This window comes from Bufo gargarizans, chromosome 5 (assembly GCF_014858855.1).
Source record: "Bufo gargarizans isolate SCDJY-AF-19 chromosome 5, ASM1485885v1, whole genome shotgun sequence".
Taxonomy (NCBI): Eukaryota; Metazoa; Chordata; class Amphibia; order Anura; family Bufonidae; genus Bufo; species Bufo gargarizans.
The window spans coordinates 148,041,052-148,329,409 of NC_058084.1; the positions used below are offsets into that span (position 1 = coordinate 148,041,052).

General features: G+C 43.7%; 2 protein-coding genes and 1 long non-coding RNA gene across 5 annotated transcripts; 2 read left to right on the forward strand and 1 right to left on the reverse strand.

Moving 5' to 3' along the window:
- Positions 1–1,041: 1,041 nt before the first annotated feature.
- VAPA (VAMP associated protein A) lies at positions 1,042–50,255 on the forward strand. The gene is made up of 6 exons (XM_044293160.1): positions 1,042–1,417; positions 27,207–27,359; positions 37,758–37,861; positions 41,832–41,912; positions 43,385–43,531; positions 49,606–50,255. Exons 1-6 carry the CDS (start codon positions 1,336–1,338, stop codon positions 49,720–49,722), a joined length of 684 nt encoding a protein of 227 aa, XP_044149095.1. The 5' UTR covers positions 1,042–1,335; the 3' UTR covers positions 49,723–50,255.
- Positions 50,256–93,637: 43,382 nt separating this feature from the next.
- Positions 93,638–213,228, reverse strand: APCDD1 (APC down-regulated 1). Of its 2 annotated transcripts, none has more exons than XM_044294850.1 (5): positions 213,119–213,228; positions 116,921–117,098; positions 111,805–112,336; positions 97,143–97,464; positions 93,638–95,010 (listed from the first exon to the last, which is right to left on the reverse strand). In XM_044294850.1, the coding sequence occupies exons 2-5, from the start codon at positions 116,998–117,000 to the stop codon at positions 94,562–94,564; spliced, it is 1,383 nt and encodes a 460-aa protein (XP_044150785.1). In that variant the 5' UTR covers positions 117,001–117,098; positions 213,119–213,228; the 3' UTR covers positions 93,638–94,561. The 2 variants fall into 2 exon arrangements, with proteins under 2 accessions (XP_044150785.1, XP_044150784.1); XM_044294849.1 differs by lacking the exon at positions 213,119–213,228 and adding an exon at positions 149,231–149,417.
- On the forward strand, positions 105,276–112,155 carry LOC122938958. Of its 2 annotated transcripts, XR_006390069.1 has the most exons (5): positions 105,276–105,418; positions 105,688–105,936; positions 109,078–109,338; positions 111,820–111,920; positions 112,015–112,155. It is a non-coding gene; the product is annotated as an uncharacterized LOC122938958 (long non-coding RNA). The 2 variants fall into 2 exon arrangements; XR_006390068.1 differs by lacking the exon at positions 105,688–105,936 and having other exon boundaries at positions 105,326–105,418.
- Positions 213,229–288,358: the final 75,130 nt, after the last annotated feature.

Consider the following 288,358-nt stretch of genomic DNA (forward strand, 5'->3'; position numbering starts at 1 on the left):
AATCATCTGGTAGTATCTTGCTGCTGTGTGAGCAGGTAATATTTGAATGTATTTGTACGGTGGGCCCCCAAAATAAATTTTACTGGTGGGCCCTAACAACACCAGTCCGACACTGGCAGGAGGCCTAAGGGTACAGAGGGGAGGTAACCAGTTGGGGGGGGGGGGGTACCTGCACAGACTCACTCCATCCAGTCGATGCTGCCATTGTCAGACTGTGCAGGTACACCCCCTCACCTGGTTACCTCCCCTCTGTACCCTCCCTTACTGCAGACTGCCAGCAATTCATTCATAACTTCTAGTAGGAATAATAAAGGCACAACCTACAGACATAAGAATTGCTATTACAGGGGGAAAGGTCCTTTTCAAGTGTGAACTTGACCTTAGAAACATATTATCATATCCTATATGATGTCTGATTTTCATTTTTCACATTAATCATAGTATAACCTATCAAGAAAGTCTTATTTTTGAATGAATTTGATTTGCCCATTTGTAACGTTATTATGTCATTTATATCGCACAGTAAACACCGTAAAAAGCAAATATTTTTTCATTCCACCTCACAAATATTTTTTAAGGTTTTTAAATACATATAGAACATTAACAGGTCCCATTGAAAATACAACTCGTCCTGCAACAAAAACATGGCCTCAAATGTCAAAGGAAAGATTAAAAAGTTGGGAATGGAAATACAAATGGCTGCGATGGGAAGAACTGAGTCACAGCATGCTAGCAGGTTTGCTGCCGAGCAGGCTTTCTGTCTTGGTGGCCTCCACAATAACACTACCGTTAGAACCCTATTCAGACCGTAGAAACTTGAATTTCCCACCTTATATGTGGTGTCTAGAAAGAAGTTGGCTACAGAGCCTCGTGCTGATGAGCGCCCCCTGCCAGTGTTCCTGTTCTTTACCTCACCTGTTGTGCGGACCATTCTTTTCAATAAAGTTTTATATTCCTTTAAAAAAAAATATGGGGGAAAACTGTGACGTGTACACCGAGGCGTGGTTACGCGGAGTGAGGGCGTGGTTACAGGTGGGCAGTGAAACTTCGAACTACGTGCTGACGTCACGTGCTCCCTGTCACTACCGGCGCTGACGTGCACTGTGCAACCATTGTGCGGTTGCCGCAACTGTGTTGAGTCAGCGGTGACCTGGAGCTCAGGGGGGTGGAGCAGTGAGCACCGACCCTGCTGCCTTTACAGCCCAGCGGGCCCCCTCCCTCGTCGTCTCACTTACCCACCCGGCCTGGTGGCGTTTTCTGCCGGGGCCCGCTCCATTACCTCAGACCGAGGGCCTTTTCCCGCATCTCCTCTCCTGTGCCCCAGCTGTAAGGTGCATGTGTGCCGCCGGAGGGGCCAACATGTCCAAGCACGAACAGATCCTGGTCCTCGACCCGCCACACGAGCTCAAATTCAAAGGTGAGGCTGTCCTGAGGCGTGATTGTATGCGGGGAGCACTGCAGAGGCAGCCGGCTGCTGTGTGGGAATGCTGGGGCAGCCTGGAGCTCTGCCCCGTCCTGACAGGAGTGCCCAGCCTGGCACACAGCACTGGGCTGCAGGGAAACTATCCATTGACTGACCCTGAATTGTGTGTGCCCATGTCAAGACGCGCTGGAGATTGGCACATCTTGTGTGCCATGCAGTGAGGTATCTGTAGAGGTGCTGGTACTCTGGGGCACCCACAGTAAAAGCTGTGCCAAGTGCAGTGACCCTGTGCCCGTCACTGTATAGAGTGGCACATGGTACCGGCACCTCATTACATTTGTACTGTGGCCCAGGAACTTTACCTAGGACCTGCTCCTATGTATTGGTGTACAGCCAGGGAATACAAACCGCTCACTGGCCCATAAAGGCAACAGTACGGTGCCCATCGCTGTATGAGCAGCCTGGCATCGCTGGACCTCCTTCACCACCCGTGATCCAGCGGAACCTCCAGGGTATACTCCCCGGGTGTGCTGACGCTTAGTAATATGTATCGCTGAGTGTTTGTAGCCCCAAGGCTACTGGAATATTGCTGCCGCTGTGTATTTCACCCAGTGCCTCCTACTGCACCTCCAGGCATAGCGCTTCTTTTATTTATTTAGGATATTGATACTGACAAAGTCTCTTCTTTTGAATTAAACAGCAAGTATAGAAATCTATGCCTACCTACCTGCTCCCGTCTAGACATCTATGCCTACCTACCTGCTCTGTGGCTCCTTGGCTGTCCTCCATGCACCTCCATTGCACAGATGGTCACATGCGCTGCTGCAGCCAGTGACTGGCCTCAGCAATGACGTGTCCCCAAGCGGCATGTCACTGCAGGGTCCTGTTTCGCTTTGGCCCGTGGCACTGTTGTGCTGACGCACATCACCCCATCTATACCGTAGTTGACAAGCAGGGACCGGAAGTCCAGTGAAGACTGCCCAGCGACCACGGAGCCAGAACAAAGCGGCCAGGGAAAAGCAAGTATAGGACAGGTACTACTAGGTGGGGAGCATAAACCTAAATCCCAAACAACCCCTTTAGGGTCCATTCACACGTCCGCAAAATGGATCCGCATCCGTTCTGCAATTTTGCGGAACGGGTGCAGACCCATTCATTTTTGATGGGGCAGGAATGTGCTGTCCGTATCCACATTTGCGGATCCGCACTTCCGCATCCGTGCTTCCGTTTCCGCAAAAAAATAGAACATGTCCTATTCTTGTCCGCAATTGCAGACAAGAACAGGCAAATTCTAGTAGTGCCGGCAATGTGCGGTCCACAAAATGCGGAACGCACATTGCCGCTTTCCGTGTTTTGCGGATCTGTGGCTCCCTGTATCCGCAAAACAGGTTGCGGACGTGTGAATGGAGCCTTAATCAGTCAGTTCTTAAATGGAATGAATTCCTGTGGCTTATACGGCAGCGGCCTGATCTGTGGCGCCCTGTCCTCAGTCCCATCAGGTTATTTGTATATAGTATGCCAGTGCAAGATCAGGGTAAGTTCACACACGCCAGATATGCTGCAGATTTTGCAAGTGGAAATCGGAATAAAATCTGGAAATTGGTGTACTGCATAGGCTGAAATCTATGGCAAATCTGCAGCTAGGTTTTGCCTCAAATTTGTTGAAGTTTTTACTCCCATCCCATAAAATCCAAGTCAACGTTGCCCTTTTTTAAAATTTAAACCCTGGACCTCATGATAACCTAGAAGGTGCCACGGAACCAAACTACTAGTACATTAAAGGGGTTTCCCAAAATGTTTTTCATTGATGACCTCAGGATAGGTCATCGAAATCGGATCGGTGGGGTCCGAAACCCGGAACCCCCAGTGATCAACTGGTTGAAGAAATGGCTGCACTCCGTGTGAGCGCAGCCATCCCTTCATTAGTTATTTGCGATGTCAGGAGTCGATCGACAGAGCTGGAACCAAGTGAGTAGTGTTTTTTGTTCAGACACGCCTAACATTATTAGATCTCTGACAAACCCTTGAAAGCAGCGCTCCAGTTCAGGAAGAAATACGTGGTGACCTCCTTTTTATCTGCTGCTTACTGTGCATTTGGTAGCCCAAGACGTTCCCTGCTCGCCAGTCCAAGAGTAAGACTGGACAAGTAAGAAGTGTCTTGGGCTACTCGTGCATCAGAAGCAGTGCGGCCATCTTGGACGGCAGAAGAAGAGCCCAAGAATTAGCAGATCTGTAACTAAAAAGATGAAACGGAGTCCCACATGTCAGTGATAATAAAAACATTTTTTTTTCTTTCTTGAACCCGATGGTCCTTTGTAAAGGGATTGTTCTCCCTGGGGGCCCTTTTGGGCTTACCCCCCATGGCACCTGACCTGTTCCCTGCCACTGGATTCCAGCTGCTCTGCTGCCCGAGCCTTCCATCCGATTCTGCACATTAACCTCCTGTTTCATGTGGATCACTTGGCCACGGAGGAGACGTCACATCACAACGGATGTGCTGCTGTGGATGTGGCTCCAGGATCCGTCTCTAATCGTTCTATGGATTCCCTCATATCTGACACCAATCCTGGACAGAATAGCTCAGCCTCATGAACCGCCCCATTATCATTGAGTGCCATTGGTATCCTTCATGCTGGGGATTTGATGCTTGCATTATTTTGTTGTTCTGCGCCTATACCAGTGCAGGATGGGAACAGGTGAGAGTGAGACATGCACACTATGAAAGCCACAGTCAGTGATTGAGGCTGCACAGATATAAGCAGTGTCGGACTGGGGTACCTAGGGCCCACCAGTAAAATTTATTTTGGGGGGCCCACCATACAGATACATTCAAATATAATAAATAATCTAACACGTTTCTTATATGAACATAGGCTGGTTGAGATGCTGTACATTGAATATATGTATTCAGTGCAGTAAATCTACTGTGTTATGTGCCACTTGTGCAGGGGGTGGGAGACTAGGGGCCCACCTTGCTCAGGGGCCCACCGGGGGATTCCCCTGTAGCTCTGTGGGCCAGTCCGAGCCTGCATATAAGGTATGATGGGAAGGTCTGTTCTGTGTTTTTTACCCGCATTTCGTTAGACCCCCCCAATCACTGATGGAAATCACTGACCAAGTCACTGAAGCGTGAATGTGGTATCAAAATCCGTCTGTATTCCGGCTCCCAAATCCCCACGGGTTGCGGATAACATACCATCCATGCTGTCATCAGTCTTGTTTCAGTAATTCATTTGGACTTGTATGCATATTCCTTCCTTTCTGCATTTTTGATGCGCCCGTGTGAATAGCCCTATTCATTAACATCAGCAGCGGAGTCCGGTACATAAAATCCAACCTATATATGGAGTGCAGATACGCCTCCGGCAGGGTTATGTGGGATGGACGGTTTGTAACGGTAAACTTAGTAGCATCCGAGCTGTGTCTTGCTTGTAGAAGAGGTAGAACTTCCATTTACAAGGCTACCTGCACATGGTGCGAATTACGCACGTTTTTTCCACGTTGATTTAGTCTGGGAAACTGCAGTGTAATACAGTACCAGAGAAGAGTACGAGATCACACACCAGGTGTACACTTTCCTTTTTTTGTTAGGTGCAGAAATTCACCTGCAGTGTGGACTTCTGCAGTCAATAGTTTCTTTCCCTTGAGAGATCTGTGGAAAATCTGCATCAAAAACGCACACAAAAAATCGACAAATAGTGAGGATTTATGTGTAGTCACACTAATATTTTTTTCTTCAGTTCAGTAAATGGGGTTTTTAGCTGAACAGACAAGAAGCCACCACTCCTGGTACGGACGGGGTGTAGCAGAATCGTTCCTGGGCACCAGGGAGGAGGTCAGTTTAAGGGCTCATTCAGACGAATGTTTGCTGTCCGCAAAAATGCAGATCTGTTTTTTTTTTTTTTTTTTTTTTTTTTTTTTTTTTTTTTTGCGGATTAAATGTTGTCCCATTCACTTCTATGGGGCCCTTTTCTTCCATTGCATGGCTCAGCAAAAAAATGAAACGTCCTATACTTTTCCGTGAAAATCAGGACATGGCCCTATTAAAGTCTACGGCAGCAAAATGCAATCAGTTTTTTTTTGTTTTTGGAAAAAATGCTCAACTGTCCGCAAAAAACGGATCCAAATTTCTGCGGAGTGCGGACAGCATACGGCCATCTGAATGAGCCCTAAAATGGGCAGTGGAGTATTGCTATGGGGGGGGGGGCTTTACTACAGAGCATTCTCCTAATGGCTTCATATTAAAATGTAGCCCCAGCTGTGGAACCAGTCTACACATGACTTTATCTGCGGGCGCAATTTGGTGCATGTTGGGTTTCTACACTTTTTTACGACTTGTTTGATAAGGCGCGGGGCTTAAAATGTGCCATTTGCACCAAAATTGTGCCACAATTCTGTTGTAAAAATCTGTCTTTCTCCTTTGCGACTCTGTGAATCTGTGACACATGTATGCCAAAAATTGGTGTATCTCTAATAATAAATGACCCCCAAAGGGCACTCCCTACACCAGAGTTCTTATCCAGCCTGAGCTCCTTTGATATATCAGGTGCACATCTAGGCAGTCATCTACTGGATTAGTGATAAAGGCATGGCGATATGGACCCCTTATGTAAGCGGTTAGTTACGTTTCCTTTATGTTGGAGTCCTCTCCTGCATAACGTAAACCATATGGATCCGTTTTGCAGCCCATAGACTTCTATTATGACATAATGAATAACTGCCTCTAAAGGCATTCCGTCATGGAATTGCATTATGGTCCGTGGTAACGGAATCCATAACGCAATTCGGTACATACCACAACACGAACCCACACAAGAACTTCAAAATATGAAATTCGCTCATCCCTAATCACCATGTAGCCCCAGCCCAAAACGCAACCAAACTGCAGGTAAGTTGCAGTCGCACGCAATTTGCATCATGGTCTATTATAGCAAAGGGTCACATGACTTGTGCTCTGCGACCAAAAATCCTTCTCCGTTGGATGTTCTGAGATTGCCGAGTAGCAGGAACGGCTTGTACTGCACCATTAATCATTAGATGCACCGTCATCATATTGCCCCAGCCTTATGGTTTATGAAAGAATTTTCTACACCACGCAACAACAAAAAAAACTTTTCGTCTGCTACTGGGCAAAAAACATTTGTCCTATACTAAATGGAGTGTGCGGATTACAAGTCCGAATTGTTGTAACACGTCACGAAATTTTGCTATGCATAAGTATGCCTAAATGAATTAAGCATTTAATAATTTTAAACAGAACAAGTTTTACTCATCTATATCTAAGTTTGCGTAGTAAACAGTGTATGAAAATGTAATGGAATAACAAAATTTCCCAGTACTCTTAAAAGTGCTTCAGGTATCTGCTTTTGCGTTTGTGAACGGTCATATTTTCCCATTGCAAAAACCAGCAGTAGTCCCCCATCATGTTGGGATTCCGGCTGCCTTGATACCTGTTCTCCATTGTGGAAATATCTTTATGGAACCGCTCTCCATGTTTGTCACTTAGTGTCCCAAATTGGGTGGGGGAAAAAGTCAAGATTGGAATCTAAGAAATGGACTTTCAATGAAATTCGGCAGCCAAGTTGTTCCTATGCTGTAAGCATGTTGTCTACTAATTCAGCATAGTTTGGAGCTTGTCTGTTCACAAGGAAGTTCTGCACTACAAGCATAAATTCATCCCAAGCTGCAAGAAGCACTTGCTTTGTCAGATTCTCGTGCCGATCATAAGTAGTATATTTGCCACATATGTAGCAGAAATTGTCTGGATAACACATTTGCGTTTATCCATCTTAAGTTTAAAAACTGATCACTTTATCAAAATCTGTCCAGCTTGCCTTATATACGTACTGCTGACATCATCCTGAGTGCGTCTGGACATGTCCATTGGAATATCTCCAATATAATGCATTTATATTATAACTGAATAGGCTTTGCATGTATAACCTAACCCTTTAAGGACCTCTGCAGTACACGTACGGTGGAAGTCCGGTCCCTAAACATGGCGCCCACTCGCACGGTGGCGCCGCTCAAATGTGACCACTACATCTACGCAGGCCGGAAGCGGAAGTCGTGCACTTCTGCTCCGGTAACAGCGTTCCCCGGCTGATATCAGGGAACCTGTTAGATTGATCTAATAGGCTGAAGCCTCAAGCAGGCTGCGGTGCCTATTAGATGACTATACCAATACAGGCCCCTAGCAGTAACCTCTTTAAAGAGGTATTCTGGTTTTATGAAGTTATCCTACCCCAGGAACCCCCACCGGTCACAAGAATGAGGCCCTGCACCCCGTGGAGCCCCCCAAAATTAGCTTAGTGGCTGGTTGAGCATGCACTCTATCTCTCCATTTATTACTATAGGAATTTCAGGGTACAATGCTCGCCTATCTCTGAGGATGGAATAGCCCTTTAAGTCCAGGTTTGGCTACTGCTGTACGTGGGTTATGGATCGTTTTGACACCCATTTCTGTGTTTCTGTGTTTTTTCACCCATATTGCTTAGACACAAATTAGCAGTGCGGACAATGATGTAACATGGAGAGTATTAAGGCCCCCTTTACACTGAGCATCGGGCAGATAATTGCTAACGTGTTTGTAGGAACACTCGTAAGCAATGATCTGCTGGTGTAAAGATGCCGCCGATTACCTAAGGAACGAGCAAAACGCTTGTTTGTTTTATTCACCTAAATCGTTTTCTGCGCTCTGCTGCCGGCAAACCATGATTCTGTATGGGGACGAGCGATGGCATTAGTGATCACTGCTCCCCATACTGTGGTGGAGATTGCTGCATGTAATAGCAGCGGTCTCTTCCGCTGACGAGCAGGCGATTGCTGGGAAGGAACTCCTCCTTCCTGACAATTGTCTGTGCAGTTGAGCAGTGTAAAGTGTCCTTTAGGTTGCATTCACACAACTGTATGTATATTGCAGTCTGCAAAACATACGGATGACGTCCGTGTAGCGCCTGTGTTGCATCCGTTTGTTTTCCTTTTTGCGGACACGTAACCATGCCCATTGTCTGCAACTGGGCAAGAATAAGACATGTTTTTGTCTTTTTTTTTTTTTTTTTTTTTGCTGGGACATTTGGATGTGGACAGTGTGCAGTGTGCTGTCTGCATTTTCTGTGGCCCCATTGAAATTAATAGGCCTGGTTCCGACCCCCCCCCCCCCCCCCCCCCAAAAATAAAATAAAGCGGAACATCAGAAATCTGTGATACAATTATTTGCATGGACAAACATTGTGTTGAGGACCGAGGAGTGAACGGGGCCTTGTTCGAGCTCTGTACAAGTGTCGAGACAATGGTTTAGTATTTCATTCATTAGATGCATGTTTAAAACCTAGAGTTGTCATCTGCCTCTCCTGCACCAAGACCACTTCATGAGGATGAACCCTGCTTCAAGGCTGGCCTGCTGCACTCCTACAGGTTTGTAATGTGCTCTTCATCCTCCTCATATGCCGGATAGACATTCCTCTAGGAATCGGTCAACCTGACTTGTCTAACCCTATCCAGTCACGTAGTTCTCAACAGTGAATACCACCGCATTTAGCTTATCATACAGGCACATTTCAGAGGGAGGGGTTCTCCAAAACAGTCTGCTCCTTTAGGCTAGGGCTACACGACATTTGTTGCAACATATTTTATAATGCAAGTCTATGGTGTTGCGCTACGACTGCGACATGACAGTTGCAAAAAAGCCAACCAAGATGGATTTTTGCACAACTGTCGAGTCGTGGTTGTTGAATGTAGCAGTGCGACACCATAGACTAGCATTGTAAAATATGTTGCACGACATGTGCTACAGTGCAGTTGTACCCTATGGCCCCTTTCACACGGGCGAGTATTCCGCGCGGATGCGATGCGCGAGTTGAACGCATTGCACCTGCACTGAATCCCGACCCATTTATTTCTATGGGGCTGTTCACATAAACGGTGATTTTCACGCATCACTTATGCATTGCGTGAAAATCGCAGCATGCTCTATTTTGTGCGTTTTTCATGTAACGCAGGCCCCATAAAAATGAATAGGGTTGCGTGAAAATCGCAAGCATCCACAAGTGCAAAACGCATAACAATGTTTTGCACTTGCGCGGAAAAATCGCACGTGTCCCCGCAACGCCTGTGTGCAAGAGGCCTATATGTTGTCACCGTGTAGCCCTAGCCTTAATAAAGCTGTGCTCCTGTGTGAGACATCTTGGAAACTGGCGTTGTATCCCGGAGTACATTAGAATAAGCTCAGACGTTTTCAGTATACGACATAATGGAAAAATGGCTTGGGCATACAGAAACAGATCTGTGTTCAAGGTTTATATCTGGCAATTTTATAAAACCTTAAAATCACACAAGCCTGACTGTGTTAACACATCCTTAGTTGTAATTACTGTAATTCCCAATTTGCCTTTTCCTTTGTTCCCTTTAGTTTGAATGAAGGTGTCACAGGATGGATTTTGAGTCCTATGTCTGTCTATCCTCATTAGTTTTTTTAATTATTCAGAAACACTTTAATTGAAGTAATTACAATATATCTTCAGTTGCTGTTTTTTCCTAGCTGGCTATGGTCCTGTAGAAGCTCTGCAATAGCAAGTGCATCTCAGCTTTACACATAGCCCTGCTGCAAACTGAGAAGGGGGCCTCGGGGCTAAAATTAGTTTCCCGCACAGAGCTTTCTTACACCTAGTTTGTGGCCAAAATTGGCCAAGAGATTCGCCTCCCTGTGTGTGGGGTTGCACTCCTTTTATGAGATGGGGATCTGGTGCAGTGCTTGGTCAGGGTTACATCACAGCCTGTATATGGTTCCCATCCATCCACGGCTTGAAGAGGGATGTGGTACTTCCGTATTTATTTAATTTTTTATTTTTTTACCTTGTATTGGAATTAATACATCTTAGGCTACTTTCACACTCGCATTTTGGTGCGGATCCGTCATGGATCTGCATAGACGGATCCATTCAGATAATACAACAGTCTGCATCCGTTCAGAACGGATCAGTTTGTATTATCTTTAACTTGGCTAAAACGATCTGTCTTTAACACCATTGAAAGTCAATGGAGGACGGATCAATTTTCTATTGTCATAGAAAACGGATCAGTTTTCTATTGTCGTAGGAAACGGATCCGTCCCCATTGACTTACATTGTGTGTCAGGACGGATCCGTTTGGCTCAGTTTCATCAGACGTACACCAAAACGCTGCAAGCACTGTTTTGGTGTCCGCCTCCAAAGCGGTATGGTGACTGATCAGAGAAAAACGGATGCATTCTGAGCGGATCCTTTTCCATTCAGAATGCATTAGGGCAAAACTGATCCGTTTTGGACCGCTTGTGAGAGCCCTGAACGGATCTTGCAAACGGAAAGCCAAAACGCCAGTGTGAAAGTAGCCATATGCAAAAAGTATAAAGTGATCAAGCATTTTGTTGGATAGTGTAGATGCAGGTTCAATGATAACCTTGTAGGCAGTTTTTTTTTTTCTTCCGTGTGAAAAGGGGTTTTACTTTTTCAAGAGGAACCTGGATGATCCCTGGGATCTGCCTGAAATAAAAAGATACTTACCTGACAGATCCCTCTGCAGGTTCCCTGTCGTCCTAACCAGCAGCACAAGTAGGGGATTCCTCCCCTGTGAAGCCGGTCAGGACAGGCAGAATTTTTGTTGAAAAGAAAATCACTGCCAAGTATCATCAATTAACTAATTAAACCCACCCCTATATAGGATTCCCTGGCAGGAGTTTTTTTTTTTTTTTCCTTCTTCTTCTCTCTACTCTGTCCTGTGAGCTAAGGACAGGCTAGACTCCCAAGCTGTAGTCTTACATCTTAAATTTACTGTCTTTTTTTTTTTTTTTTTTTTTTTTTAAATACCGGCATCGGGTTTTTTCTCTGCCGCTAAAGCTTCGGGCGGCCGGCGCTCTTGCTGCGTCCCGGAACTACGTCATCTGACGACTTTCAGATGGGTGCGCGGCGTTGCGGCCAATAGTATTTTCTCCTCGATGCGTGTCTGAGGACAGGAGGCAGGGGCCAACTATATATTTGTTTAGGTATAGTTTTTTTCTAGAATGCTACCTCGGCTGAGGCGGGCCTTTTCATTCTGACCTCACTTCCGGGTAGGAGGTCATCTCCGCCCTCTGGCTATTTAAGCCAGTCTGCCTAGCTCAGGGTGGCAGGAGTAAGGATTCTACTCCAGTCACATTCAGAGCTGCAGTTCAGGTGGTCAGTCAAGATCCTGCTAGTGTGCTACACTTTGCCTCAATATGACATCTCCAGGTTCCGGCCATGGAAAAGCTAAGCAAAAATAGAGGCATCTTGCGTGCTCTAATTGTGGCACTGCATTGCTGGATTCGTATGAGTTCCATCGTTGCCCTGGCTGTCGGCCCATGTCTCCCAGTACGGAACCTACAGTCTGTGAGATGTTTTCCTGGATGAAGGAATTTATGGACACTTCCATTACGGAGATAAAGAATGCGGCCTCTCCTGGTCCTGTCTCTGTCTGAAGAGGTTATTTCGGTCAAGGATGATTCCTCTTCTGAGGATGAGGGTTCGGCTTTTCTTTTTCCGGCCAAAAAGACTCAATGTCTACTACGCTCCATCAGGTCAAGGGACCAGGATGTTGAGCAAGGGGAAGCGCTAGAGTCCACTTCCAGGTGGCCAAGGGCCTTTAAAGTGGACGAGTCTCTAAGGAAACTAATGAAGACTGAGTGGAAACACCCCGAAAAGGGTCCAGTTCTCACTAAGATTCAAATTAATGTTTCCTCTGCAGGAAAAAGAGTTTGATCTTTGGATATCCCCTCCAAAAGTAGATATGACGATATCTATCTAAAAGGACACTCGTGCCATCCGATGATGGCAGTAATCTCCAGGACCCACTGGACAGACGAGCGGAATGCACCCTTAGACGCAATTATGCTGCTGCAGCTGCCTCAGCATCGGTTGTTATCGTATCAAGTGAGCTAGCGAATGTTATACGCGCATGCGTCCTTCGGATTCAATCCAATTTAGAATCTGGTGTGGCCAGAAATGATGTCCTGGACCAATTCAAGACCCTCCTCCTTGGTATCTATTTCCTATGTGATGCTACACCCCATCTTATACTAGCAGCCAAGACTATGGCTCTTTCTTCAGCCAGTAGATGCCCCCTTTGGCTCAAACCGTTGGTGGCAGATGACACCTCAAAGTTCAATCTGTGTGGTTTCCCATATGAGCCTGGAAGATTGTTTTTTTTGGGTCAGAGCTCGATTGCTTGATGGAGAGCTTGGCTGACAAGAAGGGGAAGTCCCTTCCACAACAGACCTTTCGGGGAAGAGCTAGTGGAGGGGGATATCAGTTCGTCCAGGTCCCAGAAACACTGAGAGCCGCAGACGTGGTAGAGGTCGCGGTCATGGGAAGGACTGCAAGGCTGACCCATGGCTCATCAGCCTTCTACAAGTCACCCTCCCCTACCCCCTCCAGTTACGCTGCACGTGGCACTATCCCCCAATCCTCCTCCAGTTGGAGCACGTTTAAGTTTGTTCAGGAATTTTTGGCTTCAAGAAATTCCGGATCCCTGGGTTTTGTATGTAGTGACATCCGGGTACAAAATCAAGTTTATTTCTCCCCCCCCCCCCCCCCCCCACAGGAGACGTTTATCCTGACAAATCCCTTGCCCACGACAAGCAGCTAGTCTTGGAGGACTCTGTTCTCCAATATGTCCAAAAGAGCTCGAGGAGGTAACCAATATTCTGAATCCCGGAGACCTTATGGTCAGCATAGATCTGAAGGATGCGTACCTTCATGTTCCCGTCTATCCAGCACACAAGAAGTATCTGAGAGTTGCTGTATCCATAAAATGTGTTGTGAAGCACTACCAGTTTGCGGTACTTCTTTTTGGCATCTCCTCCGCCCCCACACCTTCACCAAGGTTGTGGGTCCGGTTGTCGCCCAGCTCAGGCTTCAAGGACTAGAGATCGTCCCATACTTAGACTGGCTTTTAAAAGCCGCCACTCTAGATGTCTTGCAATCTCATCTTCAGCTGGCTCTTTAAACTCTTCAATGCCTAGGTTGGCTTATAAATTGGGACAAGTCAGAAATTCTTCCTTCCACTACAAGGACATTTCTGGGGTTTTTGATTAATTCCGATCGCATGACTCTTTCCCCTTTCTCTGGAAAGGAAAGATCGTGTAATAAGAGCAGCAGAGTTCCGCTGGTACCCAGCCGCGTTTCAGAACTCTTATGAAGATGTTGGGCCACATGTGAGCATCTGCAGAGGCAGTTCCTTGGGCCTTGTTGCATCTAAGTCCCCTCCAAGAGGAAGTCTTAGCGGTTTGGAATCGCAATTCCAGGGGTTTGAACAAGACACACTCCCTGTCCACCGAAGTCAGGTTCTTCCACCACCTGAGAGAAGAACAATCGGATAGGAGGTCCTTGATTCAACCTCGTTGGATCACGTTGACCACGGACGCCTCCCTTCTAGGTTGGGGACCCCATCTGGAGGCAAATCCAGTACTTGGGAGTCCTCAAGAGAAACTTTTCTTATCCAATATGAGAGAGTTGAGAGCAGTCCGTCTAGCTCTCAATCACTTTGCTCCTCTTATCTGCAACAGGGCGGTGAGAGTTCGTACCGACAATATGACAGTAGTCGCCTACATCAACAGACAGGGAGGCACAAGATCCCAACTACTCAGAGAAGTGAGTTTAATTCTTTCCTGGGCAGAGACCAACCTATCCCACCTAACGGCGGATCACATCAGAGGAGATCTCAACATAGTTGCAGATCGCCTGAGTCGAGGCCTTCCAGTTCCAGGCGAGTGGTCGCTGAACAAGGACATCTTCGCCAGGATAACCCAGCGCTGGGGAACTCCAGAGATCGATTTGATGGTAACTCAACTAAACGCCAAGGTGAACAGGTTCTTCTCCCTTTATAAGGATGTCAATCCTGTAGCGATAGATGCTTTGTCCATAACATGGAGGTTCAGGCTGGCTTACGTATTCCCTCCAATTTCCATGATACCAAGGGTATTGTTGAAAATCAAGCAAGACCAGACCTCATTCCATTCTGGCCAAAGAGGTCTTGGTTCACCGAGCTCAGGCAGATGAGTCACGGTGTATATTGGAGACTTTCCCTAACGCAGGACCTAGTGTATGAGGATACCGGTTCCTGCCTAGATCTGAGGAGACTGATGGGTCCCTACTAGAATCTAGAGGGCTTTCAGCGGAGGTCTTGAGAACACGTTCACACTCCAGAGCAGAGTCTACAAATAAGAAGTATTCCAGGATAAACAAGATCTTCCTTCAATGGTGTGCTGATAAAGAGGTAGTAACCTCAGTTCCTCCTCTTTCAGCTATTTTGCAGTTTCTTCAAGATGGTCTGGACAAGGGTCTAAGTCCATCTACACTCAGAGTTCATATCTCTGCTTTATCTGCCTATCTTATCAGATCTCTTTCTGAAGACCCCCTGATCAGGAAGTTCCTTAAAGGAGCTAAGAGACTTAAACCTAGCATCCTGAGACCAATCCCTGAGGATTTATCTGTTCTAAAGGGGTTATGTTCTTCCCCATTTGAACCTTTGGAAAGTGTTGACCTTAGGTTTTTGTCCCTAAAGGTAACACTTTTTTGTCCGTTACCTCGGCCAAAAGGATTAGAGAACTCTAGGCCCTGGGGGCCTCTGTGCAATATATATTGTTTCTTCAGGACAAGGTCCTGCTAAGATTCCTTCCGACCTTTGTACCAAAAGTTCCATCTTTCAGGAATACCAATCCGACAATATCCCTACCTGTTTCCTGTCCTTCCTCCTCTCCAGAAGAAGAAATGTTGCATACCTTGGGCATCCCTAGACTCCTAAGAATTTATCTGGACAGAACTGTGGGCTTCAGAAGGTCCGAAAATCTCCTGTTATCATATACCAGTAAAAACAAAGGTTTGAAAGCCTCTAAACCTTCCTTGAGCAGGTGGACAAAAGAGGCTATCCGGGTAGCTTTCCTATCTCAGGATTTGGCTCCTCCATCCTTTGTGACTGCCCATTCCCCTAGGGCAGTCTCCACTTCCTATGCTGAAAAGAAGCTGATTCCGCTAGACCAGATCTGTGCTGCCGCTTACTGGAGCTCCCAGAGCACCTTTTATTAGACATTATCGCTTAGAATCTAGGCGGTCTGAGGGAGTGGCCTTTGGACAGTCTATTCTAAGTTCCGCTGTCTTTTAAAAAAAAAAAAAAAAAAAAGAGAGAAAGGGGGTCCCTCACAGTTTGTGTGTTTGTATTCCTTGCTAGGTCCCCACTTGTGCTGCTGGTTACGACGACAGGGTAACGTTCATTTTTAACGTAAATTAGTTTTCCCTTAGTCCTAACAGCAGCACACAAATTTCCCACCCTATCTCGGTTATTTCTACTTGCTAAAAAGCACCTCCCGCCAGGGCGGGGAATCCTATATAGGGGTGGGTTTATTTAGTTAATTGATGATACTTTTCTTTTCAACAAAAATTCCGCCTCTCCTGATCAGCTTCACAGGGGAGGAATCCCCCACTTGTGCTGCTGTTAGGACTAAGGGAAAACAAATTTACGTTTACCTGACAGATCCTGCTTAAGCCAATGACTAATTGGCCCCCCTCCCGATGAGACCAGACCGAGGGCTTACAATCTGCAAGGGAAGGAGACAGTAGGTGAGGATCAGACCTGTAGCCGCTGACGTGAATTTTCTACGCATTTCCTACAAAAGATTAGGCCTGGATACAAAATGTCATTGTTTTTCACTTGTATACGCGCACTATATTTTAAGCCATTACTGTGTGGCAGTGTACCGTACATTTAAACTGCCTATTATAGGGAGCACCAGTTTTAGGTTGTCCTTGCTAAGGCTATCTGGTCCTGGGGTTCAAAACAGAATTGGTTGTTCATGCATATTTCTGGGCGTTTACACGGTACATCTGCACCAAAAGCCGCATGTTTTAGGCTACTTTCACACTAGCGTTCGATCGGATCAGTTCTGAACGGATCCGATCATAATAATGCAGACGGAGGCTCCGTTCAGAACGGATCCGTCTGCATTATTTTAGCATATAACAGCTAAGTGTGAAAATAGCCTCGTACGGATCCGTCCAGACTTTCAATGTAAAGTCAATGGGGGACGGATCCGCCTGAAGATTGAGCCATATTGTGGCATCTTCAAACGGATCCGTCCCCATTGACTTACATTGTAAGTCTGGACGGATCCGCACGGCCAGGCGGACACCCGAACGCTGCAAGCAGCGTTCAGCTGTCCGCCTGTCCGTGCGGAGGCGAGCGGAGCGGAGGCTGAACGCCGCCAGACTGATGCAGTCTGAGCGGATCCGCTCCATTCAGACTGCATCAGGGCTGGACGGCTGCGTTCGGGTCCGCTCGTGAGCCCCTTCAAACGGAGCTCACGAGCGGACCGACGAACGCTAGTGTGAAAGTAGCCTTACTTGCAGTTTTTCGTGCGGATTTGATGCGGTTTCACAGCAGATCTCTTCTTTTTCGGTGAAAAGGGTGTAATCCACAGCTAAAACCGCAAATATAATTGACATGCTGTAGATTCTGGCGATAGTTGTGGGTCGCAGGTATGCTATGAATGACTCAACCCGTTAGACAACTCCCTAAACCCGTGAGACAACCCGTTTAAAGGGTTTAGGGAGCTAGGAGTGGAATATTGATAACCTATGATAATGAATATCTGATTGGTGGGGTCTCCCAGCTCTGACGCTGTTTGAAGAGGACTTGGCACTCCTCACAACTTGGAACCGTACTGTGGTATTTCACTGTAATATTCAATTACCGAAGTTATTCAACTAAGTCTTGCATAGCTTTGTTAATAACTTACTTCGGCTCATCGGAGCACATACATTCTTATTCCGTGCATTATTTTAACGAAGCCACTTTTGATGTAGCGTCTGAAGTCTCTTTGCTCATCTCTACTCAACAAACCAAGAAAAGCACCATACATTGGATAGTGGCGCTGCTTGGTATCACAGCTCAGCCCTACTTGAATGGGACTGAGCGGCACATAGCCCATGTGACTGATGAATGTCACGTCACTGGCCTAGGGAGAGGCCGAGCACTCACTGGAGGGCCATGGCCTCTGCAAACATCAGATCGGTGGACCCCCCCCCCCCCCCACCCAGAATCCTATCCAGACAAAAGGTGCTCAATATTCTACCCCCAGCAAACCCTTTTAATTGTATTAAAGAAGCATACCTGTAGTAATTAAAATTTTTCTCTTTAAACCTGAATTCATTACGGTGGCTTGTATTCGGCCTCTTTACTGATTTTGTTGCCAAGAAGCGCTTAGTCTCAAATGTAACAGAATAAGACAATGTGAAACATGTACTTCGTTTCCTTTTGAGAACGTTCCAGGAACTACCTGCCGAGATTGTAACTGAACCTTTGTACTCCTTTTTATTTTTTTTATCTGTGTGGGAGTCTGTATGTCGTTTTCACCAATATTACTAACTGTATACTTATCACACGACCGTTCCATTTTATTGCGGTCCCCAAAGTGCGGATCCGCAAAAAACGGAATCCGCCCGTGTGCCTTCCACAATTTGCGGAACGGAACGGGCAGCCGTCAATATAAATGCCTATTCTTGTCCGCAAAGCGCGGACAAGAATAGGACATGCTATATTTTTCCCTTTCGCCCATGACAGCACCCTTGAGAGACCGCCTCCATCCAGGACAGGAAACAGGAACTTTCGTGGAGAGCTCATAAGGAGGAGCATGGCCCCGAGACCACCAGTTCCTGTTTCCTGTCCTAGACAGAGGACGGTTCGTGGAGAGAAGAAAAGAAAAAGCTAGGCTGCAGGGCCCCGGAGGAATTGTGTTAAGAGTGGGGTTACCTGTTCCGGCATAAGTCTCCTCTTGGAGCCGCCGGCCGGAGTCTGGTGCTGCTGCTGGGGTCTGGCTTACGCTCCGCTGGCGATACTCTGCAGTCCCGGGCTCACCGAGAGGTGCGTTCGGCACGCCGGTCCTGCCCGACAGTGCTCAGGCGGGCCGGGGCCTTCTCCTTTGCCGCGCGCAGGGGGAACTAAAAATCTCGCGATGCGGCGAGATCCGGGTCTCGGTAGAGACTTCCGGTTTTTGGAACGCACGCAGCGTGCGTTCCGGAAGTAGGAAAAGCCTTCTCCTACTTAGGCCGCAGAAAGTTTCCAGCAGGACCCGACCGAGGACTTCGGACCCACAGGCGCACGGTCAGCAGCAGCCCAGCCAGCCAGCCTTACAGGAAGCCACATTTCCTTGGATCCGGGGAGTCACTCTCTATCCCACAGCAGTATGGAGGAGGAGAGTGCCTTACGCGCCGATCAACAGGAGGGTCATGAGATCAGACCGGTACTCCTGGTGGGGTAAGGGGGATCATTCCCCACCATTTATTTCATTTTTTAAGCTAAATCTCCTTTCCCTCTTGTCTCTTCCTGCATTTAGACTACAAAAGAGGGCCCTAGAAAGGCAATTTCAAAGACCAGAGGGAAGGAGTGTGCCATCTGTAAAAAGAAACTGGCCCCCTCTTGGTTGAAAAAGTTATGCCAAAGTTGTATTGAGAAACTAGTGGAGGAGGAGTCCCCATCCCTTTTACACAGTATTAGGGAGATGGTAAAGACGGAGGTCTCGGACTCCCTGAAGGATTTCAAAAAGAGCTTTCCCGCTGTAGCCTCTACCTCCCTGGGAACCAGACCAAGCACGGCTAATAGATCTGACTCAGATCCCTTAGAGGAAAGCGATACGGGAGAAATCCTAGATAGCCCAGATTCGTCCCAGGATGAAGAATCCACGGGCAGGCCACTCTTTTCCCCCGATGATACGGAAGCTTTATTAGGCTGCTTTCACACTAGCGTTCGCTGGTCCGCTCGTGAGCTCCGTTTGAAGGAGCTCACGAGCGGACCCGAACGCAGCCGTCCAGCCCTGATGCAGTCTGAATGGAGGCGGATCCGCTCAGACTGCATCAGTCTGGCGGCGTTCAGCCTCCGCTCCGCTCGCCTCCGCACGGACAGGCGGACAGCTGAACGCTGCTTGCAGCGTTCGGGTGTCCGCCTGGCCGTTCAGAGGCGTGCGGATCCGTGCGGATCCGTCCAGACTTTCAATGTAAGTCAATGGGGACGGATCCGTTTGAAGATGCCACAATGTGGCTCAATCTTCAAGCGGATCCGTCCCCCATTGACTTTACATTGAAAGTCTGGACGGATCCGTACTAGGCTATTTTCACACTTAGCTGTTCTATGCTAAAAATAATGCAGACGGATCCGTTCTGAACGGAGCCTCCGTCTGCATTATTATGAGCGGATCCGTTCAGAACGGATCCGCCCGAACGCTAGTGTGAAAGTAGCCTTAAAAGCAGTTCGTGCGACTATGAAAGTAGACGAACCCAAAGACCCAAAATCCGTTCAGGATATCATGTTTGGTGATCTCGGGCAGAAAAAATCTAGGGTATTTCCCGTTAACGAGAATATAAAGTTTTTAATACAGAGGGAATGGAAAAGACCCGATAAAAAGTTTTTTGTGCCAAAAAATGTAAAAAGAAAATATCCCTTTGACGAGGCAGACTCAGCAAACTGGGACAGACCCCCTAAATTGGATGCACCTGTTGCAAAAATTTCAAAAAAATCGGCCCTTCCGTTCGAGGACTTAGGTTCTCTTAAAGACCCTATGGATAAGCGAGCAGAGGTTTACTTAAAAAAAGTTTGGGAGACCTCAGCTCAAGCATTCAAACCAAATATTGCCACCACATCCACTGCTAGGTCTCTGAAATTATGGCTAGAGGAGTTAGAATCTCACATTCAGAACAAGACCCCGAGAGATCAATTGTTAACCGTTTTCCCCACTCTACTTAAAGCAGTAGACTTTATTTCTGATGCATCAGCCGATGCTTTAAAATTAAATGCTAGATCAGCCGCTCTTTCAAATTCAGCCAGACGAGCTATTTGGCTAAAAGGTTGGTCGGGAGACACGGGATCTAAAAATAAGCTGTGTGCAATTCCTTGTCAGGGCGATTATCTTTTTGGATCCGTCTTAGACGACCTTTTGGATAAAGCCTCGGACAATAAAAAAGGATTCCCTGTCTCCAGACCCCCGAAAAAACAACGTTTTTTTCGCAAAAACAAGAAAGATTTTTTTAGGGGGCAGAGGAAAGACTTCAGAGCTGACAACAAGAATAGGAAAAGCAAGGGGTTTCTCTTCAGTTCCCAATCCTCCTCAACCTCTAAACCATCACAGCAATGACGGTTTCTCTCCTGTGGGGGGCAGACTTTCTCTCTTCCTCTACGCCTGGGAGAAAATCTCCTCAAGTCCCTGGATTTTAGGCGTTATAAAGGAAGGGTTTTGTCTAGAGTTTGTCTCCCGCCCACCGGACAGATTCAAAATCACAAATTTTCTAGGAAACCCGGGGAAAAATCTAGCCTTACAACAAGAGATTGTATCCCTACTTCGGAAGAATGTTCTAATCCCGGTGCCGGAGGCAGAGAAGGGCGAGGGTTTTTACTCCCCCCTTTTTCTGGTCCCCAAACCGGATGGAACATTCAGAACTATTATAAATCTAAAGGATTTAAATCAATTCCTCTCTTACAAAAAATTCTGAATGGAGTCGATCCAATCAGTCATAAAACATCTGTTCAGGGGCTGCTTCATGGCTACGATAGACGTAAGAGATGCGTACTACCACATTCCCATTCGGCTAGACTGTCAAAAATTCCTCAGAGTCGCGGTTTCTATAGGAGGTCACATCCAGCACTTACAATACACAGCCCTTCCCTTTGGGATTTCTCAAGCTCCCAGACTTTTCACGAAAGTCATGGCAGAAGTCATGGCTCATGTAAGGGAAAAAGACATTTTATTAATACCTTACTTAGACGACCTCCTGGTGGTAGCAGAGTCAAGATCCATTCTAGAAGCGCACCTCAAAAAAGTAGTGCAGATCCTAGAAGACCTCGGCTGGCAAATAAACGGAGAAAAATCCCATTTAATTCCTTCCCAAGTTTGCATTTTTTTAGGGATGATGCTGGACTCAAAAAAACTACTCTGTATTCTACCCCAGGACAAGATTCAGAGATTAATACAACAGGTTCAGTCCCTGATATCGGCAGAGAACCCTACTATCAGACAAGCAATGGCGGTCTTGGGCAGAATGACCTCAACTATACCAGCGGTCAGTTGGAGCCATCTTCACTCCAGACCCCTACAGTGGCAAATTCTGAAGGAGTGGCAGGGTTCCCTCCGCCCATTAGATACACCTTTCACACTCACCCCCCAAGTGATCCAGTCCCTTCACTGGTGGCTGAACCCCGTAAACCTGTCCCAGGGGCTCCCTTGGTTCCAACAAGACTTTGTTACCCTTACCACCGACGCAAGTCCTTCCGGGTGGGGGGCCTGTTGCCAAGGGGACTTAAGACAAGGTGTTTGGGAAAGAGAGCAGAGTCTAGACTCCCAAAACATGAGGGAACTGAGGGCGGTCTTTTTCGCCTTAAAAGAGTTCCTTCCTTTACTACAGGGAAAGTCTATAAAAGTTTTTTCAGACAACGCCACAGTGGTCTCCTATCTGAACAAACAAGGAGGAACCAGATCAGAAAATCTGATGCGGTTAACAACGGATATCTTTTCCCTTATAATTCCTTCTGTGCCGTCCCTTATGGCAATACATCTAAAAGGTTCAGAAAACAAAGTGGCAGATTTCTTAAGTCGAAATACACTAGACCAGGGGGAATGGTGTCTGAACCAAAGGGTGTTCGATCAAATAATTCGACTTTGGGGTCGTCCTCATCTGGACTTGTTCGCCACCAGAGAAAACAGAAAGTGTCATCGTTTCTTTTCCCTCAGCACGAGAGATTCACCAACAGGGATAGATGCCTTCTCCCTTCCCTGGCCGAACCAGCTCCTCTACGCCTTTCCTCCGTTAAGGCTTCTTCCAAGATTTTTACAGAAGCTGAGACAGGAAAGAACAACAGTGATCTTAATTGCTCCTTTCTGGCCCAGAAGAACCTGGTTCACCTGGTTGAGGAAGCTATCCTTGACGGACCCTTGGATTCTCCCGGAGTGGCAAGATCTTCTATCCCAAGGACCAGTCAATCATCCGAGTGTGAAGCAGCTACACCTAACAGCATGGCTCTTGAGGGGGAAATCCTAGAAAGTAGAGGACTCTCCAAGAGCGTAGTTTCCACTTTACTATCCTGCAGAAAGGATGTCACCTCCTCTATTTATCTCAGGATTTGGAACACCTTCCAGAAGTTTGCCAAGGATCCAGTGAATCCTTTGAATCCCCCACCTATGTGTAGGATTTTAGATTTTTTGCAAGCTGGACATGAAAAAAATTTGAGGCCAAGTACTCTGAAAGTACAGGTATCCGCTTTGAGTGCGTTCTTTGATTCTTCCATCGCTAGCCACCCGTGGGTCCGAAGATTCTTTAAAGCCATCAGCAGGCTTAGGCCTATACCTGGACCTTCAATTCCCCCCTGGGACCTCAACTTGGTCCTTACTAGCCTCACAGAACCTCCCTTTGAGCCACTTAAACAGTTACCTATAAAGATCTTGTCTTTCAAAATAGCGTTTCTTGTCGCAATTACCTCAGCAAGGAGGGTTGGTGAGATTTCGGCCTTCTCTACCTCGCCTCCATACACTAACATCTTAGATGATAGGGTTCTCATTAAACCAGACCCTTCCTTCTTACCGAAAGTGGTTTCTATGTTTCATAGAACGCAGGACATTATCCTTCCTTCCCTGTGCCAAGATCCGAGAAATGAAAAAGAGGAAAAACTGCACTGTTTAGATGTAAAAAGATGCCTATCTCATTATCTGGAGGTTACTAGTCAGTGGAGGAAAACCTCAAAACTCTTCATTCAGTTTAGTGGGAAAAATAAGGGCCTCCCAGCCTCTTCTAAAACCCTTTCCAGATGGATCGTAAGAGCCATTAATTTGGCCTATTCTTCAGCTGGAAAGGCGCCCCCGGGGGGCTTTGGTGCTCATTCTACAAGATCAGTCTCCACCACTTGGGCAGAAAGGGCTGACGCTACCCTAGAACAAATTTGTAGAGCAGCCACATGGCAGTCGCCTAGCACCTTCTTCCGTCACTACAGATTGGACCTAGGCAATAGAGAACAGCTAGCCTTCGGTAGGAAAGTCCTCCAGGCGGTAGTCCCACCCTAAGAAATAAAGGGATTTCTATTCTAATCGTCTCTCAAGGGTGCTGTCATGGGCGAAAGGGAAATTTAAGATTACACTTACCGGTAATCACTTTTCCATAAGCCCATGACAGCACCCGGGTTTATTCCCACCCTGATATTCATATAAAAAAAAAAAAAAAAAAAAGATATAGAAAAAAAAAAAAAAAAATATATAAAAAATATATACATATACAAAGAAAAAAAAAAAAAAAAGGAGAAGAGTGTGGTCTAGGACAAGTTCTTGCGATTAACTGGTGGTCTCGGGGCCATGCTCCTCCTTATGAGCTCTCCACGAAAGTTCCTGTTTCCTGTCCTGGATGGAGGCGGTCTCTCAAGGGTGCTGTCATGGGCTTATGGAAAAGTGATTACCGGTAAGTGTAATCTTAAATTTTTAGCGGGGCAGCGGAACGGAGCAACGGATGCGGACAGCACATGGAGTGCTGTCCGCGTCTTTTGCTGCCCCATTGAAGTGAATGGGTCCGCATCCGACAGTGCTCCAGACTAAAAAAAATACCTAGTAGCCATTGGCTCCTGAACTAAAAAATTTAGGAGCCAAATTAAAATTTTGTCACCAAATCGAAACCGAATCAAAATTTTGGTATCAAAATTTCGATACCCAAATTTTGATTGTTTTTCGCCACCATAAAAAAAGTATTGCGATATTCAATACCACGAAAAAAAAAAAAAAAAAAATCACCAAAAAAAGCCACGTGCATTTCGCATTTTATGAAACGTTCGGCCCATAATAGAACAGTCCTATCCTATTTTTTGGGGTGACAAGGTGACAAAAAAATGGCGAATCGCATGGTATTTATTTCTGTTACGGCGCTCACTGCATAGGAGATATTTTTTAATTATTTAATAGTTTGGACTTTTCCGACGCTGCGCTATGTAATATGTATGTTTATTTATTGTTTATATATTTTATATGTGAAATTGGGAAAGGGTCACATCCAGATCGGCGGATCCGGCAGGCAGTTCTGACGACGGAACTGCTTGCCGGATCACACTGCCGCAAGTGTGAAAGTAGCCTTAGTGTTTTTTTTTTTTTTTAATACTTACTGTTAGCCCCATAGGCCCCTTTCACATGGGCGAGATTTCTGCGCGGGTGCAATGCTTGAGGTGAACTCCGGACCCATTCACTTCTATAGTGCTGTGCACATGAGTAGTGATTTTCACGCATCACTTGTGCGTTGCGTGAAAATCGCAGAATGCTCTATGTTGTGCGTTTTTCACGCAATGCAGGCCCCATAGACGTTAATGGGGTTGCGTGAAAATCGTAAGCATCCGCAAGCAAGTGCGGATGCGGTGCAATTTTCACGCCTGGTTGCTAGGATGAAAGTCTATTCACTGTGTTATTTACTCTTATAACATGGTTATAAGAGAAAATACCGTAATAGCATTCTGTATTAAATAATGCTTAGAAGGTCAATTGAGGGTTAGAAAATAAATAAAATGAACTCGCCTCCTCCAATTGATCGCATAGCTGCCGGTCTCCTGTTCTTTCTTCAGGACGTGTCAAAGGACCTGTGGTAACATCGCTTGTGCTCATCACATGATCCATCACCATGGTAATGGATCATGTGATGAGCTCAGTAACAGTAGCGTCAACACAGGTCCTGAAGAAAGCACAGGAGACTGGCAGCTATGCGATCAATTGGAGTAGATGAGTTAATGAATTTTTGTAAAAATTTTTTTAACCCTCATTGGCACTGCACCACCAATGAAGATGGCTGACCTGTTAATACAAATACAGGAGGTGAGTGCCGGAATCAAATAGCCGGCACCCGACCTCTATGACAGGGAGCTGCGATCCACTGCAGTTAACCCCTCAGGTGCCGCAGCCACCTGTCAGAGGTCGAGTGCCGGCTATTTGATTCCGGCACCCGCCTCCTGTATTTGTATTAACGGGTCAGTTATCTTCATTGGTGATGCAGTGGCCACAGCCCCTCCCCTCCTCCTGTCTCTCTTCTTATTGGTGGCGGCAGCACAGGGGGAGGGAGAGACTCCTCCACTGCGCTGCTGAGAAGAACATCAGCGGCGGGGCAGAGTACTATCAGCTCCTGTGCCCCGTCGCTGTATTAAACTGCAGAGCTGCGGCGGATCTAGTCGCAAATGGCGATAAGACTAAAAAGTCTTGTCGCCATTTGTAAATTCTAAGTCGCATTGGCAACCTTTTTGGTCGCCATCTGGAGCCCTGATCCGAGCCGATGCAGACCCAAACAACGGCCGTGTGCATGTAGCCTTAATCTGAGCTTTCTGGTAAAGGGTAGAAATCCTCTTACTGCATACCACTGCACTAATATAACTATATTCGCAGACAATAAAAGAAAGTTATGCAGTCTCCTATTTTTCAGATCAGGTGCAGTGGATGTGATGGTAGACGCATGAACACGCCTGATATTAGTGTCTTGTACTTACCAGTATAAATGCTGCACAATCATGGAGTATCACCTTGTCTCTTGCATTATATTAATACCGTTGTATTAGCTTCTAAATCGAAACCTGATTTTGGCTGTTCGCCTCCAAACAGTTCACATAGGCAACATTAGGCTCTGTTCACATGTTGCATTAATAATGTATTTTTTTTCTTTTTTCGCCTTGCTATCAGTGAAAGCCACGATATGAGTGCGACACAGGGAAGCTCTAGTACATTTTCTACCTTATTATTCTGAAACTACATATACACTTTACATTTCCAGAACTGATATGGCAGAGGGCGCTGATGCTTCTGAATGTACTGAAATGCCATGGTCTGTAGCTTGTACAAACGGTTCATCAATTCACTTTTTCATGTTAAGGCCGAATGCACACGGCCGTGTTCCGCAGCCGAGAGCGGTTCGTGGTATGTCGGGCTGGATTCCGTGCGCTTCATGCTGCCGCTGCTGTACAGGAATCCAGCCCGACATACCACGAACTGCTCTCGGCTGCGGAACACGGCCGTGTGCATTCAGCCAAATTCTACTTTTGCTATACAGGGTTAGGTTTTTCATTCAGAATTCCTGTGAATTAACCCAGATCAGATTGCTGGGAGAAAAGTACTGCTCTATTCTTACTCACACAAGCATACCAAACAGGTATTTTTTTTTTTTTTTTTTCACTGATTCGATTAAGGCCTCCTGCACAGGGACGTGTGCGCCCCGTGGCCGTATTGCAGACCGCATTTGGGGATCCGCGATACACGGGCGCCGTTCCGTGGGCATTCCGCATCACGGATGCGGACCCATTTACTTCAATGGGTCCACAAATCCGGAGATGCGGAACGGAAGCACAGAACGAAAACCCACAGAAGCACCACAGAGTGCTTCCGTGGGGTTTCATCCCATACTTTCGTTCCACAAAAAGATAGAACATGTTCTATCTTTTTGCGGAACGGGCGGATTACGGACCCATTAAAGTGAATGGGTCCGCGATCCGCTGCGGCTGCCCCGCGGTTGGTGTTCGTGCTTTGTGGCCCGGACTGCAGCACGGCCACGGGGCCTAACTGATAAGTGTCAGGCGCTAGCCTATTTTTGCTCTACTTTTATACTCTTCTTCAATGGCCATGCAATCGTTTCTCTATGGAGAGTCATTTTAGCACTCCATCCACCTCCACAATCGCGCCCGTACACACACACAAAAATAGTATTTTGTGAACAAGGGTGTCCTCCGTACCAATTTAACCACTGTGCTCTTATACTTTTAGGTCCATTTACAGATGTTGTCACCACAAACCTCAAACTGCGGAATCCGTCTGACAAGAAAGTATGTTTCAAAGTTAAAACTACAGCACCACGACGCTATTGTGTAAGGCCAAACAGTGGCATCATTGATCCAGGAGCCACAGTAACAGTTTCAGGTATGTATTGTAATGTGGGTATAGATATGCACCGATCAGCCATAGCATTAAGACTGATGAAGTGAATATCTTGGTCTAACTTCTTACAATGGTGTGTGTAAAGGAGGAAGATGTATTAGGAGGCCAAAGAACAGCGACTTCTTAGATGGATGAAGATAAAACAGGAAAGAGTAAGGGTCTGTGTATCTATGACGAGGAACAATTTGTGATGTCTAGACAAACGGGTCATGTGGGGGTGTTCCCGGTGTGCGGCATTAGTGCCTACTGAATGTGTTCCAAAGAGGGATAACTGGTGATCCAGCGTTGGGGTCATAGACACTCAAAAGTCATTAATGTGCATGGGGAGCGAAGGTTCGCCCATCTGGTCTGATTTCAAAGAAGAGCTGCTGGGAAAGTGAATGCTACGTATGAGAGGAAGGTGCGAGAATGCACAGTGTGTCGCTGCTTATTGTATAGCCGCAGACCAGACTGCCCATGCTAACCACTGTCCACTGCTGTTAGCTACGTAAATGGCAGATGAGCCAAAGCTGAAGTCATATGGACGTCATAGAGGGAAGGGCGTGGGGGGGGTCCCTTGTTCAGTCAGAATGGAGAGCTGACGTCCACCTCCCATTCTGGTTAACCAAAGCAGTCCTTGATATACATGGGCTCCTATGAGTATATACATGGGGAAAAAGTCTGACAGGTTGCGACTTCCACTGGCAAATTCTTGGCCCTGGGGTGTTGACAACAGGCAGTAAAATGTGGGCTACATGATTTTGCAGATAGACTAATACACCATGCCCATGTCACTTAGGCCGCGTTAACATCTTCGTAAAGATGTTGCTGTTGCCTCATCTGGCACAAATGCCAGCTGTTGGCCGGACAGGAAAGCTAGCAATTATGCCGGAAAGCAGCCAGATCCCATTATAGTGAAAAGGGAGCCAGCGGTGACCTGTTGAATCTGGCAATGCCGAATGAACTCCAGCAGGTTCTTTGCCGGAACCGCCTGCCTGAAATGTTCATCGGAGATGTGAACATGACCTTAGGGTGCGGGTATAAAGCTCGTCCCGTAGGCAGATTAATGTGCCTCTGAAGCAACATGTATATTTCCTGTAGAGCATCTGCTAGATGTTCTCGCTCAGTCCTTTCTGATGACAGATTTCCTTTAAGGGTACAGGCACACGTCCAGGATTCATGTCCGCACTGAAATCCGCAGGTGTTCGTAGGCAAATCTGTGCGGTCAATCTGCCTCAATTGGTGCAGATTTCGTAAGGATTCGGTGCGGATTTTCCGCATGCGGATTTTACTAAGTGAATGAAGAAAATCCGGTCAGGAAAAATAAAATGGACATGCTGCGGATTTGAAAAATATTCTCATAGAATACAATGTATGTGACCATTCCGCACACACATCTGTGCGCAAAATCCGCACGCAATCCTGATCGTGTGCATTTACCCTAATGCTCTATTATTTCCAGACATTGTTTATTTGCTGTTTTATGTGTAATTCGTGGAGTCACATGAAACTCACGAGGAAGGAAGCGTCATTTATGCATGAAATAAAATAACAGGCTGCACTAATTTAAAGAGAATGTCATGAGGACAGCTAATCTTAGAATCAAATCGTTCTTTGGAGAACAGCTTTCACCTTGTGTTTAAATGAACAGATTGACTCCTTGCATCTGTATTAGGTTTTTTGTTTTCTTTCTTCATTGCGACTGCCTACGATGTGAGGCCACAGTAACGCCATCCCTTTGGTAGCTAGCAAAACTTTGATTATTTTTTGAGTCTAGTCACAGAGAGACAAAAAGATGTTTATAAGGAGCGAATTCACACATACAAGGCTCTGTTTGTTTCACAGTTGGTTCCATGGAGTTAGCATAGGCAGAATCTCATAACCAAAACTATTATTGCAGTGGAAATCTTGCAACATTCTGTCGGCTTTTTCTACTCTTGGGGCAGGCGAAGATATTCCAGGATAGATGCTCATGTTATCTGCAGCTGCAAAGACACAGATTTTCTCTGACAACTTCTAATAAACATAAAAAAAAAAAAAAAAAAATCTAAAGCTTGGAAGAAACTTTTTTTTTTTTTTTTTTTTAAGGCTTGGTTACTTTTGACTTCCACTAGTTGTTGCTCCCTGTTGTTATTCAGGAACCTGAGAAGGTCGCAGCCCAGTTCCTTTTATGATGGATCTTTCCAGAGACTGCTGTCCAGACTTTGCTTCAAAGTCCAAAGCATGTCAAAGAAACAAAAGTAAAAAATCTAAATCGGCGGTCCTTTTCATTAGCAAAAGTTGCTCATTTTGTCTAGTTGCTTATCTATAAGGCCTCTTTCACACGAGCGTGGCGTGTGAGGGCCCGATAAGATGCGCGATTTTTCCGCGCGAGTGCAAAGCGTTTTAATGCGTCTTGCACGCGCGTGAGAAAAATCGGCATGTTTGGTACCCAAACCCGGACTTCATCACTGAAGTTCAGGTTTGGGTTAGGTGTTGTGTAGATCTTATTATTTTCCCTTATAACATGGTTATAAGGGAAAATAATAGAATTCTTAATACAGAATGCAAAGTAAATTAGGGATGGAGGGGTTAAAAAAAAAAAAAAAAAAAAAAGTTAACTTACCTGCTCCATAGCTGCCGGTCTCTGTTCTATCTTCAGGACCTGGCAAAAGACCTGTGGTGACGTCACTATGGTCCAATCACATGGTTCATCACCATGGTGAGGGACCATGTGATTGGATCATGTGATGTGATGTCACCACAGGTCCTTAGCCGGCAGCTCAACATTACAGAAGACAGATCCGCAAATACGCGATCAAGTGGACTCGGGGAGTAAATTATTTTTTATTTTATTTTTTTAACCCCTCCATCACTATTTTACTTTGCATTCTGAATTCAGAATGCTATTAATTGCCCTTTATAACCATGTTATAAGGGAAAATAATACAGATCGGGTCCCCAGCCCGATCACCACCTAGCAACCATGCGGGAAAATCGTACCGTATCCACACTTGCTTGCGGATGCTTGCGATTTTCACGCGCCCCCATTCACTTCTATGGGGCCTGCGTTGCGTGAAAAACGCAGAATATAGAGCATGCTGTGATTTTCACGCAAAGCACAAGTGATGTGTGAAAATCACAGCTAATGTGCACAGCCCCATAGAAGTGAACGGGTCCGGATTCAGTGCAGGTGCAATTTGTTCACCTCACGCATTGCGGCCGCGCGGAATACTCGCCCGTGTGAAAGGGGCCTTATAGTTTAATTATAATTACCACCATCCCGTTCCTGTCAGAAAACTTTCCTAGATTATTAAGTTTAGCACTGAGGCAGATTGTGTGAGGGTTGAACTAGGGTTGCACCGGGTATCGAATATCAATACTTTTTTTATACCTTTTTTACATGCTTCGGTTCAATCCCGGGATTGTCATTTTTCCAATACTCGCCATTCTCCCATAAGCGACCACACAGGAGAAGGAAGGCGAGCACCCCTCTCTTCTCACTGCGACACTGCCGGCACCTATGATATAACAGAGTGTCCCGATGGGGGAGTGTTAGGCAAAATAGGAGGGCAGGAGGGAGTTAAACTCATTGTGGAGCTGGATGCTTATAGGTTAAAGGACCTTTGATGTAATCGCCATGTGACCAGTAACATCCAATTGGCGATGACATCATCACAATTCCTTTATCCTTTAACATCCAGAAGGATCTTGCTGCAGGAGAAGATTCCTGTTGTTTTTACACGTATGTGCTTCATGCTGTATGCCTGTAATGTGAGTCACAGGGGTAATTAGTATACCTGCATGTGCCTCACATTCATGGTAACAGTGATCCCATTATGGACCTCATATAATGGGCAACTTGGGGTTAATTATGTCACTTACTATTAATATGAGGCACGTGGAGGTTCAAAATTAACTCCTTTTGCCTCACATTAAAGGGGTATTCCGGTTAATTGTTATACCCTCTCCACAGGATAGGGGATAACTATCAGATCGGTTGGGGTCCTACCGCTGGGTCCCCCCCCACCAATCACGAAAACGGGGGCCCCGTACCCCCTGCAACACCTGAAATAGAACATGTGATATTGTCCATTTTGCAGAGAACAGGCATTGTTACAATGGATCTGCAAAAAATAAAAAAACGGATGCAACACAGATGTCATCCATTTATTTAAATTTTTTTTGCAGATCAGTATTTTTCAGGCCGCTAATACATACGGTCATGTGTATGAGCCCTTAATGCGAGGCACATGGAGATACAAACTGAGAAAACCATGTGCCTCACATTAAGGGCTTGTGCACATGACTGTTGGCTGTTGTGTGCATTCCTCAGTTTGTTGAAAGGAACGTCCGGTCCTTAATAGAACAGTCCTATCCTTGTCCGTAATGCGGACAAGCATAGGACATGTTCTATAATTTTGCGGATGGCATCGACTGAACGTCAGGATGCGGACATTATGCTGTCTGCATCTTTTGTGGCCCCTTTGAAGTCAATGGGTCTGCACCTGACCCACAAAAAAAGCAGATTGGATGTGTCCCAAAAATATGTTTGTGTGCATGAGCCGTAATATTAACCACTTAAGGACCACAGGTTTATTCCCCCCCCTAGTGACCAGGCCCTTTTTTACAAATCGGCACTCCACAACTTTAGCGGTTTATTGCTCGGTCATGCAACTTACCACCCAAATGAATTTTACCTCCTTTTCTTCTCACTAATAGAGCTTTCATTTGGTGATATTTCATTGCTGCTGACATTTTTACTTTTTTTGTAATTAATCAAAATTTTAACGATTTTATTTGCAAAATGACATTTTTCACTTTCAGTTGTAAAATTTTGCAAAAAAACGACATCCATATATACATTTTTCGCTAAATTTATTGTTCAACATGTCTTTGATAAAAAAAAAATTGGGGGTAAAAAAAAAATGGTTTGGGTAAAAGTTATAGCGTTTACAAACTATGGTACAAAAATGTGAATTTCCGCTTTTTGAAGCAGCTCGGACTTTCTGAGCACCTGTCATGTTTCCTGAGGTTCTACAATGCCCAGACAGTAGAAAACCCCCACAAATGACCCCATTTCAGAAAGTAGACACCCTAAGGTATTCGCTGATGGGCATAGTGAGTTCATAGAACTTTTTTTATTTTTTGTCACAAGTTAGTGGAATATGAGACTTTGTAAGAAAAAAAAAAAATAATCATCAGTTTCCGCTTACTTGGGACAAAAAATAAAAAATTCTAGGAACTCACCATACCCCTCACGGAATACCTTGGGGTGTTTTCTTTCCAAAATGGGGTCACTTGTGGGGTAGTTATACTGCCCTGGCATTCTAGGGGCCCAAATGTGTGGTAAGTAGTTTGAAATCAAAATCTGTAAAAAATGACCTGTGAAATCCTAAAGGTGCTCTTTGGAATGTGTGCCCCTTTGCCCACCTAGGCTGCAAAAAAGTGTCACATGTGGTATTACCGTACGCATTGTGTTTTGGAGTGTCATTTTACATATACCCATGCTGGGTGAGAGAAATATCTCTGCAAAAGACAACTTTTCCCATTTTTTTTTTTTTATACAAAGTTGGCATTTGACCAAGATATTTATCTCACCCAGCATGGGTATATGTAAAATTACACCCCAAAACACATTCCCCAACTTCTCCTGAGTACGGCGATACCACATGTGTGACACTTTTTTGCAGCCTAGATGCGCAAAGGGGCCCAAATTCCTTTTAGGAGGGCATTTTTTGACATTTGGATCCCAGACTTCTTCTCACCCTTTCGGGCCCCTAAAATGCCAGGGCAGTATAAATACCCCACATGTGACCCCATTTTGGAAAGAAGACACCCTAAGGTATTCAATGAGGGGCATGGCGAGTTAAAAAAAAAAAAAAAACTATTTCCGCTAACTTGGGCCAAAAAAATGTCTGAATGGAGCCTGACAGGGGAGGTGATCAATGACAGGGGAGGTGATCAATGACAGGGGAGGTGATCAATGACAGGGGAGGTGATCAATGACAGGGGAGGTGATCAATGACAGGGGAGGTGATCAATGACAGGGGAGGTGATCAATGACAGGGGAGGTGATCAATGACAGGGGAGGTGATCAATGACAGGGGAGGTGATCAATGACAGGGGAGGTGATCAATGACAGGGGAGGTGATCAATGACAGGGGAGGTGATCAATGACAGGGGAGGTGATCAATGACAGGGGAGGTGATCAATGACAGGGGAGGTGATCAATGACAGGGGAGGTGATCAATGACAGGGGAGGTGATCAATGACAGGGGAGGTGATCAATGACAGGGGAGGTGATCAATGACAGGGGAGGTGATCAATGACAGGGGAGGTGATCAATGACAGGGGGGGTGATCAATGACAGGGGGGGTGATCAATGACAGGGGGGGTGATCAATGACAGGGGGGGTGATCAGGGAGTCTATATGGGCTGATAACCCCCCTGTCACTGATCACCCCCCTGTAAGGCTCCATTCAGACGTCCGTATGTGTTTTGCGGATCCGATCCATGGATGCGTGGATCCGTAAAACGCATACGGGAGTCTGAATGGAGTCTTACAGGGGGGTGATCAATGACAGGGGGTGATCAGGGAGTGTATATGAGGTGATCACCCCCCTGTCATTGATCACCCCCCTGTAAGGCTCCATTCAGACGTCCGTATGCGTTTTGCGGATCCGATCCATGTATCCGTGGATCCGTAAAACACATACGGACATCTGAATGGAGCCTGACAGGGGGGGGGGGGGTGATCAATGACAGGGGGGGGGGGGTGATCAATGACAGGGGGGGGGGGGGGTGATCAATGACAGGGGGGGGGTGATCAATGACAGGGGGGGGGTGATCAATGACAGGGGGGGGTGATCAGGGGTTCATAAGGGGTTAATAAGTGACAGGGGGGGGTGTAGTGGTGTTTGGTGCTACTTTACACAGCTACCTGTGTCCTCTGGTGGTCGATCCAAACAAGAGACCACCAGAGGACCAGGTAGCAGGTATATTAGACGCTGTTATCAAAACAGCGTCTAATATACCTGTTAGGGGTTAAAAAAATTCGCATCTCCAGCCTGCCAGCGAACGATCGCCGCTGGCAGGCTGGAGATCCACTCGCTTACCTTCACAGGAAATCTCGGCTCACGCGAGATGACTCCTATCGGCGTTAGTGTAGCCTGGGAGAGCCGCCGCAATGACGCCTTTCGGCGTTAGCGTGGCGGCAAGCGGTTAGGTAATCCCATCATGTACCTACTCGCGTAATGGACAACATAGGGTTAATGTGAGGTACATGATGGGGTTACTTACTTTTAAGTTGAGGCACATAGACATCCAAATTGATAAGTCCATGCATGTGCCTTAGCTTAAGTCCTTTTGCACACGAACGTGCCGTGTTTTGCGGTCCGCAAAACGTGGATGCCGCCCGTGTGCCTTCCGCAAAACGAACAAGAATAGTACATGATCTATAATTTTTGAGGGGCCATGGAACAGAGCAACGGATGCGGACAGCACACAGTGTGCTGTCAGCATCTTTGCTGCCCCATTTGAAGTGAATGCGGCTCGGATGCGAAACCAAACCACGGTCGTGTGCAAGAGGCCTAACGGTAAGTAACCCCATCACTTACCTCACATTTAACCCTATATTGTCTATTGTGTGAGGATGTAGTTGACAGACTTGCTATAAACTTGAGGCATGTGGTTTTAGCAATTTAGAGTTCCATGTGCCTCACATTATTAGTAAGTGGCCTCATATAATGGGCAATCGATACTTTGCAAAATAAATAAATACTCTCACATTAAGCTACTTTCACACTGCCGTTTCTGGGTCCGCCTGTGAGATCCGTTTCGAGGCTCTCGCAAGCGGCCCCAAACTGTTCAGTTTAGCCCCATTACATTCTGAATGGATAAGGATCCGTTCAGAATGCATCAGTTTGCCTCCATTCCGCCTGGCGGTGCAGAGCCAAACGGATCCGTCCTGACTTACAATGTAAGTCAATGGGGACGGATCAGTTTACATTGTCACAATATTGGTGCAATTATCAACGGATCCGTCCCCCATTGACTTTCAATGTAAGTCAGGACGGATCCGTTTGACTTACACTTAGACTTTTTTTTTTTTTACTTGGTTATGCAGACTGATCCGTACTGAACGGATACCAGCGTTGCATTTATAGGTGCGGATCCGTCTGTGCAGATACCAGAGGATCCGCACCTAACGCAGGTGGGAAAGTAGCCTTAACCTTATGTTGCCTTTTTTTTTTTTTTTTTTTTCCTGCTTTGATTTTTTTCCTGCTTTGATGTCGAATGGAATTTAGTATCACAATACTTAGGCTACTTTCACACTTGCGTTTGGGGTTCTGCTTGTGAGATCCGTTTGAGGGCTCTCACAAGCGGCCCCGAACAGATCTGTTCCTCCCCCATGCATTCTGAATGGATAAGGATCCGTTCAGAATGCATCAGTTTGGCTCCGTTCCGCCTCCATTCCACTCTGGAGGCGGACACCAAAACGCAAGCGTTTAAAAGCATTGGTGGCAGTGGCCACAGGCTAACAACCCCACTCCCCCCATCACTGGTGGCAGCGGAGCGAAATTTCCGATCGGAGTCCCACTTACCAGTAGGAGGAGTGCCGGCTGGCCACAGACAGCGCCGGTAAGTATAAGCTAAGTAACCATGGCAGCCAAGACTGCAGTAGCATCCTGGCTGCCATGGTAACCGATTGGAGCCCCAGCGATTAAACTGGGACTCCGATCGGAAATGCCGCTCCGCTGCCACCAATGATGGGGGGGGTTAGCCTGTGGCCACTGCCACCAATGCTTTTAATACTGGGGAGGGAGGGGGGGCCGCACTGGCCACCAATGCTTTTAATACTGGGGAAGGAGGTGGGGGCTGGCCCCTGCTGCCTGGCAGCACCCGATCAGGGGGCTGAGATCCGCACAATTAACCCCTCAGGTTAATTGTGTGTAAGAGAGAGAGGAAAAAAAAAAATGAATTATGGCCTTCAAAAATACAGAAACGGATCAGCAAAAAACGGATGACATATGGAAACCATTCCGTATTTCATCCGCAATTTGCAGATCCATTGACTTGAATGGTGCTGCGGACCGATCTGTATGGACAATAGTAGGACATGCGTCATATTTTTGCGGAATAGAAATGCGGACACACGGATGCGGACAACTTACTGAATGTTGTCCGCACATTTCATTCACCCATAGGAATGAATGGGTCCGCTTTTATACCGCAAAATGCGGAACAGATGCGGAAAAAAATAATACGGTCGTGTGAATGTACCCGTATAGTGTGGTTCATTCTCAAGCGGATTCTGAGCAGCAGGGATCCTATGGTTACAGTGGGCGCCTGGCTCACAATCACTGGAAAAAGTCTGATCTGTGTAGTTGCCCACTGTTGTGGTGAAATGGGTGATTTGCTGTATGAAAGTGGAGTCACCTAAACTTTTGAACTACATGTCCCCAGGTTGACATGGACAAGCAGCAAAGCTGGCCATGCACATTTAATAGCCGTTGGCCGAATGATCTTTTCTGTCTCCATCCCAGGTTTCTCATACACATTCAGTTCAGCTGTACATGTCTATATGTGCTATGGAGAGAGCTGCGAGACACGTCTCCCCGGAGAACAAAAGGATCAGGCGAAAATATTTATTTTGCATGATTTTTATCTAGCCTGACATCTGTCGGGGGAGAGTCAGAAGCTCCCCACACACAGTGTGTCGTCCGGTGGGTTCAGCCTACGCAAGTATAATGTGTATGGCCAGCTTAAGGAGTTCATGTGCGACTAGAAATGTGGTCACAGGGAAAAGTGTCAACCTTTTCTATTTAGTGTATTGTGAATTTGGTTTGCCTTTTCACCTTGTTTTGCTTCGCTGTAGTTAAGAGGTTTGTTTGCCGAATACAATAGACACTATTGATTAGAATGTAACTTTATCTTGAGGCTCTAGGGTTTATCAAGCTGGTTGCTGTGCAGCTATCTGCCCTGCTGGAACTATTCTTAAATGGATCTTGTAGGAACTGGTTAAGTTACCAGAACTGGTTGTCCTTCATATGTAGAGGCTAAGGGTTGTATTACACCAATAGATTACCAATTTCTGTCTAATCAGACCAATACATGCAAAAGAGCTGTACGTGTAATCGGCCATCTGACCAATGATTGGTCAGATAATCTGTTGGGGTAATACAGCCCTAAGGGTCACCACCACATCTGCTTTGGGCTGCAGTGACTGGTTAGAAGCAGCTTTCCCCTTCATTGATGATTATTCTCTTTGTGATAGTTTGTAGTAGAAAGTTTCTGATGGGTTTTACATGTTTTTTTCTTTTTGCTTTTTATCTGGTGCTTTTTTTCTTTGACATTGTAGAAAGTTTATCTGATGGAATTGCTATAGGTAACTTGTGCTTTGTTTCTTTTTCTAAACAGTTATGCTGCAGCCATTTGACTATGATCCAAATGAAAAGAGTAAGCACAAGTTCATGGTGCAGACCATTTTTGCCCCATCAAACATAACAGACATGGAAACAGTGGTAAGTTGAAAGAAAACAATTTGGATATTAGACATCAAGTCCAGGAACGATTCTAAAAAAAAATGCCTGTGAGCGCTGCCTGCTTCCAAGAAAGCCTTCAGGATTGTTCCTACCACTGACCTGGTGTCTTTGGCTTAAACCCTGATAATTCCCAATCATGTGACAGGTCTGGATTCAGAACATTGTAACCTGATGTTCCTTTCAGATTGTCCTTATTTTGAGTGTATGAACAGCAAGCACAGAGCCTTGGAGGTGTGGAAAGTGTTTGAGAATGTGTGTAAGGTTGGCCTTACACTTAAATATTGCAGTGTCTTTTCTCATAACCCTGTGTTCTGCCATCCTGAATATTTACAAATAAATGGAATACTATTTCCCTTGTCAAAACATGTATCCCTACAGAGTCATCCATGATTACTCAGGGACAGTTGTTTATTCATACGTTTCCATCAGGGACAATATAGAATAGCGCAGAGTTTTAAGGAAAGATGCCCCAGAATTGTAATTTTGTGAAGAAAATAAGTGTTAACTAAAATAGATATGTCTGGAGGGGTGTCGGATTCTCTTTAAGAAGCCTGTAAGCCAACGGCAACCTTAAAGCGGTTGTCTCATCTTGCCGTTACTAAGACTAGATGAGACACAGTCCCGACCACCTCCCGGCTGGGAAACGGCAGAACCCTCCGGTGCTCACTGTGTCAGTATTTCTCATTGTAGTGCATGTGAGCTATGGAAACGGCGTAGCACAGCAAGCTGTGCTGTCTCTGAGTTAGGCTTCTTCTTTTTTTTTTGTTTCCGTTGTGTTTCGGTTCCATTTTTCTGTATGGCATATACAGTAATTACATTGAAAAAATTGGGCTGGGCATAACATTTTCAATGGATGGTTCCGCAAAAAACGGAATGGATACGGAAGACATACGGATCCATTTCCGTATGTGTTCCGTTTTTTTTTTTTTTTTGCGGACCTATTGACTTGAATGGAGCCACGGAACGTGATTTGCAGGCAATAATAGGACCTGTTCTTTCAACGGAAATACGGAAACTGAATGCTTACGGAGTACATTCCGTTTTTTTGGGCGGAACCATTGAAATGATCCTACCATCCTCCCGAACCCTCGTCCCAAATCGCACACTCGCTGATGAAACAAAATCTAGAATATTCGCGATCACAAAGATATAGCACTATATTCTAGATCTTCGCAAATTCTTGAAGTGGCGATATTCACGATAAAAACTAACACTACTACTGATCATATAATGTATACTGCGCAGCTGCGAGACTTGGAAGAGAAGGGGTGGAGATGAGCAATCGTAGAGGGTGTGTGTCATTTGTTTGTGGGCGTGGCTGCACTACAAGAGTCAGAGAACGCTGGACTCCTCTCTGAAGCATGGAGGAGACAGGACTCGTCCAAGGTGCATTTACATATATGGCAGGAACATTTATTTTAGGTTTTTCTCTGAACTGATAGTTCGTTCAGAATTGATTTTAATATCATTATTAATGTATTAAAAATAATTTATAGAAAAGTGAGTGGATAAATAGGCTTAGAAAGTGATGACAGGTTTCCATTAAGTTTATGACCACCAGCCTTAACATTATTAACCACCATGTATATTTTAATGGGGATGAAGGGAATAAGCCACTGATAGGTCTTGGCCAGAAGTGTATCACCTGCGGGAACAAAGGATTGGACATGTTAAAAGCTAATTTGCCCAGTACAGTACCTTTTTCCTCCGACGTCTGTCATCGGGAAGAGCCAGGAGACCCCCCAAACACACTTGATTCCTTTCTGAGATTGGTGGGTTCATCTGACCTATATCTAATGTTTCGGCCAATCTTTAGGGTGCATTCACACGACTGTATAAACGGCTCTGCATCCATTCCGCAATTTTTGCGAAAAGGGTGCATACCCATTCATTTCTATGGGGCCGCAAAATATGTCCACATACGCTATAGCATATAGCGACGGCCATGTGCAGTCTACAAAATGCGGAACGCACACGGCCGGTATCCGTATTTTGCGGATCCGCAAAACACTTATGGTCTTGTGCATGCTCCCTTAGGCTCTGTTCATGCTGCTGTTAGGATCCTTCCTGTCAGGTTTCCATTGCGATTTTATGTCCATTGTGAGCTTTATTCTTTCTTGTAAAGAAACCTGACAGACTCTTAAGTCATCGCTTCATAGCTTTGATAATAATGGAAACCATGACACTAGTGTGCACAGAGCCTTGTAGGGAATGTAGCTGGTTTTAACTGACACCTGATTGCACATTGCTAGATCATGCCATCCCTCTCTGGTAGGAGTCCAACCTCCTGGACCTCTAATGTTCACTTGAATGAAGGGACTGGGCTCCATTCCATTGATGGCAGTGGCAACTTGCAAAGAAAACGCAGAAAGGACCAGAGTTTCAGCTACTGCACAGCTCCAGGGCAGGAGTACCTTAATGCAGAACAAAAAAAATCTGGAGGTGGCGACTTCAGCACTGCCTGCCCTTTGTTCTAGAGATTGGCATGGTCTAAGTGAGTGCTTTGCCACAGATCAGCTAGCATATGCTAGTCATGCATTTTTGAGGAGAGGGCTGACCTGCATGGTCCGTTCAAGGTACAAGTTAGAGATATTCAAGTAACAACAATAGGGGAATAACTGTTAGATGATTGGGGTCTCACTGCTGGGGCACCCCATCTGAATGGCTTCTGCGCTGCCACTCAATTCCTCTCTGTTGGACTACTGGAAATAGGAGAAGGCAGTTATTCACCTGTCTACAGTAGTCCCTTTATAGAGTTGTTGCGATACCAAATTTTTTATTCGATTTCGATACCATAAAAAACTATTGCGATATTCGATACCACGCCCAAAAAATAAACCAAAAAAGCCACGTGCATTTTGCCTTTTTAAAAAATGGCGAATGGCGCATTTTTATTTTTTTTCCTGTTCCAGTGTTCACCGCATAATTTTTTTCTATTTTAATAGTTTGGACTTTTTTCTGACGTGGCGATATGTGATATGTTTATTTATTGTTTATATATTTTATATGTAATTTATACTTAATATTTTGTTGTTTTTTTTTGTTGTTTTTTTTACTTTTTATTTAATAACCATTTCCCCCCTTAGGGGCCAGAACCTGGGATTTATTTCATCCCTTGTCCTATTCACCCTGATAGAGCTCTATTAGGGTGAATAGGACCTCACACTCTCCCTGCTGCCCTGTGCATAGTACACAGCGCAGCAGGGAGCGGACTATGGCAGCCAGGGCTTCAGTAGCATCCTGGCTGCCATGGTAACCGATCGGAGCCCCAGGATTATACTGCTGGGGCTCCGATCAGAAGTTGCCACTGCCACCAAGCTGATGTCTCCTCCCGATCGCTCAGATTGTAGTAATTAGAATACGGAGCAGGAGACTGTAACTGGGGCACAGTGGGCAAACGGAGCGGTGCCCAGGAATAATGGTAGGTGCAGGGAGATCCCTGGACGCTGCTCTACATATCCTGCTAACTTAACTAAGTCCGAACCCATAAAAAAGTCCTCCTATCATTGGTGGTGCAGTGCGCCTGCCCCTCCTTCGCCTCTTTCTCCTCATTGGCAGCGCGGCACAGGGGGGAGGGAGAGACTGCTTCCTTTTCCCCTGTGCTGCTCAGGGAACATGAGCGCGCTCATGTTCAGAGATAATAGACTGCGCAACAACCCTAGTCCCATAGTTTGATTGGAGTGGTAGTTCTCCATTTAAGCAGGAGAACACCAGGCCCTTTTTTACTTAACAGTTATTGTAACTAAAATATGTCACAATTTCTGATACACGCAAGGTAATTTTTGAAATATTTGAAGTCTGTAGTTGGATATAGTAAATTCTATAGTAAACTAGAGCGGTAGAAAATCGCATGTAGTTGTTATTGTACTTGCCAGCAATGGTTTTTCCATGTGTAGGAAAGTATTCCTTGATGTTTTTTCTAATCTTTTTTTGTATTTTGTCAATGCAGTGGAAAGATGCTAAACCTGATGATCTAATGGATTCTAAATTAAAATGTGTGTTTGATATGCCACATGAACATGAGAAGCCGGTAAGTAAGCGTTTAATTACCTATTCCGTTGTCTCTTCTGAATGATCTTCTTCTAAAATGATTTATGACCAAATCAAAGTTTGCTCAGGAGAGGAGAGAGAGGGACTGGTGAAAAAGCCATCAGGCAGCTAGTCTGATGGATTTGCTCGTGCACGCCATTTGTAGCCTATGAAAAAAACTATTAGCAGAATAATTTTTAGTCCAAAATACAAAACATTACATAACGAAAGTTATCTAGGTGCTCATGGCCTTTAAAGGGGTTCTCTAGCTTTTATAATGCCCAAAGTACCCCAAACACTGCATATTTTTGCCCCATAGACCTGTTTTTCATGTTGACACGTCCCTTCCCCCTGTTTTCTGCATCTTTTCACCTGGACGGGACATTGACAGGCATAACTTCCTGTTTTCAACAGCTTCCTGCTGAGTGTTCTAACCAGTCCCATCATGCTTTGCTCTGTAACGTTTCTCATGGCTTTTTCTACTAACTAAGGCTACTTTCACACTTGCGTTCAGAGCGGTTCCGTCTGGGGTCTGCCCGGACGGATCCGCTCATATAATGCAGACGATGGGATCTGTTCAGAACCGATCAGTCTGCATTATATTGTAGAAAAAATTCTAAGTGTGGAAGTAGCTGCAGGTAGTTTGGGTGTCCGCCTGCTGAGCGGAGCGGAGGCCAAACGCCGCCAGACTGATGCATTCTGAGTGGATCCGCATCCACTCAGAATGCATTAGGGCTGGACGGAGGCGTTCGGGGCCGCTTGTGAGAGCCTTTAAACGGAACTCGCAAGCGGAGCTCCGAACGCTAGTGTGAAAGTAGCCTAACACTGAGGTGTATGGGTGTGATTACTGCCGAGGGAACAGTGTGGCAGGCAGAGTAAGTCCTGTGAAACTTTACAGAGCAAAGCATGCTGGGTTTGTTTAGCAAAACCAACAGGAAGTAGATGAAAACGGGAAGTTCAGCTTGTAAACATCATGCCAGGATGCAGTGAAGCTGAGTAAAGGGAAGAAAATTGCTGATCGGAAACACTGTTATTGTATGTGGCAAAGAATGAGGTGTTTGGGTTACTCTGGACAGATGACATAAACTAATTGACATTGAAGTACCTCTAAGTAAATGACAGTGTTTGAAAAAGTAACCTAACTTTATTTTTATTTTTTTGTTCTCTTTGTATCCAATTGACAGCATTTATTACACACCGGCTGAGCCCTTTATGGATTATTCCCACTGCAAAGATTTATGGCATAGCGAACGCCATATAATCAGAGGAGATGCGCTTGGCTCTCTTCATTGTAGTTTATAGGAGTTACAGAAACGGCGAGCATAGTTGCTTATGTGGATATCCAGTAAGATGGGGGAATGAAGGTTTCTAATATATGTATTTACCCCACTGTTTGTATTGTACTTGTATCTCTGTGCTGTATCACACTGTACAGTGATCTAGAAATCATCATTTTCTTTGTATGCATTATAGACCCATGATTCTACAAAACTGTTTACTTGTCTGCCTGCGAAAGGTAGTGCTTCAATGGATGACACAGAGACACGGAAGCTCATGGAGGAGTGCAAGAGACTTCAGTCTGATATGATCAAGCTGTCAGATGAAAATCAGCTGCTGAAAGTGAGAAACGGTTTAGATTTTTCGAACATAAATTTGATAGTGATTTGAAATTTTATAAGAAAACAATCAGTTGTACATTAATAGATGTGTTTACATCATTCTGCCTGTGTTTCATTATAGGGATGCTCACAGATTTGAGTTTCTCTGGTCACTGAGTTAATTCAAGCTAGTTCCTTTTTTGTATTTAAAGGGGTTGTCCATCTTTCCACTTCCAAGGTGAGATGGGACTAAGCACAGGCCCCTGCTGGCTGGGCTTATGGAAACTGCTGAGTGGGCTGGCTATCCTGTTTCCTTAACTCCAGTTGCAGTGAACACACAAACAGTGTAGCAGAACAAGTTGTGGCGACTTCGCCACCTTTTGTTGCTCTAGTTTTGAAAGTCTTCTAATCTCCCTGTGTCCACACCGAACTCCGAGAAGACACAAATGGAAGTGCTGTCAGAATATAATGGAGGAGGGTGCCTGTACCTTTTACCCATGCAAAGCAGTTTTATGGATTACAAACCTCAGAATCTTCTCCCAGGGGTGTACTATTACAGCACTGGCATAACATGGTTGTATCCACTCTATCAGATGTGGGGAGAGTCGGTCTCTTTTGGACAGTCCCTTTTTGTTAAGGGAGTTATCCAGGAACTTAATATTGATGACGTGTCCTCAGAATAGGTTATCAGTATCAGATTGGCGGAGGTCCGACTCCCGGTACCACTGCCGATCAGCTATTCAAATTGGATTCAGAGTTCCATAAGGACTTAGACCTCCTTTAGGCCAGTGACGTCACTGTTCATTGGTCAGGTGGCCTAGGGGCAGCTCAGTCTTATTCAAGTGAATAGAGCGGAGCTGTAATACCAAGCACTGCCCCCATACAATAAGCTGTGACTAGACTGCAGCACTCACTGGAGCTCTGAGCGAATTTGCCTTTTTAAACAGCTGATCGACAGGGGTCCTAAAGCTGACCCCTCACCAGTCTAATACTGATGACCGTTCCTGAGAATAGAGCATCAATGTCAAATTCCTGGCTAACCCATTTAAGAGTCCCCTGACTCTAAGCTGATTATGATTTGTCCTACTGCTTTGAACCCCAGCGATTAGCTGTAAAAACGTGTGTGGCACTCAGCAGTAAGTTTTTACGGCAGTGACTCCACAGGTGGAATAAGGTATTGCATGGGGACCAAAGAAATCAGTTTATGGACAGTCTGGGTCCACCAGAGAGAAAGAGGCACCTATTGTAGCTGCTCCCCATTCGCTGCTAATTGAAGGAAGTTTTAAAGAATAGCTATGCTGCATTTGTATCATAAAATCTCAGTGCTCCAGACAAAAATAAATAAATAGTAGCCATTGGCTCCTGAACTGAAAAATTTAGGAGACAAATAAAATTTTTAGTCACCAAATCGAAACCAAATCAAAATTCTGGTATAGTCACAACGCTACGCCGATCAGATTGGCGTAGGGTTGTTTTGCACTGCGCCACCAATGTTTATTATGTTGTGGTGGGGTGGGGGCACATTGCGCCACCAATGAAGATAACTGACATGTTAATACAAATACAGGAGGCGGGTGCCGGAATCCAATAGCCTGCACCCAACCTCTGTGACAGGGAGCTGCGATCCGCTGCAGTTAACCCAGTTTTTTTTCATTGGCTAATAACAGAGTGACGTGAGCAAAGTCTGTGGGGACAGAACACTGACTATGGGATGTCAGGATTACAGAATTTTCTGAAATAGATTCAGTGCTCCAGATGGCGATCAAAATGGTCGCCAATGCGACTTAGAATTTACAAATAGCGACGAGACTTTTTACTCTTGTCGTTATTTGCGACTAGACACTCCGCCACAGCTCTGCAGTTGAATACAGTGGGGGGGGGGGGGGTTTAACTGTCGCTGATTGCAGCTCCCTGTCATAGAGGTCGTGTCCCGGCACCCGCCTCCTGTATTTGTATTAACAGGTCAGTTATCTTCATTGATGATGCAGTGGCCACAGCCCCTCCCCTCCTCCCGTCCCTCTTCTTATTGGTGGCGGCGGCAGCAGCACAGGGGGGAGGGAGAGGCTCCTTCTGTGCTGCGGGGAAGAGAACTATCATCTCCTGTGCCCCATCGCTGTATTCAACTGCAGAGCTGCGGTGGCGGGTCTAGTCGCAAATGGCAACAAGACTAAAAAGTCTTGTCGCCATTTGTAAATTCTAAGTCGCATTGGTGACCATTTTGGTCGCCATCTGGAGCACTGAATATATTTCAGAAGATTCCGTAATCCTGATATCCCGTAGTCAGTGTTCTGTCCCCACAGACCTTGCTCATGTCACTCTGTTATTAGCCAATGAAAAAAAACTAAGTCGTATACGACAATAATTCCAAAATGGAAGCAAAGATAAGCACAAGGATATATTCCGATTCCGAATGTTTAGTATGACTTATAATGTTTTATTTGGTCTTTATCTCATGTATGTTTTCTCACTGATCACATTGATCTAATGGTAACAGCCACACACAGACAAAGAAGTAGATGTCCCTAAGCCCTCTTGGCACAGGGAATCCCTTTGACATTATTACTGACATCATTGAGGTTCCTTAGCAAATGCCAATATGTTAAAGGAACACGTCTGTGTTCAGGATCACTGCGCACAATATGCTGTGTTTTTTTTTTTTTTTTTTTTTTTTTTTTTGGGGGCAACACAGAACTGGTTATTTCAGTTCCTTATAGTACAGGATCATCACGTTGACGTCCAGTCTGATCCTGACAATAACGCTGCATGCAGGAGCCCAAGGACAGGGACTAGTCTATTAGCCCATTAATTCCATATATGAATGGGAAGGAGTTAAAGGGTTAAGAATCTAAGAAAATCTGTCAGCAGATTTGTACCTATGACACTGGCTGACCTGTTGCATGTTCATTTGGCAGCTGAAGGCATCTGTGTTGGTTACATGTTCATGTGTGCCTGCATTGCTGAGAATGTATGCAGATGAGCCTTTATGGGCAATGGGGGCGTTACCGTTACTCATAGAGAGACTGTTCTCTGCAAGGCCGGGCAGTGTGAATGTGATCATGATTGGCCCGACCTCCTAAAGTCAGTGTAGAGAGCAGAACCTCGAGGTGTAATGGCAAGGTGTAATCGCTGCTCCCAGATGCTCATTTGCCTATATTAACCCCTTAGTGACCACTAATGCGCCTTTTTATTGATGTAAACAAAAGGGTTTTTTAGCTAAACTGCTTGCTTTAATCAAGTATTACATGTACTTAAAATGGTGCATTAAAAACTATAACTTGTCCTGCAAAAATGTTATAGCTCTTGGAATGCAATTTTTTTTTTTTTTTTAAATTGCGTGGTCACTAAGGGTTTAAAATTTTAATTTTTCTCAGCAATGTGGACACATATGAACATGGGACTAACACCGATGCCTTCAGGTACCAAGTGCACATGTAACAAGTCAGCCAGTTTCAGCTGACAGGTAACCTTTAAAGCAACGCTCCCATTCAAGAAATAATTGTATAATTTGGGGAACGATCAGAACACTTATATGTCGACCATCTTTTTGATTGCAGATCCCCTATTTCTCGGTCTCCTCTTCTGCTATCCAGGGTGGCTGCACTGCTTCTCGTGCACACTATACAGTCGTGGCCAAAAGTTTTGAGAATGACACAAATATTAGTTTTCACAAAGTTTGCTGCTAAACTGCTTTTAGATATTTGTTTCAGTTGTTTCTGTGATGTAGTGAAATATAATTACACGCACTTCATACGTTTCAAAGGCTTTTATCGACAATTACCTGACATTTATGCAAAGAGTCAGTATTTGCAGTGTTGGCCCTTCTTTTTCAGGACCTCTGCAATTCGACTGGGCATGCTCTCAATCAACTTCTGGGCCAATTCCTGACTGATAGCAACCCATTCTTTCATAATCACTTCTTGGAGTTTAGAATTAGTGGGTTTTTGTTTGTCCACCCGCCTCTTGAGGATTGACCAAGTTCTCAATGGGATTAAGATCTGGGGAGTTTCCAGGCCATGGACCCAAAATGTCAACGTTTTGGTCCCCTAGCCACTTAGTTATCACTTTTGCCTTATGGCACGGTGCGCCATCGTGCTGGAAATGCATTGTTCTTCACCAAACTGTTGTTGGATTGTTGGAGGGTGTTTTGGTACCATTCTTTATTCATGGCTGTGTTTTTGGGCAAAATTATGAGTGAGCCCACTCCCTTGGATGAGAAGCAATCCCACACATAAATGGTCTCAGGATGCTTTACTGTTGGCATGACACAGGACTGATGGTAGCGCTCACCTTTTCTTCTCCGGACAAGCCTTTTTCCTGATGCCCCAAACAATCGGAAAGAGGCTTCATCGAAGAATGACTTTGCCCCAGTCCTCAGCAGTCCATTCACCATATTTTCTGCAGAAGATCAATCTGTCCCTGATGTTTTCTTTGGAGAGAAGTGGCTTCTTTGCTGCCCTTCTTGACACCAGGCCATCTTCCAAAAGTCTTCGCCTCACTGTGCGTGCAGATGCGCTCACACCTGCCTGCTGCCATTCCTGAGCAAGCTCTGCACTGGTGGCACTCCAATCCCGCAGCTACATCCTCTTTAGGAGACTATCCTGGCGCTTGCTGGACTTTCTTGGACGCCCTGAAGCCTTCTTAACAAGAATTGAACCTCTTTCCTTGAAGTTCTTGATGATCCTATAAATTGTTGATTGAGGTGCAATCTTAGTAGCCACAATATCCTTGCCTGTAAAGCCATTTTTATGCAACGCAATGATGGCTGCACACGTTTCTTTGCAGGTCACCATGGTTAACAATGGAAGAACAATGATTTCAAGCATCACCCTCCTTTTAACAGGTCAAGTCTGCCATTTTAACCCAATCAGCCTGACATAATGATCTCCAGCCTTGTCCTCGTCAACATTCTCAGCAGGTCCTTTAATGACAGCAATGAAATGCAGTGGAAAGGTTTTTTTGGGATTAGGTTAATTTTCATGGCAAAGAAGGACTATGCAATTCATCTGATCACTCTTCATAACATTCTGGAGTATATGCAAATTGCTATTATAGAAACGTAAGCAGCAACTTTTCCAATTTTCAATATTTATGTAATTCTCAAAACTTTTGGCCACAACTGTACATCAGAAGCCCAATGCATGTATGAGAAACAGTGCCGCCATCTTGGATGGCAGAAGAGGAGCCCAGGAATGTTCTGTTCGTCCTCTAGTTTAATGTGATTATTTTTATTTTTCCTTGAACCTGAGTGTTGCTTTAAACTTCCATCTGAGCTATGTGCTATACAATACCTTGGAATGTTAGGTTCTTATATTACATCTATATTGAAATATGCCTTGCTTTACTGATGAGGTATAATTGTAAGGTTTGAAGGATTCCATTGGAACTTGTCAGTTTTCACCTCCTCACACGGTGAACAAGTGACAGCCTTATAGCATAATAAGTACTTGTTCTTTTTCAGGCAGCTTGTCAGTATTTCATGCTGACCTAATGGGAGTCTATGTTGTGCTCATACCACCGCAGATTTGAAATCCACATCATGAAGTGAGATTAAATAGTATTCTGCGTGTGGGCCTGTGGCACGTGAAGCTTCATATCTGCAGTAGAAATGGTCATCTTCAGATTTCTGCTACAGATTCCCTGATGCCACTGTTTCTGCTTCGGTTGTTCACGTTGTATGTCAGACATGTTTGCGGATTAGCTCCACTGAATACAGCTAAACTGCGAGCAGACACCCGTTGCAGTTCCCAGCGTTGTCCGGACACTGCCCAAGAAGGGACAGGTCTCTTCTTTGTTCGTTCCTTGCTTTAAACTGCTTATCTTTGCCAAAACTCCATGTTTGAATGGGCCCTAAGGGTGCTGAGGAATTAATACACATTTACTTGAAAGTTGCGGACGTTATTTTTTTTGTTCCGTCATTTGGCAGAAGGTGCCTGCACTCGCTGTACCACGGTGACTTTTGAGGTCCGTCGTGTTTTGGTTATGGCATCTTTATGCTCTGTTCACATTGATGTTAAATATAAAAAAAAAAAAAAGTGGAATAGTGCTGGGCCCATTATAAGTCTCTGCTTTGGGAACTCATCACTTTTTCTTTTTCAGGAGGAGAGGAGGAAGGGCAGAGGAACGCTGAAAGAACAAGGCAACCCCATCCCATCACTTCTTGTCGTTATTGCAGCAATTTTCATTGGTTTCTTTTTAGGAAAATTCATCTTGTAAATTAAGGCATTGAATGCTTTCCTATTTTTCTTCTCTTCTTTTTCTCCCTTCCCAGCAGAAGGTTGTTTAGCTGCCGTGTCAGTTTATGTGCAGCAGCGTATGGGCATCACCTGTCTCGCAGTTCAGATGAAAAAAAAAATTAATAAAAAAAAACCAAACTGTTTGGCGATGGGACTAAAGTGTGTGTTCATATGTCAGCATCAAGACTCTTGGCACACATTCAGTCCGGTGTGGGGAAGAAAACTGTAATCAATCTTTTTGTGGTTTTAAAAAGTTTTTGTATGTTCTTTTAATTGTTTTAAATTTTATCTGTTCACAATATGGTTTCCTTCGATTGCAAATCTCATTCAGGTATAAAATTGAGGTATCCTGGGATGGTGTCGTCTTAATGTAAATGCTCAGTCCTTTATTTTGCAGTGTGTATTTCATGGCAGTGCAGATTCTGTCTGTGGGGAAGATTTCTTCATGTCTCCATTCTTCCCGTCTTATTTAGAACTTGAATGGAATAAAAAAATATAATAATAATCAGAAAAGTTCCTTTCCTTGCTGAAGAGCACTAACATGTCTGTGCATCCTTAAAGTTCAGTGTATTGCTCTGGTTTTGGTACTTGTAACCACTGGTTTTCTTTGTGTCTCCGACAGTCACTTCTGTAGGTGCAATGAAAGCTTGTGAAGGGCCGATCAGTATTAAATATGGTACGCTGCTCTCACCCCTTCTTTCAACATGTACAGGAATATATTCTCCATTGGGTGCTCCTTGTAATGGATATATGCATGACCATAAGCATTATCAGTAGAATTGAGCAAATCGGGTTTGGGTTGCTGTATTCAAACCCGATTATTTTAAAAACTTTAAGAATATTAGCTCTGTCCTACTGTAAAATGTATTGCCTCCGTGGAGGTCTTTCCAAAGTTTCAGAAAATACCTGAGACTTACTTCGTCTCGCCTCTATCGTATGTCACTTTTATTCGTAGCGTTGAGCTAGATCCGAAGTCTATTTGCTCCAAACTTAATTTTAATATTGTACGGAGATGGGTCTCTGTACAGCATTAAAATGTATGGGCTCTGCCGAGGCAAAGTGAGTTATTCTGGATGGGCAAAAGAACGCTGAAAGAACAAGGCAACCCCATCCCATCACTTCTTGGTACCAGTCTGTACCGAAGTTGGCTTTGGTACAGACTGGTACCTGGGTACCAAAGCTGACTTTGGATCCATGTTTTAAAGTTGAAAAATAAAACCTCAAAGTTATTCACCTAAGTCCTGAGAGAGAAGTCACTTCGCCTCACCAGAGCCCATACATGTAAATGCTGTCTGGAGACTAATCTCCATACAGCAATCCAACGCAATTTTGACCAAAGCGACTTCGGATCTATGACTCTCACGTTGCTCAGAACGATTTATTCGCATAAATTACTGCTTTAAAATACGAAGCTGAGCTCCGCTTCGTTAATGAAGCATAAAGCCAAGTTCAGCTTCGTATTTTGATATATTATTTTATGAGTAAACAAAGTGATACAGGCGAGACAAAGGAAGTTTCATGATTTTTGCTGAAACTTCAGAAAGACCTCTGTGGAGGCAATACATTTTACAGTAGGATGGAGCTGATCTTCTTAATGAAGTTTTTAAAAGAATCTGGTTCGGACACAGCAATCCTAACCCGATCCGCTTAACCCTATTTCTAAGGCACCAGCCACCATGACGGACTTATTGTTTGTTTAAAAAATAAATAAATAAATTGTTTATAACATATGGCTAGAATATCGCTTCATATAATGTGCACTTAGTCATAAAATGTATATGCTGTCCAGTTAGACACACAACCAGTTCAAGCCCACACTGCTTGCAATGTCCACAAGTTGGCAAAAAGGCACAAGTCAGTATCTGTTTTTGCGGTTCGCAAAAAATGGATAACGGCTGTATGCATCCCGCATTTTCCTTTCCGCAGGTCTCACAGTACGTTGCAAATGCCACAAAATAGACAATAGGGCATGTTCTATTTCCTTTTTTGGCGGGGCCGTGGAATGGACACATGGATGTGGGCTGCACATGATGTGGTTCTACAGACCAAAACTGTCCTAAGCCACAATGTTCTCTTATTAAAGAGCTATCCACAATACTTGTAGCATTTCTTTTGAATCAATCCATTTATTTTCATCCATTTACAAATGATATCAGTCAGTATATACACGGAGGTGCCTCATAGCAGGTTAACCCACCACGCTATGTTTTGGAAGCGCCCCTCCCACGCCCCTTTCCTGATGCTCTTTAGTAAGAGAAAACTGGTTTTACATGCCCTTTTTGCTAACGTATGGATAGGATATGTCAGGGTCCTGATCTGGAAGGGACATATACAAATCCCAACTACAGGGCGTCTCATCCTCCATGTTTGCAGAGAAGTGGCTGCACAGGCAATCTTCATTATTCTCAGCATGTTTAGTTGTTTCTGTAGCTCCGTACAATATAATAGGCATTGGCCATTCATGCAGAGCCACCTTTCAACTGCAACTGGGAAATGCAGGACACCTGGTTTTGGGGGTCCCAGTGGTTACACTCTGTGTTCAAGTATGTTTGATCTATCCTGTCAATATGCCATGTTTATGTACAAGACCCTCACAAAGCTAAGCTAGAGATCGCATCTATACACACTAGACACCCCTCTCACTGTCAGCCATCCTTAAGCACAGGGAGGGCTCATATATGACTGATCGGTAACACACAATATTAAGAATATTTGAAGCACTCATTGGCGCTTGGTAGGCTTTCTATTGAAAGGTGTCTGTCCTTGTGATAGACACTATGTAGTCACCCTATCAGATATACTGAAAGCAAAGTTGTATAATGTTTCTTTAGCGTGCTATATTTTTTCTATATTCTGAAAATGGCTGCAATATTTCTTGTACTGTGGGTGGGTTCTGTTCTTACTGACATTGTATGTTCATCAGTGCACATATGAATTGAAGAAACTGTAATGATACCACATTAGAATGTTAGAAACACTACAGCTAGTTCTTACCTCAATGCATTTTCTTTCTAACTATACATGCTGCTTATTAAGTCACCTGGCCTAATTCTGACTATTCTTATTGTGTGGATTATGTGCCTTTTTTTTTTTTTTTACACATTTTGTCTGGCTGTTTTTCACCTTGTGTATTCAGAAATATTTGTTGTAAAATTGCCTGCTGTGGAATGCATGAGTCATTCAAAAATGGGAACATGAACACTTCGACTTTTTTTTGCCCTTACACGTACATATATATTTTTTATTTTTTTTGCTTGTGGATAATCACATTTCGGTAAATGGTGTTTCCAGCCATTTTCACCTGGCTGTGCAGTTGTACAAGCTAAAGACCTAGATGTCTCCTGCATTAGTTATTGCTAAACCTACAGTTGTTCAGCAGAGTTAAAATCTGTTTGCAGCTAACTATGCTATACAAGTCTGATGCAGAATGTCAGACTGTTAAAGCCCTTCACATTTGTGGGTCTCTGCCTTCTGTATATTTTTTGACTGTTATAAGTGCTAGCAGACTAAGCTGTATGTGCTCCCTGCTGACCATTGTTTGCCCTGTGCCACACCTTCCCCTTCCGACACACCAAGCGGGTTCAGTGTGAGAAACTTGCTGCATGTGGCCGTGAGTTCCCATTCTCAACTCTGCTCCCCTGACAGGATGGCACAGCATTATTATGATTTATAATGCTGTGTGCTCCTAGCAGTCTTTTGAATTACACTGACAGCATTATGTCAGTGTAAGGCCGAATGCACACGGCTGTGTTCCACGGCCGTGAGCGGTCCGTGGTAACCCGGCCTGGCATCCTGCTGAGAGCAGGAGCGCATGGCGTCATTGGTTGCTATGACGCTGTGCGCTTCATGCCGCCGCTGCACTACAGTAATACGATCTATACGAGTGTATTACTGTAGTGCAGCGGCGGCATGAAGCGCACGGCGTCATAGCAACCAATGACACTGTGCGCTCCTGCTCTCAGCTGAATGCCAGGCCGGGTTACCACGGACTGCTCACGGCCGTGTGCATTCGGCCTAATGCAGTAGAATCCAGGACACTCAGGGTTACACATCAGAACAGGAACTCTATGGACGTGTGACTGGACCCTTATAGGAATGAATAGAGAAACTGACTTCTTCTGTGTTGGTAACATGACAGATTTCATCTTCACTACAGTTTACATCATGTACCTTTCTAACTGGGTCAGAGAATAAAAGTTTTTGTGGGAGTGTTATTTAAGCTGGCCATACACATGAAATGACTATCGGCTGGAAAGCAGTAGATCATGGTCTGATGAACTATTCCACCAGCAACATGGCCAAGTAAACCAGCTAATTGGAGGTCATGATTCACATTGTAGGCAGGCAATAGTAGGCAAATGATTCATGTTTTTCATACAATGGCTGGAGGAAATGGCCAAAATGGCTTTTATGTTGTGTGTATGGCTAGCTTTACACTTCTATATATGTATGCCACAGTACAGCTGACTGCTTATATAGAGTCCAGCTCAACAGTTGGTCTCCATGATCGGGACCTTCATTGTAATGTGTAGCGCTTATATGGTGTACAGGTGCCCAAGGCCCCACTACTGTTATAGGTTGACCACTACGCTCTTTGGGGCATTGAGATAGCTCTATTTGATGGGAATAATTTTTACACATTTACAACTTGCTGTGTTGTTTTTCCACCACTCCATATAGATGGTTATGAGTGTAATAATCTTAGGATATCTCAATACGTATAATCTGCTGTCTTTCATGGCAAACATGCCCATATCATAGTCTTCCGAATAAGTAATTAGTTAGTTGATCTTTTGTTAGAAGGCTTTTTTTTTTTTTTTAAATCTCCATCAAACGTCCAGAGATTTTTCTTTTAAATTGCCTTACCTCCTAAAGCTCAGGAGATAATTCGGTAATCTATATTAAAGTTACCTGTTGACGCACAATTAGATGGGATTTCCCCCCCCCCCCCTCTTTTACTAAAGCTTATTAAACTGACCCTTCACCCTTATTTCTACTTTATCTTGAGAGTTCATGTCTGGAAGGAAAAAATTGATCAAGGAGGTGGTTGAATGACTATTTTACGTATGTGGCCAGCAACTAATAAAGATGTCTTGATAGTGTAGACATAAAGATATTATAAGAACTTATTTCATCTTCTAAAATAAACGTAATCCTGTTAAGTGTAAAATACGATCCATCTATTCTTCTAATCTATTTTTGGAAAATCTCCTTTTACCCACCTACTCCTGTATACTCAATTGCAGATAGCTTTAACGGGGTTGTCCCAAGACCGAACTTTTATCCCCTAGCCACAGGATAGGGAATAACTGTCAAATCGATGGAGAGCCTAGTCTGGGACCCTGCGTCCCCCCCCCATTTGGAGCGGACGTCAATCATGCCCACCAATGGTCTAGTCAACTCTAAGTCATGCATTTTGTTAATTTGGGTGCTCTTGTGGCCACCGAGATGTAAAGCGCCTTCCCTTTTGTGCAGAGTATATCACTTCAGTTGTCAATGCAAATGCATTCAGATAGCAAAGATGAATTCTGTTAGTTGACAGTTTTTTAATTTAGCATATAACCGTCCACGCTGCATCGTACCAAGTTCACATGTGTGCCGCAAAAGGAAGCGTTGCTGCTAGAACTCGGACTGTTTTATCCATGTGGCTTTTTTCCTTTTGTAAATAAATTGGCAGCACTACAGTACCGAAGACTGGAAAATCTGGTCTTACTATATCATACCCTAAAGGAGAGTCCGTGACGCAGAGTAACGGAAGAATTTGCCTTCTATAAATATGTATTGTAATGATTTATGTATTTCAGTTTCTTAGCTGTTTCAGGAATACTATCATATGCACAGTTTGGTTTAATTTGTTATCATCCCTAGGGTCCCATGTGGAGATTTTGCTTAAATTTAGTGCAAAATTGCATCAGTCTTTCATGGGGTGCTGTAAAATTTTGGACTGTTCCTTGATTCATAGTGATCCTCTTTAATGTTGTATATAAAATGTAATGCTCAGAATATTTTGCTATCAGCAGTGTCTTTGGAAGAAGTCGACCGTACTAAATTATGTAATATGAATTAAACTGTCTTTGTTCCTTCAATGTCTTCCTTTCTGTCTGATTGCTTGTGTTACTAATGTAATATTGCAGTATGACATGGAGTAAAGTATGAGGCCTCCTTGGCTTCTGTTAATTTGTCATTGTAGTGGCCTTTTTTCTGATACTCTAACAAGTCCTCTTATACGCACAACACGTTTTCCAGATTTTCCTAATAGTGTGAGATGATATAAAATGGAATTTGGAAAGTCTTCAGACCCTTTCACTTTGTTCACATTATGTTGCGCTAAAATAAAATCTAGCCCCCCCCCCCCTCATTCTGCACTCAATACCCCATAATGACCAAGTGTAAACAGAATATTTGAAGTAATTGCTAATGTATTGAAAAGAAAAACTTTTTCCATTGACATAAGTATTCAGACCCTTTACTCAGGGCTTAGTTGAAGCACTTGCAGCCTCCAGTCTTGGGTATGATGCCACAGGGTTTGCAAATATGTTTTTCTGCCATTCTTCACTGCAGATCCTCTCAAGCTCTTTCAGGTTAGATGGGAACAGTTTGTGGACAGCCATTTTCAGGTCTCTCCAGAGATGTTCGGTTGGTTTCAAGTTAGGGCTGTGGCTGGGCCATTCAAAGACATTCACAGAGTTATCTCGAAGACACTTCTGTGTTGTCTTGGCTGTGTGCATAGGGCCTTTGTCCTGTTGGAGGATATACCTTTGGCCCAGCCTGAGGTCCACAGCACTGTGTTTTAATCAAGAATATTTTGATTCTGGGCAGATGATGAGCAGTTTCTCCAGACATGATGCTTAGAATTGAGGCCACAAAGTTTAATCTTGGTTTCATCAGACCAGAGAATCTTGTTTCTCAAAGTCTTAGATTCCTTTTAAGTGCTTTTCTTTTTCTTTTTTTTTGCAAACTCAAGACAGGCTTTCCTGTGTACATTACCAAAGAGAGTCCTTGTTCTTGCAATTGCCATAAAGCCCAGATGGCAAGAATGCTGCAATGATTGACCTTCTGGCAGTTTCTCCCATCTTCACACGGGATCTTTGGTGTTCAGTAGTGTTGAACGAACTTGTGTTTTAAGTTTGGCGTCTAAAGTTCGGGTTATCGAAGAATCGCGTTATGGATTCCGCTACCGCGGACCATAATGGAATTTCGAATCCATAACGCGATTCTTTGATAACCTAAACTTTAGACGCCGCACTTAAAACACAAGTTCGCTCAACACTAGTGTTCAGCTCTCTCACCAAAGTGCCTGTCCCCAAATTACTTTGTTGGGAAGCCAGCTCTAGAAAGAGTCCTGGTTGTTCCATACTTCTTCCATTTTAAGAATTATAGACACCACTGTGGTCTTGGCAGTACTCAGTGTGGCAGAATTTTTTATTTTTTTTTGGTTCCGTTCCCCAAATTTATGCCTCCACACAATCCTGTATAAGGAACCCTGCAGCATGTCCTCCATATGGTAAGTATTCCTTTAATCAACATGCAATAATAGCATAGTGATGTTTCGAATATCACTGATTCTTTCTCAAGCATAGTAGATAGTAGATCAGTTTATAAATACATACACACCTGTTAGATGTAATGACATCAATAAATCATAATTTAAAACCATTCAAATAAATCTAATACTTTTAATTAAATATCAAAAACTTACATATTTAATCCTCATGTACAGGAGCATAAATCTAGTTCTAACAGTAATATTGTGGCCTTAAAGGGACACTGACAGGCCCAAAAAGCATATTTAGGTATTTATATGACAGTACAGGTCATATAAAGTGTATTAGAATCATCTAAGTATCCCCCCTGGCCACCTTATAAATACAGTAAAAAGAAGTTATATAACCTGCTTTCATCGTGTTCAATCTGCCCAAGGGGCGGTGTTTCATCTGAACTTGCGCCCAGCCAGCCTCGCCACAACTGCCGTTTTAAGCGCCGCCCAGCTAATCAATATTCACTTCGCTGGGCGGCTACTAGTGTCCCCGGCCATCTTCCGCGCATGCGCCCGGCACCCTCACTGGCCGGGATCGCATCGCGCCTGCACACAGTCTGATTCCCAGAGGCTGATGCAGCCTCTGCCTAATGTGCATGCGCCGAGCACAGCAGCGCTTCAGAGTAGCCGCCCAGCGAAGTGAATATTGATTAGCTGGGCGGCGCTTCAAACGGCAGTTGTGGCGATGCTGGCTGGGCGCAAGTTGAGATGAAACACCGCCCCTTGGGCAGATTGAACACGATGAAAGCAGGTTATGAAACTTCTTTTTACTGTATTTATAAGGTGGACAGGGGGATACTTAGATGATTCTAATACACTTTATATGACCTGTACTGTCATAGATATACCTAAATATGCTTTTTGGGCCTGTCAGTGTCCCTTTAATGTCATGTCCTCCATGATGTGCATGTGCCAATTGCTGGCGCGTATCGTTCACTTACTATTATGCTGACGTCAGGCCCACATGACCGATCACATGACTCCGCGTTGTAGTTGCCTAGCGATCCCAGTTGCAATCCTGCTTTTGTCAGATCCACAGGAATGGTCACATGGCTCAGTGTCGCTGTTGCCCAGCAGCCACAACGCTTTATGATACTAAGATCACAAGCGCTGTAAAGGTAAAAAAAAAAAAAAAACTGTGTATGTGGCCAAAAGGCCTATCTGAGGAAAATATCCAACATCCATACAGCCAAAGGCTTATCAAAACTAACCACCTTATTTACATCACTCAACCACATCAGGCACAGAAAAGGGCTACAACATACAACCTGCCTGATTCAACATACGAAGCATGCCTCAGGTATTCGAGGGATTACTTAAAGGGAACCTGTCACCGGGATTTTGGGTATAGAGCTGAGGACATAGGCTGCTAGATGGCCACTAGCACATCCGCAGTAACCAGTCCCTATAGCTCTGTGTGCTTTTATTGTGTATGAAAACCTATTTGATACATGTGCAAATTAACCTGCGATGAGTCAGAGCTTGAAAATATGACTCTTCTCTGGTCACACAAGTAAGATATGACTCATGTTAATTTGTGTATGTATCAAATCTTTTTTTTTTTTACACAATAAAGCACACAGAGCTATGGAGACTGGGTATTGCGGATGTGCTAGTGGCCATCTAGCAACCCATGTCCTCAGCTCTATACCCAAAATCCCGGTGACAGGTTCCCTTTAACGCAGTTCCCTAATTATGGACAATACTAATCATCCAAATCACCAGGAGACATGCAAGTATGAATCAACCTTAGCATAATATTCAAAATGAGTCCAACTCGCACCCATCTGGTGCCCAAAGGAGAATAGCTACACAACCAACTCCCTGTATACACTGGGGGTCAATAAGAAAAAAAAGCTAATTCCGCATTCACACTGCACACACATTAACATACAAAAATTGGGTTATAAAGCCATAGCATGCTGTAATATCTTAAGATGTTCAAGGCTGTCATGAAGAAATATACCAACAGCAGGTTATGTAATCATGGCATGCGATAATATCCTATAATGTTCTAGGTACCAATGGAGAAGCAAGACATCTGTGGTCCACACATCATTCTATCAGATCGCTGTGTTCATGGTCTATCACTGAAAATACAATAAAAGCTCTAAGGCTGAGTTCACAAGGGCGAGATTTCCGCACGGGTGCAATGCGGAAGGTGAACGGATTGCACCTGCACTGAATCCGGACCCATTCACTCCAATGGGGTTGTGCACATGAGCTGTGATTTTCACGCATCACTTATGTGTTGCGTGACATCGTAGCATGCTCTATATTGTGCGTTTATCACGCAACGCAGACCCCATAGAAGTGAATGGGGCTGAGTGAAAATCGCAAGCATCCGCAAGCAAGTGCGGTTGCGGTGAAAATAGGAGACGATCGGGATGGAGACCTGATCAATATAATTTTCCCTTATAACATGGTCATAAGGGGAAAATAATAGCATTCTTAATACAGAATGCATAGTACAATAGCGCTAAAAAAAATATATTAACTCCCCTTAATCCACTTCTGTCTTCTTTGCTGTGTACAGGAAAAGGACCTGTGGTGACATCACTTCGGTCATCACATGATATTTTACCATAGTGATGGATCATGTGACAACCATGTGATGAGTGTAGTGATGTCACCACAGGTCCTTTTCCTGTACACAGCAAAGAAGAAGACAGAAGAGATGCCGGCTGCGCAAGCAAGTGGATTAAGGTGAGTTAAATTTTGTAAAACATTTTTTAACCCCTCCAGCGCTATTGTACTATGGATTCTGTATTCAGAATGCTATTATTTTCCCTTATAACCATGTTATAAGGGAAAATAATACAATCTACACAACCCCGATCCCAAACCCGAACTTCTGTAAAGAAGATCGGGTTTGGGTACCAAACATGCCGATTTATCTCACGCACGTGCAAAACGCATTACATTGTTTTGCACTCGCGCGTAAAAATTGCACATGTTTCCGCAACGCACCCGCGCCTTTTCCCGCAACGCCCGTGTGAACCCAGCCAACAAAAGTTGGGTACAATCTTATTAAGGCCTCATGCACACGACAGTTTTTTTTCACGGTCCGCAAAAACGGGGTCCGTGATCCGTGACCGTTTTTTCGTCCGTGGGTCTTCCTTGATTTTTGGAGGATCCACGGACATGAAAAAAAAGTCGTTTTGGTGTCCGCCTGGCCGTGCGGGGCCAAACGGATCCGTCCTGAATTACAATGCAAGTCAATGGGGACGGATCCGTTTGACGTTGACACAATATGGTGCAATTGCAAACGGATCCGTCCCCCATTGACTTTCAATGTAAAGTCCGGAGTCCCTTTTATACCATCGGATCGGAGTTTTCTCCAATCCGATGGTATATTTTAACTTTAAGCGTCCCCATCACCATGGGAACGCCTCTATGTTAGAATATACTGTCGGATATGAGTTACATCGTGAAACTCAGATCCGACTGTATATTCTAACACAGAGGCGTTCCCATGGTGATGGGGACGCTTCAGGCTAGAATATACTAAAAAACTGTGGGCAGCAGGGGGCAGACCCCCCCCCCCCCGTTTTTAACTCATTGGTGGCCAGTGCGGCCGGCACCCCCCTCCCCCCCTGTAGTTAACTCATTGGTGGCCAGTGCGGCCGGCCCCCCCTCCCTCCCCTGTAGTTAACTCATTGTAGTTAAAAACGGGGGGATCTTCGGATCCGTCTGTGTAAAAGTAGCCTACGGCCACAGACCACGGATGCGGATGCCAATCTTGTGTGCATCCGTGTTTTTTCACGGACCCATTGACTTGAATGGGTCCGTGAACCGTTGTCCATCAAAAAAATAAGACAGGTCATATTTTTTTGACGGCTAGGAAACACGGATCACGGATGCGGCTGCAAAACGGTGCATTTTCCGATTTTTCCATGGACCCATTGAAAGTCAATGGGTCCGCGAAAAAAAACGGAAAACGGCACAACTGCCACAGATTCACACAACGGTCGTGTGCATGAGGCCTAATCGACAGAAATTTCTGCAGTGCTCGGGGAGGAGGGAGGGAGGGAAGGAAGATGGGGGGGGGGGTAGTGAGGGGATGTAGGCTTTGTTTGAGTTTTAACCGCCTAACGCAGGATCACGTTCCGGAGGCGGCTGTCCCAGGCACAGTCACGCATATATGCGTCATCTCGCGAGACGCGAGACTTCCTGTGAACGCGCGCACACAGGATCGGAAGGTAAGCGAGTGGATCTACAGCCTGCCAGCGGCGATCGTTCGCTGGCAGGCTGTAGATGCGATTTTTTTAACCCCTAACAGGTATATTAGACGCTGTTTTGATAACAGCGTCTAATATACCTGGTCCTCTGGTGGTCCCTTTTGCTTGGATCGACCACCAGAGGACACAGGTAGCTCTGTAAAGTAGCACCAAACACCACTACACTACACCCCCCCTGTCACTTATTAACCCCTTATGAACCCCTGATCACCCCATATAGACTCCCTGATCACCCCCCTGTCATTGATCACCCCCCTGTAAGGCTCCATTCAGACGCGCGAATGTGTTTTACGGATCCACGCATCTATGGATTGGATCCGCAAAACACATACAGACATCTGAATGGAGCCTTACAGGGGGGTAATCAGTGACAGGGGGGTGATCAGCCCATATAGACTCCCTGATCACCCCCCTGTCATTGATCACCCCCCTGTAAGGCTCCATTCAGACGCCCGAATGTGTTTTACGGATCCACGCATCCATGGATCGGATTCGCAAAACACATATGGACGTCTGAATGGAGCCTTACAGGGGGGTGATCAGGGAGTCTATATGGGATGATCACCCCCCTGTAAGGCTCCATTCAGACATCCGTATGTGTTTTACGGATCCACGCATCCATGGATCGGATCTGCAAAACACATACGGATGTCTGAATGGAGCCTTACAGGGGGGTGATCAATGACAGGGGGGGTGATCACCCCATATACACTCCCTGATCACCCCCCTGTCATTGATCACCCCCCTGTAAGGCTCCATTCAGACGTCCGTATGTGTTTTGCGGATCCGTGGATCCGCAAAACACGACACCGCGGATCCGCAAAACACATACGGACGTCTGAATGGAGCCTTACAGGGGGGTGATCAATGACAGGGGGGTGATCACCCCATATAGACTCCCTGATCACCCCCCTGTCATTGATCACCCCCCTGTAAGGCTCCATTCAGACATTTTTTTGGCACAAGTTAGCGTAAATAGTTTTTTTTTTTTTTTCTTACAAAGTCTCATATTCCACTAACTTGTGTCAAAAAATAAAATCTCACGTGAACTCACCATACTCACAGAATTTTTTAGACATTTATATTCCAGACTTCTTCTCACGCTTTAGGGCCCCTAAAATGCCAGGGCAGTATAAATACCCCACATGTGACCCCATTTCGGAAAGAGGACACCCCAAGGTATTCCGTGAGGGGCATATTGAGTCAATGAAAGATTGAAATTTTTGTCCCAAGTTAGCGGAAAGGGAGACTTTGTGAGAAAAAATAAAATAAAAATCAATTTCCGCTAACTTGTGCCAAAAAAAAAAAAAATTCTATGAACTCGCCATGCCCCTCATTGAATACCTTGGGGTGTCTTCTTTCCAAAATGGGGTTACATGTGGGGTATTTATACTGCCCTGGCATTTTAGGGGCCCGAAAGCGTGAGAAGAAGTCTGGTATCCAAATGTCTAAAAATGACCCCCCTAAAAGGAATTTGGGCCCCTTTGCGCATCTAGGCTGCAAAAAAGTGTCACACATGTGGTATCGCCGTACTCAAGAGAAGTTGGGCAATGTGTTTTGGGGTGTCATTTTACATATACCCATGCTGGGTGAGATAAATATCTTGGTCAAATGCCAACTTTGTATAAAAAAATGGAAAAAAGTTGTCTTTTGCCGAGATATTTCTCTCACCCAGCATGGGTATATGTAAAATGACACCCCAAAACACATTCCCCAACTTCTTCTGAGTACGGCGATACCACATGTGTGACACTTTTTTGCAGCCTAGGTGGGCAAATGGGCCCACATTCCAAAGAGCACCTTTTGGATTTCACAGGGCATTTTTTACAGATTTTGATTTCAAACTACTTCGCACGTATTTGGGCCCCTAAAATGCCAGGGCAGTATAACTACCCCACAAGTGACCCCATTTTGGAAAGAAGACACCCCAAGGTATTCCGTGAGGGGCATTGCGAGTTCCTAGAATTTTTTTTTTGTCACAAGTTAGCGGAAAATGATGACTTTTTCTTTTTTTTTTCTTGCAAAGTCTCATATTCCACTAACTTGTGACAAAAAATGAAAACTTCCATGAACTCACTCTGCCCATCACGAAATACCTTGGGGTGTCTTCTTTCCAAAATGGGGTCACTTGTGGGGTAGTTATACTGCTCTGGCATTTTAGGGGCCCAAATGCGTGCGAAGTAGTTTGAAATCAAAATCTGTAAAAAATGGCCTGTGAAATCCGAAAGGTGCTCTTTGAAATGTGGGCCCCTTTGCCCACCTAGGCTGCCAAAAAAAGTGTCACACGTGGTATCGCCGTACTCAGGAGAAGTTGGGGAATGTGTTTTGGGGTGTCATTTTGCATATACCCATGCTGGGTGAGATAAATATCTTGGTCAAATGCCAACTTTGTATAAAAAAAATGGGAAAAGTTGTCTTTTGCCGAGATATTTCTCTCACCCAGCATGGGTATATGTAAAATGACACCCCAAAACACATCCCCCAACTTCTCCTGAGTACGGCGATACCACATGTGTGACACTTTTTTGCAGCCTAGGTGGGCAAATGGGGCCACATTCCAAAGAGCACCTTTCGGATTTCACAGGCCATTTTGTATAGATTTTGATTTCAAACTACTTTGCACGCATTTGGGCCCCTAAAATGCCAGGGCAGTATAACTACCCCACAAGTGACCCCATTTTGGAAAGAAGACACCCCAAGGTATTTCATGATGGGCATAGTGAGTTCATGGAAGTTTTTATTTTTTGTCACAAGTTAGTGGAATATGAGACTTTGTAAGGGAAAAAAAATAAAAAATAAATTAATCATTTTCCACTAACTTCTATGAACTCACTATGCCCATCAGCGAATACCTTAGGGTGTCTACTTTCCGAAATGGGGTTATTTGTGGGGGTTTTCTACTGTTTGGGCATTGTAGAACCTCAGGAAACATGACAGGTGCTCAGAAAGTCAAAGCTGCTTCAAAAAGCGGAAATTCACATTTTTGTACCATAGTTTGTAAACGCTATAACTTTTACCCAAACCATTTTTCTTTTACCCCCAAATTTTTTTTTTATCAAAGACATGTAGAACAATAAATTTAGAGAAAAATTTATATATAGATGTCATTTTTTAAAAAAAAATTTACAACTGAAAGTGAAAAATGTCATTTTTTTAAAAAAAAATTCGTTTAATTTTGATTAATAACAAAAAAAGTAAAAATGTCAGCAGCAATGAAATACCACCAAATGAATGCTCTATTAGTGAGAAGAAAAGGAGGTAAAATTCATTTGGGTGGTAAGTTGCATGACCGAGCAATAAACGGTGAAAGTAGTGTAGTGCAGAAGTGTAAAAAGTGGCCTGGTCATTAAGGCTGTTTAAGCTAGGAGAGCTGAAGTGGTTAAACTGTGCATGTTCATTGCCATATCACCTATGTCCAAATATCTTACAATGTTATGCTTCTATGGATGTATAACATTGAAAACCCAATAAAGTTTGTTTAAAACAGAAAAACATTTATATACATACAAATGCATGAGATTCTATACACTCATGCCAGTGAAGAAAATCAAACCAAATTCTCTACTTTAAATTCCTTATTTAAACTCTTCGGGTACATTGTGTCTAATTCCTAAATCCACCATAATTCTTGTCTTTTAGGCTACATGCACATGACCATATGCCATCATTTGCTGATCCATTGTAATAATCCCTAAAACGGACAAGAATAGGACATGTTATATTAATACGTTCGTGTACATGAGGCCTTAACTGGACTTCCCTATCGCCACCTCTCCTAAGTTTTTGAACACCAATAAAATTTCTAAATTGATGGCGCATCATGGAGGATGAGGCGCAGAGGCTGCAATATTCCTGTTGGAACTGGATTTATACTCCTGTACTTACATGAGGATTGAATATGTAAGTTTTTGATTATATTTATAGGCATTAGATTTATTTATTTGAATGGTTTTAAATAAATGATGGTGATTTCTTGTGTGTGTGTGTGTGTGTGTGTGTGTATACACATGCTTCACATTTTTGAAAATATTTTATCTTTTCATGGGACAACATGGAATATATGACACTTTGATACATTGTAAAGTAGTCAGTGTACAGCTTGTATAACCGTGTAAATTTGGTGTGACCTTAAAGTAACAACACACAGACATTAATGCCTAAACCGCTGGCAACAAAAGTGAGTACATCCCTAAGTGAAAATGGGTCAAATTGTGCCCAAAGTGTCAATATTTTGTTGGCCACCATTATTTTCCAGCACTGCCTTAACTCTCCTGGGCATGGAGTTCACTAGAGCTTCACAGGTTGCCACTGGAATCCTCTTCCACTCCTCCATGATGACATCACGGAGCTGGTGAATGTTAGAGAACTTGCGCTCCTCCACCTTCCATTTAAGGATGCCCAACAGATGTTCAATAGGTTTTAGGTCTGCAGACCTGCTTAGCCAGTCCACCACCTTTACCCCTCAGTTTCTTTAGCAATGCAGTGGTCGTCTTGGAGGTGTGTTTGGGGTCGTTATCATGTTGGAATACTGCCCTGCGGCCCAGTTTATGAAGGGAGAGGGTCATGCTCTGCTTCAGTATGTCACAGTACATGTTGGCAGTCCATGGTACCTTAGTGCTTCTGTGTGGTTCCGTGCCTCTGTTCCCCACTGCACCTTCCGGATTGTGGATCCATTCAAGTTTTGTGGGCTGCAATACGGGCACAGCCAGGCAACAGCCATGTGCATGAGCCCTTAGGGTGCTGGCACACAGTGCAGTTCTGACATGCATTCAGGATGCAGTTTTCAATTTAGCCAGTTTAGCATCCTTGTTAAACCCTGGTGTTCTGCATAGTGGGAATGATTTAATTAATTTCAGCTAGCTACAATAAAAAACTGCATCCTAACTTTTTATATCCCTTTAATCAACTTTTTTTTATTTTTTTGTTGAAAGAGTTAATTTCCATGCCTTTTCTAAGGACTCATGCACATGGCCGTAGAATGCTTTTTCAGATCTGCAAAACACAGATGCCTGCCGTGTGCTGTGTGCCTTCTGCATTTTGCGGAATGGAATGTCCGGCCTTTAATAGAACAGTTCTATCCTTCTCTGTAATAGAGACAAGTATAGGACATGTTCTTTTTCTTTTTTTTTCTTTTTTTTTTTCGGGTGCCGCGGAATGGACATACAGTTGCGGACTGCACACGGCGTGTTGTCCGCATCTATTGTGGCTGCATTGAAGTGAACGGGTTCGCACCCAATCAACAATAAATGTGGAAAAAAAATATGTTTGTGTGCATGAGCCCTGAAGGAACATTACATTGACTATTGCATAGACTATCAAACATGGCCTATTTTTTCAGAGCTCCTTTGGAAAATAAAAGGTGGAATCTGGTTGCTCTGGGCAAGTAAGCCAGTTCTCCTTTGCACCAGTTTTGATAAATCTCCCCCTTATGTCATCTAGGTGCTCCCCACAAGGAGAAATAGTGCTCCGGGCACAGTGCGCAGTAATGCTCATGTGACTGCTTTGTTCTTAGCTTTGTCTACTTTACACAGTTGCGTTTGCATTAAAGTCTTTGTGCAGATGAAATCAGATCAGCCAGCACTGAATAATAATAACAGGCCCAGCAAGCAGCTACGACTCCAACATGAGACTGAAAAACACAACCTCAGAAAACTTGATCTCACCATGCAGACAGAGGATGGGTTACCTGCCGTATAAGACCAAAAAAACTGTCATTCTGTAGATGATAGCGGGATTAGGATATGGAAGGGAATAACTCTAGAATTGTATCTAAACAGCAGAGGGACTCAAAACTTCCTAAGAACACAATTTCCACAGTGTAGTATTTTGTGGCATAAATAGGTCACAAATTTGTCAAATGCCGTTTGTGAGGTAAAATTTTTGACTTTTCCCGTCATGCCATTTTTCCAAGGTGGAAGCAGGCCCAGCTCATCATTTTCCATGCTGGTTTTTGATGTGGAAAATGGCTTAAATCTATGGCAGCAAGAGGACTGGCGTAGCGTTAAGCCTGTCACACTGCCTGCCGGACGAAGTACCAAACTTGGAGCTCTACATAAATTTGACGCTTCCTGCAGTGCAGAAGATCTTGAGACTGGCGTTGAAAACTGAACCCAGACATAACCACTTCTTCACTCATTCAGCATTAATTTACAATTAAAAAAATGTGGGGGGTTCAGTCCGCACAACGCTGTATGCAGGTGCACATTGCTATGGCAAAATACACATACAAACGCAAAAACACAAATGTAATTGCACTCTGCAACCAGCACTCTGCCCTGCCTCTATGCTGGATGTTGAATGAGGCATTGGTGTACATTTTGGCCAAAGAGTACTAAGCCACTCACCACGTCAAGGTCGCCTCTATGAGTGGCCCCTAACACTAGTTCCTACCTGTTATGGGCCATGACAGCCACACAAAGTCCAGGGAGCGCAGGTACAGCATGCACGCCAGGCACACTCTGCTTTTTACCCCGTCCAGTGCCATAACAGCTTCCATCGGATCCAGGGATGCAAGTACCAACATGCATGCTGAGTCCACTATATACTTCTCCTGGAGCCAAATGGCTACTGGTAGGCGCTATAAAAGCAGACTCAGTTTTATACTGACTTTAAAACTAGCCTCCAGGGCATAGAGGCAGAGCAGAGTGCTGGTTGCAGAGTGCCATTGCATTTGTGTTTTTGTGTTTGTATGTGTATTAGGCTCCAGGAGAAGTATATAGTGGGTGTGGCGAAACCAACTGTCACGGAAGGTGTACAGGAAACAAGACAATGCAAAAATGAATATATATGACTCACTGGATCCAAAACTAAGGAACAAAAGGGAGACCCCTGCATAAGACCTGGCACTCTCCCTGACTCTGCTCAGCCTATGCAAACACCCCAATGGTGGATGATCACATATCCACAAACCTCGACTATATAACACCTGAACACCCTACAATAGTGAGGGGACACGACCACCGGCTCCCTACTCTAGACACGGAGGGAGTCAGGGTCACCTGGGATCCAGCAAACATAAAATCACAAATGAATGTACAACACTTATCTTGTAGCAGACTGGGGAAATGGATCAGCATGCACACACATTCCAGGAAGTTGTATAAACCGCACACTAATGCATTATGGGGAGGAATTTAAGGGGATGCAATCAGTCCAACTACAAGACAGCTGAGAGAGGCTAATGAGATGAGGAACTGAAAACCAAAACAAAGAAGCTCAAGGAGGAGGTTCTGAAAGGCATCTGTCAGAGCTTCTCAGATGTCTGGTTGTGACAGTACCCCTCCCTCTACGAGTGGACTCAGGACACTCAGAGCCCACCTTCTCAGGATGGGACCTATGGAAAGCCCTGATGAGATGAGTGGCCTTAATGTCTGTCACTGGGACCCACATCCTCTCCTCAGGACCATAACCCTCCCAATGAACGAGGTACTGGAGAGAACCACGGACAACACGAGAATCCACAATCCTAGAGACCTGAAATTCAAGATTACCATCAACCATAATCGGAGGAGGAGGCAAAGGCGAGGGTACAATGAGTTGAACATAAGGTTTTAATAAGGACTTATGAAAAACATTATGGATCTTCCAAGTCTGAGGAAGATCAAGACGGTAGGCAACAGGATTGATTGATTTTGTAGGGCCCAATAAACTTAGGACCCAACTTCCAGGAGGGAACCTTCAATTTGATATTCTTGGTAGACAACCACACCAGATCACCAACATTCAGGTCCGGACCAGGCACACGTCTCTTATCTGCCACACGCTTATATCTCTCACTCATGCTCTTTATATTATCCTGAATATTTTGCCAAATCGATGACAAAGATGAGGAAAATCTGTCCTCATCAGGTAAACCAGAAGACCCCTCTCCCGAGAATGTCCCAAACTGCGGATGAAACCCATATGCACCAAAAAATGGTGACTTATCAGAGGACTCCTGACGACGGTTATTTAAAGCAAACTCGGCAAGGGACAAAAAAGAACACCAATCCTCCTGATTCTCCGCCACAAAACAGCGCAGATATGTCTCCAGATTCTGATTGATGCGCTCTGTCTGGCCATTCGACTGCAGGTGGAAAGCAGAAGAGAATGACAACCGGACCCCCAAGCGAGAACAGAAAGCCTTCCAGAATCTGGAAACAAACTGCGTGCCCCTATCAGAGACTATGTCTGAAGGAATACCATGCAATTTGACAATGTGATCAATAAATGCCTGCGCCAGCGTCTTAACATTGGGCAAACCAGGAAAAAGGGATAAAATGCACCATTTTGCTAAAACGGTCCACCACCACCAGAATCACAGTCTTTCCCGAGGAACGAGGCAGGTCCGTAATGAAGTCCATGGACAGATGTGTCCAAGGACGGGAAGGAATGGGTAAGGGAAGGAGAGGACCTGATGGCCGTGAATGAGGGACTTTGGCACGAGCGCAAGTCTCGCAGTCTGCCACAAAACCCTCAACCGACTTACGAAGCGCAGGCCACCAGAATCTCTGAGCGATGAGATCCACTGTGGCTCTTGCCCCCGGGTGCCCAGCAAGGACCGTATCGTGGTGTTCCTTAAAAATCTTGTGTATTAAAGCGAGAGGCACAAACAACCTCCCAGGAGGACAAAGATCAGGAGCCTCTGACTGGGCTGCCTGCACCTCTGCCTCCAATTCAGGAAAAAGAGCAGAGACCACCACACCTTCAGCCAAAATGGGACCCGGGTCTTCAAAATTCCCACCTCCAGGAAAACAACCTGACAGGGCATCTGCCTTCACATTCTTAACCCCAGGGCGGAACGTGACAACAAAATTAAACCTTGAAAAGAACAAAGACCATGTGGCCTGTCTCGGGTTCAGACGCTTGGCTGACTCCAAGTAGGCCAAATTTTTATGGTCAGTAAACACGGTAATAGGGTGTCTGGCTCCCTCTAGCCAATGGCGCCATTCCTCAAAAGCCAACTTGATGGCCAACAATTCCCTATCTCCCACATCGTAATTTCTCTCTGCGGAGGAGAGTTTCTTCGAGAAAAAGGCACACGGTCGCTATTTGGCAGGAGAGGAACCCTGAGACAAGACCGCACCCACACCCACCTCAGAAGCAACAACCTCAACTATGAAGGGTAGGGAAATATCAGGTTGTACCAAGATGGGAGCGGAAGCAAAACTCTCCTTGATATTAGAAAAGGCCTTACGCGCCTCTACCGACCAGGAAGAAAAATCTACCCCCTTTCTGGTCATATCAGTGAGTGGTTTAACAATAGAGGAATAATTCAAAATAAACTTCCTGTAATAATTGGCAAAGCCCAAAAAACACATCAGCGCCTTCTGATTCTCAGGAACTCCCACCCAAGCACAGCGCGGACCTTCTCGGGGTCCATGAGAAAACCAGAAGCGGAGAGAAGAAACCCCAGAAATTGAATTTCTGGAACCGCAAACACAAATTTTTCCAGTTTTGCGTATAATTTATTCTCCCGCAGGATGAGCAAGACCTGACGTAAGTGATCCTTATGAGTTTTGAAATCAGGAGAAAAAATCAAAATGTCATCCAAATACACTAATACAAAATTTCCCATTAAATGATAAAAAATGCTGTTCACGAAATGCTGAAAAACGGCTGGGGCATTCATCAAGCCAAAAGGCATAACCAAATTCTCAAAATGGCCCTCAGGGGTATTGAAGGCCATCTTCCATTCATCTCCTTCTCTGACCCTGACCAGGTTGTATGCCCCTCTTAGATCTAATTTGGAAAAGACTTCCGCCCCAACAATCTGGTTAAACAGGTCCGGGATCAGAGGAAGCGGATAAGGGTCACGAATGGTGATAATGTTCAGCTCCCTGAAATCCAGACAAGGTCTTAAAGAACCATCTTTTTTCTTAACAAAGAAAAAACCAGCGGCAACAGGTGACTTCGAGGGTCGTATGTGTCCTTTTCTCAGACTCTCAGAGATATAAGCACGCATAGCGACCCTTTCAGGTTGGGAAAGATTGTATAAACGAGATTTAGGCAGCTTGGTGCCTGGGATGAGATTAATAGGGCAATCGTACTCCCTGTGCCGGGGCAAATCCTGAACTCCACTCTCAGAGAAGACATCCGAAAATTCAGAGAGAAAAGGTGGTACAGTCTTAGTAGAAACCTCAGAAACAGATGTCGTGAGGCAATTCTCTCTGCAAAAGTCACTCCAACCATTTATTTGCCTCGCTTGCCAATCAATGGTGGGGTTATGTTTAGTGAGCCAGGGTAGCGCCAACAGAAGAGGAGTAGGTAATCCGCTAAGGACGAAACATGACACATCCTCAACATGAGCATCACTCACAATTAAATGAATATTGTGAACTATGCCCTTTAATGATTTCTGAGAAAGTGGAGCGGAATCAATAGCAAAAACAGGAATATCCTTTCCCAAAGTACATACCTGGAAACTATGAGTTATCGCAAAATGATTATCAATGAGATTGACAGCTGCTCCACTATCTACAAAAATCTCACAAAAAATGTTCTTGCTCTCTAGCGCCACCCTGGCAGGCAGGACAAAACGGGAACTACAAGCAAACGGAAAACCTTCAATTTCCGCCTCAACCCTGCCAATAGTAACAGATGAAACATTTTTAAAAGATTTTTTCCTTTTTGTTTCTTTATTATTCCCAGAAAACTGCCTGAATCTCCTAGAGGGACAAACATTTGCCAAATGATTTATACCTCCACAACAAAAACAAACCTTCCCATGCAGGCTGAATCTTCTATTGTCAGAGGCAATCAACCCCAGCTGCATGGGTTCCTGCTCAGAAGGGGCTGACAGCGACTGAGACCCCTGCGCACAGAATGAGACCGCTGCACTGTCCTGGGACTGAGTATGACAGGAAGGAGAGATCTCTCCTCTCTCTCTAAGACGCCTGTCAATACGAACGGCCTGAGACATAGCAGCGTCCAAGGAGATAGGCCTCTCATGAAAGGCAAATGCATCTTTCAATCCCTCTGAAAGACCATGGCAAAATTGACTTCGGAGTGCAGCATCATTCCAACCAGTATCAGCTGCCCATCTCCGAAATTCTGAGCAGTATATCTCTGCAGATTGTTTACCCTGGCATAACAGACGTAGTCTAGACTCAGCCAAAGCAAAGCGATACGGATCATCATATATCTGACCCAGGGCTAAAAAGAATTCATCCACTGAGCGGAGGGGCCATGCCCCCTCCGGCAACGAAAAGGGCCACGACTGAGCGTTACCCCTGAGCAGCGATATAATGATCCCCAGCCTCCGTTCCTCATCACCAGAGGAATGGGGAAGAAGGCGAAAATGGAGTTTGCAAGCCTCTCTGAAACGCACAAAATTCTCACTACCCCCGGAGAACGTATCCGGGAGCGAGATCTTAGGCTCAGAGCAAACTCCATGAGCGTAAGCTGAACCGGTCACTAGAAACTGAGAAAGAGTCTTATGGAGATCAGCTACCTCCAATGAAAGACCCTGGAAGCGTTCAGTCAAAAGTGAAACCGAATCCATGCTTGAGACGGTTTTGGCGGTTTATAATGTCACGGAAGGTGTACAGGAAACAAGACAATGCAAAAATGAATATATGACTCACTGGATCCAAAACTAAGGAACAAAAGGGAGACCTGGAACTCTCCCTGACTCTGCTCAGCCTATGCAAACACCTCAATGGTGGATGATCGCATATCCACGAACCTCGACTATATAACACCTGAACACCCTACAATAGTGAGGGGACACGACCACCGGCTCCCTACTCTAGACACGGAGGGAGTCAGGGTCACCTGGGATCCAGCAAACATAAAATCGCAAATGAATGTACAACACTTATCTTGTAGCAGACTGGGGAAATGGATCAGCATGCACACACACTCCAGGAAGTTGTATAAACCGCACACTAATGCATTATGGGGAGGAATTTAAGGGGATGCAATCAGTCCAACTACAGACAGCTGAGAGAGGCTAACGAGATGAGGAACTGAAAACCAAAACAAAGAAGCTCAAGGAGGAGGTTCTGAAAGGCATCTGTCAGAGCTTCTCAGATGTCTGGTTGTGACACCAACCTCGCCACTGGGTTTTGGAGAGGCCTGTTTAAACGCCTCTTTCCTCAGGATTATGGCCCATACTAACTTTTAAACCCCTGAACCTATTCCAGGGAATTTTGGATAGGTTTGTCCCCAAGTTATACTGTTTAAATTGATGTAAGTAATATGTATGGACAATGTAACCTCACAAAGTTGTAACAATTTATAATAAGTGTAACTTGTCAGCTTGGGAGGAATATGCTGGATGTGTTTCTATTATCCCATTGTGCCATTGTCCCATTGTGTGTTTAAATGGTGATGTCTGTCCTGTTGTCTCCACATGTGTATTGGCGATCTCCCTTTGTCCTGAGAGATAATTGGATTGCCCTCGGTTGTCTCCGGGACAGAGAGGAGGAAACCATGATGCATTGTGGGGATGTGTTGTATCTGTTCTGTGTCGCAGTCTCCCTTCTGGTCCTCTAGGGGGCGTGAACGATTGGTTGCTGTACTTACATTGTGTGTGTTGTAAGATATTGATTGGTTGGATTTTAAAACCCTGTGGGCAGTACTATGTTTGTTTTTTATGAATAAAAGAGGCTGTACCTGAAGTACAGTCAGACCACTGCTTGACCCTCAACACGGAGCCTTGTCTCGTTATTGGGGGGATTCCCTGTATGCTGTTAGAGACTGATTGCCAGGAGTGTAAGCTGATTGGCTGCTTTTCCTGTTCGTCTGCTAGCAGCTATTCGCGAGGTTCCAGTTTGGAGTGCTATTTTGTATCCAGTTCGGGAGTTTAGTGTTCTGCAGTAGCTGTGCCTGTCTCTCAGAAAGGGGCATATCGCCTAAACGGATTTTAACCCCCTGTCTGCTGAAACGGTCCGTTACAGTGGGCTCAGCATGCATGTTGGTACTTGTATCCCTGGATCCGATGGAAGCTATTATGGCCTGGACGGGGTTAAAAGCAGAGTCTGACTGGTGTGCATGCTGTACCTGCGCTCCCTGGACTTTGTGTGGTTGTCATGGCCCATAAACAGGTAGGAACTAGTGTTAGGGACCACTCATAGAGGCGACCTTGACGTGGTGAGTGGCTTATTACGCTTTGGCCAAAATGTACACCAATGCCTTATTCAACATCCAGCATAGAGGCAGGGCAGAGTGCTGGTTGCAGAGTGTGATTGCATTTATGTTTTTGCGTTTTTAATTCTCAGTTAGTTTACACTTCTAGGTGATTCCCGGTGACGTCATCTGTCTATAGCTCTGCCCTAGCATAGCCATGAAAAGCCTGGGTACGTCACCAATGCTCCACTCATTTATGCTGGCTTGGGCCGTTGCCAGGTGCCACTCCACAGCAGCCCCCAAGTCAGTGGCAGCTAACCAGGGGGTCAGAGATACCTGGTGCAAGCACCGAGGGGAAGTACGTGGTCAGGAAGTCCAAAGTCAGGTCAGGCAGCAATAAAACAGAGTCCGTAAACGAAGTCCAAGGTCAGAGGCAGGCAGCAAACAAGCAAAATTATTTAAATCAAAAAGCAGAAACTCCAGAAACACCTTCACACTAGGAACTAGACAAGCTTGTGACCATGAGTTGCTCAGACATCTTCCTGGGGCAGTGAGCGCCTTTAAATACGTCCTGCAATCCCGCCATAGACTGGTGAGGCGGAGGGCGTGTACGTGCTGCCTCACAAGGGAAGAGAGACGCATACATCAAGCCCTAACATTAGTACAGGACTCAAGCAGGAAGTAAACTCTGGCATGGAGCACAGATACAACAGTTAACCTACATGCTGCCCACGCTTATCCACACGGCTTATGGCAGTAGGAGGGAAAGAGGGAGCCCGGGTCCGTGCCCGCAGGTAGGGGCAGCAGCGCCAGCACGGCCCGCTGGACTAACACAGAGTTCAGCTCTGAACCCAGACAACCTCTTTAATAAATATCCCCCCTAATGTCTAGTCAAAGTCTGAACCTCAGTCTAATTGAGATTCTGTGGCATGACCTGTAGACTGCTATTCACCAACACTACCCATCTAACCTGAAGGAGTTGTAGCTGTTTTGCCTGGAAGAATGGGCAAAAATCCCTGTGTCTAAATGTGCTAAGCTAATAGAGACATATCCCAAGAGAGTTGCAACTGTAATTACAGCAAAAGGTGGCTCCACAAGGTATGGCCTTTAAGTTTTAATGCACATTCAATTTCTTTTTTTGTCTTAATTATTGTTTCTGTCACAGTAAAAAGAAATTGCACTTTGAAAGTGGTAGTCATGTAATGTAAATCAAATAGTATTAACCTTCCAAAAATCCATTTTAATTCCATGTTTTAATGCTACAAAACAAGGGGGGAAAAGGGACCAAGGGGTTGAATGCTTTGCAAGGTACTGTATTTCATAGACAAAAAAAGGCTGATGAATCAGTTGAGCCACATGAGGGCAGTATTGTCCTATGTTTGCTTGCGTCATTTTGTGAAATTTTGAGATTTATTACAAATAAGTAGTTTCTAAAAGATTAGATATTTGTGCTTTAATAATTCGTTAAAAATTGGCACATGAAATGAACAAAATAGAAAACACAATAGAGTCCCTGGTATAACATGTATCGATTGGAGAACACACCTAATGGATACACAGATATGGTGATCTAGGACAGTAGGGTGGGGAAACTGATGCTCTCCCTAATGTTACCCTGGATGCCCTAATAAAACAGAGCACCCATCCTGACCAGAGCAACTCTGACCTGGAACCAAATGTGTATAGTTTTTTTTTCTACTTTTCTACAGCATCCATGCATCTTTAGTTGTTCACAATATAAACTGGATGTAATTTGTATCATCAGATACATTGACATCAGTGTAACTTATGTTTACCAAATGAGATCTGGTAGCATAGTACAGTGAGAACAAGTATTACTGTGGAATGCATTTCTGATGGAGCGTTTTACTGATAAACATCTGGAATGTTAAATCATTACCATCCATTGCTGATGATTTGAAGGAATGGAGTCATGTAAAGTACGGGATGAGACTATAGACAGGCTGCAATACTGGTATCGATAGAACAATAGTGAGGTATGAGCCAGCTATTTTGTAACTGCAAAGAGCAAAAAGTTATGTCGTCTGTGAAGTTAGGAAGTTTTGCTAGAAATAATCTTAGAATAAATACATCTACTTATACAGTTGCAGGAAGGGACCCCTTTGGAATTATTTGGGTTTATGCATAAAAACAATGTAACTAAAGTAATAACACAAACACCTGTACCGTTCATGTCTTTTATTGAGCCCATTGAGTAAATCTCCACAGTGCAGAGAGAAAAAAGTAAAGGCCCAGTCCTATTCTTCTCTTTTTTAGACATTGTTACAATGAATCCGCAAAAAAAACAACGGATGGCATACGGATGGCATTCGTTTTTATTTGCGGATCCGCAATTTGCGGACCACAAAACACATACGGTCCTGTGCATGTAGCCTAATTGTAAGAAATGTCATAAACCACGATAAGAAATTATTATTATTTTTTTTAAAACAACCGGGTCCCTTTAAGTCTAGAGATTACAAAATGTTGTTTTCCAAAACCACTTTCTAACCAGGTTAGGTTCAGGTAGCGCACTTTATTGGATTAAAGGAAGAATAATAGCGAGCTGTTTCACGGCAAGAGCTTCCAGACCTAGAAAAACACTCCTCTCTTTAGATGTGCTTATCTCTCTCACATCTGGACTCGAGACCTCTTGAGCTCTGCAAGCTCAAACACAAGAATACTTACACAGTGTTTCATGTTGGTTCAATAAAAGATCACACGCTGAAGAAAAATTTCTGTTTGGCACTAAAACAAATCCCACAAGCGGAGCATATTACAGTGGGTTAATGGACTCCCTAAGTAGAGGCAAATTAGTGACTAGAGATCAAACTCCTGCACACACCAGAGTAGAGTGCACACTTCGGAGCGTGCAGAAGTTTTCCCTATAGTCTGTTCTGGGTTGGGAACTTACTACCTGTGTAAGGCCGCGTTCACATCTCTGGCAGCAGCAGAGAACAGCCTGCCAGATTTTGCTGGATCTGGCGTTGCCGGATTCTGTTCCATGCAATGGTTTTTGGTCCAACCGACAACCAGCATTTGTGCCGGATCAACTTGCCGGAAATGTGAATGTGGCCTTATGCCTCATTCAAACAGTCAGTGTCCGGTCAGTGATTTCCATCAGTGATTGTGAGCCAAAACCAGGTGCGGCTCTAAACACAGAACAGGAGCAGATCTTTTCCCTATACCTTATGTCTGTGGAAGTTCCAATCCAGATTTTAGCTGACCAAAACACTGACGTGTGAATGATCCTTGCCCCCCTCCTCTGGCATATTAGGCTGCTGCAACAACCTGGCGTGTTTTGATGATGTCATCCAGCTGGGGCGCCTGATTAAACTGTAGTGCTTGTGTTCCGTTATTCTGCCCGATTCAACTCTGTTACATCAGCCCTACAGCTCTCCTACGCCAGTGCTTCCAGATCTGCTCTTCCCGGACAAGCAGCTTAGGCCTGTATCACACTGACGTTACTCGTTCCGGAAGTGCTTTTTTCCTGGCCGCCTCTCGGCATATCTGCCGTGCTGCAGTCGGATCTCCGCTGGTCCCCATTGGAGTGAAAGGGGCCATGTGGACTTCAGGCAGCGCATGGCTGTACACAGTAGTTACAGATCCGACAGGCTGTTTCTCTGCTGGAACAGCCTGCCAGAACGAATGTAAAACAGGACTTAGCGGGTAAGCCTTTAACTCTTGAACATAACAGCGAGTACTGTGATTAAGTGTATACTGTACATTGGTGACTATGATCACTAGGAAAAAATATAACTATACTGTAGGTCATGTTATAAGATCCTAAATCACTTATTCCTAGAAAGACAGCACAGTGTTAGGCATTATGAGATGCTCCATAAAAAAATAATCTTATTTCTGTATTTGATCCAGAGCAAAAATCAATGTCTAAAAATTTTTTTTTATTTGAACAATGCCCCCAAATTCTGTAAAATAAAAAATTAGTAGATACAGTGCCTTGCAAAAGTATTCACCCCCTTGACTTTTTTCATATTTTGTTACATTACAGCCTTAAGTTCAATGTTTTGTTAATCAGAATTTAATGTGATGGATCAGAACACAATAGGCTAAGTTGAAGTGAAATGAGAAAAATATATAAATAAAACTATTGTTTAGAAATAGAAAACAGAAAATTGGCATGTGCGTATGTATCCACCCCCTTTGTTAGGAAGCCCATAAAAAGCTCTGGTGCAACCAATTACCTTCAGAAGTCACATAATTAGTAAAATGCTGTCCACCTGTGTACAATCTAAGTGTCACATGAAACACACCTTTTTTTTAAAGGCCCCAAAGGCTGCAGCACCTAAGCAAGAGGCATCACTAACCAAACACTGCCATGAAGACCAAGGAACTCTCCAAACAAGTAAGGGACAATGTTGTTGAGAAGTACAAGTCAGGGTTAGGTTATAAAAAAAATATCCAAATCTTTGATGATCCCCAGGAGCACCATCAAATTTATCATAACCAAATGGAAAGAACATGGCCCAACAGCAAACCTGCCAAGAGACGGCCGCCCACCAAAACTCATGGACCGGGCAAGGAGGGCATTCATCCGAGAGGCAGCACAGATACCTAAGGTAACCCTGGAGGAGCTGCAGTGACTGGAGTATCTGTACATAGGACGACTGCAAAGCCGTACACTCCATAGAGTTGGGCTTTATGGCAGAGTGGCCAGAAGAAAGCCATTACTTTCAGCTAAAAACAACAAGGCACGTTGTGAGTTTGCGGAAAGGCATGTGGGATACTCCCAAAATGTATGGAGGAAGGTGCTCTGGTCTGATGAGACTAAAATTGAACTTTTCGACCATCAAAGAAAACGCTATGTCTGGCGCAAACCCATCACAGAACACCATCCCCACAGTGAAACATGGTGGTAGCAGCATCATGCTGTGGGGATGTGCACGAGCCGCAGCATGCTGTATACTGGCATGTCACCGCTGCAGTCTAACCTCAACCCATGTTTAAATATTAGGACATAAAAGCCATCTTCTATCACCTCTTGTCTTGCAGCTCCCTTGGAGGATTCAGTGGTATTCTGTAGGCCCACATAGCTTGATGATGAAACATCTTTTATCACAGTATCGGACTGGGGTGCCAAGGGACCACCAGTAGAAGTGACTCTAGGGGCCCACCCTATAGTTTCATGCAAATATTGACACTTAAAAGGGCTTTTACGGTTTGCATCAACATCCTTTAAAATAATACTTTATAAAGGTCGCTCTAATTTTGTAATGTATTTCTTTTACCCTTATCACTCCTATCTTTTGTTGTGGGCTGTGGTCTCATGACCATGTCCATGCAGCTTTTTCTTATTTCCTGTGATGTCATGTCCGTGGGCAGACCAGAGATAGGGGAGTGTCTATGTCATTAGCCAGGGCTTTTTTAATTTCCCATTGGTGTAGCTGTATGAGGGCTTTTTTTTAATGGCACCATTTGGGGATACATATCATTTATTGCTTCACAATTATTTATTTTGGGGATGAGAAAATGGAATTATACATTGAAAATGTTTATTAACTTTTTTTTTTCTGAAAGCAAAATAACAAAATATGAATAGTTAATTTCATATATTACAAATTTTGTACTGTAAAGCATATGCTATGGTAAATTTTTTATGTCAACGCATTCCAGGAGCCATATGCTCCTCTGCAGCACTTCTGGTGTCTGGTTGTCAGGGGGTCTGTCGGGTCTCCCTGCGAGGGAGCACTGGCCAATTAGGAACTGCGCTTCCACGTTCGACACGCTGACGTCACTTGTCATGTGATGCCAGGCACGTCAAGTGACCAGGAAGCGTGGCCTATTTAAACAAGCAACCTGCTGGCCACAGGTTTCTTGTGAACTGTGTTACTTATCTTTCCAGCATGTTCCTTATTGATTTTCTAGACCTCGAGTTCTGACCTTGGCTATTCCTCTGACTCTGGTTTTTTGATCTGCTCCTGTTGACATATTTGGACCCTGATTGGACTGCCTGTGTTTGACCTCAGCTTGGCATCGTATTGCACTCTATATTTCGATTTGGCACTGTTTGCATGTTCCTGGTTTTGACCTGGTCCGTCTGACTTTGAGACTTCTTATTCTATTTTCATTGTTGTTCTTGTGTGCCAGCCTCTCACTTTGTTGTCTTATCCTTGGTTGTGTCCCTTGTACTCCCTGACACTTAATTAAGGAAGGACTGTCGACCAGGCTTAAGGGCAAAACAAACCTTAATATTTATTACCCTGATTCTGCAGTTTACATAAATACCCCATATGTGGGCACAACCAAATGCTCAGAAGGTAAGGAGAGCCATATGGTTTTTGGAGGGCAGATTTTGCTGGAATGGTCTTTGGGCGACATATTGCATTTGAAGAGACCCACCCAAGGAATTTTTAAGGGGTCTAGTAAGCACTTTGACCCAACAGGCATTTCATAGAATTTATAACAGTTGGATGTGAAATTGAGAAATTACATTTCTTTCTTGCAAGAAAATTGTGATTTAGGCCCAAACTTTCTTTTTCACAAGAAAAATATCACCCCGCAATTTGCTACCCATTTTCTCCTGTATACAATAACACCCCATTTGTGGTCATAAACTGCTGTTTGGGTATACGTCAGGGATCCGAAGGAAAGAAGCAGAATCTGGATTTCCTAACATGGGATTTGCTGAAATGATTTTTAAGAGCTATAACTTTACTTGTTTTTGTTGACTTTGCTGTGTAAGGGCTTACTTTTTGCAGGACAATCTGTACTTTTTATTGGCACTATTTGGCTTATGTTTGGCATTCTAATTGCTTTTTATCTCATTTTTTGGGAGATGAAGTGGGCAAAAAAACTATGATAACTTTATTCTGCAGGTTGATACGATTATGGTGATACCAAATGTATATAGTTTTTTTCATGTTTTACTACGTTCGCGTAATAAAATCACTTTTTATAAAAAAATCTGTAATACAGTCCTGATCAAAAGTTTAAGACCACTTGAAAAATGGCAAAAAAAATCATATTTTACATTGTTGGATCTTAACAAGGTTTCAAGTAGAGCTTCAACATGCAACAAGGAGAAATGAGAGTGAGACAAAACATTTTTTGAGCATTCATTTAATTGAAAATAATGATTAAACTGAAACAGGCTGTTTTTCAGCTGATCCAAATTTTAGGACCATATGCCTTTAAAAGATTCATTGTCATTTTCTGTCAGGTAGTCACACGTTGTGATGGCAAAGGCAAAAAAACTCTCCCTATATGAACGTGGTTGGGTTGTTGAACTGCATAAGCAGGGTCTCTGACAGCGCGCCATCGCTGCTGAGGTGGGACGCAGTAAGACAGTCATTTGGAATTTCTTAAATGATCCTGAGGGTTATGGAACAAAAAAGTCAAGTGGAAGACCCAAAAAAATTTCATCAGCACTAAGCCGGAGGATCCAATTGGCTGTCCGTCAAGACACTGTACAATCCTTGACCCAAATTAAGGCCCTTACTGGTGCTGACTGCAGCCCCATAACCATCAGATGGCATCTGAGACTGAAGGGCTTCAAAAACAAAAATTGTCTTCAAAGACCTTGTCTCCTTGAACGGCACAGAACTGCTCGTTTGGACTTTGCAAGAGAGCACAAAACAAAGGTGGAAGAAAGTTTTATTCTCTGATGAGAAAAAATTTAACCTTAATGGTCCTGATGGTTTCCAACATTACTGGCATGACAAGCAGATCCCACCTGAGATGTTTTCTACGCGCCACAATGGAGGGGGCGGCATAATGGTCTGGGGTGCTTTTTCCTTTAGTGGAACAATGGAGCTTCAGGAAGTGCAGAGGCGTCAAATGGCCGCTGGCTATGTCCAGATGTTGCAGAGAGCATTACTCATGGCTGAGGGCCCTCGTCTGTGTGGTAACGACTGGGTTTTTCAACACGACAACGCTACAGTACACAATGCGTGTTCCCCTGATCTAAATCCAATTGAGAACCTTTGGGGATGGATGGCAAGGGAGGTTTACAAAAATGGACAACAGTTCCAGACAGTAGATGGCCTTTGTGCGGCGGTCTTCACCACTTGGAGAAATGTTCCCACTCACCTCATGGAAACGCTTGCATCAAGCATGCCAAAACAAATTTTTGAAGTAATAAACAATAACGGCGGAGCTACTCATTACTGAGTTCATGTTTGGAAGTTGGATTTCTGTTTTGGGGGGGGTTTATTTTTATTTTTTTTGGAGGTGTGGTCCTAAACTTTTGATCAGCTGAAAAACAGCCTGTTTCAGTTTATTCGTTGTTTTCATTAAATTGAATGCTCAAAAAATGTTTCACTCCCATTTATTCTTGTTGCATGTTGAAGCTCTACTTGGAACCTTGTTAAGATCCAGCCATGCTAAATATGATTTTTTGCCATTTTTCAAGTGGTCTTAAACTTTTGATCAGGACTGTATTTTGCATTGTCATATATTAACATCTATAACATTTTTATTTTTCTGCCAATGTAGATGTCTGAGGTCTTGCCCTTTGCAGGACAGGCTTTTTATGAGTACCATTTTGGGTTACATAAGACTTCTTGATGAATTAATATAATGTTTTTTGGGAGGCGAGGTGACAAAAAAAGCTGTTTTGGCATAATTTTTTATTAAATTTTTTACGACATTCCCCATGTGCTATTTTTATAGAGCCAGTTGTTACAGATGTGGTGATCCGAAATGTGTCTATTTTTTATATTTTTTTTAAAAACTTTTATGCAAAAAGAGCATTTTTTTTATTGTTTTTGTGTTGCCATTTTCTTAGAGCCATATTATTATTATTATTTTTTATGGTGGTCTTATGTGGGGGCTCATTTTATTGTGAGATGAGGTGATGTTTTCATAGGTAACATTTTGGGGTACATGCAAATTTTTGATTGCTTGATATTATGTTTTTTGGGAGGTGAGGTGACTAAAAATGAGCTATTTTGGCATCATTTATTTTACAGCATTCACCTGATGGGGTAGATCATGTGATATTTTTATAGAGCCAGTTGTTGCGGACGAAGCGATACCAAACATGTCCATGTTTTTAATTCTTTTTCTATTTCTAACTTTCAAATTACTTAATTGGGAAACAGTGTTTTTTTACATCTGAAACTTTTATTTGTTTATTTTTTATAATACCCTCTTTTTTTTTAACTTTTATTTTACACTTTGTGTTTCTCATAAGGTCATACAAGGCCTCTGGGGGACATTTAACATCACATTTTTTTCTACCTATTGATTTCTCCCATAACTAGGGTTGACATAGAAGCCCCCGCTACAGGGGAAATACACCCCCCAGAGAGGCTGTACAGCATAATACTGCTCTGTACAGCCGTCAGTGCAGGGCTAAAAGAGGTCTAAAGAAGACCTGGCAGCTCCTGCACTCTCCCGGCCCCAGCGGTCACATGATCGCTAAAGCTGGAACAGGAAGTGGCATATCGCTTCCTCAACTGTGTACACAGCGCTCCTTCATCACTGTGTGTACCGCAATCCAGAAGACAGGGACACAGTCTATATCCCTGCCTTCTCTATGGGGAGCCCTGCTGTCACTGACAGCGGATCCCAGGACACATTGTGTCTGTCCTAGAGACCAGTGTGAAAACTAGAATATCTTAAGATGTTATTAAAGAGACAGTAACAAAAAAAAAATGAAGATATAAACACAGCATGGTCTGACAGCCTATGGCTATCAGTCCTGGCAGCGCACAGTTTTAGGACAGGATGTAGTGTGCGAAGGAGTACACTGTGACCTGACGCTGTGCAATGTCAGGTCACAGTCTCGTGCAAGGGGGAGGAGAAGAGAGGTGACTATTTTATTACTTTTTGGTCTGGTCTCACGTCTGCATTAAGGGGACACAGGGGTGGGAGGTGGCACATCAACAATTTGTTGTGGGGCCCAGTTAGTTCTAGTTATGCCACTGGTTACTGTGACCCAAGTATTATACAAGATTGTGGAGTTTTCATATACAAAATATAAGAAACTTACTTCTTGGCCTCCAAGCAGTTGATTGAGTATTCACATTAGAACCCAAATAGTAAAAGTAATGAGGGGGGAGTTGCAGAAAGCAATGAGGAGAAAGCAAAGCTATAAAATATTTTTTTATCCACTGTCAGTGTCGGACTGGGGTACCTAGGGCCCACCAGTAAAATTTATTTTGGGGGCCCACCATATGGATACATTTAAATATAATAAATAATCTAACAAGTTTTATATATGAACATACACTGGGGGAGGTGCTGTACACTGAATATATGTATGTAGTGCAGTAAGTCTACTTTGTTATGTGCCACTTGTGCAGGGGGTGGGAGACTAGGGGCCCACCTTGCTCAGGGGCCCACCGGGGGATTCCCATGTATCCCTGTGGGCTAGTCCGAGCCTGTCCACTGTATTAACTGAGAAATAAACTGTCAGATGAAATGAAGAATGTAAAAGTAAATTCCCCATTAAAAGTGCCCTGTCTGACCCAGGAAGAAGTACAGCGGCGTCTTAAAAAGATTAAAATAGACAAATGGCCGGGACCAGATGACATACACCCCCCGTATCCGAAGAGAATTAAGTAATGTCATAGCCAGACCCTTATGATATTTAAGGAATCTATAATGACAGGGAGTGTTCCACAGGATTGGCACTTAGAAAATGTGGTGCCAATATTCAAAAAGGGTCCAAAAACAGAGCCCGGAAACTATAGGCTGGGAAGTTTAACATCTGTCATGGGTAAACTGTTTGAAGGTTTTCTAAGAGATGCTATCTTGGAGTACCTCAATGAAAATAAGCAAATAACGCCATATCAGCATGGCTTCATGAGGGATCGGTCATGTCAAACTAATTTAATTAATTCCTATGAGGAGGTAAGTTCTAGACTTGACAAGAGTGAGTCAATGGATGTCGTATATCTGGACTTCTCCAAAGCATTTGACACTGTACCACATAAATGGTTAGTATATAAAATCAGAATGCTCGGACTGAGAGAAAACGTCTGTATGTGGGTAAGTAACTGGCTCAGTGATAGAAGACAGAGGGTGGTTATTAATGGTACACACTCAGATTGGATCACTGTCACTAGTGGAGTACCTCAGGGTCCTATTCTCTTCAATATTTTTATTAATGATTTTGTAGAAGGCTTGCACAGTAAAATTTAAATTTTTGCAGATGACACTAAACTGTGTAAAGTAATTACCACAGAAGAGGACAGTATACTGTTTTAGGGCCTCCAGGGGACGTCTCCTCTCTGTCATCATCTTCTCCACTTGGTCTGGACAACTTCTCTCAGCCGCCTCGTCTCTGCAGAGTGTGACACACAGACATCTTAGCTTCCTCACATTCTATCATTATCCCCCAACTGGAGTCCCCACAGTGTTATCCTGCTGCTTGCTGTGCCAAAACCTCAACCCCCCCCAATACCCCCAAATACTATCCTAAAGAAACATTACTGCCCCCCATAGTAATAGTGCTCCTCATAGTCCCACCAATAGTAATTCCCTTCTAAAATGCCCTCATTAGTAACACTGCCCCAACCGTGATAATGCTCCTCAACAATGCCCCCATTATTAGATGAGCCCTCCCATATTAATAATACCCTCACAGAGTCCCCAGTAGAAATAAGGCCCCCTATTGTTCCCCCAGTGGTGATAAAGCTCCCTACAGACCCCTCAGTAGTAATAAGACCCCCATAGTGTGCTTAGTAGAAATAAGGCGGATCTATAAGACCCTCCTATAGAGCCCCAGTAGTAATAAGACCGCCTATAATGCCTCCTGGATCTGCAGTGCCCCCTGCAGTTATAATCCTCCCTCCACCATACAGTCCCATGTAAATAACATCACCTCCTCCCCAGCCGCTTCCAACGCACAATCCCATGTAAACATCACCTCCTAAGGCTACTTTCACACTTGCGTTTGTGCAGATCTGTCCTGTACTTGTACAGGACGGATCCGCACCGATATAATACAAACGAATGCATCCGTTTAGGACCGATCCGTTTGTATTAGATTTGAATTTCTAAGTCCCAATACGGATCCGTCCTGACTTACATTGAAAGTCAATGGGGGACGGATCCGTTTACAATTGCACCATTTTGTGTCAATGCAAAGAGATCCGTCCCTATTGACTTACATTGTAAGTGAGGACGGATCCGTTTGGCTCCGCAAGGACATGTGGACACAAAAACGCTGCTTGCAGCATTTTGGGGTCCGCCTCCAAAATGGAACGGGGGGCCGTTTGGAGCCGAACGATTGCATTCTGAATGGATCCGCATCCATTCAGAATGCATTGGGGTTAAACTGATGCATTTGGGGCTGCTTGTGAGAGACCTGAAACGGATCTCACAAGCGGACCACCAAACGCAAGTATGAACGTAGCCTAAACCAGTGTTTACCAACCAGTGTGCCTCCAGCTGTTGCAAAACTACAACTCCCAGCATGCCCGCACAGCCAAAGGCTGTCCAGGCATGCTGGGAGTTGTAGTTTTGCAACAGCTGGAGGCACACTGGTTGGGAAACACGGGCCTAAACATTAAGTCCCATGTACATAAACATCATTCCCCCCCACCATCCACTTTCAACATACAGTCCCATGTAAATAACATCACTCCCTCCCCCAGCCACCTCAAGCACACAGTTCCATGTCAATAACATCCCTCCCTTCAGCCCTAACATACATCCCAGTTAAATAACTACAACTCCCAGCATTGCTCTGCCTCTCCCTTCACTTACCTCTCCTGTACAGACATCAGCATTAGGCTCCTTCTCCTCTTCACTTCGGTCCAGTCCTGCACTGGTCACATGATGGTGACATCATCCAGGTCATCCTATCACAGCCTGTTTTGTTGATCACATGACCTGTGATGTCACCAAAGGTCCTTCCCCTCTTCCCAGTGTAAGATTCAATTGTATTGCCGTTCTGTGTACGGCAATACAGTTGTATCTAGCAGGCAGGCAGGACATTCGGGGCAAGGGACAAAACATCCGGGGCCCAGGCCCCGAATGTTTTAACCTAGCGACGCCCCTGCTGATCACCTATCCGGAGGTTAGGTCATTAGTAAAAAAACAAACAAACTCGGAAAACCTTTAAAGGGTTTCTACCACTTTAGTTTGACCAAATTAGCTTTCAGACACTAGCGATCTGCTAGTGTCTGATCTCCATAACCATGCAATTCTTAGAGCTTTGTGTGCTGTTTCATAAAAAAACTAACTTTTATTCCTATGCAAATGAGCCTCTAGGTGCACCTAGAGGCTCGGTCTACTCACACTGTATGCCCGCCCATCTCGTCTTGAATGCCTGCCTCCATCACACCCATCGGACGAATTCACGCGCCTGCGCCGTTCACTTCTGTCTTCGGCACAGGCGCAGTGAGTGAAGGCCGCTCTCCTGATGCCGGCTTCCTCACTGTGACGTAGTCGGCGCAGTGAGGAATCCGGCACCAGGAGCGTATCATTTACTCACTGCGCCTGCGCCGATGACAGAAGTGAACGGCGCAGGCGCGTGAATTTGTCCGATGGCTGTGATGGAGGCAGGCATTCAAGACGAGATGGGCGGGCATACAGTGTGAGTAGACCAAGCCTCTAGGTGCTGAAAAGACGCCCCCATAGCACCTAGAGGCTCATTTGCATAGGAATAAAAGTTAGTTTTTTAATGAAACGGCTCCACACAAAGGTCTAAGAATTGCATGGTTATGGAGATCAGACACTAGCAGATCGCTAGTGTCTGAAAGCTAATTTGGTCAAACTGAAGTGGTAGAAACCCTTTAACAATGACAAATGTAAGGTTATGTACATATGGGAGGGAATAATCTCACAAGTATATTATAAATGGGTAACACTGGGAACAGCAAACTAAGCTGTAGAAACCAGTATCAGGCAGCTGCTGCCAAGGCCAATAAGATAATGGGTTGCATCAAAAGGGGCATAGATGCCTGTGATGAGAACATAGTCCTTCCACTTTACAAATCGCTAGTCAGACCACACATGGAGTACTGTGTACAGTTCTGGGCTCCTGTGAACAAGGCAGATATAGCAGAGCTGGAGAGGGTCCAGAGGAGGGCAACTAAAGTAATAACTGGAATGGATGGACTACAGTACCCTGAAAAATTATCAACATTAGGGTTATTCACGTTAGAAAAAATACAACTGAGCGGATATCTAATAACTATGTGTAAATATATGAGGAGTCAGTACAGAGATCTCTCCCATCATCTGTTTATCCCCAGGACTGTGACGAGGGGACATCCTCTGTGTCTGGAGGAAAGAAGGCTTGTACACAAACATAGAAGAGGATTCTTTACGGTAAGAGCAGTGAGAATATGGAACTCTCTGCCTGAGGAGGTGGTGATGGTGAGTACAATAAAGGAATTCAAGAGGGGCCTGGATGTATTTCTGGAGTGTAATAATATTACAGGCTATAGCTACTAGAGAGGGGGCGTTGATCCAGGGAGTTATTCTGATTTCCTGATTGGAGTCGTGAAGGAAATTTTCCCCCCTAAAGTGAGGAAAATTGGCTTCTACCTCACAGTTTTTTTTTGCCTTCCTCTGGATCAACTTGCAGGATGACAGGCTGAACTGGATGGACAGATGTCTTTTTTCAGCCTTATGTACTATGTTACTATGTTATTATGTATATGTACTAAACTTGAAATCATGATATCCTTATGTGACATTTTCTCAGGTTTGATGTCTTCTCCTCACTCATTCTGTATCTCCTTCGGCATTTTTATATCTCGAGTTACAAATGTGTATATTAGTTCTGGTGATTAATGTGCTGTCACTTTACTGGTTTTCTTCCTGCTGTGATGAGCTATGATACATATGCTCTGCTGTTAAGAGGTGGTAGACCTGAAACCCTTTCAGTGTGATGAAGACAGAAAGTGTCTCTGTCAGTTACTTTATAAAGGAGGCTGTTGTGTGAGTGAAAGACTGGCAGCCTCATGTGAATGACTACATTAAGAAGGAAAGCTGGGAGCTTACTGTATTTGAGGACCTCCACTTATCTACGCTTTCCAGGTGTGTCCCTACATTATTTCAGAGTATATATCATACATTATTACTACCCCACATTCTTTTAGTACAACAGCAGTTCTCAGCCCAGTAGATAAATCCTTCTCAAAGATGTTCATCATGATGACAGATGTGGGAATGTCTCATGTATTTCATTTTAGTTTTGCTAAATGCATCATTCACAGAAGAGAAGTAACTGGTTTGTTTCAGCTGAAACAAGTAGACATCTATTGACATAAAAAAGTCTTAGATTATAACAATCTCCAGGAAGTGATGGAGACTTCCCGAGAGACCAGAGAGTGACAGAGGAACACCTATAGAGCATGTGTGTATATATAATGTAGGTGCCCAAGAATCTTCCATGTGTTTTACATTGACAAGTGAGCTGTAGATTACAGGAATTGGGGGAGATTTATCAAGACTGGTGTTTTCTACTCCAGTCTTAACAAGGACATTTCACTGGTTCTGACATTACAAATATAAGTACCTGGCACTGTAGGGCATGTTGTAGAGATGTCCTCTCCTCTGTACAGGGAGGAGGAGACTGCTGTGTTTCTCAGGGGGTGTATTCTTCTCCATGGATATGAGCTGTCCAACCGCCATGGACCACGTCACAGCCAGGGAGAAGGTGAGCTGTTTTTCCTTCCTGGCTATGACACGCTCCACTGCGATTGGACAGCTCACAGAGGAACTGAGAAACACGGCCGTCTCCTCCTCCCTGTACCGATGGTATGGATTAGCGAACAGGGCGGGAAACTAGAACCGGGAACACAGCTCTACAGTGCCAGGTACTTATATTGTAATGTCAGGATTGGTGAAAGGTCCTCTTTAAGCTTCTGTGCTTCTGTGATGCGCCTAATTTATTAGGAGGTACGTGCCTTTAAATAAATTAGGAGCATCTTTGGCCTTCCAAGTTCCAGGTACTCAGATGGTGTAGACTTGAGTTACAATTTACGTTTCTGGCATAAATTATTGTAAATCCAGAGGACCGCAGGAGGCACTGCCCCTCCCGCTAAGGCCTGACCCCTTATCTTGATACTTCAGAAAGATGGCGATAAGAAAAAAAAAGGTTGGCAACCATGGCACAAATAATTTGCGACTTTGTAACGCCCTTTTTGTGGCATAAGAGCTTTTATAAATCTGCCACATTGTGTGTGTTCTAGAGTCCAGTGTGAAAATGAGACTATCTTAAGATATTATTATAGCGACTAGACCAAAAAAAAGAAGATAAAAACACAATTTAATAATGAATATGTTTATAATAAAAACCTAACTTAACTAAAATATAATTTTCCAATGATACATACCTTTAAAAGGCAACCTGTACCTCCACTATGCTGCCCACATGACGGGCAGGTTTCTTTCATGTTATGCGTAGGAAAGAAACATGCCAGTAATAGGTATGAGGTGGGGAGGGCCGGTTCAGGGATAACAGAGGGAACACAGCACGTGTCACAATAGGCGAGCATACTCCAGGTATAACAGATGTGCGTCACTATGTGCGTCAGCACTGTGTGTGTCACTATGGCCAGCCTTCTTCAGGGACAATTGTCGGAACACTGTGCATCACAATGGTCCAGCGTCTTTCAAGGACACCAGATGGAACACTGTGATTGTCACAATGGTCCAGCGTTTCTCAAGGACAACTGATGGAACACTGTGTGTGTCACAATGGGTCAGCATCCTCCTGTGACAATAGACGGAACACTGTATATTTCATAATGGACCAGCATCCTCCAGGGACAATGGACCGAACACTGTGCTCATTACAATGGTCTGGCATCTTCTAAGGACAATGGATGGAACACTGTGCCTCCCAAGAGTCCTTCTTTTTGACCAAACTCCCACTGTCCCTCTTTTTACCTGGGAAATAAATGTACATTAAAAGATTTACTAAATTGTTCCTCAATAAACTATCTGTATGGTTTCTACCTGTATATTCATGATTTAGTGCAATTTGCAAAGTGTAACTTCATTCTTTTTTTGTAATGTACAGGAGCAATGATGCTGGCCATTTCTGCAACATACTTTAAATGTTGAAATTGTACATTTCTATTAGAAAAATAGCTCTAAACTAGCCCAATTTGTGCCTTAGGCTACTTTCACACCTGTGTTAGGGGCGGATCCATCTTGTATCTGCACAGACGGATCCGCACCGATAATACAAACGCTTGCATCTGTTCAGAATGGATCCGTTTGCATTACCATAAACCAAATGATAATGCAAACTGATCCGTTTTGACTTACACTGAAAGTCAATGGGAGGCGGATCCGTTTTCAATGGCACCATATTGTGTCAGTGAAAACGGATCCGTCCCCATTGACGTACATTGTAAGTCAGGACGGATCCGTTTAGCTCCGCATCGTCAGGCGGACATCAAAACGCTGCAAGCAACGTTTTGGTGTCCGCCTCCAGAGCGGAATGGAGGCTGAACGGAGGCAAACTGATGAATTCTGAGCGGATCCTTATCCATTCAGAATGCATTGGGGCTAAACTGATCCATTTTGGGCCGCTTGTGAGAGCCCTGAAACGGATCTCACAAGCGGACCCAGAAACGCCAGTGTGAAAGTAGCCTTAGCAATGCTCCTCTCACTTCTGTTTACTTAACTGTGGAGACACGCTCAACACTCACTTCTTCTGCCCTCTCTCTCTCTCTCTCTCTCTGTTATTTTGTATATATATATACACACAGTGGATATAAAAAGTCTACACACCCCTGTTAAAATGTCAGGTTTCTGTGATGTAAAAAAATTAGACAAAGATAAATCATTTCAGAACTTTTTCCACCTTTAATGTGACATATAAACTGTACAACTCAACTGAAAAACAAACTGAAATCTTTTAGATAGAGGAAAGAAAAAATATAAAAATAAAATAATATGGTTGCATAAGTGTGCACACCCTTAAACTAATACTCAGTTGAAGCACCTTTTGATTTTATTACAGCACTCAGTCTTTTTGGGTATGAGTCTATCAGCATGGCACATTTTGACTTGGCAAGATTTGCAGACTCTTCTTTGCAATAACACTCCAAATATGTCAGACTGCGAGGGCATCTCCTGTGCACAGCCCTCTTCAGATCACCCAATAGATTTTCAATGGGATTCAGGTCTGGGCTCTGGCTGGGCCATTCCAAAACATTAATCTTCTTCTGGTGAAGCCATTCCTTTGTTGATTTGGATGTATGCTTTGGGTCGTTGTCATGCTGAAAGATGAAGTTCCTCTTCATGTTCAGCTTTCTAGCAGAAGCCTGAAGGTTTTGTGCCAATATTGACTGGTATTTGGAACTGTTCATAATTCCCTCTAGCTTAACTAAGGCCCCAGTTCCAGCTAAAGAAAAACAGCCCCAAAGCAAGATGCTGCCACCACCATGCTTCACTGTGGGTATGGTGTTATGTTGTTTTTGCGCAAAACATATCTTTTTGGAATTATGGCCAAAAAGTTCAACCTTGGTTTCATCAGACCATAACAGACCATAACGCCAGTACTTGCCAGATATTCCTGCAGCTTCTTTAATGTTGCTGTAGGCCTCTTGGTAGCCAAGACCAGTTTTCTTCTCATCTTTTCATCAATTTTGGAGGGAAGTCCAGTTCTTGGTAATGTCACTGTTGTGCCATATTTTCTCCACTGTGTTCCATGGTATATCTAATGCCTTGTAAATTCTTTTGTACCCTTCTCCTGACTGATACCTTTTAACAATGAGATCCCTCTGATGCTTTGGAAACTCTCTGTGGACCATGGCTTTTGCTGTGGGATGCGACTAAGAAAATTTCAGGAAAGACCAACTAGAGCAGCTGCAATTTATTTGGGGTTAATCAGAGGCACTTTAAATGATGGCAGGTGTCTGCTGACTCCTATTTAACATGATTTTGAAGTCAGTTAAAAGAGGTTGTACACACATTATTTTAGTTTTCTTTGTTTTCTTCCCTCCACCTAAAATAATTCAGTTTGTTTTCATTTTTTTACATCACAGAAACCTGACATTTTAACAGGGGTGTGTAGACTTTTTATATCCACTGTATATATGCACACACATATTGCTGCTCAGTCAATCACCACCTGCAGCAATGACCCGCCTCAGCCAGAGATTGGGTCTTTCACAAAATAAGGTGCAAATGTCCCTCCTTGATCATCCAAAAAGTTGGATGGTACGTTCTAGTTCCTTCAAGGTCAGAATACAGTGGCCCCCACCAATCTTGACAATGAAAGGAGCACTGGTTTAGCGCTCTTGTTCCTTTAAGTTATTGTCTGCACACTATCACTCCAGAACTGCAGCGCAGTCCCATTCGCTTATATGAGGTTGTGAAGCAGTTACCTGTACGACTGGTGGCAGGCAGGGAAAATGGAAATGATAATACTTTATAATTCATGAACACAGCAAAATATATATTTTTTAAGGTCTTTGAAGCACCCACGGCTACTATTTTTATTTAGAATTTGTCAAGACTTTATTCTTTGGTGTAAATGTGTAATATGTTAATATAAATCAAAGTATCTTTCATATACATATATGTACAGTATGCAGATATATACAACAAATTTCAAACTCCGAGGGGTACTTAAGCCCCTCCACCCCAAACAGTAAAGGAGTGAAAGTATAAAGGGAGCAGTCTATAGATCAGCGGCACAATACTGCATAAAGTATATCCTGATTTGTCAACACTGTTAAAAAATGACACAAGATTTTGGAACGCGGTAAGGTCACAACAGTAATATGGCAGAGACAAGACTGAGACAGTGGTGCACAAAATAGTTTTGTCTGTAGAATATACAGTTTTAATACGAAATGACGTAAAGTGCGATTACTGTTGTGCAGTCATATAAGGCAGGGTGAGACTGGGTGAAGTCCAGAGATCAAGTATTAGAAGGATGTGGATTTACAGAATGGGGTGCCGCAGACTTTAGAGGGAAGGATAGTTATCAGGGCATCAGTTCTCAGGCATCCAAGTGCGTCAAGTAAACAAATGTCTTCAAACAACAACAGGTCCTTGGTCCCATGGTATAAAATACAAAGGATATTTCTTCAAACCTCATTTCATCTAGTCAAAATGTATATTAATGCAAGCAGGCACCAATAAGGCATAGGAAAATTCATAAACAAAGATACTGAATTTATGGACGTTCCAGAACTCATTTTCTGGCTCCCCTCCATTGAACCTTCAGGTCTCAAGATTGAGGAGGAACATTTGACCAGCGGCACTTGGTATGACGATGCTCTTTTTTCAGGCCTATCTGGGCTTGAGCCATCACTGGGTCTTTGGCCATTATAAAGCAAATATCTTCCTTGTGAATCTTGTTCCATTCTGAAGAGCTCATATTCAGTGTGAGGAAGCCTTATTCCTAAAGCTATGCAACCATTGGTGTGTGTGACATCTTGCTCCACCCCAACTTTCCATGATTTCTCTGTTCCACACTCATTTCCATTGAAAACATTTAGTAGAGAAGCTGTAGCGTAGTCCATTGGAGTCACCTTCATGTGATTTACTGTGAAATAAAAAAAAAAGGAATCAAATTACAAAAACTTTATATGCTTCCTATAAATAATATGCTTACATATACTATACCTTGAGTTACATACTAGGAAACAAGAATAACTCCAGCTATAGCAACTGGTATGGGGCCCCTAGGCAAAAAGAACCCACTAAGGTGCAACAATGCTGTTCCGTTCTGTGGGGAAATACACCGAGCTAGATTTCTAATGTCTACCTCTCCTATGTACGTCCTTCTTTGTGAAGATCTACAGAAGTATTTGATTGTACTATATATTCTTTAGTAAGGGAATGTGTCATATATTCATTTGAGTTGCATTGGCTATATTAAAGGGAACCTGTCACCAGGATTTTGGGAATAGAGCTGAGGACATGGGCTGCTAGATCGCCGCTAGCACATCCGCAATACCCAGTCCCCATAGCTCTGTGTGCTTTTATTATGTCAAAAAAATGATTTGATAGATATGCAAATTAATCTTAGATGAGTCCTGTCTCTGAGATGAGTCCAGCGTGAAGGAGCCCAGCACCGCCCTGCTTCCTCAGAATCTCCTCCTTTCTCCCCGACGTCACAAAGCTAGAGCGCCATAATCTTGCGACCTAGCCTTAGCATTGGTCATCAATATCAGATCAGCGGTGGTCTAATTCTCGGCACCTCCACTGATCAGTTGTTTGAAGGGGTTGTGGCACTGTGCAAGCGCTGCACTGTTTACCTGCACACCGTCTCCCTTGTAGCAGCAGTGCAGTGTATTCCCAACAGTGTGTTTAGTCTTTTGCAGCCATTTATTTTATATGTATAAAACTTCCCCTGGGGGCACCCATATTGGAGAAGCACTTTGGGGGTCATTTATTAAGACCGGTATTTTAGACGCCGGTATTAATAACCCCTATATCTAGCAGTGGATTCGCCAAAGTTATAAAGAGGCGCAGGCCTCTACATAACTTCAGCACATACAGCGCCAGTCTAAATGTAAGTCAGCTTCCTTGCTGGCTTACATTTAGACCATTTTCTACGCCTAAAATTTGGACCATTGTCTACGCCACACCCACTTTTTAGACTTGGCGTGAGCAGAGAAAAGTTGCAGATTACAGCACAACTAACCGCTGCGTCGCAATCTGCACCAAAAATACGCCTAATATAGGCGTATTTTTAGATCATAAATGACCCCTTGGTTCCTGTATTCCCTGTTAAGACAAGGCAGCAGGGTTTGTTTGCTTTATGGCAGCTGACACAAATGGGAGATAATTGACAGAAATATCATAGATTCTGGCAATCTTCAGGAAGCAATGGAGTACACCATAGGTCTCTCCCCCAGAGAAAAGGGAGTAACACGGCATCTGCATACAAAGCCTTACCTGTCCTTATAGTGGTGCTACCCAACCTTATCTAGGCCTCCAGCAGTACTAAAGAGCTTTAATTAAAGGGGGTGTGCAGTGGCAAATTATTGATGACCTATCCTTAGCATTGGTCATCAATATCAGATCGGCGGTGGTCTAATTCTCGGCACCTCTGCTGATCACTTGTTTGAAGGGGCTGTGGCACTGTGCAAGCGCTGCACTGTTTACCTGCACACCGTCTTCCTTGTAGCAGCAGTGCAGTGTAATTCCAACCGCTCATATCACTGAAGCGGATCAGAGTAGTAGTTGTAGTTACACTGCACCACCATTACAGTGGAGAATGATCGGGAATAAACATTAGTCATTTCCAATCATTGCCCCTTGTAAAAGAGTCCATAATGACTAGAGTAATATTTAATTTTTTTTTGTCAAGATAGCAATATAAAGAATAAAAAAGAAAAAAAAGCATGTAAGAATAAGGTGCAGATTTATGAAACCTGTTTAAAAGAAAAACCTTCTTTGTTGCTCATAGAAATCAATCACAATGCGGCTTTCTTTTCTCAAGCGCACTATGAAGAATGAAAGCTATACTGTAATTCACTGCTGTGGACAACAAGGACTACCTTTATGTGCTTTTATAGATATACAGTAAATGATCTCTACTTTTCATCACTTTGTTAGGGGCCCTATGAACTCCCTATGTTCTGCTCCGTGTTTCTTTTTCTGTTTTCTCATATAATAAAAACTATAAATATAAACCTATAAAAACAATGATGTCCTTGGTTTACTTACCTTTGAAGACAAATTCGGTTCCTCCCATGATCTTAGTTGAATGCATGCCTCTGCTGTAGCGGCCCTTGGCATAGATAGTGAATGTAGGATGCTTGCATATTGGGTCTGAGTAGTGATAGTAATAACCTTCCCATGTATGATTTTTGTCATGAAATATAAAGTGTCTGGTGAGAAATAAGACTTCTGGACGCACTTCACAGCGCTGGCTCACCCATTCTCCATTTAGCCCAATAGTCAGGTCTACCTTGGGAGGTAATATTGGAGGATGATGCTCATCCGACCGGAAGATGATTCTACAGGCAATGCAGGACTGGTCATGGTTCTGAAACATAAGCAGGAATAGATGATGTTAGATACTATCCAATGCTTCATCTTCTTTAAGAAAATTCCTGGTGGGATCCATTTTTTAAATATAAGGGGCAGAACGGGTTCAAATAATAACCATTAATGACCATTTACATAGGTCAATTACAGTCCCAATGAGCGTCAATTAATTAATACCACTTGACATATGAGAGTTTGCTTGTTTGTTGGGTGATCAGTGGCATATTTACATGGGCTAGTTATGAAAATGAGCGTTCATACAAACCTTAGCCCTATCATCTTTAGACATAAAATGACCCTTACTCACATGACCAATCCACTACCATTGGCGTTCCGGTGCTTCCAGAGCACTGGTTTCCAGTTCTTGGTCCCAGCTCTACATGCAGGAAATGTCTGGAGATGCCTAGTCAGTCAATCACTGTCTATAGCGGGTCACTTCTGTGGTCAGTGATTGACTAAGTAGGCATCTACTGCCATTTCTCCTGTGTCATGTCGGGTCCAGACTAGTGGAGACCCGTTAGATTGGCAGAGGTGGAGGATTGGTGAAGTAATGCTTATTTTTTTTATCTTTACCCCATTCTGACTATATATATATATATATATATATATATACACACTCACCTAAAGAATTATTAGGAACACCATACTAATACGGTGTTGTACCCCCTTTTGCCTTTAGAACTGCCTTAATTCTACGTGGCATTGATTCAACAAGGTGCTGATAGCATTCTTTAGAAATGTTGGCCCATATTGATAGGATAGCATCTTGCAGTTGATGGAGATTCGAGGGATGCACATCCAGGGCACGAAGCTCCCGTTCCACCACATCCCAAAGATGCTCTATTGGGTTGAGATCTGGTGACTGTGGGAGCTATTTTAGTACAGTGAACTCATTGTCATGTTCAAGAAACCAATTTGAAATGATTCAAGCTTTGTGACATAGTGCATTATCCTGCTGGAAGTACCATCAGAGGATGGGTACATGGTGGTCATGAAGGGATGGACATGGTCAGAAACAATGCTCAGGTAGCCTGTGGCATTTAAACGATGGCCAATTGGCACTAAGGGGCCTAAAGTGTTCCCAGAAAACATCCCCCACACCATTACACCACCACCACCAGCCTGCACAGTGGTAACAAGGCATGATGGATACATGTTCTCATTCTGTTTACGCCAAATTCGGACTCTACCATTTTAATGTCTCAACAGAAATCGAGACTCATCAGACCAGGCAACATTTTTCCAGTCTTCAACAGTCTAATTTTGGTGAGCTCGTGCAAATTGTAGCCTCTTTTTCCTGTTTGTAGTGGAGATGAGTGGTACCTGGTGGGGTCTTCTGCTGTTGTAGCCCACCTTTCTTTCCCATTCTGACATTCAGTTTGGAGTTCAGGAGATTGTCTTGACCAGGACCACAACCCTACATGCATTGAAGCAACTGCCATGTGATTGGTTGACTAGATAATCGCATTAATGAGAAATAGAACCGGTGTTCCTAATAATTCTTTAGGTGAGTGTATATATATATATATATATATATATATATACTTTCCAAAGAACGAGGCAGCACTTCCAGAATTCGGTGACAGGGTGAAGAAGAACTTTATTCCCAGTTATTTTGGGGTCTTCACCCTGTCACCGAATTCTGGAAGTGCTGCCTCGTTCTTTGGAAAGTACGTATCGTGGAGGAGAAGTCGACCTCCGTGAGGAGTTGCACCCAGTACACATGGTCTGACTGTGCTGCTGCTGTATTTTGTTTTTCCTATATATATATATATATATATATAAAATATATATATATATTTTTTTTATATATTTTTTTTATCCATCTGGACAACCCCTTTAACAATCAAAATACTGTTTGTAAAAAAAATTGTAGAAACTACTGGTTATCAGTTCAAGGACACTAACTAATCCTTCCCATGTCATAACTACGTATATACTGTAGATGCAAGATAATGAAACAAAATTTCTCTACACAGGTATATTTTTCTGGAGCTCAATAATGTGGATACATTGATGGGAATTTACATAGGTTATTTAACTGATAGGGTTCAAAAAAGACAGAGGTCCATCAAGTCCAACCTATAATCTTACAGTTTAGATCCAGAGGAAGGCAAGAAAAAAAGCCTGTGAGGTGGTGACCTCATATTAATGGCGAAAATTCCTTCCAGACTCCAAAGATGGCACTCAGAATTAATCTCTGGATAAACATGCCATCTCCTGAAATCTAGGCCTTGAGGAGAGATTCCATTACTTACTAGTTTATTTGTAATTTCACTTACAGGATTAGATTGCTTTCTCATTATACTATAGATTCTAGATGCATGCAGAGTCCCTAAATGGTGCCACACAGAGTCCATATGGGCACTGGGGTAGCATGGGTTGTCAACACCCATGGCAAGCCAAGTATTGTTCCCCCCTAACCTGGAACATGTGCTCGTCGGGTCCATTAACTTTCTCCATTCACCGCATAGCGCTCAATGAGTGCTATGCAGCGAGAAATGGAAAAGGCAGAAGCAGTAATAAACCTCTACTGTGTTGTCTCTGACAGCCTGTGACCCAACCTGCTAGATTGCAGGAGCTTTAATCCTTTGCTTTATTTGGCCATGCCTCTATGTAAACCATCAATACAAGAAAGGAAATAAAGGTGGAAGACAAAAAATTTTAATCACTTGGTCAGTGACATACATTACCCTCCGCAACAGAAATCCATGCCACAATAAATCACAAAATACCTCCCCAGCGGCATCCTATATGACCGTTTAGCATATAACACCCAGCAGTGCCAAATAAACACTACAATGCAGCATAAACTCCCACCCAACAGCACCAAATAAACACCCCATTAAGTTAAAAATATCTAGCATTATTGTCTCCTGACCAGCCATGCACCTTGGCAGCAGTATTGTTCTCTGACAATCCCTCTCCCAGTGGTTTCAGTATTGTCCCCTGATAGCCCCTCCAACACAGGTGGCAGTATGGTCCACTGACTACCCACCCCCAAGGCACCAGTATTGTTTTCTGATAACCCCTCCCCCATTGGCAGCAGTATTCTCCAGATATGTCTCACATCTCTTGGGGACTTGCAGGAAAGGAGCGGTGAGGTTGGAGGGAGAGCGTTTCTTCTGCAGTTTTTATATATACAGGGGATGAAGAACCTTTGATAATATCATCACAGGTCCTACACCTGCACTCTCCTAACCTCGGAACTACACTTTTGTGAGTGCAGTTCCTTTACTCCTAGAGGGTTCAAGACCTGTGAAGATGTCATCACAGATCCTTTAGCTTGCTAAGCCTCCGAACTGCACTAGTAATGCAGGGTTTCGCATAATCAGTGCAGTTTTTGTTCAGTAATGTCAGGCAGACCCCTCACACCAGAAATCTGCCCCAGATTCCTAGTCTAGGTCTGGGTATTGTCTGGACAGTGCCCTGGTGGCTGAGCAACCCCAGCAGTTTTGCACTTGGGGCAACCGTCCCTCTTCGCCCCCCCCCCTATGCTATGCCACTGCATATGCAGTATGGACCCTTAGACATTCCTTGAGGCACCATGTCCTTTCTAGAAGCATTGCTTCTGTGTCAGAGCATGCCACCATTTTTTTTCACCTATTCTGTATGATTCCATGAGAAAAAAAACTTTCAGTGCCAACATATAAAACTGTAAACATAGATGTACAGTAAAACCCCATAGCAGACTATGGACTCTGTATTACACATCTGTAACAGTTGCATGTATAGGCACATAGTTATTTTGTGTGAACACAGACTGTTCAGAATTTGATATTTTTGGGCTTCTGTACTATGAAGATTTCATAACAGAAAAATTTGTATTTTTAAAAACCTTAAAAATTTTAAGTTACAACTATTATGTAAATCATTAAAGCAAAATTTAAATATAACATCACATTCTGTAGTCATATTCTAAAGAAAAAACGCAACAGCATGGTTAAGCTTTGTGTTGCCAGATACTGCAGCTTGGCATGTGCTTGCCAGGGCACTTCAGTGCTGAGGAGGTTAAGATTAAGGAAAAGACTGTGTTTGATGTTATATCAAAGCCCTCTTTGATCTTGATTAGAATATTGTGCCGCTTTCCATAAAGGAAATGTTTGTCTGCAAGATCTGTATCACCCTAAGTTGTCACACGTAGCGTTTTTCTAGTCCTTTGTGAATGGCAAGAGACAATAATGTTTAAAAATGCATTACATATGTAGTAGTCACAAATACAGTATTACTACTAATATTACAAATAATTACTTTAACTCATGATAAACATTGCTCAATTATTTAACCTGCACAGAGCTAATTATTTAAGATATAACCAATGAATAGTATTGGTGATAAACACTTTCTACAGTTACATATGTCCTATTTATCAACTTTATTAAGGGATAAGTTATCATTAGAGCATAACAGAGCTTTTATTGTTCAACTATGTGGCAAACTAGATCAATGAGAGATTTCTCCGACATCGAAAGGTTGGAAAACATTTCTTGCTATTTTGTGTATTCGGTTGTGATGCAGTCCCTATATGATTGCAAACTACAAACAAAATCAGTGTGTGATTTGAATCTACACCATGAACACACATGATCCTGCAGAGCAGCTGTATACAAAAACAATAGCATATTTTAAATCAACATTCCATTTTGTTTTATTATTTTGTTATTTTATTTTATTTTTATCGTTATGCAAATTTGGCTCAAAAGTGTACATAGCTTTTATTTAAGAAAATGTATCTAATTTCCTTTATGGAATTTGCTTCTGGACCAAATATTTGTGAAAATATCAATGTTTACCAATATCAAAATTTCTCTTACCCTATTTTTCATCTTCTCTAGACTCTCTCTAACCCAATATGGGCCAAATACACTGCCTGTCCCCATAAAATAAGTTGCCACCTGGATTTAACTAAGCAAATAGTTATGAGCCTCCTATTGGATAATTACTGCATGGGTGATTATCTTCAGTTGGCAATAAGTTATTTAACCCCAACTGGTGCAATGAGTTGCTTCTCATTTCTTAAACAACCATGTCGAAAGACACATCTCGTGGTCGTGGAAAAGATGTTAGTCCGTTTGAGAAGGGTCAAATCATTGGCATGCATCAAGCAGAGAAAACATCTAAGGAGATTGCAGAAACTACTAAAATTGGGTTAAGAACTGTCCAACGTATTATTAAAAACTGGAAGGATAGTGGGGACCCATTGTATTTTAGGAAGAAATGTGGCAGGGAAAAAAATCCTGAATGATCATGATCGGCGATCACTTAAACGTTTGGTGAAATCAAATCGTAGAAAAACAACAGTAGAACTCAGGGCTATGTTTAATAGTGAAAGTAAGAGCATTTCCACATGCAGAATGCGAAGGGAACTCAAGGAATTGGGATTGAACAGCTGTGTAGCCATAAGAAAACAACTAATCAGTGAGGCAAAGCAGAAAATAAGGCTTCAATTTGCTAGGGAGCATAAAGATTGGACTCTAGAGCAATGGAAGAAGGTCATGTGGTCTGATGAGTCCAGATTTACCCTGTTCCAGAGTGATGTGCGCATCAGAGTAAGAAGAGAGGCAGATGAAGTGCATCATGCCTAGTGCCTACTGTACAAGCCTGTGGGGGCAGTGCTATGATCTGGGGTTGCGGCAGTTGGTCAGGTCTAGGTTCAGCAACAGTATGTGCTCCAAGAATGAGGTCAGTTGACTACCTGAACATACTGAATGACCAGGTGATTCCATCAATGGATTGTTTCTTCCCTGATGGCACGGGCATATTCCAAGATGACAATGCCAGGATTCATCGGGCTCAAATTGTGAAAGAGTGGTTCAGGGAGCATGAGACATAATTTTCACACATGGATTTGCCACAACAGTGTCCAGACCTTAACCCCATTGAGAATCTTTGGGATGTGCTGGAGAAGGCTTTGCGCAGCGGTCAGACTCTACCATCATCAATGCAAGATCTTGGTGAAAAATTAATGCAACACTGGATGGAAATAAATCTTGTGACATTGCAGAAGCTTATCGAAACAATGCCACAGCGAATGCGTGCCGTAATCAAAGCTAAAGGCGGTCCAATGAAATATTAGCGTGTGTGACCTTTTTTTTTTTTGGGTGGCGACTTTTTGGGGGGGACAGGCATTGTATTTACATCAGAGAGAGACGTATCTTATTCCTACATAAATACCTGTGAATACTTCCTAGTATATGATCAGAGGTTGCCGTCATATGACAAACCGTTCAAGCAATACCAAAGTTATAATACCAATCTAAATGAATGGAAACAGAATGCGGCAGCCAGGTTATGACCACACTACCCTATTTGTAGCACTGCTTGACTGAAGATGTTTGCTCTGCACAAAACGTGATATAAATTGTTGCACAGTAACCCAGTTAAACGGTCAGCTCTGTATCTGCTTGGTTTGCTTCTAGTAGTTCAAAAATGTCTTTGTATGGCTAGTGGAAAATGGCAAAGCTTTGGCAAAAGCGGATAATATAAATACAATTTAAATAAAGATGTGCTAATATTAGGGTAATGAGAATAGTATCTCAGAGGATATCCTGTATCCTTCAAAAACAGTAGGAGGAAGACAAATGAAAAGAGAACAGATGAGCACTTATTCTATTCATAGCAGAAAGCAGATATTTTCTAATTTCAATATAGAGAGTGAGACTAATTCTTTCTGTCAGGGCTGTTTTGACACACTGGTGGGCCCTGTGCAAACGGTTCATGATTGCGACCCCATCTGGCCAGTATACTGTATTTCAATATACCTAATGAAATAGTGTATTGAGACCATATCATTCCATACCAACGGTACAAGCTCCTGTAAATACATACATGTAGATCACATGTCGCAGGAAAATGTATGGAGCAGGCTCAGGAACAAGTGTCAAAACTGTAATCAATTTTTGAAAAAATTAAAATAAAATAGTAAAATCTCAGTCCCTCTCCTTTTACCCATTTATCACATTAATAAAAATCTAAACAATAATAAGAAAAACTACATAATTGGTATCGTTGCATCCATAAAGGTCCAAACTATTTAAATACCACATTGCTTATTCACCATGGTGTAAAAAAAACAACAAAAAAAAATTCGATTATTGCGGCTTTTTGGACCATCTTACCTCCCAAAAGTGGAATAAAAAGTAAACAAAAACTTGTATATACTGTACCCCAAAATGCTACCAATATAAACTATAGGTTGCCCAGTAAATATCAAGCCCCCACACAGCTCTATCGATGGGAAAAAAAAGTTATGGGTGTCAGAATATGCCAACCCAAAATTAATTTTTTATTTTTTTATTTTATAAAAGTAATAAAACATAAACTATATAACTTTTGTATTGCTGTAATTGTACTAACCCGCAGAATAATAGTAATTTGTACTGAGTGAGTGACATAAAACATTGTAAAAGTATACAGAATTGCAGACCCCTGAATACATTGCAGACCCCCCAAATCAGCCCCTCTAAATAAATATAGACACCAACTAGCCCAACTAAATACATAAATACCCTCTAAATAAATAGAGACTTCCTAAAACAAATACAACACCCTAGATCACACCCCAGACACTTACACAGTGGCTCACCCTCTCCTCCTCTGTGGGGCTTTGCAACTCTGCACAGATCTGGTCATGTGACCTTATCTAGTTCCTTCAAAAGTAATGAAACCTGTAGAAGAGAAGGAGGAGCATTGCTAGGTCCTCGCCCTCGCCAGAGTAGGGGGAAAGACAGCGCAAGCGCAGAAGTGTTCTATGCGCGCTTGCGCTATTCATGCTGATTTTTGGCCCTCCCACCGCTTGTCACGTCACGACTTGTGTCCACTGCCTCGGAGAGAGGAATGCCGGGATAACTAGTCGTGACGTCAGCACGAGAAATGCTTCCTGGACGAGGAAGATCACGTGACCGCTATCTGAATCGGTGGCCAGAGATAAGATCGGCACAGCAAGTAAATTGGTAAGTAGCAGGGCATGGCTGGGGAGAGTGAATGGAACATAAAATAGTGAAAGTGTAGAACCCCTTTAATATTGTGCCAAGTGTCATATTTCGCTCTATAATATATAATGCCGCATTTCAACTTTCTTATTCATGAATATTTCTAAAGAAATTTCTATATGCAATTCACGAATATGGCATTTCTGTTTATGATCCAGAATCTGATAGCAGAAAATATATTTCATAAAAGAAAAAAAAAAAGTTTCATGTTTCTTTTTTTGCTTTGAAAGGGGCACTTCAATGCAACATACAAGTTATCTTGGCCTGAAAGGTTCCTGTTGTAACTAGCAAGGACTGTACATTCATTAAAATGTGAAGAGCTGTGAACCCAACTGACTTCCACATTGCTAAGAGCACAGAGATGAAACAGAACTATTAATATCCTGAACATAAAAGAAGGCCTCTACTATTATAGGGATTTCAGTCAATTTATATAAAAAAAAATGAGTGGAGAAAAAAAACTAGTGGGAAGTAAAGAGGTAAAGTATGCTTAGGTCATAAGGACTGTACAGAATGCATGCAAAATCCCAACTGAGTTCAGAAAATGAACAGGTTATGATTATTTTTCTCTCCAATTGCTCCATAATGCACGCAGTGAAGTCATAGTACAGGGGTATTGTGCACAGTGATGTCACAGAACAGGGAAAAATCATACAGTGATGTCCCAGTATAAGGAAAATCCTCTCAGCAAAGCTAGAGATCATGTATCATGCAAACAGGGAGATTTTAGTAGTGTATTAATACACATAGTAATATCAGGAATAATGTAGCCAGCCAATTCACACAGTGATGTCACAGCACAAAGATAAAGAAAACAGTGATGCCATGGTAGAGGGATTAACCCCTCAAGAAAGTTACCAGGACAGGAATTATGCAAACAGTGATGTCACACAGTACAGGGATGATGCACACAGTCATAACAGAATGTAGGACTAGTACCGGAATAAAGTCCTGCCCTGACTTTCATTGATTTACATTCACTGTTTCATACTCCATTTCATCCATAAATGCATTTCACCTATGAGTGGAGGTGGCCCACGCCTCACTTGCTGGGTCACATATAGTAGTTACACCAGATCAGTTATCCATGGTTCTGCATAAACTGACTTAACTTGAAGAAATAATCTGGCCAAGTCTAATGATTACCCCCCACCCCCCAACTAGAGAGAGCTTGTGCAAGACCAGGAGGATGTTGAGAGCAGATGGCAGACAAATACAGAAATGATGGGTCACAGTAACCTATGGCTGACGTCTGCAGGGGCGGATTGGCCATAGACCCTGCAGGAAAATTTCCCGGTGGGTCGATGCCCAGAGGGCCAACTAAACCCTCATCTTGGCCAAAAGTCAGGTACATAAGGATCTTATGCTCTCAGCATTAATTAATTTAGGCAGTATTTTGTGCTGCACTGTGGTATCTGGTTCTGCTGAGGTAGTATTTTGTGCTGCACTGTAGTATCTAGGGCAACTTTAAGTTTTTTTTCCAGGGCTGCTTTCAGTTCCCAGTCAACCCTTGGATGTCTGGGTTGTAGTTGGTGGGGGTTTTAGGTACATAGGAGGTAAAATAGATGACAATGTCAAGGACCTTGCATACATTGAAGGTTAAAACTTAAAGGGGTGGGCCTAAGCCACTCTATACACCCTAGTTTTTCCACCTTCCTCTGCAATCCCCTCCCTCTCCTTGATTAACAGAGCCAGCTTCCTCTTTTCTGGAGTTTACCCAGAGGGCCTGTATGTGTAAATGCAAACATTCCCAGCATCTGTCCTGGACTTTACCTAGACTTTTTCTCTCCAGAGCCCTAGTATTAAATCTTCGCTTTGTCTGAATGGGCGCATGTGTGAAAACAGCAGTAAATGTCCCACAAAATCAGAGTGGCCCATGCCTAAAATTCCCACCCCTTGCCTAGGGACCTGGAACTTTTCCTCTGTAGTGAGAACGCACCCAAGATGGAACATCTCCAGGGTGAAAGACCAACTCTGGTAAATCTCCAGACCCTGATATTTCTGAAATATTCCAGAGTTTAGGTGTGAAAACAGCGTATGTCAGCTCACTTGGCTCTGTCAATGAAAAGGGGAAGGGAGCTGGTAGAGGAAGTGGGAGGAGCAAGGGTGCACAGAGATTCTTAGGACCGACCTCAGTGCACTTAACCGCTCATTTATTTGCATATGGACTAAAAGCACATTTACTTCAGAAAAAAGCAACGGATTGCTAAGCTAAAGGTATCATTACATTCAGCGGAGCTAATCCTGTAAGACATTGTGTCTGGTTTAACTGTGAATATCACAGAGAGTTTTCTTCAATTTCTTGAATGTTCACATGTGAATCTACATATCTGTAATAATTATGTATACCTACCTATATGTTTGATGGCAGATGCAATGTGTATCTACAGGCTGCCCATTAAATATGCAAATGTGCAGGCTCTTAGGGAAACCAGGAGGCTCCAAAATGTCTTAGCAAGCAGAGGTGTGGAAATTAGCAGGCACTTTGGATAGTTAAAGTAACTCCATGGGTCAACCATAACAGTCAGTGTTGAGGTTGATTTATATTTAGTAATTATAAAAAGACAAGAAATAAAATAATACAGCTTGAGAAGTGAATTTATGATCTAGAAGTCAGAACAGGACGGCAGAAATCTGGAGTGTGGCCAGTTTTCCTGAAGGCTGATTTTGTGGTTATGGCAGGGTTCCAGATAATGGCAGACCTGGACCTTTCATTATCTGAAGCCACAAGTGAAGCCACAAGCAAGTGTAGTATTAGATACCTCTGATCATTCCCTGGTGCAGCAATCTAAATGTTTAGTCTTTTTGAGTGCTTGTTTTTTTAATCTCCTCCACTGATTATTTTTTCCACATAATATATTAGTATTTTAGAAAGACAAACTGTGCACCGCTCTTTATATTACTCCATATCATGTTCAAATTATACTAGGCGGAACTTAAAGGGGTATTACCAACACACAGTTATGGCATATCCACACAATATGCCATAAATGTCTGATAGATACAGATCGCACCTCAGGGTGCCACACCTATCTCCAAGTAGTGGATCCCCAACCCCCATCAGATGGCCTCTGTTATTCACAGATATCTACATAGTTACATACCGTAGTTAATACGGTTGAAGGTTAATACGGTTGAAAAAAGACATAACTCCATCAAGTTCAACCAATATCTTCAATCTCTCTATTCATTCCTAAGGGAATTCCAAAAACAGATGAACAAGCCTGTGAATATGCCATTAAATATCCAAGAGGAAATATCCAAACCTTTAAAGAGCTTAAAGGGGTTGGCTGGACCACAATAAGTAGGGTTAATTAAAGACAAGACAGGGTGCCACACCTATCTCTAGGTAGAGGATCCTCGACCCCCATCAGATGGCCTCTGTGATTCACAGATACTGTATTTCTCCGTTCATTTCTATGGGAATTCCAAAAACAGATGAACAAGCCTGTGAATATGCCATAAATATCTAAGATGAGACATGAAAAGCCTTTAGGAGCTTAAAGGGGTTGCCTGGACCACAATAAGTAGGGTTAATTAATTTAAATTTGTATAGCCATTTCAGTTTTTAATATAATTTATTTACCTTCGTGGTCTTTTTTTGATTACATGACCTATAGACAAAACAAAAGTATCCATCTACCAACGTCACATCTACTGCTCTCCTGTATTGCGGCCTGGCGCTCCTTGACTGGGGAAGGACACGAGCGCTAAAAACAGACTGCCAATGCACATTAGTAAGATGGTGGTGTACTGGAAAACTCTCCGGACCAAAAGACAGAAGAGAACAGCAGTGGACATGATGTCAGCAGGAGGACCATCTTGTTGAGTGGCCAAGATCATGTGTTTGGATTTGCTATCTACAGATAAAGACCACAAAGGTAAATAAAGTATATTGGAAACTGAAAGGGCTATATAAGTTAAAATGAATAAAGCCAACTTATTGTGGCCTGGACAAACCCTTAAAGGAAACATGAATGTGTCTGAATATCCCTACTAAGATTAGTGTCCTGGTATTAAATTCGGTCCATGAAGAGCAACAATTAGATTAAATTAAAGAAGATCACTGGTAGGGAAGGCCATGTCTTATCTGTCATCTTGTGCTGACTTTAAATTGGTTGTTTCACGATAACACTGACTGTATGTCCTATTGGGGCAAATGGCTGCCATAGAATGGGAATCCTTTGTTTACTCATTCTATTATATGTGGCCTATCCATGCAAAAATTATATTTCTTGAGCATTAAAGAAGTCAGACCTGTGGTCATCGGCAAATTGCAAGGCGCAAGAAAGTAACTTACAGTTCATGGGTGTTAATGCTAAATTTGTAACAGTGTCCCCACCTACCATGTACCAGTGTCGCCATTTACAATATACCATACTAGTATCTTCTTTAAAGATAAAAGGTCCTTTGAGGCCCAGATGTGTCTATGACCACATATAGCTACAACCACGACCAAACCTTCTTAAGTCACAAACACCATGTTTGCAACTTTTAAAATACCACTTGTGACAAATGTTGTTACCAGTGGCGTTTTTACGCTCTCCTCTGAACTTTCCAAAAAAGGATCATGGTGAGGGCGAGGCCAGCGGTTCCGACACATATATCTTCATTTCTGGCACAAATAAAGACAAAAATCTAAGGCACCTGCGAGTTGGAACATTGACTGCCGTAGGATGAGCAGGAGACTGCTACTGGAGATTGTGCACGGACTGCCAGAGGATGTGCCTAATTTATTGGGAGGTTTGGAAGACCAGCGTTTGATAAATCATCCCCTATAGGTTCTAGAACCAGTTACCAATTGGGGATGTGTCCCTGCACAGTCTGACACTGGCAGGGCTGATTGGATAGTGTCAGACTGAGCAGGGACCCCCCCCCCCCAAGTGATAACACCCACCTGGACCTTCATTACAAACGGCTATAAATTGAGAATTATCTTGTAGCAGGAATAATAAAGGAATGGTACAACATAGAGTCATAAGAATAGATGCTTCAGAATTGTTATTACAAGGGGATACTAGCAGGCATGTCAGAAGTGGTTACATGTCCTCTTCAAAGGAAGTCAAAATTATAGGAGGCCATATACTTTTTTTTAGGCCTGTATTACACCAACAGATTTTCTGAAAGATTTTCAGACCAATCAGATGGCCAACTACACACACAGATCTTTTGTTATACACACCAACTATTGGTCTAATTGGACATATATTGGTTAGATAATCTGTTGGTCTAATACAGGCCTAAGGGAGGACAAACCTGATGATTTCAGCAGGACTAACTATCTAATGTGTATCTGATATTCTGCTAATGTTTGTTCAGCCTTTGTCAGGCTTAAAAAGAACCAAGCTTGTTGAATTTCAGCCTGTCCAATGCTTTGTACTCAAGGACAATAAGCGGCTACCAGGGGTGTCTGGCAGTGACTAAAGGCCGTATTACACAGAGGCAGCCGATTGTTGGGAAGGAAGAGTTCCCTCCAAGCAACCGCCTGCTCGCCGGCGGAGGAGACCGCTGCTATAACATGCAGAAATCTCCTCCACAACATGGGGAGGAGAGATCACTATGCCATCGCTAGTCCCCATGCTGTATAGTGGTTTGCCGGTGGCAGATCTTTATTAGACACCACAACCTGCCGTCTGCAAATAATAATTTTTTAACATGTGTAAAGATTTGGTTTGCTTGTTCCTCGGGCAATCAGCAGCAGTATTACACTGCCAGATGATCGCTAATAAGCGTTCATGTAAACACTCGTTAGCGATTATCTGCCATCGGGCAGTGTAATACAGGATTTACTCCTGATTCCCTGTTCAGAACACATGCATGCTCAGACAAAACAGACATGCAGGTGTATAGGGAGGTTAACAATTATTGAATGTGCATGGCCACCTTTAACAGACAAGTGTGAAATGAAAGAGATTTTCTCATCTCAGACGATGGAAGCATATCGCTAGGATATGTCCCCATTGTCTTATAGGTGCGGGTCCCACAGCTGTCTCGGCTATTTCCGTCTGCCCCATAGAAATTAAAAAGAGCAAACCACATCTATTAGACAATGGGGGCATATCCTAGCGCTATTTCCCCATTGTCTGAGATGGGAATACCCCTTTAAGTAACAAAAGCTCTGTAGTTCCCAATATAAATGGGTGATATATTCCATAGAAGTGAATGGGAGCAGTGGCCGGTCATGCGTGGTATGTTCCCAATCACTTTTATGGTGGTGGCCGGACTGAAGTCCTCCAGTCGCCACTTTGATGGGTTCTGTTGTAGGTGCGGGTCCCACCTAGCGGTATGCCCCCATTGTCTGAGATGAGAGAACCCCTGTAAGCGTTTTTGATATAAGAATTAATTACCTTGGAATTTTGCAGAGCTGGCTGATAGCTGGATGGTCTGTAATACATTCTATGGGTGATGTCCGTGTGAACATCTCCAAGGAATAGTTCCTCCACTAGGTGATCCAGGTTATGATGTAAGTACTGCTTTTCCACACGGATAAGTTGAAGTTCATGCATTGCAAAATTGAGAGCCTCTAAACATTTGAAACTATTGTCTTCTTTCCATAGATCATAACTAACATCCGTTTTCCAGGGCTTGTCTTCAGGTATGATGCCAGGACACGTTTGGTTCACCAACCATGTTAGGTTCTCAGCCACACTTTCAATGTGAGGTATTATTTGCACATGATGAAGTTGGTAATCGGCCTCAGTCCCACCACGGACAATCCATGATGCCTGGCGAAGACGGATCTTTCCACGAATAACCATAGTGTAGGTGGGATTTGTACAGTGGTTGCCTCCATAATAGAACTGATATGCTTTGAATGTATTATTGTTATAAAACTTGTAGGATCTTGTGATGAATTCAGGTCCGGATCGAACTTCACATCTAAAAAGTGTTGAAACAATTTATAGTTAATAGTTTTTTTATTCACTTTTTAAAAGAGGACCTAAACATTTGCTAAAGCCACAGAGGAGCAGCATCTCTTCTCACAGCACTCTGCACCTTTGGGTTTTATGAGCTCTGCTTGGCTTTTCCAGTGTGTAGAATACAAATCCTGTATACTTTCTATGGATCTGTACTGTGCAGGCTGAAAGAAGGGCCAATAAAAACCCAAAGAAGCAGAGAGTTCTGAGAAGCGCTGCTGCACCCTCATGGTTTCAGCAAAGGTTTACAAGTAAGTCCCCTTTAAATATATCTTTATAATTCATATAAATGGATAAATGGTATGATTACATTTTTCTCTAATATTAGTCAAAGTTGCAAATGTGTCCCATAGACATAGCCACCAGATGTACATTTGACAGACTATATAATAGATGAAAATTATGAATAATAAAGCTGTCCAAAACAACAATTACTGCTAGACAAAAAGTGGTTCAGCCAGTTCTTACTAAGCAGATCCACCAATTTCCATGGCTGAACATGCACCATGTTTCTGCGGACTGAGGAAGGGTGAACAGAATGTTGGCTCATCATTAGGATGGACAATAGTAGACCACTGGATACCAGTTTCCAACACAGCTCATGCAACCCTCAATAACACATACTCAAATGGATCTCTCAGTACATTGATTGCAGTTGGTGTTGAAAAGTTGCACGTGTACGATGAGCATATACGTATGGAACATAGATTTGTTCAGCATCTACCTTACTAAACTGAAATTAGGTTTTGTAACAGCTTAACATCTAACAAATGTTTTCAAAGCAAAGTTACAATTTAAAATTTTTACAATAATACAATACAATAATTCTTCTAATTCTCAAAAAACAAAAAACAAAACAAAAAAACAGGCCTACAAACCCTTTAAAGGAGTTGTGTCATCTCAGACAATGGGGGCATATTGCTAGGCTATGTCCCCATTGCCTGATAGGTGCGGGTCCCACCTCTCGTAAATGGAGCCTTGAAAGTCACAGGAGCCCTCCATTCATTTCTATGGGGCTGCTGAAAAATAGCAGAGAGCTGGCTCGGCTATTTACGTCAGCCCGATAGAAATTATTGGGAGCAGGCCGCATTATCAGACAATGGGGGCATATCCTAGTGATATTCCTCCATTGTCTGAGATGGGAATACCCCTTTAAGTAGCAAAAGCTTTGCAGTTCCCAATATAAATGGGTGATATATTCCCTTTTACAATACAATTACACTGGTTGCTTCCACTTGCAGGGCTGCCTAGGGGGTGAGGGGCAAGTGCTCACTACACTGCTCTACAATAGATAGTATGATGGGATCCTGCCTATGATATGCCATTATGGCTGAGCAGCCTGACAGGAAAGCTCACCAATATGTAGTGTATACAAGTGCCAGAGCATAGTGTATTGAGATCCCACCCCTCATCCCCCAATGCAGCTCTGCAAGTAGAGGCTACCAGTCCTGCTCACATTCTAGGACTGGTTGCTGGTGGCCATTTAAAATCATTCCTGGAGTACCACTTTAACATGAAAACTGAATAGAGCTGAACTGCAATATCAGAAAAATCCCATAGACATAAATAGTGCTGTTTCTGGGAAAAAAAGCGACCCCCTTTTTTTTTTCTACTACTGCTAAACCTCGTCAAGTAACCAATTATTAACCATTTTTCTCTTCCCTGCAATCCATCAGTGGTGGCCGTGCTTGTACAATATAGGAAAAAACACTAGCCTCTCTGGTGGCCAGGACAGCGGGAGTGCTCATCAGCCGATCCTTTTTCCTACAGTGTGTAAGTACAGCCACTGCTGCTGGATTGTAGGGTGGTCGTAACCATGGAAACAAGCAGTGTATAATGTGATGAAAAAATGAATCAAGCCAGCAAAGGAGGCAATATGGAGAATCCCAATACTTTAGTAAGTGCCTTGTATTAACTTCCTCTACATGATAAATGCCATTTGCTGAAGTGAGAAAACCCCTTTAAACATAGTTCACCTTCTGAGAGGCCCTAAAAAGAGAAACCTTGTATTTTACTGTGAGTCTCTGTCTGGGCTTTGAAGTTTCCCTATTGTTATATTTTGTCTTGCTGAACCCAAGCTTTTTTTTTCCCCTCAAACATGAACACAATCCCATATTCTTCTATGGAACCACAACATCCAAGTGTTTCTCTAATCCGCTCTGAATGGTATGTCAATTGTGGGGAATGCAGATTTGAATGAAAGCTCAGATGCATTAATAGCCACAAAGTATAATAGGGTGCGTTCTGCATTCCAAGGCTCTCCAAGAACCCCCCTCTGACAACAAAATTAAAACATGTGAGTTACAGCCTCATAAGGAATGAATGTACTTGAATCTAAATATAAATGTAAAAAGCCAGCAATGGTTTGCCAAGTACTTTTAGGGCCAGACAGCAAGGAAACTCTCTATAGACAGGTTTCCCCCAGTGCGTCCTATGCCAGACCACAAGGAAACAGAAGACAGCTTGTTGTGGCTGAAAGCTCCACCACTTCATGAGTGGACACAGGAATCTTCAAACCAGAGCAAGTGCTGAGGCGGTGTAATGTTTTTAATTTAGTGGTTGAACTGCAGACGAGGCAGGTTAACATTTTGACAGTGACGGTCAACAGGGTTCCTTGTTTTCGGGTGGTGATGTCATGTGTCTAAACAGGTTAAATGTTACAAACCACCGAGCAACTTCACGGAACGTTTTAGAGGAGCAGTAATACATGAACAGAAACGTGATCTTGAAAACTTATCGACAATTTACACATGGAGGACTTTTTGGGGATTTTTTTCTAAGGCTGTGCTACTCATGGTGCTTGGAAGTATCCATGTCTCAAAACATCCCCACATCCCCACAGGTGAATATCCACTAATAATCACAACTTTTGTGAATTCTGATATGTTTTTTTAAATGCATCGGGATTTTGAGGGGGCCCTTACGGGAATCAGCAAAGAGGGCCTTGGCCAGTAGCTGATGGTAAGCTACATGAAGTATGTGAGGCCGCATGACAGTCCAACCAGAGATCATCAGAACCTACTAAATTGTGCATTTTTAGAGGACTGACAGGAGTGGAGTTTCTAATATTCATAAGGAATTATTTTAATTTATAATACATTTTATTTAAGAGGAATATAATGCCCTATAGTGCTAAATGTATCAATAAATATCATTCTATAACCAATGCAGTTTAAAAAGCCCTCTCTTATAAAAATACACTCATTGAGTTAAAAAAATAATGCTCCCAGATATAAAAATCTGTGTCATGGCAGGGCTTCCAACTGGCATTTTTTTTAGCAGGATATTGCTTGCCCATGCACAGCAAGGGTAGCGCACTTCCTTGGCCTGCCTGATCACCAGATTTATCTCATATTTAGCATTTATGGGACCAGCTGGGACGCCAGCTTCGGCAACCTATCTGTATGCAGGTTCTACAGGCCCAGCTTGGACATCTGTGGGAAAATGTGCTGCCTGAGGCAAAAACTGAAACAGCACCCTCCATGCAAAATTCTTGATCTAATCCCTTCCCTTCAGCCAGAGGTGTAATTTGACCAGCATGCACTTTTTATAATACCGGTGTCTTCTTATGTGGCACAAGGGTCTTTGGGCCCCCTGAGGCTCCTGGGCCCAGTAGCGACTGCTACCTCTGCACCCCCTATAGCTACACCTCTGTCTTGTATCCAGGCTAGAGGTGACCCAACAGGATACTAGAGCCTCCTGTCAATTGTACAGTTCTCCCCAATAAATTTAGGTGAATTTCACAGTAGCGTTAAAACCATCCGCAAAGCTGTTCCGGCAGAGGAACAGCCTGCTGGAGTCCATCATATCGCTGAAAATGGCCAGAGCAGTGCCAGCCCCCTTTGACTGGAATGGAACACAGCAAGGATCCACCCTGTTTCCGGTATTAGGGTCGGGATTCAGCTGGACAAAAACTGGTGCTTGGCGGATGGTTTTAACGCTGGTATGAAACTAGCCTTATTCTTTCACTCTATTTTTGTAATCACTTAAATATATCATCATTACATTCACATATAGAACGTTTTATTTCCTGACTTATTTATTCAGATTTAAAATTAAGAATGCAAAGCACAGGAAAACATGTCCAAAACAATTTTTTCATAAAAAAAGGAAAAAAATGATTAAAAAAACTGATAAAACATGGACCCCAGTGGCTATTTCTTTGGTGACCTGAGGAGAGGGAAGAGATTTTTTTTTTTTTAAGGACTTACACAGAATGCTCTGGGAATTGTGTTTTTTTTCTGGTATTTTTCTCATAGACCTCTGTATAGGACTTTAAAAACAGCAGAAAAAAACTGTAAACATGTTAAAAAATAAAAATGTCACAAAAATGCTTACAACCATTTAAACACTGAAAAATAGTGTGTGTGAAGGTTATCCTAAGTTTTCATGTGCTGATCATAGCAATCTATGACTACTATGAGTAACAGCTGTATACCATGTTGGGAGTATTGCTATAGCTAGACCAAGACCTGAGAGGTTTTATCCTATCTGATCTATTTTGCAATGGACAAAAAAAAAAGGTCAATGAGATTAATGTCTTTACCCTGTAGAAACCCATTGTCCCTCGATGTGTGGAGGCATCTGCACTGTGACTCGGGCTCCGTTGTGCAAGTGTTTCAGCATATGGTGACACTGTGACTCTTTGTAAGTCCTCCATGCCGTTTTCTCCAGGGATCTGGGATGCAACCTACTGTCACTTAATAGTATATTGGAGCCATCACCTGAGAAAATACAAAGGAGATGGTTTTAGTGAATCATGCAATAAATATCCATTTCTGTAAAGTTATATTTCCACAAGCAGTTCTCCAAACTATTGCATCAACCCATTGGAATGATGCATAATTAATAAGCAAAATCTGTGTCAGCACATGTGGGAATATGTCTAATGTAAGTAGCTGCTATAATGTGATGGTGATTGAAGTGAAGATCAAATCGAATTAACATTGGGGGAGACTTATCAGGACTGGCGTTTCTAAAGCCAGTCTCGATCTTGAGTGCGACAGCATAAGATGTGCCAAAATTATTAAGAGGGGCTTGTGGCGTAGCTGAGTGAGTATGGTGAAGAAGGGGCAGAAAGTCATAAACTTTTGCATAAAACTGGGCTTGCAAAAAATTTTGCAGCTGCCGCAGGGGTTATATTATATCTTGCCCATTGGTTAAGTCATAAAGTCTGATATCTATGAAGAATTATTATCTATTACTCTATTACTTTTTTACCATTGGAACTAGTTTCTTGGGTTTGTTTGTAAAAATTAAGGATGGCCTTCTACATGTAAGATATTGGCCAAATACTCTATCCCACCTCTGCCAAGCATGCGTGTGTCCAGAACCAGAAGAGGGGAACTGGTTGGCCTGCAGAAATGGGGGAGAGGGGTAAGGATCAGGTAGATGGATTTCAACTACTCAGTCCTATTGCCAGAAGTGTCTGGCAGTGGCTTCCTCCTCTCTCTCCATTCTGGACACGTCCATGCTCGGCTGTCCTAACCATGCATGTGTATGGAATGGTCAGGATAAATAGCTGTCAGCTGAAAGAGCCAACAGCTATCTAATGTGTATGGCCAACTTCAATATTCAATAATCTGTCATGGCTTGATGATCGACAGCCCATTCACAATAATTTGTCTGTGATCAAAGGAATAAATATAATTTATAATAGAACAGACATATAAAATGAACAACAGATCCATCAACAGCAGCTTGATGACAGATTCCAGGAAGCAATGGGGAGGTGGAACTTCACTTCATATACTAAACCTAAAGCGGTATAATCCATTATCGAATGTATGGCAATTTATTGATGAAAGAAATCAGCAAACGTGGTGGCATTTTCTGCCTCATGTGATGTTTTCTTCATGTCTACAGTACTGAATACAGCCTGACCATGTCCATGAACGAGCAGACATAATTTGTAGCTTCAAATAAGACTGCGCTAACCTGTATTCATGCAAACAAGCAACAGTCTTTTAATGCCATAAAATGAAAAGGTCCATTGTTCAAGAGGAAACCATCCCAAGAAAACAAACATGAAAGTGGCAGCTAGGAAATCAGTTTCATGTGGTTCAAAGCTGCACCATTTCACATTACACAAGAATGTGCCCTAATTGCCAGACACACATTTCCAGCGTAGCCACTTGTATTGAGGAATTGGAGCTCAGCACTGTAATTAGGATCAGTCCATAAAAGTAGATGACCACCACTGGCGTGTTATTGAAGTGTTGAAAGGCTTAAATGGGTTTTTCTCAGGGTAGGTCATCAATATCCGATCAGTGGGGGTACAGCACCCAACACCCCCAATGATCAGCTGTTAGAAGAAGCCGTGGCACCCTGTTGAGAGCTGCGGCCTCCTCGCAACTTAACAAGCACTACGGCTGTCCTTGGTATCGCAGCTTAGCCCTATTCACTGGAATGGGACTGAGCTGTTCCTAGGCCACAGGATGCATGAATGTAATGTCACAGGCCAAGGATGAGGCCCCGGTGCTCACTGGAGCGTGGTGGCCTCTTCAAACAGCTGATTAGCAGGGGTGCCTGGAGTCGGACCCCCCACTGATGAGATACCGAATACCTATCCTGAGAATACATCATCAGTATTAAACACTCAGAAAACCCCTTTAGGGTGCAAAACACATGAGATAAAATTTCTCAACCATCGTTTGAAAAATTAACATGGACAATCTTAATTGGCCAGGTTGAAAAATTTTGGCCATGGTCAGCGGAAACTACATGTGTCGAGCTTGATCTGCTTAATTTGGCTGATCACTTTCTATTTTTAAGCAGCTTGTTTAGTCTCCCCTGTTGCTGGTGGGATAGTTTGCGTGAACGAACACATGGGCAACTTGGCTGGCTTAATGACTTCAACAAATGGCATTTATCATGTAGACAAAGTTAATACTAATGTATTGTGTTTGTCCATATTGCCTCCTTTGCTGGCTTGATTCATTTTTCCATCACATTATACACTGCTTGTATACAGGGGTTACGATCACCCTGTAATCCAGCAGCGGTGGCAGTGCTTGCACACTATAGGAAAAAGCACTGTCCTCTCCAGCCACCTCGTGTCTCTCTTGCAGCGGTGGTCCTAACCCCTGGAAAAGAGCAGTATACTGTATTATGCCATGGAAAAATAAATCCAGCCAGCAAGGGAACCAATATGGGTAATCACAGTACATTAGTAATTGCCTTATATAAACTTTCTCTACGTGATAAATACCATTTGCTGAAGCGAGACCTCCTCTTTAAAGGGGTTATCCTGGAAAAGGTAATGATGACTTATCCTCAGGATAAGTCATTATTGTCACATCGGCGGGGGTCCAGGTCCCGGCATCCCCGCTGATCAGTTGTTTCAGGGAGTCGCTGCTCCTTGGTGAGCGATGCAGACTCCTGGCAGCTTTCTAAGGACAGGGTTGTATAGTGGCAGTGCACGGTATTTCAGCTCAGCCCCATTGAATTGAATGGGGCTGAGCTGCAACTAGGCAATGTGACTGATGTACAGTGATGTCACTGGCCTAGGAAGAGGCTTTGGCGCCCAAGGCGTCTTCTAACAGCTGATCGGTGGGGTTCCCGGGTGTCACACCCCTGCAGATGTGATACTGATGACCTATCCTGAGGATGTCATAAATATCTCTTCCTGGATAACCCCTTTAAGGCTAGGTTCAGGCACCTTACTTGCAGTTGTTTTTGCAGGGAAAGCGTGGAGTCAAGAACTGATCCCAAAAAGGCAATGTTACTTCTTTCCTCTAGACATAGAGGATGTCTCCTCGTCGCGGTCACACGGTCATGTTAAGGAAGAGAGTTATCATTGTACTATTCTGCTTTCTGGCATCCATCGAAAAAAATTGCACGAACTTCAGTCTGTGTGAACCTAGTGAGTGAACCTAGCCCAGTGGTGGCATACCTATGGCACGTGTGCCAGGGTGGGCACTCAGAACCCCCTCTGTGGGCCTGTGACTATGTGTGTGCTGTGCGTAGGGTTGCCACCTGTGCACTATTAATAATGAGTGCTTCTATTGTGGAGCGCTCATTAGTACGTCCTCCCTCCATCTTCTGCTTGTGTTAAAAAAAAAAAAGTAAAACTCAGAATGGAACGTCAGGCTCATAATCGAACAGTCCTATCCTTGCCCGTAATGTGGACAAGAATAGGACATGTTCTATATATTTGCAGGTCTAATGGAGCGGACAAAAGGATGCGGACAGCACAAGGTGTGCTGACTGGATCTTTTGCGGCCCCATTGAAGTGAATGGGTCCGCATCCAACCTGCACAAAATACGGATCGGAGGCGGACAAAAAATACATTCATGTATGAGCCCTAACACTGTATTTTTCTGTGGCATTGTATATATTGTGGGGTTTCGCTCTGATAGACAGGATTAGCGGATGCAGTATAGAGGCAACAACAGATTCTTTGGATCAAACTGTTCAGTGTTTTATTCACACATAGTCAAGTGACAAAACAAGCAGTCATAATCAAGCAAAAAGTCACCTTGGGGTGTTGGTGGTAATTCACACCATGCGGCAATTCTGCCTCAAAGAGTCCTTGACCATAGCAGCGCCAACCTGTTTTCACGCCAAACAGGTAGCAAGCCTTCATCCAGACACAAGGCTCCCAGATCCCAACACAGAGACCTGACTTCTGAGCCCAGCTGCCTATTTAAGGACAGCCAGGTGCTGCCAAAACCCAGACCGGCACTTAAAGTCCGGTATTTGACCTCACCTGGCTGTAAATCAGCCCAGCAGCACATGCTGGGAGGAAAATACCTGTTTTCCCAGACCAAACCTCTCACTGTATCACATACCCCCCCCCCCCCTCTTTGTTCAACCCTGAGGGGTGAACACATGCCAGACAGTGTACCCTGGACAGGGCATCCACACTTCCCTGTAACCGGCCTGCCCTGTGTTCCACCGAAAACTTAAAGTTTTGTAGGGAGAGAAACCATCAGGTGACCCGGGCATTCTGTCCTTGGCCTGGCTCATCCACTTGAGAGGGGAGTGGTCAGTCACCAGGCAGAATTTTCTCCCCAATAAATAATAGCGGAGAGATTCTAGTGCCCACTTGATAGCCAGGCACTCTCTCCACTATACTATACCGGGTCTCGGCTGAGGTGAGCTTACGGCTGAGGAAGACAATGGGATGCTCCTCCCCATTGACTTCCTAAGACAGTACAGCACCGAGGCCTACCTGTCTGTACTATAAACTCCCTTTTGAAGTCGGGCGTGGATCTGCACAGGGCCGACTTCAAAGCTGAGAAAGCCTCTTCCGCCCGATCATCCCAGCGAACCATTATTGACTTGTGTCCCTTCAAGAGTCCTGTCAAGGGCGTGACTAGAGTAGCAAAGTGGGGAAGAAACCTCATGTAATAGCCCACCATTCCCAGGAATTTATTATATAGTGGTGACAGGTCGGGGCCAATTCCGTATTGCCTCTATTTTGTTCACTTGGGGTTTGATGACTCCGCGCCCAATGACATACCCCAGGTACTTAGTCTCTTCTAACCCTATCGCACATTTTTTGGGTTAGCGGTTAGGCCAGCTTTCCGAAGGGAGTCCACTACATCCTGCACTTTGGCTAGGTAACTTTCCCAGTCGGTATTATGGATGACAATATAGTCCATGTCGATTAGTCGCTGAAAAGTGGCGGGGGCGCCATGCAGACCAAAGGGTAAGACCTTATATTGATACAGCCCCTCAGGCGTGATGAAGGCAGTTTATTCTTTGGCAGCCTCCATTAAGGGCAGCTGCCAATACCCTTTCATAAGGTCCAAAGCAGAAAAATATCGGGCTTGTTCTAACCTCTCGATGAGCTCATCCACCCGGGGCATGGGATACCTATCGAATTTGGAAACCTCGTTAAGTTTTCGAAAGTCGTTACAAAACTGCAACGTCCCGTCCTGCTCTGGTATCAATACAATAGGACTGGCCCACTCACTTTTCGACTCCTCAATGACGTCTAGCTACAGCATTAGCTGCACCTCCTCTGATATGGCTTGTCGCTGAGCCTCGGGTACACAGTATGGTTTTAATCAGATTTTTGCCTGAGGCTCAGTGACAATGCCATGCTGGATTTTGGAAGTGCATCCAGGGAGTTCAGAGAACATATCCGTGTTCCAAATAATTAACTCCCTGGCCTTCTGAGTCTGTTTAGAGGCTGTCAGCAATTTTTACTGTGGCAGACGCTTCTCTTGCATCAGACAGAGGAGTCGGTACCTGTTCTCCTAGAAAACCCTGCCGCGGACTGTCTTCTGTACAGGTTTCCCTATCTTTCCACGGTTTTAGTAAATTCACATGGTAAACCTGCTCCGGCTTTCGCCGCTTTGGCTGGTGTACCTTGTAGTTTACATCTCCAATTTTCTCGAGTACCTCGTTGGGCCCCTGCCACCTAGCCAGGAACTTACTGTCCACGGTCGGCACCAGAACCAAAACCCGATCACCCGAGTTAAAGATCTGGACCCAAGCCTGCCGAGAACCAAGTAGAGGCCTGGGGTACCTCTCGCACTGGGAACATGAGATAGGGCAGAAGGAGGTCCCAGTCCTTCCCGTCTTTAGCCAACACCCTTTTCAACATATTTTTTAATGTTTGGTTAAAACTTTCTACCAGACCGTTCATTTGCTGATGGTAAACGGACGTCTGTAGCTGTTTTATGTGCAGCAACTTACAGAGTTCCCTCATCACCCTGGACATAAAAGGGGTCCCTTGGTCGGTCAGAACCTCTTTAGGTAGTCCTACTCGGGGAAACATCTCCATTAACTCCTTAGCTATGGGTTTGGCCGAGGTATGTCGCAGTGGCAACGCCTCCAGGTACCGAGTGGCGTAGTCTAGAATGACTAAGATGTGTTGATGCCCTTCGGTACTGAACCTATGAGGTCCATAGCTATTTGGTCAAACGGTACTTCGATAATCGGGAGAGGTACTAGGGGACTACGGAAATGTGGCTGGGGGCTAGTTATCTGGCAAGTCGGGCAAGACTTACAAAACTCTTCCACTTCTTTGAATGTGCTGGGCCAGTAAAACCGCTGTAGAATACGATCCTGAGTTTTCTGCAGCCCCAGGTAACCCCCGAGAATGTGTTGGTGGGCTAGATCTAACACAAGCTTGCGATAATCCTTGGGGACCACCAACTGTTCAATAGACTCACCCCATAGTTGGTTTACCCGATACAACATATCCTGATGTACCAAAAAACGGGGAAACACTGACTCTGCCCCAGGTTGTGTTGGTTCACCATCTACTATTAACACATTTTCCCAGGCTTGGGATAGGGTTGGGTCCTGACGTTGGGCGGTACAAAAATTTTCCCCGGAGACACTGAGGTCTGCCAATTCAGGACCCTGCGGCAAGTTCTCCACGTCTCCCACCATCACACTTAGTGGGGTTGTCTTCCGCTCTTCCACCGAAGTGGCGGTCATCCCTACTGCTGGCCCTTCGGTCTCAGGTTACCAGTGTTCTGGTCTCCCCCCTGAGCCAGACCACTCTTCTAGAGTTACCCCTGTGTCATGGGTATCAGTCACTCTCATACCAGGTCACAGTGCGGGGAAGCCCGAGAAGTCTCTCCCTATTGAGTTCATAATGTAGATTTGTGGTGACAACCACCTCATGGGTCCATCTACTGGCCACCGTAGTTAGAGACACCAGCACGGTGGGGTAGTCTTTTAAGTCTCTGTGGATGCACATCACCCCAACTTTCCAGCCAGTATACTCAGTGGACCGCACCAGGGTAGCCCTTACTAGGGTCACCAGACTTCCTGAGTCCAGCAGAGCTTCCGCTGGAGTGTCTCCCACTACCACCTGGCACAAGTGATCTAGAGACTCTGGGGTACCTGTTGCACACAGCCTCCTGTTATATAGCAACTGACGGTAGCCATAGTTAGTGTCCATGGGCTCAACCTGATGGGGACAGTCAGCCCATACATGGCCAGGATACTGACACCGCCAGGTCTGCCATTGATACATCCCGGGTGGGTTTTATCGGCTCAAATCTCCGAGCCTGGGGTGGAGATTTCCAGGGTTTGCCAACCCCCCTCCCGACAGAACCCTTCTTTAGATTTCTGATAGTTTCATAGCAATCCACCAGGTCCACCATCTCAAGGGCATTTCCAGGAGACACCCGACCGATCCAGTGCTGGAAAGGGTATGGCAAAACCCTCCAGAACATATCGGCTAACAGATGATCCAGCATAGCAGTGGGACTCAGCACATCAGGCTGTAGCCATTTTTGCAAGAGGTGAAGTTATAATACTGGGGTCTTGCAGGGTCAGCCGGGTTGAACCCCCACTGATGCACTCGCTGGGCCCGGACCAACACATTCACCCCCAGTCTTGCCAGAATCTCACCCATGACTTTCTAGTAGTCGGCCGCTTGATCGTCCGGCAAGTCGAAATACACCCACTGGGAATTCGATGCCAGGAATGGAGCAACGACCTCAGCCCACTGGTCACGGGGTAGCTTTTCCCTGATGGCCACTTTCTCGTACATCACCAGGTAGCTTTCGATGTTGTTTGCGGGGGTCATCTTAGGAATTGCGGCACAGACTGCTTTCCAGGCATCGTGGATGCTCGGGGTTGCTCCTGCTGTCTGCTGTGTTGTAGCAGCAACTGGTTAGTCTCCTGCTGCTGCTTATTATCTTCGCGTTGCTGCAGGTTTGTCTATTGCTGCTGCAGATTAGCCTCCATTAGCCTTCACAACAGCCTCTATTTTGTCGTGGGGCACTGGTTGTAATACAGCTGGTTTAAAGTACGACATACAACCATGCCTAAAAAATGCAGAAACCAAAAATTTCGGCATTCTCGCCAGCCTCACTGCTTTTGCCTGCATTTTGACTCTCTCTTATTCTCTTTTGAAGCTGATCAACAGATTTGAAATATTACACAGTTCATTATAATTTATAATATTACTCCAGATAGTGTCAGCTCCTAACAGTAAATCAGCAGAACCTTCACACACTACTTCATTATAACCTTTGGTGCTTATAAGTAAAGGAGTTCTACAGATTTATTCTTTAGGCACCTGTATACCTCCAGGCAATGAATAAAACATCACGGTGCTCCTGAATCCTTTGTGTAGTAACTGCGTGCAGTCTCTCTTCTGTAAGCCCAGCCATTTGTTCTCCAGACGTCTTCTGCCTCGGGTTTCGGAGACAAGAAGAAGCTACTTCCTGTCAGTTAGATTATTTCCAAGTACTCTACTAATATAAGTTCCAAATACAGAGCCTACAAGCAAAAGACTGTGCAGAGACATGTCTGGCTGACTGTGCCTAGAGCTCTGACCTAATCACGACAGAGGTCAGACCGTGCACCTTTACAATTTCTCTGTGTGTGGCAATGTAAGATACCATAAATAGGAATGTATATGGTATGTTGGAAAAGTCTAGGGACGTAGCTATAAGGGGTGAAAAGGAAGTAATTACAACAGGGCCGTGGTGCCTGAGACAGCTCAATGGTCCTTCTTCCACATAATAAGAAACCAGTATTAAAATGACATATAGTAGGTAGAAGCCTAGAAACAATAAATAAAAAATAAATTAAAAAAAAGATAAAAATGGCTAAAATAAGAGCACTATGAGGGGAAATGTATGAGTCTTACTAAAGATGTACAGTATACGCTAATATATGATGCGGCCAAATTATTAACAGGCCTGTAAATAATTTTGACACGTTCTAGGGAGGTCTGTGCAGCAGAAAATGATATCTATGCTAGCAAGGAGCTGGTGTACATTATTGGTGTAATGTGTGACAGTTTTCTGGCAGACATATTGTTAAATGTGTTGTGCCTTGGAGCTCCCCCATGGCCTGCCCTCTACTGCCACTTTTTACAAAACTGGAGAGGGTGTCAGAAAAAGTCAAGAAAAGTCACAAGTGTTGCACAAAATGGGACCTGCACAGACATTTGCAACTTTTCTTCTGGCATAGAACTTTATTTCATTCTGCCCTACAGTATGTGATATACCACCTCAGGTTAAGTTCACATCTGCAGAGGAGGTTCTGGCAGGAGCTTGTGCTGCATATTCTGGCAAAAAAAGATTGAAATACTGCTTTTGCCCGGTATTCATGCTGGAAACATGACAGAGTTTATCATAGTGAATGGGATTCATCGGGCGCTGGTAGTGTCTGCCATATGCCAGATGCAGAAAATCCAGTATTCTGGAACAGAATACGGAATTTGACTGCAGATATGAACTAGCTTTAAAGGGGTATTCCTGTTATAACAGATCAATTGGGGTCCTACCTCTGGGACCCCCCACGATCAGGAGAAATTGGCCTCATACCCTGTGGAAATGGATAGACCGGCTGGTCAGAAATGTGTGCTGCAGCTCAATTCATTTCGATAGGAGCACTCGAGATAGTCGAGTACAGTGCTCCGTACAAGCTAGTTCATCCTGTGGGTAGGGGATAACTTGTTATAACTGGAATGCCCCTTTAAGGGTCTGCTTTTCCAGAAGCATAGGTCACACTTGTTTATGGGATGTATCTAGAACTCCAGCTTAGCCCCACTCCTTTTGGCTCATGATGATTGATTTCAGCCTTTCCTGACATGTTTCTGCTAGATCTTATCTTTGCCTTATGCAGTGTTATATAAAGTCGTCCTCCTATTTTCTGCCTATGTCCAGACACAGATTTGCTATGATGATAAGTGGATGACATAATGCACACTTGCTTGCCAACACTATCAGCGATGACTTTACGTTGAGATGATCTCACTTTGGATGGTGTCTTGTTATCACACAACTTATCAGTAGACATTTGCTGGGGATACAATATCATCCGAAGCATTGCGCTGTCTATGGTGATGGGAGGTTTTGCGCTTTGTTTCGGGGAAGTAGCTGCTTACTTGTTTATTATAAGATCTGGTGCTTCTTGAAGATGACAAGAAGTGAAAGATGAAAGGCACATTTCCATCTCAAGTTCTCTCACTGCTGATACAAAGAACAAAGGCATGTTTTGTCTGGAAGAAACCTACATGTAGCTCATCACTTGTGATGGAGGAGACATCTTAAGAGAAGGGTTTATCAACTAACATGCATTTGTATGCTCGTCCCGAAGTCAAGATACAGTAGCACTTAGTCATATTCTATATCCCCTTGGATATGTCAGTGTGATGACTGGAGGCCAGGCTTGCTCATGTTATCAATGCAGATATTCCAGCTAAGGGTGTGGATTAACAGCTTCAAAGCACAGAACGTCTATTCCTTGAGAAGTCATACTTCCTTTCAGCCTTAGTTTTCCAATCACGTCTTCTTCTAAATTTACTACTTAAAAGAGACATTCGATGGAAAGCTTGTTCAGTGTTTAAAGGTTATGAAAATATTGCAGAGGCCATTTAAATCCATTAGGAGGTATGTATCAATGGTGTCTGCTGTAAGAAATCACCACTTACATTGTCAGTTTATGGGCTGTAATGTTACATATAGGACTTGTAAGGAATTGTGCCTTTGCCTGCCTCCACCTCAAGTGACTGGTAAAGAAGGACTATAGCAGGGGTAAAATTAAAGGGAAACTGTCAGCAGTGACCTCTCTATCAAACTGTTTGCATAGACACATAGCTGTGATTCACCCGATCAGAATGCTCTTTTTCTTTTCTTGATCCGAGGCTCTGATCCTCAGTTATGATATTTCCTAATATGCAAATTAGGCGTTTGGTGGAATGAGGGTGTCACCATTGCTCTTGTTGCACCCAAGCGTTGCTCCTTTCTGGCTGCTTTGATTGACAGGGCCAAGCAGTGGCTAAGCAGTAAGGGAGGGGCTAGCCATAGAAAGGAGTGGAGAGCAATGGTGACACCCTCACTGCACCAAAGACCTCATTTGCATATTCAAAAAAATATATATACAGATGTAGCAGGGTTGGCACTCAAGCTCTTAACTCAAATTTCCTAACTCATTGCGTTATCTTGAGACAAAAGCCATTGAAAAGCAATTGAAGGCGTTTGTTTAACGTATTTAGTTTAGCTAACACGTCTCATAAATCATGAGTGTTAACTCTACTACATCTGTAACTTGGGAATGGAGCCTCAGATCCACAAAAGAAAATCAGAATATTAATGCAAGCAGCTGGATAGGAAGGTCACTGGTGACAGATTCCCTCAGTGGCTCTGTTATGGGCACTTGGCCTTGGCATCATATTGGCTGCTGTAGCTAACTCTGTTAAGGGGATACTTTGGCATCTGAAAATGGGGCATTGTAAAAAAAAAGTTGGTGCAACACACCAGGTATGACGGCTCCCAAAGATTGGGAGTTGTGGTGATAGCACGACTGCTCCATGTGATGTCATTTGGTTTTGTATGACTGTCTCATCACAAAGATTTTCAATAAAAAAAAAACTTGCCTTTAAAAAGGACTATGCTTGGGACACAGATATTGCCGCTGACACCTGCTTCTTCTATTCAACGGCTGTTTCACTTAGCACCTTGGTCCCAGGAGATTTGCTAACTGCGAGCACATGTTTGAAGCCACATTCGAGAGCTGTTTAATTGTTTTGTCTTGCACTGACCCGCATGACATGCAGCGGAGAACTTCAAGGACAAGTGCCATCCAGAAATGCTTTCAAGCAGAAACCACTTATTTAGTGATACTTGCTATGTGGGGCTGGTAGACACCTGCAATGTCTTCTACTTACAGACTGGCTGATATGGTATACATTCATGTTATGGCTCTCGCACTACAAAGAGGACACCTACCGGACCAGTAGAAATGGCAATTATATAATGTTATTGTAATATATTTATATGGTAAGTAGTCATTTACAGTATTGTATTGGTATATTTTATTTTTAGAATGATAGAATTACCTTCAGGAAAGATGAGAGAACCTATATAGATATATTATATAGCCAGATATTGAATGTTAATGGCATTTTCCTGGATTCCCATATTGATGACCTATCCTCAGGGTAGGTCATCAATGTCTAATATCTGATTGGTGGGGTTCCGACTTCCAACACCCCCGCAGATCAGCTCTAGTGAGCTCTACGGCCTCATCCTAGGCCAGTGACGTCACGTTCATCAGTTATATAGGTTAGTAGTCCCATAAGGAGACTGCAGTATTCACTGGAGCACCACAGCCTCCTCAAACAGCTGATCGACGCGGGTGCTGGGAGTTAGACCCCTACCAATCAGATATTGATGACCTATCCTGAGGATAGGTCATCAATATATGAATCCTAGAAAAACCGTTTAAAGGGAACCTGTCATCTGGATTTTGGGTATAGAGCTGAGGAAATGGGCTGCTAGATCGCTGCTAGCACATCCGCAATATCCAGTCCCCATAGCTCTCTGTGCTTTTATTGTGTAAAAAAAACGCATATATCTATATATATATAGATATATGTAAATGAGGCAAGTAAGAAGCCCAAGGAGCTGTTACTAACGTTTCCGGAGCCCAGCCACGCCCACTGTGAAGAAGCCCAGCACCGCCCCACATCCTCTGAATCTCCTCCTTGATCACAGACGTGAGCTAGCGCATGCGCAGTGTCAGCATAGTGTTCCTTCCCTGTGCTGGCATCAGCCTCAGGGAACGAACTGCGCATGCGCTCGCTCGCGCATCGCGAGATTACGACGCTCTAGCTTTGTGACGTCTGTGAGCAAGGAGGAGATTTGGCGGATGCGGGGCGGTGCTGGGTTCCTTCACAGTGGGCGTGGCTGGGCTCAGAGTCAGAGAACGCTGGACTCATCTCTGAAGCATGGAGGAGACAGGACTCATCTAAGGTTCATTTACATATCTAGAAAATAGTTTTTGACACAATAAAAGCACACAGAGCTATGGGGACTGGATATTGCGGATGTGCTAGCGGCCATCTAGAAACCCATGTCCTCAGCTCTATACCTAAAATTCAGATGACAGGTTCCCTTTAAATTTAGCATATTGAATAATGACGAGATGCAGACTTCATCTATGCCTCCCAAGTGCTCTCTGTTGGAAGGACAGTCCCTATGTTTAGTCCAAATTTGTCATTTGGAACTGATCAACAGATCAAAATGAATGCATCGTATTGGTCCAGGTCCATGTATGATTATGTGATGCATTTATGTAAGTTTTCTTATCATTTATTGTGATCCGGTGCTTATCAGTTTATATGATCAGCTATATTGATAATGGGATAAATTTGAGACTACTACAGTATGTCATCCAATTGTACCCATGGCTTGGAGAGGGCGCTGGAGAGAGGGATTAACCACCATGAGGACTACAACCTCCCTCGTTGCTGCCACCACCACTTCCATCCTCTCCAACAGTCCACTGCCACACCACTCCTGCAGTCAGCACGCTGCACAATTATGGCTCAAATTTCCTAAACTTGCAATCATGCCAATAGAAATTTCCAATGTATTATTCAATAACATGTAACATTTGAGCTTTGAAGTTTTACCCTTAAAACAAACGTAAAGAAGGCATGATAGAGTTTGAATGTGAAAGTAGTCTTACAAAGCATATACAAAAACGCACAAGCAACAAAACAGCATAAATGATTTTCATGGTTGACCTTTGAGATAGAATTTCACATAAGCAATGTAAATGGGTGATAATAGACACGTTGCAGCTGAAATTCTCTGACATGATGCAGGGTCTACAATATTTTTACTTGGAACATTTCCCCAAAGGAGACCTTGTTCAACATTAAGGGACTGTCTGCATTATTGTACGGAGGTTTGCTTTTTATAAAAGGCAGGTTCTTGAAGCGAGGAGAGCTGCTTCCAATCAAGTGTTCTTGGTCTACATTTCGTACTATGAATACATAAGTTTACTTAGTTAAATAAAGAAATGGCCTGAAGATGTCTAAATTTCAAAGTACTGAACTATTCCTGTTGGCATGATGCTAGCACACAAAAGGTCAGGAAAAGTTATCAGTCATTGGCTTCTCCTGCCAATTTTGTGGGTGGGCTCAGTGAAAGGATGTGCAGCGAGCTCCTGAGGAGCTGGTGAGGAGGATGGGAGTGGTAGTGGTCCTGATGAGATGTTGTGTCACAGTGTACTCCCTAAGGACGCCGCTCCCTGGGGTTCTCTGCAGTAAAAGTGTAGTTTGAAGAATCAGTAAACGTATAAAAGTCTCATACTGCAAAATATAACTTGTGGCACATCCAGCATCAATAAATACAAAGTGCAGTTTCTCTGGCACCAGATGAGGAGGTACTGGTAAGCACTTGTGGATTTAGCTGTCCACTGTAATACAGGCTTAATGTTTGACAGTTTAAAGGGACACTGACAGGCCCAATAACCATAATTAGCTGTATATATCCATGCACAGGTCTTCTAATGTGCATTAAAAACATATAAGTATAACCCCTGTCCACATTATGAATACAGTAAACTCACGTTTTATAACCTGAACTAATCGCTGTTCTTTCTGCCCAAGGGGCGGGGTTTCAGCTCCACTTGCGCCCAGCCAGCATCAGCCCAACCGCCGTTTTTGAAGCGCCACCCAGCTCATCAATATTCACTTAGCTGGGCGGCTTCTGCAGTCCCCGACCTTCTGATATCCGGCGCATGCCCAATAGAAAGCTTTGGGCATCGGACTCGCTTTCAGCTTCTGCGCATGCGCCCGGCACCCATAGCTTTCTATTGGGCATGCGCCGGATCTCGGAAGGTCGGGGACTGCAGAAGCCGCCCAGCTAAGTAATATTGATGACCTGGGTGGCGCTTCAAAAACGGCGGTTGGGCTGATGCTGGCTGGGCGCAAGAGAAGCTGAAACCCCGCCCCTTGGGCAGAAAGAACAGCGATTAGTTCAGGTTATAAAACGTGAGTTTACTGTATTCATAATGTGGACAGGGGTTATACTTATATGTTTTTAATGCACATTAGAAGACCTGTGCATAGATATGTACAGCTAATTATGGTTATTGGGCCTGTCAGTGTCCCTTTAAGGCTACTTTCACACTAGTGTCTTTGCTGGATCTGGCAAGGGATCAGCAAAAATGCATCCAGTCAATAATACAACCGTCTGCATCCGTTCAGAATGGATACGGTTGTATTATATCCTAAATGAGCAAGACGGATCCGTCACTAAATCCACTGTAAGTCAATGGGCGCCGGATCCGTTTTGTTTTTGTGTCTGAAAAAACGGATCCAGCACCATTTACTTACATTGTGCTTTATGCCGCATCCGTCTTGATCTGTATCCCATGATGCACACAAAAACGCTGCTTGCAGCGGTTTTGTGTCCGGCATGGGAATGCAACAAAACGGAATGCATTCTGGTGCACTCTGTTCCGTTTTGTTCAGTTTTGTCCCCATTGACAATGAATTTTTTCTCTGGTTTGAGATCCTCTGACTGATCTCAAAACCGGAAAGGAAAATGCAGATGTGAAAGTAGCCTAAGTAGGTGGTGGTGTCTGAGCTGTTATCCCTCACCTTGCAGCAGTGTCTGTAAAGTTGTATCTGGCTGATAACTGTGCTGTCTTGTCTCTCAAGTGTTGTCTCACAGGAGAAGAATATCTGTTTCCTGGGTTTCCCTCGCAAGGGAATAAGATATAGTTCCTGGGAGTGGGAGCTCACTTCCCCACTATCGGAACAGGAACTCCTCCCTGTCCCACTAGATTAGAACTCCCCCTCCTGGCAAGATGTATGACCAGCCCACTCCTTCAAAGAAGGGAGGAACAGGGTGGTTAGCAACCATTACCAACCATGACCTCCTCTGCTGGAATAAATTATATAAACATGAAAATACAATACATGACATATAAAATATTAAACAATTGCAGATACCTCTAGGTCTGAAGTACTGCAGGTGTATTAGGGAATTGCATAATTCAAAGTTCTTTAATATAATGGTGCCACCTCACAAGGTCGCTGGCTGCCTAGTGGATCCATCAGCAAACATACTGTCTGCATTAGTCTACAAAAGGCATCTGTCAGCATGATCAACCCTACCAGGCAGTATGCTGGTTGATTATGCTTCTGACCCATTAGAAATTCTGTGATAGTTGCAAGCATCTTTTTTCTTCATACAAAAATAATTGCTATTTTTTAGCCTAGCCTTTTTAGGATAGAATAGATTTAGATGCTTGATAAAGACCACCAAATTTATATATATATATATATATATATATATATATGATGTATTATATTATTTTATATATTATATTATTATATATTTATTATATATAGATATCTTTTTTAGCCTAGCCTTTTTAGGATAGAAAGAAGAGTCTACATTCACATGTCTGGTGGAGCTACACAAGGTTATACATCCACTAACCATGGCAGAGAATTGCAGGTGTTACATAAAACACTCCCCTGGAGAAACGTCCCAGAGCTTGCTAAACACTATAGGTCTATTACATTAAAATATCCCAATTCCCAAAGGTGGAACTGGTCTTTTGCTGAGGTTTAATGGGAAACAAAAACATACAACAAGTCACTGAGCAAATATACTTCTGAGTTAAGACCATATTCACTAAGAAAATGTTTAGCTGCAGATGTTCCAGAGATGTGAAGTGCGGGCAGTATGAAAGTGCTGCACATGGACCAGCTTGATGATATTACATGTCTAGCATCAAAGGAAATATGAATTCTATCCTATTTACATCACTGTATAATCTACTGTGGTGGAACATGAGACTACATGACATACCCGGCAGAACTGAACGCCAAGATCCATATGTAGTAAAATCGGTTGTATACATTGTCTACCTGCATTGTAAGACCTCTGGTTTCTGCATATTTATTTGTGAGGCTTATTGCACACGACAGTATGGCTTTTCAGTGTTTTGCGGTCCGTTTTTCACAGAACCGTTGTTCCGTTTTTTGTTTCCGTTGTGTTTCCGTTTCTGGTCCGTTTTTCTGTATGCCATATACAGTATACAGTAATTACATAGAAAAAATTGGGCTGGGCATAAAATTTTCAATAGATGGTTCTGCAAAAACGGTACGGAACGGACGACATACGGATGCATTTCGGTATGTGTTCCATTTTTTGGGCGGACCCATTGACTTGAATGGAGCCACGGAATGTGAATTGCGGGCAATAATAGGACATGTTCTATCTTTCAACGGAATGGAAAAACGGAAACTGAATGCATACGGAGTACATTCCTTTTTTTTTTGCGAAACCATTGAAATTAATAGAGGCCCATAAACGGAAGAAAAAAGACGTTCGTGTGCGCATGAGGCCTAAGGTTGTGTTCACATCACGTTTTTGTCCCACGTTTAATGTATAGTACATATGTTGAACAGATGCCTCAGTCAGATGCCATGCAGTGGCATCTGTCACCATAGGTTTCTATAAAGAGTGTAGGGGGATAGAAGAGTGTAGTGTATATGGAGAGTGGTTGTAACCCCTGGATAATATGATGGAAAAATCTATCCAGACAGCAAAGGAGGCAATATGGACAATCACAATACATTAGTAAGTGCCTTGTGATAATTTTCTGTACATGATAAATGCCATTTGCAGAAGTGAGACAACGCCTTTAAATGTGGCATAGAAAACGTGATGTGAACAACTGCTAAGACGTGAGGCACTATCCCAGAGAAGACAGCCATGTCTCAGATAGGTGTAAACCTTTGGACTTCATATTTTAGCTGAACACAATAGTTTCCCCATTTCATCGATTTGGCAGCTGTTGTTTTGATCTATCTGTGGGTTCTGAATTGTCTCAAGGTTATGCTGGGGATTAAAACTTCTCTGTAATTCTAAGCAGATGGGTAACAGAGCAGCCCTATAATTATTCACCTCTCGCCACAGGCTCTTCATCTGGAATCCCAGTTGGGTGATCTCAGAGGCACCTAGGCATCTTGAAAGTCTAGTAAGGACAGTTTTCATTGGAGTGACTATGTCCAAATGGGAGATGGCATACATGATTCATTACTACAGGTATAACCCATGGTGCTGATTACTATGATAGTACAAACCTTTCCTGTACATGATATACACACAGGTAAGGTAGGTGTGAAGGAACCGTAATCTCCTGTATTAACTGTTTGCTGACACAATATTGAGTATGTTGAGTTATCATATCCCCAATATCATATTCAGACGCTTATAAATGGTTTGGAAATAACATGGCAGCATTGTATAGGTTCATTAAATTCCCCTTAAATAAAAGGTACGCTGAGGTGCATTCCATAGACGTATCGGTGTCCAGTGCACTCACACTGACTGGCTGGGAGGATCATGTGATCCACCATGGGACTCCACAGGAAGTGTCCATTTAGCTTTTCAGGTACCTTAAAATTTGTGAACCTGATCATTTTTAATAGTTCTGTGTCTATATATTACGTTTACATACTTGATATGGTTTCCTCAGTGTTCCTCTCAGAACGTCCTTCTAATGCATACCGTACTTGCCAACATTTTGAAGTTGGCTTGCAGGAGAATGTGGTGCCCATTGTAAACATACCCCTTTGAAGGAGCCTCACCCATTTTATACATCACCTCACCTTCTTTGTAGAACACTCACCAATGAGGCGAGGTGAGGCAGCACCAGGTAGGGGGGCAGCGGAAAGACCTTGGGCAATGAGTGCTTTCATTATGGAAGCGTTTATCTCTGCATATTCAACTGTATCGCTATATTAACCAGTATGTTTTGTAGCACTATACGTAATGTCTTCCAAGTATGCCTTTAACAGTAAGGCTGGAGAGAAGAAAAGGTTAGGTTTAGAACTCGGCATTAGGGGGGGGGGAGTCATTTCAGTTTTCGCCTCAGTCAGCAGAAAGGATAGGTGTACCACTGAGAACACTCCACCCATTTTGTGATGTGCTACACCCCCCTTGTATAATGTCCTCCCCAGTTTCTCAATTCAGGGTGCATTCACACGAATGTATGTATTTTGTGGCCCGCAAATAACAAAGACTTCAGTGTGACGTCCTTGTTGCATTTGCTTTTTATTGCGGACCTATTGTAATAATGCCTATTCTTGTTTTTAAAATGGAGAAGAATAAGACATATTCAATCTTTTTTGTGGGACTGCAGAACAGACATACGGATGCGGACAGCACACTGTGTGCAGTCCGCATTTTTTGCAGACCCATTGAAATTAATGGGTCTGCATCCAATCCGTAAAAAATGCGGATCAGATGTGGACCTTCTGGGGCCTTAGGCTGCCGTAAGAATGAATGCAGAATGCGACTGACTTCCTGTGCACACATAAGATGCTGTGTCCATTGGAGAATCAGAGTGCTGGTCACATGCCACAGATTAGGACCAGAAAGGAGTGGATAACTCACAATACAGCCACTGGTAAGAAGATTACCGTCACTACAATTTAAAAAGTGTACCTTTCTAATAGGCCAGAAAAAAAAAAGGTGGAAGTACTTCTTTAACCCCTTCAGGACCCTAAGATTTTCCTTTCTTGCATTTTCGTTTTTCACTCCCCGTCTTCCCATAGTCCTAACTTTTTTATTCACATAGCCTTATGAGGGCTTATATTTTGCGGGACAAGTTGTACTTTCTAATGGCACCATTTACGGTTGGATACCATGTAGTAGGAAGCGGAAAAAATTCCAAATGGGGTAGAATTGGGAAAAAACGCTTATAAAGGTGTTTTTTTTTGTTTTTGTTTTTTTTACACTGTACACTATACAGTAAAATTGACCTGTTATTGTCATTCTCCAGATTAGTACAGTTACAATGATACCACATTTTTATTTTGCGTTTAATACTGAAAAAAATTAAAACCTTTGAGCCCTTTTTTTTTTATAACCCTATTCTGACCCCTATAACTTTTTTGTAGTTATGTGTACGGGGCTCTGTGAGGGCTCAATTTTTGTGGGACGATCTGTTCTTTTCAGTGATGCTAATTTGTAGTGTATGTAGTGGCAGTAATTTGAAGTGTGTGCGACTTTTTGATCACTTTTTATAAAAAAAGCTAATAGGTAGTTGAAGTGACAAAAAATTGGCTGTTTTAATTTGTTTTCCCATTACGCCATTTGCCATAAATATTGTTATATTTTAATTGTATGGGCATTTGAACTTTTAGGTTTTTTTATCTGTAAAAACTTTTTTTTACTTTTTTTTTAAAGTTTTTTTTTAAGTCACCTTGGGTCACAATAACTGGCAAACATTAGATTGCCTATTGTGTTCATTGATGGCTATATGGCCATAATTGAACACTTCATTTGCAATATAACAATACAATGCTGCCACCTAGTGGCCTGTATTGGCATATTCCTGAAATAGCCTCTGAAGCCTGCTCGAGGCTTCGGGCTATTTCAGCAATGTAACAGGTTCCCCAATCTCAGCCGGGGAACGCTGTTACCGGAACAAAAGCGCGCAACTTCCGCTTCCGGACTGATCAGATGACGTGGTCACATTTGACCACGGCATCTGAAGGGGAAAATGTATGCGATCAGCCTTATGGCTGATCGCATACATGTGCCGCGGGTCTCTGCTATTTAAAATGCATGTGCGAGTGGATGCCATGTTTAGGGACCGGACCTCCCCTGTACATATATGGCGGAGGTCCTTAAGGGGTTAAGGACATCTGATCCATCATAGTGATCACATTCTCTTAAAAAACAAATTTTATATATCAAAAAGCAACTATTTTGACTGAGGTTTATGTATTGTCTTTTTTAACCTTTCTTTCACTATGAAAAAACACGCATTTGTTCCTTTCCTTTGGGTCAAGTGATGTGTTGGCGACACTCTGCACGTTACATTCTGGTCAGGCAATGTGTCACCTTTTCACGGCATGACCCACTTGCAGCTTCCTACATTCTGCATGATGCCACTTCCTACACTGAATGACTCCTCCTCTCAGCATTTCTTCACACAAGATCCGGTGCTCACCCCACCTGCATTTGTGTAGGCATGACAGGGGGGTCTTGGAATGTGTAGGCATGGAGGGTAAGGTTGGCATTACACCAGCAGTTGCAGCTGACGATTGTCGGGAATGAAGTGTTCCTTTCCGGCAATCGCCTGCTGGTCAGCAGAGGAGACTGCTGCATTTATATGCAGTAATCACCTCTACAGTATGGGGAGGAGTGATCGCTAATGCCATCGCTCATCCCCATACAAAATCATTATTTGCCAATCATTGGTCAATCCAAATCTTTTGACATGTGAAAAAATTATTGTTCGCAGACAGCAGATCATGGTGTCTACTAACGATCTACTGCCGACAAACCACTATACAGCATGGGGACGAGCGATGGCATAGCGGTCACTCCTCCTCATGTAATAGCAGTGGTCTCCTCCCCTAGCGAGCAGGCGATTGCAGGGAGGGAACGATTTCCTCCCGACAATTATCTGGCCTGATTTCCCAGAACACACAACTTACTGACAAATCAGATTGTCCATGCTGTTCCCTATCTACTGCTGAAAGCACCTACAATAGACATGTGAGCTTCAGTACTGGATCATGAAGCAATGGAAGAAGGTGGCCTGGTCTAATGAATCATGTTTTCTTTGAAATCATGTGGGAGGCTGGTTGCTTGCGTAGTCTGGTGAAATGATAACGCCAGGACGCACTGCATAATTTGTTCGGGAATAGTTTGAAGACTAAAGGTTCAAGGTGTTGACATGGTCTCCAAACCCCCCAGATTGCAATCTAATCAAGAATATGTGGTTTGCTGGAAAAAAACAAGTGCAAACTGTGGAGGCTTTACCTCTACTGAAGTCTTGGTGCCAGAAACTACAGGACACCTGTGATTCTGCAGTCTGTATGCTTTTCTAGTCACACTGTGAAGAGTATTATTGGATTATGTAATATAGTGTTTTTTTGTATTTTCAAGTACTTTTCATGGTTCCCCCTAATGTTCTTTTTGTTCCCTTCTAGTGTACTTCTAAGATGCTTCCAAGATACCAATGTGTTCTATATGTATTATTTCAATAAAAAAAAAAAGTTATGCTTTGTATGATCCAACCAAGGCTTTTTATATGAAATCCTGGGACAATGCCTTTAAATAATTTAATCTCCATTACATTTTTGAGTGGTTAAATAGATTAATAAGGTAATCTATGGTGGTTATAATATCTCTATGTTCTAATACAGGTAAGTTAGTAAATTGATGTGCACCCACTAAATACCACCAAAAATATCCACTGGTTAGAACTCAACTGGCAAAACTAGTCATTTAAGGGGTTGTCTCATAATAGACAATGGGGGCATATCGCTAGGATATGCACCCATAGTCTTATAGGTGTGGGTCCCAGCGGACCTATATAGAGAACGGAGCCCTGAAAGTAAAGGAGGGAGCACTGCGCATGTGCAGCCGCCCTCCATTCATTTTCTATAGGGCTGTCGAGCCCATAGAAGTGAATGGGAGTGGTGGCCGGTCATGCGCGGTGCGCTACCATTCACTTCTATGGGGAGCCGGCTTGGTGGTGGCCAGACTGGAGTCCTCCAGCCACCACCTTGCGGGGCTCTGTTCCCAATATAGGTGCAGGTCCCAGCGGTGGGACCCGCACCTATAAGACAATGGGGGCATATCCCATTGTCTATGATGAGACCTGTGGTGTACCTCCATTAGAGGCAGACCACGCAGCTGCTATGGGGCCTGTGGGGGTAATCGGGCCCAGCGTGGAAGATAGACCCCGTCCCTAATTACAATACAATGGCTCTCCCCTGTCCTGAGTCCTCAGGCCCTGCCTTCCAGCTGCACACTCATGGCTTCCCTAGCCCCTTGTGCTTCCGTGGGCTCTTCTCTCCCCTCCCCCTTACCCAGAGTATCAGTGGCTGTGGCTCCATTCATGCCCAAGCGCTCTGTTTCTCTGCAGGGAGCTGAGCAATCAGCATAAGCAGTTCTATCAGAGCCTGCTGCTGATTGGCTGGCCCAGAACCCAGAAGAGAAACCTTACTAAGTCATGATGGAGGACTTCAGTCATGCCGGGCTGACCCTACCAGGAAGCGCTGTCTGTGACTGTGGGACAGCAGCATCAAGAGTTGGACTTCAGTCTGAAGATTCCACAGTGACAATGAGCGCCCAGAAAAGGAAGTCAAGCAGAAGACAGCATGAGAAAAAAAGTTAATGGATGAGGGAAGTCTGGAAGCCTGGGGCTCAGGACGGGGATATGGGACCGGGAGGGTGGCACACTATGTAGAAAAAATAACAGCCGCACCAGTAGAAGTGACAGTTCATGGGGGCAGTGGGGGGAAGTGGTATGGCAGTGATGCACTATATATTATAGGCAGTAGCAGGCACAATACTGGGGTGGTGGGTATGCTATTGCCGCAGTATATAATAAGCAGTGGCAGGCAGCAGTACCAGACACAGTTCAAGGGGAAGAAGGGAGGGGGGGGGGTATGACAGTGATGACTATATTATAGGCGGTAGTAGCCACAATACAGGGGGGGGGGGGGGTAGTACAGCATTGGTGCAGTATATAATAAGAAGTAGCAGACAGCAGTAGCAGGCACAAATCCTGGGGGTGGGGGGATTATGGCAGTGGCGCTGTATATAAAAGGCTGAGCAGGCACATTTTATGGGGGTATTGCACTATATAATATAATAATAAAATATAGTAAGTGGCAGCAGTGGCAGACACAGTTCATGGGAGGGGGGGTATGGTGGTGGTGCACTATATAACAGGCAGCAGTAGAGGGCACCGTTCATCAGGTAAGACTAGTTACACACTTGCGATAAGATTGTGGTATTCAGTTCCAGCAAAGGAGCAGAATTACTAGATTCACCGTCAGATCCGGCACATGCTGAACAAGTCGGAAGGGCCATGGGTGGTAGTGGGATAGGCTAAAAATAGGGCATGGGGGCCCAATTCAGATTCTTGCTTTGGGGCCCAGTGATTTCTATGTACACCCCTGGATGAGACAACCCCTTTAAGTAATACCCTCTAGACTAAAAATGTACAGAGAGAAAAAGGGCAGATGGTGTCCATCAGGAGAAGACTATAAGAGCAATGTCTATAATCCAGGAGCCATCACTACCTCATTAACATACATGAATATTGTATCTGACCAAAAGAAGATATGAAGATTTGAATAAAAAATTAAAGACTGAAGTTGTGTATGACTGTCAGTTCTATGTTAGGAGCATGTTTTGTATGCCCATGAATACACACATTGTGCAGCACTCAGTATATATGGAGGTGTGAATATGTCACTTGACGTATTTTTAATGAACAGAATTATGAGGCTAACATTGCTTCTCTGTATTGAGATAAGCTGATCTCCGCTAGCACACCAGTCTAGTAAATATACAAACCTAGAAATCATTAGCATCTAGATGTGCAGACGCTGAACAGGGTCTTTAGAGGGGATGGAAATGTTGTTCCAGCTTCGAGAATAGAGAATAAAACCCGATATTTATGCAGTCTTAATTAAAATCCAGATGAACCATGAAATAATGAGCACACTAATTGTCCATTCTCACAGCTGGATCAATATTTCTATTCTTTTATGTATGCAGTGTTATATTGGCATGAGATCCGTGCATCAAGTGGGGACCACCTACAGCTAGTGAGCTGGTATTTTCTCACTTATTCATCATTAAAAGGAGTCTTTGGGAAGTATTTAAAATGGCCCCCAACAACCTGTTCTAGAATTTGAGCAGGACTGGCTGCCTCTATTTGCAGAGCTGCCTCGGGAGGTGAGGGGGCAGAGCCTCACTACACACTACACTCTGGCACTTGCATATACTACACATTGGTTGGTGTTGCTGTCAGGCTGCTCAGCCATGATGGCATATCATAGACAGGATCATATCATTACCAGCTATTGTGGAGCAGTGTAGTGTATTCAGGCAGCTCTGCAAGTGGGAGCAACCAGCACTTCTCACATGCTAGGAGAGGTTGCTTGCCGCCCTATTACATTATTCCCAGGGAAACCCTTTAAAGCAGTTCCAGCTTTTTGAACTATTCTAATTTTGAGCCTCAACCTGTTGTAGCTGTTGAAAAAAGCCATAGTCACCTGTTCCTGCGCTGCTCCATTCTGGCTTCCTGGTTCCTCACTGGTCTTCTGGTCCCTGTCCTGTAAACTTCCAGATGGGAAGGGTTACTTGTACTGCTGTAGCCAATGACTGGCCTCGGCTATGACATATCCCCAAGAGGCACATCACTGATGGGTCATGCACCGCTTGGGGACATGTGATTGCTGAGGCTAGTCCCTGCCGCAGTAGTGTATGTAACTCTGCCCATCTGGAAGTTTACAACATACGGACGGGAAGAATGCTGAAGGGAGCTAGGGGTCCAGGGAGCTGGAACGGAGTGGTGGGGGGCAGGTGACTATGTTCTTTTTTACAGGTAAAACAGGCCTCAGTTAAAACAAATCCAACAAGCTGGACAACTATTACTATTTTCTACTATAGTTATATGTCTGTGAAGGTTCTCATTTATCCAGGTCATGGTATATATCTGTAAAGAATAAATCAAGGCAACTGGACAGTATGTCCAGTTGCCTTGATTTATTCTTTACAGATATATCCTATAGTTATAGTATGTGACAACTAACCTGTATGTTCGCATATATCCATCCATACATTGTAGTTGAAGTAGGTAAGTTGATGCCAGACCTGGTCCCACAATTTTCTGTGGGATCGTTCACGGCATCTGGCAAATCAGTTTTGATGTCTGATGTCTTCGAAGGTTTGGATAGAAAAACTTAGCATGCAGAATTTTTCTATCAGGCACTTTCAAGCTATGGACGCCAGACTGTGGAATAAAGTGCAAATACACCTACATCAGTTATGTGAGCGCTGCCATAAAACAACTAGCCGGACACAACTGATATCTGCGCAGCCAGCCTTACTGACTGTAGTAAAGATGGTGTGACATCATAGCGGCTTTCATTAATTGTCGGAAGATTCACTTATACCCTTATGTAGCGGCCAGCAGGATCCTATAAGTGTTATGAATAGACTATGACAACTCTTGTTGGCACTGTCCCAGAGTAATGTAAAGACCTACCGGAACATATGAAAACATAATTATTTTACTTACAAGTGCAGAGCATAATATACTGTAAACTATTATATATTATCTAAATGTAAATTTAAGGTCAGTGCTGTATGCTCACAGTGTGTTGATGGCCCCACCATGACTCTGCATATATTCTATTATGTACATTGCCACTGTCCGTGTTTTGCGGATCTGCGGTTCCGTAAAACACACACGGACGTGTGAATGGACCCCTAATTAGACAATGTGTCACAATGATCACAGTGGCTGATGCTGGATGATAAATCTGGTGCATCCTTAGACTGTCAATCTTCTACCCCGTATTTGTTGGCTTAGCTTAAGCCATGTCCATGTGCACCCAAAAATTTTGCAGGTGTCCTGAAAATTTATCCGCATACGTCAAAATCCTGTCTACATGCTCCAAATTCTGTCTATATTTGTCCACCAAAATCTCTAAAATGGTTGAATCTGTACCACTTCTTTTGCACTAGAATCAAAATTTTACGCTTCATATATACATGTATCTAGAAGAGAGATAAAAGCTGACAAAACGGTAAATGTCGAGGATGCCTGAAAAAAAAAAAAGATTTTGGTAAATGTGTCCAAAATGCCTATCCACCAAAGACATCTTTGGCACCTGTAGGTTGTACAGCAGTTACAAGGGCATTGCCTCCTAGCGGCAGCCAGCGGAGGGTTATTAAGACCGGGGTCTAAAATGCTGGTCTTAATAAATGACCCCATGAATTTGTAGAGTAGATCACTTTTAAGTCTCAATTATCTTCTGCAACATTCACAAAAGTCACGAAAATGTTGCAACTCCACGCCACCAGACAAGCCCCAGGCGTACTTTCACAGATATAGGCGTAAACCACGCACACCACTTGTGCCAAATTCACCATATACTGTGCGCCATTTACTAAATTACATCGGCACAAACCAAAGACAGACTAAAAAAAGGACACAAAAACTCATCAACTGATAAATTCCCCCCAAGGTTCTTTTAATGGAAACTGGCCTTCTGCAGTGAACAATGTTCAAGGGGACAGCAGACATTACTAGTTTTTCTAAATCTGACCTAGTTTCCGCCTGACAACTTTCTGGACAGTTTCTCGAAATAGCATTTCTTAAGAGGAAAAGAAAAAACAAACTTTGGGATCTGAATAAACTAAACGTACAGCCGAAAACTTTACAAAGATCAGTACAAAAAAAAAAAAAAGATTTTGGAACTTGTCTCTGGCAAGCAGGTTCCAGCTAGATTGATTGAATATCACAAAGTGGAGAATAAACAGCCAGATTAATGCACAAGTAAAATCAAACAGCATGCTCCTGGCAAGCGGCGATTCTCATGGCTCGCACTGAAATTATATTCTTCATTCAAACTCCACTAAATATGTGTTGACTGAGCCCAACGACTACAAAGAACAGTCTGCAAACAAACTGACAGAAGGAACTTTACCTTTAGACTCATGTGAGAAATGCTTGACTTGTTTTGTAAGATACTGAGACAAAATGTCTTTCACCCCGCTAAACTCTGAGGGAAATCAAGTCATTGAAGGCTGACAATGGGAGCAATGCAGCGGCTCAACACAGGGTTTCCTAAGAAAACATTGTTAAGGGTCTCTAAGCCTGCTCTTACACTCGGAATACTAATACTCAGGATAACTCCAGCTTTTCATCAGTCAAAGCGTTCAGTATTCACTACATGACCAATGGCTTATAATGTAGAGGGAGAAGTCTTGTGAATATACAACTGCTTAATGCTACACCAGATAAGATGCCATATCTCCTGGAGATCACCAAATTCTTTCTGAACACCCAGAAATGGGCTTGTTGGGGGAGGTTCGCTGGAGCTAAGGAATATATTATTCTCTTTTCTAATTTGGGGCACTAAACCTTCAGTCTGTTTCTATCCATTGTGCAGATGAATGTTATCAACCAGTGCCTAGAAGCAGCCATGGCCGAGGGGGGATGACCATAATGTTCCTCAACCAGATTAGTGACAGGAAGCCCACCCAGAAAAAATATCTGCCCCCATTATCCCCACTTTATGTCATAAAAATCCAGTTCTGAGAAACCTCCTGAAACCTTTCCGTACATGACTGTGGATGATGCTTGCAGCCCGTTTTATAAGATTAGTGCATCTTGTAAAATGTTTCCCTCGAGTACTGATGTCAGGGACTGAGGCTCAAAAGCGATATCATGTTTCTTAGTAAGTTAAGACATTAGACATTCATTGTCGTAAAGTTAGAGTCCAAAAAGGGTAATGGCAATGAAGGATTTTGTTAAGAAATTTCACAGCAAATTAGATTTCATTAGAAACCAAATAACACTTTACAATGACCGTGTCCTTATTTAGGGTCACTTCTTGTATTTCTTCTAGGGTGACTTGGTGATATAAGTTTGTCTTGTATTGTAAGCATTACATGATGAGATTTGCATAGAAATCATAGTTTGATGATGAAATAGTTGTTCATAGATATTACCTATTGTCTCACCCCTATCTCCTCATAGATTGTAAGCTCTTGGGAGCAGAGCCCTCATCCCTCTTGTTTGAATTGCTGATCTGTTTGCTGCTATGTTAATTATCACTCTGTTTGTACTTGAACCCCCTAATTGTAAAGCGCTGCGGAATATGCTGATGCTATAAAAATAAAGATTATTATTTTTATTTTATTATAATACATCACACATTGAAAACCCATTATTTAAGTCGATCTCATCTATCTCTCTTTCTATCTACCTACCTATCTATCTATCTATCTATCTATCTATCTATCTATTATCTATCTATCTATCTATTATCTATCTACCTATCTATCTATTTATTATCTATCTATCTATCTATTATCTATCTATCTCACATCTATTTATCTATCCATCTATATCTATCTATCTATCTACCTACCTACTTATCTATCTGTCCATCTCATATCTATCTATCTCACATCTATTTATCTATCCATCTATATCTATCTATCTATCTATCTATCTATCTATCTACCTACTTATCTATCTGTCCATCTCATATCTATCTATCGAACCTCAATCAGCACCTCCTAACATAGTGAAATACGCAGGTACAAATCTGCTATGACTACAGGTCAAAATCAAACATGTAATATAGGTAAGGTTTCAATTTGATGTTTTCCGGCCATAGCAGCCCATTATACCTGTACACGACTGAACCTAGCATTGCTCCTGATAATGTTTTCAATGCGACTTGATGGATGCATTCCTGCACCAATGACCACAGCATGAGTAAGCCGAACAAAAGTAGTATCTTCTATTTCAAGGAAAATGTACTCCGAACACGGACAGATGGATCAACTTTCAAATCAGATAATCTGAAATAGCAGCGGCACAAGCAGCAGTGATCTAAGAATGGTTATAAAAGGTCATTCTAAGGAAAGAAGACAGTTGGGCCGAGCACAAACAGAGTGTAATATACAAGTCTGACCAACAGACCTAGAAATATCTCTTCTACACACTATATTTCTTCCAAGTTATCACCTTGTTCCATTATCTTTTCTTAGGTTTGTCATATGAATGTATATAAGTGTGTATGTTCTGATAGCACAAAACATAGATGAGTAAAGATAGATAGATAGACAGATAGACAGGTATGAGATAGATAAATACAGATAATAGATAGATAGATAGATAGATAGATAGATAATAGACAGGTATGAGATAGATAAATACAGATTATAGATAGATAGATAGATAGACAGACGGATAGATAGATAGATAGATAGATAATAGACAGATATGAGGTAGATAGATAGATAAAGATAGATAGATAGATAGATAGATAGATAGATAGATAGATAGATAGCAAAATAATAGATAAAGATAGATAGATAATAGACAGATATAAGATAGATAAAGAAAGCTAGATAAATAATAGACAGATATAAGATAGATACAGAAAGATAGATAGATAGATAATAGACAGAGATAGATAGATAAAGAAAGCTAGATATATAATAGACAGAGATAGATAGATAGATAGATAGATAGATAGATAATAGACAGAGATATATAGATATATAGATAGATAGATAATAGACAGAGATATATAGATAGATAGATAGATAGATAATAGACAGAGATAAAACAGATAAAGATAGATAATAGACAGAGATATATAGATAGATAGATAATAGACAGAGATATATAGATAGATAGATAGATAGATAATAGACAGAGATAAAACAGATAAAGATAGATAATAGACAGATAAGAGATAGATAAATAGGTAGGTTCATGCACTTAGATGCCACACAATGGTATCCATCACCCATGTTAACAAAATAAAGGCCACTCTTTTGGCCTTCATTGGCATAATGGAGTTCTACAGGACCACTCAACATAGGTGCTGGGCACTTTCTCTGACTTATGGTAAGCATACACTGCAGATGCAGTATGGAAACCCCCCATAGTAATGCAGTATGGACCCCCCATAGTACTGCAGATGCAGTATGGACCCCCATAGTACTGCAGATGCAGTATGGAAACCCCCCATAGTAATGCAGATCCAGTATCGAGCCCCCATAGTACTGCAGATGCAGTATGGACCCCCATAGTACTGCAGATGCAGTATGGAAACCCCCCATAGTACTGCAGATGCAGTATGGACCCCCATAGTACTGCAGATGCAGTATGGAAACCCCCTATAGTACTGCAGATGCAGTATGGAAACCCCCTATAGTACTGCAGATGCAGTATGGAAACCCTCCATAGTACTGCAGATGCAGTATGGAAACCCCCCATAGTACTGCAGATGCAGTATGGAAACCCCCCATAGTACTGCAGACGCAGTATGGAAACCCCATAGTACTGCAGATGCAGTATGGAAACCCCCCAATGCAGTATGGAAACCCCCCATAGTACTGCAGATGCAGTATGGACCCCCATAGTACTGCAGATGCAGTATGGAAACCCCCCAATGCAGTATGGAAACCCCCCATAGTACTGCAGATGCAGTATGGACCCCCATAGTACTGCAGATGCAGTATGGAACCCCCCATAGTACTGCAGATGCAGTATGGAAACCCCCCATAGTACTGCAGTTTCTAGCTGTGACCACATCTGCACTCCTTTAGATTGATCTTTCTATCTAATTATCTATCTGTCTGGAAGTGATCAGATGTTTGTGGTTATGTGTCCCCTAGAAGAAATGTTCTTCTGAGCATCACAACCAACCTGAATTGTGATTCTTCTTTTATAAAAGTTCTCTACATGTATTTTACAATATTCTGACATGTTTTGCATTATTATGAGTCAAAACGTTGGGATTTTAGTCAAGTCTCTTTCACGTCAGTGTTCTTTATTTCCATTCTTCTGCTCTGATATAAGAGCAGAACAATGAAAATACTGGAAGCACCAGATTTAACACCAAGGGGTGGGTTCACATCTGCGTTCTGGATTCCGTTATCACTTTATAACACGGTTATAACGGAAAATAACGGAATCCATAAGACGGAAGGACGGATCCGTTATGCTGCCCATAGACTTGTATTATGAAGGATCTAAAGGCTTCCGTTTTGACTTCCATCTTATGGATTCTGTTATCTTCCGTCATAACCATGTTATAACGGAAAGCCATAACGGAATCCAGAACGCAGATGTGAAGCCACCATAACTGATAAACGGAGCTGAACAGGTCTCATTGACTATAATGGGACCTGTTTGGTTTCCTTTTGGGAGAAGACTTTTTTAGTGGAGAAAGAAGTCCTGCACCCACATAACTGAAGCTGATGGCGCCAGATGTACCCCATTATCTACAACGGGGTACATCGGGTTTCCATTAGGTAGTCCGGCGGTAGTTACTGCACAACATACTTCTGCATACAGGACTAGTCTGATATTATGAAGGAGTCAGTAAACTCAGCCTAAGACCCAAACACACTGTGATTATTGGTTCCATGTGAATGAGATTGTTCATCCGTCTATAGCAGCACCACTGTCTTCTTCACTATTGGCTGAAGGCTATCAGGATGAGTCTATGGCAAATCAGACAATATTTCTGAGGCACAAGAAAGTAACACAACTCCAAGATGCAGCAGCCAGGAAGACACATACCAGACATGATGAGCACTGGGAGCAAAGAGGCGATCGCAGCAAGACACAGGCATGGCATCTCCATAGCTTCTCACATCCACTTTACAATCCAAGCATGGAGACTATAATCCAGCAGTAGTATCCCCTGGGTGAAAGAACCCCTCACAGCCCCCATACACTGCTGTGTGCACTCTGCAGGGATGAGCTGTCTCCTCTCACTGGCTGCTTCCTTCCCAGTCACTGCTATATAAATGGAGGGGGCGTATAGGGGGAGGGGGCCCTGTGACCAGGTCTACACCAGAGCTGCTCCAGATACTGCCCTAGAGTTATTCTTCATGTCATAACTGGGACTCACACAGGTCGCAGACAGAATGACTGGCGGAAAACAGAATATTAGGGAGGGGAATGGTTAGATGCACAGCACAGTATTAGGCATCTAAGAATTCTGCAGAACTCCCAAAGTGTGAGCAACACAGCTGTCCTTCATTCTCCGAGGCCACGCTCGGGCCACCGGATGGGACTTTTCTCCTTTTCTCAATCCTTGAGAAAATTTTGACTTCAGAAAAGTCCCAGCAAGTGGCCCGAAAGTCACATTGGAGAATAAATGACAACTATCTATCCATCTTCTATCTATCTATTATCTATCTCATCTATCTATCTATCTATCTATCTATCTATCTATCTATCTCGTCTATCTACTGTATCTATCTATCTATCTATCTATCTATCTATCTATCTATCTATCTATCTTCTATCTATCTATCTATCTATCTACCTACTATCTATCATCTATCTATCTATCTATCTATCTATCTATCTATCTACCTACTATCTATATTCTATCTATCTATCTATCTATCTATCTATCTATCTATCTATCCATTATCTATCTATCTATCTATCTAATCTATCTACTGTATCTATCTATTATCTATCTATCTATCTATCATCTATCTATCTATCTATCTACCTACCTACCTACTATCTATCTATCTATCTATCTATCTATCTATTATCTATCTATTATCTATCTATCTTCTATCTATCTATCATCTATCTATCTATCTATCTATCTATCTATCTATCTATCTATTATCTATCATCTATCTATCTATCTTCTATCTATCTATCATCTATCTATCTATCTATCTATCTATCTATTATCTATCATCTATCTATCTTCTATCTATCTATCTATCTATTTATCTATCTATCAATCTATCGATCTATCTTCTATTAAAATCAGTCTATCCATCTATGTTATCTATCTCTATCTATTTATCTCTCTCATCTATCCACTGTATCTATCTATTATCTATCTATCTTCTATCTATCTATCTATCTATCTATCTATCTATCTACTATCTATCTATTATCTATCTTTCTATCTATCTATCTACCTACCTACTATCTATCTATCTATCTATCTATCTATCAATCAATCTATCTATCTATCTTCTATCTATCTATCTATCTATCTATCTATCTATCTATCTATCTATCTATCTATCTATTATCTATCATCTATCTATCTTCTATCTATCTTCTATCTATCTATCTATCTATCTATCTATCTATCAATCTATCAATCTATCGATCTATCTTCTATTAAAATCAGTCTCTCCATCTATGTTATCTATCTCTATCTATTTATCTCTTTCATCTATCTACTGTATCTATCTATCTATCTATCTATCTATCTATCTATCTATCTATCTACTGTATCTCTCTCTCTCTCATCTATCCACTGTATCTATCTATCTATCTATCTCATCTATCTACACTCTCTCTCTCTCTCTCTCATCTATCTACTCTATCTATCTATCTATCTATCTCTCTCTCTCTCTCTCTCTCTCTCTCTCTCTCTCATCTATCTATCTATCTATCTATCTATCTCTCTCTCATCTATCTATCTATCTATCTATCTATCTCATCTATCTACTCTCTCTCTCTCTCTCTCTCTCTCTCTCATCTATCTACTCTATCTATCTATCTTATCTATCTATCTATCTATCTATCTATCTATCTATCTATCTAATATCCATCTATCTTCTATTGAACTCATTAAACTATGTCTCCTCCAAAAAGAGACAAAGTGGATGGTTTTGCTCAACACTGTGACCACCTCATGGGCTCAATGAGGCCCTCAGCTTCAAATCCTTTTTATAGGTGTTTTTATGATGTCTTATATCTTTATTTATGTTTATATATCTTTTTTTTGTAGCCGTAATCGTCCTTTCAATATTGGAACAATAACTATGCTATGAACAGAATTTATGTGACCATAAGGACCTGCTGCATAGATTGAGAACTGAGAGAAGAGTTAATCGTTTGGTTATGAGGAATATTACTAGTATTACTACATGAATTATTAATATGTATTATCATCTGTGGGATATGGAAATGTGATACTTTTTTTTTTAATATTTTATGTTTGGCACTTATCTTAATATATTTATTTGATATTATTTAGTGATCACGATTATGATTTTTGTTTGCACTATGTCACTCTATATTGTTAATTACAATATGTTGTGAATATTATAACTCATTTTGCACATTTGTTATTATTAAGTATAGGTAATTGATTTATATTATTATTTTTGTGTTTATCGATAGTGTGTACCCTTATTTCTATGAACATAATCATGTATTTTATTATAATTATGCATTTTTTGCACTTTATTTGTATTTAAGTTCTAGCACTATGTTAGTGGTGACAGTCACGTATATATCACTGTGACTATACCTTTTATGTTTGTGTAGCGCTAATACCACACAAGATTATATCCCATATTATTATGGGATATAATCTTTTTTCATGTGGTCACTTCTCTTCCTCATATTCTTGCTACCTAATTTTTTTCTTGCTTCCTTGGTCCGGTCTCACAGTGACAGGGAACGGGCGCCGAGTTGATTGTTTAGAGGGTTGCTGGGTTACCCTGTCAGCTATTGTAGCACATTGCCGTGGTGCGCTGCGCGCCGGATCACGTGGAGACGCCGAGACGTCTCCTTGGGAGGTGGGCTGGAACGCATGGCTTGTGTTCCACCCCTCCCTCCTGATGAGCCTGGCGCATCACCAGGTGGGGGTCCGCTTTGTGGGATACAACAGCTGATGTGATTTATGTAAGTAATTCATCAATACTTGGCGCCGCTTTTGTGGATTTAAAAAGGGGCTTTGGGCTACCTATCACTACCTCCTGACGAAGCAGAGGCGAAACGCATGTCGGGGTATTCTTGCTGACTTGCGCTGCTCTGTACACCCCCAGTCATGTCCTGTGGTATGTATTCCACATAATATTGTGCCAACTTGTGGCAAATTTTTTTCACACTGTTATTGGCTTTCCTGACTAGGTTGTGGGTGGTGGCTTATGGGGGGTTTCTCTTCCTTTTTTTACTTTTCTTCTTTTTTTTTTTCCTCTTTTTTCTGTTTTCTCTATTTCTTCCGCCATTTTCTCCATCCCATTGCTTATTTCTGGGCTCATGCTGTACCATTGTTTTGGGCAATATTAATCAGGGAGTGTTATCATACACTTCCTAGAAGTGAACTTGATATAGGTATCTACCCGTACTGGGGGATATACCAATGCATGTAGTAACAGGTAGGCCATTTTGTGATATTCATGTTTTATAGTGTATATTTTGGGATTTGGTGACACTTGACATGTGGATGATCTTTTTGGGGGAAGTAGAAGCATAGGTCAGGTGATTCTGGCACCCTCATACATCTGTCGTTTTCCTTTCATTATTACTATTATATTGTTATATATTGTGTACATGGATTTTTATGCAATAAGGCTACTTTCACACTTGCGCTTGATCGGATCCGTTCTGAATGGATCCGATCATATTAATGCAGACGGAGGCTCCGTTCAGTACGGATCCGTCTGCATTAATAACTTAGAAAAATTTCGCAAGTGCGCAAGTAGCCTGAGCGGATCCGTTCAGACTTTCAATGTAAAGTCAATGGGGGACGGATCCGCTTGAAGATTGAGCCATATGGTGACATCTTCAAGTGGATCCGTTCCCATTGACTTACATTGTAAGTCTGAACGGATCCGCACGCCTCCGCACGGCCAGGCGGACAGCTGAACGCTGCAAGCAGCGTTCAGCTGTCCGCCTGACCGTGCGGAGGCGAGCGGAGCGGAGGCTGAACGCCGCCAGACTGATGCAGTCTGAACGGATCTGCTCCATTCAGACTGCATCAGGGCTGGACGGAGGCGTTCGGGTCCGCTCGTAAGCTCCTTCAAACGGAGCTCACGAACGGACCTATGAACGCTAGTGTGAAAGTAGCCTAAAGTGGATATATTTTTGACTATATTGGATATGTCTTTGTTGTTTGCGAGTGAGCAACATTATAGGTATATGTTCTATTGAACTCAGTCTATCCATCCATCCTTCCATCTATGTTATCTATCTATCTATCTATCTATCTATCTAATATCCATCTCTCTTCTATTGAACTCAGTCTATCCATCCATCCATCCATCTAAGTTATCTATCTATTCTATCTATCTATCTACAGTTGCAAGAAAAAGTATGTGAACCCTTTGGAATGATATGGATTTCTGCACAAATTGGTCATAAAATGTGATCTGATCTTCATCTAAGTCACAACAATAGACAATCACAGTCTGCTTAAACTAATAACACACAAAGAATTAAATGTTAACATGTTTTTATTGAACACACCATGTAAACATTCACAGTGCAGGTGGAAAAAGTATGTGAACCCCTAGACTAATGACATCTCCAATAACTAATTGGAGTGAGGTGTCAGCCAACTGGAGTCCGATCAATGAGATGAGATTGGAGGTGTTGGTTACAGCTGCCCTGCCCTATAAAAAACACACCAGTTCTGGGTTTGCTTTTCACAAGAAGCATTGCCTGATGTGAATGATGCCTCGCATAAAAGAGCTCTCAGAAGACCTACGATTAAGAATTGTTGACTTGCATAAAGCTGGAAAGGGTTATAAAAGTATCTACAAAAGCCTTGCTGTTCATCAGTTTACGGTAAGACAAATTGTCTATAAATGGAGAAAGTTCAGCACTGCTGCTACTCTCCCTAGGAGTGGCCGTCCTGTAAATATGACTGCAAGAGCACAGAGGTGAAGAAGAATCCTAGAGTGTCAGCTAAAGACTTACAAAAGTCTCTGGCATATGCTAACATCCCTGTTAGCGAATCTACAATACGTAAAACACTAAACAAGAATGGATTTCATGGGAGGATACCACAGAGGAAGCCACTGCTGTCCAAAAAGAAAATTGCTGCACGTTTACAGTTTGCACAAGAGCATTTGGATGTTCCACAGCAGTACTGGCAAAATATTCTGTGGACAGATGAAACCAAAGTTGAGTTGTTTGGAAGAAACATACAACACTATGTGTGGAGAAAAAGAGGCACAGCACACCAACATCAGAACCTCATCCCAACTGTAAAGTATGGTGGTGGGGGCATCATGGTTTAGGGCTGCTTTGCTGTGTCAGGACTTGGACGGATTGCTATCATCAAAGGAAAAATTAATTCCCAAGTTTATCAAGACATTTTGCAGGAGAACTTAAGGCCATCTGTCTACCAGCTGAAGCTCAACAGAAGATGGGTGTTGCAACAGGACAACGACCCAAAGCATAGAAGTCAATCAACAACAGAATGGCTTAAACAGAAGAAAATACGCCTTCTGGAGTGGACCAGTCAAAGTCCTGACCTCAACCCGATTGAGATGCTGTGGCATGACCTCAAGAAAGTGATTCACACGAGACATCACAAGAATATTGCTGAACTGAAACAGTTCTGTGAAGAGGAATGGTCAAGAATTACTCCTGACCGTTGTGCACGTCTGATCTGCAACTACAGGAAACGTTTGGTTGAAATTATTGCTGCCAAAGGAGGTTCAACCAGTTATTAAATCCAAGAGTTCGCATACTTTTTCCACCTGCACTGTGAATGTTTAAGTGGTGTGTTCTAAAAAAACATGGTAACATTTAATTCTTTGTGTGTTATTAGTTTAAGCAGACTATCTATCTATCTATCTACTGTATCTATCTATCTATCTATCTATCTATCTATCTACTGTATCTATCTATCTATCTATCTATCTATCTATCTATCATCTATCTATCTTCTATTGAACTCAGTATATCCATCCATCTGTTATCTATCTATCTATCTATCTATCTATCTATCTATCTATCTATCTATCTATCTATAATCCATCTATCCTTTATTGAACTCAGTCTATCCATCCATCCATCCATCTATGTTATCTATCTATTCTATCTATTATCTATCTATCTATCTATCTATCTATTCCATCTATCAACTGTATCTATCTATCTATCTATCTATCTATCTATCTATCTCTCTATCTATCTATCTCTCAACCTATCTTCTATTGCACTCAGGTTATCCATCCATCTATGTTATCTATCTATGTTATCTATCTATCTGTATTATTTATCTACTGTATCTATCTATCTATCTATCTATCTATCTATCTATCTATCATCTATCTACTGTATCTATCTATCTATCTATCTATCTATCTATCTATCATCTATCTATCTACTCTATCTATCTATCTATCTATCTATCTATCTATCATCTTATCTACTGTATCTATCTATCTATCTATCTATCATCTATCTACTCTATATATCTATCTATCTATCATCTATCTACTCTATATATCTATCTATCATCTATCTACTGTATCTATCTATCTCTATATCTATCTATCTATCTATCATCTATATACTGTATCTATCTATCTATCTATCTTCTATTGAACTCAGTCTATCCATCCATCCATATATGTTATCTATCTATTCTATCTATCTATCTATCTATCTATCTATCTATCTATCTATCTATCTATCTATATCATCTATCTATCTACTCTATCTATCTATCTATCTATCTATCTATCTATCATCTATCTACTGTATCTATCTATCTATCTATCTATCTATCTTCTATTGAACTCAGTCTATCCATCCATATATGTTATCTATCTATTCTATCTATCTATCTATTTATCTATCTATCTATCTATCTATCTATCTATCTATCTATCTACTGTATCTATCTATCATCTATCTACTGTATCTATCATCTATCTACTGTATCTATCTATATATCTATCTATCATCTATCTATCTATCTTCTATTGAACTCAGTCTATCCATCCATCCATATATGTTATCTATCTATCTATCTATCTATCTATCTATCTATCTATCTATCTATCTACTGTATCTATCTATCTATCTATCTATCTATCTATCTATCTATCTATCTATCATCTATCTACTGTATCTATCTATCTATCTATCTATCTATCTATCTATCTATCTATCTATCTATCTTCTATTGAACTCAGTCTATCATACATCCATATATGTTATCTATCTATTCTATCTATCTATCTATCTATCTATCTATTTAATATCAATCTATCCTCTATTAAACTCAGTCTATCCATCCATCTATGTTATCTCTATTCTATCTATCTATCTACTGTATCTATCTATCTATGTATCTTCTATTGAACTCAGTCAATTCAATAAAGCTTTATTGGCACGTCCAAGTAAAACATTTAGCATTGTCAAAGCAAAATAAATAATAGGTATGGTGGGGGTGGGGGGGGGGATTTGATGTGGGAATTAAAGGGGGGGGGGAATGTTGGGTTAAAGGGGCAGTATGAGGGTATAAGAGTCCATGGTGTCTCATCTTCCTCTCAAAGGTAGAGACATATTGGGCAGTGATCTCCACGGTGGACTCCTCTTTAGAGTTGAGCGAACACCTGGATGTTCGGGTTCGAGAAGTTCGGCCGAACTTCCCGGAAATGTTCGGGTTCGGGATCCGAACCCGATCCGAACTACGTCCCGAACCCGAACCCCATTGAAGTCAATGGGGACCCGAACTTTTCGGTACTAAAAAGGCTGTAAAACAGCCCAGGAAAGGGCTAGAGGGCTGCAAAAGGCAGCAACATGTAGGTAAATCCCCTGCAAACAAATTTGGATAGGGAAATGAATTAAAATAAAAATTAAATAAATAAAAATTAACCAAAATCAATTGGACAGAGGTACCATAGCAGAGAATCTGGCTTCACGTCACCCACCACTGGAACAGTCCATTCTCAGATATTTAGGCCCCGGCACCCAGGCAGAGGAGAGAGGTCCCGTAACAGACAATCTGGCTTCATGTCAGCAGAGAATTAGTCTGCATGTCATAGCAGAGAATCAGGCTTCACGTCAGCCACCAATGCAACAGTCCATTGTCAGATATTTAGGCCCAGCACCCAGGCAGAGGAGAGAGGTCCCGTAACAGACAATCTGGCTTCATGTCAGCAGAGAATTAGTCTGCATGTCATAGCAGAGAATCAGGCTTCACGTCAGCCACCAATGCAACAGTCCATTGTCAGATATTTAGGCCCAGCACCCAGGCAGAGGAGAGAGGTCCCGTAACAGAGGATCTGGCTTCATGTCAGCAGAGAATCAGTCTGCATGTCATAGCAGAAAATCAGGCTTCACGTCAGCCACCACTGCAACAGTCCATTGTCAGATATTTAGGCCCAGCACCCAGGCAGAGGAGAGAGGTCCCGTAACAGAGGATCTGGCTTCATGTCAGCAGAGAATTAGTCTGCATGTCATAGCAGAGAATCAGGCTTCACGTCACCCAACATTGGAACAGTCCATTGGCATATATTTAGGCCCCGGCACCCAGACAGAGGAGAGGTTCATTCAACTTTGGGTAGCCTCACAATATAATGGTAAAATGAAAATAAAAATAGGATTGAATGAGGAAGTGCCCTGGAGTCCAATAATATATGGTTAAGGGGAGGTAGTTAATGTCTAATCTGGACAAGGGACGGACAGGTCCTGTGGGATTCATGCCTGGTTCATTTTTATGAACGTCAGCTTGTCCACATTGGCTGTAGACAGGCGGCTGCGTTTGTCTGTAATGACGCCCCCTGCCGTGCTGAATACACGTTCAGACAAAACGCTGGCCGCCGGGCAGGCCAGCACCTCCAAGGCATAAAAGGCTAGCTCTGGCCACGTGGACAATTTAGAGACCCAGAAGTTGAATGGGGCCGAACCATCAGTCAGTACGTGGAGGGGTGTGCACACGTACTGTTCCACCATGTTAGTGAAATGTTGCCTCCTGCTAACACGTTGCGTATCAGGTGGTGGTGCAGTTAGCTGTGGCGTGTTGACAAAAGTTTTCCACATCTCTGCCATGCTAACCCTGCCCTCAGAGGAGCTGGCCGTGACACAGCTGCCTTAGCGACCTCTTGCTCCTCCTCTGCCTTGGCCTTGGGCTTCCACTTGTTCCCCTGTGACATTTGGGAATGCTCTCAGTAGCGCGTCTACCAACGTGCGCTTGTACTCTCGCATCTTCCTATCACGCTCCAGTGCAGGAAGTAAGGTGGGCACATTGTCTTTGTAGCGTGGATCCAGCAGGGTGGCAACCCAGTAGTCCGCACAGGTTAAAATGTGGGCAACTCTGCTGTCGTTGCGCAGGCACTGCAGCATGTAGTCGCTCATGTGTGCCAGGGGTAAGGACAAGCTGTCCTCTGTGGGAGGCGTATCGTCATCGTCTTGCCTTTCCCCCCAGCCACGCACCAGTGATGGACCCGAGCTGCGTTGGGTGCCACCCCGCTGTGACCATGCTTCATCCTCATCCTCCTCCACCTCCTCCTCATCCTCGTCCTCCTCGTCCTCCAGTAGTGGGCCCTGGCTGGCCACATTTGTACCTGGCCTCTGCTGTTGCCAAAAACCTCCCTCTGAGTCACTTCGAAGAGACTGGCCTGAAAGTGCTAAAAATGACCCCTCTTCCTCCTCCTCCTCCTCCTCCTGGGCCACCTCCTCTTCCATCATCGCCCTAAGTGTTTTCTCAAGGAGACATAGAAGTGGTATTGTAGCGCTGATAATGGCGTCATCGCCACTGGCCATGTTGGTGGAGTACTCGAAACAGCGCAACAGGGCACACAGGTCTCGCATGGAGGCCCAGTCATTGGTGGTGAAGTGGTGCTGTTCTGTAGTGCGACTGACTCGTGCGTGCTGCAGCTGAAACTCCACTATGGCCTGCTGCTGCTCGCACAGTCTGTCCAGCATGTGCAAGGTGGAGTTCCACCTGGTGGGCATGTCGCATATGAGGCGTTGAGCGGGAAGGCCGAAGTTACGCTGTAGCGCAGACAGGCGAGCAGCAGCAGGATGTGAACGCCGGAAGCGCGAACAGACGGCCCGCACTTTATGCAGCAGCTCTGACATGTCGGGGTAGTTGTGAATGAACTTCTGCACCACCAAATTCAGCACATGCGCCAAGCAAGGGATGTGCGTCAAATTGGCTAGTCCCAGAGCTGCAACGAGATTTCGCCCATTATCACACACCACCAGGCCGGGCTTGAGGCTCACCGGCAGCAACCACTCGTCGGTCTGTTGTTCTATACCCCGCCACAACTCCTGTGCGGTGTGGGGCCTGTCCCCCAAACATATGAGTTTCAGAATGGCCTGCTGACGTTTACCCCGGGCTGTGCTGAAGTTGGTGGTGAAGGTGTGTGGCTGACTGGATTAGCAGGTGGAAGAAGAGGAGGAGGAAGCCGAGAAGGAGGAGGTGGCAACAGGAGGCAAAGAATGTTGCCCTGCGATCCTTGGCGGCGGAAGGACGTGCGCCAAACAGCTCTCCGCCTGGGGCCCAGCTGCCACTACATTTACCCAGTGTGCAGTTAGGGAGATATAGCGTCCCTGGCCGTGCTTACTGGTCCACGTATCTGTGGTTAGGTGGACCTTGCTACAGATGGCGTTGCGCAGTGCACACTTGATTTTATCAGATACTTGGTTGTGCAGGGAAGGCACGGCTCTCTTGGAGAAGTAGTGGCGGCTGGGAACAACATACTGTGGGACAGCAAGCGACATGAGCTGTTTGAAGCTGTCTGTGTCCACCAGCCTAAATGACAGCATTTCATAGGCCAGTAGTTTAGAAATGCTGGCATTCAGGGCCAGGGATCGAGGGTGGCTAGGTGGGAATTTACGCTTTCTCTCAAATGTTTGTGAGATGGAGAGCTGAACGCTGCCGTGTGACATGGTTGAGACGCTTGGTGACTGAGGTGGTGGTGGTGTTGGTGGTACATCCCCTGTTTGCTGGGCGGCAGGTGCCAACGTTCCTCCAGAGGCGGAGGAAGAGGCCGAGGCGGCAGCAGCAGAAGAGGCCGAGGCGGCAGCAGCAGAAGAGGTAGCAGGGGGAGCCTGAGCGACTTCCTTGTTTTTAAGGTGTTTACTCCACTGCAGTTCATGCTTTGCATGCAGGTGCCTGGTCATGCAGGTTGTGCTAAGGTTCAGAACGTTAATGCCTCGCTTCAGGCTCTGATGGCACAGCGTGCAAACCACTCGGGTCTTGTCGTCAGCACATTGTTTGAAGAAGTGCCATGCCAGGGAACTCCTTGAAGCTGCCTTTGGGGTGCTCGGTCCAAGATGGCGGCGGTCAGTAGCAGGCGGAGTCTCTTGGCGGCGGGTGTTCTGCTTTTGCCCACTGCTCCCTCTTTTGCTACGCTGTTGGCTCGGTCTCACCACTGCCTCTTCCTCCGAACTGTGAAAGTCAGTGGCACGACCTTCATTCCATGTGGGGTCTAGGACCTCATCGTCCCCTGCATCGTCTTCCACCCAGTCTTGATCCCTGACCTCCTGTTCAGTCTGCACACTGCAGAAAGACGCAGCAGTTGGCACCTGTGTTTCGTCATCATCAGAGACATGCTGAGGTGGTATTCCCATGTCCTCATCATCAGGAAACATAAGTGGTTGTGCGTCAGTGCAGTCTATGTCTTCCACCGCTGGGGAAGGGCTAGGTGGATGCCCTTGGTAAACCCTGCCAGCAGAGTCTTCAAACAGCATAAGAGACTGCTGCATAACTTGAGGCTCAGACAGTTTCCCTGATATGCATGGGGGTGATGTGACAGACTGATGGGGTTGGTTTTCAGGCGCCATCTGTGCGCTTTCTGCAGAAGACTGGGTGGGAGATAATGTGAACGTGCTGGATCCACTGTCGGCCACCCAATTGACTAATGCCTGTACCTGCTCAGGCCTTACCATCCTTAGAACGCCATTGGGCCCCACCATATATCGCTGTAAATTCTGGCGGCTACTGGGACCTGAGGTAGTTGGTACACTAGGACGTGTGGATGTGGCAGAACGGCCACGTCCTCTCCCAGCACCAGAGGGTCCACTAACACCACCACGACCATGTCCACGTCCGCGTCCCTTACTAGATGTTTTCCTCATTGTTATGGTTCACCACAACAACAAAAATATTATTTGGCCCAATGTATTGTATTCAAATTCAGCTGAATATAAATTTGAGGCCTAGTATTTAGGCGCTGGGTGACCGGTATGGATTTACTAACAGAATTAGACTTGGAAATGCACAGTAGCGTGTGTGTGAAGTTATTCTGAATGACCCTATGTGCACCTTGAATATTATATACCCTTTTAGGGATAGATTTCAAATAGCTCTGATATAGCAGAAACCACTAAATTATGAAATTGCTAAATTGGGAATTGTATTTCAACCCTGAACAAAAAATGTGCTTTGACGGACACTAAATAACTTGCCCAGCCACAACAGTACAGCGGTAACGACAGATTTAGCGGGATATAAATTTGAGGCCTAGTATTTAGGCGCTGGGTGACCGGTATGGATTTACTCACAGAATTAGACTTGGAAATGCACAGTAGCGTGTGTGTGAAGTTATTCTGAATGACCCTATGTGCACCTTGAATATTATATACCCTTTTAGGGATAGATTTCAAATAGCTCTGATATAGCAGAAACCACTAAATTATGAAATTGCTAAATTGGGAATTGTATTTCAACCCAGAACAAAAAATGTGCTTTGACGGACACTAAATAACTTGCCCAGCCACAACAGTACAGCGGTAACGACAGATTTAGCGGGATATAAATTTGAGGCCTAGTATTTAGGCGCTGGGTGACCGGTATGGATTTACTGACAGAATTAGACTGGGATATGGCCAAAAAATAACCACACTATTGCTGGTTAAATGCACTTGGTGTGACAGCTTGACCAACCACACTACTGAGGGTTAAATGCACTTGGTGACGGGCGCAGCTTGCCCCTGATGTAGTATATGCCCAAAAAATGAACAGACTATTGCTGGTTAAATGCACTTGGTGTGACAGCTTGACCAACCACACTACTGAGGGTTAAATGCACTTGGTGACGGGCGCAGCTTGCCCCTGATGTAGTATATGGCCAAAAAATGAACAGACTATTGCTGGTTAAATGCACTTGGTGTGACAGCTTCACCCTGATGTAGGCTTTAGCCAAAAAACAACCACACCATTGAGGGTTAAATGCACTTGGTGACAGGCGCAGCTTGCCCCTGATGTAGTATATGGCCAAAAAATGAACAGACTATTGCTGGTTAAATGCACTTGGTGTGACAGCTTGACCAACCACACTACTGAGGGTTAAATGCACTTGGTGACGGGCGCAGCTTGCCCCTGATGTAGTATATGGCCAAAAAATTAACAGACTATTGCTGGTTAAATGCACTTGGTGTGACAGCTTGACCAACCACACTACTGAGGGTTAAATGCACTTGGTGTCACAGCTTGACCAACCACACTACTGAGGGTTAAATGCACTTGGTGACGGGCGCAGCTTGCCCCTGATGTAGTATATGGCCAAAAAATTAACAGACTATTGCTGGTTAAATGCACTTGGTGTGACAGCTTGACCAACCACACTACTGAGGGTTAAATGCACTTGGTGTCACAGCTTGACCAACCACACTACTGAGGGTTAAATGCACTTGGTGACGGGCGCAGCTTGCCCCTGATGTAGTATATGGCCAAAAAATGAACAGACTATTGCTGGTTAAATGCACTTGGTGTGACAGCTTCACCCTGATGTAGGCTTTAGCCAAAAAACAACCACACCATTGAGGGTTAAATGCACTTGGTGACAGGCGCAGCTTGCCCCTTATGTAGTATATGGCCAAAAAATAAACAGACTATTGCTGGTTAAATGCACTTGGTGTGACAGCTTCACCCTGATGTAGGCTTTAGCCAAAAAACAACCACACCATTGAGGGTTAAATGCACTTGGTCGCAGCTTGTGCTGGCGCACCACAAGACACAAAATGGCCGCCGATCACCCCAGAAAAAAGTGACTGACAAACGGTCTGGGCAGCCTAAAAACAGTGAGCAATTGAATTTCAGCAGCTCAATGATGCACAGCTGCAGATCGATCGATTAATCAAGTCCTTTGGAGGAGTTAATCTGCCTAATCTCGCCCTACTGTCGCAGACGCAACCTCTCCCTACGCTAATCAGAACAGAGTGACGGGCGGCGCTATGTGACTCCAGCTTAAATAGAGGCTGGGTCACATGGTGCTCTGGCCAATCACAGCCATGCCAATAGTAGGCATGGCTGTGACGGCCTCTTGGGGCAAGTAGTATGACGCTTGTTGATTGGCTGCTTTGCAGCCTTTCAAAAAGCGCCAAGAAAGCGTCACAAAAGCGCCAAGAAAGCGACGAACACCGAACCCGAACCCGGACTTTTACGAAAATGTCCGGGTTCGGGTCCGTGTCACGGACACCCCAAAATTCGGTACGAACCTGAACTATACAGTTCGAGTTCGCTCATCCCTACTCCTCTTCCCCCAGTAGGATGTGGAGTTTCCTCTGCTCATCTATGGAGGTGAAATCCTGGATGTGAGTGGAGAGTCTCTGGAAGTAAGTAGCCCTCATAGGTGAGTATTTGCTGCAGTGTATCAGCAAGTGGGCCTTATCCTCCACGCCCCCCTGCACACAGGGGCGGACTGACCGGTCGGGCCCTTCAGACATGGTCCGAGGGCCCAGCCGGGATGGGGGCCCGCCGCAGAATAACATAATGTGCAGTACCGGGGAAGCGACTGCTTCGGGGCCCGGGCTGACAGGCACACACTCTGCTACAAGACCCTGGTGTATTTAAATCTTATTTAGCATGTCTTTCAGAAAAGTTTCTCCTGGGATTCGAACTCGTGACCTTCACACAGACTTCTACTATAGGTACCTTTGATACCTAGTGTACATACACATGACAGCTGCCCCGTCACACTGTGTATGGATGTAGCAGAGCTGGGTGTGTTGGGGCAACTGTCATGTGTATGGTTGTACACTATCAAAGTTATCTACAGTAGAAGTCTTATATTTTTATTTTTTAAGTAACTGGCTGTACAGCTCTTATGGCTGTGTGGTTAGGTGCTTTACCTCTGCTACAGAAGGTCATGGGTTCAAATCCCATCTTAAACTTTTCTGAAAAGACAGGCTAAACAGGAACACGAGCATTTTCAACACTAGAGGCTGCATCGCATTGCTGACATGGAGGTAAGTAGAAAAGTTTTTTTTTTATACCGGACTGTTACTTTACTGGCACATGGAGGGGGGAGGAGAGAGGCACTTGATACTGGCACATTAGAGAGCAGGGGGGGAGGATGGCACTATGATATTGGCACATGGGGGGGGGGAGAGGAGAGCGGCACTTGATACTGGCACATTAGGGGGCAGGGGGAGAGGATGGCACAGTTGCACTATGATACTGGCACATGGAGGGGAGAGGAGAGAGGCACTTGATACTGGCACATTAGGGGGCAGGGGGAGAGGATGGCACTATGATACTGGCACATGGAGGGGGGAGGAGAGAGGCACTTGATACTGGCACATTAGGAGACAGGGGGAGAGAATGGCACTATTATACTGGCACATGGAGGGGGGAGGAGAGAGGCACTTGATACTGGCACATTAGGGGGCAGGGGGAGAGGATGGCACAGTGGCACTATGATACTGGCACATGGAGGGGGGAGGAGAGAGGCACTTGATACTGGCACATTAGGGGGCAGGGGGAGAGGATGGCACTATGATATCGGCACATAGGGGGGCAAGAAATGGACGATCATTTGGGGCAGAAATGTGAATTTGGGGGGGGGGGGGGGGCGCCAAAATGTAGATTCGCTACCGGCCCTAGATAGGTGTATAGTGTGAATCCAGCACAGTAGTGTGTGTGGTATATGTAGCAGGGCTGTATGCGACAGAGGCATGTATAATGTGCACAGCACAGCTGTGTATGTAAAATGTGTAACACAGTGATACAGTATATAATGTGCCACTCAGAGCTGTGTGTGTAGCTGAGCTGTGTATGTAAAATGTGCAACAGTGATATATAATGTGCCACTCAGAGCTGTGTGTGTAGAAGAGCTGTGTATGTAAAATTTGCAAAAACCCTGATGCTCTCAAAAAGAGCAAGCAATATAAAACATTGCAGTTTGATACCTTTTACCCCTTAAAGACCGGGCCCATTTTCATTTTTACATTAGCCATAATCTTTTTATTTTTCCATTCACATAGTCATATGAGGGCTTTTTTTGTGTGGGACAAGATGCATTTTTTAAATGTCGCCACTTAATTTACCATGTCTTGTATCAGAAAGCAGGAAAAAAATAAATTCTTTGTGGGTTAAAAAAAATAAAATAAAAAACACACACAATTCCGCCAAGGTTTTTGAGGTTTTGACATCATGGCGTTCACTAAAACTGACGTCTTTATTCTGCGGCTCAATACGATACAAAACTTGTATAGTTCTTATTTGGTTTAATTACTTTAAAAAATTTACTTTTCTATATTTTGGTCTATGTGAGGGCTTGTTTTTGTGTAACGATCAGTAGTTTTCTTGGGGGGGGAGGTGGCCCCATACAAAAATGTACTTATTAAAGATTGTGTAGGGTGTGGCTGGAGGTGAGGCATGGACAAGGGTGGGGCTTGCAGCAGAACATGGGTGGGGCCTGTAAGGGGGCCCTTGATTAATTTTGCCATGGGGCCCTGAGGGTTCTCAGGCCGCCCCTGCTGGCACAGTCTGCTCTCCCGCGGCGTGTATGTCTGCCTGTGCCGCCCCGTCTCCATCTCAAGGCTGTGGGCGCTCAGTCTGTACAGGCTCAGGGTCTGTCTGTGTTTGGGGTTGGGTATCCTCTCCAGGTAGGGCGCCATGGTGTAGTCCCTTTGCAGTGATTTGTATACAGTAAGTTTATGGGAGGTGTTGAGGTCACTGTCAAGGGAGTGGGGTGCTGTGAAACTCAATGTTAAAGGGGAGAGCAGCTGTGAAGGTCAAAGTTAAGGGGATGGGCTGCTGTGGAGGTTCCATTTTAAAGTGGTACTGTGGGGGGGGGGGGGGGTCAGTGTTAAGGGGTGGGGGACTGTGGAGGACTGTGGAGTTCACTGTTAAAGGGGCAGGGTGCTGTAGAGTTCACTGTTATGGGGGATACTGTTGATATCAATCCATACATCTGTCACGGTCATATTGGTGTTTGACCATGACGCGGTTGCCATGCAGACTTGTTGCTTGTGGCACCTTGTAGTTTGTGATTTGCACGTGCACTTCCCCTTTAAGTTGTGTCTCCCTGTTGTGTGGTGTGCGTGAGGTTAATATCCTGACTTTTTTAGATCAGGGTGTGGTCTCGTATAGCTATTTAGCCTTTGCTTGTAGCTTGGAGGGGAGTTGTGCTCTAGCCTTGCTTTAGGCTGGAAGCTATGCTCCATTCTGTGGCTATTCAATCTGCCCAGTCATTGAGGGCCACCTTTTTGGATATCGAGGTCTCTTAGCAATGTCATTCCTTTGTCTCCCTTGTGTATCCTCTATGTACCCAACCTCACTTGTATGTTTGGTGTGGGTTTATGTTCAGGGTTTGTTGTACGTCTTGTTTGTTGTTACATGTCTGGGATGTTGTTGGTGTTTGTCCCTGCATGAGTGCAAGACATTTCCCTGTTTGTGTTGTCCCTCCAGAAGGGGGTTGGTTTCCCGGAGGGGTGAACCATTTTCCTAGGATGTGCAGTTGCTGGAGTCCTGGTTCCTGTTGTCAATACGGACTGCATCCAGGAGGTGTTTGGATGGCAGAGCGTCTGTTTGGGTTTCAGGTTATTTCAGCTGTGTTCTTCTTTGGTGTCTTCCAGCAGCTTCAGCAGGTAAGTGACCAGATTTACTGTTATGGTTGGTTCAGTTGTCTCTGGCCTGGCCACTGGTTACTTACCTGTCATTTCCTTGGTGTTGTTGTCCTTTGTTGCTAGGCCTGTGGGAGACTCTAGTTCATCTGTGTTGTGGATGAACCAGTTGGTCTCTTGTCCTTTTCTCCTTACCTCAGGGTAATTCAGGTATATCAGGGTTCCGAGGTTCCAGCGTATGGGACCTCCTACCATCAGGGTCGGCTCATACAGATAGTAGATTAGGGCCAGATTTAGGGATGCTTTAGGAGGTGACCTGCTCCCTGATCCTAGCATCCAGGCTTATTTGCTACCTTATATCTATGACATTGTACGGTGTGGGGTTTTCCCCACTCCCCACGTGACACCATCTATGTTGTCTATGTTGTCTATGTAGTCTATCTAGTCTATGTAGTCTATGTTCAGTGGAGGTGAAGTGCTTCATGTAATGCAGTGATCACCTTCACAGTATAAGAATGCAATAGCGATCCCTCATCCTCATACCGCTGCATTGTTTCTGGGCAGCAGACCACTGCTTAGACCACATGTTCTGCTGCCCAGAAATGATAATTTACTTGCAGGAACGACAGTTTTACCCAATGAATGAGCGTTTCACTCGTTCATCAGATGATCGGCTGAACGTCTAGACGGGCAGATAGTCAGGAACGAGCGTTCGAAGGAACATTCATCCCTGATAATCTGCCTGACAAATGGTCTGTGTAAACCCACTATTAGTTAGTCAGCACCTCGTAACAAAAGTGAAATAGGAAAAACCTTCTGTGACTGCAATGCAAAAGCAAACAAACTCAGAAGCAGCCTGTGAGGAATATTATTTTATATTTTATTTATAGACTTTAACCGCCTCCGGACCGCCTAACGCAGGATCGCGGTCCAGAGGCGGCTGTCTCAGGCACAGTCACGCATCTATGCATGCGCATCGCGGGCCGGCAAAAGTTAGAGGAGTATTTCGTCATCAGCCTGCCAGCCAATGATCGTGGCTGGCAGGCTGATGATTTTCAAAAAAACTAATCACAAGCCATATAACACCTTATATTTATAAATATAAGGTGTTAAATGGCTTCTCTGCTCCTCTGCTGTTCCTTTTGGTCGGTTGGTTCCAGCAGAGGAGCAGACATCACAGTGAGTACACACAAAACAAAACACTTAGCCCCAGATAACCCCCCATCACCCCAATTAACCCCTTGATCCCCCCTGTCAATCACCTAGTGAAAGGGAAAAAAGTGATCAGTGTAAACTGTTAGGTTTTAGGATAGCTTAGGCCCCTTGGTTAGGTAGTTAGCGATCGTTAAGCGCCCAGCCCACCGCACCGCAGTCACTGATTCGCTGATTAGCGTACCGCTAATCAGCATTTGTACTTTTATAATATCTGTAAGTGATCAAAACTGATCACAGTCAGATCTATAATAGTATTAGTGTCACCTTAGTTCGCCCTCCACCCAAAACGCAGTGTTTGCCCGATCAGGCCTGATTGGTCGCCCACACGTGCGTTCACCCACGCCCGCCCCGCCGCAGTGACCCAAATTTTTTTTTTGATCACTGCACAATCACTTTACAAGCACTGCGGCGATAAAAAAAATCAGTTTCGATATTTTTTATCAATCGCAGCGGCTTCCGGTACTTTGCTAGCCTCCCATTTGTAAGACAGTCTTGCTTTTTTTCTTGGGTAGTCTCAGGGAATACCCCCTAAATTTAGTAGTCCAAATTTCAAACAAGGGGTATTCTTCTGAAGAGGCCTACAGGCTTATGACCCAGTCGGATGAGGAATGGCAACCCTCATCTGATGAATCCAGCGGGTCAGAATATGAACCTGTAGAAAGCAGTGGTAGTCTGACCCAAAGTTCGGACGAGGAGGTTGAATTCCCTGATACCAACAGGCGTACCCAGCCCCATGTTGCTACACCACAGGTTGCGCAGGATCCGCTTCAAGGGCAGCAGAGTGGGGCTGGCGCTGTCGGATTACGTGGTGAGGCATACACCAGCAGCGCAGCCCACCCTGGACCTAGTACCAGCACTGCCGTACAACATGGTGAAGTGGCGAGCACCAGAAGGGCAGTTGAAGCTGGTACGGTGGCATGTGCAATAGTTAACCCGTCGCAGCCACCGCACAGACAGGCCCGTAGAGCCCCTAGAATCCCTGAGGTGCTGGCAAACCCTGATTGGCAGTCCCCAACTTCAGCCGCACCATTAGTTCCCCCTTTCACTGCCCAGTCTGGAGTTCGGGTTGAGACAGCTCAGATCGGTTCGGCACTGGGATTTTTTGAGCTGTTCTTGACTGCTGAGCTCTTGGACATAGTCGTGGCAGAAACAAATCGGTATGCCACTCAATTTATAGCCGACAACCTTTTATGCCCAGCCTTTCTGGTGGAAACCCGTCCAAGTTTCCGAATTAAAAAAATTTCTGGGCCTTCTCTTCAACCTGGGTCTAACCAAAAAGCATGAATTGCGGTCATATTGGTCCACGAACCCAATTCATCACATGCCCATGTTCTCTGCTGCCATGTCCATGGCACAATTTGAGGCCATCCTGCGTTTCCTGCACTTTAGCGACACCACCTCCCGTCCCAGAGGCCACCCAGCTTTTGACTGGCTCCACAAAATTCGGCCCCTCATAGACCACTTCAACAACAAATTTTCAGATTTGTATACCCCTGAGCAAAACATCTGCGTAGACGAGTCACTTATACATTTTACCAGGCGCCTTGTCTTCAAACAATACATCCCAAGCAAGCGCTGGGGTCAAATTGTATAAGCTCTTTGAAAGGGCCACAGGCTATACCCACAAATTTCGGATCTATGAGGGTAAAGATCAGACCCTGACTACCTGGGGAGCAGTGGGAAGACATTCTGGGACTTGGTGTCACCCTTATTTGGCAAGGGGTACCATTTTTATGTGGACAATTTCTACACAAGTGTGCCCCTCTTCAGGCATTTGTTCCTAGAACAGATTGGCTGCTGTGGCACCGCGCGACCTAGTCGCCGGGGCTTCCCCCAACGGCTCGTTACCACCCGTCTTGCAAGGGGGAAGAGGGCTGCCTTGTGTAATTAAGAACTGTTCGCGGTGAAATGGAGAGACAAGCGTGACGTTTACATGCTCTCCTCCATTCATGCAGACACGACAATACAAATTGAACGAGCAACCAGTGTCATTGAAAAGCCCCTCTGTGTCCACGACTATAATTCGCTAACGGGAGGGGTGGACTTCAATGACCAGATGTTGGCTCCTTATTTAGTTTCCCGACGCACCAGACACTGGTATAAGAAGGTGTCTGTATATTTGATTCAATTGGCTGTATATAATAGTTTTGTTCTGTACAGTAAGGCTGGGAGAACAGGATCCTTCCTCAAATTTCAGGAGGAGATCATCGAGAACCTCCTGTATCCAGGAGGTACTGTGGCCCCAACCACCAGTGTAGTGAGCCGTCTACACGAGCGACATTTCCCCAATGTCGTTGCCGGTACCTCAACCCAACCGTCACACCGAAAAAGATGTTGTGTCTGTAGCAGGAGTGAAATAAGGCGTGACACCCGCTATTTCTGTCCTGACTGCCCTGACCACCCTGCCCTATGCTTAGGGGAGTGTTTCCGGAAGTACCACACACAGGTACACTTAGCTTAGGGATTGCATCTCACAGGACAGGCACACAGGGCTATTAGGGCCCATTCACACAGAGCTGCTGCAAACCTCTCCTTTCACCTGGGACAAAGTGCATAATGTACTTCACCACATCTCTGGGCGCTTTGCGCTTTGCACATTGTCCCATGGGGAAAGAGAGGTTTGTCCTGTAAAGGTAAAAAAAAAAAATCACCGGTAAGCAAAAAAGTTAATGTTCTGTTCAAAAAGTTAAATAAAGTTTATATGTTCCATTCAAATGTTATTATAAAGTTAATAAATTTATTGCGTTGCGGCCTGTTTTTTTTTCTTTTTTTACCTTCCAGGTGGACCAACCGATCGACTAGCTGCAGCACTGATGTGCATTCTGACAGAAGCATTGCGCTGCTGTCAGATTACAGAAAAGTCGGTGTATGCGGCGCTGCAAGACGAGATTTCTCCTCTGCAGTAAAAGATACGTTTGCCGAGGCATATGAGCTGAGGGGGCGGCGGTGTTCATATGCTTTGGCAAAGACTTTGTATATAAAAAAAAAATCCCGGCAATGATTTATTCATCCACATCGATTAATGTGAATGGAGAAATCGGGTTTGCCAGGGCATACGAGCTAAGTGGGTATGGATGTTGGGCGGAGCTCCTATGTCCTGGCAGACGCCTTTCCCCTCCTTTTATTTTTTGGCAGAGATTTTTTCATCCACATTGATCGATGCGAATGAAGAAATCTGTGCCGTTCATTTTTTCTTTCAGCCCAGAGGCTGAACGGAAAAAAATAATTTCATTACCCGTATGCTCAATATAAGGAGAATATCAGAAACTGGCCATACATGTAATGATTGCAGAGACCCTCAAATGCCAGGGCAGTACAAACACCCCACAAATGACCCCATTTTGGAAAGAAGACACCCCAAGGTATTCGCTGAGGGGCATATTGAGTCCATGAAAGATTGAAATTTTTGTCCAAAGTTAGCGGAAAGGGAGACATTGTGAGAAAAAAATAAATATCAATTTCCGCTAACTTGTGCCCAATTTTTTTTTCTATGAACTCGCCATGCCCCTCATTGAATACCTTGGGGTGTCTTCTTTCCAAAATGGGGTCACATGTGGGGTATTTATACTGCCCTGGCATTTTAGGGGCCCTAAAGCGTGAGAAGAAGTCTGGGATCCAAATGTCTAAAAATGCCCTTCTAAAAGGAATTTGGGCCCCCTTGCGCATCTAGGCTGCAAAAAAGTGTCATACATGTGGTATCGCCGTACTCAGGAGAAGTTGGGCAATGTGTTTTGGGGTGTCATTTTACATATAACCATGCTGGGTGAGATAAATATCTTGGTCAAATGCCAACTTTGTATAAAAAAATTGGAAAAGTTGTCTTTTGCCGAGATATTTCTCTCACCCAGCATGGGTATATGTAAAAAGACACCCCAAAACACATTGCCCTACTTCTTCTGAGTACAGCGATAACACATGTGTGACACTTTTTTGCAGCCTAGGTGGGCAAAGGGGGCCACATTCCAAAGAGCACCTTTTGGATTTAACAGGGCATTTTTTACACATTTTGATTTCAAACTACATCTCACGCATTAGGGCCCCTAAAATGCCAGGGCAGTATAACTACCCCACAAGTGACCCCATTTTGGAAAGAAGACACCCCAAGGTATTCCATGAGGGGCATGGCGAGTTCCTAGAATTTTTTATTTTTTGTCACAAGTTAGCGGAAAATTATTATTTTTTTCTTACAAAGTCTCATATTCCACTAACTTGTGACAAAAAATAAAAACTTCCATGAACTCACTATGCCCATCACGAAATACCTTGGGGTGTCTTCTTTCCAAAATGGGGTCACTTGTGGGGTAGTTATACTGCCATGGCATTTTAGGGGCCCTAATGTGTGAGAAGTAGTTTGAAATCAAAATGTGTAAAAAATGCCCTGTGAAATCCTAAAGGTGCTCTTTGGAATGTGGGCCCCTTTGCCCACCTAGGCTGCAAAAAAGTGTCACACATATGGTATCGCCGTACTCAGGAGAAGTTGGGCAATGTGTTTTGGGGTGTCATTTTACATATACCCATGCTGGGTGAGAGAAATACCTGTTTTCACCAAATATTGATTGAGGCCTGCGATATACCTGCTTCTACAAAATACTGATTAAGGGGTTTGATATACCTGCTTCCACAAAATACTGATTAAGGGCTGCGATATACCTGCTTCCATAAAATACTGATTAAGGGGTTCGATTTACCTATTACCACCTAATATTGATTGAGGCCTGTGATATACCTGCTTCCACAAAATAATGATTAAGGGGTTTGATATATATGCTTCCACAAAATACTGATTAAGGGGTTTGATATACCTGCTTCCACAAAATACTAATTGAGGGCGGCGATATACCTGCTTCCACAAAATACTGATTAAGGGGTTCGATATACCTATTTCCACCAAATATTGATTGAGGCCTGCGATATACCTGCTTCCACAGAATACTGATTAAGGGATTTGATATACCTGCTTCGACAAAATACTGATTTAAGGCCTGCGTTATACCTGCTTCCACAAAATACTGATTAAGGGTTTCGATATACCTGCTTCCACCAAATATTGATTGAGGCCTGCGATATACCTGCTTCCACAAAATAATGATTAAGGGGTTTGATATACCTGCTTCCACAAAATACTGATTGAGGGCTGCGATATACCTGCTTCCAGAAAATACTGATTAAGGGGTTCGATAGATCTATTTCCACCAAATATTGATTGAGGCCTGCGATATAACTGCTTCCACAAAATACTGATAAAGGGGTTTAATATACCTGCTTCCACAAAATACTGATTGAGGACTGCGATATATCTGCTTCCACAAAATACTGATTAAGGGGTTCGATATACCTGTTTCCACCAAATATTGATTGAGGCCTGCGATATACCTGCTTCCACAAATAGTGCTCTTCTCTAGGGACAGGCACAGGGTAATTTTGAAAATGACAGGCAGGAAGTGGCAGGCCATTTCGCAGGGGTGGTAGGGGTCGGGCAGGTGCACCAGGCCGGAGTCTAAGTGGGAAGTTGGAGAAGGCGCGTGCGATTACTTCAAAGGGCGCACCAGAGTTGGTTGAGTGGCTCACTCACCCTTCCGCACCCTCCTCATTCTCTGTACCTGCACCCTCCTCACTCTCTGCTGTGTGCACACCCAAATACACCACCACCACCATAGCCCCTCCACTCGAGTCAGAGGAATTATTTTCCCATCCATTCCCAGACCTTACCGATGCGCAGTCATTTTTGACATCGGATGAGGAAGAGGAGGTATCAATGGCCACCACCCAGCAGTCTGACGACAGTACCCAGATCATCCCAAGGAGGGAGGTCCCTCCTTGTTGCTGCCCCGTGATCTCAAATGTCAGTGGTGGTGAAGGTGATGATGATGACGTGTCGATGGATGTCACGAGGAGGGGAGTTCAGAGGGAGAGACGGAGCAGCAGAGAGAGAGGAGAAGGAAGAGAGACAGGCAGAGCTCACAGAGCACAAGAGGCAAAAGCAGACTGCAAATGTATCTGGAGCGAGCCATCCACCATGCACGGTCACTAATAGCTCTCCCAGGACGCCAGCACATGGCTCCGTAGTGTTGGCTTTTTTTAGCATGTCATCTGCTGACAATAGTGTTGTCATCTGCAGCCTGTGCTGTCAACGCATAAGTCGCGGTAAGCCCAACACTCACCTAGGGATGACCGCCTTAAGAATGCACCTGGCCTCCCATCACCAAGCCCAGTGGGAGCAACGCCGTCAGAACCCACAAATCCACACTCCCGGTGCTCCACTTCCTGCCTCTTCTCCTTCTCATCTCTCCACCCGTTTGTCCTCCACTCCACCTTCTGCCGTGCCTTCGTCACATTCATTTGGCAGAAGGCAGGCTTCCGTGGCCCAAATTTTCGAGCATAAAAAGTTGATGACAACGGATACCCTTCTTTCCCAACAGCTGACTGCTGGCTTGTCGGAACTGCTAGCCCGCCATCTACTGCCATATAAACTGGTGGACTCGGAGGCCTTTAGGCCGCATTGGAAGGTTCCTGGAAGGAAATATATCTCCTAGAAGGGCATCCCAGAGCTATATGGCCACGTTCAGCAGCAAGTGAATATATCTCTGGCACACAGTGTCAGTGCCAAGATACATCTGACCACAGACACGTGGTCTAGAAAACACGAGCACGGAAGGTACATAACTTTTACTGCTCACTGGGTGAACCTTGACGGCCATCAAGCATGTTACCCGTGGCTCCCGTGTGGATTTGGTGTTACTGCCAAGGATTGCATGCAGGCCTGCCTCTTCTTCTCCTCCTCCTCCTACTCCATCCTCCGTCTCCTCCTTGGCTGACTCCTCCTTTCCCACTGCTACCGCCTCTTCCGCTGCGTTCCAAAAGCTCCTCAGAACCTATTTGATGTCCCAGGTGAGACGTTGCCATGCTGTGCTGCAGCTGTTGTGTCTGGAAGCCAAGAGCCACACCGGTCCTGCACTGCTTTTAGCTCAGCGGTCACAGGCCAATCAGTTGCTAACCCCGCTCAATTTGACAGATGGGAAAGTGGTGCCAATCTGCTGAGTGCGCTGAAACATGGCAAAATGACACACGTGCCTTGCATGGCACATGTCCTGAACTTAGTCATGCAGCGATTCGTTGCCAAATACCGCAGGGTCCAGGACGTCTTGCGGCAGGACAGGAAAATCTCTGGCCATTTTAGAAGATCTTACACGGCCATGGCTCGCCTTGCTGACATTTAGCGGCGACACCACTTGCCCGTCAGACGTCTGATTTGTGATAGCCCGACGCGCTGGATCTTCACCTTGTATATGCTTGATAGGCTGCTGCAGCAGCAATGTGCCATTAACGACTACCTGTATGAACTCTGCAGCAGGACAGGTTCTGGAGAGCTTGGTTTCTTTTCACCGCGCCAGTGACTGCTCATGCGCGACGCATGCAGACTTCTTCGGCCATTTGATGAGATCACCAAACTGGTCAGTCGCAGCCAAGGCACCATCAGTGACATCGTACCTTACGCCTTCTTTCTGGAGCATGCATTGCGTCGTGTCATTGATCAAGATGTCGAGGAGCAGGAGCTGGAAGATGAGGAAGTCGCAATGCTGAATAAATTCAAAGGGGGGACTACTCCATCGGAGACAAGTCTGCAGGAGTCTGAAGAGGAGTCAGAGGAGGATGTTGGCTGGGGGAGGAGGAGCAAAAAGAACAGGCTTTGAGGGGGACTTTAAACTTTTTGGGGATCCCTGGTGTTGTCTGTGGCTGGGTGGAGGAGACCGAGGACGACATTCTGCTGGGCAATGAGCAGGAGCCAGGGCACTCCACTGCTTCCAATTTAGTGCAACTGGGGGCCTTCATGCTCCAGTGTTTGAAGAGGGACCCCCGTATAAAAAGCATAAAGGGCAAGGACCAGTACTGGGTGGCAACGTACTTATACACCCGGTACAAACACAAAATGGTGGACATGTTACCAGCATCACAGAAGACTGGCAGAATGCAGCATTTCCAGGCCTTGCTGCGAGAGATTCTGCATTCTGCTGTTGCGGGTGCTGGCAGAGGAATTTCCACCCACAGCAAAACAGGTGCAGGTACCAATCCTACCGTACCTGCAAGAAGAGGGCGGTGTGACGATGTGTTGGTCACTTCGTATACGAGATCATTCTTGCAGCCAACCCATCAACAGCCGCCCTCAGGATCCAGCCTCAGGGAATGCCTAGACTGACAGGTGTCCAACTACATCGGGTTAACGGCCGATGTGGATGCTCTGAGAAGCGAGGAACCCCTGGACTACTGGGTATTCAGGCTTGACCTGTGGCCAGAGCTGGCACAATTTGCCATGGAACTCTTGGCCTGCACCTTGTCGAGTTTCCTGTCCGAAAGGACGTACAGCGCAGCGCACTCTCCTAAACTACCTCAAATTTCTAAAAATGAATGGGGCATGGATCTCGGAGGAATTCAACAACTGGGACGACCACGTGTAATTGAATTTCCTCATGCCAGCCTACACATATCCGCCATCACCCAGGACAAAGAATGGTCCTTGTCTTATGTATATACAGCGGCATAAAAGGCCTTTTCTGTCAGGTGAATGCCTACATTTTGGGGCCTGTACTGGCCTACAGTAAAAATTTTAGCCAGTGACCGCCTAATGTACCTCCAGCCACATAATCCAGCCAGGGTCGGCATCAGCACCCGGCAAACCCGGGCAAATCCCGGGGCCCACTGCTCCTGAGGGGGCCCACTGAACTGCTATGAGCACTTCCATCAATACAGATGGAAGCACTCATTGCCATCATTTCACTTAAGCAGTACCCCTCAGGTGTGCCCTCTGAGTCACATGAGGCCGGCTGCTGTAGAGCTTCAGACACGCCCCCTCTTCACTCCGTTCAGCAGAGCAGCAGGTTACCTTACCAGCTTCAGACACGCAGAGTTTGTCAGTGAGTCTGTACTGTGACTGTCTTTTCTCTGGGGGACAGGAGGGGGGGGGGGGGGAACTCTTCGAGCTGCTGCTGGATGCCTCTTCATGATATTTAGTTGTTTTAATGCTTCATTATGCAGGTTTGCCTCCACGTCACCTATTCCCCCATATCCTGTCCTATCTCATCCTCATGGCTCCCCTTTTGTCTCCTTTCCTCCCTCATGTATCCAGAGCTCCTGTTCCACCCTCCTATCTCCTGTTGCTGCCCTGCAAAGACCTCCCACCACTATGTCTTGTATGAATCCCCCTCAGAGCTCCTTCCACCTACTTGCTGTGTTCACTCCTCCTGTCCATCCAGGGCCCCGGGCCCCTGTCTCACTCCTCTGTCTCTCATTATGGTGGCGTCTGAACCGCATTCACCATAAGGATCTTCTAACATCACAGGGTCATGTGACTGTGCCCCCCCACCTCGTACTGTGCCCCTCACCCTGCATTGTGCCCCCTTATACCCTGCATTGTGCCCTCTTACCACACTCTGTTCAGTGCCCCTAGTCATTCCCTGTACTGTGCCCGCTTATACCCTTTTATCTGGTCACTGTATGGCAGTGTTATCCGGTCACTGTACAGAGGTGTTATCCGGTCACTGTATGGCGGTGGTATCCAATAACTGTATCACCATAGCTGTGTCCCTTTTCCTGCCCATGCCACCTTTTTTAAACCTGGCATGAGCGGGAAAAAGATGCAGATTGCGGTGCTAAGGACCTTTGCGCCACAATCTGTGTCAGAAATACGCCTAATATGGACGTATTTCTATATAATAAATTACCCCCTAATTATATTATTATTCGGGGGTAGGGCTAATATCTTTATAGTATATAGATTCTAGTGTATTATACTGTGCCCTGTATTTCCCAGTAGATAAATGATCCTTGGGAAACACAGTCCTCATCCCTGACCACCAGGACCAGGTAGCTCTCTGTCAGTACATGGTGGCTTCCCCTCTCCGCCACGCTGCTCCGCTGTGTACTGGTGTTTATTCTGACACTAATCTGTAGTAAAGTGAGGAACCGCACTGAGTTAAAAAAAAGATGTAACCAGTGCCAATCAAGGGCTGTTAGGCCGTTATCCAAGTAATGAAGTATTGAGGCACTCAGGTTAAAAATTTAGCAATTCAAGTATAGCTTTATTTCATGTTTTCTGCATCATCCATTTGCCCAGTGGTATATATTAATAATATAATATTTTTGACCAGACGTTTCGGTCACGGTGGATCTTCATCAGCGGTCATATTATCTGTAGGGTGGGTAGAGGCATTCCTGGGGCGCCGGATGCAGCTATACTTGAATTGCTAAATTTTCAACCTGAGTGCCTCAATACTTCATCACTTATTCTGACACTAGGGCTGGGTTCATATCCTATTTTTGCCATCCATTTAATGCATAGCAAAAATGTATACATTAACAGATGCCTCAGACTGATGCTCTAAAGTGGCGTCCGTTCACCAAACAGTTCCATTGTAAAAAAAAATATACGTTAACGTATGCGTTTTTTTACTGGACTCTGCAGGATACAAAAACGTTGAGTGCTGCACATTTGTATACATCAAACCGATAGGAAAAACGTGATGTGAACCCACAGGGGGGCATACAAATTTTCTGTGTGGCCCAGTCAATTCTAGCTACATCACTGAACAGCTCCTTCTCTCCTCCAGGCCCAGCCCAGCAGTGACGTCATGACGTGTGTCTCACTGCTACAGCGAGCCTGAGGAGAGAAGGAGCGCAGGGAGCTGCGGTTTGTGAATGACAGGACCGCCGGCTCCCCTGCGCTCCAACAATGATAGGTATGTGAGGGGGACAACTAGGGGGGTCATTACACTGTATACACAGTACTTACATAGTATAATGACCCCCAGTGCCTCCTATTTAGTATGATCCCCAATGACCCTCCATTTAGTATGATGACTACCAGAGCCCCATTCAATATAATGACCCCCAGTGACCACCATACAGTATAATGACCCCCAGTGCCCCCTCCATACAGTATAACCCCCAGTGTGGGGGCCACAGGTGGTCATTATTCTGAATGGGGGCGACTTGGGGTTATTATTCTGAATGGAGGGCCACTGGGGGTCATTATACTGTTTGGGGGCATTGGGCGTTCATTATACTGTGTGAAGGGCCACTAGTGGTCATTAGTGTTCATTATACCGTGTGGGAGCCACAGAGGGACATGTAAATGTACAAAAATGCCTCAAGGGGGCCCACTGGGATTTATCGCCCAAGGGCCTACATGAACCTGGAGCCAGCCCTACCTCCAGCCACATAATCACAAGTTCTTTTCTGTCAGGTGAATGCCTAATTTTTGGGGCCTGTACTCCCGTGGCCTAAAATTAAAAATTTCTAGGCTCCAGCAGGGCACATTTTTGAGAGTTTCACTTTAAGATGCATAAAAATGGCCCCTGATTAAAATACATATTTTTTTATGGGAATTTTAGTCAATGACCCCCTTCTGGTATGTCACTGTCCATGTTGTGGGACTATTTGTGCACTTCTAGTAAGTATTTGGTGGCAAAAAATATGACCTGAAGGTTTTTTAGGTTCGCCTGCCATTAAAGTCAATGGGGCCGCCGCGAACACGCGGTTCGCGGACATTTGATTGCGAACGCGCGTTTGTGAACCATCCCGGCCGATGTTCGTCCATCACTAGTGTTGAGTGACTGGAAGTATCCGAAGTCGACTTCGATCCGAATTTCAGGAAAAAATTTGATTAGTCACAAAGCCGACTTTTCTTGTGCTTTGTGGTAACAAATACATTTTTCTTAAAATGGTAGCTGAAAAAAAAATATATCCTCACTTGCTCGCGGAGAGGCCGTCCGCTCCTGTCTTGATTAAAAAAAAAACACCAAAGGACCCGCGGTGACGTCATTTTAGTTAGTTGCATTGAAATTAGTGTGAAAGGGGGGTAGATCCCCCAGGCTATAGATAATAAAAGAGTTCCATAGGCTATGCCAGGCAGAGAATCCATTACGCAGCATTTGATTCTTAGGCTGGTTGACTTCCCTTAACACAGGGGAAGACCATTAACCATTCTGAATCCAACCGACAAGCCAGGTGTAGTCTCCTAGTTTGGGACTTTCATGTGCAGCCCTACCCCGTCTCCTAGATATTTTTGTCTATATCGCCCAAAATATACTCCAAGTTTACTTGAATACTGTATATGGAATCTATTTTGTATACAAGACCATGAAAGATGTTCTCACTATATCAATAATTGATATTCATGCATACAACCTCAACTCCAAAAATGTTGGGACACTGTGTGAAAGTGGAAAATCCGTCTAGAATCGTACATCAGACAAGAATGGTATAAAGTTCCTCACCCAAAACTCCAGCAATTGGTCTCCTACTCAATTCCCTGACATTTACAGACTGTTATTAAAATAAGAGGGGATGCTACACTATGGTAGACATCGCCCTATCACAACTTTTTTGAGATGCATTGCTGCCATCAAATTCTAAGTCAATTTTTTTCATGAAATGGTAAAATGTTTCACTTTCAATATCTGATTTGTGTTCTAAGATAAATTGTGAATAAAATAAGGGTCCATGAGGTCTGTAAATCATTGCAATCGGTTTTCATTTACATTCATTTAGATTTTACACAAGGTCATTACTGCAGAAGCGATCAACCAATAGTATGATAGTTTCTTTCTAAAACGTAACTTTTAATATGTATGCCATTTAAAAATAAATCAAAAAGATGACTAGTATCCCTTAGGATAAAATGTTGCAAAAAAAAAGATAAACCGTGGCAGGAACTTGCTACCCACCAGCATAAGGATATAATAAACCAGGTGTCCTACCACTTCACAGGCATGTTCCTGAATTCCTGAAGCGTCCATAATGTGTATCAAAAATATGTCCCTAGACTGTGAATGAGAGAACAATAAGACGGGGGGAGGGGAACTTGTCCCTAATAATGCCCTAACGGGGTGCTAACACTGGCCCTGATAGAATAGCCACAGAGCACCCACCCTGACAAGGGCGACCACATCCGGAATCTTGCCCTAAATAAACAAGCCCTAGACAGCCCTGTCCTGCTCTTTCCATACTTGCATGTTCCACAACCAACGTTGCTCATCAGGAGAAACAGAATGCAAGCTGGCTGTACAAAAAGGGAGGACTATGGTCATTCAGATAGTAGACCCTGTCCAGCCGGAGGGCAGAATACTGGCATACCACTCTGCCGGCTAATTACAGATAGTGGTGACTGTAAATCACCAGCCTAATATGTAGACTAGGCAAATAACTATTTCAACTATTTCAATATAATGGAGAGTGGCGGCGGATCAATGCTGTTCACCTCCCTGCACAGGGGCCTGATGAATACTGTGGGCAAATGGTAGCCTCATGTGCTTACTTAACCCACGTGTATTTGAACGCTGAGCCATCCCAAAACGAGGCTTGGCTCGCATGATGGTGACTCCTGTGACGAAAGGATGACGTTATTGCCTCCGGTCTCGCGAGATTAACGTGTAGACCTTGATACATCATTGCCAAGGAACCAGGATGCGATCCCTGCAGATACATCCAGTGTTGTCTAAGGTAAAGGACCTAGGCTAATAAAGAATGACATTCCTGGCACAAATAAATGAATAAATGTTTATTTTTGGCATCGCGCGTCTGAAGCTATCAAAGTCATGGTGTATACCCATGATACAAGGCCTAGATAGACAGGCCCTACCAATACAATATTGTGATGGCCCTTTTTAGTTAAGGAATATAAATAAATTTATCCCTAAAGTAACAATAAATATAAAATGAAGAAACTTGGTAAAGTAGAGGATAGCCCAAAAGGAGGTGACTAGGAATATATGTTACCAGTTGGGAGGAGTCAGGATAAAGAGAGAAGCACCTATTTATAAAGTAAGGATACATAATGGCCACTTTGATAAGGAAAACTGGGAGAGGGGGGGGGGAGAGGGGAGAAGGGGACAGAAAAAGGGCCTCAAATGAAGCAGCCGTAATTCAGTTGGTTCATTGAGACCCAATGGGGACACTGTTTTCAATAGAAAGGTCCATTGGGCCTCCCGCTGTAAAAGGATTCAGTCCCAATCTCCACTCCTAATGGGGGGGTTTGACCAGTTCAATACCCATAGCTTTAATACACCGGAGATTGCCCTGATTCTGTTTATGTACTTGTCTTGACACTGCAGTGTTCCTTCCATTTCCAATGTTCCCCAAATGTTCCCCTATCCATCTGCGCAACTCACATTTAGTCTTCCCTATATATTATTTTAACACCCACAGGTTATTTTATAAATGACCCCCCCGTGTTTTGCAGTTGATGAAATTCTTGATCTCAAAAGTACGTCCTAAGTTGGTACTATAAAAGTATTTGCCACTTAGTATTGTTTTACAGGCCACACAACCACTGAAGAAGCCCTTTGGTTCGCGGTTCAACCATGTTCCCCCAGTAAAGACAGGGGTACAGTGGCTATGTACCAACATATCTCTAAGACTACTCCCTTTTCTAAAAGTAATCTGTGGGTACTCTTCGATTACAGGTCCATCAACAGGATGAACCAGTGCTTATTCAAGATCCTTCTGGCCTGATTTGTAGCACCATCAAAGGTTGTAATCAAGCAGATTTATTTGCTCCTTACCATCCTTTTCTTTGGGGGTCAATAGATCAGTGCGATCTTTGCTAAGTGCTGTTTGGTATGCTGTTTTCAACATATGATCTGGGTATCCCCTAGATAGAAACCGAACTCTAAGGTCATTCGCCTGTTTCACAAAATCAGTTTTTCTAAACAGTTGCGATGAAGACCCAGGTATTGACCTTGTGGGATTCCCCTTTTTAGAGGTGTGGGGTGGCTACTCTCCCAGAGAAGTACTGAGTTTGTGGAAGTAGGCTTCCTACAGATGGTAGTGGCCAATTCATCTGATGTATTTTTGGAAATGCGAATATCCAAAAAGGGAAGAGTGCGGTCATCGGACTCATAGGTGAATTTAAGACCAAAGACATTGTCATTGAGTCTATTGACAAATGTTGCAAAGGCTAATTTTGTGTTGCTCCAGATAATGAAGATGTTGTCTATGTACCTTTCCCATAAAATTATGGCATTTGTACAAGTAGAGGGAACATCACCAAAAACCATAGTTGCTTCCCACCAGCCCAGGAGCAGAGTTGTGAAAGAAGGCGCACAGAACAACCCATCGCTGTGCCCGATAGGTTATAATTTACTATTAAAAAGGAAAAAGTTGTAAATGAGCAGATATTTAAGGAGTTTCAAGATCAAAATCATTATGCTCCTGATATTGTTGGACCCTCATAGGAGGTCCATAGTATCTCTGGTATAAGATGGTAGGGAGACCACAAATGGCATTAGAATGCGATCAATATAAACCCCCAACTTTTGACAGATACTACCAACACCAGATACTATAGGTCTGACTTATATATTTTGGGCAGACTATAAAATGTCACTGTCACTGGATATTTGGGGTATAAGAAATCGTATTCCTCTTGTGAAATGAGTCTGCTACTTTTAGCATCTAGGAGTATGTCCCTGAGTTCTCTCAGATATGTCACCGTTGGATTGGAGGTAAGGATGGCATAACCCTCCCATTTCCGCAATAAGTGTTCACAGATAGTTTGATAGTGTTTGGAGTTTATGATGACTGTATTTCCCCCTTTATCAGATGGTTTGATTATAATAGATGTATCCTTCCTCAAGGCCATTATCGCTGCCCATTCCTCCTTTGTATAGTTTTGTGAGGATGTAGTAGGTAGTGGGTCTAGAGAGATCCTCCGACACAACCTGCAGAAAAACATCAAGGCAAGAGACATCCCCCTGTTGGGGCATACTGTTGGTCTTGTTCTGCAGTGTTGTGAATAGGCCCTCACCCTCTATCCTATCCTCTTTGTCAGTTAGGCTCTGTAGGAGTTTGACATCAGACAATAAATCAACTGGGATGCCTAACTCCTGACATTTTTCTACATTTTAGAAAAACTTGTGGCATATGAGTTTTCGGACAAACAGATGTAAATCCTTAACCCAAGTGAACACATCGAAACGATAAATGGGGATAAAAGGACAGACCCTTACTTAATACCACCATCTCTAAGGGCTGAGTTCCCACCTATAAATAAATCCCGGACTCCTCTGCTTGTTTGCCGGGGTAAGTGAGATTCTGGGGCCTTTAGGGACAATCCTGTTTTTAATATAATTATCAAGACTCTTAACCTCCCACCAACTCGCTAAATATTCTTTGTAAGGCTTCCTCAATTCCTTAAATGCTATCTTAAAAGATGGGGTGAACTTCTTTTGTATATATGTTTTTTTTTCTGAAAAAAATTCTTTGGCCTCACTATAACTTGACTCAGTATTTAGACCGCCAGCCAAGAAACCCACCATTCTAAAGTAATAATAGCACAATTATAGCAATTATTTTACACAGGGTCCCAAGCTCTTTTGGAATTAGGTTGTAATAGTGAATAATCCCTCCTATTACAGCCAGAGTGGAGAACTGCTAACACAGAGTGACTCTCGTTCTGTTGGATCTGGTTAATCCATAACTTGGTTGGAATTTGGTTCTAATTGAATCTAACACAGCCATTGACATGCCATTCTAGCACATGTGACCAGTGAGGACAAAGCCACTTCTGGTCTGGTGCAAACTGGAGGCAGTCAGGAATGGAGCAGAAGCATAGGAAGAGGGTGTCAAGGATGTACCGAGACATACAGACGTCCCGGTGGTGATGATGTGATACTGGCAACACGTGGTTTGATCTGACAGGTTTTCCTTGTGGATCAATAGGCATCTGTGTTGTTTCTGGTAATGGCCACCCTTGCCTCCAGGTGTTGCTAATGTGGTCCCTTAACCTTCCTCATTTATAGTTGCTTCTCCCACACTGCTGTGCGGTTTATAGCTTCTGTTGCACCTGTGGATAGTTTGTGGTTAGATCTCGGCTGAGTTCCTGGTGCTTCCATAGCCCCTTTGAAGTTAAGTGTCACAGGCCGCCGGCTTCGCACTCCTTCCTCTCTGCACTGCAGACACCCTGCGGTAAGTTCGGAGCAAGGACGTGCACTGCGTCCTCATCTCCAGAATAACAGGGGGTGGGAAGGGCCTAGTCTTCATCCACACTACTGGCGGAACCCCATGTTAAGCTTACTGATCGGTTGTTGGGGGATCGCAATAGTTTTTTTAGCCTTTAAGGAGAGCTGTACACTGTATTTCCATCTCCATTCTTATGGTTCTGCTCAACAAAGAGTGGGAATTATTATCTCCTTATTACAAGGCGACCCCCAGGAGTGGGCTTTTTTGTTCCCCCCCCCCCCCCGATTCTCAGTGTTCTAGGTCAGTTGATAGTTGATCCGTTTTTTCAAGCCCTTGGGGTACTGTATGATGAACCTGACCGAGCAACGGTAGTGTAAAGTCAGCTAAAATCTTTTGTGCAGGGTAACCAACCTGTAGAAGACTACTGTACTCTGTTTCGAAAATGGTGCGTCCCCTCGGGTTGAAATGGCCAGGACCAGATGGCATACACCCCTGTATCCTAAGAGAATTAAGTAATGTCATAGCTAGACCCTTATTTCTGATATTTACAGACTCTATACTGACAGGGAGTGTTCCACAGGATTGGCACATAGTAAATATGGTGCCAATATTCAAAAAGGGCGCAAAAACAGAGCCTGGAAACTATAGGCCGGTAAGTTTAACATCTGTTGTGGGTAAACTGATTGAAGGTTTTCTAAGAGATGCTATCTTGGAGGATCTCAATGAAAATAAGCAAATAACACCATATCAGCATGGCTTCATGAGGGATCGGTCATGTCAAACTAATTTAATCAGTTTCTATGAGGAGGTAAGTTCTAGACTTGACAGTGGTGAATCAATCGATGTTGTGTATCTGGACTTCTCCAAAGCATTTGACACTGTACCACATAAAAGGTTAGTATATAAAATGAGAATGCTCAGACTGGGAGAAAATGTCTATGTGGATAAGTAACTGGCTCAGTGATAGAAGACAGAGGGTGGTTATTAATGGTACACACTCAGATTGGGTCACTGTCACTAGTGTAGAACCTCAGTGGTCAGTATTAGGCCCTATTCTCTTCAATATATTTATTAATGATCTTGTAGAAGGTTTGCATGGTAAAATAAAACATTTTGCAGATGACACTAAACTGTGTAAAGTAATTAACACTGAAGAGGATAATATACAGCTACAGATGGATCTGGATAGATTAAAGGCTTGGGCAGAGAAGTGGCAGATGAGGTTTAATACTGACAAATGTAAGGTTATGCACATGGGAAGGATTCAAGCAAATCACCCGTACATACTAAATGATAAAACACTCGGTAACACTGACATGAAAAAGGACCTAGGAATTTTAATAAACAGCAAACTAAGCAGTAAAAACCAGTGTCAGGCAGCTGCTTCCAAGGCCAATAAGATAATGGGTTGCATCAGAAGGGGCATAGAGGCCCATGATGAGAATATAGTCCTACCACTTTACAAATCACTAGTCAGATCACACATGGAGTACTGTGTACAGTTCTGGGCTCCTGTGAACAAGGCAGACATAGCAGAGCTGGAGAGGGTTCAGAGGAGGGCAACTAAAGTAATAACTGGAATGGGGCAACTACAGTACCCTGAAAGACGACTGAGGGGAGAGCTAATTACTATGTATAAATATATCAGGGGACAGTACAGAGATCTCTCCCATCATCTATTTATTCCCAGGACTGTGACTGTGACAAGGGGACATCCTCTGCGTCTGGAGGAAAGAAGGTTTGTACACAAACATAGAAAAGGATTCTTTACGGTAAGAGCAGTGAGACTATGGAACTCTCTGCCTGAGGAGGTGATGATGGTGAGTACAATAAAAGAATTGAAGAGAGGCTTGGATGAATTTCTGGAGTGTAATAATAAAATTGGCTTCTACCTCACAGTTTTTTTTTTGTTTTTTTTTGCCTTCCTCTGGATCAACTTGCAAGATAACAGGCCGAACTAGATGGACAAATTCTTTTTTTGGCCTTATATACTATGTTACTATGAATGAACCTGCTCTTAAAAGTCAGTTCATGTCAGGTCTATCTGAGACCCTTAAAGACATGTGAGTATGTTATCCTTCTCCTGGGACCTTGGAACAAACTATGGCTCTTGCAGTGAGACTGGACAGACGCATTAGGGCTCATTCAGATGGCCGTATGTTGTCTGCAAAAATACTGAATGCTATCAGTTTTTTTGCAGATCTGCAAAAAAAGGATAGCATTCAGTATTTTTGCAAACCCATAGACTTCAATGGGGCCATGTCCTGATTTTCACGGACAAGTATAGGACATGTTTCATTTGTTTTGCGGAACCGTGGAATAGAAAAGGGCCCCATAGAAGTGAAGGAGTCAGCATCTAATCCGCAAAAAAACTGATCTGCAATTTTGCGGATATCATACGGCCGTCTGAATGAGCCCTTAGGGAGAGACAACGGGAGCATTTGTTTTTTCCACATGTTATGTCCAAACCAGAGACCAATCCTGTGGCCTTGCACTGACGAACCTACGCGGCTCTGTTTGACCAGAAGAGACCAACGCCTTCGCCGTGGTACATGTTTCTACTGTACTAACTCCAATTTTTGGATCCGGCAGTGTCCCAAGGTCCCTCCTTCTGGAAGATCACCCAAACCAGAGGGATCTAAAGACAAGGTACTCCCTGGGGTGGTTAAAAAAAATTATTGGAACCAAAGGTACCGTTAGGATTAAATAGGGGTTCAGGTAGTGCCTCTATTGATTCTGGGTCGCCCTCTAACTTTATTGATCTTAAGTTTGCTTTTCAAGTGGGGATATCTATTTTAGCCCTTCCCAGCTATATTTACATAGTAGCCATTGATTCCACCCCCTTGTTGGGAGGAACTGTTAAGTTTTGCGCACCTGAAATAGCTTTGACTGTAGGGGTGACCCACACTGAGAATTGCTCCTTGTTGATCTTAGAAAGTTTGCCCGCTGAAATGGTTTTAGGTATGTCCTGGCTCCAATTACATAACCCTGTCATTAATTGGACCAGAGGTGAGGTTGAAAAATGGGGTCCTAAATGTAACTCTTGTTTACCCATTATACAGATGGGTGTCTGTGCAGAATCTAAGACGTTACTTTCATATATAAAGGAATTTGCTGATGTGTTCTCCTCATCTGACATGGGGAGTCTGCCCCCCATAGATCTTATGACTGGGTTATTGATTTAGTGGTTGGTTCCAGGTTCCCTACGGGTCGGATATATAATTTATCTGGTCCTGAGCGCAATTCTATGAGGGAGTACATTAAGGAGAGTCTAAATAAAGGACACATCAGACCCTCTGTGTTTTCTATGGGGACGGGGTTCTTTTTTGTCAAAAAGAAGGATGGAGGCCTCAGACCTTGTATTGATTATCGTGAATTGAACAAAATCACCATTAAAAATCAATACTCTCTTCCATTGATCCCCGATCTGTTCAATCAGGTTCTGGGGGCATTGTGGTTTTCCAAACCTGATTTGAGAGGAGCATATAATTTGATCCGTATCAAAGAAGGGGATGAATGGTAGACTGCTTTTAATACTCCTGAGGGACACTTTGAATACACTGTCATGCCTTTTGGGCTCAGTAATGCTCCAGTGTTTCAAAATTTTATGAATGACGTATTCAGAGAATTTATAACTGTATATCTTGAAGATGTTTAGATTTTTTTCTCGGACTTGGCATTCCCATGTTATTCATATCAGACAAGTGCTTGAAATTCTAAGAAAAAAACTATTATCTGCCAAGTTAGAAAAAAATTTTTTTGGGGTACAAAAAATGTTGTATCTAGGATATATCCTTACTCCACACTTGTTTAAGATGGATCCTGGAAAGGTACAGGCTATTTGAAACTGGGTGAGGCCATCTTCCCTTAAAGCATTACAGTGTTTCCTTGGGTTCTCTAACTATTATCGTAAATGTCTTTAAAAATTTTCAGTAATTGCTAGACCCTTAGCCGACTTAACCAAGAAGGGGGTGGGTCTTGTTAACTGGCCTGTAGATGCCATAGAAGCCTTCAAAACTCTTAAGAAATCTTTTGGGAACGCCCCAGTCTTGATTTAGCCGGATCAGGAGAAACCTTTTGTGGTGGAGGGCGATGCTTCTGAGGATGGGGTGGGGGCTATTCTTTCTCAGGGACCTTCTAACCTCACTAATCTAAGACCTTATGTTTTTTTTTTCATGAAAATTCTCTCCTACTAAGAGGAATTACGATATTGGTAATCGTGAATTGTTAGCCATTAAATGGGCATTTGAGGAGTGGAGACATTTTTTTGAGGGGGGCAAAACATTGCATCACTGTTCTTACTGATCATAAAAATGCATTATTTCTCGAATCCGCGATACGCCTGAATCCTCGCCAGGCCAGATGGGCATTATTCTTTACGTGTTTCAACTTCTCTATTACTTTCAGGCCAGGAAGTAAAAATGTGAAAGCTGATGCTTTGTCTCGAAGCTTTTGTGCGTTTCAACCTCCTGACACTCCTTTTGAACCCATCTTGCCGGCTAACATCATTGTGGCATCTTTATCCGTGGATCTTGCTTCTGATGTTGAGGCGGCACAACACCTAGCTCCGGAGCAGACACCCGCAGATAAGTTATTTGTTCCTGGTCATTTCCGTCTCCGGCTGCTGGGTGAGGGCCATGATTCTGTATTGTGTGGTCATCCTGGTATTGAGGCCACCAGGGAACTGCTGTCCAGGTCTTATTCGTGGCCCACGTTATCTAGGGATGTCAGTTCTTTTGTCTCTGCTTGCGAGGTATGTGCCAGGTCCAAGACTCCTAGAACGCGTCCTGCTGGTGAATTACGACCACTACCTATTCCTAATAAACCCTGGTCACATATTTCTATGGATTTCATTACTGACTTGCCACCCTCTGAGGGTAAATCTGTGGTTTGGGTAGTGGTCAATAGGTTTAGTGAGATGGTACATTTTGTTCCTCTGGCCAAGCTCCCAAATGCCAAGACTCTGGCTTCTGCTTTTAGTGATCAAGTGGTATGATTGCATAGAGTTCCTGAGAACATTGTGTCTGACAGGGGTGTTCAGTTTGTTTCTAAGTTTTGGAGAGCCTTTTGTCAGAGGTGTGAGATATCATTGTCCTTTTCATCAGCTTTTCACCCTGAGATTAATGGACAGACTGAACGATTGAATCAGGCTGTTGAACAATTTTTAAGATCTTACATCTCTGATAATCAGCAATTATAGGTGAAATATCGTGTGAACTCTTCCACTGGAGTGTCTCAGTTTTTCTGTAATTTTGGTTTCCATCCTCGATTATATTCTTGTTTGTCTATTTCCTCACCTAACACTGAAGCTGATAGCATAACTTCAGAACAGTGCACAGTTTGGGCTTGGGTTCAATCCAACCTGGAAAAAGCTCAGGAGGTTCAGAAAATGATAGCTAATAGGAAGCGTTCCAAAGTGGTAGATTTCAAGGTTGGGGAGAAAGTCTGGTTGTCCACCAAAAATTTGTCCTTAAAAGTGTCTTCTAGGAAATTTGCGCCGCGATTTGTTGGACCATATGAAATTCTCGACATCATTAATCCCGTATCATTTAGGTTTAAGCTGCCTGACTCGTTTCGTATCCACAACGTATTTCATAAATCTTTGCTTAAAAAATTTATTTCACCCATAGTTCCGTCTCAGGCAGTCCCTTCCCCAGTACTGGTAAATGGTCAAAATTAATTTATTATTTCTAAAATCATTGATGTTAGGAGAGTTCGTAACTCGTTTCAATACCTTGTCCATTGGAAGGGTTATGGATCCGAGTAAAGGTCCTGGGTGCCAGTGAATAAGATTCATGCTTCTAGGTTGATTAGAAAATTTAATCTCGCTAATCCAGAAAAACCTTCTCTAGCGACTTTGTGTCTGGTGGCCCCTCGTAGAAGGAGTACACTGTCACAGGGCGCTGGCTTCACGCTCCTTCTCTTCTGTGCCACCGGTGCCCTGCTATAACTTAGGAGCAAGGACGTACGCTGCGTCCTCATCTCCAGGTCAACGGGGGGCGGAGAGGTGTCCTCTGCTCCCGTAGTTTTGGCAAAAAGTCTGAGCACTGAACTGGGCACTCGACGCTCAGCAGTATGAAGGGGGATGAGTCATGTGACACTGGCCACATCACATGACTCCTTATCTCCCCTATATAACAGGCAGCCTGCTGGCCACAGGTTGCCTGTGATTAAGGTCCCAAACCTTGTGTATATTCCCTTTGACATTTGACTTGGTACTTGTATTTCAGCTTGTTATTTTGACTTTGTCTCTTGCTTGCTCCTTTTGTACTGTTGCTTCTCCTGGTATTTGACTTCTGCTTGACTTTGACTTGTCCTTGCCTGCTCCTGGTGTCCTACTTGCTTCTCCTAGTATTTACTCTCGGTTTGTACATTGACGCTGCTTCTGGGTACCGCCTTGACCTCCTGGTTTTGACCTTGCTAGTTCTACCTCTCTGTGTTGTCTGTTTTGTTTGTCTCTCCGCACTCAGATTAGGGATTGCTGTCGTTTCCTAGGATGGGTAAGTGCAAGTAGGCAGGGACAGAGGTGTGGGTGGAGTCAGTTTGCACCTTCCCCATCTTGTGACATAGATAGATAGATAGTATCATGGCGCCTGATCTTCTCTCACAAAATTCAAAGACTGCAATCCCCACAATCCCTAGCTTACCTGCTATGAGTTTGTGCTTGTTCATGAGTGTTGATGTTTATTGATTGGCTGCCTGATATCACAGTCTGGTCACGCCCCCTCTACACACCAATCAACAGCACACTAACACTCCCTTTGTTTCACAAGATATTTAGCTGCAGAATTGATAGCAACACACTGAGCATGCTCGACCTAACAAATGCTCAGAACTACAGGTCGATGCCATGCTAATTTATGAGGAAACACAGTGGATAGCAGAGGCAGAAAACTACTTTTATAACTACTGAACGGTAAATGTGTGAAATTTACATTATATTAGGTCATTATTGATGATGAATTAGTCTAAAACATAAGTTATATTTATGGCAACCAGAATACCCCTTTAAATCACGTTAGGAAGTTTTCTGTGGATCACTTTCAGTGTTAATCTACATTAGAATTGGAAGCCCAAGCAATTTGAGTTGGCTTCCAACGAGGCATGTTCAATGATGCTAGACCAGCTTCTAGAGTTTTCTTGAGCAATAGAATCAAATGTTTATTGAAAATGATGAGATTGAGGAAAAACATTCAGCGAAAGGGGATCCTATGGTGATCAACAACTCATTCATAACTGGGATCAGAGAAGAATGTCAAGAATCATTCTGATGGACAGGTGGTGCACAGCCAAGCAGATTGCTGCCAAAAACCAGTCTGGTGCTCCAACTAACGTGTCCAAATGCACAACGCATTGTTTCTTAGCACATATGGGCAATAAGCACAGACGACCAGTTGAAGTGGAAAAACATAAATTAATCAAAATTTCTGCTGCACCATGCTGATAGGAGGGTCAAAACTTAGCACCCTTCCTGTCAAGTATCAACAGTTCAGGATCATAGGGTTGGAGTAAAAGATTTCTTGGCACACACTGGGTCTTCTGATACTCGAGGATGGATGTCTGGACTGTTCAGAGCATATCAGTACCGTAATCTATTTTGGAGTAACTGTGAGAATTCTCTCTGCATGGGCCAATATTCCTGCAGAATGATTTTATTATCTAGTAGAATTGATTCCATGTCAAATTGCTATGGTTCTGAAAGCCAAAGGAGGTCCAATATGCTACTAGATGGATGTCTCCGATAAAGTGGCCATTCAGCGTAGATAGACACTGACAGCACCATTATTCAAGCAGGTATCAGATACAATATATCCATTAGTATTACTCAATAAGAAAGTCTCAAAGGTCATTTCCTTAGACTCTTAATGGCCTATAGATGTTTTTGTTCAAGTTCAAAGACCAAGTGCCTGACTCAAATTATTATTTTGAAAATGAACTGCAAAGAAAAGCAGAGCTAATTTTCATGCATTTTTTGGTTACAGATGAAACTGATTACTGCTTATTGTAAAGGAGTATTGAATTTTGAATAGCAGTTAGCAAAGAACATATGCAAAGAAATGCAGGGGTGGTCTTAAAGGTCACTAGTTAAGGGTAATGCTGAACAGATTTCATGAATGAATAATCACTCATAGTGGTTCCATAAGGTGTGCATATGGGGCACTGTTACAGACTGTTATGCAAAGAAAAGTAAAAACAATGCATATTTTAAAAATACTGCAGACATAAATGGGAATGTTCTGTCAAAAAAATTTCACTTGGAATTATTTATATCAATGGCATTATCATTGGGTGAATTAGCACCTTTTTACATTGTAAATATGAAAATACATTTATCTGCTGTGTGACACAAAATCAGGTCATGAAAAATCCAAAATGTTTTTTTTCTACCAACAGAAAGCATGGCATGTTGCTAGTCCAACTGCTGAATACTGCACAGATCCTCAGAGTTGTTCTCCCTTCCATCCATTGTGCAGGAAATGAAATACAACCCTATTCCCTTGAATAGAGCTGTGGTACAGATCCCTGAACAGCAGGTGGACAAGGCAAGAGCTATACAGAGAAACTTCAATGTATAAACAGTATTAACAGGAGGACCCGGCTTCGCTCGGTATATTTAATCTATTTCATTTATTGTTTGTGTGTGTCGTTAAAAGATATCAACACTATCCTCTATAACAGTGACATCTACAGCACCCCGCCCCCTTAACAGTGATCTCCACAGCCCCCCACCCTTAACACTAACCCCCCAAAAGTGCCCTGTCTCCTTAAAATGGGACCTCCACAGCAGCCCACCCCCTTAACTTTGACCTTCAAAGCAGCCTGTCCCTTTAACCATGAGTTCCACAGCACTCTACTCCCTTGACAGTTACCTCCAAAAGGGGCCCACCCCCTTAACAGTGACCTCTACAGCACCCGCCCCTTAACACTGACCATAGGTTACAGTCCCCTTAACTGTGACCTCCACCATTCCCTGCCCCCTCAACAGAGACCTCCACAGCGACTGCCCCTTTAACAGTGACTGCCACAGTGACCTGCTGCCATAACAGTGACCTCCACTGTACCACCTTCCTTAATAGTGACCTCACAGTACCCCGCTGCCTTAATATTGACCTCCACTGTACCCCGCTTCCTTAATAGTGACCTCACAGTAACCTGCTGCCTTAACAGTGACCTCCACTGTACCCTGCTTCCTTAATAGTGACCTCACAGTACCCCGCTGCCTTAATAGTGACCTCCACTGTACCCCGCTTCCTTAATAGTGACCTCACAGTACCCCGCTGCCTTAAAAGTATCCACACAGTACCCTGCTGCCCCTTTAATAGTGGCCTCCACAGTCCCCTCCTTCCTTAACAGTGACATCCACAGCAGCCTGCTCCCTTAGCAGTAACATCCACAGTGCCCTCTCCTTTAACAGTGACCTCGACAATGGCCGCCCCTTTATTAGTGACCTCCACAGTACCCCATCTCCTAAACAGTGATTTCCACAATAACCCACCCCCTTAACAGTGACCTCCACAGAACTCCATTCACTTAAAATGTGACCGCCACAACACCCAGCCCCCTTAACAGTGGCCTCTACAGCACCCCGCCCCTTAACACTGACTTTCATAGCAGACTATCCCTTTAACTGTGACCTCCACCATTCCCTGCCCCCTTAACAGATACCTCCAAAGCACCCGTCCCTTTAACAGTTACCTCCCCAGAATCCCGCCCCCTTAACAGTGACCTCAACAGCGGCCCGCCATTTTAATAGTGACCTCCACAGCGGCTGCCCCTTTATTAGTGACCTCCACAGTACCCCATCTCCTTAACAGTGATTTCCACAACACCCCGCCCCCTTAACAGTTGCCTCTACAGCAATCTGCCCCTTAAGACTGACCTCCATAGCGGATCGTCCCCTTAACTGTGACCTCCACAGCAGCCTGCCCCTACGGTGGCCAGAGGTCCGGTTTTAAGCCAGACAGTTCGGCTTTCATACTCCCTGTCCTCCGTCCGGCGCAGGGATGTCCAGTGATGTTCTTTTGAGCAGCTCACTCTCAGACAGCAGAACTGTGATGTCTGAGTGTGAGCTGCAGGGAGAAAGTCACCCTTCCTCCCACCCCTGCAGCTGACAGACAGGGCCGGACTGGGAACTTAAAGTGGCCCTGGAAAAAAATACTAAAAGTGGCCCTGTTTTAGTCGGTCTAAATTGATGGAAGTCAGGGCCAGCAATACCATATTGTGGCACATTATACCTCCCCAACAGAGCCAAATACAACAGTCCATCACAAAATACTGCCAGCAGCACAAAATACATCCCCAAAAACCTTCACTGGCCGACTGTGAGGAGGGCCCAGGCAGCTCCCTGGGCATTGGCCCACCGGAAAATTTCCCAGGAAGATCTATGGCCATCCGCCCCAGCTGACAGACATTTTTTCAATCCCCGTTGGACACACTACCTGCCCCCTTGACTGTGATCTGCACAGCACTCCGCTTCCTTAACAGTGTCATCCACAGCGCCCTGCCCCTTTAAAGCTGACCTACAGCAGTGAGGAAAAATGGCTGGGTTGTTATGGAAAACCTGGTATAAAACTGTATCTATGTGGAGACTAAGGGCCAGTGAGCTTCTATTGGCTGATAAGGGTCATGTGAACAGGCTTCTATTGGCTAATGCATTTTTTGGGAATATCTCAAGAACACTACATGCTAGAAAGCTGAGACCTGGTCTAAAACCTTCCCGGACACCTGATGTACCTGTGTGACAAATTTCATGATTGCAAGTGCGACGGTGCGGATTCCTTTAGCGGACATACATACACACACACACATACACTTAGCTGAAGGACCCGGCTTTGCTCGGGTATATTTAATCAATTTCATTTAATGTTTGTGTGTGTCGTTAAAAGATATCAGCACTATCCACTATAACAGTAACATCTACAGCACCCCGCCCCCAAAACAGTGACCTCCACAGCCCCCTACCCCTTAACACTGACCAGCCCCCCACCCCTTAACACTAACCCCCACCACAGTGTCCCGTCCGTTAAATTTGGACCTCCACAGCAGCCCACCCCCTTAACTTTAACCTTTACAGCAGCTTTCCCCTTTAACAGTGAGTTTTACAGCATACCACCCCCTTGACAGTGACCTCTGCAGGGATCCTCCCCCTTAACAGTGTCCTTTACTGGATCGGGGGCGTGTCCTTTTGAACATCTCACACTGTGCTGTCTGAGTGTAAGCTGCAGGGAGAAAGTCACCCTCCCTCCCACCTCTGCAGCTGACAGAAGTAGATTTTTACGTTCATTTTTTCAATCCCCGTCGGCTCAGGAGTGGGAGGGGACGTGGCCTAACCGGATCAAGGGTGTGGCTTAGCAGGACCTGGGGGCAGGGTTTTAAGTCTTTTGAGGATGGACACATTGTGGCAGGGGGCGTGTCTGGGCTCCTTCCTGCAAGAGTGACGCCCCTCTGGGCACCTTACTGGCTCAATTGCATACCAAATAAACTGGATTTTTCAGAGGGTAAAATGCATCTATTGCTGGAACAAATGTGCATCTGGAAATAATGTAATAAGTGCTATTAGGCCATGGCTTTACTTCAATAGCGATTATCCTGGTGACAGATTTTCTTTAACCCCTTTAGGACACAGCCATTTTTGACCTTCAGGAACCAGCCTAATTTAGCTAATCTGACGTGTAATTTTAATGGTAATAACTTTAAAATGGTTTGACTTATCCAGGCCATTCTGAGACTGTTTTCTCGTCACATATTGTACTTCATGACAGTGGTAAAATTGAGTCCAAATATTTAATTTTTATTTATAAAAAACATACCAAATTTACAAAAAAAAAATTCAAATTTCAAATTTCAATTTTTCTACTTTAATAATAGATAGTAATGCCTCCAAAAATAGTTATTACTTTACATTCCCATATGTCTACTTCATGTTTGGATCATTTCTAAAATTACATTTTATTTTTTTGGGACGTTAGAAGGCTTAGAAGTTTAGAAGCAAATCTTAATTTTTGAGAAAATTTCCAAAACTCAATTTTTTTAGGATCAGTTTAGTTATGAAGTCACTTTCTGGGGCTTACAGATTAGAAACCACCCATAAATCACCCCATTTTAGAAACTACACACCTCAAGGTATTAAAAATGGATTTTACAAACTTTGTTAACCCTTTAGGTGTTCCATAAGAATTAAAGGAAAATGTAGATGAAATTTAAGAATTTCACTTTTTGGGCAGATTTTAAATATTAATCAATTTTTTCCAGTAACAAAGCAAGGGATAACAGCCCAAAAAACTCAATACTTATTGCCCTGATTCTGTAGTTTACAGAAACACTCCATATGTGGTCGTAAACTGCTGTACGGGCACACGGCAGGGCGCAGAAGGAAAGGAAAGTCATATGGTGTTTGGAAGGCAGATTTTACGGGGATAATTTTAAGTTGCCATGTCACATTTGAAGACCCCCCTGATGCACCCCTAAGTAGAAACTTCAAAAAAAGACCCCATTTTGGAAACTACGGGATAAGGTGGAAGTTTTGTTGGTACTATGTACTAGGGTACATATGATTTTTGGTTACTCTATATTACACTTTTTGTGAGTAAAGGTAAAAATAGCTGTTTTGGCTTTTTTTATTTTTTATGTACAATTTTTATCTGACAGGTTAGATCATGTGGTATTTTTATAGAGCAGGTTGTTACGTACGCGACAATACCAAATATGACTTTTTGGGTTGTTTCAGATTTACATAATAAAGCATTTTCAAAAATTATTTTTTAGTATCTCCATATTCTGAAAGCCATAGTTTTTTTTATTTTTTGGCCGAGGTAGGGGCTCATTTTTTGTGGGATGAGGTGACAGTTTGACACTATTTTGGGGTGCATATGACTTTTTGATCGCTTGCTATTACACCTTTTATGATGTAACGTGACAAAAAATGGCTTTTTGACTTTTTTTGTTTTTACGGTGTTCACCTGAGGGTTTAGGTCATGTGATACTTTTATACAGCCGGCTGATACAGATGCGGCGATACCTAATATGTCTACTTTTCTTATTTTCCCTATTAAAAAAATAATAATTTTACTTTATTTTTTAAAAACGACTTTTTTTTACTTGAAACTTAATTTTTTATTATAATAAAACACTTTTTTTCACTTTTATTTTTTTCATATTTGTCCCACTGTGGGACCACCTTTTCAGGGTTTGATCCCTGTTTCAAATCAGTACGATACATTATGTATTGCACTGAATTGAATTGTCAGCGTCTTACACAGTAAGACGCTGACAGTTGCCTATATCACCCAGCCCTCAGGCTGGATCTCCTGGGCTTCCGTAGCTGGCAGGCTCCGATGCCTGTGGAAGGTCTTGGGGCTGCCATGGCAACCATCGGCCCCCTGTCAGCGCAGCGCGGGGGCCGATGGAATCAGAGGGAGCCCGGTCACTCTGTAAACCCTGCATGTGCCGCGGTCAGCGCTGACCGTGGCACGTGAAAGGGTTAATTCACTGGCATCACCGCATACAACTATGCCGACGGATGCAGTAGGGGCCCGGCCATCAGTAACAGCAGGGCCCGTGCTGCGTGGACCACATTCCCCCACGTACATGTACGTGATATTGCGTGAAGGGGTTAAAGCTCTCCTATAGCAGTGAAGATAAATGGCTGGGTTGTTATGGAAACCTGGAGTAAAACTGTGTGTATGTGGAGGCTGGAGGACCTGCGAGCTTGTATTGGCTGATAAGGGTCATGTGACCAAGATTCTATTGGCTAATGCATTTTTTGGGAATATATAAGGAATGGTATGTCCTAGAGAGCTGAGACCTGATCTTAAACCTTCCCGGACACCTGATCTACCTGTGTGCCAAATTTTGTGATTGTAAATGTGACGCTGCGGATTCCTTTAGCGGACATACATATATACACACATACACTGAGTTTTATATATATGATGATGCAGTAAGCTTCTAAGCTCCCTTTAATGGTGACTGCAGACAATGTCTGACTGGGTTTCCTGGGACCCACCAGAGGAAATTATTATTGAGGCCAAACCCCTATATTATCAATAAAATGTAATATGTTTTAAATCAAAGAAACAAGTGATCGGCTCCATAGGTAGCCAAATAGATTTTTCTCATGGATCTTTGGGGCCCATTATGATATCAGAGCCTGGGCCCACCTGAGAATCCTCTAGTACTCTGGTGGGTCAGTACAACCAGAGGCGTATCTATCACGAGGCAAACAAGGCATTTGCCTAGGGCGGCACTTGCCAATGGGGCGGCAAAATGCCTTGTTTGCTTAGTGATAGTTACACAATACCCTGGCAGAGCCCCACAAGCTCTTCTGTTTCCATTAGTATACATCCAGCTATGGAGCCTTCTCCCCGGTACAAGACAGCAGCCATGTGTGCCCGGCAGCCGCCCCGGGGAGGGGTGAGCGCGGGTTGTCATGGAGAGTGGGAGGGGAGACATGACTGTCAGGGGGGGGGGGGGAAGTGTGCGGCACAAACACCCTCTCCCCCGCCTGTCCCAGCACTGACACCGGGGCTGCCCGCACGTGATGGCTCCTCTCTAGCTCCAGCCGCCTCTACAAGGAGACACCAGAGACAGGTGACAGGATGAGCTGACCATGGACGCCTCATCCACCGGTGAGTGGGGCCGCCAGGGGACCTGTCACATGTGATTTCCTCACCCCAGGGTGATGCGTGTTGACAAACAGCCCTGCAGCTCATCATGGCCGCACGTGGGTCCCCAGTGTAAGCCCTGGAGATGACATTGTGTAGGCAGCCTGTGCCCCGTCCATGGTGGCCTGCCCAGGACTGTGGGGTTACTTTGCTGCTGCTGCTTCCTCTTCCATCTGCAGCCTAAACTATGGAGCCTCTGAAGGTCACACACAGGGGGGCACATGAGGGGAGATGCCCCCGGGAAGAGCCCTAACCTTCTACCCTGGCATGTAGATGCTGGGCTGCATGGTAGAGTCTGATACTAGAAAGTCTGGTTGTGCCCATCTGCAGTAATATAGGAGAGCAATAAAATCAGTGCCCATCCCCGGGCACCTCAGGAAGTGCCCAGCGCCCATCACTTTACACAAAGCTCCTGGTCTGGCCTCTGGTCCGGCTAGGAGACACCATTGCTGAGTCCTCATTGCTATCTTCTGATGGGACGTGGTCATTGGGCATGGTAAATGTAGAACTGGAAGGTATCTTGGAAAGTAGGGCGATCAGTCTTTTTAGCGAAGGACCACAATTATCCTCAAAATTCTTATTGAGGAACGGAAGTGACAATCGTGTGTCGTCTGCTTATCTGGACCAGGTAAGTGTAGACTTGGGGGGGAGGGGGGGGCAGTATTACACAATCTTTATATATATATTTTTTATACATATACAGATTGTGTAATACTGCCCCTCACCCCCATCCAACCAACACAGAAATTAGCACCAATGTATTAAATAAAATGGCTGCCTGTATCATTATTCTAAAAATTAAAAAAAGCTCAACTTCTGACACACATACTTAGTATTTTACAATTTTTATATATGATTTTTATGGCCTTGACAGGAAGGGGTGGGTCAAATTTATATTAGGGGGGTGCCCGAGTTTAGTCTTGCCTTGGGCAGCATAAAACCAAGATACACCACTGAGTACAACCATAACTGCAGGCATAATTTGAATCTATATTGGTTTGAAGCCATGTAAATGTATATGAAACATAGAGCGTCAACCACTATTAATAAATATAAATAAATCAAACCTCCCAACCGTCCAGGATCCAGTGGGGGCTGTCTCTGATCTCAGATGATGTCCTGGGAGGTCTGCCAGATGTTCTGCTGTGTGTACCCAGTTTGGCACACTGACATGCCATACCCCTCTTCTATGTATCAGAATTAATGGCAGGGATACTACTCTTGATTACTGAAGGGCTTGAGAGAACCATGCTGATGCCACTTTCCTCCGTCTGCTCCAAACAACCACCAAAAGACTCTGTCTGCCTGGTAAACCGAGGATGCACTGTGGGCTCAGTAGCACAGCCTGGAGATGCCTACTACTGAACCCAAAGCTACAGCAGGAATGGTTGACAGGAAAACAGAGTATCGTTAAAATTGAAGTTACTACTGACTTGTATAGTTCATCAAGCTGCACCCTAAACCCTACAGCAGCCACACCCAGGGACCAGATGTTAGGTGAGAGGGTAGGACACTCCTGGAAATTCTCCTAGGGCTCAGCACATGGCTGGTGGCTGCTTTAATGTCCATTTCTATAAATGCATCTACAACTAGAAACTGGAAGATGAAGAGCTAAAAGGCCACAGAAGGGTCCTATGATACATTGTAACTATTATCGGCCAATCAGCGAGCGTCAGTGAAGCGCTGAGTGGTTGATACTGGTTACAGTGTGTTTGCAATATACAGAAGATGGCAAATTCCTGCCAGTCTCTATAAATTATAATCGATTAACCCTGGCACTTAGGCCTACAAAAGACAACCCGATTCCTGATAGATTCTATCTGGCTCAGTCTTGGCCTGTGGATCTCTTTCATTCTCTGTGAAAGTGATTGTTTTAGATCAGGGATCAGCAACCTCTGGCACTCCAGCTGTTCTGAAATGACAACTCCCAGAATCCTCCTTTCACTTCTATGAGAGTTACAAGAACAGCCGAATAGGGGTGCATGCTGGGAGTTGAAGTTTTACAGCAGCTGGCCGAAGGTTGCTGATCCCTGTTCTAGATGGTGGCATAAAATAGATGACAGATTTGATGATGCCCTTCGTAACCTCTACCAAAGACTCCAACATGCATTTCACAGATTTGCTTAATTAAAAAGTCCTTCGACTTGTGCTTGGTGGAGGCTGGGTCGGTTAGGGCTCATGCACACGACCTTATGTATGCAAAACACGAATCTGCAAAAAATACAGATGACATCCGTGTGCATTCCGTATTTTGCAGAACAGAACAGCTGGCCCCTAATAGAACAGTCCTATCCTTGTCCGTAAGGCGGACAATAATGGGACATGTTCTATTTTTTTGCAGCGCGGACATAGAGAAAAGGAATGCACACAGAGTAACTTCCATTTTTTTTTGCGGACCCATAGAAATGAATGGCTCTGCATACGGTCTGCAAAGAAAACAGAACGGACGCGGAAAGAAAATACGTTCGTGTGCATGAGCCCTTAGAGACATGGCTTAAACAGTAAAAAGCTGCTTTAACATGATGTCCGATTTGTCCCTTTTATCATTCCTCAAAATTTGGGTGGCATGGTAGAAATTACTTGGTGTTTTTAGGTGTACAGACAACACGTCTCATGCATTTCTTTGACTGACTTTCATGTTATTTGAAGCAAAAAGTGAAGAAGAAAATCACCCTTACCCTGCTGAAATATGCAAGGTATCCCCTGAAAAAGAAGTTGTCTAGATCGGAATATATGTTGATTTAAAACCTTTATATATTTTTAAGCATTTATAGGGTCTTTCCTGATGTGTTAGATGCCTCCACCCTAAGCTCTAATGCAATCCCATACTATCAGAGATGCAGGCCTTTGAACTGTGCGCTGATGACAAGTACAATGGTCCCTCTTCTCTTCAGTCCACAGAAAATGGCATCTGTGGTTTCTAAAAAGAATTTCAAATTTTGATTCATCTGACCACAGAACAGTTTTCCATTTTGCCTCAGTCCATTTTAAATGAGCTTTGGACCAGAGAAGATGGCAACATTTCTTGCTCATGTTGACATATGGCTTCTTCTTTGCATGATTCAGCTATAACTTGCATTTGTGGATTGCTTGGCAAACTGTGTTCACTGAAAATGATTTTTGGAAGTGTTCCTGAGCCCATATAGTGATTTCCAGTACGGAATCAGGTCTGTTTTTAATACAGTGCTGTCTGAAGGCATCGAATACTGACTTTTTCCTCGTGCACATGGATTTCTTCAGATTCTCTGAATCTTTTGATGATATTATGTATGTAGATAGTAGGATATTCAAAGTCCTCGCAATTTTACACTGAGAAACCTTTTTCTGAAATTGTTCCACAATTTCTAGATGCAGTGTTTTGCAGATTGTTGAATCTCTGCCCATATTAGCTTTTCTGCCTCACTAACATGCTCTCTTTATATGCCCAGTCATGTGACTTATTAGCAGATTGCTCCTCCAGCTGTTTTTTTATTAGTACCACTTGCTTTTCAAGCCTTTTTTTGTCACTGCTCCAACTTTTTTGATATACGTTGCTGCCATCAAGTTCTGAACTAGTACATTTTTTCATAAAACTTTAAAATGTCTCACTTTCAACATCTGAAATGTGTTCTATGTTCTGTTGTGAATAAAATATGGGTCTATGAAATTTGCAAATCAGTAAATTCTCTTTTTATTTACACATATATATAACGTACATTGCACGGATCATCCCAACTTTTTTGCAATTGGGATTGTACATGATACATTATAAACCATATAATATGACCAAAGTTTTACATGACTATACAACCAATTTCTACATTGTAATCACCACTTTTACACTAGAAATACCGATAAAAATAAATGAATGCATCTTTTGTGCTGTCTTACATCAAGGAAGAAGTCAGCATATAACTGAACAAAGAAAATACGATTGAAATATCATCTGTGCGCAAATTATCTATCGCTGCAACAACTCTACTACATGGAAATGTGTTTGGCAGACTTCATTGTGCATATTAAAAAGGAAGATCAAGGATGTATATTGCAATAGGCCCCAAAGGAACATTAACCTCTGGCCCTCATCATTCTCCCACTTACATGCATTAAGTACAGATAAGCGAATTTCTAAAAAATTCGATTCGGCCGGTTCGATACAAATTTATTTGCAGCGAATTGCGTTAAAAAACTGCTATTTCCTGGCTGCAGAGAGCCTTTATAGTGGTGTAAAGCACTGTGCCTTGCAGTAACACGCATAGGGAGTCTGCTGTATAGTGAAACAATACTGTGAGTCAGTATGACATGCAGATGACAGGCGTCGCTCTTAGAATACCCTGCACAGTTATGGGGCCAAAACTGACCAAATAAGTCAAGTGTGAACTCAGCCTTACAGGTCAATGTTAGCGTCAAGAAGAAGCACACTCCTTTTACACCGTTGGCAGCTGATTCCACATAGATGTCTACAGAACCTATTCTATTAAACGTATATACAAGTAGAGCCTGATTCATCTTGACAAAGGTCAGTCTCTCCACATTTTGGGTGGACAGGTGAGTTCTTCTTGGGGTAACTATGGCCCCCGCCACACTTAACACCCGCTCTGATGCCACACTACTGTCCGAGCAGGACAGCTTTTCCAGGGCAAACTCTGCCAGTTGCAACCACAAATCAAGTTTGGCTGTCCATTAGTCCGGCGGATCTTCAATGTGGAGAGGCAGAGTGCTGTCCAAGTATGCCACCACCTGCTGGTTTAAGGCTACTTTCACACTTGCGGCAGTGTGATCCGGCGGGCAGTTCCGTCGTCAGAACTGGCCGCCAGATCCGCCTATCTGCTGATGACTGAAAGCATTTGTGAGACGGATCCGGATGCGGATCCGTCTCACAAATGCATTGCAAGGACGGATCCGTCTCTCCGCTTGTCATGCGGACCGACGGACCCGTCTTGTACATTTTTCTCATTTTTACCGATCTGCGCATTCGCATGCCAGAACGACAGATCCGCCATTCTGGTATTCTGAATGCCAGATCCGGCGCTAATACATTCCTATGGGAAAAATGGCGTTCAGGCATGTCTTCAGTTTTATTCGACGGAGAGAAAACCGTAGCATGCTACGGTTTTCTCTTTTGCCTGATCAGTCAAAACAACTGAACTGAAGACATCCTGATGCAAACTGAACGGATTACTCTCCATTCAGAATGCATGGGGATAAAACTGATCAGTTCTTTTCCGGTATAGAGCCCCTGTGACGGAACTCTATGCCGGAAAATAAAAACGCTAGTGTGAAAGTACCCTAAGTCCTGCTCCAGGTCTAGCTGCTGCTGCTTGTGAGTAGTTTCTTCACTAGGCGGGTGAAGAAAGCTGCTCATCAGTGACTCTAAAGTTGCTGCTGATGGTGCTGGAACTGCTCTTATACCAGCACCCTGCCACAGCAGCCATGGCAGAGGAACGTGAGCGCAGAGGGCCCCCCCGGTTAGACCTGCGTGAGGATGGACGATGGCACAGATAGGCAGCGGCCAACTGATTTCATAGGATGTCTCTATAGTAGTTCAGTTTGTCCTCCTTCTCAGCAGGTATTAAAAAGGCACCCATTTTGGATCAGTAGCGAGGGTCCAATAAGGTGGAGAGCCAGAAGTCATCCCTCTGCCGAATGGTGACAATTCGGCTGTCACTACGCAAGCAAGTGAGTATGCATTGGGCCATTTGTGCAAGTGACTTGAAGGGACTCCCCCTGCCTCCATCTCCACTGCATACTGACACAGTATGTATAGGTCCTCTGCCGCGTCTTCCTCATCACCCTGTAGCTCTTCTGGCTGCTTCTACTCCTCCTCTCCTGTCACCTGTATAGAAAAACAACCCATTTCGCTACACATTGCTTGTGCTCCAATGTCCTCTTCCCGCTACTCCAGTTCAGCTCCCACAGGGCTCATGTTGCCGTGAGATCTAGGCGCCACGTCTCCAGTGCCCTGACCAGCCAGATTTACCAGCATCTGTTCCAGGACATGAAGCAGTGGAATGACATTGTTCATCCTGTAGTCCTGGCGACTGACAAATAACGTGGCCTCCTCAATGGGGCTGAGCAAACGGCAGGTGTCACGCATGAGCTGCCACTGACTGAAAGCGAAGTTACACAGGAGAGTACTCCTGTCCGCTAGGATCATCAAGAAATAGTTTATGGCCTTTCTCTGTTCGTTTAGTTGGTCCAACATATGGAGAGTGGAATTCCAATGGGTGGAAACGTTGCATATCAGCCTATGTTGGGGGATGCCGTTCTCCACTGCAGGGTGTGCTTTGCGGTGTATGAGTGGCTAAAGTGCATACAAAGTTTTCTGCCCATTTTTAGGATGTCTTGCAGATGGATGGAAGACTTCAGGAAATGCTTGACAACCAGATAGAACATGTGTGCCATGGAGGGCGCATGGCTCAGCCCTCCTTGACGCAGCACCGACACCATGTTTTTCCCGTTGTCGGTCAATATGGTTCCGATTTTGAGTTGTCACGGAGAAAGCCAGGATTCGATTTCTTGATGAAGGACACGGAGAAGTACCTCCCCTGGGTGACTCCGTTCGCCCAGGCAAACGATGTGCAGAACAGCATGACACCGCCATTCCCTGCACATGTAGTATGCTGGAGGGGTTTTGTGAATTGTCCCTGCAGTGGAGGCTGAGGACACAGTGTAGGATGAGGAGGCAGAGGCAGACATTGTTGCAGGACCTATATACCCAAGACAGGTCGTATGGCCCAAAAAAAACCCAATAAAGTGCACATCCACTAGATATAAAAACAATATATACATTTTATTAGGCTACAAAGACACATAGACATGAATAAAAATTGTATACAATATGCCATGTCCTGGTACAAAATAAGACCACACACAAACAGCTTCCACCGAAGTCCGTAAATGAGGACACAATATGTATAGTTCAAAATGACAATGGCCAATAGTATAAAGCAAAGATTCAAACAAAAATCCACAATATGTAAATAGTAAGGTGACATCAAATTGCCTGGTATCTGAATAGAATACAAAATCTAAGCTTAAGGCTATCGAGGTGGGCCTGGGTTAAGGAAGTGACGCCGCATGCGTATCGCCAGTAAGGTCCGGCTTCCTCAGGGGTAAAAGCCTTTGTTCCCCAAGGTCCTTTATATATGCCATGATAATCAATAATGAACAATAGTTTATAAGAATTACCTGTAATAGAAGTATTCCTGTCATGCCTTTGGCATCCCAGGCAGCTGACCGCGCCTGCACCGGTGGCCGCTGTAGGAGGATGTGTAAAATCATGTGATAAAAGAAAACACACCCCTCTTGACAGTGGAACGCAAAGGCGCTCTACGAGCAGCCTGGTGAAGTGCGAGTGCACATATTCGCGGTGCAGAAATCCCGCGATACATGTGGTGTGGGAGCGGACATACAGTACCAGAGCGGAACGCAAATGTGCTCACGGGCAAGCTGCCCCCCCCCTATTTTCCCGATGATGATGAAGCCCCTAATTTACCCGGCTCCCAAGTGCGATCAGCTACATCATCATCATCGAGTACTGTCTGCATTTCACTGATGTCCCCCTTAACAGTCTCTGGTTAAGAAGCCTGACCGCTCGCAACACCAGCTCCCACACCACTCTCCTCATCACTACTTGCCTGTCTACTGGAGGAAGCGGCGGATGTTTCCTCCACATCTTGGCTGGCCAGTAGCTGCTGACTGTCTTCTAGTAGCTCGACCTCACTGTATAGTGGAGCTGAGCCCACAGCATATAATACTTCTCTGGCTGAGGGAACAGAAAAAGACAGAGGCAGGTTCAGGAGAGGTGAGGGCACAGGTCCTGGGCCATGCCAACTAAGGGTTTTGTCTGACATATCCACCGACTCTTGGCTGGGGGTGTTTGATGTCACTTGGGACGAAGTGGATGACCGAGTCAACCATTCAAGAACCGCTGGGTTGTTGGTCAAGACACGACCGCTAGATGACAACCGGGAGCTCAGGCCTCTTGCTGCGACTCCTGCTGCCATGCCCCCTTACTCTGCTGCGACCTGTGCCTGCACCAGAAACATTTAAGCCTCTGCCACTGCCCTGTGCAGGGCCTGGCACTTTTCTGTCTGACATACTGTTGGTTAAATTAAAAAAAGAAAAAGAAAATTAAAACACCCCAAAAAAGTCGGTAATTTTCTCACTTCACCACACAACGGCTAATAAGCCCTCTTTCCCCCATTAATACAAGCCAAAAAATGCTTTAGAACATATAACTGCACCGCACAAGGGCAAATAAGACGTATAAATATTTCCTTGTAATAAACCCTGTTAATGGCTGTATCAAACAGCACTTGCACCCTAATAACAAGAACGGTTTGATGGAATTACAGAGCTGTATAATGGCAATTTGAATCCGCAGTCAGTGCAGCAAGGGGTAATAGGATTGTTCCTATTATCCAGGCTGTAAACTCCCCTACTGAACCCTATTCTGCTTCAATACTGTGAAGGCTTCCGGGCTTGTCATAGGAAATTACCTGCAAAGTCATGACTATGGCATAGATTGACAGGCAGAATGTATAAATCCAATAGACACAATAGTCTAAGTTGGTGAAGTGAAATGAGAAAAATATATGCATAAAACTATTGTTTAAAAATAGAAAACAGAAAAATGTTCTGTGCGTATGTATTTACCCCCTATGTTAAGAAGCCCATAAAAAGCTCTGTTGCAACCAATTACCTTCAAAAGTCACATGACTAGTGAAATGATGTCTACCTGTGTGCAATCTAAGTGTCACATGATCTATCATTACATATACACACCTTTTTTGAAAGGCCCCAAAGGCTGAAGCACCTAAGCAAGAGGCATCACTAACCAAACACTGCCATGAAGACCAAGGAACTCTCCAAACAAGTAAGGGACAATGTTGTTGAGAAGTACAAGTCAGGGTTAGGTTATAGAAAATATCCAAATCTTTGATGATCCCCAGGAGCACCATCAAATCTATCATAACCAAATGGAAAGAACATGGCACAACAGAAAACCTGCCAATAGATGGCCGCCCACCAAAACTCACAGACTGGGCAAGGAGGGCATTAATCCGAGAGGCAGCACAGAGACCTAAGGTAACCATGGAGAAGCTGCAGAGTTCCACAGCAGAGACCAGAGTATCTGTACATAGGACGACAATAAGTGGTATGCTATATAGAGTTGGGCTTTATGGCAGAGTGGCCAGAAGAATGCCATTACTTTCAGCAAAAAACAAAAAGGCACGTTGTGAGTTTGCGAAAAGGCATGTGGGAGACTCCCAAAATGTATGGAGGAAGGTCCTCTGGTCTGATGAGACTAAAATTGAACTTTTCGCCCATCAAAGAAAAGGCTATGTCTGATGCAAACCCAACAGATCACATCACCCAAAAAACACCATCCCCACAGTTAAACATGGTGGTGGCAGCATCATGCTGTGGGGATGTTTTTCAGCAGCCGGGACTGGGAAACTGGTCAGAGTTGAAGGAACGATGGATGGTGCTAAATACAGGGATATTCTTGAGCAAAACCTGTACCACTCTGTGCGTGATCGGAGGCTAGGATGGAGGTTCACCTTCGAGCAGGATAATGAACCCCAAACACACTGCTAAAGCAACAATTGAGTGGTTTAATGGGAAACATGTAAATGTGTTGGAATTGCCCAGTCAAAGCCCAGATCTCAATCCAATAGAAAATCTGTGGTCAGACTTAAAGATTGCTGTTCACAAGCGCAAACTATTGAACTTGAAGGAGCTGGAGCAGTTTTGCAAGGAGGAATAGGCAAAAATCCCAGTGGTAAGATGTGGCAAGCTCATAGAGACTTATCCAAAACGACTTGGAGCTGTGACTGCCGGTAAAGGTGGCTCTACAAAGTATTGAATAGGTGAATAGTTATGCACATTGACTTTTTCTGTTGTTTTGTCCTATTTATTGTTTTTGCTTCACAATAAAATAAATTTAAAAAAATCTTCAAAGTTGTGGGCATGTTTTGTAAATTAAATGAGGGAAATCCTCAAACAATCCATGTTAATTCCAGGTTGTGAGGCACCAAAACACAAAAAAAGTCAAGGGGGGGGGGGGGGGTGAATACTTTTGCAAGGCACTGTACATACACGGATAGTTCAACTGCCTTTAAAAAGATCTGCACTAAACAAAAAATGTTCCCATTTTGCATTAGCTGAACTCAGGGATCTGAAACATTTTCTACATACACAAAAGACCCATTACTCTCAAATATTGTTCACAAATCTGTCTAAATCTGTGTTAGTGAGCACTTCTCCTTTGCTGAGATAATCCATCCCACCTCACAGGTGTGGCATATCAAGGTGCTGATTAGACAGCATGAATATTGCACAGGTGTGCCTTAGACTGCCTACAATAAAAGGACACTCTGAAATAAGCAGTTTGATCACACAGCACAATGCCACAGATGTTGCAACATTTGAGGGAGCGTGCAATTGGCATGCTGACTGCAGGAATGTCTACCAGAGCTGTTGTCTGTGCAATAATTATTAATTCCTCTACCATAAGCCATCTCCAAAGGCGTTTCAGAGAATTTGGCAGTACAGCCAACCGGCCTCACAACCGCAGACCACGTGTAACCACACCAGCCCGGGATCTCCAGATCCAGCATGTTCACCTCCATGATTGTCTGAAACAGCTGCAGCAACAATAGGGTTACATAACCAAAGAATTTCTTCACAAACTATCAGAAACCGTCTCAGGGAAGCTCATCTGCATGCTCGTCGTCCTTATCGGGTTCTGGACCTGACTGCAGGTCATCGTCGTAACCGACTTGAGTGGGCAAATGCTCACATTCAATGGATGAGTCCCGGTTTTCACTGTTCAGGGCAGATGGCAGACAGTATGTGTGGTGTCGTGTGGGTGAGCAGTTTGCTGACATCAACGTTGTGGATCGAGTGGCCCATGGTGGCGGTGGGGTTATGGTATGGGCTGGCGTATGTCATGGACAACGAATACAGGTGCATTTTTTTTTTATGGCAATTTGAATGCACAGAGATACCGTGATGAGATCCTGAGGCCCATTGTTGTGCCATTCATCCACGACCATCACCTCATGTTGCAGCATGATAATGCACGTCCCCATATTGCAAAGATCTGTACACAATTCCTGGAAGCTGAAAACATCCCAGTTCTTGCATGGCCAGCATACTCATCGGACATGTCACCTATTGAGCATGTTTGGGATGCTCTGGATCGGCGTATACGACAGCGTGTTCCAGTTCCTGCCAATATTCGGCAACTTCGCACAGCTATTGAAGAGGAGTGGACCAACATTCCACAGGCCACAATCAACAACCTGATCAACTATATGCGACAGAGATGTGTTGCACTGCGTGAGGCAAATGGTGGCCACACCAGATACTGACTGGTTTTCTGACAGTAAGGCATAAATGTGCACATTTCAGAGTGGCCTTTTATTGTGGGCAGTCTAAGGCACACCTGTGCAATATTCATGCTGTCTAATCAGCACCTTGATATGCCACACCTGTGAGGTGGGATGGATTATCTTGGCAAAGGAGAAGTGCTCACTAACACAGATTTAGACAGATTTGTGAACAATATTTGAGAGTAATGGGTCTTTTGTGTGTGTAGAAAATGTTTCAGATCTTTGAGTTCAGCTAATGCAAAATGGGAGCAAAACCGAAAGTGTTGCATTTATATATTTGTTCAGGGTATTTATTGCATATTACACGTTGATCGAACAGTATTATAATGTGTTCTCGTTATTTACAGTATGTATCTACTCGCTGGCTAAGCCTTGAAAGGGTTAAGTTACGTGACTAACCTCTCTTGACAGCCTAAATCAAATTTTGACAAGTTAACAATAACAATTCCATCTTTTGTGGTAAAGTAATCATTTTGGACCGTAGCTTCATACTAAAGCCTTTGAAAATAAATAGTGAAAGAATTTCTCTCTCATGAAACTTCCAGACTGTTTATTTCTTTGTCATGGATTTGGCGATTCGTACACGGTTGTCATATCGGATTTGTTTTAGAAGATAAGATGAGTGACGGAATATTACAGCAGCAATTAATCAAATCAAATATAAACTGGGTTAACTGTGGTATCTCTGCTGATAATGTGTCATTCTTGTACAGCTAGTTCTAACTATTAGAACTGTGGGGCAGATTTACTAATAACGCGGATTTATCACAGTAGAAGATGCTGGATGATAAATCAGGGGCACCTTTCATTTTTTCCCACCTGTTAGGACGTTTAATTTGAGACGGAACCATGTGCCTAAGGCCTCATGCACACAAACATATTTTCTTTCCTTGTCAGTTCGTTTTTTTGTGGACCATATGTGGAACCATTCATTTCAATGGGTCCACAAATAAACAAAACAAAGTTACTTTGTGTGTATTCCGTTTCCGTATGTCCGTTCCGCAAATCTTAGTGCAATCTTTCCCCTTGTCAGCCTAGATTTTATTTTTTAAGTTGGTCACAAGTAATATATGTGGCTGTTTGCCAGAATTCTAACTGATGCACAAAATGATATCCACATTGCGGTCTGCAAATAGCGGATCTGCAAAACACGAATCCCGGCCATGTGCATGCCACCATTTTTTTTTTAACTCCCCTAGAAATGTCCTCTACGTGTCTGCAAAAAGGATATTTCTTTTGCAGGCTTAGAAATGGACATACGGATGCGGACAGCACACACTGTCTGCATCTTTTGCAGCCCCATTGAAATCAATGCTTCCGCATCCGATCCGCAAAAAATGTGGGTCAGATGTGGACCGAACATACAGTTGTGTGCATGAGGCCCAAGTTAGATTTCTGCTGAATTTGCAATAGGAAATCTACCCCTATGTTACCACAACACCACTGATGTCTTCCTGCAGCAGTCTGTATATTCTCCCTGTGTCTGCTTGGGCTTCCTCCACTTTGGTTACGTCCCACATACCAAAAGCAAACTAATAGATTTTTTGGCTTCCTATGAAATTGGTTCTAGTCTCTAGGTGCCATAGAAGAATTTAGATTGTGAGCCTCGTAGAAGGCAGAGACTGATATGAATGGAGACAGTACGGCACGGCAGACTATGTTGATACTATATAAGTAGCGGAAAATAATTAGCATGGTTAACTTACCTCTAGAGATAGACCTCTTGCTGGAGACTTGGGCTATAACAAGCTCAGTCTCAGATCACTCAAAGGAAAACAACTTGAAAGCAGTCAGGCTTGCTATTGACCATCTCACCCGGACTATTACTAGATTTTCATAAACATACATTTAGAGGGAGAAGTGTTCCAAGCACTAAACTGTGTTGGCACCGCTTGTCGTACTGAAATACTTGGTGGATTGCTTAAGATTTCCTGTTTTGGATTCACACAAGTTGCTTGCTTGTATTTCCTCCTGTGTAGAGATGAAAGAATCAATTCATACAAATTGAATTCACTAAAAAATCTGACTTCTGGCCCCTCTCGTCAAGAGAATCCCCCCCTTCCCACTGATTGACAGAGCCAGGCATTTCACCTGGCTGGCCCTGTCAATCTTGCGCTTGTGCAGTTGCTGTGAGTAGCAGTGGATGTGTGAAGGCTCTGGGCAGCATAGATGGAAACTGTGCATGCGCTGCTCTTTTCTGGGTATACCCGGAAGTGTAGTGGCGCATGCACAGTGCTGATAGTCGGAGCAATGGTGCAGACGCGAGACTGACAGGGCCAGAATTTTCTGTGAATTTGATTCATACAGAAGGATAGATGGATAGATAGGGACAGATGATGGATAGATGAATAATATAAGTATAAAAGTGCAAAAAATAGCAGCAGTCCAGAGGCCCAGGTGCAATCCCCCAGTAAGATCCTGGACCAAGATTCTCAATGCAGTTGAAACGTAAAATGAGGCAGTACTCTGAGTATATATCTGGAGTGCTGCCTCATTTTACTTTTCAACTAGATAGGTAGATGAGATAGATAGAATTAGATAGATAATAGGTAGATAAGATTAGATAGATGATAGATAGACAGATAGATCATAGATAAGATTAGATAGACAATAGATTAGATAAATAGATAGATAGAATTAGATACATGATAGATAGATAGATAGATAGATAGATAGATGATACAGTTAGACAGATAGATAGAATTAGATAGATAGATCATAGATAAGATTAGATAGATAGATTATAGATAAGATTAGATAGACAATAGATTAGATAATAGATAGATGATAGGTAGATTAGCTAGATATATAGATATTAGATAAACGTATAGATAGATTGATTGATTGATAATAGATAGATAGATGCTCCAAAGTTATTTCTTTTATTTTACCTCACATGATTACTTCATTTTTTCCCCTCGTAACCATAGTAAAGGGTTCCAAACATATTTAAGGACATTTCTATCTTACTATTAGGAATATGACAGGTCTCAGTGTTTGGAGAGCAGCTGGAGAACACAGAACCAGCACCAAGAGCTGTCATCTGTGCCACCCACTATGTTCTGGTCTCAGCGCTTGATCAGTGATCTCCTGCTGCAATGAGCAAGCGCTGAGATCAGGAGATATATACTGTGGCACAGGTGACATGTCCTAGTGCTTGGGGAGCAAGTGCTGAAACCGTGGGCGAGCAGACACAAGAAGACATGGTTTTACCCAATGTCTAGTGCTGTCAATCCAAGTGAAGGGGGATTGCTTTCCGTCCTGGGATGACAATGCAAGTCAATGGGGACAGATCCGTTTTCTCTGACACAATCTGACACAATAGAATACAGTTCCATCCCCCATTGACTTTCAATGGAGTTCATGATGGATTTGTCTTGGCGATGTTAAAGATGATACAACCGGATCCCTTCATAACGGTTGCAGGCGGTTGTATTTTCAGTAACGGAAGCGTTTTTGCTGAACCCTGCGGATCCAGTAAAAACGCTTCCAGCATAGAAATAAAAATGTTTTTCTCAGCAATGGGGCCACAAATATTTGTAATAAAGATATTGTTTTTATCAGCATGGTCAACCCTAGTAGGCTGTATGCCTGGTTTAATAGGGTTGATCATGCTGACAGGGGTGCTTTAACAGTTTTTTTTAACTATTTAAATTTATAGTTTGCAACCTCTAGACCAGAGGTTATAGAATTCTTAAAACAGGTTTGCATTTTGTTACCGCAGAAACACGTCTTACCGCTCTATCGTCTCCTCTGTCATGTTAATGGATATAACATCTTTGCATAAATCCCATTCTAATATTATTGTCCTCTAGAGGACTTTATTACAGGTGTGGACTTTGGCTGAAAGTCTATAAAAAACATAAAAGCTCTAAATCACAGTGTTTATGAGCCTCGGCTTCCTATCCGATCCCCTAACATATCAGAAGGCAATTAGATTTCTGATATTTGACATGCAAACTCCAACAGGAGTCTAATGAACTGACTACAGAGGTGGGCAGAGAGTATATACAGTGCGGGCTATAACAGAGCCCCTTAATGGTCAATCGTTTGAGCCGTGGAAATAGTTAATGGTTATGGAGGTTTTTCTAGTGGGTTTTGTGGAAAGTAGACCTCAGTCCCGGTGGAAACATTTGTTTAGTTAGTAAATGATTGATTTTCATACTCATTTTCTGCTTGCAGAACTTCCAGTGAAGGCTCTGTGGGTTTCTTCCATTAAAATCCCAGCAGTGTCTGCAAGATCTAAGACCACTTCAATGGGTAGACAGCAACATTTACCATCATTCTAGTGACAGTAAACCATGCAGAGAAAATTCTATATCAGTTCAATGTGGTAATGCCATGCGCTCCTATGTACTCCAGAAACATGATCACATCTGTAGCAGATTTGTTTGATGTAGAAAGTGTTTGATGTATCTGATGTCAGTGCTCAGGATGACAAGGAGAAACTGCAGCTTCAAACCTTGTGGTTTTAGTGATGGGCATAAGAATGAAAGCAAATGTTATACCTGTGACTGGAATGTCTGATCTTCTCCAAAGGCCACATGGAAGCTGATACAAAGCAGAAGGCAACAATTTTAAGCACTGGACACATGTACAAGCCCTATGAGGATGATGGGAGAGAAATATAGAAGACAGGAAGATGTTCATTTATCTACCACAACAATAAAAGTGTTACATGTAAGATATATAAGTGAACAGTTTATGTAATACTGCTAGAACATCTGTCCTCATAGTAGACAAGGCTACAGCTATAGATTTCTGGTTAATATCCCCAAAAAATTGACATACATTCATTGACTGATACACCATAATTCTTCATTAACTATACCATGATGACATTTCAGCAGACTCCAAGGAAGAGTTACCTTCATTGACATTTGCAATATATATATACTTCAGTGGAAAAGAAAGTCAAGCAACTCAACTACAATACCTTGCAAAAGTATGCACCCCCCCTTGACTTTTTTCATGTTTTGGTTGCCTCACAACCTGGAATTAACATGGATTATTTGAGGATTTGCATAATCTAATTTACTGAACATGCCCACAACTTTGAAGATTTTCATTTATTTTTTTATTGTGATGCAAACAACAAATACGACAAAATAACAGAAAAAGTCAATGTGCATAACTATTCACCCTCATAGAGTCAATACTTTGTAGAGCCCCCTTTTGCGGCAATCACACTTCCAAGTCGCTTTGGATAAGTCTCTATGAGCTTGCCACATCTTACCACTGGGATTTTTGCCCATTCCTCCTTGCAGAACTGTTCCAGCTCCTTCAGGTTCAATAGTTTGCGCTTGTGAACAGCAATATTTAAGTCTGACCACAGATTTCCTATTGGATTGAGATCTGGGCTTTGACTAGGCCATTCCAACACATTTACATGCTTCCCCTTAAACCACTCGTGTTGCTTTAGCAGTGTGTTTGGGGTCATTGTCCTGCTGGAAGGTGAACCTCCATCCTAACCTCAAATCACGCACAGAGTGGTACAGGTTTTGCTCTAGAATATCCCTGTATTTAGCACCCTCATCTCTGACCAGTTTCCCAGTCCCAGCTGCTGGATGGTGTTCTTTAGGTGATGTGATGTGTTGGGTTTGCGCCAGACATAGGGTTTCTCATCAGACCAGAGCATTTTCCTCCATACATTTTGGGAGTCTCCCACATGCCTTTTCTCAAACTTACAATGTGCCTTTTTGTTTTTTGCTGAAACAAATGGCTTTCTTCTGGCCACTCTGCCATAAAGCCAAACTCTATGGCGCATATGGGTTATTGTCGTCCTATGTACAGATATTCCAGACTCTGCTGTGGAACTCTGCTGCTCCTCCATGGTTACCTTAGGTCTCCTTGCTGCCTCTCTGATTTTGGTGGATGTCTGTCTCTTGGCAGGCTTGCTGTTGTGCCATGTTCTTTCCATTTGGTTATGATACATTTGATGGTGCTCCTGGGGATCATCAAAGATTTGGATATTATTTTATAACCTAACCCTGACTTGTACTTTTCAACAACATTGTCCTTGACTTGTTTGGAGAGTTCCTTGGTCTTCATGGCAGTGTTTGGTTAGTGATGCCTCTTAGGTGTTGCAGCCCCTGGGGCCTTTCAAAAAAGGTGTGTATATGTAATAACAGATCATGTGACACTTAGATTGCACATAGGTAGACATCATTTTACTAATTATGTGACTTCTGAAGGTAATTGGTTGCACCAGAGCTTTTTATGGGCTTCCTAACAAAGGGGGTGAATACATACGCACATGCGTATTTTCTGTTTTCTAAACAATAGCTTTATTTATATATTTTTCTCATTTCACTTTACTAACTTAGACTATTGTGTTCTGATCCATCACATAAAATTCAGATTAACAAAACATTGAACTTAAAGGGCTTCTGTCACCCCCCCAAAAGTCATTTTTCATTTTTGGGCTAATTTAAATCCTTATGGTGCGATTATTCAATATATAGTGCTCTTACATTTTTCTGTGGTTTAGTTTCTTTAAAAACGGCACTTTTATAATATGTTAATTACCTGGCTACCAGCAAGTAGGGCAGTTGCTTGCTGGTAGCCGCCGCATCCTCCTATACCCCATTGGGGTAAAATCGCTATTACTGCTTCCTCCCAAACATTCAGTAGGACTCTCATAATAATTAGCATGGATGTGAATATGTACCATACACCAGACTGAAATTCCATGCGATGGAATACTTGTCCAGACCAAAAGGTTTGTCATAGCGAACCAGAGAGCAGAACACCGGGGCTGTCCTCTTGTTTCAAGTGTCATTGAGATCTATCACCAGCCTCACCATTTTTTTAACCACTTGGCAGAAGACTTCTTAATATAACTCCCATTCTCCTGGAACAGCTTGCTGTCAGCTTAATCTGTCTGCCAAAATATTGCTGACTCCTCATATGTGCACCGCCTTCACACCCGATGAATGTGTCTCTGCTCACATCAGTATCTGGATCACCCCTTTCAACAACTGTGGGGACCTGGTGCCTTCTTGTTTGTTCCAGTAACTGACTGTTACAGAGTTGTCTGTTGACACCTTTATGGCTCTACCCTCTAGCAGAAGCTGAAAATGCAACAGGGCTTTTAAAACCACCCTCAACTTCGAAAGAATGGAAGATAGAGACATTTCCTGGGGGCTCCAAATGCCTTGAGTCCTCTGACCGAGAAAATTAGCTCACCATACTTTCTCCAAGGCCTCTGTAATCAAGACAGTCCAACTATGTGACCTTTTGGGCCTTTCGTTTGTAGACCTTAACTAAAGAAGTTACTTTCTGGCATCTGAAGACAGAATAATGAATTTCTCCAGATCCTCTAAAGATCTGTTCCAGTGGGCTAGCAGATCTTGATGGAGAGGCCTCAAGTGCCCTCTGCTAACAAAGCCATCAAACCTAGGGTCCTCATGGCCATACAAAGAGATATGAGCCGAACTAGAAAAAAGCTCTTGACTTGAGAGGTTAACGCTAGCAGCCAGTCCTGTGAGAGTGCTACTGTCATCTTGGAATCCAGAATAAAGTCCAAGAACTGGCACCTCTGTGATGGGATCGGATTGGACTAAGGGATATTGATGAGCGATGATGATCAGCACCTTTCTGAAGATCCAGCGTGCCAAAATCAACCCGAATGGAAAACAAATGAACTGGAAATGCGACTGTCCAAAACATTCCTTTAAGTCTAAGGTGGCCAAAAAGTTTCCCTCTTGCAGAAGGGCAATGTCTGACTTTATAGTCTCCATGCAAAAACTCTCTTCAGCCACAAACTTGCTCAGGTACCTGAGGTCCAAAATAACTTGAAATGTCCCTTCTATCTTTGGGACCAGAGAAGGGGAGAGTAAACACTTTGACCTTCTGAAGTGGAAGGGACTACTTTCAACAACTTCCAAGATGGAAACCCGTTGGACCTACACTACCTCCAACAACATTGCTCCTTTGCCTCCCTACAGCCAGGAAAACAAAGAATGAAGGGAGACACAGGAAAGGGTTAGGTGACAATTTCTCTTCTTGTGTTCCCATCCAGGTTAGGTAATGGATTAGTTTTATAGTATTGGTTATGAACAAGGCAATACCAATTATGTGCACTTTTTTTTTTTTTTTACAAATAAATTTTTTGTGAAAAAGGGTTTGTGTTTTTTCTTATCTTAATATTTTTAAAACATTATATTTCAATATTTTTTTAACATTTTTTGTCCCACTAAAGAACTAGTATTTCTGATCTCTTATACTGCACACTGCAATACTTCTGCAACCGGGCCTAGTAGGATTAACCTGGCAGACCTTGGGGCCTTCATTAGGCTGCTGACTGCTATGATAACCAATTGGCTCTATCGATCTTGTTGCTGATGGAGCAAGCTGAGCTCTTGATCCCATGTTATCATTGTGCCAAGTGTACGTATCCTTATCCCTAATATCGCTATCTGCATGCCTTTCACTTAAGGGAGTTAAGGCAACATATTCACCATTGCATAGAATGACTTTTCCAACACCTCTTACTCATTTTCATTTTCTGTCATTCTGAGGGCTGTAAATGCTAGGTTTGAGAAAGAAGGATTAACATATGTGGTGTTACTTATGCTTTGTCTCACCTAATAAAGGATTAATGTGATTCATACTTGGATGGTGCTAAAGTTTATGCTGATTTCTGTTCCAAGTGCAGAACATTTTCAATTTATTGGAATAACAGTTTAGTGGACAGTGAGATGCTGTAAACACATTTATTATAAAAATCTTCAGTTTTGGGTGAATTCAGTCTATTTCTTGAATTTAGATTTAGTGTGGCACAATAAGGCCTCTTTCACACGGGGGGCGAGAATTCCACGCGGGTGCAATGCGTAAGGTAAACACATTTCACCCGCACTGAATCCGGACCCATTAACTTCAATGGGGCTGTGCACATGATCAGTGTTTTTCACACATCACTTGTGCGTTGCATGAAAATCGCAGCATGCTCTATAGTGTGCGTTTTTCTTGCAAAGCCGGCCCCATAAAAGTGAATGGGGCTGTGTAAAAATCGCAAGCATCTGCAAGCAAGTGCGGATGCAGTGCGATTTTCACGCACGGTTGCTAGGAGACGATCGGGATGGGAACCCGATCTTTATTATTTTCCCTTATAACATGGTTACAAGGGAAAATAATAGCATTCTTAATACAGAATGCTCAGTAAAATAGGGATGGAGGGGTTTAAAAAAAATAAAAAAATAATTTAACTCACCTCATCCACTTGTTCGCGCAGCCCGGCTTCTCTTCTGTCTTCTTCTTTGCTAATCTGTGAGGAAAAGGAACTGTGGTGACGTCACTGCGCTCATCACATGGACCGTCACATGATCCATCACCATGGTGATGGATCATGTCATGAACCATGTGATGAGCGCAGTGATGTCATCAAATGTCATATACCCAGATCCTGAAGAAAGAAGAAAGAAGAGAAGCCGGGCTGCGCGAACAAGTGGATTAAGGTGAGTTAAATTATTATTATTATATATTTTTTTTAACCCCTCCAGCCCTATTTTACTAAGCATTCTGTATTAAGAATGCTATTATTTTCCATTATAACCATGGTATAAGTATAAATAATACAATCTAGACAACACCTTACTTCACAGAAGTTCGGTTTTGGGTACCAAACATGCCAATTTTGCTCACGCGCGTGCAAAACACATTAACATTTTTTGCACTCGCGCAGAAAAATCGTGCATTTTCCCGCGACGCACCCGCATCTTATCCGGCCCAAATCCATGACGCCCGTGTGAAAGGGGCCTAAGTGTAATGACATAACTAAAAAGTAAATTTTTATTGAGTAATATCTTTTTATTTATTTTTGACTATTGACTTTTTAATACGTGCTTTAGAATATTTCTTGCTATACAGTTACTTACATGCTTTAATTTTTTTATTGAAATGAAGAGTATAGTCAAAAATGTAAGGGGTTCTCCGGGCTACAGATACTATTGACCTATCCTCAGTCATCAGTATTTGATGGATGGGGGTCCAACAGCTGGCATGTCAACTAATCAGCTGTTTCAGGCTCCTGTATTGTCAGCAACTAACAGTACAGAGTGGAAGCAAAAGACTCTGTGCACTTCGTAGTTTCTGGCACTGGTGCACTTTATAGTTTCTGGCACTGGTGTACTGAAGCTCACCTATCAACCTATCTTTCACTTGAATAGTCTGCCTCCAGCTCAGTAAACTGTTTAGTTTACAGCTTCATAGCAGCCTGAAATAGCTGATTGACAGGGTTGCTGAGAATTGGACCCTCACCGATCTGATATTGCTGACTTCTGAGCTCGAGGATGGGTCATCAATATCTGTAGCTCAGAAAAAAACATTGCAAAAAAACAAAAAACAGAAAAGCTGCTTTTAGCATGCTCAGCACCAAAGAAATGCAATAAAAAGCAAACAAAAAATTACAATACAAGTCGTCCTGCAAAAATTAAGCCCTCACACAGCTCCGTAGAGCGAAAAATAAGAATGTGATGGGTCTTGGGATGCGGTGATGCAAAAACATTTTCTTTTAAAAAAAATCTGTATTTGGTATTGTTGTAAGCGAATAAGTGATATTGTGTTATTTATGCAGAAAAATAAAGACTGCAAAACTTATAACGTAAAAACTCAACTGCAGCATTGTTGTTTTTTTCCATCCCGCTCCCAGATAGAGTAATAAAAGTTATGTGTACCCGAAAATGGCACCATTAAAAACTAAAATTTATCCCACAAAAAAAAAAAAATCCTTCATGCAACTACATGGATGAAAAAAAAAAAAGTTAGAGCTCTTGGACGGAGATAAAAAAAAGGGAAAAAAATGCATGGCTATTAAGGCCCAAATATCTTATTTTTTTTCTAATTCTCAGGAGATCAGTATAATTGTCAGAAGATTACTTTTACATTCAGGATTCCCTTTGAAAGCTTTATTTGAAACTTTAGATTGAATAAGAGCTTTATGAAACAAGATTGCTATCACACAAGAAGTGGCTTGGAGATTAGGCAGTCTGTTTGCTTAGACAACCATATGTCGCTGGAATCACTTTGAGTGGATTTACACGTGGCATAATTTTACTCCAGGGACAAAGTCACAGCAAAATCCTTATGTCCTGTATGTGGATTTTGATGCAGAAGCGGATGTGGATTTACTGCATAGTGCATGTGGAGAAATTCACAGCAAGTCCACTGCAAATCTGCACCTAAATCCAAGAAATTATGCCAAAATGATGTCTCATTTCCCCCCTAAACTAATGGAGATGCATCAGAAGTCATCATTGGAGGTGCCCTTTATGAGTATAAGGGAGCATTCACACGACCGTATAAATGGATCCGCATCCGTTCCGCCAATTTGCGCGTGCTGTCCGCATCCGTTGTTCCGTTCCGTGGCCCCGCAAAAAAGATAGAGCATGTCCTATTCATGTCTGCGGTTGCGGACAAGAATAGGCATTCTCTATATAGCGCCGGCCATGTGCGGTCCGCAAAATGCGGAACGCACACAGCCGGTATCTGTGTTTTGCGGATCCGCAATTTGCAGACTGCAAAACACTTAGTCGTGTGAATGCTCCCTAATTGTCAGTTCTTGAGCTGTGCTATAAAATATAGTTGACGTTCAGTTATATTCAGTGTGAAGAATATGTGCATTTATCAAGAGTATTGCATTACATAGTAAATGGCAAAAGATCAGATGTAGTCATCACTTTTAATAGACATTATATGATGTCGTTGATAGATATCACTCTTTACATCTTCTAGTTATGACTTTGGTTACAAATGACCCATATTTTAGCCATCAAAATCACTATATTACTCATCCAGTAATGTTGGATCTGGTTTGAGGGCTACCTCTGCTACCATTGTGTCATTTACCATACAATGGGAAATAAATTAACAAGCTGATCATTCTAAAAAAATAGAGCAGAATTTTCCTATGTTAATTAAAGAGGGTGTTTTTGTTATTATAGTCAATGGGGACGGAGCGGCGGTCCGGCGGCACGGCGAAATAGCGGCAGGACGTATCCGACATGGTGAACAGCCTGTCGGATCCGTCCTGCCGCAAGTGTTAAAGTACCCTTACCATTGCAAGTCTTAAGGGTGTATTAAACGGGCAGATTTTCTGCCTGATGATTGCCAACCAGCCTTTGTATGAATGTTCTTTAGTGATCATCTTACAGTGTAATACTTCCGCCGATTGCCCGATGAACAAGCAAACGTCCATTCATGCTGAAAGATTAGGATTTGCCAGAGGCAGATTGTTCTGTCTAATTACAAACCACTGTACAGCATGGGGACGAGTGATAGCATAGCAATTACTCCTCTGCATGTTGCTGAGGAGATTGCTGCATTTAATTGCAGTGGTCTCCTCCACTAGCGAGCAGACAATTGACAGGAGGGAACGGCACCCTCCCCAAAATCATCTGTGTGATCAGGGTGTCATATACACCCTTTATTGGTGTGCACAAAATCTAAGTTTGATTATATGTACTTTCCTTTTAGGCCCCTTTCACATGGGCGAGTATTCCGCGCGGATGTGATGCGTGAGTTGAACGCATTGCACCCGCACTGAATCTCAACCCATTAATTTCTATGGGGCTGTTCACATGAGCGGTGATTTTCACGCACTTGTGCGTTGCGTGAAAATCGCAGCATGCTTTATTTTGTGCGTTTTTCACATAACGCAGGCCCTATAGAAATGAATGGGGTTGCGTGAAAATCGCAAGCATCTGCAACAAGTGCGGATGCGGTGCGATTTTCACGCATGGTTGCTAGGAGACGATCGGGATGGAGACTCGATCATTATTATTTTCCCTTATAACATGATTATAAGGGAAAATAATAGCATTCTGAATACAGAATGCATAGTAAAATAGCGCTGGAGGGGTTAAAAAAAATAAAAAATAATTTAACTCACCTTAGTCCACTTGATCGCGCTGCCCAGCATCTCGTCTGTCTCCTTTGCTGAACAGGACCTGTGGTGACGTCACTCCGGTCATCACATGATCTTTTACTATGGTGATGAATCATGTGATGGATCATGTGATGACCGGAGTGACGTCACCACAGGCCCTGTTCCTGAAATGAATGCTCACCACAGGTCCTGTTCAGCAAAGAAGACAGAAGAGATGCTTCGCGATCAAGTGGACTAAGGTGAGTTAAATTATTATTATTATTATTTTAACCCCCTCTAGCCCTATTTTACTATGCATTCTGCATTCAGAATGCTATTATTTTCCCTTATAACCATGTTAACCGCACATGTTTCCGCAACGGCCGTTTGAAAGAGGCCTTAAGCTGTAATATAAAATGTAATATATATAACATGCAGTGACTATATGCCTAGAGAACAATCTTCCATCCATCCACCCTGATGGCATAGTCCCATTTACCATGGGCAGAGATTCAACACTGGCTTATTTTTCAATCTATCAGGTGAAGTAGGATGAGATAATGTATGATCTAGAAGTGAATATGGATTGTACTAATCATCAAGAGAAATGATATTGGCGAGCTTTAAAAAATATTAGATGACATCACTAAAAGGCGTCCACTACCCTCATGGAACACTCCTTAGTTTTCCTTTGGAAATCATTTCCTTGGCTCTCCCTGAAGTCCTACTTTGTATGATTTTATGAGGAGAGGAACTGACAGATGTAAATATAAGCAATTTTTTTTTTTTGCATCAACCATTAGTGACATGAACTATGAAGTATATGCAGCATTTGCTTCTTTAAGGGGCTTGTCAGAGACAATTACAAATTTTGGACAAGCCCTACAATAATGTAGAATAAAATGTTTTTAGAGTAAAAAGAGTTTGTGTACGGCATACATATTAGGACATCGTCAGACATCATCCACAACTCCATCCTCCGTCAGGCAAAACTCCATCAGCCCTCAGACATCAGACAAAACTCCGTCTTCCATCACCCAAAACTCCATCAGACATCAGACAAAACTCCATCCTCCGTCAGGCAAAACTCCATCAGACCTCAGACATCAGACAAAACTCCGTCCTCCGTCACCCAAAACTCCATCAGACCTCAGACATCAGACAAAACTCCGTCCTCCATCAGGCAAAACTCCATCAGACCTCAGACATCAGACAAAACTCCGTCCTCCGTCAGGCAAAACTCCATCAGACCTCAGACATCAGACAAAACTCCGTCCTCCGTCACCCAAAACTCCATCAGACCTCAGACATCAGACAAAACTCCGTCCTCCATCAGGCAAAACTCCATCAGACATCAGAGAAAACTCCGTCCTCCGTCAGGCAAAACTCCATCAGACCTCAGACATCAGAGAAAACTCCGTCCTCCGTCAGGCAAAACTCCATCAGACCTCAGACATCAGACAAAACTCCGTCCTCCGTCAGGCAAAACTCCATCAGACCTCAGACATCAGCCAAAACTCCGTCCTCCATCAGGCAAAACTCCATCAGACCTCAGACATCAGACAAAACTCCGTCCTCCATCAGGCATCAGCCAAAACTCCGTCCTCCCTAACTCAAAATACGCCCTACTACACACACTCTTCACCTGACGGAGCTGCTAGCTGCTGGAGTGACGAGTCACGTGTGTGGGAGGGGTCAGATGTGCACAGCAGCTGGTAGAGTGTACAGAACAGTAGCCATCAAATAGAGCTCTGTACTAGAGATGTGTGTGTAACCTGCATGTAGCAGAGCTGTGTACTGTGTTTTAGAGTTGTATGTGTAACCTGCAGGTAGCAGATCTGTATGTGTAACCTGCAGGTAGCAGAGCTGTGTACTGTGTTAGAGATGTATGTGTAACCTGCAGGTAGCAGAGCTGTGTACTGTGTTACAGAGATGTATGTGTAACCTGCATGTAGCAGAGCTGTGTACTGTGTTACAGAGATGTATGTGTAACCTGCAGGTAGCAGATCTGTATGTGTAACCTGCAGGTAGCAGAGCTGTGTACTGTGTTAGAGATGTATGTGTAACCTGCAGGTAGCAGAGCTGTGTACTGTGTTACAGAGATGTATGTGTAACCTGCATGTAGCAGAGCTGTGTACTGTGTTACAGAGATGTATGTGTAACCTGCATGTAGCAGAGCTGTGTACTGTGTTACAGAGATGTATGTGTAACCTGCAGGTAGCAGATCTGTATGTGTAACCTGCAGGTAGCAGAGCTGTGTACTGTGTTACAGAGATGTATGTGTAACCTGCAGGTAGCAGATCCGTATGTGTAACCTGCATGTAGCAGAGCTGTGTACTGTGTTACAAAGATGTATGTGTAACCTGCAGGTAGCAGATCTGTATGTGTAACCTGCAGGTAGCAGAGCTGTGTACTGTGTTACAGAGATGTATGTGTAACCTGCAGGTAGCAGAGCTGTGTACTGTGTAGCAGATCTGTATGTGTAACCTGCAGGTAGCAGAGCTGTGTACTGTGTAGCAGATCTGTATGTGTAACCTGCAGGTAGCAGAGCTGTGTACTGTGTAGTAGATCTGTATGTGTAACCCGCATGTAGCAGAGCTGTGTACTGTGTTACAGAGATGTATGTGTAACCTGCAGGTAGCAGATCTGTATGTGTAACCTGCATGTAGCAGAGCTGTGTACTGTGTTACAGAGATGTATGTGTAACCTGCAGGTAGCATATCTGTATGTGTAACCTGCAGGTAGCAGAGCTGTGTACTGTGTTACAGAGATGTATGTGTAACCTGCAGGTAGCAGAGCTGTGTACTGTGTTACAGAGATGTATGTGTAACCTGCATGTAGCAGAGCTGTGTACTGTGTTACAGAGATGTATGTGTAACCTGCAGGTAGCAGAGCTGTGTACTGTGTAGCAGAACTGTATGTGTAACCTGCAGGTAGCAGAGCTGTGTACTGTTTAGCAGATCTGTATGTGTAACCTGCAGGTAGCAGAGCGGTGTACTGTGTAGTAGATCTGTATGTGTAACCTGCATGTAGCAGAGCTGTGTACTGTGTTACAGAGATGTATGTGTAACCTGCAGGTAGCAGAGCTGTGTACTGTGTAGCAGATCTGTATGTGTAACCTGCATGTAGCAGAGCTGTGTACTGTGTAGCAGAGCTGTATGTGTAACCTGCATGTAGCACAGCTGTGTACTGTGTGCCAGTGCTGTATGTGTAACCTGCATGTAGCAGTGCTGTGTACTGTGTAGCAGAGCTGTATGTGTAACCTGCATGTAGCAGAGCTGTGTACTGTGTAGCAGAGCTGTATGTGTAACCTGCATGTAGCAGTGCTGTGTACTGTGTAGCAGAGCTGTATTTGTAACCTGAATGTAGCAGAGCTGTGTACTGTGTAGCAGAGCTGTATGTGTAATCTGCATGTATCAGAGCTGTGTGCTGTGTAGCGGAGCTGTATGTGTAACCTGCATGTAGCAGGCTGTGTACTGTGTTACAGGGATGTATGTGCAACCTGCATGTAGCAGTGCTGTGTACTGTGTTACAGAGATGTGTGTGTAACCGCATGTAGCAGAGCTTTTTACTGTGTAACAGAGATGTGTGTGTAACCTGGGAACTATAAAAAAGTGTAAAATAAAACATAAAAATTCAGATCACCCCCCTTTTCCCAAAATGAAAAAAAAAGAACTAAAAAAATACACATCATGGGTGTCGCAATGTGTAAAAACACCCATTGTATAAAAATATATTCCCCATACGGCAAACGGCAAAACAGAAGAAAAAAAAGAGTCCAAATGTCCGATTCGCCGTTTTTGGTCACTTCATTTGCTACAAAAATGTAAATAAAAAGTAATCAAAAAGTCTTAAACACCCCAGAATGGTATCAGTGAAAAGTTCAGATTGCCCCGCAAAAAATGAGCCCCCATCCAGCTCCGTACACATAATTACAAAAAAGTTATAGAGCTCAAAATATGACGACAAAAAAAAAAGTCACTCCGAGTTACTCAGAATTGGTAACCCTAATTAATAAATACATGCAACATGAATGCATATATGCCGCTTCACACAGATCACAAGTGTTAGGCCTCTTGGACATGAACGTTGTTGGTCCATTCCGTGCATTGGGGACAGCAATTTGCAGTCCCCAATGCACGGGCAACGTGCGTGCAGCGGCCGGGACAGATCCAGACCCATTCAACTTGAATGGGTCCGTGAATATGTTCTACTTTTTTGCTGTGCGGAGGCACGGCCAGAAACACCACGGAACCAGCACTCTGTAGTGCTTCTGTGGGGATCCGATCCGTGTTTCTGTTCCGTTCAAGTGAATGGGTCGACATCACGGATGCGGGATGCACACGGCTGGTGCCCTGTGTATTGCGGAACCGCCGTATGTGGTCCACAATTCGACCACAGGCACACAGCGACCATGTGCAAGAGGCCTTACAAAGATGGGATTTAAGGTGCACATCCTCTTGTGCTTCCCATATTCCACAGATTTATATCACACAGCTACTTACAGTTGTGCTGATAAGTTTACATACCCTTGCAGAATTTATGATTTCTTAAAGGGGTATTCTCATCTTCCCTTTTTCATACTTACCTTCCTTGAGCGTGATGTTCACTTCCTGTATTCTTCTCCCGCGCAATGTCCTGAACGCGCACAGCGCCGCGCATGTGCCATGGTGACTTATTCCTGGCCTGTATAGTACAGAGTCGGCGTGCGCATTCGCAGCTCTGTACTATACTGGCCAGGAAGAAGTCATCATGGCGCATGTGCAGCGGCATGCGCGTTCAGGACATTGCGCGGCCCAGCCGGGAGAGAATTTTCCGTCTTCTGCGCAAGCGTGGCCCGGCTGGATTCGACAGGAGAGGTGGCCGTGACCAGGGGAGACCAAAGACAACATCAGGTAAGAGGGGACTTATTTTCTAAAAAAGGATGGGAATTGGGTAATAAAATGTATTTAGAAAAATTATCACTGTCAAATCATTACCAGATTTACCAGTGATCATTAAGATGAGAATACCCCTTTAACCATTGTTTAGAGAATATGATTGATAACACGGACACTTCTCTCTCGCTCATGGTTAGTTGTCGGCTGAAGCCATTTATGTCAAACAACGGTGTTTACTCTTTATAAATCATAATCACAACACAAACTCCCCAAATGACCCTGATCAGAAGTTTACACGCCCCAGTTATTAATAACATGTATTGCCCCCTTTAACATCAATGACAGCTTGAAGTCTTTTGTAGTAGTTGTGGATGAGGCTCTTTATTTTCTCAGATGGTAAAACTGCCCATTCTTCCTGTTGAAAAAAAAAAGCAATTCCACCACAGTTTTACGTGATTTTTATTTACGACATTCGATGTGCGATAAAACTGACTGATTACTTTTATTCTACAGGTCAGATGGAATCCGGCAATACCTTATATGTATAGTTTTTCTTGCGTTTTAATAGTGATAAAAAAAAATATATATATCCGATTTTTTTTGTCGCCATATTTTGAGCCCCATAACCTTTTTGTAATTATGTGTACAGAGCTGGATGGGGGCTCATTTTTTGCGGGGCAATCTAAACTTTTTACTGATAGCATTCTGGAGTGTTTAAGACTTTTTGATCACTTTTTATTTACATTTTTGTAGCAAATGAAGTGACCAAAAACGGCGAATCGGACATTTGGACTCTTTTTTTTTTTCTGTTTTGCTGTTTGCCGTATAGGGAATATATTTTTATACAATGGGCGTTTTTACACATTGCGACACCCATGATGTGTCTTTTATTTTAATTTTGGGAAAAGGGGGGTGATCTGAATATTTATGGGGTTTTTTTACACTTTTTTATAGTTCCCAGGTTACACACACATCTCTGTAACACAGTACACAGCTCTGCTACATGCGGTTAGACAAACTGCTCTATATACACAGTACACAGCTCTGCTACATGCAGGTTGCACATACATCCCTGTAGCACAGTACACAGCTCTGCTACATGCAGGTTACACATACAGCACCGCTACACAGCACACAGCTCTGCTACATGCAGATTACACATACAGCTCTGCTACACAGTACACAGCTCTGCTACATTCAGGTTACACATACAGCTCTGCTACACAGTACACAGCACTGCTACATGCAGGTTACACACACATCTCTGTAACACAGTACACAGCTCTGCTACATGCGGTTAGACAAACTGCTCTATATACACAGTACACAGCTCTGCTACATGCAGGTTGCACATACATCCCTGTAACACAGTACACAGCCTGCTACATGCAGGTTACACATACATCTCTGTAACACAGTACACAGCTCTGCTACATGCAGGTTACACATACATCTCTGTAACACAGTACACAGCTCTGCTACATGCAGGTTACACATACAGCTCTGCTACACAGTACACAGCACTTCTACATGCAGGTTACACACACATCTCTGTAACACAGTACACAGCTCTGCTACATGCTGTTACACACACTGCTCTATATACACAGTACACAGCTCTGCTACATGCAGTCTACACACACATCTCTGTAACACAGTACACATCTCTGCTACACAGTACACAACACTGCTACCTGCAGGTTGCACATACATCCCTGTAACACAGTACACAGCTCTGCTACATGCAGGTTACACATACAGCTCTGCTACACAGTACACAGCACTGCTACATGCAGGTTACACATACAGCTCTGCTACACAGTTCACAGCTCTGCTACATGCAGGTTACACATACAGCTTTGCTACACAGTACACAGCTCTGCTACATGCAGGTTACACATACAGATCTGCTACACAGTACACAGCTCTGCTACCTGCAGGTTACACGTACATCTCTGTAACACAGTACACAGCTCTGCTACATGCAGGTTACACATACATCTCTGTAACACAGTACACAGCTCTGCTACCTGCAGGTTACACATACAGATCTGCTACCTGCAGTTTACACATACATCTCTGTAACACAGTACACAGCTCTGCTACCTGCAGGTTACACATACATCTCTGTAACACAGTACACAGCTCTGCTACATGCAGGTTACACATACATCTCTGTAACACAGTACACAGCCTGCTACATGCAGGTTACACACACATCTCTAGTACAGAGCTCTATTTGATGGCTACTGTTCTGTACACTCTACCAGCTGCTGTGCACATCTGACCCCTCCCACACACGTGACTCGTCACATGGTCATGATGTCATCACAGGTCCTTTGCCTCTCCAGCAGCTAGCAGCTCCGTCAGGTGAAGAGTGTGTGTAGTAGGGCGTATTTTGAGTTAGGGAGGACGGAGTTTTGTCTGATGTCTGAGGTCTGACAGAGTTTTAGCTGATGTCTGAGGTCTGATGGAGTTTTGCCTGACGGAGGACGGAGTTTTGTCTGATGTCTGAGGTCTGATGGAGTTTTGCCTGATGGAGGACGGAGTTTTGTCTGATGTCTGAGGTCTGATGGAGTTTTGCCTGACGGAGGACGGAGTTTTGTCTGATGTCTGAGGTCTGATGGAGTTTTGGGTGACGGAGGACAGAGTTTTGTCTGATGTCTGAGGTCTGATGGAGTTTTGGGTGATGGAGGACAGAGTTTTGTCTGATGTCTGAGGTCTGATGGAGTTTTGGGGGACGGAGGACGGAATTTTGTCTGATGTCTGAGGTCTGATGGAGTTTTGCCTGACGGAGGACGGAGTTTTGTCTGATGTCTGAGGTCTGATGGAGTTTTGCCTGACGAAGGACGGAGTTTTGTCTGATGTCTGAGGTCTGATGGAGTTTTGGGTGACGGAGGACGGAGTTTTGTCTGATGTCTGAGGTCTGATGGAGTTTTGCCTGATGGAGGACGGAGTTTTGTCTGATGTCTGAGGTCTGATGGAGTTTTGGGTGACGGAGGACGGAGTTTTGTCTGATGTCTGAGGTCTGATGGAGTTTTGCCTGATGGAGGACGGAGTTTTGTCTGATGTCTGAGGTCTGATGGAGTTTTGGGTGACGGAGGACGGAGTTTTGTCTGATGTCTGAGGGCTGATGGAGTTTTGTCTGACGGAGGACGGAGTTTTGTCTGATGTCTGATGGAGCTTTGCCTGACGGAGGACGGAGTTTTGTCTTATGTCTGAGGGCTGATGGAGTTTTGCCTGACGGAGGATGGAGTTGTGGATGATGTCTGACGATGTCCTAATATGTATGCCGTATTTGTGAAATCTCATCCACACGCTGTGAAAAAAATCTGTAAACGTTAACTGACCTGTGGTGCAGATTTAAAATCCATAGCACGCAAATTTATGCTGTGCATTAGCACCACGGATATCACCCTTTGCAATTCATAGGTTGAAATCAGCAGCAAAATCACACCAGCCTCCGTTAGAAATAGGGGAAATTACACTGTATTTAATCTGTCCACGTGGCTACACCCTAAGTGGTGGACCACAGCAGATACTCTCAGAAAAGTCCTGCATGTAAGCTTCTAGTTTAGTGAAGCAGGCACAGGCATGAGCCCGCTCTGGTCATTGTAATAGGGTACTGATGTGCTATGTCAGCATTTAGCCAACCTCAGGGGGCATAGACAGGACCACCAATGAGGCCAGGTGAGGCGATCACCTCAGACAGCACCGGGAAGGGGGAGCAAAAGGGCCATGGGCAATGAGCGCTTTAATTGTGGCAAAGGGGTTAGGTTAAGAAATTGGCATGGGGGGGGGGGGGGGGGGCACCGTTTCAGTTTTTGCCTCAGGCAGCAGAAAAGCTAGGTGCACCCCTGGCTCCTGCCCAAACCCTATTCACTGCAGCCCCATTGATAAAGTGCAAGGTATCCTTACCCTGTGCACCACTGAGAAGTCAGCGATGTACGAAGATAGTGAATTTAAAGTATGGTTGAAATCAGGACTTTAGGTGCAATTTTCTTTAGTAAAAAGTCAAAATCAATTAAAAAAGTATATTAGAAAAAATATTTTAGGGGCATTTCAGACATTTTTTAAAAAGTTGAATAAAAATGTTGTTACTCATTAAATTTATTCTGTGGGTCAGTATAATTACTGTGATACCAAATTTGTATATTTTTTACTTTTACTTTATTTAAGCTACTTTCACCTCCGCAGCTGGGTTTTCCAGCCGGACGTTCCAACAGAGAATGCCGGGAATCGGTATGTTTGCTGGGCAGCCACCATATCGCTACTGGATACCATTATAGTCAATGGGGCTGGACGAGCAGGCAGCAGTATCCGCAATGCTGGATCTGGAGAACTGGCGAAACAGCCTGCCGGAGAGGCAGATGCAGGTGTGAACCTAGCCTAAATAACTTATATTAATATTTTCTGCGTTACCAAATTGTGACCCCCTTCCCCCTAATAGGAACAGAAAGTAATTATAATTAGAGATGGCATTGCGGTTCGCCCGGCGGTCGTTTCACGGCAAACTTTGCTCGTTCGCGATTTGCCGAACATGCGAACATATGGAGATGTCCGCTGGTGCCATATTCTTTTACATTGTGAAGAACTTTGACCCATGACATATCCATCAGGTGGTACAGGACAGCCAATTGAGACCTTTTCAGCACATGGAAATACCCCCTACCTAATAAATAAACCTGATCTGGCCGCCATTTTACATTCAGCCTTTTGACAGTGTAAGGGAGAGGTTGCTGTGTGGAGCAGGGACAGGCTGTTAGGGACACCAAACGCTAGCTAATAGGGCCACAAAAGTCCTTTTAAGGACTGGTATAGGTGTTCTATCAATAGGTGTGACATACTGAGGGGTGTAATATACTTATAATATTATTTATAACATAGAAAGTATATTATAGTGCATTTGTATTGTGCGGCAGTTGTGTGCGGTTCTGCTGCGATACTGCAGCTTATTTGGAACAAATAATTTCTACTGGTGTGATATACCAGTTGCCCCCCAAAAAACTGATTGAAGCAGGGGTGTGATATACCAATAATATACTTTCTATATAGTGCATTTAGCTAGTGTAGCATTTGTTTGAGGTTTTGCTGCGTTACCACAGCTACAGATAGTAACAAATGCCATTGGAACAAATAATTTCTACTGGTGTGAAATACCAGTTGCCCCCCAAAAAATCTGATTGAAGCAGGGGTGTTATATACCAATAATATAATTTCTATATAGTGCATTTAGGTAGTGCAGCATTTGTTTGCGGTTTTGCTGCATTAGCTCAGCTACAGATAGTGACAAACGCTATTGGAACAAATAATTTCTACTGGTGTGAAATACCAGTTGCCCCCCCAAAAAACTGATTAAAGCAGAGGTGTTATATACCAATTATATACTTTCTATATAGTGCATTTAGCTAGTGCAGCATTTGTTTGAGGTTCTGCTGTGTTAGCTCAGCTACAGATAGTGACAAACGCTATTGGAACAAATAATTTCTACTGGTGTGATATTCCAGTTGCCACCAAAAAAAACTGATTGAAGCAGGGGATGTGATATACTAATAATATACTTTCTATATAGTGCATTTAGGAAGTGCAGCATTTGTTTGCGGTTTGATAAATATGCAAATCAACATAAAAGAGTCATATCTTACTTGTGTGACCAGAGAAGAGTCATATTTTCAAGCTCTGACTCATCTCAGGTTAATTTGCATATGTATCAAATTGTTTTTTTTACACAGTTAAAGCACACAGTAATATGGGGACTGGGTATTGCGGATGTACTAGCGGCCATCTAGCAACCCATGTCCTCAGCTCTATACCCAAAATCCCGGTGACAGGTTCCCTTTAAATATTCTCTCCTCTTTTACCTTGTTGATTCCCTTTATGTATTTAAAGGTTTCTATCATATACCCTCTGTCTCGTCTTTCTTCCAAGCTATACATTATAAGGTCCTTTAATCTTTCCTTGTAGGTTTTATCCGGCAATCCATATACTAGTTTAGTAGCTCTTCTCTGAATTCTCTCCAAAGTATCAATATCCTTCTGGAGATATGGTCTCCAGTATTGAGCACAATACTCCAAATGAGGTCTCACTAGTAGAGTTGAGCGAACACCTGGATGTTCGGGTTCGAGAAGTTCGGCCGAACTTCCCGGAAATGTTCGGGTTCGGGATCCGAACCCGATCCGAACTTCGTCCCGAACCCGAACCCCATTGAAGTCAATGGGGACCCGAACTTTTCGGTACTAAAAAGGCTGCAAAACAGCCCAGGAAAGGGCTAGAGGGCTGCAAAAGGCAGCAACATGTAGGTAAATCCCCTGCAAACAAATGTGGATAGGGAAATGAATAAAAATAAAAATTAAATAAATAAAAATTAACCAAAATCAATTGGAGAGAGGTCCCATAGCAGAGAATCTGGCTTCACGTCACCCACCACTGGAACAGTCCATTCTCAGATATTTAGGCCCCGGCACCCAGGCAGAGGAGAGAGGTCCCGTAACAGACAATCTGGCTTCATGTCAGCAAAGAATCAGTCTTCATATCATAGCAGAGAATCAGGCTTCACGTCAGCCACCAATGCAACAGTCCATTGTCAGATATTTAGACCCAGCACCCAGGCAGAGGAGAGAGGTCCCGTAACAGACAATCAGGCTTCACGTCAGCCACCAGTGCAACAGTCCATTGGCATATATTTAGGCCCAGCACCCAGGCACAGGAGAGAGGTCCCGTAACAGAGAATCTGGCTTCATGTCAGCAGAGAATCAGTCTGCATGTCATAGCAGAGAATCAGGCTTCACGTCAGCCACCACTGCAACAGTCCATTTTCATAAATTTAGGCCAAGCACCCAGGCAGAGGAGAGAGGTCCCGTAACAGACAATCTGGCTTCATGTCAGCAGAGAATCAGTCTTCATATCATAGCAGAGAATCAGGCTTCACGTCACCCACCACTGTAAGAGTCCATTTTCATAAATTTAGGCCCAGCACCCAGGCAGAGGAGAGAGGTCCCGTAACAGACAATCTGGCTTCATGTCAGCAGAGAATCAGTCTTCATATCATATTAGAGAATCAGGCTTCACGTCAGCCACCAATGCAACAGTCCATTGTCAGATATTTAGGCCCAGCACCCAGGCAGAGGAGAGAGGTCCCGTAACAGACAATCAGGCTTCACGTCAGCCACCAGTGCAACAGTCCATTGGCATATATTTAGGCCCAGCACCCAGGCAGAGGAGAGAGGTCCCGTAACAGAGAATCTGGCTTCATGTCAGCAGAGAATTAGTCTGCATGTCATAGCAGAGAATCAGGCTTCACGTCACCCTCCACTGCAACAGTCCATTTTCATAAATTTAGGCCCAGCACCCAGGCAGAGGAGAGAGGTCCTGTAACAGACAATCTGGCTTCATGTCAGCAGAGAATCAGTCTTCATATCATAACAGAGAATCAGGCTTCACGTCACCCACCACTGTAAGAGTCCATTTTCATAAATTTAGGCCCAGCACCCAGGCAGAGGAGAGAGGTCCCGTAACAGAGAATCTGGCTTCATGTCAGCAGAGAATTAGTCTGCATGTCATAGCAGAGAATCAGGCTTCACGTCACCCAACATTGGAACAGTCCATTGGCATATATTTAGGCCCCGGCACCCAGACAGAGGAGAGGTTCATTCAAATTTGGGTAGCCTCGCAATATAATGGTAAAATGAAAAAAAAATAGGATTGAATGAGGAAGTGCCCTGGAGTACAATAATATATGGTTAAGGGGAGGTAGTTAATGTCTAATCTGGACAAGGGACGGACAGGTCCTGTGGGATCCATGCCTGGTTCATTTTTATGAACGTCAGCTTGTCCACATTGGCTGTAGACAGGCGGCTGCGTTTGTCTGTAATGACACCCCCTGCCATACTGAATACACGTTCAGACAAAACGCTGGCCGCCGGGCAGGCCAGCACCTCCAAGGCATAAAAGGCTAGCTCTGGCCACGTGGACAATTTAGAGACCCAGAAGTTGAATGGGGCCGAACCATCAGTCAGTACGTGGAGGGGTGTGAACACGTACTGTTCCACCATGTTAGTGAAATGTTGCCTCCTGCTAACACGTTGCGTATCAGGTGGTGGTGCAGTTAGCTGTGGCGTGTTGACAAAACTTTTCCACATCTCTGCCATGCTAACCCTGCCCTCAGAGGAGCTGGCCGTGACACAGCTGCCTTGGCGACCTCTTGCTCCTCCTCTGCCTTGGCCTTGAGCTTCCACTTGTTCCCCTGTGACATTTGGGAATTCTCTCAGTAGCGCGTCTACCAACGTGCGCTTGTACTCGCGCATCTTCCTATCACGCTCCAGTGCAGGAAGTAAGGTGGGCACATTGTCTTTGTAGCGTGGATCCAGCAGGGTGGCAACCCAGTAGTCCGCACACGTTAAAATGTGGGCAACTCTGCTGTCGTTGCGCAGGCACTGCAGCATGTAGTCGCTCATGTGTGCCAGGCTGCCCAGGGGTAAGGACGAGCTGTCCTCTGTGGGAGGCGTATCGTCATCGTCCTGCCTTTCCCCCCAGCCACGCACCAGTGATGGACCCGAGCTGCGTTGGGTGCCACCCCGCTGTGACCATGCTTCATCCTCATCCTCCTCCACCTCCTCCTCATCCTCGTCCTCCTCGTCCTCCAGTAGTGGGCCCTGGCTGGCCACATTTGTACCTGGCCTCTGCTGTTGCCAAAAACCTCCCTCTGAGTCACATCGAAGAGACTGGCCTGAAAATGCTAAAAATGACCCCTCTTCCTCCTCCTTCTCCTCCTCCTCCTGGGCCACCTCCTCTTCCATCATCGCCCTAAGTGTTTTCTCAAGGAGACATAGAAGTGGTATTGTAACGCTGATAACGGCGTCATCGCCACTGGCCATGTTGGTGGAGTACTCGAAACAGCGCAACAGGGCACACAGGTCTCGCATGGAGGCCTAGTCATTGGTGGTGAAGTGGTGCTGTTCTGTAGTGCAACTGACCCGTGCGTGCTGCAGCTGAAACTCCACTATGACCTGCTGCTGCTCGCACAGTCTGTCCAGCATGTGCAAGGTGGAGTTCCACCTGGTGGGCACGTCGCATATGAGGCGGTGAGCGGGAAGGCCGAAGTTACGCTGTAGCGCAGACAGGCGAGCGCAGTAGGATGTGAACGCCGGAAGCGCGAACAGACGGCCCGCACTTTATGCAGCAGCTCTGACATGTCGGGGTAGTTGTGAATGAACTTCTGCACCACCAAATTCAGCACATGCGCCAAGCAAGGGATGTGCGTCAAACTGGCTAGTCCCAGAGCTGCAACGAGATTTCGCCCATTATCACACACCACCAGGCTGGGTTTGAGGCTCACCGGCAGCAACCACTCTTTGGTCTGTTGTTCTATACCCTGCCACAACTCCTGTGCGGTGTGGGGCCTGTCCCCCAAACATATGAGTTTCAGAATGGCCTGCTGACGTTTACCCCGGGCTGTGCTGAAGTTGGTGGTGAAGGTGTGTGGCTGACTAGATGAGCAGGTGGAAGAAGAGGAGGAGGAAGTCGAGTAGGAGGAGGTGGCAACAGGAGGCAAAGAATGTTGCCCTGCGATCCTTGGCGGCGGAAGGACGTGCGCCAAACAGCTCTCCGCCTGGGGCCCAGCTGCCACTACATTTACCCAGTGTGCAGTTAGGGAGATATAGCGTCCCTGGCCGTGCTTACTGGTCCACGTATCTGTGGTTAGGTGGACCTTGCCACAGATGGCGTTGCGCAGTGCACACTTGATTTTATCGGATACTTGGTTGTGCAGGGAAGGCACGGCTCTCTTGGAGAAGTAGTGCCGGCTGGGAACAACATACTGTGGGACAGCAAGCGACATGAGCTGTTTGAAGCTGTCTGTGTCCACCAGTCTAAATGACAGCATTTCATAGGCCAGTAGTTTAGAAATGCTGGCATTCAGGGCCAGGGATCGAGGGTGGCTAGGTGGGAATTTAAGCTTTCTCTCAAATGTTTGTGAGATGGAGAGCTGAACGCTGCCGTGTGACATGGTTGAGATGCTTGGTGACGGAGGTGGTGGTGGTGTTGGTGGTACATCCCCTGTTTGCTGGGCGGCAGGTGCCAACGTTCCTCCAGAGGCGGAGGAAGAGGCCGAGGCGGCAGCAGCAGAAGAGGCCGAGGCGGCAGCAGCAGAAGAGGTAGCAGGGGGAGCCTGAGTGACTTCCTTGGTTTTAAGGTGTTTACTCCACTGCAGTTCATGCTTTGCATGCAGGTGCCTGGTCATGCAGGTTGTGCTCAGGTTCAGAACGTTAATGCCTCGCTTCAGGCTCTGATGGCACAGCGCGCAAACCACTCGGGTCTTGTCGTCAGCACATTGTTCAAAGAAGTGCCATGCCAGGGAACTCCTTGAAGCTGCCTTTGGGGTGCTCGGTCCCAGATGGCGACGGTCAGTAGCAGGCGGAGTCTCTTGGCGGCGGGTGTTCTGCTTTTGCCCACTGCTCCCTCTTTTGCTACGCTGTTGGCTCGGTCTCACCACTGCCTCTTCCTCCGAACTGTGAAAGTCAGTGGCACGACCTTCATTCCATGTGGGGTCTAGGACCTCATCGTCCCCTGCATCGTCTTCCACCCAGTCTTGATCCCTGACCTCCTGTTCAGTCTGCACACTGCAGAAAGACGCAGCAGTTGGCACCTGTGTTTCGTCATCATCAGAGACATGCTGAGGTGGTATTCCCATGTCCTCATCATCAGGAAACATAAGTGGTTGTGCGTCAGTGCATTCTATGTCTTTCACCGCTGGGGAAGGGCTAGGTGGATGCCCTTGGGAAACCCTGCCAGCGGAGTCTTCAAACAGCATAAGAGACTGCTGCATAACTTGAGGCTCAGACAGTTTCCCTGGTATGCATGGGGGTGATGTGACAGACTGATGGGGTTGGTTTTCAGGCGCCATCTGTGCGCTTTCTGCAGAAGACTGGGTGGGAGATAATGTGAACGTGCTGGATCCACTGTCGGCCACCCAATTGACTAACGCCTGTACCTGCTCAGGCCTTACCATCCTTAGAACGGCATTGGGCCCCACCATATATTGCTGTAAATTCTGGCGGCTACTGGGACCTGAGGTAGTTGGTACACTAGGACGTGTGGATGTGGCAGAACGGCCACGTCCTCTCCCAGCACCAGAGGGTCCACTAACACCACCACGACCATGTCCACGTCCGAGTCCCTTACTAGATGTTTTCCTCATTGTTATCGTTCACCACAACAACAAAAATATTATTTGGCCCAATGTATTGTATTCAAATTCAGCTGAATATAAATTTGAGGCCTAGTATTTAGGCGCTGGGTGACCGGTATAGATTTACTGACAGAATTAGACTTGGAAATGCACAGTAGCGTGTGTGTGAAGTTATTCTGAATGACCCTATGTGCACCTTTAATATTATATACCCTTTTAGGGATAGATTTCAAATAGCTCTGATATAGCAGAAACCACTAAATTATGAAATTGCTAAATTGGGAATTGTATTTCAACCCAGAACAAAAAAATGTGCTTTGACGGACACTAAATAACTTGCCCAGCCAGAACAGTACAGCGGTAAAGACAGATTTAGAGGGATATAAATTTGAGGCCTAGTATTTAGGCGCTGGGTGATGGTATGGATTTACTGACAGAATTAGACTGGGATATGGCCAAAAAATAACCACACTATTGCTGGTTAAATGCACTTGGTGTGACAGCTTGACCAACCACACTACTGAGGGTTAAATGCACTTGGTGACAGGCGCAGCTTGCCCCTGATGTAGTATATGGCCAAAAAATGAACAGACTATTGCTGGTTAAATGCACTTGGTGGGACAGCTTGACCAACCACACTACTGAGGGTTAAATGCACTTGGTGACGGGCGCAGCTTGCCCCTGATGTAGTATATGGCCAAAAAATAAACAGACTATTGCTGGTTAAATGCACTTGGTGTGACAGCTTCACCCTGATGTAGGCTTTAGCCAAAAAACAACCACACCATTGAGGGTTACATGCACTTGGTGACAGGCGCAGCTTGCCCCTGATGTAGTATATGGCCAAAAAATGAACAGACTATTGCTGGTTAAATGCACTTGGTGTGACAGCTTGACCAACCACACTACTGAGGGTTAAATGCACTTGGTGACGGGTGCAGCTTGCCCCTGATGTAGTATATGGCCAAAAAATGAACAGACTATTGCTGGTTAAATGCGCTTGGTGTGACAGCTTCACCCTGATGTAGGATTTAGCCAAAAAACAACCACACCATTGAGGGTTAAATGCACTTGGTGGCAGCTTGTGCTGGCACACCACAAGACACAAAATGGCCGCCGATCACCCCAGAAAAAAGTGACTGAAAAACTCTCTGGGCAGCCTAAAAACAGTGAGCAATTTAATAGCAGCAGTTCAATCATCCACAGCTGCAGATCGATCTCTGAATGAAGTCCTTTGGAGGAGTTAATCACTGCCTAATCTCGCCCTAACGTCGCGGCTGCAACCTCTCCCTATGCTGATCAGAGCAGAGTGACGTGCGGCGCTACGTGACTCCAGCTTAAATAGAGGCTGGGTCACATGGTGCTCTGGCCAATCACAGCCATGCCAATAGTAGGCATGGCTGTGACGGCCTCTTGGGGCAAGTAGTATGACGCTTGTTGATTGGCTGCTTTGCAGCCTTTCAAAAAGCGCCAAGAAAGCGTCACAAAAGCGCCAAGAAAGCGACGAACACCGAACCCGGACTTTTACGAAAATGTCCGGGTTCGGGTCCGTGTCACGGACACCCCAAAATTCGGTACGAACCCGAACTATACAGTTTGAGTTCGCTCATCCCTACTCACTAGTGCTCTGTAGAGTGGCATGAGCACCTCCCTTTTTCTACTGGAAATCCCTCTCCCTATACACCCAAGCATTCTGCTAGCATCTCCTGCTGCTCTATGACATTGTCTGCCTACCTTTAAGTCTTCTGAAATAATGATCCCTAAATCCCTTTCCTCAGATACTGAGGTTAGGACTGTATCACTGATCTTATATTCTGCTCTTGGGTTTTTACGCCCCAGGTGCATTATCTTGCACTTATCAACATTAAATTTTAGTTGCCAGATTTTTGAACTTTCCTTTAGTTTTCCTAAATCCTTTTCCATTTGGTGTATCCTTCCAGGAACATCAACCCTGTTACAATTCTTTGTGTCATCAGCAAAAAGACACACCTTACCATCGAGGACTTCTGCAATTTCGCTGATAAAGATATTAAACAATATGGGTCCCAGAACAGATCCCTGAGGTACCCCACTGGTAATGTACTCCATTGACTACAACCCTTTGTTGCCTGTCCCTCAGCCACTGCCTAATCCATTCAACAATATGGGAGTCCAAGCCCAAAGACTCAAATTTATTGATTAGCCTTCTAGGTGGGACAGTATCAAAAACCTTACTAAAGTCTAGATAAGCAATGCCTACTGCACCTCCGCCATCTATTATTTTAGTCACCCAATCAAAAAAATCAATAAGATTTGTTTGACATGATCTCCCTGAAGTAAACCCATGTTTTTCATCTTTCAATCCATGGGATTTTAGATGTTCCACAATTCTCTCCTTAAGTATGGTTTCCTTTAATTTCCCCACTATTGATGTCAGGCTTACTGGGCTATAGTTGCCCGATTCCTCCTTACTACCTTTCTTGTGAATGGGCACAACATTTGCTAATTTCCAATCTTCTGGGACGACTCCTGTTACCAGTGATTGGTTAAATAAATCTGTTAATGGTTTTGCTAGTTCACCGCTAAGCTCTTTTAATAGCTTTGAGTGTATCCTATCAGGCTCCTGTGACTTATTTGTATTAATTTTAGACAGCTGACTTAGAACCTCTTCCTCTTAAAGACACATGCATCAAAAGATTCATTAGTCTTCCTTCCTGAGGTCCTTTTCCTTCATTTTCCTTTGTAAAAACTGAACAGAAGTATTCATTGAGGCAGTCAGCTAGTTCTTTATCTTCTTCCATATACCTTCCTTCTTTTGTTTTTAATTTGGTAATTCCTTGTTTTAGTTTCCTTTTTTCATTTATGCATCTGAAGAATGTCTTATCGCCTTTTTTCACTGACTGAGCTAATTTCTCTTCTGCCTGTGCTTTAGAAGCTCTTATAACTTGTTTGGCCTCTCTCTGCCTAATCTTATAAATTTGCCTGTCATCCTCGTTTTTTATTTATTTATTACTAAATGCTATCTTTTTGTTTTTTATGATTTTTGCCATTTCTGCTGAGTACCACAGTGGTCTCTTCCTTTTTATGCTTTTACTGACAAGCCTAATGCAGATATCTGTTGCCTTCAATAGTGCCACTTTTAAGTAGTCCCATTTCTCCTGGACTCCAATGAAACTGTTCCAGTCTGATAGGGACTCGTGTACCACTAATCTAATTTTTGAAAAGTCAGTTTTTCTAAAATCTAAAACTTTTGTTTTTGTGTGGTGTGACTCAGTCACTGTACTTATAGTAAACCACACTGACTGGTGATCACTAGATCCCAAGCTTTCCCATACAGTAATATCAGATACTAAATTCCCATTTGTGAATACAAAATCTAAAATAGCCTCCTTCCGGGTTGGCTCAACTACTTGCTGTAGAGATAATCCCAGTAGGGAATTTAGAATATCTGTACTCCTGGCAGAACTAGCTATTTTGGTTTTCCAGTTTACATCAGGAAGATTAAAGTCTCCCATAATGATAACTTACCCTTTCAATGTCATTTTAGCTATTTCCTTAACTACAGGGTGGGACATTTATATGGATACACCTTAATAAAATGGGAATGGTTGGTGATATTAACTTCCTGTTTGTGGCACATCAGTATATGTGAGGGGGGAAACTTTTCAAGCTGGGTGGTGACTATGGCGGCCATCTTGAAGTTGGCCATTTTGAATCCAATTTTTGTTTTTTCAATAGGAAGACAGTCATGTGACACATCAAACTTATTGGAAATTTCACAAGAAAAACAATGGTGTGCTTGGTTTTAACGTAACTTTATTCTTTCATGAGTTATTTATACGTTTCTGACCACTTATAAAATGTGTTCAATGTGCTGCCCATTGTGTTGGATTGTCAATGCAACCCTCTTCTCCCACTCTTCACACACTGATAGCAACACCGCAGGAGAAATGCTAGAACAGGCTTCCAGTATCCGTAGTTTCAGGTGCTGTGCATCTCGTATCTTCACAGCATATGAAACCCAGCTGAAGTTCTGCTACAGTGGAAAAGCTCTAAGTTGGCCTAAGTTAGTCACCTGAATATCTCCAATGCACTTATAAGAGCAGCACTTTGAAAAAGCAGCAAGCTATAGCTGTGTTACCTCAGCTACAGATAGTGACAAACGACATTGGAAAAAATAATTTCTACTAGTGTGATATATACCTTCGCCTGCTGACCAATGGAGTAGCTCATTGAGCTCCTTGGAGGTAGCAGTCCATGTAGCACAGGTACATAGTATGACAACACATGTAGAGGACAATATCTCATATGCTTCAGTAATTCAACACCACTGATTTACCCTTCTTGTTCCATATTGATACCCTCATTTACGTGCATTTACCTTTGAATTGAGTGTTCTGATTGCCTGGAACTTCCAGAAAATAGTTTGCGCCACAAATTACCACAGTCTTTGATATTGTAAATTAAATGTGGTTTTAAGGTATGGTGGCCCACGGAGGACCATATTTAACTTGAAAATATTGTAAACAGAGGCCTTTCTTACTTGAGGGACCACTGTATATATCAGACACAACTGAGTACTTGGCATGTCTTAGGTAAGCACACATGGTTTTGGATGCATTAGCTGGAGCAAACATTCAATCTTTAGTTCATTGGCTAATTACTGTACCTTTCTAGTGCTCCTCAAACTCTTTTGAAGAAAATGTTGTTATTTAAGGAATTTAATGTCCTATAGTATTGATTTAGTAATTCCAGGTATTGATCTGGAAGTGGTTTGGTCTGTGATTTTTCCCAGGTCTAAAAAAGTGGGTGTGGGTGGGGAAGGGGACGGACTGGAAGGCCTGTCTCATTTACCATTTCCTATGCTTGTTTTATTTGGAGAAAATGGTCCAAATGTAAGACAGCTCGGAAGCTGGCTTACATTTAGAAGCGCCTCTACATAACTGTAGCGGATCCACCACCAGCGCAGGGCTTTATTAAGACCAGCGCCTAAAACGCTGGTCTTAATAAATGTGACCCTTAGTGTGGTTTCATACTCTGTTTTTTAATGCTAGATTTTATGTGTTTGTCATGCAGGTTTTTTTTAGCCAAAGCCAGAAGTGGTTTCTAAACGAATGGGAAAAATAAAGGAAAATACTTCTTACTGCTGGATCCACTCATCAAAATTGGCATAAAAATTGCAGTGGAATTTTTCCAAGAAATGCTCTGTATAAAACCAGAATCAAAAGTGAGGCATCTTAGATTGGAAGTAGAGCTCTGGTATAATAGTTTACAGATAATGGTAGAAGTCTAGAGGAGCATCGTAAATGAGAATTTCTTAATCTACTATAATCTACTCTCTTACCTGTACATACAAATGCATATGTATTGGTCTACCAACCTGAAATCTTCTAAACGTTTCAGAGCTTACCCAGGATCTATTTGGCTAGAGAGTTGTTTACATGGCTCCCGTACAAAGATGGAGCAAGGAAATAGATGGGCAAAGTTATAACTTGAACTCTCATATGGTAACAAGCTTGGTGGTTGCAGTATTCTCGCAAGAGGTCTGGTTTAATGATTATAGTCTTATGTGGAGTAACAAGCTTAATGGTTAGAACATTCTCACTTTCAGGTCACAAGCTTGGTTATAGGCAACAGACTATGTAAACACCAGCAGGCTTACTAGCTCCACCAAATTATCCCTCTTCTTTGGAGACAACCGTCTGAGTTGCACCCAACTTCCTTGGGTGACGACAACACTGTCCTGGGATTTATCTCTCAGTAACAACAGTAAAGATAGCTTTGCTACTTGATATTGGTTGTAGCTTCTCTCCACATGGCATACTAATACACAGTTTGCACAGGCATCTCAATAGTACCTCTTCTTGTGGTGATCACATTACGCAGGCGTGAGCACAGGCTGTGGATCCTCTCCATATGGAGCAGATACATGCTCACAGTACTCTACACATTCTAACAATCCTTATGATCATTGTCTGGTATGCCACTCTCTACAGAGTTGTTTCTCTAGCAACAAGCTGACTGGTCTGTTTTGTCTTACCTTATTAACCACAGGTCCTATAAATGCTCATAGATGAGAGGGCTGGGAAGTGCAAGTTGGCTACCATTGCTCAATGCCCACCTTCCGCGGTGGGTTTTAGTACTTCATTGTCCCTAACTAGGCCCTGATGGAGTGTACCAATTCATGGCTGTCACTCACCTCTACTTGGTAGCTAAGTACCATGCAGTGTTTTGCTAGCCCTCTCAATACCATCAACCGTGGTACCAGCTCTCTATCTCTCTGCTGTCTTTGTGCTTCTGCTATGAGGTCCTCATGGGTACCTCTATTTATGACCTCCAAAGAAAATGCTGCACAGCAGTGTGGATGCCCTGAACATGATCTCTATACTTACCCCTTGATTCCCAGCCCGGTTATTAACCCCGAATTTTGCAACATTGTACAATTAAATAATATAACATACACAGTGCAGTTTAACACATACACATTGGCAGTTCATGTATATGGCTCACATACATGTCACACCCTTTCACAGTGTATATCTTAAACATGCCTTAATTATACGGTTCAACCCACAGTGGAGCATGTTCAATATCCGGCTAGCATCTCACTGCAGCATGAAGCACATTAACCCCTTAAAGCGGTTATGGCATGATTAATATAAAAAATGAAAATCACATAGTACATGACAATCACTTTCTAACAATGCAGCTCTGTACTTCACATGGATCCAGAGATCTCCCCATTCATTGCAGCAGGTGGCGCTATACAGATACATTTCAATAAATTACTCAGTGGCTATAGTAAAGTATTCAGGTCCAGGTGCTGAATTGAAAAATGTAAAATATTTTTGTTGTGCAACCACTTTAAGAATAACCACCGTACATATACAGCGGAAGTCTGAGGTTTAAACATGGTGCTCATAGAAGCCGGTTGTCTGCAGTTTTACACAGCAGACACCTGAAGGCAATGTCTGTAATCAGTGATATTGCCGATCATGGACATTTAACCACTCAGATGCCATAGACAATTGTGAGCATGGCAAAAACACAAATGCAATCGCACTCTGCAACCAGCACTCTGCCCTGCCTTTATGCTGGATGTTGAATAAGGCATTGGTGTACATTTTGGCCAAAGCGTAATAAGCCACTCACCACGTCAAGGTCGCCTTCATGAGTGGTCCATAACACTAGTTCCTACCTGTTATGGGCCATGACAGCCACATAAAGTCCAGGGAGTGTAGGTACAGCATGCATGCCAAGCACACTCTGCTTTTAACCCCGTCCGGTGCCATTACAGCTTTCATCGGATCCAGGGATGCAAGTACCAACATGCATGCTGAGCCCACTATATAATTCTCCTGGAGCCAAATGGCTACTGGTAGGTGTTATATAAGCGGACTCAGTTTTATACTGACTTTAAAACCAGCCTCCAGGGCAGACTAACTGGTCAGGTGTGCATGACTGCTTGGAGATCGCCATGCCTCCAATATATACTACAAAGAAAAAATATGGGGGATTCAGCCCGCACAACCCTATGCAGGTGCAGATTGCTATGGTGAAATACAGATACAAACGCAAAAACACAAATGCAATCGCACTCTGCAACCAGCACTCTGCCCTGCCTTTATGCTGGATGTTGAATAAGGCATTGGTGTACATTTTGGCCAAAGCGTAATAAGCCACTCACCACATCAAGATCGCCTTCATGAGTGGTCCCTAACACTAGTTTCTACCTGTTATGGGCCATGACAGCCACATAAAGTCCAGGGAGTGTAGGTACAGCATGCACGCCAAGCACACTCTGCTTTTAACCCCGTCCGGTGCCATTACATCTTTCATCGGATCCAGGGATGCAAGTACCAACATGCATGCTGAGCCCACTATATATTTCTCCTGGAGCCAAATGGCTACGGGTAGGTGCTATATAAGCAGACTCAGTTTTATACTGACTTTAAAACCAGCCTCCAGGGCATACTAACTGGTCAGGTGTGCATGACTGCTTGGAGATCGCCACGCCTCCAATATATACTACAAAGGAAAAATATGGGGCATTCAGCCCGCACAACCCTGTATGCAGGTGCAGATTGCTATAGCGAAATACAGATAAAAACACAAATGCAATCGCACACTGCAACCAGCACTCTGCCCTGCCTTTATGCTGGATGTTGAATAAGGCATTGGTGTACATTTTGGCCAAAGCGTAATAAGCCACTCACCACTTCAAGGTTGCCTCTATGAGTGGTCCCTAACACTAGTTCCTACCTGTTATGGGCCATGACAGCCACACAAAGTCCAGGGAGCGCAGGTACAGCATGCACGCCAAGCACACTCTGCTTTTAACCCCGTCCGGTGCCATTACAGCTTTCATCGGATCCAGGGATGCAAGTACTAACATGCATGGCATCTGAGAAGTGAAACCCCGGGAATACTAGGCTCCTGGAGTCTGAACAGCTCCCTCATGCCGAGATCGAGGGAGCTGTTCAGTTGCTGTGTCAGCCTAGGGCCCTCTGAAGGATGCAAGGTCTGCCACTGCAAACTTAATAAAAGTATAAAAAAAGGTAAAAAAGGTTAAAAAATATATACAAATTCATATCACCCCCCTTTCCCCTTATTAAAAATAAATAAACAGTAAAAAATAAAGATCACTGATATTGCCTTGTCCCAAAATGCTCATACAATTAAAATCTAAAAATCTATTTATTCCATAAAGTGAATCGTGGAAAAAAAAATGAAAATGGCAGATTTTTTTTGTTGCTTCACCTCACACCCCGAAAAATTAAAAGCGATCAAAAAGTCACACACTCCAAAATGGTACCAATAAAACTACAGATTGGCAGGCAAAAACTGAGCCCTTATAAGCTCCATAGATGTAAATATAAAAAGTTATGTGGGTCAGAATATGAGGATGCAAAGAAAAAAAAATTAGTTTTTTTCAATGTTTTTATTTTTTTAAAGGGATTCTGTCACCAGATCTAACTTTTATAATATGCTAATTAGCCTCTAAGAGCAGGTGGGGCGGTGAGGAAGATGGCAGCCTGCGAGCGTCTTTCCCTCACCGCGCCTGTGCCGAATGCTTAGCATATGCTTAGCATATTATAAAAGTTAGATTTCTGGCATAACGGGGACATAGATAAAAGTAGATATAGGCTAGTTAGGTTTAGCTGACATTAGCACATCGCTAATGTCAGCTAGCTTAATAGGGTTAAATCTGTGGACAGAATCCCTTTAAGTATTAAAACAAAAGAAAAACTATATAAATTTGGGATCACTGTGTTTGTACTGACCCATAAGATGAGACTGAGGCAATTTTAAATGCACAGGGAATGTTGTAAAAACAAAACCTATAAAACTATAGAGGAATAGTTATTTTTTATCAATTCCATCCTATGTGGAATTTTTTTTCCGTATATAATATCAGATGGTGCCATTTCCATATATAATATAAGATGGTGCCATTACTTGCCCACAAATAATAAACACTCAAATGCCTGGGAAGGCAGGGATGAGCAAAAAAACGAAAACGCAAAAACAGAAAATCACTAGGGATGAGCGAACCCGAACTTTGCAAGTTTGGGTACCCGGACCCGGACTTTTTCACTGCAGTTCGGGTTCAGGCAATTTATGAATTAGTTTATTATTTTCCATTATAACATGGTTATATCGGAAAATAACATAATACTTAAGACGGAATGCAAAAGGAACACCTTTAGAGGCATTCCATTTTGCATTCCGTCATAATAGAAGTGGGCGGCATAACGGATCCTTTAATGGGGTTCGGGTTTAAATTCAGGTCAAGTTTGGGTCCCGAACTGTGACCTTTAGTTCGTCCGAACCTGGAGAACCCGAACTTCCACGGGTTCGCTCATCCCTAAAAATCACTCATTCCTTAAGGGTTTAATAGCTCATCAATATGCTGTGTCCCACATGATGCACTTGCATGTGACATATTACTGTACAATGCTCTTCGCTATATAGCCACTTAAAGAGGACCTTTCACCTAAAAAAAAAATGTAAACTAAGACCATAGCTTTACTTACATGCCCCCATGAAGTGTTGATCGTTTTTTCTTTTTTCAAACTGTGCCCCCGTTTGTCCGCTATGCCCCCCCGGAATAATTCCCGCCGTCTATGGTAATGAGCCAGCCTCAAATGGGCTGGCTTTAAAAGTTCTCCTCGGCGTGCCTTCTCTCTTCTCCCTGGCACGGAGCGCATCCAATCAGCGCGCTCCGCTCTTAGCCAGGGAGAAGACGCTCCAGTTCTCGCGAGACTTCAGAGAACTGGAGCGATTTCGTCTATCCGGCTAAGAGCGGAGCGCGCTGATTGGATGCGCTCCGTGCCAGGGAGAAGAGAGAAGGCACGCCGAGGAGAACTTTTAAAGCCAGCCCATTTGAGGCTGGCTCATTACCATAGACGGCGGGAATTATTCCGGGGGGGCATAGCGGACAAACGGGGGCACAGTTTGAAAAAAGAAAAAACGATCAACACTTCATGGGGGCATGTAAGTAAAGCTATGGTCTTAGTTTACATTTTTTTTTTAGGTGAAAGGTCCTCTTTAACAGTCCCCCGTTGTAACATAGGTGGTACTGCCATCGTAACAGGGTCAACGGTAACTCATAGCAAGGGTACATTAACAGTGATCAAATCAATTGCGACATTTAGGGGTGCAGTCATTTTTTCCTTCTTTCCAATCTGAGGACTCATTTTGTAGGTTCACCAACATCTCTCAGGCTTTCTATATAGATGTATTAATTTATCCTACTAACATTTGGCGCATAGGTCATCTTTTATACCTGAGTTGCGGCAAGGCTTTGAATAAGATTTGAGCCATTTTTCATGCATTGGCTAATGAAGTCATTTCACTAGCAGTAAATGAATATCCAGGAGCAGTACATATCCCTTAAGCACTTTAGTACATTGCGATATATTTATACAGACATCTGCTGTACATTTTGTGCAAATCATCAATCCTGATCATATACTTGCCAGGCCAAACATCTCATGCTCTGGCCAAGTCTGTTTAAAATTCAAGAGTGCTTTATATAATCCAAACATACACACATGTATTCCTTAAACACATAGATCACTGTACAGCCCTTCAGCAGATTTTTCTCTTCTTGTCCTAGCAATGAATTGTACTAATATTTCTGCCATAATCACTGAAATTTTCAAGGCAAATAATAAGCTGGACTGTGGTTATAATATCTACCCATATGTGAAAAATAAACAGAGTCAGGCGCCTCATGTGCAGGAGCATTAATTGTATGGCGGTAAAACATTGGTATTGCGCATACCTCTTTTGGTTGTGTAAACCACAACGGCTGTAGCTACATAGTAACATAGTAACATAGTACATAAGGCCGAAAAAAGACATTTGTCCATCCAGTTCGGCCTGTTATCCTGCAAGTTGATCCAGAGGAAGGCTAAAAAAAAAAACTGTGAGGTAGAAGCCAATTTTACCCACTTTAGGGGAATAAAAAATTCCTTCCCGACTCCAATCAGGCAATCAGAATAACTCACTGGCTCAACGACCCCTCTCTAGTAGCTATAGCCTGTAATATTATTACACTCCAGAGATACAAGTGGTATTTCTAAACAAACAGCAAGCGGTGTAGATGGCTGCCTTGGTCTTTTGGCCCGGCTCTGCAGGTCACTGCTGGCGTCTTGGAAGTGAAAAACATGGAAAAAATATAAGACCTCTGAGCTGCTCTTCACAAAAAGCTGAATCCAGATGGGTAAGTATATATGAAAATCCTATATTCAAGCTACACGTTTCGAGAGGCTCATAACATTAAAACACAGTTTGTTACATTTAAAATGGTATTTGGTGCGCTGGGGTAAGGGGCAGGGGGGAAATTGGCAAGTGTGTGGAACAAGAATCCACTTGCAATGTCCCAGGGGGCATTAGGGGGATAATGACCCCCCTAATGCCCGGGCACCTCATATAGATTATATTTATACTGCTCCCCGGCACCCGCATTGCTTCTGATCCCCGCACGACCCCGCACTGCATCGGGTGACACTAGGGAGGCTGCTATTAGCTATCTTGCCCCACCGGATGTTTTGATCCACGAGACAGGGAGATGCAGCAGCGGCCCTGCGGGGAGCAGGAGCGACGAGGGTGCCGGGAAGCTGGGTATATATAAAGCCTTATTCACACGTCCGTGCCCGTGCTCAAATCCGTGAGCTGGTGGTCATTGATGCATTCGTGAAGCTGTCCGTGAAGGATCCGTGTTGGGTCCGTGTGTCAGTTTTTTGCTGTCCGTGTTGCATCCGTGTTTCACGGCACAGAACAGCTGAAAAATAATTTTCTGAGAATCTCTTCTTAATGATCCGTGAAACAAGGATGCCACATGGATGGCATCCGTGGTTTTCACGGAACCATAGACTATAATGAGTGTAATGGATCCGTGAACAAGGACAAAATAGAACATGCATCCGTGCTAAGAAAATGGACCCACGGACCGTGCTAAAACAGTGATGTGTGAATATACACATTAAAATGAATAGGGAACATGTACAGCACACATCTGTGAAACGCTGACGTGTGAAATAGGCTTAACCTGTATGAGGTGCCCCGGCATTAGATAATTCATTGGCATTGGATAACCCCTGTAAGACTGACAGTTTAGGAGTAATAGTTTCTATTCCCTTTTGGTATTTGCTGTATTAAATCCCACACCGCAGGAGATACACTCCTGATGTACAGGAGATGCATGCTTTGGTGAACAGCGTAGCAAACTTGAGCAGATACGTTTCTGATTTATATCGGGCGGTGTGGGTCTGCAGAGAGATGTAAGTTCATATATGCCTAATAGTTGTCTGCTGCGCTGTGTTAGTACAGGAACAGTTCCCCTGATCAGTAATGAAAGGCCATTTTACCAATAAGCTCGGTACAAGAGAATCAAATATTCTGCAAGCACAGATGATAATGTCTGGGAAGACATCGAGGTGGTAAAGTCTAACAGTGAAAGAAAGTTAGATTTTCTATATACTATATTCACACTATACTGATAGTATTTACTCTAGTTATTAACCACAGCGGTATATGGGCAACAAATAAGAGATATATCTGTATCTTGAAAAGGAGATGAAAGACAACAAATAATCATGAACATTGATTCTTAAATGAAATTGTGTGTACTATTTGGACTAAGCAACATTACTGCCTACAATCATGAACACTGATTTACAAAAGAATCATGATTAAGCGACATTATTGATTATTTACAGCCATTTTAAGTTACGTATATACACTAATCATTGGAATTGGAACATGTATTGGATGAATGAAGAATATTTTGATTAATCTGATAATTTTTTTGGAACAAACAATATTATTCATAATTTTTGGGATATTTTTTACTTTTTGTGGGATATTATCTACTTTCCTTATGTACATATTTCATAAAAAAGGAATCATGTTTTTACTTACCTGATTAAGGATCATATATACAATTAATAAGTGACTAACCACCTTATGAACTTCTGATGTGAACATGTATATTGCTTTTTTAACATTTTTCCTTTTTACTATTTTTACTATTTTTTATTTGAATATTCTTTGTTTTTTGTAGTGTATATTTTATTTAATTATTTATTTATGTCTGATATAATTGATGTATTCAAGAATTAATCTTCAATGCAGCCCTAGGTGACTGAGTGCCCGATTCTAGTTATGGGGGATTTTGATAATGTTATGAACCCAGAGAAAGATAGAGTCTCTGCTTCATCCAAAAGAAAGGATAACTTAGGAAGGCCAACTCTATTAAATAGAGTCTATCAGGAAATTGCATTAATAGATATATGGCGACATTTATATAGTGATAAATGTCGCTCATATGCAGCGATGTCAAGGATTGACATAGCACTATCTAGTCCGGAATTCCTTGATGCAATATACCAAATTAAATATGAAGCTCATAGTATTTCTGATCATTCTCCTATGTTACTGATGGTCAAAGAGAGGGATGCCATTCAGAAGTTGAGGAGATTCAGACTGAACCCACATTGGATGAACCTTGTTAAAGAGCAAGAAAATATAATTAAAGAGATTAAAGAGTTCTGGTTGCTAAATATCTGCTCCACTCATATCCACTACGTGTGGGACTCTTTTAAAGCGTTCCTGCGAGGAATACATATAGCTAAAATAAAGAGAACTAAATCTGAATTCATTAAAAATGTGGAGATTATTAACAACGATAGTGCAGAAGTCCAATCACAATTGAACAAAGTAAAGGAGGACTATAAAAATTATCTTATAGAAAAGACCCAGCACAAGAGGGAGGTCTCTCAGTCCCCTATTTTCAAGGGTATTATATGGCTTCTCAGATCCAATAGATTATGGGTGGGGAGCATAGTCTTATTCATTACTTTACTTTAATAGTCTTAGGGAATTTATGTTATTAGAGGATTTAAAGTTTTGGGAAAATTGTGGTATTACACTAGTAACAAATTAAGTCACATCCGGGAATATTAGATCCTTAGAGGAATTGTGCCCTGACATAGAATTAGATTCACTTATAAAATTTAGATATCACCAATTAAAACATGCTTTTGCTTATACTAGGAACAAGCATTATTTTATTATTAAAGATGATGAATTCACCGAGTTTTGTTATAACTTTAAGGCAACTAAGGTGTCTATTGCACAAATTTATAAAAGAATTAAGAAGGGATTAGGGAAGGATATTAAGTATAAGAGTGAGAATAAATGGGCACAGGAGATTGGCACTAAAAATACATTGGTTTGGAGGACTATACTGTATATAAGAATATAAAAAGGGCATCATTATCTAGTAATTTAAGGCTTATTCAGTTTAATATAGCTCACAGATTATATTACACTCCACTATCGTTTTCCAAGATATATAAAAAACTGGATTCCAGATGTCGGAAATGTAAATGAAAACAAGCAGATGTAATTCACTTGATTTAGAGCTATTCCATTATTCAGATATATTGGGATAAGATTTTCAATAAAATCAACAGGAGAACTGCCCTAAATCTTCCACTGGAATTTGTGACAGCTGTTCTAGGATATTTTCCACCCTTGAATATTGGTAAAAAGGTAAAAATGAGTTGGGTGAAAGAGCTATTGCTCGCTAGAGTCATAATTACAAGAAATTGGAGGTCTGACAGACATCCTGATATCGAGGAATGGAAAAACGTAACTAATAAGGTAAAAAATTATGAAAAGTATGTGCCAGAGGGAAAATAGATGAGTTTATAATGGGAAAGACATGGGCAAACTGGTCCTAGATGCTTCCCATGGTGGAAGTGCTGGGTTTGAGAGGCTCCCTTGACCTAGCCGGACTTTACATTTAAGTGCTTATTGCTAGCTTACTGGATCCCGAGACAATGAGAGGGGTGGGTTTTTGGAGATGGGAGGGGCTTCAAGGGGTCTAAGGGCCTTACTGATAATAATGATATTTGACTAGAATTTTTTGTTATACCTAATGATAATTTTATAGTCTGAGAAATGCTTTTATATGGATTATGTTGAATTTTTATTGTAATTGTAAGTACCGTACTTTTCTATAAAAAAATATTAATAATAATATTTTATAGATGCATAATTAATAATTAGTTGATAAACAAATGATAATTCACACATTGAGGTGTCAATGTGCTGTTCGTAGTGATCTGCTGCAAGATAAAAAACTAGATCCTCCTGGAAAATATTTTATAAAAAGCTACAGAGTGTATAGTATTTTGCAACACTAAGTGATGTTCTTCATAGGAATTCAATATATTGTAAAGATTAAACGTACTTAGAGATTTGCTGTGCATTAGTACTATATTTTATAAGAATGGTCACTAGGGATCCCCCTTATCTTGTTAGTAGATTATCCTACATTGTTGCAATGGAAGTATGTTGACCACATGTTGTAATTTTGAAGTGAGTGCGACAGTCTCGGCCAGCGGAGATCCGGTAAGTAAATTATATTATTTTATTTTAGGGACTGGTTGTTATACTGTATGTTGGATGAGAGTTAGGTAAGGGAAAAAAACAAAAACAAATGATTTATGGGTATAATCTGTTTCTTATACAGTAATATAGTTTCCATTATCTCATTTAGTCCTTGGGGTGATAATGTTTCTAATTAGTACATTTAAAAGAATTATTTTCTGGGATGTCGTCGATTGGGGTGATTAAAAAGGAATGTTTTTCTTTCTCCAGTGAATTTGTGCAGTGTCTCGGCAGGCTGTGTTTCTTTGGATATTATAACGGTGTTGGTTGAGCCTACAGTGAAGCGGTTGAACTGTACACCCTATGTATTGCAATTGACACTGGCATTCAATTAGATAAATCACATATGAAGACTGGCAGGATAAATTATGTTTGATATCAAATGTTGTCTTGGTGATGTTTGATTGAAAGGTTTTTCTGCCATGTGTTATTGTGTGGCAACACATACATCTTGTTGTGCTGCACTTATAGCTGCCCATTTCATCTGTTGAGTTTTCTTTTGGTTTTGTTTATTGTGCTGTTTTGGTATACCAGTATACTGGGTGCTAGATGATTTTTTAAAGTGGGGGCCTGTTTATATATCATTTTCAGATTTTTTAGTAAACAGTTCTTCAGAAATGGATATGGCATTAATAAATGGCAGTGTTTCTGTAATACAGTTCTGATTTTTGAGTATGTACATTATGTTGTGTGATGCATCATGCATTGGTGGCTTTTCAGATGGTTTTCCCTTTGGCTCTTGGCATTCTTTGACTCAATTCTGTTCTTCTTAGGGCATCTTCAATAAGTGTTTCAGGATATCCCTTCTGCTTAAATCCTTTCCCCAATATGTCTTCTTGATCCTGAAATGTCTGGTCATCAGTACAGTTTCTATGAACACTTTTAAACTGACTGTATGGTACATTTTGTAGCCATTTTTTTAAATTGTGGTTGTAATAGAAAAGCCCCAAAGGGGAGAGTGTCAGTTTCTAAAACATAACTTTTACTTAAATATAAAGATAAAACACACCAATGTGATCCAAATAAGGTGAATGGTGTAGGAATTACAACAGTTTGCATATGTGCCTTCACTGGTTAAGGAACCAAAAGTAATGGGACAATTGGCTTCTCAGCTGTTCCATGGCCAGGTGTGTGTTATTCCCTCATCATCTCAATTACAATGAGCAGATAAAAGGTCCAGAGTTCATGTCAAGTGGGCTATTTGCATTTGGAATCTGTTGCTGTCAACTCCCAAGATGAGATCCAAAGAGCTGTCACTATCAGTGAAGCAAGCCATCATTAGGCTGAAAAACCAAAACAAACCCATCAGAGAGATATCAAAAACATTAGGCGTGGCCAAAACAACTGTTTGGAACATTCTTAAAAAGAAGAAACGCACCGGTGAACTCAGCAACACCAAAAGACCCGGGAGACCACAGAAAACAACTGTTGTGGATAACCGAAGAATACTTTCCCTGGTGAAGAAAACACCCTTCACAACAGTTGGCCAGATCAAGAACACTCTCCAGGAGGTAGGTGTATGTGTGTCAAAGTCAACAATCAAGAGAAGACTTCACTAGAGTGAATACAGAGGGTTCACCACAAGATGTAAACCATTGGTGAGCCTCAAAAACAGGAAGGCCAGATTAGAGTTTGCCAAACGACATCTAAATAAGTCTTCACAGTTCTGGAACAACATCCTATGGACAGATTAGACCAAGATCAACTTGTACCAGAGTGATGGGAAGAGAAGAGTATGGAGAAGGAAAGGAACTGCTCATGATCCTAAGCATGCCACCTCATCAGTAAAGCATGGTGGTGGTAGTGTCATGGCATGGGCATGTATGGCTGCCAATGGAACTGGTTGTCTTGTATTTATTGATGATGTGACTGCTGACAAATGCAGCAGGATGAATTCTAAAGTGTTTTGGGCAATATTATATGCTCATATTCAGCCAAATGCTTCAGAACTCATTGGACGGCAGATGGACAATGGCCCAAAGCATATTGCAAAAGCAACCAAAGAGTTTTTTTAAGGGAAAGAAGTGGAATGTTATGCAATGGCCAAGCCAATCACCTGACCTGAATCCAATTGAGCATGCATTTCACTTGCTGAAGACAAAACTGAAGGGAAAATGCCCCAAGAACAAGCACAAACTGAAGACAGTTGCAGTAGAGGCCTGGCAGAGCATCACCAGGGATGAAACCCAGCGTCTAGTCATGTCTATGCGTTCCAGACTTCAGGCTGTAATTGACTGCAAAGGATTTGCAACCAAGTATTAAAAAGTGAAATTTGATTTATGATTATTATTCTGTCCCATTACTTTTGGTTCCTTAACAAGTGGGAGGCACATATGCAAACTGTTGCAATTTCTACACCGTTCACCTGATTTGGATGTAAATACTCTCAAATTAAAGCTGACAGTCTGCAGTTAAAGCACATCTTGTTCGTTAATCCATTGTGGTGGTATATAGAGCCAAACATGTTAGAATTGTGTTGATGTCCCAATATTTATGGACCTGACTGTCTGTTTGAAGGGACCAGCTTCAAGGGAGGCGAATCCGGAGGACATCAGATGTGGGTTCAATGGATAGCCAAGGTAGTTGACGGGTCTGTATAGATGAAGGAGCTCTGTGCCCTAATCGTCCCTATTCATGGGGAAGGGGGCTAGTTTCATTCTACCTATCTATACAGAGCACCCGCCCCGACAGGGGTGCCCCATCCCGTTACCTGTCCCTATTCGGGCCTGATCCCTAAATCTTAAGGTTATCATGACCAGCTATATACGCTCCTGAGGCATGCGTCCGGAGAACTTAGGATTATCACATCCTCCTGACCTATAAGCGATTATCATATCCTCCGGACGCATGCATCCTCCCACCTGAGGGGCATTCATATTTGACCTATTTGCTGCTGCAGGCTGTATACCTGCGGCATCCTTTTTACCTTTTGTACGAATTCCCTTGAAGAGTCGACAAGGACAGAAATAGCTGGTCATGATAACCTTAAGATTTAGGGATCAGGCCCGAGTAGGGACAGGGTCACCCCTGTCGGGGCGGGTACTCTGTATAGATAGGTAGAATGAAACTAGCCCACTTCCCCATGAATAGAGTATATGAGGGCACAGAGCTCCTTCATCTATACAGACCCCGTCAACTACCTTGGCTATCCATTGGTCCCACATCTGATGTCCTCTGGATTCGCCTCCCTTTAAACCTCTCCTGGTCCCATCATACGTATTGGTCTGATAAGACTGCTTGCACCTATCTAGGTGGAGCAGGATTATTCTTTATCTACCTGTGTTTAGATACTGACACTCTCCCCTTTGGGGCTTTTCTATTGCTTGTATATTGGAGTGCTTTATTGAGCCTATACACATTTAGAGTTCTATATTTTTTATACTATTTTATTGTGGTTGCCATTGAAGTGAATGTAGATCTGTAGGTTTTTGTTATTATTTCTCTGTTTTTGTGCGATATAATGATATCCAAAAATTTGATCTGTTTTCTGTCATAGCCTTAAAAAACATATATTGGAAAGAGAGGACTATTGGATTTTTACATTTAATACCGTACGTCCACATGGTATGAATTATCGCTCAGATATTATGTTACACTATTAATATACAATCATGTGTGTGTGTGTGTGTGTGTGTATATATATATATATATATATATCTATATATATATTGTGGGGGTTTTAACTCCGTCACTGTGCACACATACACGCGTGTCAGTTCACTCTCCACCACAGGCATTGTTTATTTCAGCAAAACAAAAGTAAACATGTCCAAACTTTAGCTTTAAGCTTTCTTCAGCCCACAAATATTGCATAACATAAAGTCCCACATTTTGTGTTCAGTCCAAATCAGATAACAACAATATGATCTCACCACTCTCTGGTGTCTTTCAGAGACCAAATCCTCCCTCTTAGCTTGTTCAGCTTTAGTAGCCTGTGCACACTTGATCTCCTCAGCTGAGATTCCCACATCCTTTTTAACCACACAGTAGGAAAACCCTGGATGGAGTACGGGAGTGACCTGTCCCACCCAATCTCTCTGGTCACTCCTAAAACCCAGACCCAAAATGCACTTTAATGAAAACCTCCCAGCAATCTAATGTTACTGGTATACTTATTTCCGGGAATTATATCACTGAGGCATACATTCTCAGTAAGACGTACTCACCATCCACGATTCTTCCCTCTGGGCTACTACAATATATATAAATATTTGTATGTATTTCTATTTTTATTTGTACCTTTGTTTTCAGATATATATGTCTCTCTAAGGTATTTGTCTACATAAGATCCTGAAATTGTCCTAAATTTATGTCATTTTTTCTTATGTCTCATATTTTTATTTTTTTGGGGTGTGGAATCATGCATGGCTAGCAATGGCATTTATGGAGTCAAATGAGCAGGACTTGAAGCAATCAGCTAGATTCTACAGCTATATTACATAGCCTCAGTTTTCACAGTACCTTTAAATAGCTATCCAGTCCTAGCCATGCTTCTAATTTCATTTTACTAGATCTATGATTAAGACCTGTACTGGTTGAAACGCGTCAGTTCTTATGTACAGGAGGGACCTTTGTACATGCTTTTAATAGTTTTAATAATTTTATTTTCTGGATCCTACGTCTGTTTGTGAAAATAATGCCCTAATTGGTATTGAGACATTTACAGAAATCATTGACTGTTTCTTCATTTCCCTCCCAGATAAAAAAATAGATCCTCAATATAACGTTTAAAGTATTTCATGTGCTTATTGTAATGTGTGTTTACCCAGATTATCTCTACCTGTAGGTGAAGTTTGAGTTTTTCTGTATGAACACTGGAATTATTTATGTATGCGTATTCCTATGTATTCCGTATTCCTTCAAAACTATAACTTCCAGCACTCTCTGTCAGCCTCTAATTCCCCCCCCCCCCATTAACATTCTAATTCCTAGGGCAACTTTCAATATCTGTCTGCAAATAATTGGTCTGCATCTGATTAGGTTGCTCATATTCACTGAGGACCTTGCTGTAGTTTGGACCCTTAATGGTTTGATCCTCTGTGTCTTCTTGTGGTTCTTAAATTTTCTGTCCACTACCTAGTGTGACACAGTGAGGGTTTGTGTCTGGCAAGGCAGGTATTTTCCTCCCAGCATGTGCGGCTGGGCTGGTTTCCAGCCAGGTGAGGTCAAATACTGGACCGGAGTTAAGTGCCAGTCCAGGTTTTGGCAGCACCTGGCTGTCCTTAAATAGGCAGCTGGGCTCAGCAGAGATGTCTCTGTTTTGGCATCTGAGGCTTTGTGCTGTGCTGGAAGGCTGAGAGCCATATGTTAGGGAAACAGGCCCCCTAAAGCCTGCTGTGGACTACTGGAGGCAGAACTGCCAGAAAGGTGACTTGTGTTATATGAACTTTCCATTGTGTGTGAATTAACACCAAAACTGCAAAGTTACGCACAGTTTTTTGCAATTGCCTCAAGTAAATAAACTAAGAACTTGTATTTTGCCTCTGTACTGTGCCTGCTTACTCTATCTACCAGAGCGGAACCCCACAATTGGTGGAGGATACGGGCAACAGCAACAGCAATGAGGCTGGTGTGAACTCCGATATTTTTGGCTCCTGCATTTTTCAAGCACTGTTGTATGTCGTACATTAAACCAGCTGTATTACAACCAGTGCCCCAAGACAAAAAGGAGGCTGTTGTGAAGGCCCTCATGGAGGCTAATCTGCAGCAGTGAGAGACAAACCTGCAGCAATGCGAGGCTAATAAGCAGCAGCAGGAGACTAACCAGTTGCTGCTAGAACACGTGATGGTTTGCAGACAGCAGGAGCAACCCCGAGCGTCCATGATGCCCGGAAAGCAGTCCGTGCTGCGATTCCTAAGATGACCCCCGCAGACGACATCGAAACCTACCTGGCGATGTACGAGAAAGTGTCCATCAGGGAAAAGCTACCATGTGACTAGTGGGCTGAGGTCTTCACTCCATTCCTGGCATCCGATTCCCAGCGGGTGTATTTCGACTTGCCGGACGATCAAGCGGCCAAAAGGTAAAGGGTGAGATTTTGGCAAGACTGGGGGTGAATGTGTTGGTCCAGGCCCAGCGGGTACAAGCAAACCTACCCGGGGTGTACCCTCTATGGACCTGGCTCCGATAGTCTGCTGGCGGTGTCAGGAGCCGGGCCATGTAAGAGCTGACTGTCCCCATCAGGTGGAACCCATGGATACTAACTATGGCTACCGTCAGTCGCTATATGCCAGGAAGCTGTGTGCAGCAGATACCCCAAAAACTCTAAACCACCTGTGCCAGGTTGAGGTAGGAGACACTCCAGAGGAGGCTCTGCTGGACTCAGGGTGTCTGGTGTCCTTAGTAAGGGCTCCCCTGGTATGGTCAGCAAAGTATACTGGGCGGAAAGTCGGGGTCATGTGCATCCATGGAGGCTTAAAAGACTATTCCACCGCCCTGGTGTCTCTAACCACAGTGGCTGACACTACGAACTTATAATAGGGAGAGACTTCCCGGAACTGTGGCCTGCTATGAGAGTGACTGATACCCATGAGACAGGGGTAACCCTAGCTCAGGGGGGAGACCAGAACCCCGGGAACCTGGGACGGAAGGGCCAGTGGTAGGGGTGACTGCCACTTCAGTGGAAGAGGGGGAGACAACCCCAAAAAAGTGTGATGGTGGGAGAGGTGGAGGACTTTCCACCGGGTCTTGAATTGGCAGACCTCAATGTCTCCGGGGATAATTTTAGTACCGCCCAACGTCAAGGTCCAACCCTATCCCGCGCCTGGGAACATGTGTTAATAGTAGATGGTAAACCACAACAACCTGGGGCAGAGGCAGAGTTTCCCCATTTTGTGGTTCATCAGGATATGTTGTATTGGGTAAACCAACTATGAGGTGAGTCTATTAAACAGTTGGTGGTCCCCAAGGCTTATCACAAGCTTGTGTTAGATCTAGCCCACCAACACATTCTCGGGGGTCACTTGGGGCTTTAGAAAAGTCAGGATCGTATTCTACAGGGGTTTTACTGGCCCAGCATATTCAGAGAGGTGGAAGAGTTTTGTAAGACTTGCCCGACCTGCCAGATAACTAGCCCCCAGCCACATTTCTGTAGTCCCCTAGTACCTCTTATAATTATCGAAGTACCGTTTGACCGAATAGCTATGGACCTCATAGGCCCAGTACCAAAGTCCGCCAGAGGGCATCAACACATCTTAGTCATTCTAGACTACACCACTCGGTACCCGGAGGCGGGGCCACTGCGACATACCTCGGCTAAACTCATAGCTAAGGAGTTAATGGAGATGTTAATGTGGGAACAACAACCCACTCCACATAAAAGTGTCATCGAGTACATTACCCAGATGCAAGATCGGATAGAGACAGTGTTGCCTCTTGTTAGGGAGCATATGGTGGCAGCTCAGCGAGCCCAGAGTCGGGTCTATAACACCGTGCAACAATGATTTTGCTACTGAGAGAAAAACATGTGATTTATACTAAAATAAGTGCGCTGATTCCAAATATGAACTCGGAATTTGCCTGACACGTCTAGATTTTAAGTTATACATGCAAAGCCTATTGAGTTATAATATTAATGCATTATATTGGAGATATTCCAATGGACATGTCCAGACCTGTTCGGACGCACTCAGGCTGTTGTCAGCAGTAAGTATATTAGGTAAGCTGGACAGATTTTGATAAAGTGATCTGTTATGTTCAGTTTTGAAACTTAGGCTACATGCACACGACGCCCGTCTAAATAATGGCCATCACACAGCCATTTTTAGCACCTGTGAAAGTCTATGGGGCTATTCACATGGGCGTTCTTTTAACAGCCAGTGAATAGCGTCTGTCCAAAAGACATGTCCTATTTTTGGCCGAAATCAATGGGACAGTTTTTAACGGTCGATTGACAGGAGTGCACCCGTCTAACGGCCGTTAAAAGCCGGGTACACAGGCCATTTAGGGGTTAAAAAAAACTCACCTCATCCACTTGCTTGTGGTGCGGCAGCCTCTTCTCTCTTCATTGAGCAGTACCTGCCGAAGGATCTGCGATCTGCGTGGTGACATAATATCCACGTGGGAGCCCGCAGTGATGTCATCACGCACCTTTGGCAGGTCCCGTTCTGTGAAGAGAGAAGAGACTGCTGCAGCGCGAGCAAGTGGATAAAGTGAGGGTTTTTAATTTTTGGCTGTGGGACTTTATGGGGGCATTATATAAACCATGGGGGACATTATAAAGCTGGGGGCCCTAAAAAAACAACACACATACTATGGGGGACATTATTTAAGATGGGGCTCTACATTAGGGGCATTATTAAAGCTGGGGGCAGCAACAACAAAAAATTCTACGCTATGGGGGACATTATTTTAGCTGGGGGCCTACATGGGGGCATTATTAAAGCTGGGGGCAGTAAAAAAAAAGTATAATAGTACACTATGGGGAAATGATTTTAGCTGGGGGCAGTAAAAAAAATAAAAAAAAAATCTTACACTACGGGGGAAATAATTTTAGTTGGGGGCCTACTATCCTGTGGGTGTTCTCAAAAGGGTGGGTCTATAAATAACTGCCAATCAAATTCATTCATTTTTCATGTCTGTTTTTAACGGATGCAAAACGGACATTAAAAATGGACACACGGCCAGAAAATGGATGCACACACTGATGCTAAATGGCCATGAAAAACTGACAGTGTGTACGTGTTTAACGGACGTCGTGTGCATGAGGCCTTAAGATGGATAACCAGAACGCAACCTCTTGCGTGAGTTGCACATGTTCGGGACCTATGCCGAACACCGTGGCCATAGTAACAGATGACAACACAATGATGACAACAAGTGGCCATCTCCAGTAAGGTTACTTAAATTCAATCCCGAACCGTGACACATACTAATAACCCTAGGGTCAGCTCTGTAATAGCCGGTACTTTTCATTATACATACCAACTCAGCACTTCTGTGGCAACAGAACGGGAAGGGATGGAGAGAAAGGGTAGGGTAATTGAAAAAACAAACAATCGAAACAGAGGGACAACCTATTTGAATTAAGCGCCCCTAAAGTGAAAATGCATATTGGAGTTCATATTACAACAATACAATCCATAATTAATGCAATTCAATTCGATAAATAAATTGATCCATACTCGTATATTATATAATAACATCAAGAAATACATGAATAAAATCAAATCCACCATTAGAAATACAATCCCATAGAAACATATCACGCATGATTAAATTTCTATGTACGGTAGATACATAATTATATAAATGGCATTGCCCATAATCGGGGCCCAAGCGTGATTAGACGTTAAAAAGTTATTTTTTTTCTTTATGAAAATAAAACAAATACTTAAAGTGCTAAAGTGAAAGCGCTCAGTGAACATGCAGTGAATCGTGAAAAACATACATATCCCTAATGACTTAATGACATTGTTGATACAAGGCATAAAATTGCTAAATACCAGTACAATGAACGTGCATACCTATGCTGAAACCATTTACATAGCCAGATATATAAATAAATACATAAACAATCCGACCTCAACACCACACAGTGTATACATGATCCATATGAGCAATATGAGACTTGTCATCCATCCCTATAAGAGTACATAACCTGGGGCATAGCTATAGGGGGTGCAAAGGTAGCAGTTGCTACCGGGCCCAGGAGCCTGAGGGGGCCCAAAAACCCTTGTGCCACATAAGACCCCGGCATTATAAAAAGTGCATACTGGTCAATTTACACCTCTGGCTGGAGGGAAGGGGTTAGGTTAAGAATTTGGCATGAGGGGGTGCCCTTTCAATGTTTGACTCAGGCAGCAGGAAGGATATGTGCTCCCCTACCCCTTGCCAACAAGCACGGAGTGACGGGGCCCAAGCTGAACTCTTGCACCAGGGCCCATGAGCTTTTAGCTATGCCCCTGTACATAACTATTGACTCCCCCCGCCACTCCATCCAGTTCATACAGTCCCAGGCGAGAGGCAAGGCATCAGCTGTGACAGGCATCAAAAGCTCATCTCTATTTCTGAAACACATAGAATAATATTAGCATACGGCAGGATAAAACACTTGAATAAATCGGACCTGTTAAAATCAAATATACACCAATTAAAAAATAGCAGTTAAAATAAATGGTCCTGGGCGTCAGACCCTGACCCAGGACAAAGATGACCCGAGGAGAGCCACCTAATGTGAGCTGAGGGCACTGAGGAATGCACCACCACAGACAGCATTATTGTGAGGACAAAGAGGAGAACAAGGAACAGAAATACAACAAAGGGGAAGAAGCCAATTGTTTGAATGCCACATCTAGATGAATGGGGCAAAACTGTCGCCCTCATTCAAACCCAGCGGTGTGACTGTATTCAATAAAAAGATCCATTTTGTTTCTTTTTGGGCTAATATTTTCTTCCAGTCACCTCCTTTTGGAGAAATAAACACTCGGTCGATACCTCTAACCCGAAGTAGGGTACTATCTGAATCATGCTTCTCTTTAAAATGTCTGGCCAAGGTCTTAAGTTGTGTGATGTCTTTCTCATCTTTTGCTGCCTGAATCGAAAGCACATGTTCCCTAACCCTTCTTCTCAGCTGCCGAGATGTTAATCCCACATAAATAAGGTCACAAGGGCACATTGCCCAATAAATGACCCCAATGGTCGTACACGTGATCGTATGAGTGATCTTAAACACTTTGTCCCCTGCTGCATTGTGGAAGTGAGTTGCTCTGTCCATGTTAGCACAGGCAACGCACTTCCCACATTCTTTACTCCCCCATGGTGGCCCTTTATTGCCAAACAATCTTCCTTCCTTACGAGCATAAAAGCTGCGGACCAATTGGTCTCGCAGGTTCTTAGACCTACGGAAGGTTGTTGAGGCACGTGGGGGTATTACATCTTGTAACTGGGGATCAGATTTTAAAATATTCCAATATTTATTCAGGACTGTATTTACCTCTTTCCATTTGTTGTTGAATCCAGTAATGAACCCAATCTGTTGTGAATCCTAACGAGTTGGTTTCTTATGAAGTAAATCGCCTCTCTTTGATAGTTGTGCTCTCTTGTAAGCTGTCTCTATGCATCGGTTGCCATAACCCCTCTCTCCAAATCTTCTTCTGAGGTCCTCAGCCTTTATCTCAAAAGACTAATCCGAAGAGCAGATCCTACGGGCCCGCAGAAACTGCCCCACTGGTATGTTCTTTATCAACTTGCCAGGATGTGACGAGCCTGCATGTAACAGTGCATGTAACAGTGCATTCACTGAAGTTTCTTTTCGGTATAGGTTAATGCCCAGACGGCAAGTCGCATCCACCTGGAAAACCACGTCCAAGAACTCAACATTTGTGCGGGCCACTTTGAAGGTAAGTTTAATATTTTTATTATTGTTGTTAAGCAATCGAATGTAACTCCCAAACTCATCTTCAGTCCCCTGACAGATAATCAGTATATCATCGATATACCTGCCCCAATATTGGACCCGGTTGGACTCTGGCAGAGGATTGGACTGGAGGATCTCCCTCTCCCACAGCCCCAGGAACAAATTTGCATAAGAGGGCGCACAAGACACCCCCATCGCCCTGGAGCTGTAGGTAGAAGGATCCCCCAAAAAATAAAGAAGTTATGAGTAAGGACGTAATCGAGAAGAGTTAAGATAAAATTACACTTCTCCTTACCCATACTTGTGGTCTTTAAAAATAAATCTGTGGCTTCCAACCCTTTGTAAGATATCACCTGTATTATCATCATAATACACGCTCTCCTCTGGCCTGCTGAGGAGATTTTTTTATATCCTCACTAACAGTATTGTCAAGCCATTAGGAGGGGTGTATGAAGGGGTACATTTATCCAGTGTATCCTTGGTGTGCAGCTGATTCGCAGCGCTACTGCATTACTGCTATTTATATTACATTAACTATTGTCTATTTTGTTGTCTTTTATGATGATATTCAATAAAAATGTATTACTAATATATATGTGTGTTCTTGTCTGTTGGGTATATTGCTACATATGTGGCAAATACAGGGAGTGCAGAATTATTAGGCAAGTTGTATTTTTGAGGATTAATTTTATTATTGAACAACAACCATGTTCTCAATGAACCCAAAAAACTCATTAATATCAAAGTTGAATATTTTTGGAAGTAGTTTTTAGTTTGTTTTTAGTTTTAGCTATTTTAGGGGGATATCTGTGTGTGCAGGTGACTATTACTGTGCATAATTATTAGGCAACTTAACAAAAAACAAATATATACCCATTTCAATTATTTATTTTTGCCAGTGAAACCAATATAACATCTCAACATTCACAAATATACATTTCTGACATTCAAAAACAAAACAAAAACAAATCAGTGACCAATATAGCCACCTTTCTTTGCAAGGACACTCAAAAGCCTGCCATCCATGGATTCTGTCAGTGTTTTGATCTGTTCACCATCAACATTGCGTGCAGCAGCAACCACAGCCTCCTAGACACTGTTCAGAGAGGTGTACTGTTTTCCCTCCTTGTAAATCTCACATTTGATGATGGACCACAGGTTCTCAATGGGGTTCAGATCAGGTGAACAAGGATGCCATGTCATTAGATTTTCTTCTTTTATACCCTTTCTTGCCAGCCACGCTGTGGAGTACTTGGACGCGTGTGATGGAGCATTGTCCTGCATGGAAATCATGTTTTTCTTGAAGGATGCAGACTTCTTCCTGTACCACTGCTTAAAGAAGGTGTCTTCCAGAAACTGGCAGTAGGACTGGGAGTTGAGCTTGACTCCATCCTCAACCCGAAAAGGCCCCACAAGCTCATCTTTGATGATACCAGCCCAAACCAGTACTCCACCTCCACCTTGCTGGCGTCTGAGTCGGACTGGAGCTCTCTGCCCTTTACCAATCCAGCCACGGGCCCATCCATCTGGCCCATCAAGACTCACTCTCATTTCATCAGTCCATAAAACCTTAGAAAAATCAGTCTTGAGATATTTCTTGGCCCAGTCTTGACGTTTCAGCTTCTGTGTCTTGTTCAGTGGTGGTCGTCTTTCAGCCTTTCTTACCTTGGCCATGTCTCTGAGTATTGCACACCTTGTGCTTTTGGGCACTCCAGTGATGTTGCAGCTCTGAAATATGGCCAAACTGGTGGCAAGTGGCATCTTGGCAGCTGCACGCTTGACTTTTCTCAGTTCATGGGCAGTTATTTTGCACCTTGGTTTTTCCACACGCTTCTTGCGACCCTGTTGTTCGATGATCACGCTTCAGAAGCTTTGCAATTTTAAGAGTGCTGCATCCCTCTGCAAGATATCTCACTATTTTTGACTTTTCTGAGCCTGTCAAGTCCTTCTTTTGACCCATTTTGCCAAAGGAAAGGAAGTTGCCTAATAATTATGCACACCTGATATAGGGTGTTGATGTCATTAGACCACACCCCTTCTCATTACAGAGATTCACATCACCTAATATGCTTAATTGGTAGTAGGCTTTCGAGCCTATACAGCTTGGAGTAAGACAACATGCATAAAGAGGATCATGTGGTCAAAATACTCATTTGCCTAATAATTCTGCACTCCCTGTATACTACTTATGATCAGCACAAGAATCTGGCAAAGCGAGTGCGTCTTGCAGCTTGGGATGCATTTGTGCTAGTAGTGCAGAGCTTCCATGGGAACAGACAAGCTGCAAACTATGCTGAATTAGTAGACAACATGCTTACAGCATAGGAACAACTTGGTTGCCTAATGTCATTGAAAGTGCATTTCTTACATTCCCATCTTGACTTTTTCCCACCCAATTTGGGACACGTAAGTGACTAACATGGAGAGCGGTTCCATAAAGATAATTCTGCAATGGAGAACAGGTATCAAGGCCGCTGGAATCCCAACATCATGGGGGACTACTGCTGGTTTTTGCAATGGGAAAATGACAGTTCGCAAAAGCAGTTGCCTGAAGCACTTTTAACAGTACTGGGCTTTGCTCAAGTAAGGGTACTTTCATACTAGCGTTTTTCTTTTCCGGCTTTTCCGTCAAAAAGGTCAGTTATATCCCCATGCATTCTCAATAGAGAGTAATCCGTTCAGGATGCATCAGGATGTCTTCAGTTCAGTCATTTTGACTTCACTGAATGCCAGATCTGGCATTCAAAATACCGGAATGCCGGATCTATCCTTTCGGTCTGCGCATTCGCAGACCGAAAAAGGTAAAAAAGGTAAAAAAAATAAATGCCGACTCAGTTTTGCCAGATGACACCGGAAAGACGGATCCGGCATTCCAATGAATTTTTTTGACTGATCAGGAATTTTTAAGACTGATCAGGAACTGCTTGCCGGATCACTCTGCCGCAAGGGTGAAAGTAGCCTAAGACTTTTAAACTGAAAAATTAGCCTTTTTGATTTTTTTTTTTATTCCATTACATTTTCATACACTGTTTACTACGCAAACTTTGATGTAGATCAGGTAATTGTTGGAGTAAAACTCCTTCTGCTCAAAATTATTCAATGCTTTCCAAGTGCTTAATTTATTTAGGCATACTTATGCATAGCAAAATTTTGGGACATGTTACAACAATTCTGACTTTGAATTTGTAATCCTTACACTCGATTTAGTATAGGACAAATGGTTTTTGCCCAGTTGCAGCCAAAAAGTTTTTTCTGTTGTTGCGTTTTGTAACCGGCAGGCTCGGGTCCGGATCTTTAGCCTGTGTGATTGGGTTTTGGTTCTGGTGCCGACTGTGGACAGTAAGTTCCTGGCTAGGTGGCAGGGGCCCTACAAGGTACTCAAGAAAATTTGAGATGTGAACTACAAGGTACACCAGCCAGGGCGGCGATAGCCGGAGCAGGTTTACCATGTGAATTTACTCGAACCTGTACAGAAGACAGCCCATGGCCGGGTTTTCTAGGAGAAACAAGGTTAGGACAAGCCTGGTATTTTTCTGTTTTGGACCTCACGAAATGGCAGATGCCCTTAACGGAGGCTGCCAAAGAGAAAACTGCCTTCATCAATATAAAGTCTTACCCTTTGGTCTGCATGGCCCCCTCGCCACTTTTCAGCGACTAATGAACATTGTGCTTCGTCCACATCGTCGGTACGCTTCGGCTTACCTGGACGATATTGTCATTCACAGTACCGACTGGGAAAGTCACCTACCCAAAGTGCAGGCTGGCCTAACCGCTAACCCCCAAAAATGTGCGATAGGGTTAGAAGAGACTAAGTACCTGGGGTATGTCATTGGGCACGGAGTCATCAAACACCAAGTGAACAAAATAGAAGCAATATCGAATTGGCCCGACCTGTCACCACTAGGCAAATGAAGTAATTCCTGGGAATGATGGGCTATTACATAAGGTTTGTTCCCCACTTTGCTTCTCTAGCCGCGCCCTTGACAGGGGTCTTGAAGGGACGAAAATCAGAGATGGTTCACTGGGATGATCGGGCGGAAAAGGATTTTGCCGCTTTAAAGTCGGCCCTGTGTGGGTCACCGGTTTTGGTGACGCCCGACTTCAAGAGGGAGTTTGTGGTACAAATGGATGCCTCCGAAGTAGGCCTTGGTGCTGTACTGTCTCAGGAAGTCAAAGGGGAGGAGCATCCCATTGTCTTCCTAAACCGTAAGCTCACCCCAGCCAAAACCAGGTACAGTATAGTGGAGAGAGTGCCTGGCTATCAAGTGGGCACTCGAGTCTCTCCGCTACTATTTGTTGGGTAGAAAGTTCCACCTGTTGACCGACCACTGCCCTGTCAAGTGGATGAGCCAGGCCAAAGACAGGAATGGCCGGGTCACCAGATGGTTTTTGTCTCTGCAGAACTTAAAGTTCTCGGTAGAACACAGAACAGGCTGGTTGCAGGGAAACACGGATGCCCTGTCCTGGGTGCATTGCCTGGTGTGTGTCCACCCCCTTAGGGTTGAACAAGGAGGGAGTATGTGACACAGTGAGGGGTTGTGTCTGGCAAGGCAGGTATTTTCCTCCCAGCATGTGCGGCTTGGCTGGTTTCTAGCAAGGTGAGGTTAAATACCGGACCAGAGTTTAAGTGCCGGTCCGGGTTTTGGCAGCACCTGGGTGTCCTTAAGTAGGTAGCTGGGCGCCATCCTGGTCTTCTTTCACACTTGGTCCTTCCTTGGTGAGTTTTAGATCACAGTCTCCCTGCCATGGCTTTGTGCTGCCGATGTTGAGACCTCTGACTTGGCCTCTATTCATTGTTATACTGCCCGTATAGTTTTGTACTGTCAGTGTTCCAGCATATTATGCACTACAGCCATGGTGGGCTTTCTTATCGGTCTTTACTCACCTCTAACTATCTAATATATATTTTTGTACACTGGACTCATGAGTTGGTCATTGTACCCTATATAGATATATTTTTCTTCTCATGATCTTACCATTATTTTTACTACATGCACTTTGTGACCAGTGTGTTCGTCCAGGGTGGCGCTCGTTTTTCCCTCCCTGTTCCCCCTACCCTGTCCTTGGCATCAATTATATGTGTGTTTTTAATCATGTATTTAATAAAATATTTATTCTAATCATTAGTTTGGTACTTTGAGCTTCCTTCCTCTTTTTTTCTGTTATTGCACTCGGAGCTTGTACCGAGTTTTTTCCTTTCGGATATCCCAACGCATTTATATGATATATGATGTAGGCACTGTCCTCTCTGTGTGCGTTAGGGGTTATCCGGGGTCATTCCTCTTTTTTCCAAAGTTATGTGCTGTTTTGTGCAGTTGCCTCAAGTGTGAATAAACACTGACGTTTTGAGTTAACAACTTGTATTTTGCCCCTGTACTGCACCCGCTTACCCTATCTACTAGAGCAAAATCCCACACTAGATATATAATGTATATTCACTGTTGCTTGCCATGGGGCATAAATAAAGCAATTACAGACTAGAGTTTTAAAACATAACTAAGGTTAACCATACATGTTTGATCCTCTGTCTCTGCTTACATTTTTTTTGTCCACCTGATGCCCAATGTAGTGGGGGGTTGCTTTAAAACCTCATATCTGCTGCTAGGTAGCAGCTAGAGATAAGAGCCAGATTGTGTTAGAAATCTAAACTTCCTCAATCTACGCTTTAAAACAAGACCAGAATCACTGCATTATCTCCTCTATGTTGGGAGATATAGCTGTTAGAAATCAGGTTGGAAGTTATAGAAGCTGAAAGTGAAAGCTGCTTCACTCCTGAGCTGAGCTCTAACAGCTATATCTCCCAAAATAGAGAAGATAATGTTGTCACCCTGGCTTATATTGTCAACTTTCAAACAAGGCCAGACAAGCAGACATCTCTAGCTGATACCTAGACCAAGATATGAGGATTTAAATCAGCCCTCCTTCCTTTATCCTCCCTCCTTGGCTGATAGGTTGCATTGATGAGAGAAAAAATATAAAAAAAACAAAAACATTTGTCAGCATCATAATTGTAGTGACCAACACAACAAGATTATCATGCTATTTATGCCACACAGTGAACACTGTAAAATAAATTCAACAACATAATGTTAAAATTGCTGTTTTTTATCTTCCCCATTTGATACTCTATTTGTATCCCAAAATGGTTGAAAAACTACAACTCATCTCACAAAATTCATGGTCTCAGACAGCTAAATTGAAGAAAAAGTAAAAAAGTTATGACTGCTTGAACACAGGAGACTTTTTTTATTGGTCCTTGGCTAAAATTAGTTATGTCACTTAAGGGTTCAACAGTATTAAAAAATAGTGCTTTTACAATACAAGGGTATTTTCTAAAATACACACATACTGTATATACAGTATAGACGGTATATCCTTATTTTTTTATGATGAGTTTTACTGGTAGACATATCCAATGAACATACAGTTGTGTATGTCTGAGGCATATGTTCAACAGCACTCTTCAAATGTTTATGCCGAACGTAACCCCTAAATGCAGTGTGAACAGAACCTATTATTTTTGCTGTGTAGGTTTGGGACAGGTTGGATACGTTGGGCCAGGATATAGTGTATGAGCAAATTATATTACTAGACATATCAAACATATTTCTATAAACTATTGGTTCACATAATTTTTTATATGTCCATCATACAAGTAAAATGTCCTGTATCTTGTAATTTTGAATGTTTTTTTTTTTTTTTTTTTTTGTTTCCCTTCTTTGGACTCAGTTTGTGTAGGGCACATTGACTGACTTCATCCGATCTGTTATGCTGTGTTGACATGCTAGCTTGAGTTCTCTTACAAAGAGTCTTTCAGTGTTTAGGGAATCCACATTCTTCTCATAACCGGCTGGTGCTTTGCTTGTACTGGAGTCTAGTTTTTAGAATAAATCATTGTCTTTTGGTGTATAGTCAGTCTTTTATGACTATTTATACTGTACAAGTGCTTTTGTCCAAACTGATTAGCAGTTTGAGTAGCAGGCACTCCTTTGCACATTATTAGTGACCCAATGCAAACACTGCATACCATGTAGACTATTAATCATTCTTAATAAGAGTCTGGTGGATGCTGTATGAGTGCAATTGGGATTCACTTGACACACTTGATAATAAAGTATTTCCCAGAGATTTCAACACAATTTAAGGATATTTTATGGAAATGGATATTACTACGTCCTGTTTTCTTTTGCTTTAGAGCATTTATTAAAACATCTGCACATCACCGGGTTCTATGTTTCTGTAACCTCACTTCTGGCCCAGCTTTAACTGGAGCTTGACCTTAATGCTACACTTAGTTACTCTGTTATAACTCAGTGGGGAATCCCTATGTAAGCAAATGACACATACATAATAGAAGTGATGGTGTGCACATTGGGTGGAACTTATCATGATGGTAACATTGGAATTCAGTTTTGCTTGAGTCTGAGTTGGCATTCTTTGTCCTAAACGTATCAAATGTTACAGACTGTTAAATTTGTTGCATCTTTAACCAAACACTTTTTCCTAGAAATGCTACTCTGTTATTTTTAAGCCACCCCCTAATGGGGTACATTTGCAACTTTGGTTGCAGTGATAAATCTGGAGTGAAGCTCAGGGGCGGACTGGCCATAGTCCCTACACAACAATTTCCTGGTGGGCCGATGCCCAGGGTGCCACCCAAGCCCTCCTCACGGACGCTGGCCATGTATATAGCAATCTGATTAATGCCAGGTGCATCTGGTACTTATGCACCTGGCCAGCGGTGGAAAGTACCCTCCTGAATTTAACAGTAGGAGGTAGAGTCCTCAGGACTGCATAAAATACTGCAGCTGGGGCGGCCGTCTTTTATGCTGGTCTGTAGTATTTGGTTCTACTGGGATGGTATTTGTGCTGCGCTACAGTTTTGCTGGCACACCTACTTATGCTTCAGTGTTTTATTCACACTTATGGCAACAAAACAGTACGACAGTCTATTTGCAGTTTTGGTGTTTGTTTACACCTAGACAGTTCATACAGCAACACAGTCACCTAATATCCTAGGTATTAGTTCAGACCTGGTCAGCATTTCTCAGGACAGAGCAGACCTCCCAAACTCAGGCCTCCAGCCTAGCACACGGCTCAGATCCCAATCCAGTGATTGCCAGAGTTCCTCTGTCAGAGAGAGAGGTAATCACACCCAGCTGACACTGCCGGCTGTTTTTTTTTTATAGGCCAGTCAACACCCAGCAACTGCTGCTGACACATGAAAACTGGCTCTTACTCCACCGAGGCCAGGAACCTTGGTGACACATACCTTCTGTCAATGAAGGACCCTTGCACTGGACACAAAACTGCAGCTTGCAGTGGTCATAAAAATGGATCCGGCACTGAAAACAATGTAAGTCAATTGTGACGGATGCGTTTTTTGTGGAGCCTAAAAAATGGATCCATCACCCATTGAATTTCAATGTATTTAGTGACTGATCCATTTTGATTTGACACAACCGCATCCTAGCGGAATGGATGCAACTTGATGTGCAAAATCAAAACAGATTCGTTTAATTCCACTATTGAGATCTTCTACCGGATCTCAATACCGGAATTAACACAAGTGTGAAAGTAGCCTTAGTTGTAAGATGTGTAAAACAGTGTAGCAAACTGGGCTATGCTGTTTCTCATCGTCACTTCTATGTCAGTCACATAAACAGCATAGCACAGTGAGTTTGGCTGTTTCAGTAAACTCTGCCACCTCTCACAGTCTGGATATGACAGCCAGTGTGACAGGCTGAGGAGGACATGATTAGAGGACGCCCATTCTAGATATAGGCAAAAGTCTCAGAGATGGGATCTAGATTTATCAGACACTTACACATATAGCATATCCTGTGGATGTGCCATAAATGTCTAAGATGAGAATATCCCTTTAAAGAGGACCTGTCATCTCTCCTGACATGTCTGTTGTATTAAATAATTGTATTTCACATCACGTGACAATTATGGAGCATTTATTCTTATGACTCTATGCTGTGCCACTCCTCTATTATTCATGTTTATGAGTGAAGGTACAGATGGGTGTTACCAGTTGGGGGTTCTCTCCAATCACTCCTGCCAGTGTCAGGATGGAGGTCAGAGACCCCTGTTGTGGTCCCAGGTGTTAATTTAATCTGTGGATATGCCATAAATTCAGCTGAGGAGAGATATGTAGCTGCTGGGTTATGTAACTATAGGGTCAGACAGGCCCACCAGAATACCAGAGGTTCCTCCCGTGGGCCTAAGCTCCGATGCCATAATTAGCCCCAACGATCCAGAAGAAAAAAAACATTTGGTTGCTTTTGGCAATCAGTTGCCACTAAGATCTATTTCTTTGATTTAAAACCGATTAAACTTTATTGATGATATAGGAGTTGGGCATCAAGAATCATTTTCTCTGGTGAGCATCAGGAACGCCAGTCCTACACTATGTGAATTTGTTGGCTAACTATCTAATCTGGTGTATCCCTTTTGAATCTTTGATTGGGTCTACACAGCAACGTCTTATGTGACATTAAGACTGTGATGTCACACTGCTATGGGGTCATGCCACAACAAACACATGCCACAACTGTGAAGTGACAGCATCAAACACTGTTGGATTTGTGGTCACAAGTCGCGGGCAACATTGCCATCATAGACCACAATGCCCCTGTGACTTACCTGTTACTTTTCTTGGCTGTATTTTTACCGACGTGCTGTCATGAGACATATTGTGCTGTGTAGCCCCAACCTTCAGAGGAAATATTTCTTGAATTTTATCTATTTTTACAGTTCTCTAACATGTGTGTGTATAAAGCGTATTTTGCACAGTAACAGATTTTCTGGACAAAGATGAAATAAGGATGCGTCCTGCTGAACAAATTCTTAACATTGGAAGGGGGTCTTCCTGGAAATGTGGCGAATATTATATTATATTGTTTTTTACTTTTCGCCACATCTAGCAAATTCTGAGACGTTCTGTTACTGCGGCTCATAAGTCATTAGAACTGAAGGGTTGCTCCAAAAGTTTAACATATAGAATTATGGTATACAGTAATAAAGAAAGCACCCTGAATGCATGAAATATAAAAAAAAATATGCACTGTTAGTGTACCGGCCATTACTTGGGGTCCCCATTGTTTATACAGCTGAGCATTTCACTGTGGCCAGGAATACAGCATGACACATACACACACAGCATGCATGTGCCTGTAAGAAATTGTATTCCTGTGTGCTGATGACCATGTGAATTGATCTTCCAGCAGAGATACACAGCAGAAGACAATGTCATGTATACCAAAAATCAATTTACAGACTGAAATCTTCGATACAGTACCAAGGACATGTATGGATATCTCTTTAACCCTTTCAGCCCCGGATGGTTTTTCATTTTTCCGTTTTCATTTTTCACTCCCTGCCTTTCCAGGCCATAATCTTTTTATTTTTCCATTCCATTTATTTAGCCGGATGAGGGTTTGTTTTTTGCTCTAATTCCACCATTTAAAATTTTATACAATGTACTGGGGAGCCGGAAAGAAATTCTAAATGGGGCAAAATTCTGCAACATTTTTATGGGTTTAGTTTTTATGGTGATCCCTGTATGGTAAAACTGACCTGTTGCTTTCATTCTCCAGGTCTGTACGATTACTGCGATACCACATATGTACAGTGGGATGCGAAAGTTTGGGCAACCTTGTTAATCGTCATGATTTTCCTGTATAAATCGTTGGTTGTTATGTTAAAAAATGTCAGTTAAATCTATCATATAGGAGACACACACAGTGATATCTGAGAAGTGAAATGAAGTTTATTGGATTTAGAGAAAGTGTGCAACAATTGTTTAAACACAATTAGGCAGGTGCATAAATTTGGGCACTGTTGTCATTTTATTGATTCCAAAACCTTTAGAACTAATTATTGGAACTCAAATTGGCTTGGTAAGCTCAGTGACCCCTGACCTACATACACAGGTGAATCCAATTATGAGAAAGAGTATTTAAGGGGGTCAATTGTAAGTTTCCATCCTCTTAATTTTCTCTGAAGAGTAGCAACATGGGGGTCTCAAAACAACCCTCAAATGACCTGAAGACAAAGATTGTTCACCATCATGGTTTAGGGGAAGGATACAGAAAGCCGTCTCAGAGATTTCAGCTGTCTGTTTCCACAGTTAGGAACATATTGAGGAAATGGAAGACCACAGGCTCAGTTCAAGTTAAGGCTCGAAGTGGCAGACCAAGAAAAATCTCGGAAAGACAGAAGCGACGAATGGTGAGAACAGTCAGAGTCAACCCACAGACCAGCACCAAAGACCTACAACATCATCTTGCTGCAGATGGAGTCACTGTGCATCGTTCAACCATTCGGCGCACTTTACACAAGGAGATGCTATATGCGAGAGTGATTCAGAGGAAGCCTTTTCTCCACCCACAGCACAAAAAGTGCCGCTTGAGGTGGGCTAAAGCACATTTGGACAAACCAGCTTCATTTTGGAATAAGGTGCTGTGGACTGATGAAACTAAAATTGAGTTATTTGGCCATAACAAGGGGCGTTATGCATGGAGGAAAAAGAACACAGCATTCCAAGAAAAATACCTACTACCTACAGTAAAATATGGTGGTGGTTCCATCATGCTGTGGGGCTGTGTGGCCAGTGCAGGGACTGGGAATCTTGTCAAAGTTGAGGGATGCATGGATTCCACTCAGTATCAGCAGATTCTGGAGACCAATGTCCAGGAATCAGTGACAAAGCTGAAGCTGCATCGGGGCTGGATCTTTCAACAAGACAACGACCCTAAACACTGCTCAAAATCCACTAAGGCATTTATGCAGAGGAACAAGTACAACATTCTGGAATGGCCATCTCAGTCCCCAGAATGGGCGTAGGGATTAGCATAGTAGCCATAGCAATGGCTATGGGGCCCAACGCCACTGGGGGCCCGGGCCATGGCTAAGGATTATTATTATTTTTATATTCATGTGGCGTAGCTACAGGGGTCGCAGGCCCCTCCAGGACAGACAGAGAAAGCGCTATCTGCAGGGCCTGAAGGCTGTGGGCGGTGCGATAGGACGTGGCCGGAGGCAGAGAGGCATACCTGCAATGAGGAGATGGAGTTGTCCCGCTCCCAGTCTGGGCGGCAGGCCTACTGGACGGAAGTGGAGGAGGCAGAGCGTACAGCGAAGCTGCATGCTGCTGGGCCTGGCAGCGCTGCTGGAGTGTGGGCGCGCAGACGTTCAAGTGGCTGTGTGGTGAGGGCTGGCTGACTCTGGGACTGGTAAAACTTACTCTGGAGTCCTGGACCATTATATCTGGGGAGGAGGGGGGAGCAGCACCCTGGAGGTCTGGACCAGTACATTTAAAGGAGAAGGGGGGGAGCAGGACCCTGGAGGCCTGGACCAGTACATTTAAGGAGAAGGGGGAGCAGGACCTTGGAGGTCTGGTCTGGACCATTATATAGGGGGGGAAAAGGACACTGGAGGTCTGGACCATTATATCTGGGGAGGAGGGGGGAGTGGGATCCATAAGGTCTGGACCAATATATCTGGGGAGAAGAGGGGAGCAGGATCCTGGAGGTCTGGACCATTATATAGGGGGGAGCAGGACACTGGAGGTCTGGACCAGTCTATTTAGGGGGGAGCAGGACCCTGGAGGTCTGGACCATTATATATTGGGAGTAGGGTGAAGCAGGATCCTGGAGGTCTGGACCATTATATTTAAGGAGAAGGGGGGGGGGGATCAGGACCCTGGAGGTCTGGACCATTATATTTAAGAAGGGGGGGAGCAGGACCCTGGAGGTCTGGACCATTATATTTAAAGAGAAGGGGGAATCAGGATCCTGGAGGTCTGGACCATTATATAGGGGGGAGCAGGACCCTGGAGGTCTGGACCATTATATTTAGGGAGGAGGGGGAAGCAGGACCCTGGAGGTCTGGACCATTATATAGGGAGGAGCAGGACCCTGGAGGTCTGGACCATTATATATTTGGAGTAGGGGGAAGCAGGATCCTGGTGGTCTAGACCATTATATATGGGGAGTAGGGGGAAGTAGGATCCTGTAGGTCTAGACCATTATATATGGGGAGTAGGGGGAAGCATGAACCTGGAGGTCTGGACCATTATATAGGCAGGAGGGGGGAGCAGGACACTTGATGTCTGGACCATTATATCTGGGGTCTGGCGGTGGAAGATTTAGAGTGGGAGGTCTAGGAGGGGTGTGGGGATGTTGGGGTGGGAGGTCCTGGAAGGGTGTTTGGGTGGGCGCTCTGGAAGGGGTGGGGATCTGAGAGGTATGTGGGGGTGGGAGATCTGGGAGAGGGGGCCCATAAAAAAATGTTGCTATGGGGCCCAGTCATTTCTAGCTGCGCCCCTGGTCCCCAGACCCTGAATATAATTGAAAATCTGTGGTGTGACTTAAAGAGAGCTGTCCATGCTCAGAAGCAGTGGCGTAGGGATCACCATAGCAACGGCTATGGGGCCCTTCCGGGCCGCCTACAGTTGATTATTATTATTTTTTTTTTACACACACACTACACACAGGCAGGCCCGAGCCCAGTGGCGTAACTACCGGCGCCCCGGCAGCGTGTGTGACAGTTTATTTTCAAGTTAGTTAAATATGATTGATTCTTGTCTCAGTTCAGGGCCCCTTCACAGCAGCAGCGGCTGGGATTGGAACCCACAACCTCCAATGTATCAGTGGCAAAGCATTTACCCACTCAGCCATAAAGGCTGCATTGAAACTGGCTGAAAAAATGAGACTTCTACTGTTATAGCTGGCTAAGTGTACATCTATACACATGACAGCTGCCCCAACACACCCAGCACTGCTATATCACTGCTATATGACAGCTGTCCCAGCACACTCAGCTCTGCTATATCTCTATATATGACAGCTGCCCCAGCAAACCCAGCTCTACTACATCTATACACATGACAGCTGCCCAAACACACCCAGCTCTGCTACATCTATACACATGACAGCTGCCCCAGCACACTCAGCTCTGCTATATATCTATATATCTATCTACTGTATAGCAATACTTAGAGATATATAGATGTAGCAGAGCTGGGTGTGCTGGGGCAGATATCATATATAGAGATATAGCAGGGCTGAGTTTGCTGGGACAGCTGTCATATAGAGATATAGAAGTGCCTGGTGTGTTAGGGCAGCTGTCATGTGTATAGATGTACAGTTAGCCAGCTATAACAGTAGAAGTCTCATATTTTTTCAGACAGCAGCAAGGCACCTCTTATGGTCTTGTGGTTAGGTGCTCTGCCTCTGATACAGAAGGTCATGAGCTCGAATCCCAGAAAAAGCTTTTTTGAAATACAAGCACTGACTCCATATATGGACATACAGGGCGGTACACAGGAAGAGGCTGAATCGCATCGCCGACATGGAGGTAAGTAGAACTGTTGTTTTATTTTTTTTAATACCCGACTGTTGCTGCCATGAGGGGAGTGGGAGTCACTTGATACTGGCACATGGGGGGGAGGGGTTGGCACCTGATACTGGCACATAGGGGGGGGAGGCACTTGATACTGGCACTTTTTTATGGGGGGGGAGATGGCACTATGATACTGGGACATGGGGGGGAGGAGAGAGGCACTTGATACTGGCACGTGGGAGGTGGGTTTGGCACTTGATACTGGCACATGGGTGGGTTTGGCACTATGATACTGGCAAATGGGGTCGGGGAGAGAGGCACTTGATACTGGCACTTTTTTTTTTGGGGGGGGGAGAGATGGCACTATGATACTGGGACATGGGGGGGAGAGAGAGGCACTTGATACTGGCATGTGGGGGGGTTGGCACTTGATACTGGCACATGGGTGGGTTTGGCACTATGATACTGGCACATGGGGGGGGAGAGAGGCACTTGATACTGGCACATGATGGGGGGCATCTATGGGGACACTAGGCCGGCAGCCTATCAGAGGCCGGACACTGAGGGGCATCTCCTGGGGCACTATATATGGGGAATTTTATACTGGTACATTATGGGGGGCACTAGCAGGGAGGGGGGAGAGGAGCACTATGGGGGAATTTACTGGGGGCACTATATAGTGGTATTTTATACTGGGACATTATGGGGACATTAGCTCAACTGGGGGCATTACAAGGGGGTATTTTTGCACTGTCACATTATAAGGAGAATTATTTCTACTGGGGGGGGGGCATTATGGTGGGCTTTATTACTCCCCCATGGTATGACCCCCTAGTAGCAGCACCAGCCTCTCCCTGCTCTGCGATCCCTCTGCCCCTTCTCTAAATCATTATTATGAAATCTTTAATGGGAGACAGCTACACTGTGCCACACAATATACAGTATACCTCTACACTGTGCCACACAATATACAGTATACCTCTACACTGTGCCACACAATATACAGTATACCGCTACACTGTGCCAAAGGAGTGGGGTTTACACAGGAGGAGGGAGGTGCGAAGCGCGCTGGGGAGCCCCTTACAAATATTTGCTGTGGGGCCCAGTCAGTTCTAGTTACGCCCCTGCTCAGAAGCCATCAAACCTGAATGAACTAAAGATGTTTTGTAAAGAGGAATGGTCCAAAATACCTTCAACCAGAATCCAGACTCTCATTGGAACCTACAGGAAGCGTTTAGAGGCTGTAAATTCTGCAAAAGGAGGATCTACTAAATATTGATTTCATTTCTTTTTTGTAATGCCCAAATTTATGCACCTGCCTAATTTTGTTGGAACAATTATAGCAAACTTTCTGTAAATCCAATACACTTAATTTCACTTCTCAAATATCACTGTGTGTGTCTCCTATATGATATATTTAACTGACATTTTTTTATCGTAACAACCAACGATTTATACAGGAAAATCATGACGATTAACAAGGTTGCCCAAACTTTCGCATCCCACTGTATATTTTTTCTTGCATTTTGATACTAAAATAAAAATAAAAACTTTAAAAAACATTTTTTTTCATCACCATGTTCTGACCTCTATACCATTGATACCATTATGGGGTGTGTAGGGCTTTTTCATCACTTTTTATTTCATTTCTTGTGGCAGGTGACGTGACCATTTTGACAATTTTTTTTATTTTTTACACTATTGTACAGTTTCCATAGTAAACTATAATAAGCAATCATTAGATTGCTTCTGTCATACACTCCAATGTATTTGCATTGGCGTGTATGACAATTACAATGTTTTCCTATTAGGAACTAATGTGCAGCAGCTTCAGTTCATTCTGGAGGACTGAAGTTGTTGAATAATGCATCTGGCTTCCCCGATCCTCGCCTCACTTCTGGGTTTTAGTGCATGTTTGACATATTTGTCCCGGTCAGCGCTGTACATGTATGGTGCTGGTTGGGAAAGGTTTAACTATGCAGCAACAATATTGTATTGTATTCTATGCTGTGTATATCTGACAGGCTATGTATGGTAAGAACAGCAGGTCTCTAGTTACTGTTGCTAGGTTGGGCTGGCACCACCCCTTCCCCTACAGTGAGGTCACTGTAGGATGAGCTGTGAGCTAGCAGCTAGGAGTAGGGATGAGCGAACTCGAACTGTATAGTTCGGGTTCGTACCGAATTTTGGGGTGTCCGTGACACGGACCCGAACCCGGACATTTTCATAAAAGTCCGGGTTCGGGTTCGGTGTTCGTCGCATTCTTGGCGCTTTTGTGACGCTTTCTTGGCGCTTTTTGAAAGGCTGCAAAGCAGCCAATCAACAAGCGTCATACTACTTGCCCCAAGAGGCCGTCACAGCCATGCCTACTATTGGCATGGCTGTGATTGGCCAGAGCACCATGTGACCCAGCCTCTATTTAAGCTGGAGTCACATAGCGCCGCCCGTCACTCTGCTCTGATTAGCGTAGGGAGAGGTTGCGGCTGCGACAGTAGGGCGAGATTAGGCAGATTAACTCCTCCAAAGGACTTGATTAATCGATCGATCTGCAGCTGGGCATCATTGAGCTGCTGAAATTCAATTGCTCACTGTTTTTAGGCTGCCCAGACCGTTTGTCAGTCACTTTTTTCTGGGGTGATCGGTGGCCATTTCGTGTCTTGTGGTGCGCCAGCACAAGCTGCGACCAAGTGCATTTAACCCTCAATGGTGTGGTTGTTTTTTGGCTAAAGCCTACATCAGGGTGAAGCTGTCACACCAAGTGCATTTAACCAGCAATAGTCTGTTTATTTTTTGGCCATATACTACATCAGGGGCAAGCTGCGCCTGTCACCAAGTGCATTTAACCCTCAATGGTGTGGTTGTTTTTTGGCTAAAGCCTACATCAGGGTGAAGCTGTCACACCAAGTGCATTTAACCAGCAATAGTCTGTTTATTTTTTGGCCATATACTACATCAGGGGCAAGCTGCGCCTGTCACCAAATGCATTTAACCCTCAGTAGTGTGGTTGGTCAAGCTGTCACACCAAGTGCATTTAACCAGCAATAGTCTGTTAATTTTTTGGCCATATACTACATCAGGGGCAAGCTGCGCCCGTCACCAAGTGCATTTAACCCTCAGTAGTGTGGTTGGTCAAGCTGTCACACCAAGTGCATTTAACCAGCAATAGTCTGTTCATTTTTTGGCCATATACTACATCAGGGGCAAGCTGCGCCTGTCACCAAGTGCATTTAACCCTCAATGGTGTGGTTGTTTTTTGGCTAAAGCCTACATCAGGGTGAAGCTGTCACACCAAGTGCATTTAACCAGCAATAGTCTGTTCATTTTTTGGCCATATACTACATCAGGGGCAAACTGCGCCCGTCACCAAGTACATTTAACCCTCAGTAGTGTGGTTGGTCAAGCTGTCACACCAAGTGCATTTAACCAGCAATAGTCTGTTCATTTTTTGGCCATATACTACATCGGGGCAAGCTGCGCCTGTCACCAAGTGCATTTAACCCTCAATGGTGTGGTTGTTTTTTGGCTAAAGCCTACATCAGGGTGAAGCTGTCACACCAAGTGCATTTAACCAGCAATAGTCTGTTCATTTTTTGGCCATATACTACATCAGGGGCAAGCTGCGCCCGTCACCAAGTGCATTTAACCCTCAGTAGTGTGGTTGGTCAAGCTGTCACACCAAGTGCATTTAACCAGCAATAGTCTGTTCATTTTTTGGCCATATACTACATCAGGGGCAAACTGCGCCCGTCACCAAGTGCATTTAACCCTCAGTAGTTTGGTTGGTCAAGCTGTCACACCAAGTGCATTTAACCAGCAATAGTCTGTTCATTTTTTGGCCATATACTACATCAGGGGCAAGCTGCGCCTGTCACCAAGTGCATTTAACCCTCAGTAGTGTGGTTGGTCAAGCTGTCACACCAAGTGCATTTAACCAGCAATAGTGTGGTTATTTTTTGGCCATATCCCAGTCTAATTCTGTCAGTAAATCCATACCGGTCACCCAGCGCCTAAATACTAGGCCTCAAATTTATATCCCGCTAAATCTGTCGTTGCCGCTGTACTGCTGTGGCTGGGCAAGTTATTTAGTGTCCGTCAAAGCACATTCTTTCTTCTGGGTTGAAATACAATTCCCAATTTAGCAATTTCATAATTTAGTGGTTTCTGCTATATCAGAGCTATTTGAAATCTATCCCTAAAAGGGTATATAATATTCAAGGTGCACATAGGGTCATTCAGAATAACTTCACACACACGCTACAGTGCATTTCCAAGTCTAATTCTGTTAGTAAATCCATACCGGTCACCCAGCGCCTAAATACTAGGCCTCAAATTTATATCCCGCTAAATCTGTCGTTACCGCTGTACTGTTGTGGCTGGGCAAGTTATTTAGTGTCCGTCAAAGCACATTTTTTGTTCTGGGTTGAAATACAATTCCCAATTTAGCAATTTCATAATTTAGTGGTTTCTGCTATATCAGAGCTATTTGAAATCTATCCCTAAAAGGGTATATAATATTCAAGGTGCACATAGGGTCATTCAGAATAACTTCACACACACGCTACAGTGCATTTCCAAGTCTAATTCTGTTAGTAAATCCATACCGGTCACCCAGCGCCTAAATACTAGGCCTCAAATTTATAATCAGATGAATTTGAATACAATACATTGGGCCAAATAATATTTTTGTTGTTGTGGTGAACGATAACAATGAGGAAAACATCTAGTAAGTGATCGTGGTGGTGTTAGTGGACCCTCTGGTGCTGGGAGAGGACGTGGCCGTTCTGCCACATCCACACGTCCTAGTGTACCAACTACCTCAGGTCCCAGTAGCCGCCAGAATTTACAGCGATATATGGTGGGGCCCAATGCCGTTCTAAGGATGGTAAGGCCTGAGCAGGTACAGGCATTAGTCAATTGGGTGGCCGACAGTGGATCCAGCACGTTCACATTATCTCCCACCCAGTCTTCTGCAGAAAGCGCACAGATGGCACCTGAAAACCAACCCCATCAGTCTGTCACATCACCCCCATGCATATCAGGGAAACTGTCTGAGCCTCAAGTTATGCAGCAGTCTCTTATGCTGTTTGAAGACTCTGCTGGCAGGGTTTCCCAAGGGCATCCACCTAGCCCTTCCCCAGCGGTGAAAGACATAGAATGCACTGACGCACAACCACTTATGTTTCCTGATGATGAGGACATGGGAATACCACCTCAGCATGTCTCTGATGATGACGAAACACAGGTGCCAACTGCTGCGTCTTTCTGCAGTGTGCAGACTGAACAGGAGGTCAGGGATCAAGACTGGGTGGAAGACGATGCAGGGGACGATGAGGTCCTAGACCCCACATGGAATGAAGGTCGTGCCACTGACTTTCACAGTTCGGAGGAAGAGGCAGTGGTGAGACCGAGCCAACAGCGTAGCAAAAGAGGGAGCAGTGGGCAAAAGCAGAACACCCGCCGCCAAGAGACTCCGCCTGCTACTGACCGCCGCCATCTGGGACCGAGCACCCCAAAGGCAGCTTCAAGGAGTTCCCTGGCATGGCACTTCTTCAAACAATGTGCTGACGACAAGACCCGAGTGGTTTGCACGCTGTGCCATCAGAGCCTGAAGCGAGGCATTAACGTTCTGAACCTGAGCACAACCTGCATGACCAGGCACCTGCATGCAAAGCATGAACTGCAGTGGAGTAAACACCTTAAAACCAAGGAAGTCACTCAGGCTCCCCCTGCTACCTCTTCTGCTGCTGCCGCCTCGGCCTCTTCTGCTGCTGCCGCCTCGGCCTCTTCCTCCGCCTCTGGAGGAACGTTGGCACCTGCCGCCCAGCAAACAGGGGATGTACCACCAACACCACCACCACCTCCGTCACCAAGCGTCTCAACCATGTCACACGGCAGCGTTCAGCTCTCCATCTCACAAACATTTGAGAGAAAGCGTAAATTCCCACCTAGCCACCCTCGATCCCTGGCCCTGAATGCCAGCATTTCTAAACTACTGGCCTATGAAATGCTGTCATTTAGGCTGGTGGACACAGACAGCTTCAAACAGCTCATGTCGCTTGCTGTCCCACAGTATGTTGTTCCCAGCCGCCACTACTTCTCCAAGAGAGCCGTGCCTTCCCTGCACAACCAAGTATCCGATAAAATCAAGTGTGCACTGCGCAACGCCATCTGTAGCAAGGTCCACCTAACCACAGATACGTGGACCAGTAAGCACGGCCAGGGACGCTATATCTCCCTAACTGCACACTGGGTAAATGTAGTGGCAGCTGGGCCCCAGGAGGAGAGCTGTTTGGCGCACGTCCTTCCGCCGCCAAGGATCGCAGGGCAACATTCTTTGCCTCCTGTTGCCACCTCCTCCT

Coding starts and splice junctions, on each gene's coding strand:
- VAPA (XM_044293160.1), top strand. CDS start 1,336: ATGTGTGCCGCCGGAGGGGCCAACATGTCCAAGCACGAACAGATCCTG. Junction 1,418..27,206: donor ACACGAGCTCAAATTCAAAG/GTGAGGCTGTCC, acceptor TTATACTTTTAG/GTCCATTTACAGATGTTGTC. Junction 41,913..43,384: donor CACATGAACATGAGAAGCCG/GTAAGTAAGCGT, acceptor TATGCATTATAG/ACCCATGATTCTACAAAACT.
- APCDD1 (XM_044294849.1), bottom strand. CDS start 149,294: ATGGAGATGCCATGCCTGTGTCTTGCTGCGATCGCCTCTTTGCTCCCA. Junction 117,099..149,230: donor CCCAGTGCTCATCATGTCTG/GTATGTGTCTTC, acceptor GTATTTTCTCAG/GTGATGGCTCCAATATACTA. Junction 97,465..111,804: donor CAGCTCTGCAAAATTCCAAG/GTAATTAATTCT, acceptor CTTATGTTTCAG/AACCATGACCAGTCCTGCAT.